General features: G+C 37.4%; 3 protein-coding genes across 8 annotated transcripts; 2 read left to right on the forward strand and 1 right to left on the reverse strand.

The window, feature by feature from the left end:
* The first annotated feature begins 4,825 nt into the window (after window positions 1-4,825).
* Window positions 4,826-50,554, forward strand: TBC1D12 (TBC1 domain family member 12). Of its 3 annotated transcripts, none has more exons than XM_074830920.1 (13): window positions 4,826-5,651; window positions 22,370-22,493; window positions 36,196-36,311; window positions 38,289-38,371; window positions 39,132-39,249; window positions 39,598-39,704; window positions 40,366-40,446; window positions 43,242-43,336; window positions 44,070-44,141; window positions 46,093-46,221; window positions 46,534-46,643; window positions 48,397-48,655; window positions 48,876-50,554. In XM_074830920.1, the coding sequence occupies exons 1-13, from the start codon at window positions 4,828-4,830 to the stop codon at window positions 48,942-48,944; spliced, it is 2,187 nt and encodes a 728-aa protein (XP_074687021.1). In that variant the 5' UTR covers window positions 4,826-4,827; the 3' UTR covers window positions 48,945-50,554. The 3 variants fall into 3 exon arrangements, with proteins under 3 accessions (XP_074687021.1, XP_074687023.1, XP_074687022.1); XM_074830921.1 differs by lacking the exons at window positions 4,826-5,651; window positions 22,370-22,493 and adding exons at window positions 23,577-29,116; window positions 29,557-29,613; XM_074830922.1 differs by lacking the exons at window positions 4,826-5,651; window positions 22,370-22,493 and adding an exon at window positions 23,572-23,614.
* Window positions 50,555-51,004: 450 nt separating this feature from the next.
* NOC3L (NOC3 like DNA replication regulator) lies at window positions 51,005-69,767 on the forward strand. The gene is made up of 21 exons (XM_074830928.1): window positions 51,005-51,047; window positions 52,543-52,750; window positions 53,135-53,261; window positions 55,534-55,691; window positions 55,804-55,860; window positions 56,905-57,035; window positions 57,695-57,856; window positions 58,644-58,737; window positions 58,946-59,121; window positions 59,339-59,467; window positions 59,930-60,061; window positions 60,446-60,526; window positions 61,108-61,208; window positions 61,677-61,749; window positions 62,424-62,487; window positions 62,575-62,646; window positions 63,602-63,783; window positions 64,001-64,129; window positions 65,474-65,571; window positions 67,411-67,495; window positions 69,243-69,767. The coding sequence occupies exons 1-21, from the start codon at window positions 51,039-51,041 to the stop codon at window positions 69,372-69,374; spliced, it is 2,400 nt and encodes a 799-aa protein (XP_074687029.1). The 5' UTR covers window positions 51,005-51,038; the 3' UTR covers window positions 69,375-69,767.
* A 909-nt stretch (window positions 69,768-70,676) lies between these two features.
* PLCE1 (phospholipase C epsilon 1) lies at window positions 70,677-235,191 on the reverse strand. 4 transcript variants are annotated; one of them, XM_074830923.1, is made up of 35 exons: window positions 235,068-235,191; window positions 208,057-209,639; window positions 165,517-165,805; window positions 132,805-133,121; window positions 117,918-118,063; window positions 115,884-116,142; window positions 114,986-115,194; window positions 112,401-112,442; window positions 110,055-110,721; window positions 109,383-109,565; window positions 108,382-108,496; window positions 107,856-108,015; window positions 102,449-102,571; window positions 102,216-102,352; window positions 101,027-101,265; window positions 99,968-100,029; window positions 99,709-99,874; window positions 97,979-98,086; window positions 97,433-97,549; window positions 97,192-97,350; window positions 95,771-95,894; window positions 92,089-92,130; window positions 91,207-91,331; window positions 90,393-90,510; window positions 86,060-86,191; window positions 84,619-84,909; window positions 83,288-83,451; window positions 82,091-82,352; window positions 81,066-81,184; window positions 80,191-80,319; window positions 79,233-79,442; window positions 77,280-77,441; window positions 76,890-77,108; window positions 75,926-76,138; window positions 70,677-74,853 (listed from the first exon to the last, which is right to left on the reverse strand). In XM_074830923.1, exons 2-34 carry the CDS (start codon window positions 209,227-209,229, stop codon window positions 75,959-75,961), a joined length of 6,948 nt encoding a protein of 2,315 aa, XP_074687024.1. In that variant the 5' UTR covers window positions 209,230-209,639; window positions 235,068-235,191; the 3' UTR covers window positions 70,677-74,853; window positions 75,926-75,958. The 4 variants fall into 4 exon arrangements, with proteins under 4 accessions (XP_074687024.1, XP_074687027.1, XP_074687026.1 ...); XM_074830926.1 differs by lacking the exon at window positions 112,401-112,442; XM_074830925.1 differs by lacking the exon at window positions 92,089-92,130.
* Window positions 235,192-247,091: the final 11,900 nt, after the last annotated feature.

A 247,091-nucleotide genomic window follows, 5' to 3' on the forward strand; every position in this document is an offset into this window, starting at 1 on the left:
AGTAGCATTATGTGAGTCTAGTTCTGCAAGAACCACACACCAAAGTATGCAGATTTCACAACCATGTGTTTTTAACACTGCTCACAGTAAACCTTGTCATAAATGTTTGCAAGATTAGATCCTTTGCCTGTGTTCACAGCCTTCTTGAAAACAATTGCCTGGCTTATGCTACTGCAGGATAATCCTTATGCTTTAAACTTGGGAGTAAAAAATGGTCTGTATCACTAAAATCCATAACTGGATGGGGCAACGCAGATGAAAATGGAAACCAGAGCTGAAACTAATGACCTAGAATTGTGCTAATTATACGAGTGTGACATTTCCTAAGTGTTCAGACCTTTGAAAGGGTGTAGTTATAGACAGGGGCTATTCCTAATGAGGGATGGTATTGAAAGGTCAGCTGTCAAAAACAGTCAAAGATGCAGACAGGTCTAGTTCTCTGTTGCTGGTGCATGTAACAACCAGGAAGGCTGCCTTTCTCAGGCATCAAGCCTGGGTCACTGTAGCACTGTAGCACACTGTAAATCTCTAGAACAAGGGGCAGAGTTGCAGTTTGTGTATTGAAAAGCCTGATTTGTTCCTTCCATGATATTTTAATTGTAAACTATTTGGAACAAAGGCTACATGTGCTATTTATTTGTATTCTGTCTCAGTGAGGACTTGTTTAGCTGAAAGTTGGACATGCTGCTTGTAATATAAAATAATGAATCCAGTGAAGATTGCTTCCTTTCTCTTTCAGTGACTAACAGTGAGAACAAACTAGCCAGATTCCTCTCACTTAGCTCCTGTTTCATATGTATTCTCTTGCTACCACCCCAAAACTGGCATAGCACCCAGAGCTGACAGCCTTCTAAAATAGAAAAGATACTGCTCTCTTCCTTCTGACATCCAAAATGCCTGGATTATCTTCTTCATAGCTGAGATATTTTATAAATTGAGCTAGAGGCTTTGTTACTGCAGAAAAGTTTTCAGCAAAAGTACTCAGCTTCACCTTTATGTGACGTGACTCACTCTTCACAGAATCGTATTTGGTAAAGTTGCCTCCTTCGTAAGGGTCACCTTTGAGAGCCAGGAGCACAAAGGATCTTATTACATGCAAATTGCCCTAATCAGTTTGAGAACAATACAAAATCACTGCCTAATAAGTTATTCACAAGACTCAACTAAGCAACTATTTTCTTTTCACTAATAAATTATGCTATTTCTCATGTGAGTATGTCTAAAACATTGGATACTAAGGATTTCACTACCAGATCAGACCTGTAAGTATAAATGATGTAATTTTTAACAGTATCAGGCAACAGCACAGTTACTATGTGGTGTGGTTATGGTAGAATCCTGTGTTGCAATTTCTTCAATGTCAAGGTGAAGATAAGAGGTTCCCACTCTGGCCAGTCATTCCCAACCTCCAGCCACAGTTTAACTCTCTTTCACTTGTGATGATACAAGGGGGAGGGGGGGGGGGGGGGGGGGGCTTGCCCTACAATGCATCAGTGCAATGCTATGGAATTTTGATTTTCTGAACCAGATGATTTCACAGATCTGCTATAATAATTGTAACACAGGACTGCACTCTTGCAAGGCTCAAAATGTGTTCCTTCACTCCTAGTCCTTTCATCAACCCTGCTCTTAAAATTTCTGGATTTTATAACCTATCTGCTGTTTAGTCCCCACTTTTTTCCTGTGGATTGCTGTCAACCCTCTACAGACTCCAGATTACCTGTTCATCCTTGCTTATCCAAATCAGAGTGACCACCTAACATATGAAACTAGTTGCCCCGGGGGAACATGCACTTTTCTGTGAATTATTGCCTTGACTTTCAGATACTTGGCTCAAAGCAGTTTCATTATCTGCTATGTGCAAACTGTATAATACATGTCCCTGCTAATCATATCTTTAATTCTTTAGTTCACTGAGGACTGAGCATTTCTGGAAAATACAACACAGATCTTCAAAAACCCTCATTCAGCTCTAAACTCCATCCTACAGGAGTGATTTAAAATCCAGAATATTATTTGGAAATCTGTTGTGGTTTTTTTTTTTAATAAATGTATATAAAAGATTTATCTGCCCATCTAGCAAGTCCTAGAGGTGGAAATCAATGCAAATGCCGTGAATCAAGTGGTTTTCATTTTGTGCAAAACACCCTGCTATCCTTTGGAATCTCTGGCATAATTATTAACTATCCCAGCTGCACTGACTGAAATAAATTCATCATAGATCCTGTGTTACAATCCCAGCATTGCTGGGGTCTCTATCTTCTCATGCGGGATCAGGAATGACACAACACCAATATGATGATCAGATCGTTTGTTTATTCTCCGATCCTGGTTACATTTACAGTACACTAAGTTCCGTACACGCGCACATCTGTCCTCCGATAGGCTGCATACTATCTACACGCGCTCTTCAGGTGCCTCTACAAGCATTTGCATTGGTTAATTGTATTTGGTTACATACAACCCGAAACTTGCAAAACTTCTCTACACTGTATCTTATTTTGTTCAAACTTGTGTGCTTTTGCTGGCCACAACTATTCCTTTGTTTGCTGACTTTGCCTTGTCCTTGCATTGTCCTGTCTGCATTAGCTTCCTTCTAATGCAGCCCAGACTCCTACACAGCACCAGTCTTCCTTTTGCTTAGCTTGTTTAATATCTGCTACTGTTTTGCAGGTTCTGCATTAATTAAATGAAGAGTCTATTGCAAGAGTTACACTGCCATACAGCATCCCAGGTGAACATTTTGCTGAAGATGAGCACAAACATATAAAACCACGAAGCATTTCCTTAAACCTAAAATGTTCACTAGTAAAGGCAGAGAGCGCCTCGGTAGCACCCAGGATGTATGTTCAATCAGCAGGCGTGGTGATCAGACCCCATGTGTCTGAGATGACCCGATCACAGTGGAGAACAGAAAACCTGGTTACAGCAAAAAGCTTAATTAAAAAGCTTTAGTTAACCAAAAAGCTTAATTAGTTCATCTTTGCTGATGGTTTGTTTTGACCGAAGTAGCCTACAACGTGTTCCTACAAGCAGTTCAGCTGGCATATCCAAAAGACAGGTAATGCTAGCAACGTTTACTGGACATTTATGCAAGCAGCTGAGGCCAGTGCTCCTTTACATAGCACAGCTGTAGCTGGATGAAGCTGCAGGTGGGCTATCAAGATAAGCAAGGCAAAACAAAACAAAATCACATTTGTTTCTTCTCCTGCCTCTGAGATCAGAAGTATTTGCCAGCTACTCAAAAGGAGTGAGATCAGTCTGTATATTGTTACATGTACAACACAGTGTTGTATGCCTGACCTTAGAAATACAGTTACAAGATGACAAGAAGGGGGAAAAAAATCACAAAGTTGATTCTTTTGTTTATTTCTTTACAAAGTCCAGAAAGCGTTATAATGCAAAGTTCTAAGAAGTCATAACACAACAAAATGCATCAACTTTTTATTTAGGTGAAATTCCCAGTTTAAACCTTTCTTTCTAAAATGCTCACAAGAGGATGGCTGTTCCTTCCCCATCGCCAGGTGGTGGGTGAGGCGTCTCTCTCTGGGCATGCCCCACTTGCCTGCCTTTAAAAGCAAGGACCTCCACCATGCTGCAGGACCTTTGAAGGTTGTTACCAAATGGAGGACTTTTCTGGCCAAGGATTTCCATGGGAATGGCACTTCCCTTGTTACCAGCAGTAAGTATTTACTGTAGGGATACAAAAGTTATCTGTTGGGTTGAGGTACTACCTTTGGTGCTTGCCTAGGATGAGTGATAGCTTACTAGACCTTGCATGGGGCCTATGTTGTTACTGCGTCTAAGAGGACTTGAAGCCCCTTTGCCTTTTCTTTTGCCTGTGACTTTTGGCCTCACTTCCTCACTAGGCAGAGGGGACTGTAGTAACTTGTTTTTTCCTCTGAGAGATGCAGTAGGACACACGTGCTGGGACTTGTCTTCCTACACGCCCTCCATCCACCTCCCCAGTGACAACCGGAGGAGTTTTGAGATCCCATCACTGCCCTGGAGAGGATTCACCCCATGATTTCAAAGTGCCCATCCTATCTCTGTTTCCTTTCAAAAAAAAAAAAAAAAAAAAAAGGAAAAATATAAATAGTGAAACTACGGAGCGCCCTGCGCGTCCCCTCCGTAAGCCCAGGCGTCCTCTGCCCCGGGCTGCGGTCCCCCTGTGCAGCCTCGCCAGGCCGGGCGCTGGGGTGGCCCGTGGGTGCGCGGAGCGGGGGAAGGCGGCCGCGGGCGACGCGGCGTCTGCCCGGCTGCCGGCCCCCGGCGCGGGGGAGGCGGCGTGGCCGAAGCCCGCGGGGGTGCCGCGGGAGGGGGGGTCCTGCAGACTTGCTTAATCCCAGCACGAGTGGGCAGGCGGCGAGGCGCGGAGCTGGCTCGGGGCTCTCCTGCGGCAGCGGCGCGCCGGCGGAATGCGGTAGATGCGGCGCGTCTTTAGCGGGAATACGGTATCGGGGGCGGGGGGAGCGGCCTCCGAGGCGCCGCTCTGGCGGGGAAGATCCGGTCTAGGTGGCATCTCTATGGTCCCGGATGTGGTTGTGCCGGGAGGGCGGGCGCGCTCTCCCTGCCCGGCCTCTCTATGGTGGCTTTCCGGGGGGAAGGGCCGCCGCCGGCGCCACGCGCCTGCGTGAGCCGGGCCCGCCGCCCCCCCGCCGAGGCCGCTGTCCGACGCGGTGAGCGGCGCCGGCTGCCAGCGCTCGCGGCGGCGCCGCCGGTGCGGAGGAACGCGCGCGCCCCGCCCCCCTGGGCCCCCGCCGCGCCGGGGGGGCCGCGCCCCCGCCCCGCTGCGCCGCTGGCATCCCCGGGGCTCCGCGGCGGCAAATGGTGGGGCCGGACGATGCCGGAGCTCCGGGCGGCGCAGCCGTGCTTCCCGCGGGCCGGCAGGAGGCGGCGGCGGCGGAGGAGGCGGAGGAGGAGGAGGACGGGGAGCGGGATGGGAGCCGGGGCTTGAGCCGGCGGAGCGGCGGGCCGGGGCAGGAGCGGCTGCTGCAGCGGTACCTGGCGGCGCTCGGCCCCGCCGCGGCGGCGGGTGGGAAGCGCTGCCCGGAGAAGCCCGCCAACGGGGCCGCCTACGCCGTGGGCCCCCGCGGGAGGATGACCAACGGGGATGTCGGCTTCCTGCTGCTGCCGCCGCCGCCGTCGCCGCCCCCTCGGGCAGGACGGGATGAGCCGGGGCCGGGGGAGGAGGAAGCGAAACTGCAGAACGGGGGCTTCCTCCCCTGCCCGCCCGGCCCGGGGGGCGGCGGCGGCGGCGTCCCCGCGGGAACCGCCTTGGAAGAGCCGCTGAGGAGCTGCCGGCTGCGGAGCGAGGCGGAGCGGCGCGGGGGAGCGGCGGCCGGCAGCCCCCCGCCGCCCCTCGGCCCGGGGGACGACGCCGGCAGCCGGGCGCAGGCCGCCCCCGGCGCGCGGACCTCCTGGGGCCGGGCGGACCCCGCCGCCCTGCCGCCGGCGCCCCTCGGCTTCACGGACGTGAACCTGAACTCCCGCAACACCTACGAGGTGAGCCGCCGCCGCAGCGCCCCGGAGCACCTGCCCCACGGAGGGACGGCGCCCGCGGCCCCAGCGCCGCCGCAGGAGTCGGCGGAGAGGGCCCGGCGGGCGGGCATCGCCGGCGCTGGCAGCAGCTTTGCCGAGTTCTTCACCAGGTAAAGGAGCAGGTGGCGGCGGGGCCGGCACCGGCGCCCCGGCAGCGCCGGGCCTTGAGCCCGGGGTGGGGGTGCGGGGATGCCCCGCGGGGCACGGGCGGGAGGGTCTGCTGGGCCAGTTCGCGAGGGGTGGCGGGGTCGTCTGAGGGACCGTGTCTGGGGTCAGCAAGGTCTTGCTGCTGGCCAGGTGGTGGGCGAGTCCAACCCCGAGGGGCTCTTCGGCCGCCAAGTAACTATTGCTACAGGGAGGAGGCGTCGTTGGGCTGGGCGGAGGGTAATGCGATAAAGGATCTCTTGCTGCTACAAACTATATGGACTTCAAACTGGAATTTGCTTCCTGTGCCAGAGCGTTTCGCTGTCTGAACGAACGCTGGTAGCGATTAAACCGATGGGGGAATACGGTGAAAACTGTTGGTGTTGGAAGCTACGTTCGGGCAATTCTGGGAATCGTCGTGAAAGTTGGAAAGTTTTTGCTACCTGTTGACAGTGTCGGTACAGTTTACTGATTCATTCCAAAGTGTAGTGTGGAAAGCTTCAAGGACTAGGGTTTGTGCCCAAATTAGCCGGGCTTCTGTTAAGTTTTAGCACAAAGAAAAACTGTAGGATATCCAGCTTCATTACCTGGGGACTCTCTAGCATCACATACTACACAGGAGATGCATCTCGGCTGTGATAGTCTATAGAATACTCTGTATTAGTTATGTTCAAAGAGCACAGTTTAATTTCCAAATTTCTAACAGTTTTTATTCTCTAAAACCCTGGGGTTATAGTTATTGTGTGACAGTCACTCTGATTAGCACAGTGGGTCTCTAAGTGTTTTGGGAAGGCAGAATAAGATTAAATCTATTAACTGAAGAATTGATATAGGAGAGGTTTGATCTCAAAGCAGGATCCCAGATTGAGAAATAGGCTCCTTCTGCCAACCCTCAGGAAGGGGAGGATGGATTTCTGCCTGAGGATAAGGATAGTGGCAGTTGCAGGGTAAGTTTGATGCGTCCGCTTTGTTTCAAGGATGGGTTGAGATGTCCCCCTATTCCTGCTGTTTCTTATTAGTGTTCTTCCTTCACACACCCTTTTTTTTTTTCCCTACGTGGTATGTGGACTGTAGTACATTGCCTTCCCTTTGCTTCATTACTTTAACACTTTGACCAGTAACATTGATACTTGTTGCTTTTTGCCCCAGAGAGGTAGCGTGGTGAAGTTCTGGAGAATTTTTCTCATAGAAAAGACTGAACTTGGTGTGCAGTAGAAGTTGTTGTCAATATACAGTGATGTTTCCTGTTTTCAGTGAAGACTTGGGTAATACATGGAAAAAGTTAATTACTTCTATCATGACAAAAGCTATAGTGCGCAGTGAAAAAAAGGATATGCCAGAGAGCCAATTTCATAGCCCCTGACTGGCCCAGCTGGCTGTGCCTCTTGTATACTTGGCCTGGTGACCAATATGGGCCTCAGAGACTTTACATTCAGCTCTGCCTATATGTTCATAAAAGTGCCATAGTTACAGCTGATTTCATCTGAGCAGCCAAAATGAGATCTTCTAATAAGAACCACTTTTACTGATTTTTTTTTTTTAAAACAAACCCAAACTTCTCTTCCTTGATAGATCTGTCTCTAGATACAGTAACACTAGAGTTCATAGTCTCCATTGCTTAGAAAAGTGGTCATAAAACTTTCTTTTCATCATTTTTTTGAGTAGTTAGTTCCTGTCTTCTGAACTATTTCTGATACTTTAAAAGCTTAGACTTCTCACTTTTTTTTTAAACTGCTCAGATTCAGTCAAAACTGACAGCTGCTATTGTAAGTGGATTTTTCTCTGGTTCTTAGAGAAGTACCTTGGCTCTCAAGTAATGAGAACTCAAATCATATAAAAATTGTCCTGTGATTGCACATTGGTGGCAACTATACTTCCTTGTGAAGCTTCTAAGCAGATGGTTGCTTGTATTTTTGAATGAGCACAGAGCCATAAATGATGTTGCTCCCCAAAGTTTTAAGTTGTACCCGGTGGCTGTGTTCTATCGAAAGTACTTGCTAAGAGAGAACAACTCATTCATGTTTTGTCAGAATGCGTACCTGTTCCCACAGTGTATGAGAAAAGATACTGGATGTGCTAAACATAGGTAGCTCAGCAGCCTGGAGCATCTTATATAGGATGTTTCACACTTGTAATGAATGCTCTTCGTCTAGTTTACAAACTATCTAAATTTTGGTAGCTCGCATAGTTTTTTCTAATAGTCATAATTATATGGAAATTCTTTTAAAAAGTAGACATTTCTTGCTGTTATTTAAAAACTGAGAGAATGCAAATGGGAAGTCCTACTGCCCTCAGTGTGAAAGCTTCGTTGTTGTAATTGCCTGGTCAGACAAACTGTTTGGTCATGGCAGATCTGGGTTAGGAGGCTGCTGTTTCCAGCTGCTTGTTCCCAGCTCTTCAGTTATCAGACTGGCCTGCTTCACAGTTCTTTGAAATCATCCATGTTAATTGTCTGTCTTCATCTCATTGAACCGTAGGAGAAACCGATGACGTGAGGTAGGGGAAAAAGCAAGCGGCTGTCAACAGCAGCATCTTACTTGAGCTCTGTGACAGGAAGAGTGGCTGTGCCCTCAAGATTATTGGTAATAATTATCCTAAGGTCATGCGAAAGTTTACATCAATGATTAAAACTTTTTTTCCAGGTAAGTATTAGGTGTAATATTTGGCCCTGGGATCTTAAGTTGTATTTATGCCAAATTACTAACCCTGACAAATCAATGCTAACAACTTTTAACTGAAAAATAATTGGTTTTGCTATCTCTTTGTTCTACATATGTGTTTCTCCCAGCATGTGAAGTGGGATGCCTCAAGTAAATCAGAGGTATGTGGAGCAGAGTGCCATGGCAAGGAAAATTGCATGACTGTGGTCACTTGTCTCCACTGTGCTACTGTTATGGTCAGAGTATTAAGTAGTTTCTTGAAAGTCACCTGTCACTGCTTCATACTCCTGTGTATGATTCATAATACAGTCATACATGGGCACTGTTCTTATGGTTTGTGGTCTTACATAGCAGCGTACAAGTGCAACGTTCTGTTCTTGGATTATTTGATCACTTTTGGGTAGCCCCAGTGGATTGCTATTGGGTACAGAATGGTTCAGTGAGCAGGAATGTTGTGTGGACGATAGAATTAAAGCCATGATGATTACCTTGATTGCATTATGCTTTATCCCACAAAGCACCACACACAGAGCAGAACAGTAAATCAAAAAGGGCAAGCAGCAGTGAGTATTCCAGGGCTCAGATAAAGCCACAGTGATTCTGAACCTCCTTTAAAGATGAATTACACTTCATAATTCTACATGTATGTACTGGGCTTGTGTACTGTTCCTTTCTGAATTGTGTATTTACTGCATAAATTTAGTTATCTGGTAGTTGGCGAAGTTTCTCATTCCTGGATTCAAAGCTTACTGCTGATAACAGCAGTGATATTTACTTTGTTGTAGTAAAGCATCATTTTCCCAAATACTTGTTCTCCAGAATTCATTTAACAAGTTTTCCTGATAAAATCGCGGAGAGCTTAATTCATAACTGACACTTCTCATAGGTCTTTATGATGTGCTGTGAGCGATAGGTGTAAGGGGTTGTAAGCATGTATGGTAGTTGGCACACATATGCTTATAAAAACTGTCTTTAGTCTCATCCTTCCTCACCCAGAACACTTGTGCTTATTGTTCAGAAGTTTTGAAAAATCTTCACTTGGAGTTGATGCAAGTTGAAGGGAGTCAGTATATGTAGGAACAATGAACTGAGAAATCACTGAAGCCCACATTTTTTTCTCCCTCTTTGTAAACACAGTTCTGTGGTTCAGTAAGTAGGTAGTTCTTCAAAAGCTGCTAATCATCTTGTTCCTACAGATGTCCTTGACAAAGACTGGAGGGTTGCAAAGACTTTCACTTCCCTGAGCATTGTTACTTGTGTACATAGTAATGTCTATAGATCTGTAGTTTATATTTCAATTTATTACTAAGTAGCACTTGTAGCTCTTTGAGCTATGTAGGCATATTCCTAGCCTACAGTTACATCTTGTGACTGTTTAATACCACAATCAATGTTTCTCTTTGTATACAGAGCTTGTCTGTTTCACAAAACAGCATGAAACTTCAGGGGATGTACTGTGCATCTATGGGGAAGAAGTCTGTTTTGTGGGGTTTTAGTCAAAAATGAGAGTCAAGTGGGGAATGAGCTGTCCTAGTTGCGACAGATCTTCTAAACCTTCTGTTTGTGTAAAGATCAAAGAACAGATTGATGGGGGCACTTCACGATGCTTAATTTGTATTTTTATATTGCCTGTGCCTATATCTTGGTCAGTTCTTGCTGACATCCTGAAAGACTTGTGTGTGTGTTTTTTGATTTTTTTGGGGTTGATTTTTCCCTGTCCAGGTAAAAAAAAATGTACCGAGTGCCTCTAACAGGTCAAGGAAATATACCAACAGTATATTGGAAAGATAACTGGAGAGAAGAGCTAAGGGAATAGAACAGAGCTACCCCCCAGAAATTGGGAGGGCACCCTTTACCCTCCTGTCTTTGTCAGACCTAGTGTTTTGCTTTCTCTAAGCAATCTTGTAACTTAAGTGAACAAATAAATACTTATAATTGATTTGGATTAAAGCTGACTGGAGAAAGTAGGCAAGAGCACCTGGACCCAAATCTGTGACTTCAAAAAGTCTTCCTTTTTCCGAGTTGGAGACATGATTAACTTGATATAAATAGGAAAAAGCATTCATATTATCAAAATGAGAAGCTTTCTGAAGATTATTCATTCAGTGTTTGCTAAGAATGATTTATTTGTTAAGTTGTGTTGATATGTTGCCCAGTTTCTGTTTCAGTCATATGAATAACAAATATAATGACAACTTCAGTAAATGTAATCTCCAAAGTAAAACAAACTAACAAACTTTGAAGATGGGTGCTCAGCATTTTATTATTTTTTGGCTCCCAACTTTTTAATAACTGTGTACATAGAAAAGTTTACCCAAATTGTATAAACTTTTTATTCGTAAAAAGGTCAAGGAAATAGCTCTGCGTATCTAAAAGTTTTTTTGCAGGTGTGGATCCCACTGTAGAAAATGAAATCTATATGACAGCAGCCTTGTTCTTATTAGTGAATTGGTTCCAAGCAGCTCATGAAAACAAGCAAGTCCTCAAGGTCTATGAGCTGAAAATGCCTGTTTGAGAAAGCTTCATTCTCAGGCCTCATGATGTATAGGTTTTAAAGAGTTTTGTGTTTCTAAAAAGCATTAGGAATGGTGTTTCATTGTAAGCATGTAAGATGCTGTGCACCTATGTTACGCTTCTGGCTAGGATGTCTGTTGAGTAGCAAACTGAAGCTAAATTTCAGGTGCGCAAGTTGGAAGAATCGTATGTTGATCTGGATAGGTACCAGATTGCTCTATTGCTCCAACTTCTGTCTGCAGCCCATCTTCCCCCCCACCCCCCAAGCTGACTAAATAGATGTCACTTCGAAGACCTTGGATCCATATGTATAATCTTTATCAATTTAAATTACCCAAAGTATTAGCAGTTTCTCTGCTCTCCTTAGTAGATAGTGTAATATTCTACATTGGTACAGATATTTGCACTGGGAGTTTTATAATCCTAATGGGATTTTTCCTGAAGTAAGTTCTCCTGCTGTAGTTTTTGGGGCATTTTGTGTGTGGTTTTTTTCAAGCCAGACAGCTGAAACTGCTGTTCAGTGTGCAACAAACCCTTGGAGTCATAGCTTGTTTCGCTAAGGGGTGTTTTACAGAGGCATTTAAACTTAACCTGAAAGTGTCTCTCCCCGCCATTTTGCAGAAGGCCTTTTTTCATTTGTTGGTCTCTTCTGCTTCTTTTGACACAACTTCTTACAGACTCAATATACTGAGAGTAGTGTGACAAAGTGAATGGGACCTCTCTCTTCTGAATAGGCTATGACTAAAAGGAGAATGTTTTACATGGAAAACAACAACCAAAGGAGGTTACTCTAATCACAGCTGGCCTCTAAGAAAATGGTAGTTTTATGCTTTTGCTCTTCTGGCTGTTCAGTTATTCATTAGGCTGTTTTGTCTTGATTGTTTAAGAATAAAAAAGGAGTTTAAGCGGTTTGATCACATTTCATTCACATGGATGCAAAAATTGTTGTTTGTCTCTTCAGTTTCTGGTAACTGCTGAGATGTTTATGATCTAGATCCTTTTTTATCCCTTATTGGTCTTGTTTGTTGCTCAGCTGGGAAGAGACTAGGTATGTTAGACTGGGTGGTAGGCATTGCTTTAAGCGTCTTGGCCTTGGACTGTGCTGTGCTTCTCAGCCTTTTTATTATTGTTTTCTAAGGAAGTGAAGCTTAGGCAGTTACTGCCTGATCTCTCTAATACTGCAGCCTGTTAGCCAGGTCCAGTCAAACTCCTCTGCGAACGAGGCGAATCAAATGTAAAAATCCTACAGGTTTTTGAACGACGGCTGAGCATAAGGAAAACCTGCAAGAGACACTCTGCTAATTTGGCACTGTACTTGGAGAAACCAGTCAGCGGTGCAATCCACCTGCAGAGCATGTTGCTTGTGGCCCAGCATTGGGGTAGCAGTGTGAGAGGTGGCTGTATGTTGTGTGGGTGAATTTATGACTTCAATTAGTAGAAAACTAGTTTTGATGGTCACAGATGAGACTTCTGAGATCCAAACACTCAGACTGGTGTTCTTGTAAATTCCTTTCCTCCTGACTGAAAATAGTATCGGTAGCCTACAGGAGGAAGTTCTTTGCAGTTTTTCTCCATCCTTTGCCAAGGTACTCCTTTATTAAGAGAAACCATGTGCAGTTTCCATTGTTCTATTAGGAACTCTCATTTAATGAGCTTTTGTGTAAGTGAAAGTGTCTCCCTTGATCAGGTAGTATAATAAAAACTGCCTTGTTGGCTCTCCTCACCTAGGGCACTTCCTGTTGATCTAAACAAGCCTCCTGAAGGCCAGCTGTAGGAATAGGCAAACTAAGTGGTTGTCTGGAAGTAAAAGAGAAAAGACACCAGAGATAGAGAGCAACAAAACATCTGTAGCCCTTCTGCCTCTGCTGGAGCCACAGAAATGCCAACTTGCTGCTGCTGCTGTCACTGAGGTCTGGTTTGATATGCTGAGGAAGATGCTATGGGAGAAGGGTGATTGTACTTCACACATCTTACTCATGCTCCAAGAACAGCAGACAGAATTGTTGATGGCAGCTCCTCTGCTTTCTGTAGCAGGGGAAGCTTGGCCCTGGCCAGGTCTCAGACCCTGCAAAAGTCAGTCCTATCTGTATTGCTTCTGTTGCCTGATGCATCCATTAATGCAGGATCTTGTCTGTCTTGCTGGTGGGCAGTAATGAAGCTGTTTGTATGCTGGATGTCAGAATCCTTTAAAAAATCCAAACAAACCATGAACTACCAGAGGTATTTGGGCAGTTGGTAGCTGCGAAACGGGAAGCTGTGGAGATTCCAGAGCACAAAGTATCTCTAGTTTGGGCAGCTGAGGGAACTGGGGTTTGTTTAGCCTGGAGAAGGGGTGACTCAGGGGAGACCTTATTGTTCTCTACAACTACCTGAAAGGAGGTTGTAGTGAGATGGGTGTCTGTCTCTCTTTCCCAGGTAGCAAGTGACAGGACAAGAGGAAATGGCTTCAAGTTGCACCAGGGGAGGTTTAGATTGAGTATTAGGAAAAATTTCTTCACCAAAAGGGTTGTCAAGCATTGGAACAGGCTGCCCAGGGAAGTGGTTGAGTCACCATCCCTGGAGGTGATGGCACTTAGGGACATGGTTTAGTGGTGGACTTGGCAGTGCTAGGTTAATGGTTGGACTGGATGATCTTAACGGTCTTTTCCAACCTGTATGATTCTAGCTTTTTATGATTGTAACCTTTAGGTGTTTTGCAAGTGTTACAACCGGGGACTGGGAGCCCAGGGAATTGTAAAGGTTTTGTGATGCCCTCGGGTTAAATTAAGGTGAAATGACATAAACCGACCAGTTAAAATGTTTTACTTGTGGTAGAAACAATTTAAACTTGAAAAATTATGGTAAGTGATGTGGTCTCTTATTGATAAATCTGTAAGAAAGGGAAGAAAAGGAAGGGAGAGAAAGAGAGTTAAAGAATCTGGATCACCACCCCAGGTTCTAGCGTTGTCTCAGGTCTGGTAATCTTGGGTGGTGGGTGCACACCCAGCAAAGTTTTCTGTCACTTTTTAAAATTAATTTTATTGGCTGATTTGCATACTAGACAGAGAGGCAGGTATTCACAAAATCATTTGCATGAGAGACAAGAAAAAGGTGGAGCATGGCTTCTGCCTGTGTGTTGAGGGGGAATGGGATGCATTAACCCTTTTGTCCAATTGAGTCTGCACCCTACCACCTCTGCCTTTTTCCTCAGTTTTTGTTCGCGCTTCTATACACCCTGCGGTTCCCTAGGCAGATAGTTCATTCCTTAGACTAACCACAAAGGCCACAATTTGTCCTTGAGGCTTTCCGTGTCGATGAATGTTTGAGGCATTAACTCCTCAGTTCCTCACAGCAAGTTGCTTGCTGTTCTTCAAATTCTGTAGGCAGCTGAGTGGTAGGTTGGGAAATATTTTCCTTGCTTTATAAAAAGCCATCAGGCAAAACTGAAAGAATCAGTCTCTTGCATATTAATATCAGCTGTCAGATCAAAAATGGATTATTGAGTTTTGTAGTATTTCTGCAATTTATTACTGAAGCAGTGACATAAAATATATTGTGAATTGCTAGCCACAGCAGAAACCTGATACGTGGAGTGGCTACAAAAGTAGCACAGTAGTACTTTGTAGTACTACATTACACAGTTGAGTAGTGGACAGGCACTCTGGAACCATAGGGAAAAATTTTAACTGAGGCCTGACCAGGCTAGTTGGAATAGTAAGCATCACCAATTCTTGGGACAGTCTTCAGAATAAAACTCTGCCATGTGTTTGAACTTACAGTTCACGGTCTTGTAGGCTGTGTCAAAGGCTGAAAATCTTTCTCACCTTTGTCTTGAAAATATATATTGTATAGGAACATTTGGACTATAGGTATAGGGACTGCCTTGATAAAGCTGGTGGTTTTGCCTTAACTCAGAGTGAGTCACTACTAGAACAGTTTAGCTTCATTAGGCTTTACTTTTGTGAGGTACCTTGGTGAGCTGATGAAGAATTTGCTTTTGTCAGGAAACAAAGGGAATGTCTCTTCCCTGTTTCTGGTATTTATTTGATCCTCTGTGAGCTGCTGTAGCTCATTAAGCTGGTGAGTGAAAAAATGTGGATGGTTTTCTGTGGGATTAGTGAGTTGAATTGACTTGCAAGGTATGGAGAGTCTTGGAATCAGTGCAGCCGAAGTGAGTGTAGGACATTACTGGTGCGAGGAAGAGAAATGGGCTTCCCCTTAGTGGAGCTGAAACAGCTTAACTGTTATGTGCAGGTCTGGGAGGAAGGTGTTGCTGCTTAACCAGCTGTGGCTTTGCTGGAGTAGATATTCCTGGCCGTGCAAGAAATAGCAGGATATCTGTAGTCATCTGGTAGAAATTCTCTTCTTCTTGCAGCTGTGACCTAGGATTTTGGTTTAGATTCTGTGGTCAAGTGACATTTGGTTATTACAGAAGATTGACTATAATGTTTGGTGTAGTGTCAAAATAGCTGCTCAACTGCCTGATTAAATATGAAGATGATAGAATAGTTTGACAGAGAGCTCCGTTTTGCTAGTTCACTCTGAAAAGTAAAGGTGAGACCACACCGATTATCTTCCTTTACTCTTTTTGTATTTCACCATTCTGAAACTTAACCGTGTCTGTTACCTTGCATATGTGTCTGCTTGTTCACATACATTTTTGAGTGCTTGAACCTGTTTGTAAAGCTGACCTGTGCAACAGCTCTTTGTTAAGTGTATAATGTAGACTGTTAAAATACTGTTTGCCATTAAGTGTTCTGTACAAAGCGTTCTGTAATATTGCTAAACACTTTCAACTCTTAAAACTTCTCAAGTGTTTGTGTACCCATAGTAAAACTGTTTTGCTAGCAGTTTGTAAAGCCACTTTGGGACTGGTATCAACTAGGAGCTTGAGCAATAGGGTTGATATAATTTAGTATCTTCAGTGCAGTTCCACAATAGTTCTGTTAATCTTTTTGTCCTCACTAAGAGGCCAGAAACCTCCTTCTTCCCTGCTCCTCAATACTTAGCAGCTGCTACTTGACAGTTCATTAGATTTCAGGTATACCTAACTGTGGCTGAGGCTTTAGTTGACCAGTAATATCAATGGAACTGTCATCGTTTCAATAAAAAAAAAAATATTGCAAGCTTGGTCTTGCTGAAGATGCATGTTCTTTGGTTAGGATTTGTTTCCTTATTTTAATTTTTAGGGAGGATGAGGGGGAAACAAAAAACTTGCTTGTATTGCACTTAAGACTAGTTTTAGAGTATTACAGATGCAAACGTTGAAGTTCCTTTGGGGAGGGTGGTTTGGGGTATTCTTTGAGTTGTCCTGGTGTGGAGAGAAAGAAGAGGTCTTTGTACTGCTAAAAGGTGCTAAAACTGGAAACATTCTGCAATAGATCTGTGTTTGGGGGTAGCAAAATTTAAAGAGAAGCTCGTATCTAGCTTCTCCTTGTAGCAAGGGGGTGGAAGGTGTGGACTGTAAAATTGGTTGGGTGACCTCTCCTCCACCACAGGGCAGAACTTGAAAACTTCTGCTCAGAGCAACTGTATAAATGTATTGAATCAAAATGAGTTGATCTTATTCTAAGTGATTGAAACGAAAAATGTAGAATGTGTAATAAATTCTAAATTTATTAGTGTTCTAAATCTCCATGTTAATAATTTAAAACTAAGCCTAAAAACACTTGCATATTAACATACAATTTAAGGTTGAAATGTGAGAATAAAGGATGAGTTGGAAAGTATATTTGTAAAGTAGGGGGTATTTACTCTTAATATTTTTGTTCCTGTCACTTTTCCAGCCATAACTACTAATGTGAGAAAACACTTATGAGCATGTAAAAGTGTGCAGGAGCTATTTACTCAATGTCATATAATTAAAACAGTGGGCAAGCAGTGACACCCTATCCATTGATCAAAGAAATAATTATTGTGTGCCTCTGAACATACATTGTAACTTTTTAGACACTTTTTTATCCCTCCTACAAATTGTGTACTCTATATAACAGTTTAAAATGTAGAAATAGAATCGTACTTCTATTGCTGTGCAAGCTTTGTAAGTGGCTAACCAAAAAGGTTTTATTTCCTTTTAATGATTCATTATTTATGCTTAGAGTTGAGTTACATTTGTTTCTGTATGTGAATTATTGAAAAGTCTTGTTTAAAGCAGAGGAGCTAGTAGTGTAAAATCAAGCCATGTTTTTTCTGCTATTATTTCCAAATTGTTGCACGTAAGACCTTAACAGAATGGACAAGACTTGAGTATGAAGAAAAATTCTGTTGTGTTCTTAAGCAGCTTTCACATTTTATACATGGTAAAAACACACAAATGTGAATGTAGTAATTCTTGTTATGTACTCAAGTAGTCATGAAGGAATATGAAATCACAGGCTTGCAGGAGTCTTCAGAATTTGTGCCGACTGTTCTGAAAGTATGGTTTTAAGTCAAATTATTAATTTTAATGCTATACCAGTAACAATTCGTAGGATATACCTCTCCTAACTCCTCACTGATACAGCTCTCTGGATAAAGATTATTAGGTATGTAAGTAGTTCCCTTATCAGTTTGTCTTTCAGCTAATTCAAATTCCAGCAAATTTCAAGCATAGACCTATTTTGTATATATAGGAAGCTTAGTTAAAAATTAGCATAGGGATGGAGCAAGAACAGACTGTGTGCACGAGTAGAACTCTAATCTTTCCAGAGACGCAAAATCAGTTGTGGTGTAATACATATACAGGTTTTAATGAGTTTTGTTACTTCATATTCTTTTTACAAATTCTGAGATTTTATTGGAAGCAGTGGATTTTTAATGTACTTTAGTGACTGAAGAGAAATGCAACTTCCAGGGTTTTTAACTGCATTTTTGTAACTATATTTAAAACAAACAAACAGAAAACCTAGACTGTTTTTTGTCCAAGTCTGCTCATTTGTAGCATTAATTCCCTGCATTCCCCCTCTAAGCCTTTGTGATTCGGGGAGGAAAGGTTATATAGGATAGAGTGAGGATGCTCTTGATGTGATGCTGATTCCTTCCTCTTTGTGTCTTGCTTCCCTGGATCTAATGTGAGACAGTTGTCTTATGCAGTGTCTAATAACAGATACTAGATGCTTAATAAAAAGGAAAATATAATCAGCCCTCACTTCCTTCGTCAGTTCTTGTGGCTTTCAAATCTTGTTTTCTCTGCTTCCCTGTCATAGATCTTGAAAGGTGGATGCAATGAGAAGAAATGATTGTTGGTTGAAAATGACAGTAAACCAGACTGCTATGTGTGTAAAATAAGTCAGAAAAAAATGTTTTGAGTAAGGTTTTTTTTCTAGAAAAAAGTTATACTAGAGTACTAAAAATTATTCAAGTGGTCACTTGTTGGAACTGTTTTATTTGTTGATTAGTAAGTAAACATTTTGAGCAAGGTCAAAGTTACCTTGCAAGGGAAATAAATTAGAGAATAGTAGTCTAGCTTTCAACATCAAGATTTAAACACAGTATTCATTTATTTTCTAAGATAACCCTGCATTCTGAATATTTTATTTGGAAAAAATTGTTTCTTTGGTGCCATGCTTCGAGTTTTGCAAGGATTGCTTTCCAGGGATGTCCACAGTTATTTGTTGTCTAACACAGTGCAGCATTTTGAATTATCCCATTAAAATAATCGCGTTCCGCCTATCCCCTTCTGAGACTTAGTTCTAACTGCATATAGACTTCACCAATTTATCTTAAACAGCAAGAAAAACGTGATTTGAAAAGCAGAAGTGAAGTGGAAACAAGCAATTGCATTACTAGAACATCACATTAATGTCACCTGTGGAAATGGTTAACATCTTTGAATTGCTGTACTATCAGTATGGTGAAACTCTTGCAGTGTGCTGTGGGCACAAGCAGGAGTAGTTGAAGCAATGTTGTTAAGGAAGAAAACTACTCCTTGTAGCTGTTACTACAGCTGTTGTAGTTGTGTGATCATGAGAGCCCATAGGTTTTTGTGTAGTGTCATCCAAACAATGTTAGGAATAGATGTCTTGGTATGTGTCAGTGAGGGCTTCTTATTCTGTGGTGCTTCAGTTATTTTTCAACCTCTTCAGTGCAGCTACTGCAACATTTTTGAGTGTCATTTGAGAGTGTTAACATGCGTTCCAGTGTGGTTACATAAAACTAGCAGGGAAAAAAACTTGCAACTTTTCCGCTGGGTTTTTGTAAACTAGAGCTTAATTCAATGAGCTAATTTTAATACTTCTATCCCACAGATCCTTTCAACAGAAATCATTATTTAGTTTTAAAGTGTAGGCTTCTTTTTAAGGCATTCTGGAGTTTTCAAGTGGATTTTGAGATTCTGTACTAAAATGCTATTGACTTTTCAGTCCATCTCAATGGATGACTTTTCCTGGGATCAGTGAAACTCATGAATATTCTAAGCAGCAACAAATATATCAAATCTAGTACACTTCCTGCAATTCAGTGAATGCAACTTGTAAGCATTCACAGATGCTGTTCCTTAACAGGGCTTTTGTAAGGCTGTACTTGTTGTCAACAACACATCAGATGTGATACTGTTAGCTGCCAAAACAATGTATTAAACGTGTGCTTCTATGCTCAGCAAAGCTTATTTGTAAACCTCCCATTAATTTCTCTTGGATTAGAATTCTTATGTGAGGTTTATTCTGACATGACATAAAGCTTGACCAAATTTTTGCCTTCGCAAGAAACAGACTTCAATGAATATCTACCCAATAAAAGTAAAATTGTGTATTTTCACTTACACATTCATAGAAAGCAAAACAAGCCTTTGCTTAATTCAGTACACCAAAGAATATTAAGCACCCCCCCCCCCCCCCCCCCTCAAGATTCATTATGGTGGGGATTATGTTCTGGAAGGTTTGTTTTAATATTATATTTGTTTAAAAAAAATTTTAAAAAAATCAAATTTTGTAAGAGCCTTGAGCATCCTTAAATATTTTGTACAGAAATATTTAAGTCTTCTGTGTGTTTACATGTTTTTCCTTTTTAAATCTACCAGCTTCCTGGTTAATCATCAAACAGCTTTGATACAGTGACAGATTACCATCAATGTTAAAGGCATACATACATCTTTTTAGCTTCCACAAGTGCTAGAAGCAGTGAAGCTGAACTGCTAGGTAATCCTGGTGGTATTCCATAGTATGTGCAGAGACTGGATGGTTATGGGTATCCATAAAGATAGGATGCATGAACTGTTTTGTATTTCATACTCCAGAGTGTATCTTCCTGCATACCTGCCTTTGGGGAAAAAAACCTCTTCCATTTAAGTTCAAATACAGCTGCTTGCAGTAGTTGCAGATTTAAGGTCAAGGCTGTAGTGTAGTATTTAGTGACATGTTGGTCTTTAGAATACTTTGTCTTGTTTTTGTGATGATTCTTTGAACACTCCTCCTTCCCTCCTGAAGACAATGTAAAGCACTGTGAAAGGTGTCCTGTACTTGTGAAATGAGTCTTTGTTACTTATGTAAGTACACATTTTACTTTTTTTTTTCTTTTATGGATGACCTGTTCATTTCACTAATGGTATATAGTCCTGGGATTGACTGAGGACAGTGTCTTTTAAAGATGTTGGTACCATGGCTGGGCTTTTTCATCAGCCCCTCCTTTCAGGTCATGTGTCAGAAACCGCTAGTTTGGTGTTCTGGGTGCTTACTTTTCTTCCACAGGAAGGGACTAAGATATTGCAAGTTTCCCTGATGGGGACAGAGTTGTGGGATGCATAGATCACAACCAACTAGAACACCTTGTACTAATTAAGCTATTAACAGCAGCAACAGCTTGATTCCATTAATGACAGGTAACTATTCATACAGTGCAAGCAATTATTTCCAAACATGCTTACTCAGTTACTGGGCTGGAACAACAGCTGGGAGACCTCCACAGAGGTATTGATGTACCAGCAGCTGCTATGTGAACATTCAAAAGAAAAATCTCTCAAGGTGCTCTCTTTCATCAGGTGTGCATGTAATCCCACAGTCCCTGTCTGCCTATAGCAGCTGCTGCTTTCTTGAATGCAGTCTTCTTCCTTTTTTCTTTTTTTTTTTTTTTTAGCAAGGTGTTGTTGATGGTAGTGTGTGCTGGTGGCCTTGGACACAGTGAGCAGAGTCTTGGTGTTCTGAGTTTCATGGTTCTCCTGGATTCTTCAGGACTGCTAGTCTTGAGCTTACCAGTTCTTGGGAGACTTTCATGTTTTATCAGCATCTACTTCTCTCTCCAGCTTGCTGTTTTCTGGTGGCTAGATCTTCAGCTACACACAAGTATCTGTAGAGTCCATTCACGCAGACTTGCACAGAAGGGATTTTTGTGACAGGCATTTGCTTGTTTCCCAAATAACAAAAAACATTCTGGGAACTGAAAAGATAGTTTGTATTTGAAAGCTATACAATGTCTTACAAACACCAACAGTTGCTAATTGTAAATCTATGCTGCATGGTCAGAGACCCTGACAGCACTGGAATTTAAGAGCGACTGTGCATTTCTCAGATTGTGGTTGTTGAATCATGCTACGTCTATCTGGGCAAAGCCAAGAGACTCTTCTGTGCACAAACACGAATGCATTCAATTTGAGAAAGAAATGTATTTTAAAATACAGCAAATGCTCTAAGTGAAGGTTAAATCTAGGGATCTCTTTCCAGGGGAAGAGCATGAAAGTACAATGTTAGCTAGTTAGCACTACACAAAAACATCTTCCAATAAAAGTGCTTCGTATTCTGTTTGCTCAGAGGTCAGCTTGTGAGCATCCTAAGAAGTAACCTTACAGATTACTTAACTTTTAATCCGTCTGTGTTTTTCATAAGAAAGTAACTTTCCAATATTCAGAATAACTCATACATAGCATGCTGTGTGGGAGCCTGTGATTTGGAGACAAATAGTACAGCCATGTATTTAGACAAATGGTTGCTAATATGATCTTGTGATTATTTGCTTTCTAAGAATTAATAGAGCGATGCAGTCATCTGCCTGTTTGAGTGTAATTGCTTTAGGCACTGGCAAAGGTTATCTGCTAAACTGAAGCTGTGTGCATCTTCCCTAGTTTTCTAGACCATGTCATGAAAATTGGAGGTGTGAGGATTGCAGAAAATGTTAGTAGAAGTTCACCATTTCTTTTTGAAATCTGTAAGTTACACAGTGATTTCCAGCTGTTTTCTTTTCAGTCTCCAAATATCTGCATAAGATACACTAAAACAAACCCCAAACAAAAGCCTGAGACCTGTTGCATGCTGCTAACTTACATTTAAGAGAGTGTCTGGTATTACTAAAGGAGCTCTGATACTGCATAAAGTAGCTTAGAATTAGAGGTAAAACTGAGTGTTAAGTACAAATATATTAGAATCAAAGCACCTGTGATGAAAGCTGCTCCACTTCAAGTTAATTATTTTAAAGTATAAGAGAAAGCTAAGGTAGAACACTATGCATTTGCTGAGCAGTAAATCTCTCCAGTGGTGAACTTGGTTTAAAGAAATGTTAAGTGACTACAAATATACTTTGTTTATATGCTTATAATAAACAAAAAGAAAACTCTCCTCTCTTTTCAGAAACTTTTTCACTAAAAGGACGAAGGAACTCAAACCTGCTGTCCAAAGTGCTCCTGGTTGGAAGTTGTTTGGAAAAGTCCCACCCAGGGAAAACCTTCCAAAAGATTCCAAAATCATTCAGCAGGTGAGTAAACATCATGCAACTCTAGATACAAAACTTGTAAAAATTAATGCATGGATATTGCAGTTCTCTGCTGTTATCATGATGTTGTTACTATACAATCATAGAGTGCTCTGGGAAGACTCTTTTGGAGCTTTGTCTAAAGAATAGTAGTTACTGTGAAGGAGTGTGAGTTTTATGATTAATACATTCTTCAGTACATCTCAGTGCTTATAAAAAAGTGATACATGTTCAAAAAGCATTTAAGCTGTTTAGGTCAGAACACCAAAACTTATATTTATTTCCTGTAAAATTTTGCAATATTTAACATGATATGCTACAATTTTTTTTAATGGCAAAGTGATTGTGAAATACTCTAGGCTTCCTTTATGAAGTTCAGTTCTGAGTTACTTTTGCCTGTTTTGTGCAATAAAACTATAGTCATACTTGTATATTCAGTTTTTCTTCAAACTAGGTATTAATCTAGTAGAATTTATCCTCTTAAAGCATTCTTTGATAGTCTAGTGTTACAAAACAGTGGGGGTTTTTTGGTGTGGGTGTTTTTTGTTTTCAATCTAACTCATCTTTCCCTAGTCCTTACCTGGAAGATTTACCATCTGGGTAACTTGTGACAAATTGCTTAGAATCTGAAACGTGTAATCTTGTTTCACTTATACCTTGAGTGAGATCAAAAGTCTTTTTGTTTCAAAATAGCACTGTAAATTGAACTTGTTTTGGAGTTACTGGGATACTACAGAAAGGTAATTCTGATTTCCTTCCCCTGATACCAAGTTGCACTTCCATATATTTGTTCCTCTGGAGTCTGTCTTTAATTTGATAAAATAATAATAAAATGGTATAGTCTTTAAAGATGAGAATTGGTAATGTATCATTAACTTCATGTTAACATGCAATCCTGAAGTTGAAAGATTTGTTGATACAAGAAATGTGTATGTCCCTTGTGTTGGTGAAAACAGTAACTTGAATCTCTCGAGAGCTACTTTGTCTCCTTTCTTAAATTCCATATAAGCTGATGTGTTTGACAGGTGCAAATGGCTGTGAATGAAGCAGTGTTCAGCCATCTTCTAGAAAGAGCTTCGTGGTGAAGAGGGCCTTTTGGGAGCAACTAAAGTGAAAAACAAGAGGTTCTTTTTGAAGAACTTGTAATGGGACTGGTCACACAATGGAATGATGTAGAAAAGTGATGTGATTGCAGCAAGTACTATTTACTCTGAAGTAAACTGGGTGCTTTTTCAACATTTTCAAATACAATTTTCCGTATTTAAATGCTTTCACTTTTTGGGTGGGAGAGGGCAAGTGTTCTTGCTTAGTTTACTTGCAGATGAATGCTGTTGGCCTTGTGCTATGAAAATACTGTGGTAAAAATCCAGATGTCTCTTCTGTCCTGAGAAATGGAGAATGTGCACAATGCTACCAGTCATCTGCTTCCAATTTTCTAGTAATGAAGATGTTTGTTCTGGAGACCAAGTCATAATCTGCAGAAATAGTCTTACTTTCTTATCCTGTTGTCCCTCAGTGACTGCTTTTCTTGTAAACTGTAGTGTTCCCATTTTTTTAACTTCTCCAAAGTGGCAAAAAAGCAAATATATTAAAACAATGTATTGTCTTTAAATGTGATTGAGTTGGTCCTAGTCACTAGTCATGTGGTTTGTGTTGTTATGGTTGCCAGATTAGGGTCACTGTTGGATTTATATAATCTTGAGTAAAGTGTCAGTAATAGCTAATATTTTTAGCTTTTAGATAAAGCATGAATGGTCTTTAGATAAAGCATCATGAGCTAAGATACACAGGATACACAGTTATCAAAGGGGGATACAGATTGACAGTATACTCTGCACAGTGTTAGATCTACAATACCTGAGAAAACTTGGTTCGTAAATTGAGAGGTAACCCTGATGGCTCCATATTTAACATGTCAGATGTCTTGCATGTGTGTTTAAAATTTACAATATACCTCCTTGTGCATATGCCTTTGAAGAAAAGCTAGTTGGTTGCTTTTCTCAAAAATGTTCAAATTTGCTAAACTGGCAGTGGGTTAGAATGTGATTATAGCCACACCTAGTTATTGAAAATCCGTGGAAAATAGTATCTTCACTTTTGAATGGCTGACTGAAAGTCCCTAGACTAAATTTCTCACTCTTACAGGAAATGAGTGAAAAGAATAAGGGCAAGAATACAGTTATGAACCCTTTAAGAAGTTGATAGAAATATGATTAAAGCTTAATATGTTCTGTTCACAAGTAATTCTCTGAGCCTGGTAGAATACTTCATATCGAACATGGAGTGACTCTACAAACTTTCACATTGACTTTCTAAACTGAAGTCAAGGGATCAAGTGTGATCTGGAATACAAAACCTGCATTTTTTCCCAATTTTTTTAGCCATCTGTGGTCAAAACAATGGCTACTTTCTGTTTACCAGCTATTGTAAAATGAGCTTCTAAGTGTAAAACTATGCAGGCAGAATGGGCTTAAGCTGTAGGCCAGTTGTCTGTGAGGGAGTTTATGGTAGTTTTATTATTAGCAACAAATCTTGCCATTCCTGAACAGCTATGGCATTCTGCATGGTTGAACACAAAGTTCTGTGACTTTACTGATGCCAGTGGCCAGCTTTTGGAGGGTGTGAATAAACCCTTGGTTGAGGAAACTCAGTAATGAGTCAGCGTCCTTCAGATGAAAAATGAGATCTTAAGAAGCCCTTTTGCAGGAAGAATTAACTCACAACAGGAAAACTTTGTAATTAATAGGACGAGGAAGTCTTTTGGGTAAGGGTGATACTTCTATCAAAGGTTTATGGCAATATCGCAAAGCCGAAAGGACTTTCCTGTTAGTAAAACAAGGAAAAAAAAAAAAAGCATCATTGTAGATTTATAGTCAAAAGGGTGGTAGAGCTCTCATGCCCTGTTTCCATCCTCGCTGATAGAAGCCTCCTTTGTTATCTTTGTTTTGGTAAGGATGATGTAGCAAATTGATAATTAGATTTAAATGAATGCTTGTGGCTCCCAGTCACTGTCTATCAACTAGACATTGCTATAGATGCCTCTGTGGAGAAGTCAGGTAGTGATTCTAGTATCTTGAATAACTTCCAAGAAAATCTGGAAACTTAATTTGGGATGCTGTTTCAGACATTTTTCAGACAGCAACATTAGCCAGCTCTGCCTTTAGAGACTGTCTAATGAATATTACTGTAAATAATTTCTTTGTAAATTTTTTAGCATATGTAGAAGAAGAAAAATATTTGTGTCGAAAAACAGCCTGCAGGGCTCCTCTGGCTGGGGAGATGGCAGAGTCCCCTGCAGCTGTGCTGCCATCAGCATGCTTTGGGCAAGATGCTCTAGCTCGAACTGGGTCAGAGGTTGAAAGTTCTTGGCAGCTGCATCTCCCCACTCACAGCTGCTGGCACGCTCTGCTCTCCTTGGATTTAGAGCTGCAGGATGTGATTGAGGCCAACTCTTTTGCTGGACATCTCCCTCCTCTGGGCTTCCTTCCTTCACTGTTCTTTAAAAAGGTAAAATAGCAACTCCTTAGGACTGCAAATGTCAAATGCATTTGACGGTTTTAGGAAATGTGCCTTTTTTCATGAACTGCAGCTAATAAAACTGGCTATTATAAGAAGTATTTGGTCATTAATGATCAGGCTAGTAAATTCTTTTTGTCTGTACAGAAATCTGCTTTAAATTAGACTGCTGAAATATTTTAATAGAGAAGCATTTAAGCAGAAACCAGCTTGTAGACTGACGTGTAACGTTTTGGTGTGTATTGACTGAAGTCCAAGTTTTGTTTAAAAATGCAAGCACAATTTCATTTTTTGTGCTTATAGTTAAAAAAAAAAAGAGCTTTTAATCTATGGTCAAAATGATTCTGAATATTGACTCATTAAGTTTCTCTTGCTTTTTATTAAAGCAGTCTTGAATACTTTTAAAATTAGTTTGTTTAAAGCAGTATGGTGATTTTTTTCTTAATACATCTGAATTAAAGTGAACTCAAAATATGGAAATACACATTGCAAGATAAAAGTAAAACATCCACCTAATTCACTTTATCAGCAGTTTTAACAAAGTACTGTCAGTAGTAGCCTTAAATGGGGAGGGGGAGAAGAAAAAAAAGTTTTTTTCTATTTAAATCTGACACACTATGAAAAGCTTGCAGTGATTTAGAAATTATTGCTCATTCAGAAGTGAAGGCATCTCTTCCAAAAGCTGTCACCTTGTGTGCAAAATGGAAGATAGCAATTTTAAACAGTCTGTTAAATAACAAACACTGATTTTGATGACTGGGTCACTGTCCTACAACCAACCTCTGAAAATATTTCTGTGTGACTCTGAAATGTTAAAAAAAAAAAAAAAGTACTACTTGAGGGCTAAAAAACTCCGTGTCTTCACTTACATATTTTCCCAATGTCGTTATCTCCAGTGTGAAATCTAATGGAGAAATTGCATTCACTGAATCGGCAGAACTCCCATGTCCCCCAGGGACAAGAGTTGTTGGAGGTTTCTCTTCAGAGGAACGGATGCATTTTGAATTGGTTTTCATGTGGCTCTGACCTTCTAACTTGCAGTATTAACTCTTCCCTCCAATCTTTGTTGTTTAACAGTGCATGAAACTCTTAATGCTTAAAAAGTGTATATGGCATGTTTGTCAACAAATCTGAGGACTGAATATCTCAGAGAAGTAGATAAATACAGTGCTGGATGCTTTTTCATAGGAGTGGTACTTAAGCAGTTTGTTACTTAGAGGTCACGTTGCCTTGTCTTGCACCTGCTACTGGAGAGAAGAGAAAGGGCAAGACTTCTGCCTGTTTAGCAGATATAGGGTAGTATTACATTGGTAACAAACTGCCGTGAAACCAGGACAGACAATAAATGGGGGTATTGAGTCTTGCAAGGAACATGTAACACCTGAGTAACAATTTGTCAACTAGCAGCAGTGAGAAGTCTGTGATGGGTTTCCTTGTAGACACTGTAGTGGTCAGACTCTGAAGAAATGTCCCTCATCTTTTCGTCACACATGTAGTCAGTAAAATGCTATGCTAGAGGTAAAACAAAGACATTCCACAGCTTTTTAAAATTTTGCAATGATTATCTTGTCAGTAAAATGGTAATGAAACTGGTAGGATTTAGTGAGACAAATGCCTCCTTTTGTTTGTGTAAAGGACAGAAAATACAGTTCAGCTCCTAGTACCAGGGTTTACCCAGCTGCCTTGACAAGGAAAACTTGTCAAGAACCTCTCATGGTGTCAGTGCTATGTTAGTGTTACAAATGCATCTTCAGGGGAGTACTTTATAGTAAGCATGGGATTGATGTTTTGAAAATACTACAGAGGTGTTAACTCTGCTGATGTTAGTTCTTCTGATTGCTGGGTTTTTGTTTTTGTTTTTTTAAAAAGAAGTCTTTGAGGTCAACTGTGAAGAGTATTGAAGCAAACTTTCTCTTCCTAAAGCTTGAAAAAGAAAGCATTATACATGTTTTCATTTCTGTCCTTGGAAGTTGCTGAGCTTTGGGGAAACAAAGAATATAGAAACAATCTTGAGGTAATAAAAATTATAAACTTCTTTTGGTTTGATGGGACACTAGATTTATTTTTTTTTTTTTGGTCTTCTGGATCCTCTTTTTGATGTGATGCCTCCTTCGCTATTGGGCCTTTGAATTTCTTTAGCAAAGGATGACACAGGTAAAAATAATTGTTTTTTCTTCTTTTAAGAAGTAAGCTTTTGCAGGTTAAGCAGCCTTGTGCTGGTGAGCTTGAGGTGCTGCATTAGCAAAATCATCATCTAGGCAGGCTGTATCAAGTTCCAAAATGATAGGAGTTAGCAAAAAGATTCAGGTGGTAAAGATGCTGTTTTTCATGAACTTTTTAAAAGGTGTGTTTTGTTTGTTTTTTAATATAAGCCTTATCCTTCTGAGGCTTCTTCCAGGCGCTGTAATCCAATGCTTAAAAGCAATGTCTGTGTCTTTCCCCCCTCCCCCCTGCCCCACACTGTCTTTAAATTTGGCTTCTTCATTAGAAAAACAGCTTTGACTTCTGAATGGAAACCTGCGGAGCTGTGGTTGTACAGGGTCTTCTGTAGTCAGGCATGCTTTTGCCTGATTGCCTTGCTGCAAAGTGGTATGAGGCATTTCAGATCGCTGCTTAGAATCTTGCTTTGAATTTAAGTGACTGTTTCTCAAAGCCTTACAAATGTATCTTTGTTCTCATCAAGTCACTGGTGACATTGAGGTGTAGTCCACTTTTGAGCTTTCAATTTAGAAATACTAATTATAACATGGGGAGGGGAAGGTGGGGGACTTAAATGCTCACTCTTAAGTCGCTGTGCTATTTAATGACATTTTCTGCCCTCTCAGGTTAAATAGTAAAACCCAAACACTGAATGACAAAGTTCTGTTTGAAAGTTACCCTCGTATTTTGTTTCTTGACAAATGCTTATCCAAGTCCAGTTATGTTTCTTTTCCCTTTCTCCACAGTGCAAGTTCTATTTTTGAGTGTTCATTTTAAGCTTTAAAGCTAACTAGCTTATAAGCAAAGATCTAGTTGGGTGTGAGATGCAATCCAAGATGAGCTGAATGAAAGCAAGGTCTTCAAGGTTCATTTTCAGAGCAGTTTCTGTTTTCTTGTGTGAGTCTTCCAAGGTCAGTGTATCTTCCAAGGCTAATGTTTAAATAAGTGTAACTTTTATGGGTGATATGGACCTAGGGAGAGACCTGATATACCCTGATATACCTAGGGTGTATCAGGGAATATCTTTTGTCATGCACCTGAGAAGTGCCATGGAAAAAGATCTCCCTTTGGGCAAAGGTGCTGATTGTAGAAAATATAAAACTTCAATTAAAACAGAAAAATAGTCTAATAGATGTCTATACGCATCTTGCACAAGTGGGAAGTCTTTGTATGTGTTTTTGTGTATTTTGAGGGCCGGAGAAGAAGGCAGAACAGACACATCTATGTTTCTTCAAACATAGAGTATAAATACTCTACATGTGAATTTAAATTTTGGCTTGCATGTTGCTATATTGTAATGGTCTTTTTCTTCATTTATTCACTAAGGCTTTGCTTCTGTTTTTCTCATTAGGATGACAGTTCTGGCAGTCTTGCGTCAATATCTGCTCTCAGTCTATTAAACGCAGGGGTATGAAATTTAATATATATTTTTTTTCTTAGTTGTATTCAATGCCATGCATGGGACTATGTAGCACTCATTAAAATAGAACAAACATCACATTTTCACAGTAGCATGAATATTTGGCACTAACCATCAACTCATTAAGTATCATTAGTAAAATAAAGAAACTTCACATGTGAATCTGACTAACAACTTAAAGCGATTAGAGTGTTGTTGTTGTTTATATTGCATGATCTTGAATAGCAGGAAATAGGTAATGCTAGAGTTTGACAGTAATTTGTTTGCTGTGCCTCCTTGCTTAATGGTAAAAGTTGTTAAAAGGCTTAATTTGTAATATTTTTGAAGACCTTGTATTAGCTTTGAAAATTGACATCCTAGAATCTTTTTTTTTGTCCAGTCACTAATTCACACAAACTATTAACAGTGGCACTTCAGAACTCCAGATGCTTTTAATCACTATTTCAATATGAAATTGGAAACTTAGAAAAGTGTAGCTGTTGAAACTTTTATCATATGTTATGTCTTCGATTTGCTGTGACTTATATCCTTCTGAAATTGGTCCAATGCATGTGTGTTATTTTGAAAACTTTATGTAATCCCACACTGTTAAACAAGAATAGTACAAGTTGGCTTTTTAGTTCTGTGGATTTGTTACTGTGGCATTGTGAAATAGAGCAGTAATGTAACTGCTAGTTGATACGTGATGCCTATGGTTTATGTTACATGGTCCAGCCACTCTCAACTCTTCTTTATTGAGCCCAAAGCCCACGGCTTCATGATATTTTGTAAACAACAAAAGATGAAACTTGATGCAACTTTCCAGTTGAGGAAAAAATAAAGTAAATGAACAATTGAAGATGGATGGTTTGGAAGGTTGACCTAGAAACTCTTCTGTCTGGTTGTTCTCTTGTGCTATATGAAGATTAGTATTTTTCCCTCCTTTGATATAGGTTCTTCCTATATTGCCTGCAAATTAGGAAAGAATGTACTGTTCTGTATGTCCTGATAGCATCTGCTGTTCTTAGTTCTAGGAAAATGTCTAGTTTACAACTCTCAGAATTTTTCAGTGATGTCTACTCTTGCTGTCAGCGCTTTTTTGTTTATAATCACCTTGTAACCAGTGCTAGCTCAGCAATTTTAATGTTTAACCTGGGACACACATATATGATGACATAGGAGGGAATCCTTATGCATTAGCAGAAATTCTTCTTACATAAATTTTCTATTCATTTCATTAAGGTGATGTAGGTGGGTGCCCTCCTAAGCAATTCTATTAGTGCTTCCATTCTTGGATGATCAACCCTGCTTGAAATGAAGGGAAATAATCTTTCTGATGGTATTTCTAGTTAGCTGTACAACATTGTGAAAATAATCATACAGATGTTTTTAGAGGCTCATCTGCTTCACAGAGTTACACGTGTGTGTAGCGGGGAATATATGGCAATCCCCGTTTCCTCAACAGAAGTAATGATTGATTGAGTAAAACCTGTTTCAGTATTAGGCTTAGAATTTGGGGGGAGTAAAGCATGTTAAAAGAAACTATCATACACAGAGTGCATACTTTGTTTAATTGGAGTATTACTATGCCTTGATATCTACTTTAAATAGAGGCAATCCATAAGATATTGAAAATTAATTCAGTGTTGCCTGGTCAGACAACTTCAGTTATCCGGTCACTTTTTCCTCCAGCATACCTAACACATTAATTGGATCTGTGGTGCTTAATCTATAATTGGTACTTTCAGGACTGTGAGGACTTTCATAATCCTTGTAATCCAAGGTTTTTATTACTCTTTCCAGGAGTTCAGCTTTTGTTGTTGGATCCTAGATAGATCAAAATTCATCCCAGCAAGATGCATGTTAAGTTTCATGGTCAATATTTATTCCTTTAAAGCTCTATAGTTTGGGCACTGTAGATACAAATCTGTCTTCTAAAATGGAATCATTACGTGCATGCTTAGTTAAATACTCTATCCCCACAGGCATACCCTTCTTAAGGTCAACTAATGCTTTTGGAATGCTGTGATGCAGCTGGTTTTCCTTTCTGTAAGGTAGTTTGCTTAGATGCTGAAAGAAGCAGCTATGGGCAATTATACATATGCTACACAGTGCAATCCAGTAGTGTTCAGAGATCTCTAAAATAGCTCTGAGTGGTCTAGCAGTCCTATACAGTTCTTTTGAGGAAGGATGAAAGAAACTTCAGTTTTGTGTGTTTTCCATGTAGATAGCAAAAAGTTGCAGGCAATAAAGACCCCTGCAGGTTTAGTTTTCTTTTTGTTTAAAACAACAGGGTATTTTTGGTGGGTTCGTTTGGGTTTTTTTGTTTGTGGTTTTTTTTTTTGTTAAGAAGATACAGTTTGGGATATCTTTATCTTCTTAAGCACAAAGGCAGTTTATAAGCAAAAGACTCTCTTCCCAGCCCCATTTACCTGTTACCTGTCTGTAGGTTAATAGGCTTATCTGTATTTCTGTAGGAATAAATACCAGAAATGCAAGTCCCTCCACATATCAAAGTGCCCTTAACTATATTGTCACAGTGTTTTTCAAGAGAAGCATGCTTTTAGCCTGCTAACAGGTTAATTATTGACAGTAGATGAGAGAATGTGGTTCCAGTCTTCATAGGAGATACCTACTCTTACTTTCTATTCAAGCCGAGATATGTTCTTCTTTAGTTTGGGATTGTGAAATGTTCCATAACCTTCAATGAATACCAGATATGCTGCAATAAAGAATTTTTAAACAACATTCTCTAAGATACTGAAACAATACATGTGATTCCAAATTTTTTTTTTACATAAACAGGCCTTACATGGTCCTCAATCTTAGCTGTCAACTGTTCTATCCTCTGCCATGTGCCCTGCATGTTAAGCATTTGACTTTAAATTGTATTTTTGCCTTGTTATGGAAGAGTATTAGCTCACATCTTTTGAAGTTAAATTCTATGTCAGCTCAAGCTTTTTATCCCATGCCAAGAATTTTAGATTCTGCATCAAATGCATGGTTAAGGCTATTGGATTCTTTACATCTAGTCATACAAAATATTCCAGAAAAGAACGGATATTTTAGTTGCACAAACTAGTGAGTTCAGTGCATGTCTGATGGTTCTGGGATCTAATCTTCACATAAGTTGCCCAGAGCATAGGCTTCTTGAGGAAGAAGCATCTTCCATTGGGAAGTTGTGATACTTTGGAATATATGTAATCTTGGGGAATGTGCAGCCGTGATAGTTTGAGCCTGCAGCTATTTTGGTCTCTGCTTTGACTCTTCCTAGTAACTCTTATGGTTTTCCCTCTCTGTTCATGTGTTCTTGTGTTCTTTTCTTGCAAAAAAACAACTGTTCATAAAGTGTATTTACTTCCAGAAGCACAGTTGGGTGATGAGTTCTGCTTTTCTCCCTGTTGAAGGTTTGAAGGTTTTTTCTTTTTTCCTCTGTTGCTTTAGAAATAGTGTATCAGTTCTTAGCATGTACAACAGCCAGGAGCACTAGCACCATTCACATCTGTTGCTTGTAATAAAAAGGTGAGAGTGGCTTCATTTCTAATGTCTATCTTGAGTGCTTTTTTATTTAACTTGAATACAAATTAGGTGCGTAGGAATGTTGAAAAGGTTGGTATCATTTGAGCTTCCTCATCTCTGACTACTACATGAACTTGATTTTGTGGCTCCTGTTACAAAGTACTGGAAAATGTGAAACTAAATCAGAACTTCTACCAAGAATATGAGGGATGGCATTGCTACTGTACTGCAGCCTGGATGCTGATCTCTGGGTGCTATCACAGGATACATTCCTATCTTAAGAATGTGCTTGGGGTATCCTGAGGTATAAAGCATGGCAGGAGTGTCTATACTGTCTCTGGTTTTAGGTGGAATTAAATAATTCTAGGCTTAAGAATAAGTAGATTCGTTCTCATAGTAAATGTTGGTTTTCTGATTTTTCTCGTGCTTGTGTGAATACAACAAAACTCTACCAATCCTATATATCCAGTTGTTCAAGATACTTGTTAGAATGTGCCAAATGATGTTGGATGCATATTATTTTCAATCAGAAGTTGTCTTGGGAATTACCCTTCAGGACAGGAATATGTTCTAGGAAATTTGTATAAACACTATTCTTGGCCAGAGACTTAGAAATATTTAGAACTAAGTTGTAGTTAAGAATGGTTGGCTAGTAACTTTGTCATTGTGTTCACAAAGAATTAGGTTTTTAGTGAGAACGTATGTATAAATGATGATAGCAAACATGATGATAGCTTGCTCTTTTTCTTTACAAGGTGCATATTTGGGCTTTTTTTGAAGACAGAAAAGCAACAGAGCTTCTCCTCTAGTTGAAATAGTAGGCTGGTTGCTGTAGATTTGTGCTTCTCTTTCCAGGGCACTAACAAAATTAGTTATTTGGTACGCTGCTATGGGGCAGAGTATGATACAGTGGTTAAAAGGTGGATAGCTGAAGACTTTGGGGGGAGAGTAGGGAGGTGGAAACCACTTCAAAAGATATTGAGAATGTTTCAAAACCATTCTTCAGCTTGTTTGGTGGAGGTGCAATCACCTGTTCTCATCAGTTAAACTATTGTTCTGATTCCCACAAAGTAGAAGAAGGACAAGAAGTCCAGATAACTCCTCAGTATAGTGGCGTATAATGCATATGGCTGTGAACTGTGAACACACATGATCTCCTCTGATCTATGAAGTTAACAGGTTGAGCCTGGTTAGTAGTTGTATGGGAAACCTCTTGGGAATACCAGGTGCTGTAGCCTCTGTCTAGCAAGAGTGGAGTCTCCATCCTTGGTAGTATTAAAAATCTGGCTGAACAAGGCCCTGTGCAACCTGCTGTAGTTGGCCTTGCTTTGAGCAGGGGAGCTGGACTAGATGATCTCAAGTGGTCCATTCCAACCTCAGTGATTCTGTGATAACATCCTCTTGAGATGAGATTAACATGACATCAAGGTTATACTTTTTGGATCACTTAATATATTATGGCCAATGTGGAAGAACAGAAATTTTGTTACAGATCATTAAAATGGGTAGGGTAAGGAGGCTGTTGAGCACAAACCTTTAAGCCATTTTAGTACTGGGAAAACACTTTGTGCCTTTTCTGGAAATCTGAGGCTGCATTGTCGCATTTGTAAAAGGTCTTTTCCTATTTAACTTTATGGACTTCAACTGTCTACTGAACTATTAAGCTATATAATAGCTTTAAAGTTGTCAGCTCTGTTTCTATAGTGCTGTCAATGAACACTGAACGTGTAAAGCCTGTGGGAGAAATATTGTGTACAAGAAGCTGCGTATTAGGTGTGAAATTCATTTGGGAGCAGTTTCTAGAGAAGACTTATGTTTGATTGGGAAGATGCATGACCTAATTAGTAATTGATCAATCTTTTATTTTTGGTGACCTAGATTAACCAAAATATGTTTGAGACTGAATTTACTTACAGAATTATTAAAGCAAGAAATGTACAAGAACAAACTGTCTTTATATATAAAAAAAAGCTTGTACAAGTTAGAGCTCACTTGGCTGTGCTTCATAGAGCTGTGTGATCTGTGAAAGTACATTACTAAAGTACCTTGAATTTGTTCTCTTAAAAATATGATTTTTCAGCTCTTAGTATTCTATGGTTGAATTCCAGTATGTGGAAGACTTGCAGAGAAACTAGTATTTAGCCTTCATGCCTAAGGAGAGTGTGAACCCACAAGCTAACTTGGTTTGGGAATAAGTTGAAAGTCTCACAGATAACCTTTTAAGATTTGCTGGATTGTAGGAATGGGTTTCCCAGTAACTTGGCAATAAATTGTTATTTACAGAGGGGGGGAAAAGAGAATGTGAGATTTGAAATTCACATCTGGCTCTGTCTAGCCTTTTTCCTAAAGGCTTTTAGCCTTTTTCCTTATACTTCTGTTTTTTTGAGTTGCTCTTGTGGAAAAAGGAATGTGATTCTTTCTTCCTCAGAATCTTCTGTGTATTAAAGTCTGTTAAATATTTATTTCTAAGTAGATTGCCTGTTTTAACCTCTGAGAGAGAAATTACATGAAACAGACTTGTAATGATAAATACTGTTATATTGCCACCGAGTATAGTGTAGGTAGTTCTGGATAATGTGGGTTTGGTGTTTTTGTTAAAGGCTTCAGAAATGTGAGGAGTACCAGATCTTAAGGGTGGCTAGAATCTAAAGGGAAGTTGTGGGAAGAAGCACAGGTTCTTAGCTAGTGGTTTTTGGCGGTGGTGGGGTTTTTCGGTCAACTTCACATATTACTTAAATATACTTGCACACTAATTAGTTTGGGAAGATTATGCAGATTTCCTAAGTAACTGATCCTTGGATGCTCAGTAGTAATATTGAACTAGAATAGATCAAACATTAAGTTGCTACAAGAAGCTGCTTTCTCATTTGTCTTTACTTAGCAGTCCTGGGAAGCTGCACTGTCTTGCTATAAACAATTTCAACTTGTAATGTTAGCTCCTCGCTGTCTTAAATTATTTAATATTATCTGTCTTAACGTTATTTAGTAAGTGTTAAAGAAGTAATGTTATGCTTACTAGTTAGAAGTGAGGCTGAAAGTTGAAATTTAATTTTTATTGATAATGTTGTTTAGGAGTATGAAGCACGGACAGGAAGAATGTATAAACCTCCACCCCCATCAGCAAGACGTAAAAATATTGAATTTGAACCACTTTCAACTACTGCTTTGATTCTGGAGGATCGACCAGCGTAAGTATGATTCTGCTGTGGAACTGATGATGATTTGTTACATATACTTCTGATGAGCTAAACTTTACAAGTCTTACACAAAAGTATCATTCCATCACAGATAACAGCCTAACAAATACCTCCAGAAGAACCTTAAGTATATTATAGTCGATGGGAGGAATTCTTTCTTGCTGTAATGGGGCCACCAGTCTGTTATCTACTGTATATCACAGCTGCCTGTGATAGTGTTGTAACCATCCTTAATTAGGAAAATTCCTGAAGACTCTTATGGATTTCTTCACTGCTGTCTCAGTGCATGCTCTCTTCTCCATCCCCTATTCTGGAAACTTAATTTCCTAGACCAGTTGGGAAGACGTAACTGGCAGCTGTCAATTCAGCAAACCTGGACTTGGCTTACCAGAGAAGTGTTTTAGAAAAACTAATAGCAGGGGTGGGAAGAATCGCCTTTGAAACACAAGAAACTTCTTCCTGTCACAAATGCTGAATGCTCATTTTACATCTGGCAAGTACAGTTAACTGTTTTGTTGGTACCAAGGTGATAGTATTCACTGAAACTGTTCCTTGCCCCTGTTCCAGTTATGTTTTCACGGCTCCTTAAAACTACAGCTGAAGGCAAGGAAATGGCAGGTGAAGATGCAACAAAAACTGCATTAAGTACAAATAAGAATAGTAATGAGAAATGGGTAATAAATTGATCAGTATTGTCAGCTATAGTGTCTTCAGCAATTTGAAGGAAAGAGGAGGACTAGCTGACTAGGAACACGTGCTGCAGGAAAGCAAATGGAGCAAAACTTTCAAATTGCACCTTGAGAAAGCTTGTGATGGCACTGTTAAATGTTTGCTCTAATTGGTTCCAATTAGGAAATGGAAAATAAAACCTACAGTGTTTCCTTTGATATTCTCTAGTGGTATATAAGCCCATTCAGTGCTAAAACAGAAATAATCTGAATGGAGGTATGGATTGCTATGATTATTTTTTTGTAAATGCATTATTTCTTTTGCTGTATGGTGGGGAGTAAGATATGCAGTAACTGGTTTGCTGATGCTTTTCTGTACTTTCAAAATATCACAATTCACAAGGTAAGTATGTTTTTACAGATGATATTTCCACCTGTTTCAAATTGGAGTGCCATCCCAAGTGTGTAATGTGGTGCCACAGTCTCATCCTTGAAAATATATTCTGCTCTCACTTTCATTGGAAATAATAATAAAGTGATCTTTTCTGCTTGTATAAGAGGAGATGGAAAACTTTTTTTTTTTGTATATTAAAATGACACAACTGTCTTATTTCTATTTTGAACCACAGCAGACTAGAGATTGGGTAAGAGACTGAGACCAAACATTGTGTTCTGATTTGTTTTGGAATGAGTCTGCGTGGTCAAGGGAAGTGTGTGCTTGGCAATTCAGGGGATCACTATGCAGCCAAAAACCAAACACATTTTAAGCTGGTGAAGTTGTAATACTGCAGCAAGCTTCCTTAGTTTTAGCTGACATAAGTGGGGATCTATTATTTTTACCTTTGGTAAAGCTGTCTTCTGTGGGAGTTTTAAAAGGCTAACCATAATGAATAAAAACCTTTTACCTTTTATTGAAAATAGGTCATCATAGGTTTCATACAAACAATTGGAGTATTGATATGCAGATATATTTAAGGATTGAAATATGCCTGTGCAGAAATGCATTGGAATAAATAACTATATGGAATATCAGTATTTCCCTATTGTCACTTCATGCAAACTTCATTTGAGCATCATTCCAGATGTTCAACAAATCTAATAACTCTGCTTTGGGGGAAGCTATAAGAGAACTAATAAACAGAAGCAGTAAACATCTGGTAGTTGTCTACTGCTGTTACTGTAACACTGGTACTGTGACAAGGCCAAAGCTCACCTTAGAGAGAAGCCAAATTAAAACCTGTTTTGAAATGGTTCCGAATGTCATTTGTGTGTATTGAATTCAGGAACAACTTGTTTTCAGAAATCTTCCTGCCAAATCAGTGGAGGAGGCTTTACGTCACCGACAAGAATATGATGAGATGGTGGCAGAAGCAAAAAAAAGAGGTATGTTAACTGCCAGTAATCACTATAATTCTTTTTAACTGTATAGCAAAAATAGTTTCTGACTTGTAGACTAGTAGGGTACAGTAAAGAACAACTGTGTTTAATATCTAGCTTAGTCTGGTACATATGTGCACACAGTTTAAAACAGAACTCAATTATCAAAGTGTTTTCTTATTCCACCACCTTTTTAATAAGAGGGATTAATAATGATCCTTTTTTAACAGAAGACAGACTATTCCTCTCTTGTTCAGCATTGTGGCTATGTCTCGTATCTTTAGGTCCGCTTTCCAGAAAAGAAAATACATGATCCTTCTAGGTGGAAGTTTCAGTAAAATTTGAATAATTTTTTAAAGTGGATGTAGAATTGCACTTCTGAATAATATTTTTATCTACAGTTATTGCTGATTAGTCTAATAAGTAAGGTTTTAGTAGAATATGGTGTGAAATTCATTACAGGAAAAACAGCACTGATGTGCTTGCTTTTTAGTCAATCTGTGTACTGCAGAAAAGAGTGCTATGATTTTTTTAGCAAGATTTTTACTTGTCTAAATCGCTGTGTATTTGAATAACTTAGCTTAAATTTAAAAGTTTCCTGAGAAATATACCTACAGTCAACAGAAATAATACCAGCTAGCTCATGTGCAACTGCAATTTACTCTTGATCTTTCAGACATCTTCTAAATAATTAGGTAATAGCTGAATTATTTACTTAATAATGTATATACACTAATACAGAACTATAACACGTTATGCTTAACAGAAATTAAAGAAGCACATAAAAGGAAAAAAATAATGAGAGAGCGTTTCAAGCAAGAAGAGAATATTGCTAGTGCTATGGTGATTTGGGTCAATGAAATACTGCCTAACTGGGAAGGCATGTAAGTAAAGTTCTGTTATGTAAATGAGGCAAGGCTGGCTTGTTTCTCCTCTGGAGACAGAGGACCCACATACCTTATTTTCCTTCTCCTTTGTCAAGAAGTCAGTTTTTGTTGCCATGTTACAGTGAGAAGTCATTAGAAAGCAACATGAAATGTGCTTTCTGGGAGCTTAATGTTTTGAGTTTGTTTTTTTAATGTGGCTTTAGCATAATCAGAGATCCTTGAGTATTGATTTGGGAAATAGTATGGTATTTTGCTTGCAAGCTGACCAATGATTTTAGAAAACAAGATGTGTAATATGTGCCTTTTCTTCCCCCCCGCACCACCCCCCTGCCTTCTCTATCCTAGGCGTGCTACACGAAGAGTTCGAGAGCTGTGGTGGCAGGGACTACCCCCAAGCGTACGTGGGAAGGTTTGGAGTCTAGCTGTGGGAAACGAATTAAATATCACTCCTGGTATGCCTTAACAGATAGTATTTTAATGCAAAATTAAGTTGGTTATTTACAAAGAAAAATTTAAACTTCTGTTAAAAACATATATATACACATATATAAAAAAAACGTATTTGCTTTTTGAAAAACTGTATTTTGCAACCTTAGGAACAGGTGTTTTTTTACAATTAGACATCATAACCTGGTAAATTATGGAAACAAGGTTCAAAAGCTACTTACAAAAACATTTTAGTCTAGTAAGAGTTTAGATGATGCTCCCCCCCAAAAAATAATTTTATGTTTAAAATTGAGAATTTGTAACTTTGCTTTCTCAAGGGGGTGTAAAGGGGAATTGCTTTATTTCATAACTTACTATTTTGATGAACTGGAGTTGTTCTAACCCATTCACAAAAATAAAAATCTGAATTATTTAAGACATGATTTCCCTCTTGTAATTTGCATGTTCACCACAGAGGAAAGCATAATACAGTGCGTGTTATAAAACTGTGTATAGTGGTACTGCAGTGGTTAGTGGTTACCATCTAATAGATTATCCCCCCGCCCCCAGTGGTTAAGATGAAACCAAGCAACAAAATCAAAGCCAAGAATATTTAGTGTGCTTTTGGTTTGAATGGGTGCTTTTCTTATCTCTTCCTTTTTTTGTTTTTGTTTTGTTTTCTTGCAGAACTTTATGAAATCTTCTTGTCAAGAGCTAAGGAACGATGGAAAAGCTTCAGTGAGACAAGTTCTGAGAACGACATAGAAGGTGAGATCTGAAAGTCACTCTTACAAACCCAGGGAGTCTCACAAGTTCAGCTGCAATTGTGGCATTAGGAATACTTGTTAAAAGAGCTCTGGGTCATTCCCTACTTAAATGTTTGTGTTCTTGTAACAAGTCAGCGAGTGAGGGGCTTAACATTATTTATTGTATCAATAAAAGATGCATCAAAATATTGCATGTGCTAGTTCACTTTCAAATGAATGTGTTTTCCTCTGAATTCCTGAAATAACAGGACTAAGCTGTCATGAAAACTTTAGAGGAAATACAAAAAGAAGAAATGGGAAACTAAATTACAGTAGGTACTATTGCTTAGCTCTGCTTAGATGGTTAAGTTAGTATCCCTTCCACACTTTTGGGAAAGAAAAAATTAGATTTTTTTTTTTTGACTGTGGAACTGAGAGGTGAAGAATGTGTAACATTACACATTTCAGATCCCACTTGGGTTTCTTTGGCTGCCCAGATGGCCTCTCCTCCCAAATCTATTAAGTGGGGATGTTAGCACACTTATATGTATAATGGAGTTTTATCACTGGCATATTGCTGTCTCCTGTGGGTATTCTTTCTGTTAAAAATAGCATCAATTATGTTTTTAATGGTGAATATATCCTTGTTATCAACTCCTTCTGCTGTTAACAGTTACTTTTTAAAATGCTGTCTTATGTGATACTGTCAGTACCAGCTGCTATGGAATAACTATTTTTCTGAGTTGGTCTCTTTTTTTGGGAAAGAAAATGTCATTGTAATGCAAGATGTACTTTTTTGTTTGCACTTGCCATAGCCAGTTCTGACTAGCTACTTTTGACCGTAAATTATTCAGGTCTTCCTTAGGCCACCTCTGTGACTCATCTGAAGCTTGTCTTGAGACAAACTGTTTATAAAAAAATCTGTGTGTACATGGCTGTAAATATGCTTATCCTTGGAAAACACATTTGCAATGCCCCTTAATTTGTGGATGGCGGTTTGTTTGTTCCTTTGTTGTGGGAGTGTGGCCTGAGCATGGGGGAAAGTTTAGGCAATTTGTTTATTTTGGAAAGGTAGTAGTTCTGGATGGGAATGAAAGGGGGGAAGGGTCCAGTGTGATTGTGTCAGATGTTCTGGGAAATGTAGTACTAAGGGAAAACCAAGAGTAATAGGATTTTCATTTCTGGTTGAAAAGCAAGCCAACCCACTGTGCTTATTACTAATCTTTGGTAGCAAAATCTGGGAGATCAATTACCTTAGCCTTATTTAACATATTTGATTAGTTCTGAGGATTTTTCCTGTTCAGATATTTTTTAACACTTTATTCTGGCAGATAAAGATTGAAGCATGAAAAAGTATCTTTCTCTGTCTTGAAGACAAGACATTCATCAAGATATGTTATTGGTCAGATCTGTTCAAAAGACCCCCAGCAACTCATCTTTTGGATTTCACAGAACTGAATTTCTTGTATTAATCCAGAGTTTCTTGTGCTCTGTATCATGGATTCTCATCTTCCTTGGGAAGCACTCTAAATGGTTACTGTCCCAAATGATCCCAAATTATCCAATATAATGTGTGTTTCTTTTGAAAGAGAAAGGAAGGATTAAGCAGTAGTTCTTCAATGTTTTATTTTAGATTGTGTATGTTTTTCTCTGTAATAATAATTGCCCTCTTTCTCCCAAATTCCCCTAACACAGCCTGCAGCAGTCCTCCTCACTCCTGAATGCAACTATCATAGCTTTAGGAGGACTGGAAGGAAATGCTGCTTTCCAGGCTTCAGCAGAGCAGGTTCTGTTTAAGCTATTCATCAAATTCTGTGATCTTCCACTTCCCCGATGGCTTTTGGTTGGTCTAAGCCCTCTGAAAGAGCTTTTTCCCAACTGCCATGTGTATTTTTCTCCTCGCTATCACTAGTATTTGCATCATGTCCCAATGCAGCGGATAGGACAGAGATAACTCAAGGGCCAGCAGTATTTCTTCTGAAGATTTGTGAGTGAATGCTGCCTTCTTTCCTGCATTTGAAGAATGCCAGTCCTAAGGATGCAAAAAACCATCTGAGTCAAATGAAAGCTAACAAGAGCTCAGAAGTAATGTAACTGTGTGGTCAATTCTGGAAACGTCAGTGAGGTTTCTCTGTATATTTTAGTTATCCTCAGTAAAAGTGGGACATGAGAAATGCATGTCTTTGAAAGTAGTATGTCTGACTTTGCAGGTAAAGAAGTGCTGGCTTCTTATGATAATGATGTTATTCATCTTTTTTTCCTCTAGTGTATGTAGTATATTTCAATGCTGCTGGTTGAAATGAGCCACCAAATGAGCTGATTAGGAATGAAAAATTTGAAAAGTGAGATCCCACTGGATCACGTTTAGATCAAGAGCAGTGCTCTCACTCTGTGCTCTTGAACAGACACAGTAAGTGAAGTCACAGTAGAATCTAAGAAAGAATGCAGGGTTTTGATGACTGTACTGGGCAAAGTTCAAATTCTAGTGAATGTGGGGCCAGTCTGGGCCTGAATAGAGTGCTATACAGAAGCAAACCTGCTGGTCTGAAGTCTGAATGGTGTAAAGGTGTATGACTTGAAAAAGAATGAGTAGACAGGTAGTAATTATTGATTGTTTCCCTCACTGATATCATATGCCAGGTATCAGTGGACAGTTTTAGCTCTTGAAGTATAGCATTGTAGAAGCGTACTCCAAGAATTAAAACTAGGTAACATTTTTCCTCAGATCCTTAAAGTCTTTATGTGTCTATGGTAATTTTATTTTGAAGTCTGTAGAATTCATCTATCAGTTCTACTGAGTGTTGGTTTTGCTTGCAGATGCAGGTGCATCTGTTGCTGATCGTGAGGCCAGTCTGGAGCTAATTAAGTTGGATATATCACGCACATTTCCATCCCTTTATATTTTCCAGAAGGTGAGATTTTTGTAACTTCAGTTATGCCAACTTTAAACTTCTGAGTAGTTAAACAAGAAAAGAAACCTAGCTGGCTAAATATGATGGAATAGTTTTTAGAAGTTGTTTCTATAAAACAACAAAAGTAAAATTAGTTTTTCTACATACAACAGCAAAAAGTCATCTCTTTATTCTGATTTAAAAAAAAGTAGGGACACTTAAAGATGGACTATATGGCTTTTTCTCCTGGAAAAATTGCATGTGGTTCCTATTAATGTTTATGAAATTATGTGCAAAAATTAGAATATTCTCACTGCTTTTACAGAAATCTTGATGTGTTTTAGTACACATTTTCAGGCTTTATGATTTTTATATAGATATATGCACACACATGTATATAAAATAGCATGCACTATTGTAATACAGTAACTTGTGTTACTAAGGATTAAACCATTCACCGACTCTGAAAAGGAAAAATCAACCCTAGATGTGTACCAGGTATCCTCATTTTTTCATTATATACTGATTTCCACTGAGTTATTTCACAAGATGATTGGACTGCTACTTTAACATCTCAAAACCATACATGGTAATGCTGAGGGTAAAAACTGATATTATTCTAGATATAAACAAAGCAATAATTCACTGGCTCACTTGCATCTTAAAATACTGGCATGTTACCTTCCTATATTTATAAAGTGATTTTGAAAAAAACCTTTTTTTGCTTTTCCCCTCCTCCCCTCCCTTGAATTAGGGTGGTCCTTATCATGATCTCCTGCATAGTGTTTTAGGAGCATATACATGTTACAGACCAGATGTTGGATATGTAAGTATTTGCTGTAAAATGCTTATAACATAGTGAATCAGCTTAAGATGTCATGTACTAGAATGTATTAAATAAGTAGGTTATCTAAACTTTATGCTACTAGCACTTAAAAAAAGTAATTCAGCTTTGGCACTTACTCATTTTATAGCAGTTAAAATGATGGTAATTCTTAAGGATAATTAAATAGCTGAAAATGTACTGAATGCCAAGGATGAGTATACTATCTGGCTTGCATGGAAAATTTTAAACAGATGCGTTCACAAGGCATTGCAGTCCTGACAGACCCAGAGTACCTACAGAAAAAAACCCACAACCCACTAGTGGAATTCCAGTGAGCACTTAGCCTGATCTGTCCTCATGTTGCTCCCACTGCTATTTCTGTCGTGATACTCTCAGCTTCACTACCACACATCCTAAAATCCAGAAATGCCTTACTGGTGTCTTGTTGTCAAAGATTAATTGCTCCATCTGAGTTCAGTGAAGATAGATTGTTTGTAGCAAACATTACTGTGTTTAAAAAGTCAAAAACAAAACAAAAATGAAAAAAACCCCACAACAAACAAACCAAACCAAAACCACAGAAACCCAAACCCCATAAAAAACTCCCCAAAAACTTGCAAACTAACTAAACCTCACATCTCTCTGAATGGTGTCAGTTTACAGAAGCAGATAAATAACACAGATCCTTTTTTCCTTTTTTTTCTTCCTTTTTTCCTGGGGTAACTAGGAACAACTTTCACAAGCTCTAATTGCTCCTGGGCTAAAAAGAACCTGAAGAGTTTTAAGTCTGATCCATGCAGCAAAGCATTATTTAGCACAGGATGTGTTTTTCTCTCTATATCAGATGTGCTTGGGACTCTGCATCAGTATCTAGTTGATTTTTCAGGTTCAAATGTTTGTAGCCCTGAATTCTGTCATCTGTGACCTCATTTTTGGAGACCCTCCCATACTCTTTAAGTGAGATTACAAACTCTGCAGGTTCTGAGACTTCTTGTTCCCAGGGTGGAGTTTTGAAAGGCAAGTAAGTAATTTTTCATGGATAGCTCTTCTCTTTTTCATTAGGAACACATCTAGCCTGGCTATTTCTGATCATAGGTTTGTTTTTTTTTTTAATATTAACATGGCAGTAAATGTAATGTAATCTTATTTCCACACCCATCTATCCCACAAAAATGGAAAGCTGCTGGACTGTTTCTGATGCATATGAATACCCTTTTCCCTAGCTGGTTACAATACTGAGTGCATTTTTTTAAATGAGGAGCAGGCAGCATAAAGGCCTAGAAACAGCAGAATAATCATCTTTGCAGTTGAAATCGGATAAATTTTTTTTAGCATAATGAGTATTCAGATCATCAGTTAGCAACTACAAGAAGAATGCTCTTCACTTATTGCAGGCTGAAGTGTTTTTGAGAGAGTAATCATGGAAAAATGTAAACTTGCATTGTAGCTAACTACTTAGAAGTACTTATGTGAACAAATGCTGCTTGGCAAATGGAAGGATATGTATTGACTGTTCTGAAACAGAATTTTGTCTCAATTCCAACGTATCTGTCTGGGGCTAAAGTGTCCCATATGTGAGGTTTTTCCTCCACGTCTGCTTTTCTCATAGCTTAACAATGAATTTAAGGCTAAGTTTTGTCTCTTATGAGCTCTGTGTCCAGCCTGTGTGGTTTTCACTTTCTTGCATTCCAAGTCCTGAGAACTTGTGATCATGAAACCTCCCAGAACTTCCATCAAGCACCTAAAACCAGCATCTGAAGAAACACTATTCTTGCTGAAATCAGACTGACTGCATGCATGAAAGTTATTTATCTGTGTTGTTTCTGTTCATCTGGAAATGTTATGCAATGGTATTTGATATATTGCAGACTGTAAATATTTGCATTTCCAAAGACATAAGATGTACTGAACCTACTGAACTATATTTGCCTGGTGCTTTTCCCACTTGAAGGTGCAAGGGATGTCCTTCATTGCTGCTGTGCTCATTCTCAATCTGGAAGAGGCAGATGCTTTCATTGCCTTTGCTAACCTTCTAAACAAGCCATGCCAGCTGGCCTTTTTCCGTGTGGATCACAGCATGGTATGCACAAGAGTTTTCTGGTTTTGAACCATGACATTCTTTTGACTTGATTTATTGATGACTTCCTTTTGTTCTATTGATTAATGGAGAACTTTAACCTGTGGTTTCAAAATTGAGAATACTAGATACTAATCCATAGAACATATTCTACTGTTTTGATTTTTTTCCTCTAGAAACACTTAATTGTTGTACTTATCCTAAGAATTCATATTATGTTATGCTGACATTCTCAATTCTTGGTGGGGTTGGTGTTACTTTACAACTAAATATTCTTCTGTTGATTGCTTATGAGGTGCTTTACTGTCTCTACAGATGCTGAAATACTTTGCAGCCTTTGAAGTATTCTTTGAAGAAAATCTTCCCAAATTGTTTCTTCATTTCAAATCATACAGTCTTACTCCAGACATATATTTGATAGACTGGTGAGTTCAGAGAACATAGCAAACCTAACCTTAGAACTATTGGGACACTTTCCATTTTTCTATAGGTTCTTCAGCAATAGAAATACAGCACAGAAAAGCATTCAGTAGGTGTTTATGTACCTCAGCTTTCTAGGTCTTGTGAAATCATGGTAAACTGGTTTGTGCAACCACAGTTCCTCTGGCAGGATTCAAACTTTATGATCTGGGATTAGGAGTGACATCTATTCAGATGGAAAACAAGACATTCAGGAGTCCTGTGTGTCTCATTTTCTTGTTGCTGCAGATAAGAGTCAGCTATGTGTAATATAAGTAGGGGAGAGGAGACTACTATACCATAGTTGTCTTATGACTTAATGAAATGAGCATAATCAGCTACTAAAGAAAGTATGAACGTAGGCATATAGACTTTAAAGCAGAAGGAGGATGAAATTTAGTACCTGGTTTGGGAAAGGATAAACTTAGAAATACAGTGAACACTTTGAAGTAATGAATGTTCTAAAGCAGAGATACCAAACTACATTATGTGCCTGTAATGCAAACATTCTTGAGGCTTGTGTAGTGCTGCCAAATACAGAATGTCTATTCATAAGTGTGTGTGTGGATAAGGATGTGCTTCATATAGGGTTATTATATGGGTTACAAGTTTCTAATAGAGTAAATTGAATTGGGAAGAATTAAATAATATAAAAACATGTCATCTGAACTACAGCTATAAGATGCAGCTAGTCAGTAAGCATTAAGTCTTAGCAGGAGCAGGTTATACAATGGCAGCATTGAGTCAGGAGTGTGTCACAGTTCTGAGAGTTTTGGCAGACCCAGAGAGGTATATATGTTGCAGAAATAGTGCTGCTGTACAAAGTACTAGAATATTCTGCTTCCAGTTACCTGTGCGAAACGAAGATTGTTCTTCCTGCACATGTTCCAAAGGTAGCCTTGAGATAGAGCTCCTCTTGCAAAGAGAGAGTAGAGAATGTTATGGTAGTCCGTGGTAAGGAGTGTCCTGAGGCTCCTGAACCACTTCCCAGTAGGAATAATGGGAAAATGGAGAATGCTGTGCTTTGTATCAAAGGAACCACTACAAATTTATGGGAGGGGTTCTACAATATGGTACATACTGCAGACTGAAGTCTCTGCACGTGTATAATGAATGCTTTTTAAAAACAAAATTTGCAGTAAGAAATGCAATTGTACTCTTCCCAGTAAGAATAGAACAGTGACTGTCTTTAGATTTTTAGCAATTTTTAACGCAAGTAGAAATTCAAAATGTATCACAGAAATGTAGTTATTGAATGCTCATTAGTACCTTAGTGGGATGTAGCCTTCGGCTGAGATGATTTCTGGCTTTAGATTTAGTTTAGAAAACAGCTGATGAACAGAGTTAAACTGTATGGCTTAAGCAACAAAGATCATAACTGTAACTTAACCCTTCCCATTATTTAAGTTCTTATTTGTATATTATACCCTGGTTGAGTATAAAAGATGCTTGTAACTTCTCTAACCAGAGCTTCCTAAAGGGAGGTGACTTTGGAATGGAGGATTTCCTGTAGCATGAAGAGATGGGCTTCAGAGTAGGAGTTCTGACTTCCAAAACTGGAGGCTGGTGGATCTTTGAAATATGGAAAAAATAAGAACATATGAAATAACTTGTCATCTTCTCACTCTCAGCTAATGTAACTGATATTTAAAGGAGGTAGTATTTTCACCTTTCTGAAATAGGTTAAAGTTTTAACTGTGCCTTTTCTCTCAATTGTAGGATTTTTACACTCTACAGCAAGTCATTACCACTTGATCTGGCCTGTCGTGTCTGGGACGTTTTCTGTAGAGATGGAGAAGAATTTTTATTTAGGACAGGGTTAGGAATCCTTCGGTTATATGAAGATATTCTCCTACAGATGGACTTTATTCATATAGCACAGTTTCTAACAAAACTTCCAGAAGACATTACATCAGAAAAGCTTTTTAGTTGTATTGCAGCTATTCAGATGCAGAATAGTAACAAAAAATGGGCACAGGTGAGTGGCTTGGATAATATATATCAAGACAGACATGTCAGCACATGGGGCACTTCTCTTAATGACTACTTCATGCTGCGTATCTGACTTCTGAGCAGTGGGCACTTCCTTTCTGGTGTCTCATTCTAGAAATTAATCTCTATGCTAATATTGTGGTGGTTAACATTGGTCTTTTCTATAAGACTTTTTTTAATGTTCATTAAATAATTTACTTTTCCAGGTGTTTGCCTCACTGATGAAGGACAACAAAGAAGGGGACAAGAACCATAGCCCAGCACTGAAAAGCTAATCAGTGTAATGTTGAGGTCAATTGGAAATGTGGAAAACCACTTGATGACAAAGGAGTTTTCACATCGCTTCTATGTGGAAAAGCACTATAGAAAATGTGAACAGGAGATGGAAAAATGACACAGCTCTCAGTGGAGTAATGAACTGATGAAATCTTCACCCTTTTGCCAGTATTAGCTTTTGTTGTGGGAAGATTTATTTTCACACAGAGTACTAAAACCTATGAAACTGAGAAGTGGGGGAGTTCATATTTAATACTTTAAAAGAATCAGCTCAATGCAATAAACATTTGTAATAACTTCTGTTGGTACTTTAAAAAAAATTTTGAGGCATAACTTTTTTTACAAATACCACAAAGGCACTTTTTGGGGGGGATGAGGGAAATGCTGAATCTTAAGGCCCCAAAACTGCTATCCAAACCAAATGCTTTGGTACAAATAATACCTCCAAAATTAACCATTTGAAAGTATTGAGGACCAAATAAGGTTGTTTGGTATGTTTATGTGCAAGGTGGTTAAAATTTGGGAAGGGGTATTGTCTTTTTTTTTTTTTTTAAGTTGCAGCTTCATTCTTCAGTCTGGGCAAATGTAATTAACTCAGGAACTGTGGAAGTACCGTGTCCAAACCTGTTAGAGCAAAAATCATCTGAATTTTAAATAGTGGTAAGATCAAGGCTATTTTCAGAGCGTACAGCTTTCAAAGCGAGTGGTGTTAAGCATTCGTTTTGGTGTATTGGTTGTGCGGCTTATTGAAAATGGAGTGGGTATTCTGTGAAAGAGTTTTGCCACCAGAAGTTTTGTTTTGTCAAGCCATTTCCAACTAAGAAATACTTGTCTGTAGTGGTGAACACTAGAAACTGACAAAGCTATCTGCAGACTTTGTGTTGTCAAAGGAGCAGCCAATTTTAACACTTTGGAATAATGCAGACACAGAATTGGTTTTGAAACTATCTTTTATTAGTGTGCAATACTGAAATCCAAAAAGCATCTAGTTTAGTGATACGTAATTCTTTAACATCTTTTAACTGTGAGACACAAGGTCATATTGTATGTGTCACGGCAGATATTTTCAAACATTTCCTATTCTCAAAGATGCTGTACAACAATGTGTGATTGTAGGGGATGGAAATTTAAAATGGATAGCACTGCAGGTGAGGAACACTTGCACTCCTTTGGTCCATTTTTGCTAATATTTAATGTAAATAAATTCCTTACATGTGGGTTTTTGTAACTGGTCCCTCTGTGGAAATCAAGTCAAAATTACCATTATGTATTTTTTAAGTGCAGGAGGCTTCCAGTTGTCTGGTGTTTAAAAGCAGAGTCTACATAATTGGGGTAAAGATTTAGTGTGGTGTAACTTACATTGCTATCTGGTTTAAAAACTACATATATGCTACTCATAACATTACAATTTGAAATGTAAATGTCAGATTTTTCTTAACTTATGTATTCACTACTTTAATTGGATCCAATTTGTCTTATATTTTTGTGTTATCTTGTACAGTTTTCTTACTTTTCAACTATAAATCTGTATATAACTGTAAATAGAAGGATCAAACCTTCCTTTAAGACCACTAGCAACACTTCCTGTGTAAATAAAACTTATCGCAGACCTGTGCTGTGGTTCTTTTCGATTCCTCTATAACTTTCTTGCCCTACTCAGCAGTGAGTGCCTCAAGGATAGTCATGTACTGATGAGGACTGAGCTGGTTCTTGCACTAGGTCACCCCACGCTGTTACCCGGCTTTCTTGCCTCCCTGAGGAGCCGAGGTGTAGGGCCGCTGTGTAGTACGCTTTGAGCTTAGCTTGTCGCGGGGGTGAGGTCGGAGGCAGATACTCTGCTCCCGGAGGGCGTGTGTTGATGCGGGGCAGAGATGGAACACTAAAACACAAGACTGATTGATTTACGGAGCGGGAGCAGCTCCCCGCCGGGCGGGCGCCCCTTTGTCCCTCAGCCGGAGCCAGCTAGGCCGCCGCCGCCAGGGGCCGCTGTGCCGGCGGCCGCGCGGGGCGGGGCAGGACAAGGCTCCGCCCCCGCCCGCCACTTCCGCTGCGCGGCGCCGGCAGAGGCACAGCACGCGCCCGGGGTCGCCGCCATGAAGCCGGTAGGACGCTGCGGGCGAGGGGGGCTGCGGGTCTGGGCGGGACGGGGAGCGGTGCCCGGGGCTCCCGCTGCCCCGTGTGCTGCCGCGGGGCGCGCCGGCAGTCTGGCGGCCCGGCCCGGACGGCGATGCGAGGGGCGGCCCCTGGGCCTCCGCCGCGGGCTCCCCGGGAAGGGGCTGCTCTCCTGCGCTGGCTCCTCTCGCCTCGGGCCGAGCCGGTTTGCCTGGTGCTGCCGCGGCCGCGGGGCCGCAGGAAACGACCAAACTCGGAGCGTCGGGGGGCGGGTGGTGGAATGCGGTGTGCCCGGAGCGGGCAGCAGCCCGCCCCTTCAGCGGCGGGTTCCCGGCAAAACGCAGGTTCGTCTCTCACCCCACGAAGGGGATTTTGCCAAAACTAAGGCGTGGAAGGAGCAGCGAAGCACAGTCGCTCGTCACACTGAGGAGCGTGGCCTCGGAGCTTTCCTAGAGAGCGGGGATCTGCGGCGCGCCCGGCTGCCCGGGGCCCGGGCCGGGAGGAGGAGCAGCAGAGCCCGAGCTGACTTCCAGGCAGGGCCATGGCTGGCAGTAGCTCTTCTAGCTCAGTGTCGGCTGTATGGCACAGGGACAAGCGTCAGTGCTGCTTCTGTCTCTTCAGCGCTTTCCCAAAATCAAAACTAAAAAGGGAGGCTGAAGGTCAGCTGACAAAAATTCCAGATTCGAGGAGCCCCACGCTGGTCCAGCCACTTGTCCCTTTACTAAAGGGACACGTCTTCCCCTACCACGGCTCTAATATGATGGCCGGTTTTCTCTCCACTTTCCTTGCTTTCCCATGCCCCTCAGTAGGTAAATTGTGCTGCATCTATTTCAGTCCTGAACACTCTCTGGAGTGTTTTGCGGTGTTGGCACAGGGTGCCTGTATTGATCTGCACCTCTGGGCTTTCCCTGAGCCCTGTTTCTCGTGACCACTGTGGCTCCCTGAGCTTTGGCACCTCTAACACGTACGGAGCTTCTGCATCACACTGCTCTGAGCATTGCAGCGGGCAGCCTTGTCTTGTCCATGCAGCTACTGGTAGTGGTGGGTTTGGGCAGGAGAGAGCCAAAGCTCAGCATGAGGCAGGAGGACATTTGCCTGAGGCTGTGGCCTTGTACCTGTACGTTAAGGTACCTTTTACGTTACTGTGTGTTGGGGAAGAATGGCATCCTGAAGAGAGAAGACAGGAGCACACAGGGCTAAGAACTGTGCCCTAACAATCTGTTGAGTGTTCATGTGTCGTAAGTGTGATGGTCATCGGGTTTAATAAAAAAGTCAATGTTTCTGTGAGACATTCTTTGCAGGTCTCTCTTCTCAAAAATGTAATGCAGTTGGGTAAATTTGGAGCTAACTGATGATACAGTTTGGAAGAAACACCTTGTTCAGCCCTTGTAGAAATACGAACTTAATGGGATCTGAAACAGTGAAATGAGTTTTACAAAGGCTATGAACAGGCCAGTTACTTGTAGTTTTCTGTTTGTTTCCTAGAGAAAAAACACAAAACGAGTTCCAAGCTTTCGCAAGTTACTGAGAACTAGTAAAATAAAACTTGACAACAAATTAAAGAATAAACAGTACAAGCAGCAGAGTGCTGCTAAGAAGTATCGAAAAGAACAAAAGAAGCTAAGGGAGGCTGTCAGAGATGCTATCTCTAGAAGACCTTTTCCGTTGGAAGAATGCAAGAAAAGACAAGTTGGTAAGTTTGCTCACTTATTTTTGTAAGCGAAAAGGCATGAGGGTTACTGAATATCCTGCTCATATTGTAAAATTATGTATCAAAACAACATTTCGTTTTCTGTGTACGAATAGTTGCTGTTCTTGTTTAAAGGAAAGAAAGGGAGAGTTATGAAAAATATGTGGCAACAATATCTGACAGTTGGAGATGGTCAAAATGTGTTTGCTGTGATCATTTTTGGATGTCACAATAAAGGAACAGTTTTCTGGGATAACACAAAACACATTCATGAAGGTTGATGAGTTCCAGGTTGAAGAAATGTGTAAAAAGTGTAGGCAGGGTTAGTTTTTTAAGTTTGGATATACATACAGTATCTTAATCTGTACACATCATCCTTTAAAACAGCTGAAAAACGGGAGGAAGAAGAGGAAGAAGATGCTCTTCCACTGGATATGATGGATGAAGATGACTTAAAATTAATGGAGGATTTGGCTCAAAAAGCATCCTTTTTAACCAGAGATCTTTCTTCTGAGTGAGTGTTGTTGTGATGTCTACTTTTTGTACTAACTGAGCTTTGTGTGATTAATATGTAATTAATATGTAATGTAATACATGTATCAGGAGGTCACTTTCAGTCTGGTGTTTCTTCACAGATTCCATTTAGTGTTTCCTTAGTCTGTCAGTACATTTGCTACTAATGTATTGATGTTTATCAGTACATTCACCTGCTCTGCCTGACCTTCAGGATACTGTTTCTGCACAGTGTTCCTTCCCATGAGGTCCCTGGCTGTGAGCTGAGTAGTGTTCTTTAAACTTAAAGAAATGCTTTAATCTGTATACAGAGTCTTTTTTTCTATATGGAGTATTCAGGATGTTCCCTGGACTTTGGGCCACTATACTTTCCACATTGCATTGCACGTTGCTGCAAAAAAATAAAAGTTCTGGAAGCCATGTCTGTAAACACATGCAGCATCAAAACATTAATACAAAAAATACGCTACCTGGTTTCTGGAGCAAGGTATTAGGTAGAGTTCACAATGAAATACATAGAAGGGTGGTGCTCCTAGTTGTAGAATTGTAAGTCTTTACAAATACACTTCTATGGAGTAGTGTGGTTACATGATAGTTTGAAAATCTTGCCATTTTAAAGTTGCAGTTGTGCTGTACCCTGCTGTATGGTCTCTTGTAGCCACATTGCAGGTTCTTGAATTAAAAGAATTCTACTTCAAACCTTACCCTCCCCCCAAACTGAGTGTCACATAACTTTAAAGTCTTGCAAAACTCAAAATTTATTGTGTGTTTTTATTTAGTGACATTTTGCAAGATGCAGTTCTATGTGTCTTGCATTCATTATGACAAGGCATTTTTAGAATGGTGGAAAAACACAGTGGAAGTAGTTGCTCTTTTACCTGTTTTACTGTTACTAGCTTTCATAGTGTTCTGTTAAACTGGAAAATTTGTCTTTTTAGTCTGCTTTACTCCAATCAACTATAATAATCATTAAGAACTTGTCAAATATTACCTCACTGATAAATTATGTGTTAATATTAGCACAGACTAAATACTTATGTTCTTATTTACTTCTGTGCAGGTTAGGAACATACCCTAGCACTCTGGCCTAGGCGAGAGCAGGCCGTGCTGAGATCTTAATAGGTTCTGGTTTGTGTCTTCATATTTTACTTATTCTTTTCCAAAATCTTTAATATTTTAGGGCTGAAATCATGTTTACAGAGGATGTTTGCCTTTACAAGCTTCATCTGATTTGTTCACCGTTGCTTTACTTTGAAGGGGGTCCCTAAGTCCCTTACTGCTACGTGCATGGGAGTAGTGCCATCTCAAAACCCATCAGCTAGGACTAGGGTTTCCAGATGTCTGGTATGACCCAGAATTTCCCTTGTTTTCACAGCAGCTGTATTTTATTCATGCTCAACAGATCAGTCACAGACATGTAGAATTCCTGTACTTGTTGAGTAGGATTTGGGTACATGGGAAAGGTTTGACCTGCACAGGGACAGCAAGGTTGAGGCTGGCGCACTGTCCTTAAAATGTATGCGTAGGGTAGCTGTGTCGTGTGTGCAGGGAATCTGAGTACATGCTGGGATGTAAAAATACTTCTCATACAAGTGATTTTTACTTTCTGAAGTCTAGCAGTCTCTGAGCCCAGAGCTTTCAAAGTCCTTCAGATGTCCATAGTTGAAACTCTGTCCCTTACAAGAACAAAAGCAGTGTTCCTGTTAAAAGACAGACCATGTGGCTTCAACAATGTGATTCTTCATCCGTGGCTTTTAGTTTTTTAATAAGATAAACAGATAGCACACTTCATAGTGTGCCTGTACTATAAGCAGTTACACCATTTAATTATTTTTTTTGTAAATTCAAAATCAATGCAAGCATTTTGCATGTGTGTGTTTACACTCAATAATAATAATTCAATAATATAATAATATACTATATGATAATATAATAATGATAATAATTATATAATAATATAATTTACATTTCAAAATTCACTAAGTCAGCTGACCTGCCAGATTAACTAAATCCTTTTGTCTTTGCTCTTTTCACATTTTGTTTCCTATAAAAAGGAGATGGGAAGCACTGTATTGTCCTGAATTCAAAGAACCTATACAGATACACATTAGCATTGTTTGATTGAGTGGTGACTGGTGCTGTCAGTGGTGAACACATTCAAACATTCCACTTAGCAGTCTAAGTGCAGACACTTAATCCAGCTAGTACACTGTCATACAGGGTTCTCGTCTAATTAGATGGCTAAGTCATTTAGTTTGCCTTGTATTTTTCAGTGAACCTGTTCATGTCAAAAAACGAAAACATGAAAGTGTGATTGACAAATATGAGAAGGTGCCAAGACGCATGCAGACTGAACCAGAAAAAGAGCTCATCCATCTGCTTCCCATTAAAGACAAGGGTGGCATTATTCCCCAAACCATGGAGAAGCCAGGTAAGACACAGATTCTGGAATCGGTATGGTAGCCAAATTGTATATAATTTATTTTTTTAAAAATTCCACAGTGTTTATTACATGCTTGACACTAGACACTCTGTTTCTGCAGTTCTCAATGTTGCACAGAATGAAGAAGAGGATACAGAAGAAATGGAGGAAGCAGAGGGTAATAAAACATCATGTTTGCCTTTTGTTGGTTCTTCTGTTTTGTTTGGTTTGTTTTTTTCTGCAAATCACTGACATATCTGAAGAGTACTTTGCTGTTCCCTAAGGAAGTTTGTAATTTAAGTGTATTTTGTTTAGGGTGGTTCTGAATATGTTCATTACCATGTTGCCCCCAAAGCATAACAGTGATTCAGAGCTTGCTTTCTTACCTGCTAGGATCCCAGGACCTGAGGAACAGCTGGCTTCAGAATCTCTTTCTTTAAAATTATTTTGATTTTCACCTGCAACTGATGTTTGCATGAAGTTCCTTGTATCATTTCTGTTATCTTTGCTAGTGAGAAGGGAAATCCTGATCTTAAAGAATATATGCTGAGTTTCTAGTTTGATTACTCTGAGATAATTTTGACATGAAGTTCAGGACACAGGCTTGTGTAAGCTTTTGAGAGTCTGGCTTTGTCTTTGAATTTTTTTACTTAAAACATCAGAATACTGAGAAATTTGGATTTCGATTTGCAGTTTGCTATCCAATGAAGAGTCATATTCAAATAACAGTTGCAGTTGTAGGTGCCACTTCTGTGTCATCATTCTCTAAATATAATCTGAAGTTAGGGAAAGACATACTTGTAGCAAAATAATACTCAGAAAACACAAAAGAATTCTATTTTTAAAATAAAAAGTGAATGGTGTATAATTTGCTGCAAATTGCAGAGTACTGCAGTTTCTTGGCACGGTTGGGGTCATATGTTGAGTTTCTGTGTTCCCACTGTACTTAGGGAGTACCATTTGCAGATTCAAAAACATTTGGTCCATTTGTTTTTGCAAGCATAAGATTTTGGAGTGGAGGAAAATTTAATCTCTGGTTTAATGTAAGTTCAAGCAAGGTCATTCTTAGAGCTTCTTTTACTGTGGAACTGCAGTTGCTCTTGTGTGGGGTTACTGTGGTACCCCATCTGAAATGCAATATCTAGAACTGTAGTTGCAATATGGTATTTGTCAAGCGGCTTCCCTAGTGACCCTCTTTTCTAACTCTCACACCTTGTGATAGACTTTAATGAAGAACCCCTGCCTGTTCTCACTCCTGAGGAAATGGCTGCTCAAAGGAGACAAAAGCTGCAGGAAAGGAAGATGCACATAGCTGCCTTAGCATCTGCCATTCTCTCTGAGCCAGACAGCAATGTAGGTAGCATTTACCTAACATACATGTATGTGTGCCTGTGTTGTGCAGTAACTCAATAAAAAAAGGTCTGAAGTGATCAAACAGTAGCAAAAGCAGAAAAATACATGGGTAGAACAAGGAAAAGGGTCAGTGTAGTATCACTTTTCAGGGGGTTGCAAACAGTGGAACTGCTGCCATAGGTTGGTACAAAGGATTTGAATCAGGTGAATATCCAGGTGACAGTGTTTGCTCTGTTCGGGAGTAATTTGTCCCGCTGAATACTTGTGGTTTTAGGAATAATACTGTCTGTGGTGTTTCCTGTCCAGACTACGTTGTTCCTTAAGCCTGACCCTTATTTAAGCTCTGATTTCAGGGTCATATCTGATAATTCTCAATGTTTCAGGATATGCTAGTAATTTTCTATGATTCTGTGCAAGCTTGTAATAGAAGAATAGTTTGAACATTCCCAAGATAAAAATTTTGTTGGAATATCTAGCATTTCTTGGCTCTTTATGCAGTGCTAAGTAGTGTCTTAGTAACTGCTGAGTTAATGGCTTTCTCTTTCTAGTATTTAAAAACACGGCACATTTCTCATGGCAACCTTTTGCTGAAATGTACATTGTACTTGTACATTGGTTTGTGGGTGATCTTCAGCTGACTTCATCTGCTTCTTAATCAGATTAAAAAGTTGAAGGAGCTGCGTGCTATGCTGATGGAACAGGATCCTAATGTGGCTGTGATTGTTCGGAAGCTGGTCATGGTTTCTTTGATGGAGATATTCAAAGATATTGCACCTTCTTATAAAATTCGGCCTCTGACTGAAGCAGAAAAGGCTACCAAGGTGAAATACTACATTTCTTTATAGAGTATTGTGAGTAGTTCAGATTTTTTAATGTTATGCCAAATACTAATACTGATTTGTTTAATATGAATTTATAGTTTTGAGCAAAGGGTGACAAATACACAAGTACTAGTGGAAATTCTGAAACTGTGACACTTTCAGGGGCAGAGGTCTTTGTTTTGAACCTTTAATTCTTATGTACTTCCTTCAAATAAGTAGGTGACATGCTGGTGGTAATGGAGGGAAAAAATAGTGTATGTAAGTAGCATACCAAACCTGGGATGAAGGTAATATACCAAACCTGGGTGACTTTCATCATAAACCTTGGAATAAGACGGTGTTTTGTGTCACACTGAAGGGAACTAGAAAGAAAGAAAATTACGCAACATTGTCATCTAACTGGCATAGCTTTCTTTGAAAGGTGTTCAACAATTTGCAGAGCAAATGCAGAGTAGCTTTGTTTTCTGGAGCTTGTTTCTAACTGATTCTTTAGAATGTTTCTTGAATATAGGTAGTGCAGTTTAGAGTCATGGCTTTAAAATAACATCTAGTTGAAAATTTGACTTCAGTCTCTATAAATTAAATAGGCCTCGTCGGAAGAGGCCTTCTGAACACAAGAACATCTATGGAAATATGTAGAAATATTTTATTTTTAATACATTTCTAAGAATGTCTGTCTAGAAGAAAAAACTACTTGGATATGTGATATTTGTTTTAAAACTCTATTTTTTCATCACTGACTAGGATTTAGGTCTCCAAATAAAATTTCATTTGTATTATTTTACAGGTTAAAAAAGAAACTCAGAAACTGAGAGAATTTGAAGAAGGCCTTGTGAGCCAGTATAAATTTTACTTGGAAAATCTGGAACAAACAATTAAAGGTACAATAAACACTTCCCATTTTTTGTACTAAATGCAAAATGTTTGCATCATCACAGTTTACCTCCTCTGATTGAATGCTACCTGCTGTCTTTGAAATAGTACTCGCATGAAGTAAGCAGGAGAATGCCTGCAATAACTAAAAATTTAAATATTTAGAAGCTCCCCTGCATTCTGAACAGTAATCACTAAAAATAATATTTTGTGCAGATTGGAAACAAAGGAAGTTGAAGAAAAGCAATGTCATCTCATTAAAAGCATATAAAGGTCTAGCAGAGATAGCAGTGAAGTGTCTGTGCGAGCTGCTTGTGGCCTTACCCCACTTTAACTTCCACAATAACATTATTGTTCTCATTGTTCCACTCATGAATGATGCATCAAAAATGGTAAGTGATTTTCTGATTAGTGGAAGAGTTCTTGTTCTGCATGAAAAAGAATCTATTTCTGAGCTTTATTCCACAGTATCTAGATCTTGTGGCCATATATTTTCACTATTTTACAGGCTGTGTACACTTTTTCATTAGTAAATACAATCAGTTTTACCAGTTAGCTGTTGTTGTGGACTTGGCTTTACAGAAGAATTTGTTTGAATTCACTTTTCAGATTTCTGAACTATGCTTTGAGGCGGTTAAGAAGCTCTTTAAACAAGACAAGTTGGGCTATGCTTCACTTGGTGTAGTTAAGGTCATTTCTGGCCTTGTGAGGGGTAGAAATTACGATGTCAGACCTGAGGTAAGAGTCTTTCTGTTGTACTACACAATTCTCTTCTGGCAATGATTTAAAAAATATCTAAAAATTAAAGTTAGTGCAGCTGCTGGCTACAGACAAGCAGAATTTCCTCACTCTGTCAAAACACAGGCATCTTAGGAGTGGACTGAGCCAGAAGGTTAGAAAGAGAGATATGGGGCAAGGGAAGGAAACTGGGAGGAGGAGAGCAGATCCTGACAGAGACGTGGGTTACGTCAGGCAGGAAGACTTGAGAGAGGCAAATGGAGGAATGGGTAGAAAGGGAGAGTGCTGCAGAAGGAACTGGGAGCAGAGATGAGAGACACAAGTATGAAGGAACAGGAGGACAGTAAACAGAAGAACCTTTAACCAGTAAAGCGCACTCGCTGGAATGGAATTCAGGATTTCTTACCTTCCGTTCTTCTGTTGTGAATCACTTTTCACTGTATTTATTTTATCTTACAATAGGTGTTAAAAGTATTTCTTCACTTAAGAATTAAGGAAGTAGAATTACAAAAAGATTCCGAAGACATTGCACCAAAGAAAAAGTTCATGACTTACAAAGAGAAAAGAAAAAATCTTTCAAGAATGCAAAGAAAGGTATGACATGTGCTTTCTCATGCACTACTTCATTGGCTTTATGTAGCAATTTGTTCTAGTAATGATTACACTCTCCTGTTGCCATTGTTAACTCTCAGCATCAGTGATTAGTGTTTGCATTGTACTTGAACATTTATGAGGTTCTACAGGGAATTTAGTTATCTTCCTAATTTTTTTCCTCTTTCTGGTGTTGATAATGCCTTTGATTGGTTGTTTCTAATAGGAAGGAATATATCTAAGCTGGTTACCTTGTAGTATCACAGGGTGACTTAAGCAACTCACCAAGCATGGAAGATTTCTTCTCTGGGTATCTTTGCAACCTGCATATCCAGGCTGGTTGGAAACATTTAATCTGTTGTCTTAAAATCAACTGTATGTTTTCAGTGGAAGAAAGCGGAAGAGAAACTGGAACGAGAACTTTTGGAAGCAGAAGCATCAGAAAGTAAGGAAAAAAAATTGAAACTGGTAAGTAATTTAGAGATTATTTTCCTGTTCTTGCAAAGTAGCAGCTCCTAACCCTTTTGTAACCAAGTGTCTCCCCTCCATCCCAACCTGTCGGCATTCCACATGTCTAGATAATGTTGGCAGCTTACAAACATTTTGCTTGTGCCAGAGGTCTAGGTTTTAGTAAATTAATCCCTCTCAGTTTACCCAGGAAGGCCAGTTTAGGCATTGCTATTTCCTTTTGTTCTCCACACAAAAAGGTATTTCAGTCCATTGACATACTTCCTCCAGGTGCCCTCTTCCATGTGACACTATGTAATGGCTGTTACCAGCCTCCCAGAGTGGCCTTTAGGCAAAGGAGGAGTGTGGCTAGCATGGACTGAGGGGAAGGGAGGCTGTTTAGCTGGGAGAGTGAAGAGACAGAGTAGGGAGCAGAACTTGAGCTTTTCAGCATAAGAAGAGCAGAGGTGGCAGTGCCAGGACTGGTTTGGAAGGCCTGAGTGCAGGCTTGGACAGAAAGAAGCATTTTCAGTTGAGTTCAAGTGAAGTAGAAATGTCTGTTTTCCATGCTTAAGTATTTTATTTTGTTTTCTTTCCTTCAGCACACAGAGACCTTGAATATTGTATTTGTAACTTACTTTAGAATCTTGAAGAAAGCTCAGAAGTCTCCACTTTTGCCATCTGTCCTAGAAGGTCTTGCAAAGTAAGAACTGAATCCACCTTCTTTTGTGTGTGTTAGAACAGACATAAAGCACTAAAGGGATTTTTGGCTTTGAAAGGGATTTATAAGCAGTGAGAAAAGATGGTCCCTGACAAATTTGTTGAAATTCTTTTATTTCTCTGCAGAAGTTTTCACCTACTTCTAAAAACACTTCAATGTGATGTGAAATTTCCCGTGATAGAATTGATGTGATGCAAACCCAGCAGGGTGTGATGTGATTACATCGTTTTGTCTGATTACTTCCTGAAGAACATGAGCATGTCTCTAGTGCTATAGGGAAGCCCTGATTAGCAGTTGGGGGCTGAATCATCCATCTATGTGAAGATAATAAATGTTCAGCATTTAATTTAGCTCTGCTTTTAAGGTGCAGATTTTGGCAGTTCAGAATAGTTTGAACTGAGTTTGCAGATAATGTCTATAACGTAAAGATAAAAATCTCTTTGATTCAAGGTTTGCTCATCTCATAAATGTGGAATTTTTTGATGACCTGTTGATTGTCCTTCATTCTCTTATTGCATCTGGGGTAAGTTGAACTTATTTTTTTTTCTTCCTTTTTCTTTTCTGGTTTGAGTTGGAAGGGACCTTAAAGACCATCTAGTTCCAACCCCCCTGCCCTGGGCAGGGACACCTTCCACTAGACCAGGTTGCTCAAAGCCCCGTCCAACCTGGCCTTGAACACTGCCGGGGAGGGGACATCCACAACCTCTCTGGGCAACCTGTTCCAGTGTCTCACCACACTACAGTAAAGAATTTCTTCCTTACATCTAACCTAAACCTACCCTCTTTCAGTTTAAAACTGCTACCCCTCATCCTATCCCTACACCCCTGATAAAGAGTCCCTCCCCATCTTTCCCGTAGTCCCCCTTTAAGTACTGGAAGGCTGCTATAAGGTCTTCCCGAAGCCTTCTCTTCTCCAGGCTGAACAACCCCAACTCTCTCAGCCTGTCCTCATAGGGGAGGTGCTCCAGCCCCTGATCATCCTCGTGGCCTCCTCTGGACTCGCTTCAACAGGTCCATGTCCTTACGTTGGGGGCCCCAGAGCTGAACACAGTACTCCAGGTGGGGTCTCATGAGAGCAGAGTAGAGGGGGAAAATCCCCTCCCTCAACCTGCTGGCCACGCTTGTCTTGATGCAGCCCAGGATACAGTTTCTTAAAATTATGTTCTTTTGGGTACTTAATCAGTTTTGTATTCTTAGGGTTTAAGCTATCGTGAGAGTCTTCATTGTGTTCTCAGTGCTTTTCATATACTCTCTGGTCAAGGTAAGAGATCTTTAAAAACAAACTTTTGCTTAATATTGTCTAATAAATTAATGGGGTAAATGTATTTATTTTGGATTATGTTAATAGGTGATGTTCTTAACATTGATCCGATGAAATTCTACACGCATCTTTACAAGACACTGTTCAGCCTACATGCAGGTAAATCCAGATTCTTATTTTCAGTGTTTACCTAGATCATCTTCATTCTGCTTGTTTGGTACAAATTACATTTGGTTTAAGATATCTGAGTTCTGAAAAGATTACATTGTTTTAATCTATGTTTTTCTTAAGTTGCACATTGCATTATTGCACTACAAATACTAGAACTATTATTACAATACATGGTAACAGGTTCTAGTCATGTCATTTCATTAAGGAATGCCAAGTATGTGATCTTGGATAAGCATTTATCCCATCCCTTAAGTTTTTTTACTTACTTATAATTGTTTCCTTCAGTGGCAATTTAAAAATTCTCTATTTTTTCTCTAGTTCTTTCTCTAATAGAGAATAATCTCTAGTTTTTCTAATACAATTGTAAAAACAATTTCAATTTAAATTCTGTTTTCTAAAATCTTCTGGTATATATTTCTGATTTTTATAATTCTGACATTCTAATTTTCTAATCTAAATTTTCTAATTCTGAGGAGCTGAATAGTTTATGAAAAAAGATATTTATAAAGTTTGAAATTAACATAATTTTAATTAAGTTCATAGATGTGTATTCACTAAGGAGGAAAGATTGAGGAAAAAAACATTCTACAAATCTGGATGGGTAAAAGACTAAATCTTTGCACCATTTATTTATAAAACATGATAGATATAATGAATGCACTTAGGGTTAAAACACTAACTGCTTCTAATGTTAGGCATTTTGATGGAACAAATATTTTCTTAGAAAGGAGCACAGAAATAATGATACACTGTTTCTGTTCAAAGCTGGACTTTTTTTACCAAAAAAGGATGGATGCTTATGTCTGTATTGCATTAGTGCTGTGTTTGAACCTCTTAGTTTTCATGCTGTTTCTCGGGTTCCAGTGTACAGTTAATAGCAGAGTATTTAGCTGTATGTTCCTTGAATGGTTATTTACTCTTTATATGAAATTCTGCTTTTGAGGTGGTACCAATGATGATACAGGGATTGTGCTCCAGTGCATGGATGTCATGTTTGCCAAGCGGAGAAAGCAAGTTTCCCAGCAGAGAGCTCTTGCTTTCCTAAAGCGACTTTCCACGCTTGCTCTTCATGTACTTCCAAACTCCAGTGTTGGCATCTTGGCAACAAACAGGGTATTAATGCAAGTAAGTTTTACTTGTTTAGCTTACTGGTTAAAGGTTATTGAATTTTTTGACAAATTGACAAATTTTGAAGCATCTTAAGCAAGAATGATGAAAACAGAATATCCTTAAATGCAGCTGAGACTGAGTAACGTGGAATGAATCCTGAACTTGTAACTTAACCATGTTATAATTGGATGTGTAATATAACTAACTCAGTCCTTTTTTTTTTGTGTTGTAGACATTCCCAAAGATGGACCTCTTACTAGACAATGAATCTCAAGGCAGTGGAGTGTATCTCCCAGAACTAGAAGAACCAGAGCATTGCAATGCTCAGAACACAGCTCTGTGGGAGCTGCATTTACTGCAGGTTAGTGAGTTAGTGAGTAGCTGAGTGATTTGAGAAGTAAAAGTCAGCAGTAAACAGCTACTGAATGCTTATGTGCTTTACACAATTAGAGAACAGAGGTCTTGTCAGTCACATCTGGCCCACATGAGCCTATTCCATACAAAGAGGAATTGCAGTACAGTGGTATGGAATCATAGAATCGTTGAGGTTGGAAAAGACCTTTAAGATTATCGAGTCCGACTGTTAACGTAGCACTGCCAAGTCCACCACTAAACCACGTCCCTAAGTGCCACATCTACAGGTCTTTTAAATACCTCGAGGAATCGTGACTCAACCACTTCCCTGGGCAGCCTGTTCCAATGATTGACAACCCCTTGGTGAAGAATTTTTTTCCTAATATCCAATCTAAACCTCCCCTGGTGCAACTTGAGGCTGTTTCTTCTTGTCCTATCGCTTGTTATGTGGGAGAGTCTGACACCCACCTTGCTACAACCTCCTTTCAGGTAGTTGTAGAGAGCGATAAGGTCTCCCCTGAGCCTCCTTTTCTGCAGGCTAAACAACCCCAGTTCCCTCAGCTGCTCATAGGGCTTGTGCTCTAGACCCTTCACCAGCTTCGTTGTCCTTCTTTGGACACGCTCCAGCACCTCAGTGTCTTTCTTGTAGTGAGGGGCCCAAAACTGAACACAGTATTCAAGGTGCAGCCTCACCAGTGCCGAGTACAGGGGGCCTTCCTTCCCTGACCCTGCTGGCCATACTGTTTCTGATACAAGCCAGGATGCTACTGGCCTTCTTGGCCACCTGGGCACACTGCTGGCTCATATTCAGCCAGCTGTCAACTAACACCCCCCTAGTCCTTTTCTGCTGGGTAGCTTTCCAGGGAAAAAACATGCTCAGGGAAGGAATGAGCTCAAAAGGGGGTGTTCCACATCTACGATAGTACTACACTGGATCTTACTGCAGGTTGCATAATAAGACTCCTTTGGAGGCTTTTTCAATCTGTTAAGTTCCCCTGCAGTCCAACCCTTCTCCAGGGAGCAAGTGACACCTTGATCTGTCATTTTAGCCAGGGTTTAGAGTTTGGGGCTTCAGGAGAGCTTCCTCTGCTCTTTCTCCTGCCTTCTGGTAGTAGGAGTTAGATTACCTATGGAGAGTTATGCTCACAGCATGACATAGTAGTGAATAAATGTATAACTGGGTGTTCTCATTCACTTAACCCCAGAAACTGACTGATTCTGAGGTGCTCAGTTTATCTAAAACAAAAGCAGAACCTTCCATCTTTTGAAATGGAAATAAATGTGAGAATCCATAGATAAATACATTATCCCTTATCCCTCAGTTAACTGCCTTCTTTCTTCTTTCTTTCAGAGACATTATCATCCAACGGTGCAGAAATTTGCAGCTCACCTTATTGTTGGAGCTCCAACTGAAGGCTCAGGAGCTCTTTCACTTGATTTGAGCCAAAGGTGAGTTATCAAAGAGTTCTGTTTCTAAAAATGGTGCCCTGAAGAAAGAAGCTGTTGCTCATACTTTTTTTAAAGGAATCTCTAAAAATATTTATCCATAAAATTCAAAGATTCTGTTCTTCAAACTCATTTTGTTCTTTTGCCGGTACAGAATGTTGGCTACCTTTCTCTTCTTTTTTTTTTTTTCTTTTGAGTCTTGTTGCCAGGCTGTGACAAGGGTAAAAAATCTCAAAATGCAGTGTGTTTTCCTCCCATGGGAGCAAAATACCTACATTTCCTCAGTAGCAGCCCTGATCTGAGTAAGGATCAGGGTCACTGAACTGTGGCTGTCAAGCGCAAACTGGAAACCAAGTTACAGCATAAGGTCCATAATATGTTGAAACAGAAGAACAGCCATCCTGGTTCAGACTAAGGATCTAATTCAGCATCCTGTCTTTGGATGCCTCAGGAAGAGTAAACACAGGGCAAGCGTGTAAGACACATGCTCTGAGCGGTGTCCTAGCCTCTGACAGGTTTCAGACTGGTCGACTGCCTGAACCTGATACCATTTTCTGTTTAGTTCTCTTTGTGCAGTTCTTTTCAAAACTGTTCAGTGTCCCTTGAACCAAAGCACACATTTTGCAAATACAGTATTGTTTGGTAAGGGTTCCATGAGTCCACGGCTCATTACATTAAGACCTACCTTTATTTGTTTTGAACCTGGTGCCAGCATGCATCATTTAACAGCCCCTGGTTCTTGCTCTGGGAGGGGAATGAACAGCCTGCTCTCATACACTCTCTGTGCCTCACATGACTTGGTAGACCTCTATCGTGTTGTCCCTCTGCCTACCATCGCTTCTGGCTGAAGGGATCTGGCCCAGACAGGAGCTGTTACATACTTTTCATCATCTTTGTTGCCTGGTTCTGAACTTCTACCAATTCAAGAATTTCAAGATGAGGAAATTGGAGACTCGGATGCAATATTTGAGATGTGGGTGATCTGTGGATTTATACATTGATGTAACTATTTTCTGTTCTGTTCTCTCTTTAACTTCAAACAGCATTAAGGTCACAATCCCATGAAAGTATCTGTCATAACAAAATTTTTTTCCTTAAGTGATAGTGGTCAGCTCAGAGCTCAACTGTTTTTATGTGAAGCTGCGATTGCTTTTCTCTCTGGTTTTTTTTCACACTAAATGTAATTTGTGATTTTATTGACCATCTCATACAGTCTATCTGCAGTTCTTCACAGGCAGCTCATTCCTACTAACTTGGTACTCTCCAGCTCATCTTTGAGTGTGTTGAAAAGCACAGGTCCTGCACAGACCTTGTAGAAATCCATAGTTTCTTTGTGCCATTGCGAAAACTGATCACAGACTCCTGTCCTCTGTTTCCTATGTTTTAACCAGTTCTTTTCCCATGTGATAGTCTTCCCTGTTCTCCCATGGCTGCTTAGTTTTCATAAAACCCTTTGGTAAGGAACTGTTGGAAAGTCTAGCAGATTCTACCAGCTAGATGACCTTTATCACATTTTTTTTAACTTTTTCAAATATGTAGAGAGCAAGCAGTGAGTGCTTGGAGCTCTGGCAAGCCAACAGAACAGTCTTCTTGTCTCCCATTTCTTCTTCTGTCCCCCAACTGAGTATTTAGATGCATTTTACTTGGTTTTAGTTTTATCATTTCCCAGTTGTTGGCTTCTGATCTTTTCCAGGTGTAGCTCATTACTCTGAGTCGTTCTCTTAAAGCATGGTGGAGGGTGTGAATGGCATGTGTGGGGGGAGAAGCTGCTTTTGGTTTGGTGATACATTATTTGAAAATGCTTCTAATGCCATTTTTCTTTCACTGTGGTTTTTGCTACAGGCCTGCTACAGAACTTTTAGAGGCATACAGTATGAGAGGAATGACCTTTAATCCTCCTGTTGCGTCAGTAACACCCAGAAGAAAGGTACCATCTCGGCTCTCTGTGTCTATTTCCAACCATGATACACCAATATAACCTGTATCTGCTGGCTCACTGTGCAGTGCCCAGGGATTAGCACACTTAGTTTGGCTTTCTGGTTTCTGTAGTTTCTGTGTCAAGTATTTTTTTTTTTAACTGGCATAAGATAGCACTGACTATAGAGAAGGAAGAAAAGCTGTATGAATAGTGCCAGCTCCCACAGCATCAGTTAATGTAGCAAAATGAATGTGGAAGCTATTATTTTACTTACCTTTTGCACTTCGCAGTGGCTCAGTGCAGATTTCTTGTCCCTTTTCTGTAATGATGAACTAATGTTTGTTCAAAAAGCAGTAATAAAAAGCCAGCTGTCTTTCCTCAGTGTGGGTAGTTGGCAGGACAGCTGGATTTTCAGAGCTTTTGATTCAGTACATAGAAGGATACTGATCTCCATTAGTGTCACTTTATAGCTTTAAAGTGTAAATTTGAAGGGAACGAAGAGCTAAGGTATAAAGAGCAGAAATGGGTGAACACTTTTTACATCCTCAGCTCTGGATCTGTTCCAGATGCCAACCTCCCCTGAATGTCCAGTGAATGGTGTGTCCTTTAAAAAGTGATACTTTCTTCCTAAAATGAAAACATTATAACCTATTAACCTTGTTAGTGCCTCCAATTTTAACTCAGTAGTGTCAGTTAAAGCCTTGAGAGCACTTTTTTTTCCCCCATTTTAGAGAAGCAACTTCAGAAAATGTATTTGTACTTACTTATTCTGTTCTTTTACAATGACTTTTTGATGTGTCTGTCCTGCTAGGGTGCTACATTAGCCGCTCTGACAGATCAAGACTGGAAAGAGCAGACAGGAGAGAGATTGGTGTAGTGTTTGAATAAGGAAATGCACAAGCTCTTTATGGTAGCAGAAACAAAGGAAGAGGAAGATAAGAGAGAGAACAAACTGTCCGTAGGCGGTTATAATGGACATAACTGGGAAGATGACCTTGGGATCTTGCCTAGTTTCTGGCTGTTTGGCTCATTTAACAAGTTTTGGCAGTATCATCTGTTTTACTCTATCTGTCCTGCATATTTTCCTCTGTGTGCCATGCTGCCATTGTCTGTCAGCACCCCACACCCCCACCCCCACCCCCGTTGACAGAAGCTCTGGAGTTTTCTTTCCCTGTGCACCACTAAAGGAGGATCTCAGTTGTTCTTGAGTGCACAAAGTACTCAACTGTGTGAGGGTGAGGACATTAACAGGGAGGTGTAAATCATGTGCATGACCTTCCTCATCTGAGCACCAGGAAAGAGTGGAGGGCTCCAGACTTGGCTGCAGGCAGGAGGGATCTCGAGGCAGGGTCAGGGCATTCCTTTCTGACTCACAGCCTCTACCGTTAGCGGTACTGCTTTCACTGGCCTTTGGATCGGAGATGCTTGATTTGCTGTTGTAAGGTGTGTTGAACAGGAGGCAGTGTGTAAGTGCCTTCAGAGCTGGAAGCTGTGGCTATGTGTGTAGTAGGTGTTCTTCTAAAGCCCAGTTTACAACAAAACAAAAAATCCTTGCCAAAACCATGAGCTGATGAAGGACCATGTGACATCGCTTTGTTGCTAGCCAAGTGAAGTTTACTGGCAGGCTGCCGGTTCCATAGGTCTGGTCTAGATGACTGGGGGCGTGGGAGAGAACCGGAACTGCTAATTTAAGCTATGCATGGAAAACGCATACTGGCCTTGTTTAGTAATGCAACTAATATTTTGTAATTTTCAGGACACATTCTCACAAATGGATTCATTTATAGATGAAGAGCTAAACAAACAGCTTCAGCAACACATCAGCGAGACCATTGTTCACAAACCCTTGGATTTTGCTAAACACCTGAAGGAATCATCGTTGTTGTAAATGAATCTATCAATCATGTTCAGTTGGCTTCTTAATTATGGAGAAAGATTGGCTGAAAGAAACTTCCACTCATCATTAAAAGAATTCAAGTAGGCTTTTGTTTGAATACAGAAACACAAAAAACGTAACAGCAGTTTTTCACACATTGTTACAAGGCCTCTCCACTTACCAACAGGGCCCACGTTCTCAGGGCATGGGAACCACAATGGACAGTCACATCAGTAATTTAAAAAGATACAAGCCCAGGTCATTTTAAAATTGTTTGCAACCATGCATTATAGTATTTTTGTTTATATATTTTCTAATTTTTATAACAATATAGACATATGTGTTTCTGAGAAATCACTGGGTTCTGTTGATGAATTAATAAATATTTTGGAACTTTTAACATAATATTGACTTCTTTGATGTTTAAGATACTAGAGATTCGGAATATGTATTTCATTTTTTCTGTTTTTCCAACCATTCATCTCATCTTGAAATGATTTTGCACTTGGTGGGGCTTCTCCCCTCTGATGAATCTTGGTATTGGCAAACTGAAATTACTGAATTCCAGTTCTGAACTATCATCATGATTGAATGCTCTACTACAGTGTCTTCAATAAACCCTTGCTGTCAAAAATACTGGACAAATTCAAGGTAAGAATTAAATCTTTTTATCTTGGAATTTATTTTCTCACCATTCCCCAAATATTATTTATTGCCTCGTTGTTCTAGAATCCATTTTCAACTGCATGTTGGCTTTGCAAACAGTAAGTAAAATACATGAAATAACTTTAAAAGTGAGTGTTGGCTTTATATGAATTCCATTCTACAGGTGAGTGTAGTAGACTGTCCCTGGCTGGTGGCTAATACATTTAGTATATTTTTGTATTTTTTGTGTTTTGGAAACTTACAATAATCAGAAAATATTTTTTTTTTTCTAGGATATTTAGTCCTTTATCCTGATTTATGGTGGTTAGATATTTTTAAAAGTAATGTATTTATTTTAATACATGTTTTTAGTATTAATCAGACTAGTTCACCAAATTTCAAGTAGTTAAACATTCACAAACATTTTTGGAACAGGCATCTATCTATTAATGGATTAGAAAATTTTACTATGTAGATTACAAAACTGCCTACATAATACTGATGGTAATACATGTGTTTCTGTCTGTTTAGGCTGCCATTCCCATAGCTTCTGAGTAGCTCCTTTTAGTGGTTAAGTGTTTGCAAATGTGGATGTGATTTAAATTCTGAAAAATTCCATGAGGGCCATTTACTAGTACTTTGTTAGTTCAGGAAGGGAAAAGCAAAGAATCAATGTCTTAAATCATTTATTTTTTTACAACATATACAAATACAAGTTTATTCTTCAAGTCAGCAGAGAGAAAATAGTCCAGGTGGAAAAGTCACGTTTAAAATTGTTCATTTTACATAGTTTCCAAACAATATAAAGACTGGCACATAGTGATGTTGCATTTTCAGAATATGTTGACGTGCTTTAAGAGGCAGAGGAAGGTAACTGTACAGCTAAGTCATTCTGAAATACCCTATACGTGTATTGGAGTGGAATCTATTTACTGCTATTTATTTTTGTGTTTAATTTGCTAACTCTGCCAAATGTCTACCACTATTGAAGTTACAAAATATTTATCACAGAGAGGAAAAAACGCTGCCATTGTTACATTTAGTGGGCTACCCTAAAAGTAAACTGAGTTTTATAGTGAAATAGTAACAGCCAGTGATTAAAAACCAAATGTCAGTTGAAACATTCAGAGAGCTAGAGCAGGATAGTTGAGTTTCAGAAGCTGCAGACTCAACCTTTCACAGAAATGTAAAGCTACCAGCAAGTTCTTCTTTTTTAAAGACAAACTATGAATGTAAGAGAATATGTTCTTGAAATATTTAGAGATTTTCATGTTAAAGTCTTTAATTCGTGAAAGCACGTGATTCTAGAGGCAGACAGCTTTCTAAAGATGGCTATTGAGATAACTTCATCTAGTAATATTTGTAGCAATAAAAATAATGTGACTGGGTTTTAAAAATTACAACTGACACAGTATTTTTTATTCTTCTAACTGCTAAACTTGGGATCAGTAAGATAGAACAGGAAGCCCTCCAGGAGGTAGGAAGTACCTCCTGGCATGCCCCAGTTCCTGCAAACTGACTAGTCCTGCAGCAGGGCCAGGATCCGTGGCTGCCCAGCTTTTGTCCCAGACAATCACACCACTGCAAACAGAACATGCTATGCAAGGAAAATGTAAGAAATTGGTAGAAAAGTAACTGGTTTTAAAGTAGTATAGAATAAAATACTTCTGTATTTTTGCCAATAGGCAACAGTGTGTGAGATTTCCACCTGTAAACTGTTCAGCTTGAGGCCTGCTACCACTCAGAGACTGCATGTTTCTCAAAGGTGTTGATTATTTACATTCCTTTCGTTCAAACTTTATCCTGGAAGCTGCTTCCTGTAAATAGTTTGTAATGTAAAAATAAATGTATTTTCCTAACTGATGTCCAAGCCCAGCCAGAAAGGGACAAAGTTATTTTGTCAGTCTTGTCATAGGAATGTGTGGACAGGTATTCCTGCAGAAATAAAATCTGTGGCTAAGCAGAATAAACTTTCCTATTAGAATAATACTCAGCACATGAAATATGTTTAACTGGGCTTTCACAAAAGTTAAAAAAACCAAAACTGTTTAATGCTTCAAATGGTGTTGTATTTTCATGATTAGAATACTTGGAACAAACACAAAGGGAAGGATATTGTACTCCTTTCCAGCTTCACCCCAAATGTACCACATTTCATCAACAAAAGTTTACTTGGTTTACCAATACCTAAATTTGAAATTAAGTGATTGATACATGTACATTAATGACATGTCATTAGCCTTACACAATTCCAGATGTCTACATGCCTATAAAGTTGGGGGTTTTTAATAGAAAGTTAAGTATTTTGCTGTTCTCTTTCACTGTAATAAACAGCAGCAAAAGCAACTTTAGACTTTGAGGAAGATACAAATATTAATAAACTATTCCCACAGCTAGAAAATGATTGTATTAGCAGAAGTAGTACAAAAGTACTGGTTTTAAATTGCTACTGGACTTCAGGCTACTGTTAGACCTGCATTACACAATGTCACATGGCTACTGTTGTCCCTTGATTTCCCAAGGGTTTGTTTTGTTTTTTTTTAAATCTATGTGACAAAAAACCATTAGTGGATGACAGCATGTGTAAGAACTGTCTGTGTTGAATCTAATGAATTTGCAAGTGTGTCTTCCAGACTACTGTGATACTGCAGGTGATGTTAAGAATTTATTTTCATTGCTGCTGAATATAACAAAAAAAAAAAAAAAAGCCAAACAGGTAAGGGCTAACTCTGTAGGAAAGTGAGTATTGTTTCTAAAGTGCTATAAAAACACCAAAAGAAAAAATTCTTAGTGATGAGAAACTGCTACTGTGTTAAAATAAAAGAGAATGAAATTAAGAAAAAAAAGTTGCATTAGTTGCATTGTGCAGTAGATTGATGTAAGTATTTCCCAGTAATTCCAAAGTATTCCAAAGCAAACTATGCATATAAAGCTATGGGTAAGTTGTCACTTCTAACATTTTACTCAGTATCAGTCTGGCATTACGTGTGTGCCATGGGGTGGGGTAGGGAGAGAGCATACCTCATGGTTACAGGGGCTGGCTGTATAGTTAGGATTTGTAACACGTGTGAAGTGGGTGAGCTAGGAGGTGGTTGAGGTTTTAATTGGATCATGTTGCTGAATTGCCCAGTGCTGTTTTGCTACATCAGTACTGAGGATAAGCAGTGGGAAGCGCATGGCTTCTGGGAGGATATGCCACAGGGAAATGACCTTTTTGTGCGTCTGTGGTTATTTTTCCTGAAAGCTGGAAATTACCTCTAGAGGGCACTTTTTTGCTTTGGTAATAGCTACTTTATAGACATTTTCTGTAGTGTATAGTGAAAGACTTCATAGCTTCTAGTGACAGAATGCCGGTTCTGTCTGCTTGTTTATATGCCAGTTACTGACTTTGCTTTCTTTTATTTAATTTTCTAATTACTGGGGGCGGGGATGTATGTTGGTTGTCACGGGACTACTGCCTGTAACTTCTTTACACTACCAAAAGTAAACCTCAGTTTAGTTACACTGCAGTTTTATCCTTTGCCTGATGCAGCTTCTCTTATAGGAGCAGCAGCATTTTGTGCTTGAGTGCTAAAGTTGATGGTGGAATAACTTGAGTGCATGAATCACTCTCTGTATTCATGCATTTCCCGATTTAGTCACATCAGGTAACTGAAATGCTTTATTTAGGGATTGTTCTAGGGAGACAAAACATGTGCAGAGCAATTTATTCACCACAGATACACTTCTTGTGGGAAATCAAAGGGATGACTGATTTCAGCAGTTGTTTCATTTGTGCCCCTGTATGTTGGTATGGATTGTTTTAACTAACAAAGCACATTAGTAACTCCCATGGAGAAATAAGAGACAACCACAACTAACTTAAATATCAAAAGATGAATTCAGCAAACGTAAAACTTCACAACAGTGTTTCTATGTAAACAAAAATGTCAAGAGTTATAGTGTAAGAGTTCTTTATACTCTCTGGGTTTAACAGACAAGTAAAAAGACATTTCCTGACTGTATGGAAAAATGTATTTTGAATTCAAAATATTAATTACATTTATCAATGCATTGTTTTGAGTTTGGTCAGTTTTGGGTATTAAACATTTTGTGCTGAAAAGAAACAACCAGAAAAGTTCAAAACATTTTTTCCTCTAAATCCAGAGAGAGGTAAAAATTCTGCATTTTCTAAAAAGTAGTATATGATAAATATATTATACAATGGCATGTACTTAGAAACATGATAATAAATATTCTTTAAACACAAGCCTGGAAAACTAGAATTTATAAGAAGAAAATGTTGTTCCTTGTCAAAGTATCACTACCAGTTAGGTGTTTTTAGCTATTGTACATTATTTCATTAAAGTAGATAAAACATAAATAATTTGAGCATTTTGTGTATATTCACCAAAGTTAAACAGATATGCAAAGGAAGTTACAGTATATTTAAATCTCTTTACAATCACTTAACACAGTGTTTAACAGAAATCTTCAGGTAAAAGTGCATTATTTTAATATAATACACATAAAAGAAAACTCTGGTTCTCTGCCTTCAGTTTCTCTAAAGGCAACTGGCTAAAATTATCTTTTGTTTAAAAAGGGGAGGGCAACAACACATGTTTGTTTACAACATAGAGTCCAAGAAAACTTCTTCATCCGCCTACCGAGAATCTGCAGATGTGAAGATACGGGAAGAGAAGACTCTTCCGAGAGCTGACAGGCATCTTTCCAATCTACAACATCCCATTTAGGATTCCCAGATTCTGGCTGTTAATCTGGCAATAATAATCCTGGATTAAGCATCTGCAGCACAGGGCACACAAATACTGACCAGTTCAGTCCGCAGCAGGTTCCTTCAAAGGCACTACAGAAGGATTCAGTGATGTAAATTCCAGTTTTCAAAAAAAAAGAAAGAAAAATTGAGAAGAGGAGGGAATGTGACTGGAATCATTCCATAATTTACTTCACTTTTCTTGAATTCAGATTATTTTGATTTAGGATTTTTTATAGTAGCCTAGAAATAAGGTATTAAATTTGTCCCTTCATACTTGAAATATCTTGCAAATGAAAATATTATTTGAATTCTGTTAATTTAATGATTTAGCAGTAGTATAACTGCATGTCAAATAATGCTTTAATAATTAGGTGTATGTGGAAAGAAAAATGTAATCTTAAATTTGCTATATGTGAGATGGGATTATCAACACTGAAAAAGATTTCTTCTTCATTTACAATGAGCTGTAACTTCCCAGATGGTACCTCAACGCTGTAGTAGCATTGTGCAAATATCTGTATAGTGTAGGTCAGTGGACAAGTTACATGTACTATCTTCACATAAATGTGACAGTCTTGTGTATTTCATTTGTTGTTTTAGGTCAAGGAAGATGGAAGAAACTGAAGAGATACAGAAAGGATAGTAAAAATGTTTAAACATTTCTGGCAAAATTTCCACTGAGAGAAATTAACACTATAAACTTGTTTTTGCTAAAAAGGAGATCATAATCCTGATGATTTTATTATATGCATGTAATAAAAAAATAACACCACAATCTCTGCTGGATACTTCTATTTACTTTGGCCCAGAGCAAAAGACTAACAGGACATCATTAACTAAGCACAGTTAGTTGATTAAAATGCATACTATAAAATCAACCAGGATGGAACATTTTGGGTTTTGTTTTTTTAAATGGGCAGAGGAAGTGGGTGAAACTGCAGTCTTCACACCAGTCTGATTCACTGTAGCAAATGCTGTAATAAATAACTGGAGACCTTACTGATCTTACTGTGCCTATGCATACCAATGTATATGGTTTTTATGGATCTTTCTGTCAGTCCCTTGTACCTCACTGTGGTTTAACCAACTACAACTTTGAAAAAAAATACTCTCTAAATCATGTATTAAATGATTGCTCAGAGTTAGAATCAATATCTCATACCTGAATAGACCGTACTGTAGGCAGTGGTGGTTATTATTCCATAATGTCACTAAAAGTCAAACTGCACGCAGACCTTTCATCCTTGCTCTGTGGACTGTCTGGCAACACCTGCAGAGGTGGCGAGATGAATCCCCGATACTGCTTACTTGACTTGGTTAACTTCTTGAGTTCACTGGTAAAGGAAATGCCTTTTCTTTTGTCATCTCGTGCTGCCTGCAAAAAAAAAAATCATATCATAGTAGTAGTTTTAATAGGCTGTTAACTGTGAAATATGGAATTAATATGAAGCACATTTCTAAGCAGGTCTCCCTTTTGAAATTCAGTGCAGCTGTGCTTTCATAGCCAAGCACATTCTTCTGATTGTTCTGAATAAATTAATAGAAAATTATGCATTGTCAAAGATAGGTTTAGCAAATTTGTTATAAACTTGTATAAAAATCTGTGCTTATGACACTGTTCCTTTAAAGCAGCAACTGATGTGGATTGGTGGCATCTGCTGGAAGGGAGAACACAGCTCCTTCTCCCAGCAGGCCCATACTTCATTCCTGCCATTTTCCAAAGCCTGAGATAAAGCAACAGAACTTTTCCACTGAGCAGGAATAAAGGGGACTTTATTCCAGTAGTTATTTAAGTTCTGCCCATTTGAATAGTCCTGCTTTACTGGGATGGGGAGCACGGCGCACACAGCCAGATTTTGAAAAACAGCTGGTAGCAAAAGAGAAAGATGGCCACGGCATTTGCAGGCTACGAGGGAATCATGTTGCTGGATGTAACTGATGCAGTTTTATAACAAAAAGAAGTAAGGCAGGTGTGGAGAAAAGAGGAATCTGCTTTTTGCTGTAGTCTTCTCCCCACTCATCCTTACGCCATTGAAATGCCATCCTCCCTCCCACTGAAAGTAGGTTCCCATTAAGCTGATCGTACACCATCTATGAAACCTGCTGCAAAGTATTTAATCTTTTACCTGAACCTGTTCTTTGAGTTTAAGGATAAATTTTCCTGCTCCCTTCCACTTGCTTTGGGCGTGAAACACACACTCTTGATCAGAGAGAATCCTCTGAGATGGTTTAGATGTTGAGGACTTCTTGTTTGCTGGCTCTTTTGTAACCTCTTCCAAAAGCACATAATCACTTGGATTTGGATTGCTCAAAATGCTGTAGGAGTATTTGGCTTTGCAAAGAGTCTGTTTAAAAGCAGAAAAAAAACAAACAAACAAAAAAAGGCATTCCTTCAGATTCAGGTTACTAAAGTGATTCCTCAGCGTAGTGCTGAGAACAAACCCCACCTGGTCTTGTGTGAAACCAGCCTCCACCCTACATGTTACAGACCTACTAACTGGAAACGTGCTGCTTACCTGCTGTATGACATCCTGAGCTGTGCTAAAGCGGGGAGCTTTGATGACGGTGCGTGGTTGCTCTGGGGAGACATCATGTACCTGAACAAAGAAACTGTCATCCTCAGAGCTGATGGCTGCATCTTCCTTTGCTTCTTGAAAGACATTTCGCTCATTTAAATTCTATAGAAAAAAGAAGAGCCAAATTCATGTACTTCAGAGAGATGACTAATAGCTGGTGGACACAAAATTTTTTACCACTTGAAAACTGGAGACTGCTGTGGCCTGGCCCCGTGTCCATTTCATTAAATGCAAGTCTTATATAGAAGATTTTTGACAAGAAACTATTGCTCATAATAAATACTTATGTTTCTAAAATTGATGTCTGAAATACCTTTCACAGTAGGCAAGGAATGGAGACGTATGCATAGTACCACATTACACAATAATTATCACTTAAATCTTTATTTCCTTATGTGTGCAAAAGTGTGTAATGGTGGCATTAAGATGGGAGATGGTGGTAAGTGTCCTTTTCTTTCCTTGTCCCTGTACTAAAGCCAAAAGAATTTAGAGAGCAAGAAGTCTGCACGAAGATTTTCCTGTGAAGCAAGAGGAAGGCTGCTTCTCTGTCCTTTTTCAGGCTCTATGACTACTGCAGATTTTAGAGAGAATTCCTCCCTGCACCTTCTCTCAGATAAAGCATTTCTCTCCAACCTCTTGTAACATAGCTTGAATTCATAAGCTGTAAACATGGGCTGCGTATCACACACCCTACAAGTGGACCCACTCCTTGTTTGCAGCTTCATTTCTAGCTCCAAGATCTGAGGCTGCTACCTGCAGAAAGGCTCAAAATGATAGATAATGTTTTGAGTTGCTAGTATCACAGGGCAAAAATACAGCATATTTTTCACATATACTAAGATTTTAACCCATGTTTTCTGAAAGAATGGGGTTTGGCAGTGACACGTTTGTAGTTGCATACACTTAAGTGTTGCAGTCAACTGAAGTAGGCAGGCTACTATTTCCACAAACAAATTTCTACCTAGTAATTTTTGCTCCAGATATTAGAAATAGAGGAAAACAAAATACGTATTTGTTTAATATAATTGTAATTTGTCAAATTGAAGCTTTATGAAAAGTTGTATGAAAATGATCAGTTAAAAATAAATTTTTTTCACTTTAAAGGATCCCAGAGGATCTCTGTCATTTGTGTATGTGAAATCTGTGTATATAAACAGATGTGTACAAATATTACTATGTTCAGATAAAGCAAGCGTTATTATACACTGAACTGACCAAAGGAAGTGCCTCTAAAAATGAGATCATTAAGTGTCTTTCTCCTGCTTTTTTGTTTCTCTCTCACAAGCCTGGACACTAGTATATTTTCAAGCTGTGGATGTTTTGCTGATAGTTTAAACTGAAGTAATTGCTCCATCTTCCTCCTTTAAATTAAAAGAAATCACCTATTTCATTATTTTAGGCCATCATTGATAATTTAATCATCCTTTGAGGTTTTTAGATTTAATACTAAAATCCTTTCTAATTTTTCTGAACAGAGAAATTGCTGACATCTAAACTGATTGATAATTGTAGTCTGGAGTTCTGTTATCTACAATCCTTTGGTATTAACTATTATCTTTATACTAATTTCCTATCATGTCAAAATCTAGATTTGCATCAAATTAGAACTATAAGTCAAAACAGTAAGCTAGTGGCATTGAACCATTGGCTAAGCAATAATGATTAAACACCATACAGCTGATACTAGAGCTGAACAAAGTCAAATTAAGTCTAACACAGGTGTATAAAGTCTAGTTGTGCTTACTCAAGACCTATATTTGTTTTTAAACAATGTACACAGCATTGACATTACTCACCAAGTAGTGAAACAAACACTGCACCCTTTTGTTTCCTGATCCTAACAGCTATTTTTAGTGACCTTTGTAAATAACAATTTATCTAAAACAGACTTACTTCCTCTCGGGTTTTAAAGATAATCCTTCCAACATATCCTTCTTCTGGGAACCAACTGTTCAAAAGCTGCACTAGCCCTTCTTCAGGACCAATCACTCTCTGGAATGGTGGTTTTCTGCACTCACTCTTTTCTTTAGATATAAAACTTTTCTCTTCCATCAGAAAATAGTCTGCAGCACATGACTCGGTGCCTTTTGTGGTAGACAAGAGCTAAGACAGACCACAATAAACACACAGCAATTAGAATGCTAAATATAAACACTGCATAATTAGTAGTTATAAATGAGAATGAATAAGGAAGCTTTACGAATCAGTAACTATTCTGATACTGCATGCAAGGTTTCTGATGTGCTATTTATTATTCAGATATTTTACTCCAGGGTAATGTACTGTTCTCTTTAGCCTAGCCAAGCAGTTCAACTATTCCAGACAAGGCAGTACTATTTAAACTTATTTCTGTCCTGTTTGGCTGGCCAGACAATTTATTCATAATCCTAGGACAGTACAGTCTTTTCCCACTGCTAGAATAACAATCCCTGTTGAGTTAACTGGTTTTTCTGCTCATGAACTTAGCCCTCTAACTTTTACTCTGTATTCCTATGGTGCTCAAGTTCAAAGAATTGCGCAGAAATGTTTGCCCTTGTTGTAAAAGGACAGCCCACTGCCTTTGTTGGTCAGAAAGATTGTTTTTCTCATCTGCATATGCCCAAATATTAAAATACTAACAGGGAATATGTTCTAAGATTATAAAACCATTCTCTGAAGCCAAGATTGAGAATATTTCGCTGATGATACTCTGTTTGCAATGTAATTAATTCCACAGTAATACATTTCTAAAGCACCTCCTGTGATGAACTACAATGACCCTGGCACGTGAGAAATGCGGGGAGACGTATGTCCAGAATGATGTTAGTGTGGATTCTTGCAATTAGAGTCTGCAATTCAGCGGGCAGCTTACCTGATGGAGAAGCTGTGCAGCCGTGGTCCCGCCACTTATATTAAAAACAGTGAAAGGCTCCGGGCCTGGAATTCCATGAATTGTCACTTTGTAAGTCCCAGCAGTCTTCCTTTCCCCCATGCTAAACAACTGTTCAGACAACATTCAACAGGTTACTGCATGTTTTTACACAAGCATGTTATTTTTAGGTTACTTAAAAGAAACTGTATGCACAAGTTGTAAGGACCTTGACAGAGCAAGGCTATCCAGTTAATACATGGCTCTTATGCTACAGATCAAGGCATTAAAAACCCCCCCAAAAGACTGCACTCCACCCTATCTTGAAGCTGAAGAGAAAGAAGAAAAAAGGAAGTTTTCCAGTGAGAGTGCATAAACTGCCACTGGACAAAGGGTAGACCTCCATCACTCACTATCCATTCTAGCTGTGCTCGGACTATTTGGATTCAGTGTACAAATTACTGGATGAAAATCTATTGCTTCGTTTTACCCTCCAAACCATTTCTAATTTGTTAATAATTTGCATCTTTCTTTTTTTGTCCCAAATGCATTGCTTATGATTCAAGCATAAAGGAATCCATGAGGCAGCTGGGAACCTTACTGCTCAACCACACTCCTTCTGCAGCACGGGAGTTCTTGTGCTACACCTAAATACACCAGAAGCCCAACTTTGAAAAGATTTACCCTCCCACAGTTTCAGCCCAATGGGATAACCTTACTTCCACCAAAGCCCAAAAGAGTTAGGCATCGAGGTATTTCTGAAAAATGTGCAGGTTTAGGGGCTAACATCTTTGAACAGTCTGGTTCTAGAAGTCTTCAGACCATAGTAGTCATTACGACAAGAATAAACGGCATTCACAAAAAAGTAATTAAATTACCATAGATGCAGGCAGAGCGTTTCCAGAGGGACTTTCTTCCATTCTCCGACTGTTTATGAACAAACTAGAAATTTCTAATGCTTCATTGTGCAGGTTATGGAGCTGGACATGTCTATAGCCTAAAGAGAAAAAACCCTTCTGTAAGTACTTTGCCACATCCTAGTACACAAGTCTCATAAATGGAAAACTCAACTTTGCTATATTTATAGCTACAATTTTCCAAACCTATAGGATTTAAAGCACTGCATTAACACTCTTTGTCTGTACAACAGTGTAACCCAAATGTTATTATCTGCTGAGTGGCTCATATAGCTGCCTACCTTTGTTTTGCGGTAATATTCAATATATTCATATATGAAATAGCTAAATTTTAGAATATGAATGAAACAAGGACAAATTCTTACTGGGAGAATGCATGTCTATGGCCAGATCTCCTCATATGTTAAGTTTGCTGTGTGGTATTACAGTATCATGAAGCGAATATGAAAGTATTTTTGCAGTTCTACCGAAGAGCTGCTGACAATATGGAAACTCCCTCCCCCAGGTATCACAGAATTAATGATGCTTCCTCATCTCTCTCTCTCACCTTTTTTCACCTTTCCTTCACCTCTCCTCCAGCCATGGCTGCAAGAAGTGCAATTCCCCTCTGCCCAGTGATCACCAGATACAGCAGTTTCTTGGGCAAAGGACAAGGCAGGGAGTGAAACCACTCCACATTTCCTAAGAGAGCAACAAGTCTCAAGGTGAACACAATGTCACATTCACAGCTCGGGATCGGAGCAACTGCATACAAGATGCCCAGTCTCTGCAACAGTACAGGATCTGACTTTTTACAAGTCACTGGGGCAGCCTTCCGCTACTAGATCAGCATGATACTGCCAGGGCAAACATGTTGTCTGATATTTGCTCCCTGTCTCCTTTAGAAAAATGCAACCAGATGATTAAAAATATCCCTCTGGAAGGATTCAGTCCAGGAATCTGCTGGACCATTTTGGCATAGGGCGTCACTACAACCTATACTGTACCTCTTTTTAGAGCTTTTAGGGGAATGATTCTCTGAGCTGTTACAGCTGAGCTGTTATTTTCAACAACTGCAAACCGAAGAAAGACCAAATCTTCGAAGTGAACCCGGAAAAGGAACTGTTCATTCCACATGGGGTTGAGAGTGTTGCGATGAATGGGCTTCGTCCGGAAATGGCAGCTATCCAGAGGCATCCCCAGCACATCGATTTCAATGCAGGGACTGCCCATGCTATTGCTAGGGCAGACATTCTGTCCAGACACAATCTGAAGCCGAGGAGTACAGACAGAAACCAATTAGTGGAGTAATTCTTTCACTGTCACAATCCTGAGCTAAATATTGTTTAACACACTCCTAAGAACAGTTTGTTAACATGCTGATTTAATTGTAACACTCCTCTACTTTTGTAATTGCCAGGGCAGTTGAAGCAGAGCTGCTTCAACCCCCGCCTCCATGCCATTGCTAGGGTATCTTTCCTCTGAAAAAAATACACTATACATCATGAGTGTAACCATTCAAGGCATCTGAAAGTTAATCCAGAAAGAATGTACCAGTAACACAGTCAAAAAGGATCAAATTTTCTTCTCCATTACTCAGGGGTGATGGCACTGACCTCTGGCATGCTTTGGCGTATACAACACAAGAATTAGGTGTGCAATTACCCCAGCTGGGAGAATTTTGATTCTTATGAATCTCACTTTTCTGAAACATTTCCTGGAAGGGACTAGCTTCTTAGAATACATTTTTTTTGGCCACAAATCCATGAATTATGTATCTTATTATATAACTTAAAAAAAATATTTTTCTAAGATTCAGTACAGTTTTTCATAATGCCTTTCTGTGTAGCTTCTCAAGTGTTCGCAAACGTTTGAAACATCCAGGCACACGTATAATTTTACACAGTTGTGTAGTCCCAGGGAAAATGCTTTCAGGACTGGGTTTTGACAAATATTGTGAAGGAAACAGTTAAAGTAACTAGAATACAAACCAGACAGTAAAATAAAATAAAGACAATTATTTGCTCCCTTCCCCTCCAGTTTGTTAGTTATGCAGAAGTTACGTACTTCAGAAGTACAAGCAACAATTACGGGTTCAATCTTTTCATACAGAAGCGTGACTGTAATGCTGGTTAAAGACTGTAGTTAAATGTTGTCTACTTCTATCTGTTTGGCTGTATGAAATTCCCTTTTAATGTACTTACTGTTAAAGAATATATAGCTGGCTCTTTATTATCAAGATCTCTTTCTAATGGACAAAACTGCTGGTACATTGAACAATTTTTATCCCACAGAACAGGAGGTTTCAAAACATATCCACAGCCACCATTAGCCTCAAACATCGCTGCATTAAGTTGCAGAGGAAGATCTGTGAAAGTAAGGCAGCCAAAACTGACAAAGAGCAATGGTACAATGGAAAAACTGTTACAGTGAAGACAAAGACATGTTTTAAGTATCTTTTTTTGTTGTAGCTGTGTACTATCAATTCATTCCTGGTTTTCAGAGATAGCTGTAATTTATGTATCCAATCTATTCAATACTTACACAAAACTATAAGAACAGTTCATTCTTTTCTATCCCTCTCTGTTGTCTTTATCCGACTCTAGGGCTTGCCTACACCCATTTTCTGAGAAGTTTCTACGTATTTGCCCTGAACTGGAGAATGAAAAAGCAGTGACCGTGTAGCTTTGTAGATGACCTAATGGGTCCCCCATCAAAAAGGTGAAGGAACACAAGATAGGATAGAAAATGGCTCAAAAATGTTTCGATCAACATTAAACTAGCATCCAAGGTGGCACTTCTAAGTGAAAAAATAGTTCAGTACCTTTTTATACTGGAAACTATCAGAAAGGGGTAACAGCTACTTGAACTGGGAAAAAAAGAACCTTCAGCAGTAAAATAAAAATAAAAATAAAAATGGAAGGTGTTGCTGTCCAGGCACTTCTGTGCTATCAGGAAATCTGCTGCATTGGCATAAAGCTCCTGAACCCTGGGGTCCGATTGTCATGGTATGAACCTGCTTGTGCTGGGGCACATAGACAGGTAGATCCCCTTGTGGTAGCAGGTAAAAGCAAATGTCAAATACAAATTCACAGTTTAAGGACTTATTTCACATTTAAAATGTGAAATTTTAATAAATGTAAAAATTTAATAAAATGTGAAATTTAAAATGTGAAATACTTAAAGGGACACTTAAAGGGGGCCTACAGGAAAGATGGGGAGGGACTCTTTATCAGGGGGGTAGCGATAGGATGAGGGGTAGCAGTTTTAAACTGAAATAGGGAAGATTTAGATTAGATATAAGGAAGAAATTCTTTAATGTGGGAGTGGTGAGAACTGGAACAGGTTGCCCAGAGAAGTTGTGGCTGCCCCCTCCCTGGCAGTGTTCAAGGCCAGGCTGGACGGGGCTTTGAGAAACCTGATCTGGTGGAAGGTGTCCCTGCCCATGGAACTAGATGGTCTTTAAGGTTCCTTCCAATCCAAACCTTCTAAGATTCTATAAAATGTATTAAAATGTGTGTTCGTGTACCCATACCATCTGTTTGGTAGTTAAGAGCCACAAGCTGTACACCATGGAGCCAGAAGATCAGCGGATGGGGATTTGAGGAGTCGATGCGTGTGGCAGCAGGGTAGGTCCTCAGGAGCTGACAGGTGGTGTGCTGGATCAGCTTCTGAGAGTACCGCCGGCACAGCCGCTTGGCAGCATTCTCATTCAGGGAGGAGATATGATAGCACTTGGGCGTCCTTATGATAGCACTGAGAGAAGCTGGAGAGTTGTATGGAGAGCAAGGATCTTCCCAGGTCTGCCGCATCACATCAAAAGGACCTGGAAAATGAACAGTACCCTCAAGTTACAGCTCCAGATCAATAATCTCCAAGAATTCAATGCTTTCTAGTGAAGCATGTGTGCTTACTTTGGTTATGGTAGAAAAAGATGATCCTGGAAAATGACACTACTCAGTGTGTCACATTCCTTCTTTATACAGTAAGAACAATCCACAGAGGAAACATAATGTTTAAGTATTGAAATGATACTGTGATTAGATGTGCTAACAACCATTTTAATAAATAAATACTTAATTGGCATTTGCCTCTATAAAATAAAGGAATAAAATTCCATTCTTCTCATTTATACATTCTACATGAGGAAGGGAGGCAAGATTGAAACCCATCTGCTAAGTCACCAAACAGGCAGTCTACAGAGGCCATAAGAGTTAGGGGACAAAGACACCAAAATACTTCTGTGTTTTAGAATTAGACACTAGACTTCTTCATTTCTAGGACACTGGCCTCTAGAAGGGAATCTACCCTGTCTGCTGCAGTTGTGCCCTTGGGCTGAAATAAATGCAAGATTCCTTGAGCCAGAAAATGAGTACAAGAAAAGGCACAACTCTACTTTATGGCATTCACATGAAAGGCAGGGGATCTGGGTCTCATCCCTGTTCCAGAATCTTTTCTATACTTTGTATTTGTTTACATCTGTTCATATACAATTTCCAAGCTTACTGAATCACCTGCAGAGCCTAAATACCCCCAAGGCGGAATACGGGAGTCTGCATGATTACACGTTTGGACTTGGCTGAATTTTAGGCAACTAAGTCCTACTTCAGACACTAAAAATCCTTTTCTGGATCTAGCCCAACAGTTTTGCCTTCCACTTGTACTTTGAAAAGATTCATTCATACCTTTTAAAATACAAATTTTAAGATACATCACGTAAAATGTATGTTAGTTTTGAATCGTTTATGAATTGGGGTCTTCATATTCCTGACCAAGTAATCCTATTTTAACATTCCACACTCAACACTTCAGTTATAATAGTGTTACTGTAATAGCTGCTGCGCTAACGAAAAACCATTCCAGAGTTCAACATCTTACACATTGTAAAGTATTTGATCTTTAACAACTTGGTCTGGTACATGTGTTGGATTACAGAGTCATTCCACATGACTGGTGAAAGAAGATGCTAACTTTACCTTTTCCAGATGCTTTGGCAAGAGTAGCTGACTCCCCAGGGCTCAGCCTGCCAGGATTGTTGCCAAAAATGGACTTCCTGCTTTTTCTTTCTTTTCCTCTGCTAGAGCCAGATGGGTTTAGAGTTGACAAGCCTGTTCCCATAAATGTGAAATAAATGAGCCAAAAAACATGACCAAGAGGGCATGACATTTTCCATCATATTTTACATTATTTTTGAAGGCATGAATACTCCTGTTATATAGTACACAGGGCAAGCAGTGTACTTTTCTCCATAATTTAATATTAACAACTTTACATACATACATGCCTTTATATATGTATATATTATGTGTGTTTATATATATAATGTATATAAAAACTTATAGGAAGCAATACAATATACAGTTATCTCTCTGTGATATAACTTTTCTCCAGCTTACTTTTTGGCTTGCAGAAGGTATTATTGGTTCTGTCTCAAATTATCAAATGGTCCTAATTAATACTAAAAAAATCTGCAGTAACAGTCCCAATGTATTTGTCCTTAGAATGATTTTTTAAAAAAATCATGGAATTCACTAGGATAGGATTCCTGCATAATTAAATAAATGCAAGAATATGATTTAAAGATATAATGTAAAGGAAAAAGTACAAATGCTGTTGGTTAAACAGTTTAACCTCAAGATGCTTTCAGAGTTACCTTCTGTTTAGAATTTGTATTTCAGTGATGGGAAATATGGTAGATGTGCAAAATCCATTAGGTATTTAATGACCAATATGTACTAGAAGTGGAGCTGGAAAGCTATAGTATAGCTATTATTCAAACATATGTATTCCAGCAAAATAATCATTAAAATCATGACCTAAATCCCAGTGAAGTAAACAGACTTAATCCCCATTAAGGTCAGTTTCTTTCTGTTGACTCGGAGAGAGAACACAGCAGACCAAAATTAAAGTCAAAATGCATAATAGTTATTCTAACACCCACAGCAGTGATGTGTGGGATGCTCTTGTGATATAAAATACAACAAAGCAAGTACACTGTTATTTGCCTAACTGTGACTCACAAAACAACCTTCATGAACTCATATCAATTCACACCTGCCTAAAGACAGTTCTGGATTTAATTCTAGTATTTCAACTACAAATACAAATCACAAAGAGGATACACTGGGCTCTCTTCTACTGAAGTCTGTCCACAGCTGTAAATTTTCAGCTCTCAATCTTTACGGCATGTCTACATGTATTTAGTAAAGCTATGCTGATAGTTTCAATGGAACTGCTCGGGTTAGTAAAATTTAGGATATACATAAATGTTTTCAGCATTGGAGACGTACTGTCTCTTTGGGCCAAAGCATACACATAAACCATAGAAGATGGTAGAAGCTGAGATCAAGGAATATTAACTGACTAGAAGAATGAGGAGTCATGCACTGTGTGTTTCCAGCACTATTTAATCCCAGTTTTCAATGGATCAAATGGATTTGGCAGGCAAGATCCAGGTTTCAAAATCCTGTTGTGGAGACAGTCACTGAGGAAACAGACAAACCTCATAAATCACCAGAGTGCAATGCAAAACGCCAAGGTTAACTGTACCCAGTGTGATGGGCACAGGGTAAAATGCAGCTGGGAGTTTTCTTTCAGTCTTTCCCATGGCCATGCTTTCGCATGTGACACTCCTCCTCCCAGAGGCAAGCTCCATTTTTCACTCCAATTTAAACTTGACTCCAATAGCATCACCTATTCATAGAATCATAAATTCATAAAATAATGGAGGTTGGCAAGGATCTTGAATTCTGATCCAACTCTCTGGACAAACCAATATCAGCTTAGATCTCACCATTCTGCACGTAGATCCTATCATACTACTAGAATGACAGAGTAAATGTTTTGTGTTTCCCTACAACTCCTATGCTCTGATCTTCGAGTTACAGAATTTAGTGCCCGTCTCTCATGTTAGATATAACCACAGTGCTTTACTGCTTTTAGATTTTTAATCCAGAGGATGGCAAACTTCCCTGCACTTTGTATTCTAACCATGCTAAAGTAACAAGTTAAATTAATTGTCACCTTCTCACCATGTGTTTCAGACCAACAGCCAGTTAGTGTGCAGGTTTGCAAACCTTGAAAAAGAATTTACAGTACTTTTGTATGTAGGGTGCCCTTTTTTATGTTCAATTTCCTGAAAAGTGACACCATAGGGGCAGGTAGTCTGATACAATGGAGACGGTGACTGAATTTCATGCTGGTTAGCTCAGGTGACTCCCAGCTCTCTGCACTTGATTGTGCAGATCCTGTTTTCATGTATTCAACTTTCTCTACTCATTGTGTAAGGATCCTCAGCACCAAGGCAACAAGTCATGTGCCAGTGGGTTACAGCAGTATGTTTCCAAGTTCTCAAGTATGCTTCACTGCCCTCATCTTGGGTGACCCAAAAGAACAGATCTTCACCCTCTTAGATAATGGTATGATGATAACCAAGAGACTGAAATTGAAGTTAAGCAAGGACTGTAAGGGTCAAAAAATACTGAAACAACAAGAGCTGTGGTGGGTTCCTTGTTACCAGAGATTTTTATAAACAAGAAATGTTATTTTCTCCACATGATAAATACTGTTTTGACAAGGGAGCACTTAGGGAAGTCTGTGTTACTCAGTAGGCTAGGGTAAGTGAACATAATGGTCCTTGTCCTTTTTTATAGTCATGAACCAATGATTAACCTTCAGGGACATAGGCAACTGTAACCATAGAATAGAAATATATGAAGACAGGAGAAATAAAATATATACACCTTTGACCAGCCACTGAGATGAATTCTGCCCTATTTCCAAAACTCTTGCATTTTCTGAGTTGGTTAGGAACCTGGTCAATAGAGCTACGTAGTTATGGATCTACCAGCCTTGTTCTTATTATTAATGGACAATATTGGGGTATGGCAGTGCACCACATCTGTGTCCTCCAGCTAAGCAGAGGAATCCGATCAGTAGCATGGTGGCCATGGAAGTCTACATATCTTGAAGAGAAGGCAGTATTTGTCTCAAAAGGAGACAGTGTGTTGGAAAACTAATTTCTACAGCTTCATGTGTTCATCTGTGAAAGGAACTAATTTTCTTAATTGTTCTATTCATGTCCCCTTTAAAGCAAGAAGAAGAAATCTGATAAGGAAAGCAGGTATTTCTTTTATAACTGAAATTACATTTAAAAAACTGAAATATTTTAAAGTTTTCTTTGAACATCAGAACTTCGTTGTGAGTCAAAATGCTTGGAACAACTTAAACTATCTCTGTTTAATCTTGAATATCATTCTTTAAAAGAAAATATTTTATTTGAAAGATATCTTAATGCAGATTTCATTAAAAAGAGTATCAGATATGAATTTTTAGAAGTTATTATTTTTACAAGTGACACCTACAACTCTTAAAGTTATAAAAGATTATAAAAGAATGTCTCTCCATTTTTCAGCATGTTTATCTTGCCTATTTGACACTATTTTATGTTTGGTTAGCTTCTCTAATCTGATTATAGTTCTATTTGTATAAGATCATGATTTGGCAGAATTTCTAACTTTTCCACAGAGAACCATTTCATTAAAAAGCAGATTTTTCATTCAAAACATTAAAGACATCAATAAACAATAAATTCTCAATTTAAAAGTATTTGTGTACACAGTATGAGCCAAAACATACTCAACCTTATGTTTCAGTACTGAACAAGTAACTATCAGTGATCTCCTCTTCAGTTACTCCCTCTCCTTTTCCTCTGCAAACATTATTCTTCCTACTGTACAAAGGATGATCCTCCTATTTCCTTAACCCCTTCCATAAAGAGTGTGTGTGAGTGTGCAATCAGCTGTCCTCACCCACCCCACAGAACAGCTGCTTTAGCCCCCCAAATGGCTCCCCTCTTATGCGCTTAGGAAAGAACAGAAGATGCAGCTGCAGACAAAGGTGAAACACACTAAACTAAGGTCGCTTAAAGAAATGTGACAAGCTCTTCCTGCAATGTTTTAAAAATATTTTCCTTCCTAATTCAGTAGGTCCTTACATGGAAACTCAGAGGTCTTAAGATAAAGCTTTCTGTCGTCTGTCATTTGGCAGTGAAGCAGTTGTCTAAGTTGTGGAGACTGGCAAATTTCACTTTTGTAAACATTTTAATACAGCACACAATATGTCTTCACATAATTTATGAATACTACTTCTCAGCCAGGAACTATTATTACATAGACTACCAAATCATCAAGAAAAAAGCTCCTTGACTACTTCAATTTGAAAATGCTTGTACTAACTAATTCAAAACATAAACATAATGTCTCCAAGCATCAGAAAGCTTAAAGCAGTAAAACATGGCAGTGTACTTACCAGGGAACTTTACAGCTTGACAGTAAATTACAAGATCTGATAGCTCTGGGGCTATCTGTCTGCTTTCCTTCTTATTTTGCGGAAGATAGAATTCTTCACCCAGCTCCATGTCATAAACCTAAGTGACAATTCCAAGAACATATAATAATAAAATTACTGAAAGTACTCTTGCATATCTTACTTATGTCTTTATCTCATTCTTCCTGTATGGTTTGCTGTCTTCACCTAACACATCTTTGTGTGCAGGTTTATGCATCAATACCTGTCACTGCGGTAGCATGCAAAGGCCTCAGAGTCAGTTCTACAAACATTTAGATCACAAACATCTATGTTCAGGAGAAACTACGATTTACTAAACAGCAATGCATTGGTTCACTTGTCAGATGACTTAGTAAAAGGTAATGGGGCTATCTGATATCATAGTGTGGTATTTTAAAGTTATTTAGATACACAAAGATGCTGAAGATTCAGATGAAATCTTCAGTTCCATTGATGTTAATGGCAATTAGATATCTAAATAAACTTCTGGATCTAGCTTCAATGAAGTCTTTCACTGAGAGCAATGACAGTTAAAATTTTCAGCCAAACAGCCTGTATATACAATAACCTCTGGGGACTTTTCTTAAACAGTATTTTGAGCATTTGTTCTATTTAATTTATTCTCTCTGCTGCGTTTCCATGCTTTCTACTATTTGTCTTCATTAAAGTGCATTTGCCATCTGATGTCTCAGTTACCTAAACTGCTCAAATCCTTTTGAAGCTGGTTATATATCAAAGTGTGGCTGAGAAGAAAGGGGGGAAAAAGCAGAACTACCTTTCCTTTATTATTGTAAGTAGCACAATCAGCCTTCTTTATTCGTTTGGCAGTCTCTTCATTATATTCAAACTGCAGTTTATCACTTGATAATTTATTCTCAGGTCGGTCTTCAAGAATGTTATCTAAAAATTAATAGGATTTTAATAAACATAAAGCCAAACAATTTCAACTGGAGATTTAATCTGAATTAACAGTATTTGTGGACAATGCTGTGAATCTTATCTGAATAACCAGATGCTGAAATAATGCATTTACTGGTCAAAGCATTCTCTTTTAGTAGTAATTTTCTACTTTAAAACTTTAATGCTCGGCTTTGGTTAATATGTTGCACTTCTTTTAAAGCCCATCCTTTTGTGCTCAGGAGATGCTTAAAACAAAATCATCTAATGAATTAAGCTTGCCATCTGAAAACAGCTGATATTCCTGAACAACAAAGAATTGCTCAAGTCCAAACACAATTAACCACATCAAACATGTACACGTCTTTGTACAGCAAGCTTTGACTTTCCTCTCCTTACATTCACCATGGACAAATCTTTTTTACATCTATAGAAATTCCTCTTCAAAGCCTCATATTTGTCAGAGAATAATACACCTACTAATTTGGTCTTTCTGGACCAAAATATAGTAACTGTCACAAAAGGAATGGTTTTATTTTGTTCCTGATATTCCTGATGCTTTCACCATAGTCTTTTTATGCATAACCAGTGTCACACATGCAGCCTTCTAACAGTTCCTGACCAGTTAACAATGCTATATAAAATATCTGATTGCATTTTTAATATGATAGAAACCATATAGTCACACTGTCACATTTAACAGGCTGGAGATGCAGTGCTGATTTCATGCAGTTAAAATGCTCAACCAAATGGCCTTTACCTTCCTGGCTGTTAGGAGCAGGAGAAGCATTAAGGACATCAGCTACAGGGAAACGGAGTCAAAGAGGGAATAAGAGTAAAGGAAATTAAGATTTACAGCCAGAGAAATGAAAATTAAGTGTCAGTCGTAAAACTATTAGCCTTATGCAAACCTAATGTATCAGTAAGGAGAATAAAACTGAAAATCTTTTAGAAAGTTTACAGACCATTATTTAGATTAGTTTTGCCAAAATATTAACATAATTAAAGATCCCAAAGAATAATCATTGTAATAAAGCAGTAAATCATGCCGCAGATTGCTTCATATATTGGAAGGTGTGAAAGTTTCTTGCTAGCTTCAGATTTCTCAAACCTTCTCTTAAGCGGAACATTGCTCAAACATCACTGACTGCAGTTAGCTTGCACTATTTTCCTGGCAAGTCTGTTAATAAAGATCTAAATTTTTCACAGCAATTTACATCTACCCTATCTACACCCTGTCCCACACAAGGAGTATTCTTAAGTAAGCAGTTAGACCAACTTTCTAGCAAAACACAACTAGAAGGCAGCAAACCAGCACCAAACTCATAAATTTTCATATTAGCGTAAATAATTCTGTTATCCCACAAGCAGTGTCAGGTCCTGAACTGCATTCATTAATTTTGTGGCTATTTTAAAAGTCATTAAACACAGAAGCAAATGATGTAAATAAGAGACCAACTGGAAAGAGGTCCTGTGCTGCAGGGCATGCTCAAGCCTTACATCTTCTCTGAAAATGGTACCTAGAACTTAAAGGTACCCATTAGACTTAAAGGTTCAATGAATGAAGTACTTTAATGTTTACCTTGGAGAACACGCCCAGCTGCGTCAGACCAATGGTCCATCTAGCTTGGCATTCTCTTTCTCACAGTGGCAATGAGAGATGCTGTTTTAAGAGCGCATCCAACCACTAGTCATGGTCCATTTCCCTAGTACCACCCCAACATCCACAACTGCTGAATATTAGGGATGTTGAGGTTTGAATTCAGCCAGCAACCAGATGTCACGTGGCCGGCCGTTCACATCCCTCCCCGCCACACACACACACACCCCGCCTCTGGTGAAATAGTGGAGGGACAAAAAGAAGAGAATTCGTAGGTTGAATAAAAAGAAAGAATTTACTAAATATAACAAGAGAACAACAGTAACAATAGTGAGTCCAAAAAGAAACAGGTAAAATGCAGCAGTGGCTTACCGAGTGAGGCGACCGCCCCCACCCCCCAGCAACAACACGACCCGACGAGCAAACGGCACGAGCCCAAGCCCGAGCGAGAGCCGACCTGAGAGAGCCCACCCACCTAAATCCCTGGGCATGACATCACATGGTATGAAATACTCCAATGAAAGTTAACTCCATCCTGGTCGAAACCAGGACATTGGACCATACATTTCTACCCATAACATTTGCTTATAAACCTGTCCATGAATTATCCAATCCTTTTTTTCAATCTGCTGATACCATTTGCCTCTGCAATTTCCCATGGCAGCAAATTCTAGAAGTTTACTACCAGCTGCACAAAGAAATACTTTATTTTACCTGTTTTAGACTGATCTTCCACTTGTTTTACTGAGCACTTCCTAGATCTAATGAGTAACAGTCCTGTACCTCTCTTATTCAGCACTTCACATGATTTAGTAAACCTTCTTCAAATTCACCCTTCAGTCCTCTACCAGCTGGAGAATTCCAGCCTTTTCAGACTTGCGCAAGGCCACCATCACACTCCCTTTACTTTTTTGGTTGCCCTTCTCTCTAACTTCCTTAACTTCACCATACCCTTCTCAAGATCTAGAGACAAAAACTGGACACAGAACTCAAGCTGTGGCACATTAAGGTTTTATACAGAAACAAAAAGATGTTTTGTTTCCAGTACTGTTCCTGATGATCCCCATCTTTTGGCTGTCACTGCACACCAAGCTGAGGATTTCAGAGAACTTTCAATAATTCCATGATCTCCCAAATTGATTGTCCTGGTTTTGGCCAGGATAGAGTTAACTTTCCTTGGGCTGGGAGGGAGCACAGCTAGAGGGTCGGGTCCAGATCGATCATTGGAACTTTCCATATCATGCGACATCATACTCAGTACATAGGCAGACGCATGCTCTCCCACGCCCCCGTTTCAGTTTTACAGGTCGGCGTGGTGGGATTTTCTGGTATGGCTGGGATAGCTGCTGGGAACGGGCTCTGTACCGGTCGCTGCTCGGTGAGCCACTGCCGCATTTTACCCATTTTGGACTTACTATTGCTACTGTTGGTTTTGTTACTATTACCAAATTTTTTTTATTCAACCTACAAATTTCTTCTTTTGTCCCTCCCCTATTTCACCAGGGACGGGGGTGGGGAAAGTAAATAACTGGCCACGTGGTGACTGGCTACCAGCTGAGTTCAAACCACAACATTGATCCTGCCATTGTTGTGCTTAGAATTATATAATACATTCCCCTAAATGTATTACCTTATGTTTATCTACACTGAAGCACATCTGTAACTTTTTTGTCCCCTTGGTCAGTTTTGTGACCCATTTATGGAGTTTAACAATGGTGCAGCATTTAACTATCCAAAGAACTCGGTATCACTTGTACCATCACTGCCATTTCATTGGGTAAATGCACTATGATCTATTTTGATATATTCTCTGAAAACTACCAATTAAAAATAACAAGTAACCCATTTAGATGCATCCAACTCATTCAATCCATGCATGCGGGTTTTGACAAATGTCCTTTGACAAAACTTGAGAGGATTAAATGTTTCTGACTCCAGCTGTTTGCTCTACCAGAATCTACCAGCCCCACAGCAAGAGAAGCAAAAAAAGATGCAGGCCTTCAGCTCAGCCACCTCAGTGTGGCACATTCTGTCCTTCATCTGTATTTGAATCAAACGTGCCTGACTGAACCAGAGAGCTAAGGAAGTAGTGGAAGTTACTAACTGCAGAATTTTTTATCATCTCTGTTACGCCAATCATTATATCCAATCTATAAACTGCTCCTAAAGGTTGATTTATGCTAAACTGCCAGTTCCTGAAGGCTGGGATAGCTGCAGCATAGACAGCACAGGAACTTACAAGGCAAGTCAGTAAGGCATGTCTTGATGTTTTTTCACTGAGTAGCTAAAGCTTTAATAAAGCCATCTTTCTTGAACAAGCCAGGGACTCAGTGGCTTCTCTACCTTTATGCATGAAGTGAACAGCTGATGCTGAAAGTGTAACTAAAACAGGTACTTCAAGGGCCTCTGGGACAGTAACCAAGGAGGACATCAAAGAATCTGCATCTTAGGTCAATTTAATGGCAATCATGCAGATGTAAGGGCTAAGCCTGCTGTGAACCTTGAGCTTTCCAGTGCCTAAACTCCTTATGAAAGGCAATACAGGTGAATGTAGATAGAGTATACTATGAAACCAATCATTTTTGCATAATAATATAATTTATAAAGACTACAATTTTGCATACACTACACAGTTAAAGTCACACTCAAGTCTTCTACACAGTCACATTATTTTCACAGTATTATAGACTACTGCACCAAAGTGCCACTAAGGATATTTAGTACATCTTTCTGTCACAAGGTAAGATCAGCTTACCTACATCATTCCTGAACTAGAATGTTTACATACTTTATTGCTACAGTTCTAACAACAGCACTGTAATAAATAAATAAATATTGTTACCATCAGAGAGAGATTCATAGTCATAGTCGTATTCATCCTCTTCATCTTCTTCCTCTTCGTTGGTAGGTGTGGGGTTGGTAGTACCATTGCTAGCCTGTGCTTGCATATGTGCCAGCTGGTGAGCCTACAGCAACAGAACCACTTATTACATTGATAAGTATTTTTAAAAAGCAAAAGAGTTTTCATCACTGTTTGCATCTTATTTTATTTATATGAAATCACTGAATATATGTAACGAGAAATAAGATTGTTAAGATCAAAGTAAAATACCATTTTAAGGGTTTGAATACAAAGAAAACTTGTATTGGTAGAAAAACACAAAATAAGATATGAAACCTACTTAATTATGGGAAAATGTCCACTTTGCACATTATTCAAAGCAAGACTGCCTTTTTCCAGTCTGAGATGTGCTGGTTTTGAAACAGTTAAAAACTTTTTTTAAAGATGAAGAATCACAGAATCACAGAATGGTTTGGGTTGGAAGGGACCTTAAAGACCGTCTATTTCCAACCCCCCTGCCCTGGGCAGGGACACCTTCCACTAGACCAGGTTGCTCAAAGCCCCGTCCAACCTGGCCTTGAACACTGCCAGGGAGGGGGCATCCAACAACTTCTCTGGGAAACCAGATTCCGTGTCTCACCACCCTCACAGTAAAGAATTTCTTCCTTACATCTAATCTAAATCTTCCCTCTTTCAGTTTAAAACCATTGTCCTATCACCACAAGGGGTGTAGTGGGAATGCCCACCTACTGGCACTGTCAGCGTGATTTACTTATTCTGATATAAGAATTCCATTCTAATTCAATTGTGTTTACATTTTGGGTAAAAGCAATTAATTTTCAAGGATTCAATCTAACTGCTGACTAACAACAGACATTGTTAAATTGAGGCTAACAGAGACGCAGCCCTAACTTTTAGAAACCAAAGAAATTCTCATATAGGTATAAGCACTACTTGAATAGCAGAGTCCCCACGAAAAGGGAGTAAGAAAGAGAGTATTTGCCTGGCTTGAATATGAAAAAAGAAACAAAGCAAAATTGTACTAAAATTTACTATATACTGTATATATACACACATACTCAGTGCATATCACGACTTCTCAACAAACATCAATAGCAAACGTTATAGCCTCAGAGCAAAACTTCATTTATGATTATCACATAGGGCATATGGTGCTAATCATAATATTATGAAGTATTATAAAACTAAAATACACTAAAATTTTGTACGCTGTATCTATACTTTAGTACATGTCTTGTCTACTTATTTGAAAGTGTTACAATCCACTGCGAGTCTTTCAAGCGTGAATACTCATTAGATTATTCCGCTGGATGTATTGGAATGGAAAAAACTTCAAACACAAATTAATTATGTCTAACAAAAGTTAGGTCTCACTGGTTACTATTAAGGGAGGACTTTACCTTTTGTTTCAATATATCCACTGGTGTTTGATGGGCTTTCAGCTTCTTGTTTTTAAGGAGGATTTTTCTTTTCAGTTGGCCAGGTGAAGGAAGCATGGGATCATCAGAAAAGTCACTCTCAAATAAAAACTTTGTTACCAGCTTATCTCCAAATACATTCTGAAATATCAAGAACATGTGATATATTATGGAAAATGCCAAGGCACGTGCTTAGAATAATTTACCACCATTTATGGCCTACCTTGAAAATTTCAGCCATCTTGCGTTGCTGAGGCAATGAACAGTGGTTTTCTATTGATATGATAATTGGCATGTCAGAGGCGATAAATGCATTGCGATCAATAGCTTCAACTACCTCCTGTGAGAAAGGTCATTGAAAGAACATGTGATTATTTTGCAGCATTCACTTAACTTACTGTTAGTTGACAGTGGAGAAAGGCAGGCGTCTGTTTTCCCCTCTAAGAAGAAAGAATCCACAATTTGCTTTCAAAACAAGCTCCTACAGATCAACCTAGCATCTTGTTAAAACAGAACTAGTAAGAGCTATTTATGTTAGTTATGTTGACAATAAAAAGACAGAAAATTACAGTACATATGCTACAAAAACTAATTTGAAAAGCGTCACATTTATAACTGAGGGGTCTGACGTAGTCCATAGTTCATGTTCTATTAGGATTTAGCCTATTACGATTTGTACTTTTCTAGCAGGTGAATTTTTTCCTTCATTAGAGAAAAGGTTACTGATTTTCTTCTCATTTTTGGTTTCTATATGCAATTACCAGCATACCTTAAAAGAGATCTTAGTAGTAAGAGTGTGCCCATGATAAATGATAGGCATCCCATCATCGCCATCCCAGCAGTCTAATTCTACACTTCTGCAGCCTTGTAAAAGAACCTACAACGCAATTGAACAGTGTAAGCATGTATAAGCCACAGTCTCATGCCATCAAAGCAGAAGACAGACCTTGCAGAGCTAAATGAAAGCCCAGTGATTCAGCAAAAGTGCTGGAAAGAGCAATCTCTGTGGAGTAAACATAACCCACTGAAGCTACAGTCCCCAGATAACTGCTCTCCCTAGGCTGAGAAAGAGTGGGAAAATTAAGAAAGCATTTATGTTCTTAGGAGAAGTACCATAAAGCTTTGAAATACATTCTATCTTACAGGACACATACAGAAAATGGTTCTTAATGTATAGCTTAATGTTCTGAGGGAGAAAAACATTTCCACATTTCTACCTGCAAAAGCAGCTAGAAATCAACATGACAATTTATTCAAGGTTGCCACCATCCACCCATTTATTTTTTATTTATTCATTTATTTATTTTAGAAAGTCCTACTTGCTAGAAAACCACTGAAGAAAACAAAGAGGAAGGATGAAGGGAAAGATAAGCTAACCCAACTGTTGGCAGCCCAGCTTATTATTGCTATCAATATTTAGCCTGCCTATCATTGAAAGAGTTATCTGTATGACAAATATTTAACCGAAAACAAACATCCCAACAATCAAAACCATTTTCAGCAGAAACATTCAAGAACAAAGAAAAAATTACTTCTGCTATTCAAAACCTGTAACTAGATTTCAGGCAGTTGTGTCCATAGCTGGCACACCACCACTTCTGTGAGAGCCAGACACACTGAGCCAGAACAAAATGCCCCTTCTCTTCTGGCGACAGCTACTTGAGGGATAGGAAGAAGCTCTTCTGCATCATGCAAATTTTGGAGCCAGCAGAGCTCTGTCTTACTTCTTATCTATTACCAACACAATATTCACATCACTCTGCACAGTTTTACTACAGAAACCTCCTTTGTAATTGCATTATTCAATGCAATCATGTTATTCGGGCTTTCCTAACACAGTCTCACCCCTCGGTCTTATAACTACAGGCAAAGCAGCACATGAGATGCCAGATAAGCCCTTCTCAATGGTGAGTCATTAACATTTAGAGTAATGAAAACACTGTTCACAGGAAGTTTGATGCTTTCTCTTGCATTTCGTAAATACAGACACACACACACACATATATATATGTATGTACAAACACAGAACCAAAAGTCCTAGAGAGAAATTGTTCTTTTCCTGTTCACCACCAACCAGGCATAAAGTCTAAAAAACCAGAATATTCCTAGAAGTAATGTTTTTAGAAGTTACAGTTCCATTTAAGATTTGTCTTTGCAGTACAATGTACATTATTTGAGTAGTGTTTCTGACATCTGAATGAACTAAAATATTAGATCAGTCTTTCCTGTGGGAAAGTCTAATTTTAGTAGGTTGGGTCAGACTGACTGGTGTCTAAATGCTATGAATCTCAAACTAAACCCTTTTTTTTGCCTTAGAAAAGGCATTTGAGCACAACTGTGCTTACAGGCAGCTTTCCCACACATCATGTTTTCCAACATTTTGCAAGCAGGGGTTTAGGACATTTAGATTTTCAAAGCAAAAAGGTCATGTTTCTGAGACTTGCCAGTTAAACAAACAAGTTCATGTTGAAAATTAAACAATGATCCAATCCTGCATACCTGGCTGTAGAGCTCTACCGAGGATTCCCCTTTAAGCTGATGGCCAGTAAGGTAAGTATTGTGTGAAGATTCTATGTAGTAATATGACAGTGGAAAGTGCAAGTCCTCAGCATTCTCTTGTGACTCATCGTTTTTGGAGGCAAAATTGTCTTTATCCATCAAAAATCTAGAGGTGAAAAGATGTGAGGAAATTTTATGCTGTGCTGAGTATTTTGTGACTGTCATACAAACATCAGTAAACTAACACATAAGTAATTACCTTGCAAATCCTTCAAAAGATAGCAGTCCCTGCTGGCACATATTGACACTGGGTTCAAATTTCTACAAAGAGGAAGAAATTTAAAGAGATATGTAATAACAATTCTTAGAAATACAGCTTCTTCATGTTTTCATAGTGTAGTCTGCTCATTGAACTAACCAGCTAACATGTAAAACCAGTCTTTTTAATCAGGTGCCTGCAGTATGCTCATGCTTTTTTACAAATCACTAAACAAGCATACTAAAGTCATAATTGTATATCACAGAATCAGTCAGGTTGGAAAAGATGTTGGGAGGTCATCTAATTCAACCCCATGTCCAAAGCACAGCCAGCACTTAAGCCGAAATTAAAAAGGATCTATAATCACGCATCCTTCTCCTATCTATTGTGCTTAAACACAACACCACCATCACAAAGAGACTTGTGGTATGCTAACTTGATGTTTCTTTAGAATTTCTGTCTGTCAAACTTTGCAATTTTGTATTACATGTTGATAGTTGAAATATACAGTTTTTAGCCTTTGATAAATGCTAAGTGGGAGCTTAATTTTGGAGTATATAAATTACTGCATGCTTGGAAGAATTCAAAATTTTCTACATACTTTCTAATCACTTCAGCCATTGTACATAATAGAATAAAATGTCCATGTTTGCTCTGGAAAATTTTTTACAGTAAAATAAAAATATGTGGAAATGGTGGGTTTTTTAAGTTCCAAATTAGGGTTAAGCTCTATCAAAGATGGTCATAGACAAAGAGAAAACAACGCACTGTCGTGAATACTTTTCCCTAAGTGGTGACATCCCTTTCTGGATAAAGCACACATAGCCAATAAAACTGTTTATTTGCATTTTTTTTTTCTATGGACATATTTATGGACATCTGCACAATTTTATATCCCAGAATAAACACAGTACTGTAGTGAACTGTAGTGAAACCAGTGTGAAAGCAGATATTCAAACAGATATGCTATTCTGACTACAAGGCAGACAATGCTAGCGGGGAAAACAGAAGTAACAAGAGTTCAAGTAAAAGGAATTGAAAGATGTTTGTATTACAGACCTGGATAATACTGAGGATTTCATCATAGGTGCAGTGTTCTCCTTGGCAATTCACTAGGAAGTCATTTAGCTGCTGGATTCCCACTCCAAATATTCCCAGCGATGTGCTTTCAACTCCAGTACCATTGGTTACGATACTGGCAGCAGCAATAGCATCAGATATTTGCCTCTGGTTGTCTGATAGTTGCTGCCTGCTCTTAATGAACAAACCAAGGTCTGAAACATTCCTAGTCAACAAATCTTAAAAGAAAAAAAGGAAATATAAATATAAACTATATAATTATGTGTATTATATATACTGTATAGAATATAATGTAATATATAATACACAAATATCTGACTGAATATTTTAGCACTGACACAGTAAATTACAACAAAATCATCTTGTTTCTATTAACTAATGAAAGACAGAGTATTAAGCATGTATGAAAACAGTGAGAGCAGAGTATAAGTGTTTGATTACTATAAACAAAATCTTGGAACCTTTGATGTGGATTCGCAGCCTCTCACACACTGTCGCCAGTCACTGACCCTCTTGCTTCCTCTCACCACCACGTACAGCCTCAAAGCCCTTCCTTCACTGTGTACAACCCCATACCCTTCCTGTGTGATCACTGTTTATTTTCTTCCAGTCCCATACACTAATTGTACTGCACCCTCCCCACAGGCTGCTTGGCAGAAAGACTGTTTTCTTTACATGTGGACAAAGCTCCAGACTTAGATTATGGTAACTGGGGAATGTAAAGGGGGACAGAGGTTTCCTTCCCCCTTGTCACACATAAAGCATATCTACTAGGGAACCAGATAGGAAAAAACCAACCAAATAAGAAACAGGGCACAGCCTCATCATTTCTCCTCCCTACATTTGCTCAGTGTTTTAGCCCTTCCAGAGCTCCTGAAACCAGATACAGGTCCCTGTGTTGGGCCTATCCGCTCAGCAACAAGTTTTATGCCTCTGCTATTCTGGTTACAAATATATCTGGCTAATGTAAAGCAGAAATACTTTTCCACTCCTTCATTTCTGAACAAAGAACCTGTCTTACATCCTGCTAACTAGGTATTAGTGAAGGTACGGCAGCAATTCTCTACTTATAATTGATAGTTCTTTATGAGACTGAGACACTTTTTCCTAAGATCAGTAACTGAAGCTGTTCAGCAGTGTAACAGCTGTATTTTCCTCTTTAACATACCTAAATCAGGCTGGAATCCACTGCTATTTTCATCAATCTTCAAATTAGTGTAAAGTGGAGCAGGCTCTAAACCAGATCGATTGCAAGGCACAGCATAGACATCGAAAAGGTCTTTCAGATCCTTGCGGCTACGGACACTGCGAAAAGAGTTGAAAAATTCAATTTTTGCTCTTTTATAAACTGGATAATCTCACTGGATGAATAAATCAGTACAGAATAAAAATGTATTTTACCTGAAAGACTTGAAGAGCTCTACAAATTCCACAAAAGTCATGTTACTGTCAGACACCATGAAGTTCTGAAACCCCTTCATTCCTCCTTTAACACGGCCATGCCAGCTACTGCTGCTCCATGTGCTAAATCAGAAAGAGGCTGCTGTAGTTTGGTTACCTTAAATTTCTACATATTGAAATATTATGCATTATTTCATTAACACTTTATTTGTGGTCTCCTTAAAGCATTTATTACCATTATCTGGAAGAAGCAAATAAAGCAGTATCTTATAAGATGCATAATAAAAGTTTTTACTTTGTTTTACAGCAGCTATTCTTTTCCCTCAAGACAACCGCAGACTTTGACAGAATAATAATGTATACGTATGCTATTTAAAACTCTTCCGTGTGCAAAAGGGCCTGATGCAAACAGCACAGATGAAAGCACTCTCATTTTCCCTTTAAAGAAAATGCCAGTAGCATTGTAGCACAGGCTGTTTATGAGGTTTGTTGAAGATTTGCTAAGGGAAAAATAAAACATGGATGTAGAATTTCTTAAAGCTCTGCACTGTCAAAATAAGATAGTAATATTCTGACTGGATATGCAAGAAAAACAAATATTTTCCTTATGTACCTGGTGTTTCTTATATCTGGGATCATTAAAGGTGCAATTTTAAGAAGCATAATGCTTCCCCTCTCCTGGCACTCAAACCTTACTGTTTCCCAGCCCATGGGTTCCTGGACACTCCCCAAGAACAGTCAGGATTTCTCATCAGATATCTCAAAGACAGGTCAAGCTACAGTCCTCCTCTTCTTTTAGGCTTGGACAGCAGCCTCTGGAGGACATTTCCTTCTAGAAATGAGGTTCTAATGATTTCCTCCTTTCAGCTTTGAGGGCTGAAGGAAGGAAAGCAGAGTAGAATTTCTTGAGAGCAAAGGCAGAAAATGATCACAGAAACAACTGACTGTTTGGTGCTAATTATTTTAGTTGATTTGAGTAATACCAAGCCCAGCCAATTTCTTTATAACTGCAATTGTTAACCCAAGTTGTGCAGCTGAACAAAGTTTCTGAAGCAGAGCCAGTACATTTCCAAAAGCCACATCCCAAAATCTTTAAGCTACTACAGGATTTATACTAGTAAGTGTAGTTAGGCCCTGACTTGAACTATCCCTTGAGCAGTATGAACAAGTCCTTAGTGAATTTCATGTACTAATTTGCAATGATGAGCTGAGCTCATGAGCCCCTTCCTGGGCCTAAACACACACTGCAGGAATGGAATCCGCCAGCACCAGCATCCTGAAAAGGGAGGGATCTAAGCAGCCAGCACAAATATCAAGAATTGTCTAGTTTAAACCACAACTAACTCCAGAAGTTAAACCATAACTAACTCCATTTTGTTTCAAAATATCAGGCTAGGTGACTCTGTGTCAGACTTTATTGCTCTGCAACGTTCAAATCTACAAACCCATTAATCTATGACTTCTGCCATTAGGTTCAGTACAAATAGTTCCAACAGCTGTGATGGAAAAACAGGACCAGCTTTTCCAGTGTTCCTAAAGACACTTGCAAGCAGACGACTTTTTATATAAATATGCTAGGTCAGATTCTTCAATTCACTCCTGGCCTGGGACGGATGCATGCAATTGAAAACAGAATGTGATTTAAAAGTATTAAAAAATACCATCTACTTTAGTTGACAATGTTCAAATTTGTCTGACATCACTACAAGCAAGTTACATACTGCATATAACTTTTAGGCTAAAATAATTTCTAACATTTTTAGCAGACAAGAAAAATAAACCATGATGAGGAAGGTCTCTTGACTCCAGAAAACAGACTGGAACTGTAGAGTACTGAACAGAAGACCAGCAGCAGATGATAATGCTCAGCATTTCACCAGATCTGATCACTAAAGAGTATCTTCCACAATCATCTCATTGGTATTAAATACAGGTTGTTAAAAAAAAGCCAAAAACCCCAATGAAACCCCATTACCACCACCAACCACAACTGTAATTAGTACCAGTCTGGATTATACCTGTATACAGCTAATGAGAGAGGCAGTTTACTCTCTCTTCACAAAAGTCCCCCATCTCTAATTTTCTATATCCTGTTATCTGTTTCCCAGTGGTGTTACGACCCTTTCCTTTGCTTCCTCTACCTTACAGGAGGCACTAGGTTTCCAAAGAGCTTAAGAATTTGCTGGATGCGCATCTGCTTTGAAAGAACAACAGAAGACAGCTGCAGGCTACCTGTGTTTGGAAATTATCTGGACATCTGTATTGTACAAGGATTTATTCTCAATGCAAACTATTTGTAAGGAGGTCAGGAATATCAAGGTTGTGAGTCATATATGTAAAAATACTGTTTTTTGTTCTCTGCCTGTAAGAACTACTATTATTTAAAATGTACAACAAAGATAGCCAGGTCTTCCTCTTTTTAAATTGCTATGATTATATTTACTTTTTTTTTCCACTTCAAGAAATTTTATTTTATTTAGCACTTCTCACTTGGTGGAGATGCTGATCTAATTTACTGGTCAGGTAAAGTTAATGCACATACATGGCAAGAGAAAAAGAACTAGAAATCTTTCTTGCTCTCCTCCTCCTAACTGCTACACTGCAGCTAACAACCATTTGTTACCAGCTCAGTTTTCTGTGCTGCAAAGGCTTCTGCGCAGGCTGGTGGGACCCTCTGCTCCCCGCTCTCCTAAACTCTGGGTTCTGTGAGGCATCATGCACTCACCTAGTGTGCACAACCAGCTCATGTCCAACACTCTCTCCAACTATGAAGCCTTGTCAGTGTCCGAGTCTAAATTCAGATACTAATCTGAATTAATAAACGCTGTTTGCTCTAATTTGTGCAGAGCCATACAAATGTATACAAGCACTCCCAGTGGATCCTGTATTTTCTAGGTTATTTCATTATCTAGGTCATTCCAACTTTCTGTTACTTTGTAAAATGGTACTTCATTTTATCTTAATTTATGATGCTACTGACAAAACTGGTTGGTATAACTAAGTATATAACTTGATTTTTATGAGACTGCAGAATTAACAACAAAAATGGAGCAAAAAGAAACAGAAGATGTCTGTGTTCAGCCTATGTGGGTGCCCAAACTTACTCTGGTTGTGTATCACCGCTGTTAGGGACAGCAGCTTCCAGAAAGAATATTGCGCTGCTTGCAGACTATACGTACCACAGCTTGTGAACCACTGCCCCAGTCTGCTCCTCCGTCAGTTATATCTCTACTGCTAAAGGCATCCATCTTGCCACTGTTCCTGAGTGGGGCAGAAAGGCTCAAGTTCACATTGCTCTATACTGCCCAGCAACTGGCTCAGGTCTGGTTTGGTATCCCATGGTGCTTGTCTGTCTCTAAGATATCATTTTCATTTTCAGTGTGTGTTCTATCTGAAGTGGCTGAAATAAACTGCAGCATATGTTACTGCCTGACAGACTGCCATTTATTTAATGTAACACAAAGCAACAGGACACGCCATGACTGTGGGTGGATTGCCTGAAGGTACAATCCTTGCTGGGAGTGTGTCCTACAAGACAGTATATAGTAGATGGTTCAATACTGAGTAAGCTCACCATCCGTACTATCTAATTACAGAACTCTCAAGAGCAAATATTCCCAGAACTGTGCCTAAATTCCATTTTGGAGGCAACCAGCTGGTTTACTCTAAAAGAGATCCCAAGAGTGAATTAATACACATATAGGGTGATCACAGGACTTTGCAGCAAACCAGAGTGCCAACTATTTGATAGCTTAGACTTATGAATCACAGTTGAGGCACATGTGAAGTGTCCACACATATGAAAACTGGCAAGCACAATTCAGACCTATCAAGGGTCTGAAGGGTAAATATCAAGAATAAAACTCTCTCCAGTGCTCCAAGTCTTTTAATGGTTCATGAAAATTGGGTCAAGATAATGGATAAAAAATGTAATTCTGTTCTGAGGAAGATTTCCTCAGGACTGATGAAACAGCCATACAGCTGTATCTGAGCAAATTCTAGCAAGAAGGGTCATATCAAGCTGGGGCAAGCTCTACCAAGAGACACTGAAGCTGCCAGACAACTTTGCCAGGGAAAACCTGTCATAACTCAGGAAGGCCCACAGTGATAAGCTGCACAGGGATCTGTACAGAAACCCAGGACTGAGAGGATTTAAAGGAATATTAGCTGTCTTTCCCCTGGGAATGTGATTTCTCTGTTGAACCTTTTAATCCTATTTAGAGAACAACAGTTATTTTGGCATAAAAGCAAAAAGCAGATTTGCAAAACAGAGAAGCATCTTCCAGTATTTCTTCCGTTTAACGTAAAAGAAAGCTGTTCCAATCCTTAAAAAAAGAGGTATGTCCTACAGAGCTACATCCAAGTCTGGTAAGTTCATCCCAAGGTTGTGAATGACAGGGAAGAACAAAAAGTAAAGAACATAGTAAGAATCTCAGAAGGCAGTGTTAAGAGAAGCAGCCAACCATAGATGTCCACAGATGGCTCTACTACTCACACCTATTGCCAAACCCAAAACGTTTTAAGTGTAAAAAAAAAATCCCTAAGAAATACACAACATAAACCATTATATAAGACATGTCTCTTCTAAAACAATATTCTACCAGCAGCAGTAATCTCTTCCATTGTTTACCATTGCTCTTCTGGAAACGCCAAGATTCATATTCACCTCAGTATTCATTCTGTAAAAAAAGGCACTGGATGGCCTCTGTTGAGCCTGTCAAAGTACCATCCACATCTTTGACATATTATTGTTGTTATAGTATCATTACTACAATTACTACCACCACCACTACTACTATTTATAGAATTAATACAATAGTGCACTGTGTCACTGCACAAACACAGCATAACCTTTTCCACTGCCTAAGTGACACCAAAAGAACAAATGTTCAAGGAGAAAAGGCCAGTAAGAGAAAGATTTCAAACCTGTTCCTCCAATTCCCTGACACAGTACTGCAATCATCATCAGGAATGTTAGCAAAAGTTAATACTCCCCCAGGTAGAAATGACTTGTGCTGAGGAACCTCAGAACTTCAGTTTGCACATCTATAACACTTCTGTTGATTTTCATTATACAGAAGACGTCTAGAATTATGTTTTGGAGAAGATCTGGAGAAAGAGTTAAACTCCATATCTGTGTAGTTTTGGAATAGCATTCCAATCTGCTTCTGTAACCAAAGCATACTGCTCAGGGACTTGCTACAAAGCCATCCTCAGATTCATGATATTTTGGCTTAAATGTCCTGTGCTGTTCTACAATGTGTTTTAGATGTCTATCAAAAAGCTAATGACACTTCTGGCATTGTTTTTGTCAGATGTCAGTCTGGCACAAAAAATACATTTTATGATAATTAAGCAACATTACCATTTTTTTCTTTTTAAATCAAAGCATTGATTTTGTCCTTACCTAGACTGACTCTTGCTTGAAGACATCACAGGAGAAGAGACCGGTCTTGCTGGTGAAGATGATGTAGCTCCTAAATTAGGAGATCCAGACGCCGTCAGAGAGTGAGCTCTTCTTGATGGCAGGTTGTTAGATGGAGAAGCATTGATAATAATATTTTGATCTATGGAGAAAAAAAAAAGTTTGCAGCACAATTACCACATCTGGCCCAATAAAAATGCTTTTGTCCAAGGGACCTATATGATAATTCATTAACGCATAGTAAGACACTAAAGGGATTCTAGATTTGTCCCAAGACTGTCAAAAAAATATATTCTGAACAACACTTAAATACCCATTTCATCTGAACGGAAAGGAATTACTACTAAAACTAAATGAAAGAACAATCATAAACAACTACAAAAATTAATTTAAAAGTTTATAGCATTTGGAGTTGTAAATGCATTTTTAACACCATAAAAAATGTCTGTATAAAAAGACTTTGAGCAAAACCCTGAGGGACTTTTAAGTACTGAAACGATGTATCTACCCGGTTCTTGTTCATCAATATCTTGGGGATCCGAACCACTTCTATTACGATATTCCTTACAGCTTTTTGCCTTCCGAGTTGCCATTTCATCATCAGTGGCCTCTCCACTTTCCCCCTAGAAATAATGAGAACCATAATAAACATCCCGAAAACGCTGCTATTCCCATTCTTCATCAGTGCATTCTGTAACAAAACCAGGAGATAAATCAGCTATTCCTTATGAAACAAGACTCCTGTAAGGACAATACGAGTAGAAAAAAGAAAACTTAAACAGGATACATAGTGAAGTGTGGGACCATTAGGTGTTACTGCAGTTTGACATCACACAGAAGATGAGAATGATCATGTCTCTCTAAAGTGGTGCAGTTGGTTTTATACTATTCCACTGGTGCATAGGAGCCCTAAAGAGGACGGATCTTGTCATTTGAGAATCTCCCCTACCTGCCCACTAGAACATGTGGATAGCATAGAGTTGCTAGTCCCTGCATTTTCCTCTCTCCTGGCTATTGCTGAAAGTGGTTGAGTCCAAGAAAAGAGAGGAGACTGCCAGACAAAGTCCAGTGTTCATGTCACCCAAGTAAGATAAAACTGTGTGCTAACCTCATATGGAATAACTGTGGTGATGTTTTTGGGAACATGAAAACAAAAAGAAGCAAAGAAACTGATACCAGCCTCCAAACATCACGTTGCATGTTAACATTTTTATTACCACCAATATTTTACCTTTATACTGAAGGTATACCTAAAGGTCTCAACAAGATTCTGTTCCCTTCTGCTAGCCCCAGCACCTACATGTCCTGAGAATGCTTCAAGCATGAGAAAAGAAACCCAAACTATTGGAAAACAATAAGCCCAAAACATGAAACTACAATAAATAGTTTTAAAATTATCATCTAACTTCTTTCCTCTGGTTCAGAATACAGTTAGCTACACAGTAACTGTAGGAATGAAACAAATCAGCCAGATAAGCAACAAAATACGTGAACAACAAAATATTCTACCCTCATGAGTACTTTCTTCTTTTTCTTAGCTGTACTTATTCCCAAAGTGTTGTTTCTCTGTACACTAGGTTTCTCGGCACTTTTGGTGAGAGTTCCTGTGCTTGTGTTTCTTGCACTCCATCGTCTGCCTCCAAACAGTTCAACAGCCTGAGCCAAGGTGGGGCCTTCAAACCTTCCATCCTCCTACAAAAATTCTCAGCATTAACAAAACAAGGAGAATAAGAACAGACACATTTTCTTAAGCAATAATATAGACATCTCTAAGGAACCAATGAAAGACAAAACATCAAAAGCAGGCAATTTTTAATTACTGCATGAATACAAGAGGGTATTTCATTTGCTATTTTGGGGGTTTTTTTGGTCCTCACTCTCATCACTCAGCACCCTTTTCAAGTACAGTCATTGCTTTTTATTTAATAAAATATTTATTCCAAAACTCCAAGCATATGAAAAGCTTCACAATAAAAAAAGGTTTAACTTCAGTGTATTGAAAACATGCAAGGTTTGACAGAACATTATGTGGAGAATCTGATCTGACTTAAGCCGTGTTACAAAGTTGGAGATTTGGTGGTCATCTTTAATCTTAGCTTAATTATAACAGAAACTAATTGCATTACATCAAGTTATTCGCAGGTTTGAACTTTTCTTATACAAAATCACAGCATCTCTTACCTGGTAAAGGCTGACATACTGTTTCCGTAGCCACTGTAGTCTTTGATCAGGGAATCTCCTCATTTTTCTTACAGCTTTAGTCAATTCCAGCAAACCATCATATAGCATTCTTGCGGTATATTTTGGAGCAACAAAGTGCAGCAACTTATTATCAGTAGTCTGAAGTCCATAAAGTAGTGTTATACCATTTTCTTCAAGGGACATATTACAAAGTTTATTTTGAACACACACAGTGTGCATATCAATGCCAGAGTGTCCCATATATACAGCCTTGGCTGAAAACAAGTCCAAAAAACCTTCCATCAGTCCAGTATTACCAAGAAACTGGTATTTACCAAGCTCAGCAGTATTACTCAGCACACTCAGTTTTGCCTTAGCATTTGCAGGGCAAACCGTTGTGGGTTTTGTCCAAGTCAAAGTACTATTGTCAGGCTGAAGTTGAAGAAAGCAACGTGCCGAGAGATGTGTCTCCTGGTCATAATGAATGACAGTTGCCCCTTGTTGCATGAACTGATGGACATCAGCTCTTATAGATAACACATACCAGGGAATGAGTTCTATCCCATGGCAGAAAGCTTTTTGCTGCTCTTCTGTTGAATTTGTGTCCCACTCCTTCAACTGCTCAAATATATCACTTTCAGAATCTGAAAGATCTCCGATTATAAATCTGTATGTGATCAAAAATGAGAGACTTGTATTTAGTGATACATGTGCTGATTTGTTATGACTGATGATTTTTTTTTCTGCTGTAGTTTAAATAAAAAGAATACTATCATCACTATATAATTTGGATTACAGGAACATCTGTAGTTTTTACAGTATTACCATTTACGTTATTGCAATTTTGAATTAATTAATAGATGCGGCTACAATTAATTACAACTCCTGTAACAATATAATTATATTTGCTTTAGAACTTTCCAAACATTACATTAACAAGAAAAACCATCTATTTGGATCCTAAAGCCAAGTGATTCCAGTTTCTAAATCCACAGCATAAGAATGCTTCAGTTGAAATATCAAATACCATATGTGGAAAGTTAGCAGGATCTAGTGGATTGAAGACAGGACTTTTAATGCTCTCTTCTATTATTAATTTTATGTGCAGATCTTTCACATTATATAATTCTCTGATTAACACTTGTAAAATAGTAGTTAGAATACATACCTTCCTCATAAGAATGCAGCAAGAATTTTATCAGATACTTGCCCTTAGAAAACTTAATTTTACTTAAGCAAAATATTCACATGAAACTTGTATGCAGCAACCAAAATTTTTGAAATATTTTACCATAATTAGAAACAGTAGATACAGAGCAACAATACTGAACTAATAAATAAGGTAGTTTAAATAAAACTTCTTCCCTGCAGAAGCTTCTAACATGTATGAATGCACAAACGTTCAATATTTTGATACTGCTTTAATAAACTTAGTTTTCCTAAGGATATCCAGCCAGTAAAATCCAAACCAGCTTCTTCTGCATATTCTTCAAGGCATCTTGCCCTAATACCCTCAGTGTTTCCCCTTCATATCACCACAGCACTCTCAGCTCCTGCCTGTATCCTACCAGCTGAGCAAAAGACAGTTCATGTTGTGACTTGTTCCCAGTCACACATACTATTGCCCTAAGTTAAACTCACATACTATCTCCCTAAGCTAAGCAACATGGATAACCATTAGCACCTCCTCAAATTCTTCTCTACTCAGGCCACTAATTAATTTGAATTTTCCCCTTATTCCACATATCAATTTAATTATTCCCCTACAAATTTATTAATCGGTGAGATCTCTACCTCTCTGTCAAATTTAGCAAAAAGGTGACCAACAGGCTGAAGATTTATTGCCTGTGGTGAGGGGACTGACAAAGGTAGAATAATTGCATCAGCCTTGACTGTAGCTCTATTTCCTTAAGAAATATTCCTAAAAATAAAGGTCATGCATTATAACTGAGCTGGTATAAGCCATCATAGCAGAGTCTTACCAGACACACGTACATTAAAATATTTACCTGTCTAATACAAGATTAAGATTTTCAAACTAAACAAAGAACTAAAGCAGCACTTTCTCCTCCATGCCCTCAAAACAATCAAGTAAGTCTCTGCAAAAATGCTAGAAAATGTATTGTGAGACTAGATGTGCATGGCTGGAGGACTCTCATATAGGGAAGACAGAAATGGCAGAGCTTCATTTATGCCTTATTTCATGTTTGATAGCACTAGCATGCTGCGGATTAAAACGTACAAGCAGGTAAGCCAAGCACACACACATAATCATATACAGAAACATAACCTCTGACATGAGCTGCCAAAAGCAACACAGCTATCAGTTACTGAAGACACACTTACAGAACTCGGTTTGAATCAGCAGCTTTCTTTACATGTGCTGCACTGAGATGCAAGAAGTGAAAAGAAAGAATAAAGGAAACATTAAAACAGATTGCAGTTTTAAAGAGGAAAATTGCATTGGATACAAAAAGGAAAGAACTTGAGGTTTTCTCCTATTACTTTAAAAGGTATTTACTGTAATTAGGAAAATTTAAAAGTGGAGATCAAGATAATGAAGTGATGCAACAAAGTTTAGAGTATCTTGACAGGTCATCTGATTAAGAATTCTATAAAAACTGTATTTCAAACTTGCAATTTTTTGTCATTTCCTGCCTACCTTTATTTGAGAACTGTCAAGACAGAGTTCTACTAAAGATTAAAGGTTTCTATTTATCTGGCATGTACAGAAATTCAGGGTGATTAGACAGGTCACTGATTAGAGAGTGATAGAGTTTATTTGCTAACACAACTAGGAAAGTAATTATACCCACTACCCACTGATTTTATTAGATGCCTTTCATTTTCTTCAGATCAAACTAACCTACCAGCTTTGATGAGTTCATGTTCCACAATACTAATCCAAATCAGCAGAAGGCAAACTAATTAAAAATCTCCCTTGCAATTTCAAAGTAAAGTAATGAGAAACACGTTATACAGTGTATTTTTCCATCTTTATGACCGCAATACTACTATTGTCAGGTAATACATAATCATTATAAAATTTGGATTTTATAATACTGTATGCAAATATGCCTCAGGTCTCACAAGAAAGACGCCTAAGTTTCTTCTTCAGATGTTCACAGCATCAAAAATAAACCGAATATTGCAGCCTTCATACATCAGGGACAAAAGAATACGGACCTTCTATCTCAGCAGCAATTTGTTCCTGTGCCTCACCCAGATCTCTGACTGCCCAGGGAAGGAGATGGCAGGTAAATAATGGATTTCCAAAGTCTATGAGGTACTTCAGCTAAATTAATACTTTCAGAAGTATTTTTCTACAAGTCATTATATTGTTAAAATCAGTGCTTACTCCACCAGAATTCCAGATACTGAGTAGTTAGTAGCCTGAATTAGGAAACATAACTTTATTTACCAATCTGCAGCTCTGTTCATTTAAATTTTAAACTTTCATTCCACTGTCTTTTCTTTCCATTTAATTTCTACTGTATTAGAGTGGAACCTACTGAATTATATTTAAATATAAAGCATGAACAACTAATTTACCAAGAACTGATTTCATTAACACATAATAAAGAGAACTTATTTTTCTCCATACTGTTCTTTTATATTTAAATTCTACTTTGTTCATCCAAGTGAAATGTCAATCTCCCTAGCTTATTATCCATTTGAACTGTGAGTTGCAAGCTGATTTTAAAGCATACTAATTAACAAAAAAAATTCCTTGAAGAATTATTTGAACTGAGGTAAGTCAAAAGACAACATAATTGGACAGAGAAGTGGGTCTGTCTTTCTTGGCTTAATCTACTGCTCCACTTTCCAGAAGCAACTGAAGCCAGATGTGAATAATTCTATTAGAAACCATTCTTTCAGGAAATAATTATTATTTATTTGAAATTAAATTTAGAATTGCATGTTAATGAAATAAATGCATTTAAAACAGGAAGATGGTAGTTCCTTCTCAGGCAGTCAGTTATTAGATTTTATGTGTAAGTAGCTGAAACATGTTGGATACTTCTGAACATGTGGATATTTCTGATACACATTATCAATGAAATAACCCAAGCAGTGACCTAACTATGTTCTTTTATGCAAGCCCTCATATAATTTTACAGCGCTTCACCTCTGAACAGTACAGTTCTGTTACTTAATTTGAAGTTACTCTAACACAGTTACTGAGTTCAAAGCTGACCCACCTGTGTCTATATGGGCTGCCACTGCACTGCAAAGCAACATTCTAGAAGACCAAGTGATGTCTTAAACTTTGCATCTACCCTATTTCTTGCTGGTGAATAGCACAGAATATACCAGGTCTTTGAAGTGAAAATCTGAGATTACTGAATACTGGGGTTTTCTACATGGGGCCCAATTAAGTAAACTTCTGTGCAGAATAGAAGAACTACAGCAACCTGAAAATTCAAAACATGTACTGACTTACAAATGTTTTCTGGACATAATTCAAAAGCCTGAAATGAACATGTCCTTAAAAGAAGAGCTCTTTTGAAGGATAATAAATAACCTTTATTTTGAAGGGGGAGAACGCTGCCCAAGCATGCAGAATATAATGTTCTGAGCTCTGATAACAGATATGTCCTGGTGCTATTCCTGTCACCACAGATCAAAATTGTAATCGTAACTGTGGATTTTTAAAGCTCTGTGTGCAAGACGAAAAGGATTTACCCTTATCGTAAGAGGAAGTAATTACATCATGAGGGAAAATATAGCTATACAGAGAGTTTCTAAGCATTTGAGTATCAAATACTTAGCATAACTGCAGGGGAGAAAACTTCTGAATTGGAAGAGGATTAATACAAGGGAAGATGTTAAAGTTGCCCTTATTTCTAAAAGTGAGCCTTGGTAAAAAGAAATTAAAGACTAAAACCATGAAATATACAGGTGATGATAGAAAATAAAATGAGACCTACTGGTACCGGTTTTTGTCCTTCAAAGAGTTTTTTCTTGAATCGCTCCCTTCACTAAAATTGTCTTCACCCTCTTCAGATTCCAAACTGCGATTGCAGCTCCGAATAGTTTGAAATATATTGTTTGCTGTTGATTCTTTTTCTGGATTATTTAAACCATCTTGGCCTACTCGTTGCAAGAAGTTATCTTGTCCACTGTAATCTGAAACAAACTAGAGATAACTAAAAGATTAATATAGTAATAAATAAAATATTGTGTCACTGACTTCTCACTGGAAAAATTTTTACAAGAATTAAGAATATTTAGCACATATTTCCTATTAGCTTCTAATGGGATTTTGTACCTACTTCCAATCCTAAACAAACCAAATCACTGCAGAAATCAAGTAACATAAGTTACAGTAACTCCTGAAAACTTTTTAAAAGCCTCAGTCTTAATCTTTTCATGTAACAGGGGCATTTTTCTTTTAAAACCAAAATGATAAAACTGAAAGGAGTTGCTTCTTTTCATAGACGAGAAGCTTCTGAATTCTGTTTTTAAGGAAATTAAAACCTTCCAATTCCCAATGAGTTAAGTGGAAGGTCAGAGTATTTAACCGAAAATAGTTACATCTTTAAGGATTTAGGTACTTTACCCAAAGTATAAACATGATCCTTTGGTACTAACCTTAATTTCTTAGTACTCTGCTACTGAACTAGGTATAAACAACCAAATCTAAATTGCTACAGTAACTATGGGAATTAGATTGAGGTCCATGTAACTGAACAGTTTGGTAACAGCCTAGTTTAGAAATCTTTAATTAGATAGTGACTTCATACAAAATAATATAATATAAAATAATATGAAATAAAGCACTGGATGGCTATGAACATAACCTCTTAGAATATCAATCTCATTTACCTCTAAAGTTTCATCCTGGGAGTTATATCGTGGACAGAGTCTGATAAGGCTTGATGCTCCATCCAAAACTTCACAAAGCTCTTTTAAAAATACACCACAGAAAGGAACGACTTTGCAGCCCGGAATATTGAGTGCCCGGTTAACCACTTTCCTGTATTCAGATGATGACTCATGTTGTGCCATAGCATCTTTCAGACTTCGCATGGTTTCAATATCAGACTGGTCCATAAATTGCCACATTTTCAAAACTTTTCTTGACCTATTGCAAAAAAAAGATCACAATATATTTATTAAAAAAATTAAAGCCTATTTACATTAAACCAATTTACAACCAATTTGCGAGTTCAACACCGCAGCATATATGTAATATAGGAAATTACCATAATTACTCAGAAATTAATGAAGGAAATCAAGGTCATTATTTTTATGAGAATACTGCTTAGTGGACCATTTTTCCCCCTCTGAACTATTAAAGAGCAAAACTAAAAAGCAGAAACAAGCAGTCTGACCTACTGGTGTAACATTTGACATTTTAATAAAAGCTCAGCTTCATAAGACATACAATTAGGCTTTCTAACATTTTCATTGCGTCATTGCCTTAAATTTATAAGGGCCTGGGAAGAAATAAGAAAAGATTAAGGAAATGGCATAAAGATAAACCAGACGGTTTATTAAAAATTCCTTTAGTTGTATTATGAACAATCCATAAAGTTAGCAAAAGTTGGGGGGGGGGGGTTTAATTAAATTTATTTAAAATTATTTACATTGATTTTTTTTTTCCATTTCCCTCACAAAATTATTTATTTTCACAGAAATAAGTAAGTCAGGACCATGTTCCAGCTCTCAGGCATCAATGCAGTGCTGTAGTTGAAAAAAATCTTTGATTTCAAACAGAAACAGCTCCTGGTGCTCCCCGTGGGCTGCAAGTACTGCTGAGAGTTCTCTCACCTTCTGAGCTGTATGCGTCTATGAAGTGGTACAGCCTTTCTACCCATCCCTGGTCCCAGACATACCAACGGGTCTGTAGAAATGCTAACAATAGAACATACTTAACCACACTTTCTGTCCCTGTCCCTGCTAATCAGCACTAGCCTTCCTCTCCTCTCTTTCCCTTGTGCTGTGCAGATGCATTAGAGATAAAATAAAGCCCTTAACTGGCTTTGCATTTTCACTCACAACTTACATGGCTTGGAGACTGTGGATGCATTCTGCTCAGAAAGACTCCCCATGCCTATGAGTGTTTCAAATGTGTTTTATAAACCAAAAATGTAAACAAATAGCTCAATGAGAATCCTTACTAAACCACAAAGAGCAACAATACACACACTTTAAAGCTCTGTTACACAAATATGATATACAAGGAGGGTCAAAGCTAAGAGATGGGAAATCTGATCTTAACTCTTCTCTGTTCAGTCCAATTTGCTGCCCTCTGAACTGTCCGTGCAAAGGCACTGCTTTCCTCCAGGTCTAGCTATATAGATAAGATCATAACAGCATGAGATTCAAACATCAGTCAGTATAAGTAAATTGAAGGCGTTAAAAAAAGGAAGTTTAGCTGTTTGGGTTTGTTGGGGCTTTTTGTTGTTTTGGGTTGGTTGGTTTTTTTCTGCAATTTAAGACTGGCTCTTTTAGAATTTTAGAACAATTTTAGAATTGTTACCACAATGATGTTTCACTTGTGTTCTGGAAACTCCAACCCCAAGTTACGTTAGTTTTAGTTGATTAGATAAACCACAACTGCTTTCCCATCTTCTTTTCATATTTTAAAAATTTCTGTTGAAAAAAAAAGTATGTTTTCTAATACAACATTTAGCATGTACTGGGAAAACTGATGGTGTCTCCAGAGCATTTTGAAAAAAACAGCTTTTAGCATGCTTCATTTTTCCAAAAGGGATTACTAGAAAGTCACAGGGTGAGATGATATGATTTAGCCATGGATTTCTGTTTAGTCGATTGTTCTCCAGAGACATCTGCTTAACAGAAGCTGCAGTGTAACCTATCACTGAAAAGCCGCTTAAAAAGAGTTGCCAGTACCTTAGCCCTGCCAGAAATTCCATTACAGCATTGTAGTTGCCCATATTCCAGCAGCATTTTGCCACATGTACTAAATATGAGAAGACTTCTCGTTTCTCCTCCATAGAACCTGCAGTCAGGATCAGCCAGGTAACCCACGAGCTCACCTTGTAAAATAAAATGGACAGTACAGTCAGCCAAAGCAATGTCACTTGAAGCATTCATGCACACTTGATGGATAACATGGGGGTTTTTTGGTTTCCTTCTGTCAGGAGGGTGTCAAAATTCTACTTATACACTCACGGCCAAACCACATATGCATTGCAAACACACCTTACACACAGACGTACTCGCATTACAACAGTTAAATCATTAACTACTCTAGAAATACTCATATTAAACAAAAAACATACTGTATTTTAATATAGATATTCTGAATATGCATTCAGGCCATGAAAGAAAATGGACAGCTTAAGGTAAGTGCTGTCTTCTAAGGCTGCCAGAGAGATCTGCAGTGTAAATTCTCATTAACAGAGCTTGCAAAGCTCAGCCTCACACCAAATAACCCTTGTTATTACAACATGGACAGTGAAAGTTGATACATTGAAATTTTGATTTTCACTTAATTTCACAAAACTGGTAATTGTATTTAATGTATGGATTTGATAATTCTTATATGCACTGAGCATTTAAAATAATTCACATTAGCTATTTGCAAGATCACAAATCAAGTAAAAAAAAAACCACCCCACCTTCCTCAGTGTGACCATATTACCAACTTCTGTTCAGTGATTAATTAATGCCAGAATCAGAAATTAACTTAGTACGTGATTCTGTTTGTATTTAAACAAATAAAAAGCAAACCTTCATTTCATCAGTGTGCAGATATTCTTTCCAGTCTATGTTCCCACAACATCCATAAAAAGTAGCTGTATTTCACATGGAAACCTAATTTAAACCAACTGTTCCATTTTACAATATGATTCCCTGAGGGCTTGAATTTTGTCATTGTGTAAACACTTAGGAAGTAATAAACATGATTTGTTTACTGACACAAGTTCCATTCTTTGGTCCTGAAGGATTCAAGTGTTTACAGACAATACCAGTGTGAGGAGAGGCTTATAAAAATTACAAAATGTTAGTTCACCCCTCACAAGGCATAGACTTTTATTTAAAAAGCCAAGCATGCAAAATAAAATGTAAATGCTTTAGTACTAACAGGAAAAAAACCACTACAAGTATATAGGGCTTCCATTTATGCAAGTCTATACAGACATAGTGTTCTGAGTCTCTCGATCCTGAGAGAGAACAGCCAAAGAATATGAAAAATATAACTTACTGTTTAATCTTTCTGATGTCCAAATCAATCAAGAACAATGAGAAATGTGTAGATGAGAAGACAAGCCATAGCTCCTATATATGCAATATGTATGTGTGTACAAAACTCCCACATTTTTAAGACTGAATTCCTGAAGAAATGAGGTTATAGAATCATTCTGTCCTTCCTGCAGTGAGGACATACTCAGGAGTGCATGCCCCAGAGATGGGGATGCTCTAATGGGATTGTGAGGATCAGGGGACAACAGACCTATTAAGAAACAAGTGTTCCACATGCTCTAGCCCTCATTGAACAACTTGTGTATGGAAGACGAGAGCTGGAAGAAATGCACTGCAAGACTAGTGATAATTGAAAGAAAACAGGTTAATGGCTGTTTCAGTAATTACTGTACATTTTTATAACATGTAACAACAGAAAATATTAGGAACAGATAATAGGTACAGAAAGTTTTCAACAAAGGTAGAACAAGTACCAGGGTCCAATGTCGTACACATAAACATGCTCAAGAAGCCTTCCCAAACACAGCCTTAATGCACTGTCACTGCAGAGGCCACAATACAAAAATAAATAAATAAAAACTATTAATATTGGCTGCCCTATACGAGATATATCTAATTGCTGCACCAGCTCTGAATGAGAATTTGAATTTAGCTGAAATTTTATTTGAAGTGCTCAACTGGTTATTCCTAAAATGTAAAAACTGAATCAATAAAGAAGTGTATACCTGAAGAGCATGAAGGTATGGAAATATGCAAAAAAAAAAACCAAACAAACAGAGCACTGCATGACATGGGGCAAACAAGGGCAAAACCAAAATAAAAGATAATAAAATAAACGCATTAAAAAACTTAGAAATTGTGAAACAAAACAGTTAAATCTGTGATTCAAGGTTGGCATAGATTTGTTTGTGTATGCTGGAATGAAATTACATATTGCTTTTGGATATTATTCCCATTTTCCAGAAATGGCTCTGTTAGGGAATGCAAATGCTAAACATGCAATCTCACCAAAAAATTAATATTTTTTTGGCATGAAATACCAAGTGTGGCAATGACAGTTTGATTAATATGTGTTTAAACATTTTAAAGAATAATATAATTTTAAACAGATCTGTTTTAATCTAAGGTAGTCAAGATGTAATAGTCAGAAGAAAACTATCAAAATTGAAAAGGAATGTCTAAAAAGGTAATTGAATTCAGACTCCCCACTAAAAAGCAACCTTGAAACTAGGACAGTCACTTGTTAAAATTTTATTTAATAGAGAGTTTAGGACTGCTATAAACAGTTATGATGAACTCTTACAAACACTCTGTAAAAGCAAACAAAAAATGATAAAGGTCAGCATGAACAAGCCTTTGCAGCCTCGAGATGGCGTATGTATATGTAAGAGCAAAATAAGGGTGCAGGCAGTAAGTCTCCCATGAAGTTTATGCTCACTCCTCTTGCAGTACAAGAATAGACTTACAGGAAGAGTAGAAAACATTTTTAAAATCTTTCGCTAAACAAGAAGGAAAAATAAAGTGTCTGAATCTCTAAATTTTAAAACAGAATGGGTAAAGGCAGATAAAATGGATTGGGCAGACTCAGGGGACAGAACTGAGCATCTAAAGATACAACCCACTCCTGAAAAATAATGAACATGCCTGTTTTAGAAACATCAGTATTTTCATTTTTCCTAGAGATCGGGAAAAGTGTGAGGAGCAGGCTGGGATACTTCAGTCAGATGTAGGTAAGGGAAAACTTAATTCATATCATTTTATGTATTGATGGATTTAAGATGAAACAGAATTGGATTTAAGATGAAACAGAATTGATCTTCTAGATATGCTACAGGCTGTTTTGACTTACCATTTTTTATGTCATATCTAGCAGAAACCAGGAGTATAAATTGATCTTTCTGGTGGTTCTGAATAGCACCAGGTCTCCATAAAGTTTTTCTATGAATTATTCAACTAATGGTTGGACTAGATGATCTTCAATGTCTTTTCCAACCTAGATGATTCTGTGATTCAGAGACTGTTAGTTGATTAATCTGAACATACCATAGAGTCCCCAGAAAGGGGGATTATGGACTTCTCAAAAAGCATAATAGCCTGGTGCCCCAAAACTGATTTCTTGGAAGGTTTCATCAGTCTGAGACTAGAACAGAGATGATTAAAATGCAACAGTACTGTCAGAAAGGAGGGAGCAGAGGAAAGGAGCTGTGAGCAAAGGTTGTCTCCTTTCATTCAGTGGGGTTTCTGCTGAGTGCTGTGCTTAACACCTGCAACAGTTTTTCTGCTCCTGTTTTTTTTAGTGAAGACAGCTGGAAAGGGAAGAGAATTCAGTCAGATAACAGAGCTGAGAGGGCATTTCTCCAAAACTAAATGTGGTCCTGGAGCCCAGCTGGGAAACAAACACAGAATTAATAAGCAGAACTATCAGTTATCCACTTAAAATGCCATGGGGGATTCTTCTCATAGAAGTTTTGAAGGTGGGAGATCTGGTTGAATCAATAGGATTTAAAGGCACAGAAAACTGAAGCTGAACCTGAGCTGATTGAGGTCACTTCCCAGCTCTGAACTCCCTGAAGATTTTATTCTGGCCAGGGAGATTGAACTGATGGATCCAAGAACTTTATCATGAAGAACAATCTTCTAAAGCTCTTCAATAAATGCACACTGGGATAGCTTGGGTATGGCATTCATTTGCGATGATTACTCATTATGTCCACAGCTAAAATGAATGACGTACAAACAACACTGAAATGTAAGTAAGTTGAAAGGATTGCGATCTTCAGGAAAAATCATGTATGACAGCTTAGAGGAAACAAGTATATTAATTAAATTATACTCAGTAAACATACTCTTTAATTTTGTGATTTATTGATAAATATGTGAGCAGTCCAGGGTATATCCTCAAAGGTATACCTCCACAGGAATCACCAACATTCTCAAATGACTGTATAGCTGCCACTGGATCCCCCAAATACCCAATACGTATATACTACATTTTTGCTGCCTGGGATGCATAAGCTTCTTCTGCACATACAGTATTCAAGAAATTACAAACTTTTCAAGATCTTCATTCAAATGAAATTTCAAAAGTGGGATTTCTCAGATGCTGTCTGAGCTGGACGCACCTCACACAAAAGAAAAGCATAAAACTCCGTATATGTACTTATTTCTTGGTGGCTACAGAATTGACCTGGAAGTTGAATTCAAAACTCTGTTTTTTCCACTTTGGCAAGCAAATAGCACAGACAGTATTTTGGAGTGGCAGAGTTTCTATGTCACTAAAACCAGGTGTTATCTCTATCTCCAAAAGGGGTTTTCTAGTAGGAGGAAGAGAGCAAAGGAAGCTTCATCCTGGCAGGCTCCGACTTCTGAACACTTCAACCAGTGGGATACGGATGGCATCCCCTCTTGCAGCAGTTCATTCTTGGTTGGCTTGCAGAGCTACCTCCGCAGCTGCATCACACCTGGGGAGCACCTAACCCGAGGATGAAGTACTATCAGGTAGCCAGCTGCCTAGTTCTCAGGCTGCCACTACAGCAGCATGAGGGCTTCGCAGCTCAGGCAATGCCTGGACTAACTAGCTCTGGGACCACAGACAGCACACCCCTGCCAAAAGAGTGCGCAGTAGCAGCCTTGCCAAGAAGATCAAAATACATTGCGAGTATTCCTCAGAAAGAGCAGTAATGTTCTTTGGACCAAGTTTTTGTGTTAGACACCACTTTAACATCAGGTCACAATCTACGTATCGACATACTAATCATTATTTCCTTAGTTTACTTTTTTTCACACTTGACTTACATAGTTCTGTTTATGTAACTCATTTTAAACTCCCTTCAGAACAGAAATCATCACAGCAAACCTATAATTAGATTTCCGCTGCACTGCTGATGAGTCTGAAAAGTATGAGAAAATGTATCCTGGCTTCATTACTATGATCCACATGATTGCAAGACACAAGAAAAGTCATAAATTAAAACATGATCCACTTAAACAAGTAGATAGTAACATCCGTCTCTTCATTCAGATGAATAAAAATAAGCGTCCTTCAGGATTACTGCATACTAATATTAAGTAGTAAACAAGCAAAATCAAATCAAATAGATACTTAGTTAAGATTTAAATATTCTCTGGTGCCCTAATACAGAGAAGAACTGGCAACATTCTGCCAAATTAATTTCAGATATATTGTAAAGTAGACCCATTTGGAAATTTTCAGAGGTGTAAGAGCCTCCTTCAAATCTGAGTCTGAGCACACAGGATCTGCCTCATGTCCAGGCAATGCAAACTGTAGCTGAGTAATGATCTCAAACACAGTAGTACAAAAAGATCTCTATAGTTCTAGATTTTTTGAAATTATCTTTTCATAGCACCTCTCACTATTGTAACTGCACTAAAATCTATTCTTTTCAATAAACTTTTTTTTAAGGTTTTTAGGCTTATCTTACTTTGATCAAAGTTTTCAAATAAATTAAAGTTAGATATTGCTAATGCATTTGGGAAAGGCATATTATAATTCACTGCCAATCTTCACATGTACTGTGAGTATTTTTAAGTCAGTGTCTGAGTCTCATTCAATGTTTCAACTTACTTTACTTAGAATTTTTCACAACTGTAGCAACAATAGACCTTTATTAAGGATAGAGAAACCTTCCTTTTTCAGGACATCACATTCCCAGAAGGCTCCAGACATTTCTGTTCTGCTTTTCAGACTTCCCTTTTCATTTGTATTTCTTTTTAAAAGGCCATTAGACAGAAAAGTTTCTATAACTCAACTGATAGAATTAATTAAATTCAAAATTATAATAATTAATTCCTTTATATAGCTGCTAGAGAATGTATTCTGTGGGATTTTTTAAATGGGAATTAATTTATTGTTTATCTTTTATCAGAATGTAAATGCAGAGGTGGTATTGAGGGAGGAAACTATGAAGAATCTCCACCTGCAAAGCCCAGTGTTTTGTCATTGGACTGCTTTACACTCATTTCCCCAGCTCTTAAGTTTATAAGACTTTTAAGCAATTCCCAAGCTACATACTTCAGTGGGCAATGCTGCATGGAAGAAATGATGTCTTCTATTTTTATATTACATTTTTTAGGAACTTCATAATACTTGAGAGATGAGGCTTTCAGAGGTGAAATTAGCAAACACAGCTGTCTACCTGAAGTTTAACACTTACCATTGCTAGCAAGTAAAATAAAATCTTTTGGCTTACCACAAAGTAACATTACAGTACATACCTTCTCCAGCACCTAACATAAAAATTAGCCATGGATATGTTTCTATAATAAATTGTAGCTGATTTAACTACTGACTACACTGGAGCGTAAGTATGTGTAAAGTATATGTAAGAGAAGTCCCTGATTACAAAACAAGTTGATTTTCCGGTTTTAATGATTTTGTTTGATACACTCAAGAAATTTAAGTAAAATCTCATGAACATGAATAATCCATGTAAAACAATAACCATCATCAGATATCACATAGTATTTATGGGAAGAGAGAAAAACATACATTATCTTGTTTAAAAGCAAAATTCTCAGTATATCAGTGTACTATGATTTCTCCCTCTTTAAAAAAAAAATTAAATCCATCTTTCACAACATTATAAAATCTTTCCACAAAGTAAAAGTGTTGTTGGGGGATATTATTCTTACAAAACTCTAAGGAGCAAATTCATTTTTGTGAGTCTTTTTAAAACACTAGCAGTATGCAGCATTAGCACTAATAGCCGGTACCACGAGTTCCTTTGCATTGCTAACTGTGCACAAACCCATCAGTGCATACAGATGAATATAAGGATCACAGTACATAACACAGAATTGGTTTATTTTACATTGGTTTCACTAAAGGTTCATTATTAAAATTTGGGGGCTTTTGGTATATAATGTGCAACATAATTTTCAGATGCATTTTTAAAATTTGAGTATTTTAAATTGCACATCTTATGAACAGATGGTTCACTTTACATGCTTGAGTGAAATTATATAACCTTACAAAGAACATTTACCATTTTAAATCTGATTAAACACTATTCCAAACAAGGACTGGAAACAGTTTGATATTTGTACAAACATAATCTTTTTAAAAGTATTATGCAAACCCATTTAGGCATTGCAAAAAAATGCTGAACTAAGAGACAGAGTGCAATATTTATTTACATTCCATTATTTCAGTAAAATGATATGTCTCTGTTTTGCTATTGAGGATTTAAATTTGTGTTTTGAATGAACAATGAAGAAAACTTACACATTTAAACCATTAAAAATAAAACTATCATCAACTAGTGTCCTAAATAGCCATATTTTTAATTAACTTTACTGAATATAAGAATGACTTAGTGAATGATGAAATCACCCCAGTAGCAGTGCTATACTGTAGCAGTTCAAACATTTTTATATTCTTAGCTTATTCTCTGGCAAATCAATTTTTCCAAGAAATCATGTATTGAACATCTTATTTTGTATTTTCAGTTCTGTAGAGGGACTACATTCAGACAGCTGTTTGAATAATCATTCAGTCTGGTACAACTTTCAATCTAAGACATCACAATTGCTTTGTATGCTTATCTCAGCATGGAAAATTAAATGCTTAATTTTGTTTTAAGTTTTTATTGCTTTTTTTTTACTTGAAAGGTGGCCAGAAAGATTAAGTTATAGGAGACTCTCTTCATGTCTATATAAAGTGACGCTTGAAATTATTTTAAATGTTTACATAAACATAAATGTTTACAACATGTACATTGAACTTGTGTTTCTGTGGTTGCTTTGCTGGTGAGAGGCAGAAGAGTGGCTTGGAGTAAAAGCCATAAAGGTGAAAGAGTCTGGGAGAGTAAAGATACAGAAAAAGAAACAGTGCCCTGGAAGACTGTGGCATACCATAAAGGTATGATTCAGAGTAAATACCACATGGCACTCAAGGTGAAGAAGCAGGGCGAACTCATAATACCAAACAGGAATCAGAGAAAATAACTAAATGAAGAAGAGAAAGGCACAGCAAGCAACAAGGAGAGATGAAAAAAATATGTCGTTATAGTTCTCAGGGTCCTAGAACACATTTAGGTACCATTTTCCTAATCTCTTCTCAGATGCCAGGGCTCTGCTAACTGCAGAATCTACATAATGGTTTCCTCCCACAGTTTTTATACATCCATGAAAACTAAGCTTCTGGTAGTCAGTGCTCTATCAGAGCAGAAAATTATGTTACTACTATTATGTGAACAATCCTAGAGAATCCAAAAGCCAATAGTTTTGCAAAGCTAGATGTTACTGTATTTCACTCTCCTTCTCCCATGCTAGCCACTAATTCAGAAACAGCTTTTAATTACACTTAGTAACAGGAAAAAATATCTGTCTTTAGTTTGATCCACTGCTTTGCTCTGTCAAGACTCTATGATCAATTTGATATTATTAGAAGCAAATGAAATATCAGCTGGGTCTCGCTGATGAGTACATGCTGTGCCCAAGTCTCCACTATCATATAACTACAGTTTTAATCAAACTTTCAAAGACTATGCACTTTATCTATAGTTGGTGATACTGAATGCGTGTAGCCCAAAATCTTCACGATAAATAAAAACTGAACAGCAAAACACCTTTTAATTATCTGTGTACATGTGGCAGAGGCTACAACAGAGCTTTGAATTCTTGTAGCACAGTAAAAAAAAAAAAAAAGCTAAAAGGTAAAACATTTAAGAATATTTGAAATATCTACAGGTGGATTTGCTTCTTCCACTCCTATAAATCTGAATTAATTACTGAATTAAAGTTACATGCTATAAACCGGCACATGTAACAGACCCACAGTTTCTTCTCAAATACATCTAGCTTAGCAATATACTTATTCTTATTTATATAGGGATACTATGCATCCTTAAAATATACAAAACAATTCTTCTCTACCTGAAAAATATTTTAACACATGCTAATTTCTATCTTGCAACACTTTCACGTTTGGAACTATACACTTTCCAAAAATACAAGAAAAGTCCACCACTTTAAAGAAGGCTTTCCTTACTGTCTTCTGGCAATAAAGCCAGAATTGGAACAAACTTAGATTATTCTACCAAATTATTTAATAAAAATCTTATTTAGTCATCTGCTGTTGAAAATTTGAACCAAATCTATTCAGAGAATCTGAAACAAGGTTTTCTTCAAAACATTTATAAAGTAACAGAAGTACTGATACTAACAGGTAAGGAAATAAACAACATGAACAAGAATGTACAACACATGTAGGAACAAGATGTACAACACAAACAGAATTTCAGGTCAAATAGGTTACAGGGACAGAAATGTCATTCCCTCTCTCTGAGATCATTTGAAACCTCAGTCTGTTGCAAGAAGAAAGTGAGAGAAAAACCAACAGGATCCATTCACTCTAGTGCCCAATTTCCCTACAATACACTAATTAAAAAACAAAATTACTTTCCATGTTTTCAGTTTCTCTTTTGAATGTCTTCTGAAATATTACAGAGAATTTTTGTTAAGTTTTCTATACAGTACAGAGACAAGAGGTCAAAACACTGAAACTTTATGACAGCTGAGATTACGAATTGCCATCCTAGAAAATTAGGATGACCACTGGATCAATGAAAGTTTAGTAATATATCTGAGGCCTAAATGCATAAACAGTTAAACTTTTTCCTTTTAGTAATTTAACTTCTCTTTGGACTTTGTAAATTTATTAAATCTGATCTAAACTTAAGGATTAAAGAACAACAAAAAAAACCTGCATTTTAATCATAGTATTGTAAAAGAACATTTCCAATAAATAAATTTCAGCCACATTTAGATGTCTAAGATAGGGCATGCACTGCCTAGAAGAGCTGAAGATGCAGGTGATCACAATATAATTTTCTTTCCCTTTTTCATATCCAACAAAATTCGTGGTTTAGTTTTCAGTGTTTGATGCCACACTATTACATTACTCCAACAAAGTGATTTATTGGATCTGTTCTTCACATGGGAATTAGCACCTTGCTAATCGCAGAACACCAGGATGCATTTCTTCTTAAGCAAACCTATTTATTTATTTTCATTAACTCTGAAATGTGTGTATTTCAAATCCCTTAGAATCATGGTATCATTTCTCACAGTTCTGTTCTCCTCCTCATTAAATACTTGATAATTATTAGCTAGTAATCTATATTCTTTCTGCAGCATAGTATATAATCATAGTGATTTGGTAATACCTTTCATCTGCATCTCTCATCCTTCTGTGGTTAATCACCATTTTTAACTTTTACTTTTTCAGGTCTACTGCATCTACTCTGCATGTTGAAAAGTTCTCTAATTCTTTGATTATTTTTTAATTTAACTTTAGTTTTATGAACTATTTCTTAAACAGTAGTGACCAGGCTTTCTAGAGCAGCATTACAGAAGTTATTTAAACTTCAGTGGCAATCTCCACCATGACTATCACAGTACCTCTAGGGAAGCGAAACCTGAAAAAACATGTCTATGTATGTAAACATTACAAATCTTTAGTGACTGGGCTCTATGTCATATGAACTTCTCTGTGTCTGAAAACTTCATCAGAGACAGTAAATCCTGCAGACAAACTGCAACAATAGCAGATTTTAAGATTCTTATATTCCTGTGAATATTTTATTTCCCTGTGAATGTCTGTACAGACTTGAGAGCTGGAATAACCCAAAACTTTTAAAATACAAATGAAATGCAATCTGAAAATGTATTCCATCCCATTTTGTGGGATTCAAGTAGGCCATTCACGTCTGACCTTTCTCACAACATATTTTTTAAACAAGCCATTGGGTGGTCAAGCTCCTTGCCATGGCAGCCACCTTGATTAACATAGTAAGTAATAAATCAATACTTGGAAACCCATGACACAAAAAGACATGGGGAAATACATAATGCCTGAATCCTCTCTAGTTACTCTCAGGTCTAAGCCATAACCATCGTCTCTTAAACAAAGGCAGTTTCTGTTTCCCAGTCTCAGCAGCACAGGATTTGCCAGTTGCATGTTTGTGGAGTGCTTGACAGTAGCTTTAATCCATGCTATCCATCTTTCATGTCTCTACATCACTTACACTACTACTACACTTTCTTCCCTATCATTCTTGACAGTGAAAAGAAAAACTGTATACATTAAGAGGATCTAGACTGCTATAATTTTCATCTTTTGTGAATATTAATAAAGGTAATCTCTCCAATCTATGTTGTTTACTTTTTGAAGATCTTCATATATCAGAAACAAAGGCCACTCAGTTATTAGTTTCATCCAGTATCTGTGACAAATAAAGGTATCTCCAGCTGCAATAGAGTTCCTTGCTGTACCCCTGAATTTAAGGTCAAAGCATTCACTAAAGCCATGCAAAATAGGACAAGGTGAGCAGTTATCACAGCTCCCCGAGGTGAAGGAATGGTACCTCTTCCATAATATAGAGGGCTCAGTCCACTGACACCCCAAGCAGACACTGACATTATGACAACTATGTTCAGGTTGTTGCAGGTTAAAAACAAATTGTGTGGCTCTTCAGGCAAGGTCTAAGCAGGCTGTGGAAACCTTGCCACAAAGACAAGCTCAAAGCACAGAGGAGCTCACCTACACATTTGAGTTGGTTACTTTGCCTGTAAAGCAGGAATAGAGCTCTTATTTTAAAAAAAAAAAAAAAAAATCAGGCAAGGCCCACAAGTTACATTTATACCACCTATCACTACTTATTTTTTGCACTGTCACTTGGTAGCACTAAGATACTGCTTATGTCTGGCTGGCCAAAACCCTATTCAACCCTTGTCAAGGAACGGGCTCACACACTGCACTTCAACACAAAGTCCTTCTGGCCTGAGGCACAACCACAACTTTTCTCCTTGGTGTTAAGTTACTTGTGATGCAGATTTCTCACTATATGCTTCTTAACCTGGTTTCTGAATTTTTTTTAATCTTTTTTACACTTTTCAGCTCCTCTCATAAGGCTCACAATGCTGCAATCTCAGAACAAGAGTATACGAGAAAAATGGCTTTCTACTGTCATACTAAGACACTCAACAATTTTCAGAAATCTTGCAAGATTCTCAAGATGTTAAAACAAGCTACAGATATAATGAAACACTGAAGTTGGCAAAAGCCCCAGCTACTGTCATCCTGCCCTTCTACCGAAAAAAAATTTTAGGAAGTGTTCTTGATGCATCATCAGCATTAATGTGATCACTGAATCACTTAGAGTAATTTAAGTCAAAACACCTTACCCAGGTCATACAGCAAAAGCAAATGCACATTACAGGCTTCATCCAGTGTTAGACAGCATGCCCACTATTACACTTTTCCACACATGAGAATTGAATAGGAAAAGTAACAGCAGTTACTTATTGCACATTCAGCCGTGTTAACTGTCTTCACGTAGCAACTTTACCTACTGCAGAAGACAACTGATTTTTGTTCAGTTCTGCAATTCTTCAGCAATTATTGACTGTCATTTTAAACAAGTGTTATAAAGTGTTTCTCATTAATATGTAGTAAGTGTCAGAAAAATTACTAAAAAGCATACTGCTTTATGAAAATCCTTCATATACTATAATTGCTCATTTAAGAGAACAATAGCATAAAAATATTTTTTCCCATCATGTATCAGAAGTCTGTCATCCTAAAAGTCATTCTGGCTCCCACATTATAAATACCCTTCAGTATTTCTATAGGCAGTGCCAAAAAAAATCAGCAAGTGCTCACTGACTTTTGCCAACAAAAACATGACTCTTTGCACAAGAATTTTCTTGCCATTTATAAACAAAGACATTTTGAAAGTTCATGCTTGTGACTGGCTATGGCAACTGATATACTCCACCATATGATAAAGCAGATAGCAAAATAGTGATTTATTACAAGCAGTGAATATTGTGCAATAACTCCATTTAAACATGTAACATCTATGTTTTAAAAAAACTATTTCAGATTATACTTAAAATAATCCATTGCATTAAATATTATATAATCTATGCACCAGATATTCAGGAATTAATTCAAATTATATGAAGTATTACCCTCTAGCATTACCAAACAAGTAATGTTAGACTACAAAAACTGCAAAGTCACAAACCTCTAACACTAAAAGATAATGTTGACTGCTTTACCAAAACTTTAATGTTAAAATTCTCATTGATACGGAATATTCTCAGTCATTTCTGACAAGACTTCTTCACCACCTACCTGCTCTTCAATCCTGTGACTGCAGTGTCAGAACACAAGACAGTCAATCTAATTTGTAACGCTAACAGCAAAATGTCCTAACAAACTGCTCTAGCATTGTGCCTCACCAGGTCATACTAGAGCTTGACCACTTCGCCTTTTTCACTATAGTGATCACCATAAGAGAAACACCACAGGAAGGAGGACCCTAGCTGGGTCAGCAGCTAGATTCCTCTCCAGCTATGCACCAGTCAGTGTTTTCCTAAATACAGTAACTAGAGCCAGTTTAAACAATTGTTAGGCTCTGTCTAAAGACTCAATATCGTAGTTGCAACTTTTATGTTCCCATAACGGAATTAGGTGAGCAAGGCCAACATATTTACACTATTTTAGTTCTGAAATCTCGGTAACATGGAAGCAACAGGAACACCTCAAAACATACTAAATATTCAGTCACTGATTCTTATTTGCCCAGGAAGCAGAAAGTTCACTGGGGGTTCATACATATTCTGCTCCATCTACTTAATTTTGTGCTGTCTTTTGATACCTGTGCAATTTTCATCTCTTATTATAGCATAAGAATGCAGTGGATAACAAACTAGAAGAGCGTAAGTCAAGACTATCTTCATTTTATTTCACTTTCATGAATCCAGAAACTGCTAACATAGCATATGGTTCACACAAAAAAAGAACGAACAAACTTGTTCCATTTTTCTGCAGCTAAAACCTGAGGTTTTATTTTGGGGGGGGGTTTGTTTGTGTTGAGTTGGGTTTTTGGGGGGGATTTTTTTTAGAGTTTTCTCAATCCTTGATCAATTCTCTATTAAGGTCATCAGAAGATCACTTTACTAAGAATAAAGTAAAATCTCAGTAAAGAACTCAGGATTTGGCTTATGGAAATGTGTCATGCCAAATGATACTTCTTTGTATAACAACATTCAAGACACACAGTGATTAAATAAATAAATAAATTGTGCAGATTAGTGTAGCTGTATTATACAGAATACAGAAACTTCTAGTTTATAATACTTCTGTGCTGACTCGTAAGATCACGCTTAGTCTACAAAAATCCAAAACAAATAAATAAAACTCCAGCTCCTGAACAAAATAATAAACTGACTGAAAGTATACCCCATACTGTCAGTATAAACACAAAGAAATAAAAGTCTGTCATTTTTTCCTTCCTGTTTACTTTACAATGTGCAAGAAAAACTTAGACTGCAGTTTTCCAAACTCACTGAGCAAATCGGTCACATAACTCCTATTAAATTCAGTGGAAGTTATTTAGCTAAACCCCTTGGTCATCTTAACTTATGTTTTAAAAATTTGTCATTACAGCTAAATTCAGCTCTGAGAGATATAGGGAATAACTAACTCGCAAATCACGTAATAACCCATATGAAAAGTAATTTAAAAGTTTTGTCTTACCTCATTAAACCTTGTCACAAGATCTTCTACAGCATTATGTTCATCATTGGGGGAAGAAAGAATAGTAGCAGATATGGAAGCTTTAATAGATGGTAGCTTGCTTTGACATTCAGCATTACCCAAATCCCTGGTTAAAAAGCAGAGGTAGTCAATGGGTAAGACTTTCCGGTAGAGCTCCTGCTCCTGCTCGGTCAGAATGCTGGCAACCTCCTCGGGGAACTGGATGAGGTGCTGCAGTTCGATCAGCTCTTTACTGATACCAGCCACGTTGGAGGGAAGGACGCTGGGGCCAGCCATAGATGTACAGGCTTGACGTTCTAAAACAAAACAAATAAAAAATTTATTAGGTTTCGCCTTTAACTCTTGGACTGGTCTGTGCAAAAGAAAGACAACTTGTTCTTTTTGTTCTGTTGAACTGTTCATTCATGTATGCAGCAGTACATTATATCTTAACTACTTTATATCTAAACAACCTAATACATCCTTTTGGTTGGGGTCTTTCTGCATATCTCTATAGATAACCAGTAGCTGGGGCTTCTAAGATTGTTAAGCTACCTGCCAAAACATGCTTGCTTCCTGACTTATCCAAATGCCTGCTTCAGTCACCTGCAGTCTTGTCAAAACTTCAAATAAAAAGATCATCTGGGCAGGGTGTGGCTCTGCCTTGCCTCCATATTAAGAGTCTGTGGTACAAAGGGGTATGAGGCCTTGACTGGGACATCAGGACTCTACTGCCACAATAAATAATGTATAATGATCACGTAAAACCCACATGGGTCAGCATTTTTCTTCATATTCTTCTTGCTATAAAGATACAATTTATCTGAGCTCACTGCATTGTGAAACTGAATGTCCAAAGTTACAAAAGTTTTTTCATTCCTCTGGGAAAATGCATATATTTGGGATTATGCATGTTTTATCCACTATTACAAAACATTCATGGTAGTTTTATAGTATCCTAGCAGTGATGTCCCTTGAAAAATAAAACTTTTCCTAAGAAGGAAGAAGCCAAGCTGTGTAAGACCATGTGGGAAGCCTGAAACATCAACACAATGATTCCAAAACAGTGAGCATGAGTCTTCTGACTAGATAAGTTTAGAATGGGTTCTCCGAACAATAATTTTTCAAGAATTGCTTAAATGTATAAACAGTCATAGCAGTATATTCTGTGCTCTTCTTCTTTCCCAGGAAAAGGAGTTTGGTTTTTTACATTACTTCACAAAATATCTTTAGAGATTTTTTGCACACATAATGGAGGTAGACTCCAGATCTTTTAGCTTGATTTTTTTTATGTCAGTAAACTCTCATTTCATAGAGGGAGCAAATACCCTTTTTGTTCTCTAAAAGAAATCCCAACTTCATAATGACAGATTACAATTCATTCTCTTATAATAAACCTAAAATATGCTACATCAGGTTTCCCCTGTTACATCCATTTTATGCAAACTCTATTGTCAATCAGTGGGAAGTTAAAAAGACAGAAAATTTCCTTAATATATCCTACTTAAAGATAAATTATAGCAGCCCTAAATAAAGCCTTTGGGCTAACAGAACCTGTTGAGAAATTTTCAAATACATAAACGGCTTCTGAAGAGTCAAAGAGTAATTGTTTCTGTATCTAGAGTGGCGAGAAAAAAAGTAATGTTTGCAACAAACAATATCCTGGTTACATAGCAGGGAACAGGTATAACTGCAGTATCTGCAGATATCAAGAAATCTCTGTCACTGAAACTGCTGCAAGAAAGATCAGGGGGAAAAAAAAAAAAAAAAGACAGTTAAAAACACATGTTGACATGTCAATCCTGTTTTGGGGAGCAGGTGAAGCACAGTGAGCTTCTGGGCTTCCTTTCAGTCTTGTTTGCTTTGATTCTATATGAGGCCCCAATTCTGTTTTCTACTTCAATCTGTGTGGAACAATTCGGAAAGGTTTCATAGAAAAAGCTCTTAAAGCTCATTTGCACTGTTCTTCACTTTGCAACAGACCATAAGCTTATGCCAAAATAAAAACAATGCAAAATATAATGTTCATTTTATATTACAGGGATTGTATATTTGCATAGTGCTTTGCATATATGGACCAAACTGTCACTGTTGCAGCCAGCATTATCTCAGAAAGAGGAGTATAGGGAAGGCATGACGCAACCATCTGCTACCACCCAATTGCTCCCTAGAAGTCACAGTGCCTCAGTGACCCCCCCATGCATGACAACTCTTCTCACTCAAGGACTTTCCATGGAAATACAAGGCACCCTGCCAGCCAGGAGAAGGCAGAGAAAGTAAAGCCTGTACCAGCCTCTCCTGTGCCTCACTGCTGAAACTAAGGTTGTAAAGGTTGTGTTTATGTTATCAATTTATTTTAGATCACAAATGCACTTTTGAAGTGAATCTCCCAAACATTCTCACTGTGTTTTAGTTTACAGCCTTTGAGCACACAAATTGGATCCTTTTCAGATGAAACTGCACCAGAAGGCAACTAACACATCCCAACTGCTAACAAGTGTAGCTGTCAGTGGCATCCAAGCTCTGGAGAGGACACTGAGGTCAGGACAGGACAGTTGGAACAGACAGCTCAGAACCTGGCTCGGCTGCAGGTGATCACATAACGTAGGAGACAAGACAGCAAGTAGCATGGACAATGCAATACCACAGAAATACTGGTGCTTTACAAATTCAACATATTTCATAACTACAGTTATGAACACCGTATATCTATCAATATAGTAGGAAAGGAAGGCATAACTTTATAAGGAATGCCCAGTCAAGTAGCAACTGATGGAAGAGAGAAAACATGCAAATGAAAATGAGCTGTTCCTTGATGCACTGCTTGCTGACTAGATTTAGGTGTGCATTCTCAATAATTCACCTTCTCCATTACGATACCAACTACAAAAACCACCTATATTCACACTTTCAAGAGATCTACATTCAACATTGTCTCAGAACTCCAGCTTTGCTCAAAGACGTCAACATCTGGCAAGGTTGACACTGAATTTGCAACAGACTAGAGCACTGTTCATGATCCTATTGCACACTGCCTTGCCTAAGTATAATCTCCCTTCAGGCTCCATTTATTACAACTTATCACATCTAAAAACAAGGTTCAATACACTGAAGTGACCAGAGGTAAGAAGGTGGCTCCACAGTGTATCTCTGGACTGACAGAAACTACTAGGAGCATACCATTTGAATTTTATTTCACTAGACTGACTGCCCATTGATCAAATCCAGAAGAGAGCTAATGCAGGGATTTTGAAAGCCTTTAATGAAACTACCTTTAATGAAATCATAATATTCTGTAACAAAGGCTTCACAAGCCAGCTTCATTCTACCAGGAAGATGAAGCTGTCAAAAAGAAAAATCTTTTTGTGGAAGCTAAGCCAAGATGATGAAGTCACAGGCTGAACAAGATCAGCCACTGGTATTGCTGGATTTGGAAGAAGATAGAAAATAAAACTCTTCCCGATTCAAAAATTCAATTTCAAAGTAGCATTTCTCAATTTACCATTAAACTGGAAGAATTAAATAAGTGCTGTGTCTTTAATGTAAGAGTCCATTGAACAAGCTGCTGCAGCAAGAGTGCAGCTGATATCCAAGGAGAGGCCCACAAGTCAAACAGAATTATAAAGGCTCACAGCTCATGGCTAAAGTATGGATATAAATACTGAAAAAGCGGAAATATAACTTATTTCTGTTCACTATTTCTACACCTATAAATGTTTCTTTCATCCGTAATTCACGTCTTTGCAAGTCTCGGTTGTTGACATACTTCACCTCTCCAGATTCTGATTTTTTATCTTTCCTCATTCCAGTCTTCTGTGTTTCATCACAGAAAATCCAGGATACTCATTCTCAGCTTCACCACCTTCCATGATTTACACTGTGCACAAAAGTCTACTCCTTTTTCATTCTCTCTTTTTATTTACCAGTACTAAACTAGTTTTTTTCCTGGAGTATTTTTTTGTCTCTTTTTCGTGTCTAACACTTTTATCATTTTTCATGCTAGGAGCTGATCTGCACTTCTCTGTTTCTGCTGTAAAACTCCCTAACCAGTCTCATCCACAATTCCTCTGGCTTTGTGTTGTCAGTTTATGTGCTTCAGGAAATAGATCATATCTTTCAGTGCTTCAAAAAAAGACCAGGTCTTTAGATTAACTTGCAGAATGGAACTGCTTTCAGGCCAAAATCACAGTAAATTTTGTTAAGAGTTAAGGCAGGATACAGTCCTCACTAAAACTAGCTAATGCTGCAGTAAATGGTATTATTCTTTGTGCTCTACCACATCAAGTCAATACTAAAACTAGTAGAAGAAAATGAGGACCCTAACTATTCATTTGCAAGTTGTCTAAAGCTAGAATTGATAGCTTTACTTATCCTGATAAACAGCTGAAGTAGATAATCTTTTAAATAGCAAGTACTGCTTTTATTAATCAAAACAAGATAACCCCTGCCTAGCTTTGAAAAAAGACTCATGGGTTGACTTAATCATTGCTGATACACATAGGAACAAAAAGGTCTCATCTTCTCTAACAAAAGAATAATCTATTTAAGAACGGGAGAAAAATACAGAATGCCTGCTTCAGAGTATTACTCAGCCTAGGCTCATCATAAACTCTAAAAAACAGTGTCTCAAGTATTACTTATTTTTATTTTTTTAAAAACTTTCTACAAGGTTTCGTAAGGATCTCCATCAACAGATTAACTTCAAATTAACTCATCCTTTATTACTTAAAATTTCCATACATCTTGTATATGTATAGGCTCTATAAAAGCTATACTGAAAAAATAAATTTCAAGTATGTATGTAAAAACTGTGTATTTTTTCTAGTGTTTTTCTCTATTGAACCATATTGTTTGTTCGCTATATCAGCATGAGATTGATTCAGCATTTTTTTAATATGAAAAACAGAGTTCACTTTAAAGAAAAATATAAAGAAACTTTTATAAACAAAACCATGAAAAATACTGCCAGTGTTAATTATCTGTAATCATTCATACAATTTTTCCACATTTGTATGCTCTGCTAAACACAGTAGTCATATGACATGTGATACATCCTAACCATAACAGCAAAATTATCACTACATTTATCATATTTCTTGTAAAGCTAAAATTAAAAGATGCTTAATTATTAAATTTTATTTCATCATGCACACAGATAATTTATTAATACACAATATAACTGTTTGGCTGTTGCCATCAATTTTCTCTAAGCAGAAATTCAGGACTGGCTTTGAGCAAAGTAAGTGGAATTCATACAAAGACAGAAGGAAAATAAATATAGCCTTGACTGTAATCACACCAATGTCAAAAGTGCTAATCCTGTGCAAAATTACAGTTGCCAACCATGCAATTTGTACTTTGATAAAATACCGTTGCTTTCCATGTGAATTGTGACCAAGTAAGGACAGTGGTACAGAACTACTTTCATCCTAACTCAAACACCACTCTTACATTTGATTGTTGTAGGAATGTGCTACGCATATGGGAGTACACTCAGGGAAAAGTCACCGTATTTTTTAAATGAGAACAACCTCAAGAGAGTAAACCTTCCAAAAAGATTAAAATTTACTTTCAACAAAGTTTGATGAATTGACAAATGAGATAACCAGATCTGTGTGTTGGTTTTATTTCTAGGTTGCTTTTCTTTCTACACTATTCTCTCTATAAGTATTCTCTCTATACATTCAAAAAAGAGCAGTTTGAAAGCAGTGAAGTGAAAATTACAATCACTAAAAAAGTGCTCACTCTCTAGAAAGCTACTGGGGGGAGATCCTGTGATTATGACAAACTGTGTTCTAAAGCAGAAAATGGATTTCAATAGCTGTAAGAATAAAAGTAATTATTCAACCTACTATAACATCTTGAAACTCAGTTGCTTTTTTGATAACAGACTTTGCTTCCGTGAAATTATACTACTGTGACTGAAATTACACAAACATCTTAAAAGGATTATTTTTCCTCAGCTGGTATTAAAAGGTAATACTATAAATAGATGTAATAGAAGCCTTTTTAACAAGCCATGCTACAGACATCATCCAAACTGTTCGTATGCTTTAAGAGAACATATGGATTATGTTTACAGTGAGAAAATAAAAGCAGACCATGGGGAAAAAAAAAAATAAAAAAAGAGCCACAAGTGAACAACTGCCAATATATACAATACAGAAGTGTTCTGTTCAAAAAAGAGGAAGAATGCAATAAAAAACTCCCCCAAACAGAAGGCACCTACGTATGTAATATATGACAGTTTAATCGTACACCAGCTTCAGATAAAGATCAGCATAACTGGGAGAGCATTATTTTGCTGTCCATTGGATGCGATGTATCTCAGTACCATAATAACCAAACCAACAAGCTTTTGTTAATTTCCTGTTCCTCTTCTGTATAATTAAAAACATCTCTCTTTCTCTTTTAATGAACATGAATTCACTGTTATCAGTTTTGACTGCAAACAACTCACTCCAGTATCAAAGGGCCTGATATTAAACTCAGTGGGAAGCTTGCCACAGAACAGTATCAAGTTCGAGTTCAATTTCACTGCAGAAACCACTGCAATTAACAGAACCCATTCATTCTGCAAATTTACTTATGAGTCAAGTAATCAAAGAATCAGAAGATGCACATGCTCTCTCCATATCCCTAAATCTAGCAATATGAGCTACCTCTAAAAACTGTGTATCAGCATGCACTGTAAATTATTAGCAGGGGAGCTCTGGAGCTACAGGGTACTTGCACTAAATAGAATTGGAGTTCAGTATGACCTGAGCCGCAGTAAGCAGAAGATAATACTCTGAGCAAAGGAAGATTCCTGGATGATGACTTGAAGAAAAGAAGATTAATTTATCCAGGGTCTGTATGGAAAATGATCTTTTATTAGACCAAGTAATATTACAGACACACTCTGGGGGCACAAGATCTTTTTCAGGTTTGGAATAGAAACAGCAAACTTCACAGCTATTTTGAGAATACCTGCTTTGAGTTTAATTTGATCATGGTAATAGCAAGACATGGGAGAAGGTGATCTCTGGTGGAGCAGCAGCAAGTCATCACGTGGGCCAGGTGAAAAGAACAATAGTTTCTACAGTACAAAGGAAAAAAGAAAAAGGTAGAGATCACCTGTAGAACAGAATTTTGCTGGAAATAGATCACTATGAAACTATAACACACAGATATTTCTAACGAGACTGAGATTTTATTATTGAATAGAGTTATGAAATCTCTAGACATAATTTTTCAAAAAGGCAGCAATCATGTTGAGGTATAACTGAATTAAATTACAATTATATACTACAAAATCCTGACTCATGAACTGACCGACATAGTGGAATTCGGCAAACAGAAAGATGTGTAAGGCTTGTAACAACCACCACTTACTCCTAAAATCACTTCTTGCTTTAGGAAATGGCAAAGGGTTGAGTTTTGAAAACCAAACTCTGAACGATGTGCTCTTTTTTATCTTTTGCAATTATACCATCAGTCAAATGAAATCCCAGAAAAAAACAGAAAGTACTGTGTAGTTAGAGATACATCCTGCTTATATCATTTCTGACTTGAAACAAATTTAAGTTGACATATTTATCAGGACAGTTGAGATGTATACGCATGGGAAAGAATTTCTTTTTTATTTTTTAACCACAAAAGTTGTGGACAAACACTCTCACAGTGTAAAACCTATGCACAGAAAAACATTCATTCAGATTTTAAAGTTAAAGAAGATCAACATGAAGTATTTATTAATATATTAACTTTGAATTAACAATTACATAATAATCCTTACTTGAAAACGCATTTAAACTGTTTGTGGTTGGATTCAGAAGATCCTGGTTGTAAACTATGTATATGAGCACTGACATATTATATGGAAGGAATTTAAAGTATCACCATAATTTCACCAAATTTCACCTGAGACTGCCATGCCTGCGTCCCATCATCCCCAGTGTACAGCTACACACTGCCCTGTGTAATTACATCTACACTGCTGCTCAGATTTCTGGCAGTGTATCCCAGGGCTTTTACCACTCCGTTAGCCTGAGTCATTCACGGAAATATTTTGCAGCGTACAAAAGAAGAACTTGGCTGCTTGTCTCTGAATTACCATATACTGTCAACACATTTAACCAACCATTTCCTGCTCTGTATGCAGTTTGGCTGGTACTGGCTACAGCTGATAGAAACACTCACAGACCTGTCCATAATAAATGGATCCCTTAGTTTTGCTTCTGGCTGTATATTCACTGGAAAAACAAGATGCAGATAGTAACATTGTAACAGTAATTTTGACTCTGCAAAAACAGTAGCAGATCTCAGAACAAAATTTATCCCATTTGATGCCGATTTCCTGATTCCTTTCCATTTCAGGGTAACTAGCAAAGAGCTGGGACTGCATCCTCATGCAGACACAGGATGACTAGCAATGCCTCCAGAATACCTGTGTAAGAATCAGTGTGATATTGTGGGTTAATCCCAGCCCATAAACATTCTTCTGCACCTGAAATAATAGGCTTTGAAGGCAATCCCCCAACAAATGACCCTGAGGCTACCGCAGTAGCAAATGGATACCTCAGCTACAAAGAGCAATTAGTGTTATGCAAGGTTTGGCTAAACATAGGCATGTTCATAGACATTAAGGAGAGATGTAGTGTGTACTGCCTAAAGTCTGAAGAGGTCCACCATCTACAAGTTTAGTCAGAAAGCAACCTTATTGCTTCCAGTCTGCATGTTTGGCAACAGGCCACCTGGGCCCTGCTATTTTAGGGGACCTTCACCTATCGCTATAGTTCATGAAACTATATCCTGATTTCAGAACACCTGCCAGAAGAAGGTTTAATTATAAATTTGGTAGATAGACAGCGCGTGTCTGATTGGCTGGTTGAAAATTAGATCTCAAAAGCTGTTTGATACCAGCATGCCATCTGCCTTCTTGTGGCATGCTGCAGCCTGCACTGTGCAAGAGCAGACACAGGATTTTATTGCTTCAGAGGCAACGATGAAGGCTGGGTGAAGGAAATAAGGGAAGTAACGGCTGACTTGTAAATCTACACCTTTATATCACAGTGTAACTGATACGTGGAAAGGCTGTAAAGAAGTTAATATGACACCACCACCCTTGCTGTTGAACTGTTTCAGCTTTTTCATTATTTTCCTGCAATGAAATCCCGTGTAACGAATCCCCTCCTCTGACAGTCTCCTGGAGATGTTTTCAGAAATATTCCACTTTCACATACATTTCACAAATCTTTCTCCTAAAGGTTGTCACAGTGGTAGTCTACCAGAATCTTGACTTGAGCAACACACCAGCAGGAGTATTCTCTATGCAGTGTCTGTATTCAAGACCTTTTAAAATACTGGATATAAATACAGCATAGCACATGGAATGTGAAGTTCAAATGCTAAATAAATGTATATATAAATTACCAGATAAATTCCAGCACATAAGAAAGAAATAGTCAAAAGAGAAGATTGATGAGTTGGCTTTGGAAGAAAAGAGTGTTCTAGAAAAAGAACTGTACAGTTTTCACTGCAAAATGAACAAGTTACTGCCTGAGTTAAAACAGAACCCAAGCTTTAACTTCACCCACAAAAATTGATATAAAGCACGTCCAAAATCAAAGCAGGATTTTCTGTGCACTGACAGAACAAAATTAAATTAAAATCCATACAACTTTGAGTTAACTCTGCAATGGAGAAATATCCAGTGGTTAAACAGAGTGCAAGAATCTCAGATCAGGTTCCAATATTTGAGTATTTTGATCAAGATGGATTAAAATTAAATTTATTTGGGTTTTTTTTTCCATTTACATAAAACAGAAAATAAGTAATTTTTCAGTTTTAAGAATAAAACAACTCTGTTATGAATCAGTGAGAATAGGAGAATAGTTAAAACAAAAATGTAACTTGAGAATACATATATACCTATGGAAAACAAGGATGTTAAAAACAACATGTATATAAAGTTAGGTACCCATTAAAGCAGAGGCTTATGATCTCAGTTTTTCATATTTTCTTTATTTGTTAGGCACTTTTTAAATTTTAAAGACTGTAGTTGCAGTAATATATAGCATTCGTAATGTAAATAACCGCAAAACTGCAACAGACATTTTCAGTGTTTCAGAGCCTCAGCCCTGAAGCATTCCTTTCAACCCTGAGAGGCCTTCCACATCAGCAATCCTTGCATTTCGTTAATGATCTGCTGCAGTTTGCTTCTCTGCTGCACAACTTTTATCAATTACCACAAACACAAACCCAAATTGCATTTTTGGCTTTAGGATCCTCAGAAATACATTTTGTAACAAACAACATCTTCCTTACTTTGGTCTCACCCCAAAGACCAGATAACACACAACAAGAGACCCTTCAAGGATAGCGGGGAAAGAGGAATTTCTATTCCCATCTTGTCCAGTTACCCAAATACTGCAGAGAACAGGAATGCCTAAATTCAAGAACTATTTCAATGAAAACTCTTTCACTTTGGAAAATAATCATTAAATATAGTCCTTTAAGGTAAAAACGATCAAGAATATTCACTACAGCTTCAGTGTCAAACCAAGTGAAGCAAATACTAAAACTGCCATTGATGTTAGCAGTACAAGATGAAGACTAGATGTCAATCTGAGAAATTAATTTTAAGCACAATTATGTCAAGGAATAACATGAGAATTAAGTAAGATCTGATAAGTGTACAGTCTTTATGATTAATGATTCTTGTCATTTGAATCTTCCTATACAAGACAATCCGGTGCATGAAAGATGTTACCAGATTTTCCACATAAACCAAAGGAGGCAAATCTGCTGCATAAGGCATTTTGGTTATTATTCTTACTGATTATTAGAACAAAACTAATCCAAGTCACATCCAGTAAAAGCAACAGCACTTGATAAAATGTTCCCAATTTAAGCCCTGAAGCTTAGCAGTGAAAGAATTTTAAAGGAACTTAATACACTTGAAAAACGTTTGATCAATTCAGAGGTTTCATCATTCTGGCCTGCTTTCAGCAGCTACCTAAGCTGAATCATAACACTAGTTTGTTTGAGATCTGTCCTTCACATAAGTATTTCACAGAAAAAGGACGGAGAATAGAACTACCAACAGCAAACACTGTTGATCATGCACTTGTGTTCAAAATATCTTTGTGTGATCTCCTAAGGAACTCTGTTCATTTTCTTATATTACAATTTGAATAATACAAATTCAACTTCTTATCCACATAACTGTAGCAGAAACCCTTCAATCTACACCTTCGCCACTTAGCTTTGGTGAGAGTTCTGCTCCTCACTCTATTGCATGTTCTGAACATTCCCTGATGACGAGAATATTTTGTGAATGGAAGAATTACTGTATCGGCTATAACTTAATTTGATATCCAAGATTTTAAATTTCAAACAAATATAAAATCCAAGAAATATATCTGTATTTAAACAAAAAATGTAAATTTAACATACGCAAACAAATGCCCTAAGACACAACAGAGAAGGTAGCATGATGTACTAAGGCATTGTCCTGGTTCAGCTAGGATAGGGTTAAGTTTCCCCAGCAGTGGTGGGAAGCTCTAGCTGGGTTAACATCACCTCCTGGCACCAAAGTGTGGGAGCGCGTGTGTTATGCCATCTCTCTGCTCTCACTGCTGTATTGGTAGATATCGTGCTTTGTTCATTGTTATTACTGTTACTGTTATTGTTATTGTTGTTGTTTGTTTTGTTGCTGTTGCACTGTTGTATTAAACCTCCCCTTATCTCAGCCCCGGGGCTTTGTATTTCACTCCCTTTGTGATGGAGGGGCAGCGGCCGTGTGGTCTCAGACCCCGGCAGGGCCTAAACCACCACAGGCATCAGTCAAAAAAATGTACTGAAACAACACAAAACTATCATGATCATATTTTTATATTATTCATGTCAGCAGTATACAGCAGGAAGAATCTAGCAAGAACAATATGGCCTGTCAAAGTGCTGTTATAGAAAGTATCAGAATTTAGAAAGACTTAACAAAGAGTTAGTAAGAATAGTGAATTCTATACTGCTATAATGAAATAGTTATTACAGTGCAGTAATTCTACCTCCAAGTTGAAAATTCACTATGTAGAAGAAAATATGAAAAGACTCTCATATAAGAATAAGTGAATGAACCAAGGACATGTATGTTTTAAGAAGATGCCAAAAATGGAGAAGAATAATGAACTGGAAATAAACTAATGGTTTTCACAACAGTGTGAAAGGCAAAGATAATACTCTTAAATCACAACCGTTCAGCACTTGCACTTCATTATTAAAGAAGTGGCATATAAGTATTTTAAGACATACTAGTATATACAAGTACTTGAGACATTAAGAGTATTCACTGGAACTGGTCAAAAAGAGAGGGGGGCATTTAAGATGTGAAAATGAATACACAATTAACTGACAATGACCCAATCCATAACCTGGCTGCAGTCACAATATCCACTGGGAATGCTATGCAGCAGATGCATGGCTCTTCTCACATTTCCTACAGTGCACTGTCACTGTGGTCAGCTACCTCTACCCCCACACATCCACAGCTGTGCTACCCCAGGTTTGGTTTCTGCATTCAAAATATTATTTTCTCTGTGTCCTACTTAGAGCATGCAGAAACACAGAGGTTAAAATCAGAGCCCATGTCCTTGCTGTAATCCTTATATATATTCCTAGATAAACACAGGAACAATCTCTTAAATTTGGATTAAAAGAAAATAAGGCTAGCTATTGCAGTTGGACTGGATGATCATTGTAGGTCCCTTCCAACCAAACTATTTTGAACTGTTCTATTCCATATATCATTTACACTTTTTTCTTGTAGTTGGAGTTAAATGTGGACTATCTTCAAAGCTAGTATTAATACAGTCACATTTATGAACTACCATAAAAATCAATGCTGGACTATATAGGCATAGTCTCATAGAGTTAAGCATGTATGTTTTAAAGGACTATACTTGGAGGCAGTATAAAAGGTACTTTGGCTTAAAAAATTATTTTAACAACTAATAAATGTCTTCAACATTTATTGGTTGTGATGAAAAGGCATAATCAAAACAATAAGAAAGGATTTAAAGTGAAGACAAAGAACTAGAAACGGATTTCACACTTTCTCTGAGAAATATATCATGGGCTAAGTTCTACAAGTGCTCTCAGGTCAAAAAGTTTGTTACTTAACAAATACTTTAAAAGAAAAATTTAAAAATAATCACAGTAACCTAACAGGTTTCTTCCACATACATTCTGCAATATCAAAGAAACAAGCAGGTGGAGATGCACGCTAGCTGAAAGCTGTGGGAAACTCCAAGAGTGTCTGACAATGCAGGTGGCCAAAGACACCTGGAGAGTATCTCATGTATAAAACTACAACACACAACATGCAAAGGTATCAGTGCAGGAAAAGCAAAGGTGACTTTCCTAATACGTGTTTATTTGGGGGTAAATTAGTGTATGTTCTTTTTGTCTTCCCCCAGACATAATCTTTTCTCCAAGCTCACTGCCGCATATGTAGTATCTATAAAAACTAGATTACTGTAAATGTACAAAAAATGTCAAATTAGTACTTTCCATGTAGGGTTAAACTATAACCCAGGAACTCAGCCTGAGAAAAGGAAAGCCTGTAACTAGAGAGGAAGAAAAATCAAATTTTTGCCGTAGTGCCGTTTCAGAAGGGAAGTAATTCAGCTCTTTTCTTGTATAGACTACATCCCCCTCTGACGTGGGAAAAGTAAAACCAATTTCTCTGCCTAGAATAGCAGCAACCCTCTTAGTTACCCCTAGTCTCACATTTTTTCCTAACTTCAATTTGAATGCAAGTTTCCGGTGTAGTACAATACCTACTTGGTAAACATCAATTATCATAGCTCAATTGACTGAATAAAGAAAAGGATTGCATAATGAGTTTACAAAAATAAATGAAAGAAGCTATTCCTCATTTTAGAATGCACTTTCAAAATTTTAAGAGGTAATTTTAAAAGGTATCCTTTAATGTAAACATCTAATTACATCAACTTTCAAACACTTCCAAAAAATTTTCAGAAAACTTTCAAAAGTGTTATAACAGCAGGCATCCTTAACAAGCTCATTTTTCCCATAGGGAGGATGATGGGAAACTAAAGGAAATTCATATACTATTTTTGTAAAGGATTAACATGATTTTACAACTTCCCATCATAGTAACTCATGTTTGTGATGTTATATAAGTATTATATCATGCCAGTATTTCTTTTAAGAAAGTATTGCTACTAGACAGCTATTCTTAGCAAGGTTTCTGGAATCACAAAGACTGTGCCAGGAGCCCAGTTTAAAGGATGCTGGGAGGCATTTCTTTAAGAGGAAAAAGGGAAACAAAATCCAGCAAAACCCAGGTCAATATGATCAAAGTCCTTCCACTGCCATATAGAACACATCAAATGCAAGGTCACTTAATTTCAGTGGCTGCACCAGTGACTGAAGGACCTAGCCATCTTGGGCTCCCTCACCACTCCAGTGAGAGCCATGACTGCCATGCAGTACAGACACGGCCAGGTGAGCTACCAGGTATCCGTGGAATTTACTGGGGGCAACACAGAATTTAGTTTAATTGTTAAATTACATATAAGAAGCAGTTTAGCTGGGATAACATGTAACCCACCAAACTAGTTACTTGTCGGGTCAAAGGCAAAATTTGCATACATGTTTTAGCAACAGATTCTCATGTTCAACATGTCCAACTATGACAGAAAGAGTATTCATCAAAACAAATACTTTTCTTGACAGCACAATCAAGAAGTATAGAAATGGAAACACAATCAAACATTATTATTCTTCGTGATTATATAACTGGTCAAAAGGATTCCTCTATTTGTGAAATTATTACCTGTATCCTGTAAAAAATTAAAGCTGTTAGCATACATTTAAAATATTTTTCCAGGAGAAATAATTAGTATTCCAAACAAGTAACTAAAAAAAAATGTTTCGGCTAGTTAAAAATTAGTTTCTATAAAATTCTAGTATTTTACTTCAGAATGCCATTTGGTTTGAACATCCACCTGTCAGATATAATGCAGTGCCTTTCATTCTTTAAATCTTTCCATACATCTTTCTTGATAAGCTAGTATATGAGCTAGTGTATCTCTGCTCTAGTCTCAGAAAAAAGTCAGCAAATGTGCACTGCTCCTGTGCAGGCAAATCTTCGTAAACTCACATATGAAGTTACTACAGTCAAAAGGAAAATTCACCTGTATGTATAAGTCAACAAATGCTAGAGCATCTTTTAACTTCCATGAAATATGGTGGTATGACCTAAAATTAAGCTTATTAGAAATTCTTGAATCTTTTGCTACTCCTATACAAAAAGGTAAACCTCACTAAGTGAAAAACACCACTGTATGAACAAACTAGGACATTTAAAAATGTATCAGAAAGCAAAGCACTTATTGAGAGAATAAACATACTGTATATGCATTTGTAAAATTTCCATTTAAGGAAATCCTCGAATTCCTGTAGATGTAGCAATCAACAAAATATGCTTAAGATTCTCTGCTGCTCCAAATGACCTTAAGTACATGCATTCACTTATATAAAGCACTCATAATGGAGAGCAGATCATGAACCACCAATTAACTCTTTTGGATACTGCTTCTTTGATTATTTAACATCCAGAAACAGTAAATTTAATTTCTTTGGTTAAATTATTTCTAGAGCTATACATCAGTATGTAAAATTTTATCTGCAAAGTTGTTAGGAGAATCAGCAAAAATGGATTTCAAGCTGAATTATTCGTTGAACAGTAGAGTCTTACAGTAAACGGCATGGGCCTGGTCTCAAAGAATATGACAGATTTCCTGACAAACTACAGCATATGCCCTCATCTTTCAATTTGTTATTTCATTTAAAAAATAATATTAGTAACATTTCCTTAATATGATCTAGCAGTTAGACACATAGCCATTTTTTTTTACCACTTCTTAACAGCCTATTTGGTTTAGGAAATTTCCATTCTGTTTCTATTAGCTCTCTCAATTCAGTTTATTCCAACAGTCATGATTTAACCAGGCTAACAGACACAAAACAAATAAACTAGTAAGTTGCCTGCTGAAATTCACTGATGTCCTCAAAAGCTGTTCTAAAGCAGGCATCTATCTCAAAAGAAAATGCTGGTATGCTTAACAAAACTGTGAAGTCCAAGAATCTATAGTCCTGAGACAAGAAAAGTATTATGTAGCTTAAAGAAAAGCACTCAGCACAATAACAAGAACTGCTGAGAAGTCAAAGCTGAAAAGATTTTGTTTCTTTCATTCAGATGTATTTAAATTAGAGTGGAGGAGCATGTGTGATTTAGCCTCAGAACTGGAATATTTTCAATGACTCAGGAGTTTAAGTCATAGAGGGATTGATTAGTGGAATACAGCAGACTGCAGAGAACATGTCTAGAAGCCGAAAGAAGTAAAACAACAGACTACACAAACTTTAGTAGAAATTTCAGCATCTACAACTTGCCTCTATCATTTACTTCTTCCTAGCTCAAATACAAATGCTTTAAATACTGACCCATGCAAGCTTTTTTACAGCCTCACTAGTGAACTGCTATAGTTCTGATAGACTAAATCCTGCTATAAGCAATTATTTTCTATAATTGATTTTGTTTAGTACCTGTCATTTGGGGATTAGTGTAAGCCAAATTAATGAAGATATAGTTATACAAAATTGTGTTCAAGCAAACAGAGTATAGCTATATGTATTACACTGTTGTAACTAGTTACCTTGTAAAAATGAAAGTATTCACAGGTTTTCACAGGATTAATACACTTACTACATAAAAGCTCTTCTAAACAGTCACAAGACTTTAATGAATGGTGTCTTTGTCATTAGCTTTAGCAAATTATACTAGAAGAGGTGTTTGCAGTCCTCTTCTAACATGAAAACTTTCAAAATTAATGATTTTGCTATCCAAAAACAAACTCAAAATTAGTACCTTCTGAGATGACTTAACTCAGATATCTCCCTTAATCTGAAGACTTCAAATGCAACTAATTCTTTCTCTGAAAGCACACAGTAAAAATTAACAGTTCTCTCTCTTTCCCCTCCTTCTGGTACCACTGCTACCTGTACTGTGGTTAAGGTTTAAAATGGAATTAGGGCCAACTTTGTCAACAACATTGTTCACATAGTAAGAAAACAAAACAACTAGGAAAATAAAACACGTCAGCCTTGCTTTGAGCAGTGTTGGACTAAATCACGGGCGCAGTCTCTTCCAACCCAAATGATTCCAGGATTGTTACATGGCAGTTTAGCATTCTACCTTACAAACCATTAAGCATCACTTTAATAGTGAAGCAAAAAGTAGTTTTGTTAGTGTACACATTTTAGATCTATTGGAAATCGAAAGTATTCTAGACACAAGAAATGCAGATCCTGTGTATGGAATGGAGTTCTGCTTTCCTAAAGGCAACAGCTCTGAAAAAAATAAGAAGGGACACTAAAACTAAGCATTTTCTACAAGTTTTTAGGAGGGAGAGGTGGCAAAAACAGGAGGTGGCAAAAACAGGTCCTCCCGCATAAATCACCAATGACACCAATAATGCACTATCTTTTCAAATGTTTTCAAAGACACAGACAAACCACAGAGCATGCAGAAGAGAGCTACAAAATTATTCCAGGCTTGAACAGTGAGACCTGGAGGAAGAGATTTAGATCAGAAATGCATAACTTTAGTTCAATAAAGTGAGAATTGAGAGGTGACTTGACTGTAGTAGATATGTCAGCATCTCCAACAGTGGAAATACGTCAGTTTTTAAAGACTTCAATCCAGCCGAAAAAAAGGCATAGCAAGACCAAACACTTGGTCCTTCATGACAGACAAACTCACACTAGAAATAAGTCACTCCCCATTGACTGAATGTCACTGACCACTGCAAAAAGCTGTGGATGACAGTTCAAAAGCATCCTCCAAAGGCTGTACATTAGCACTGCTGCCTTTCAACTACTCAGCTTAAAACAGAGACAACTGGGTTTAAGTAAATGACATCTTAAAAAGATGTCAGACTATAGCTAGAGGCCTCCATTGACGTTAGGCTTTGCGATTCTGTGAGCTGTCCTAACTTCCGAAACAACATGGTCTTATTGCCCTCCTGTCTTAAAATCTGATGTGCCATCATCCATGCAATCACTAAACTTTTTTTTTATTAATTGCCTCTCAAGCTTTCCCTTTCCTGCAAGATCTTTCTGAAATTAGTCCCTCTGTATACAGTCACGCATCTCTTTTCTCACCACCTTTGCAGCTTTCATCCTGCTAGTTATGCCAGCCAACACCACCTGTGTCCTCTTCGAGTGACATTTAAAAGAAGTCCTTCAATTTGACTGGACCGCTCCTCTGCCAAATCACTCTTCTATTACAACACCTATGGCGAGATGTTTGCTGTTCAGATCCATTTTCTGTCCCAGTAGACACATACAAGGACAACTGCTTACTTCCTCCTTACAGTAATTATTATCTATCTAAAGGTTTTCACGCATCTCCTGAACTTCTCTCTACAGAAAGTGCTCGAAGCTGGTCAGCCAGCAGTGACAAGACTGAGAGGACTATTGCATGGTTTTTTACTTATTTATTTTTGCCTCCCAGTAAAACAGCAAACATATTACCACAACATGGCATACTTAACCAACAAACAGCTTGCAATGCACTGTAACCAGCAAGTGCTTTTCATAGCCTGTTTCTCACCAGTCCTCCCACACTGACATAAAAAGTTATATTAACTTCCTGCCCAATAGAATCAGAAAACTGTTACTTTCATGACTCCATCAATTTTGTTATTGTAGCTATTACTGAGAAATAAAATATTACAATACTAACCTTATTCTACCATCAAAGAAGCGGATGTAACTTCCATTCTTTGTGGCAGCAAAAAGTAATGGAACAAGAGCAATTTTGCTTCCATTTTTTTAAAAAATGTAGTGAATTTCCAAACTATGCAAATATTGGGGTTTTGTTTTGTTTGTGACACCCAACACACTTGCAGTTCTTTAACTTTCAATCATTTGAGAGATCAAATATGCAGGAACGTAGTCTGCAAGCGTCTGCTGTAAATCAAACAAAATGTAAATGTAAAACTACCATTTTCATGCTTTTTACAAGGCTTATGGAAAACACAAAGAAGCAATTATGTTTTTTTAAAGATCAACATTAACAAAAATTTTAAATATATTTTAGTTTTTCCCTGTTGTCTTTTTAAAGCAATTCACTCTATATATGGTTATAGAGAATTCCTGAAGTTTTTTTCCTCCAGAACACTAAGCTTGTATGCAAAATCTTACCACTATCTTCAAGACAACCAGTACCTGAAGCCAGCCCCTCTTTCTCTTTCATGTTCCATGCATGTATTTGAATGATTTGTTGACAGCTTTTAGGAGGTTTTACATTCACAAATCCTTTCCCTATTGGGTAGACAAGAGCTATGTGATTTAATTTGTTCCCTTCTACTTCATGGCAGTTACAGAACAACATATTATGAAGATCTGAAATGTAGAAGAAAATTCTGCTTTTAAGGTTTATTTTCTCTCTCTCAAATTGAAGACACTATTAAACTTAAACAATAACAAAACTATTTCGTGGTGCTTTAACGTATGACACCACAAATAAATTCATAAAATACTAATCACATTTTCTCAGTCAAGAAAGTACCTACACTGACACAAAACCAGAACTAATTACTATGATGTAACTCTTCTCAGCAACTACAGCAAAAGCAATCTTTTCTGACCACACTAACCAGTTTTTTATCTTTTAAAGTTCAAATTAGTTACCATACTGGTTTCTTAGCTTGATTTATTAATGTCATAATGGTTTATTGTGGGTTTTGATAACACTATTTTTGTTTAACTTATTCACCAATAAAAGTGACTTTTTAAAGATCTCTAAAAAGATCTATCAAGTATCTAACCTACAAATTCTAACATGACCTTGTGCAGCTCACAATGGTTGGGTACATGAAAATAAACTTGGACATTTGGCACATTATGGCCTTCTGAGATTTGCAGAAATCTCAATACAGTTCCAGTGGCTGCAGTTCCATAGCTGGAGGTAGTAGGAAATGGTAATATTACCTATAGATATTCTACAAAACAAAGTGTAGTATAAAAAAACCCCAACACGTAGTTTAATGGCTTTAGGTATAGCTATTTTCAGGATGAGGTCCTGAAGAATAACAATGTTTACAATCTTAATTCTTCTGAATTCCAATCTGAAACTTCTAGAAACTCAGAAGAGCAGCAATTTATTTGAAAAAATCTTTAAGAATTTTTAGAAAAGGTTATACATATTTATGATACTTCAATAACTACTCCACTGTTATAAAGGAAATACCCATGTTAAAGAAATCTTTCTTCCATTTCTCTGCAGAGCTTTGCAATTTAATTCTGAACAAGCAAATACAGGTGAACAACTTCAGATCAAAATCTTCTCCAAATCTAACAGTAACGTATTAATAGGCATTCAAAACTATAGTTTTCCCAGATTGAGATTTCTTTTTTCCCCCAAAGAAAAAAGCTCTCAGAAGACACCACTTCTGCCTGTGGCAATATGGCTAAGTCAAAAGTTATGTATCTGTGCTTTACTCAAAAACATCAGAGGAAAGACAAACAGCATCAGATCTATCCCCTTTCTAGAAGACCTGAACACTTTATAAAGAAAGCTGAAAACGTGCATGAAATGTGTTGTACCAAGTCCACGGGTAAAGAAGGATAAAAATATTTAATTGCTGTACAGCTGTGCAAACCCCTTATAATTAATCACAAGAAGCAATTAAAGTATCAAATTGCATTTCTAGTTATTTTATTGTTTTGGTACTTTGTAGGCAAAATATTTTCAATTTCTGCTTGATAAGTCTCACTGGTAATTTACTTATTTCAGAATTATTAAAATGTGTAGCAATGCATTTTTATACATAACAACTATTTCTAAAGTGAATACTTAAACATTAGAAAACTGTGTCACATGAAGCCCCTTAAATAAAAACTAAACAAATCATGCACTAATAAAAATTCTCATATCAGATTATTTTCTAGAAAATGCTTGCATCATTCTACCTCAAATCAAAGGCAGGTTCTGAGCTGAATTCATAATTTTAACATTTCTGAAATTAAATAAAATTATTTTCCCCCCATTTCTTGTAATCCTACTAGGTATCTCAGATTGGTTATCACTGACTGAATAAAGGGATTAAAAACACCATTATTTTGCAATTAATACAGACATACTTGATATCAGGGCTTTTTTTTTTTTTTCCTGTGCTGTCTAAATTACTGAGGTGAAAATAAAGGTGTTGACAACCAATACAATCTTTCTATTGCAATGGGATACTATCTCTTTGAATGGTGAATGTTTGTCATAGCCTTTAGCTAACAGCCAGATTAGGGAAATGGGAGGGTTAGCACATAAAAGACATTCCTTTCACAGAGTAAAATATTATGAACATTCGTTCAAGTTACATATGCCAGTTTTAAAAAAAAAAAAAAAAAAAAAAAGGTGTTTCTTTATGACCAATCAGTAGCAAAACATTGCTTTTACATGCTGCTATGCACTCATGTCATTCAGAAAGGGAAAATAATTAACTGCCTTCAGCATCCACCAAACACAAATTAGTTACAAGCTATAAACTTGTATACTGACAATCCAAGAAAAAGAGCTTGCTGAAGAAAAAAGCAGCAGTGGATTTACATTCAAAAATGTTACTAACCTGTAACATTTGAGTAATTTATAAACTTTAAGAAAAAAATAATTACCTGGTTCTAGCGCTTTTAAAAACTTTCATTACATCTGACATTCATATTTTGTCCAGCATTTTTCACAACAGTCACTTATTTTTGTACAGTAAGAAACAAAGGAATGTCCCACAACATAATTTGATATCAAAATAGTTGCAATGTGAACCAAATAAATGTAAAGTATACCTAAACTACTTATAAATATTTATACTACATTCCATTTTGAACAAGTTGAAATAGAAAATGCACACTTAAGACTGAGAGAGGACTTTATATTTCATATTGTTTATATTAAATCCTTACTTCACTTTTCACCTAGCAACAGATTTAAGTGTCCTTATAGCCCTGTTGTAAAATGCAGACATTACAGATCCAACATTAGATTAGAAACCCCTCATCCAATCTACTTCTAACTCATCACTTTGTTTTAACTACCTGGTTATAATCAGAACCGTGTACTATGGGCCACAGAAATGCAAATCTTACCAGCAAATGTGTCTTCCATTGAATCTTAGGTTCCTCCTAAAATGCCAGAAGAACAGGTACTTCTACTACCACAAAAAGTCTGCACACTGCACTTGTCCAAACTAACAGTCAGGCAACAGCTGCTCAGTTTAAAGCTACAAACTGTAGCAAAAGGCATAACTGACATGCCTTGTGTAAGCCATGAAGAAGACATGCATTTGGCTGGCTCACTGAAAGATCAGGTTACCCACCTCTCCAGATAAAAGTTGAAACACTGGGATTCAAATTGAAGGAAGTTTAAAAATTAAGGACAAGCACACATCCTGCTAAGACTAAAAGCATTTGATTTTGACAGCAGAGTTATAAACAAGAGCAATTTAAATTCTGCTGGATTTTTGTCTTTAAAGATATAAAGAAATAAGTTAGCCTACACCCAAGCTTTTGTACAAGTTATATTTATATCAGTGTTGTTTAAACAGGCCAAAAGTAATAAATGGAGTTAGTTTTGTTTTAGGAAACTTCAGCTGAAGCATTACAAAAACTGCGACATGAGTTTCTTTATTAGCAAATGCCCTACCTTTACAGCTATTATGTCCTCTGCACTAGAGTCTCTAATAAAAGGCAATAGCATTAGCTTTAATGGGACAAAGGGCTATGACTTAGGCAACAATCTAAAAGTTTCTTTGAGAGGCAAAGAAGAAGAAAACCTCCCTGAGGCTTCCAGAAGTGTGATTAACTGTAAAGAAATTACAAATAGAAGGACTTAAAAAGACAGCATAGCCTTTCAGACTGCATCCATGTTCATAAACTAAGTAGACACCAAAACTCTGCCCTGAACCGAACAGCCGTTAATATCAGGCTCTGGCATTTTTATCACTTCTTTTCTTCATTCTAACCTTAGCCTTGTCTACACACAGTTTACATCACTTTCACAAGCAGCAGGACTACATCAGTGAAAAGTTAGTTACGAAATTTGCTAGAGTACACAAGACTGAAAAACGATACACTGCCACAAGAAACCTTTCTCCATTTCCCCAGGAAGTCTGAAAGCGCGATCCATGCAGAACTGGAATGCAAGCAGTACACTCAGAGTCACTTTGTTTACACGGTGAATACACGTCTTGTCTGAAAAACCTCTACTGGAAGAATGATCATGGAACCCAGTCAACACACCATTATTTTTACATTGACAATACCAGCATATTCTTTCTTAATTGGAAGACTGACAATTTATTTTTGTTTCCAAGTTCCTCCTAAAAACTAGTATGCTTAGATTTCTGAAGAATTTGTGTTAAATATGATAAGGACCCCCATGGGGATACAGTATAGAATTTTAAAATTAATTTTATTTATAAATACCAATTTTATTAATGTTATCTCCCTACAAAATAAACCATTAAAGATTTCTCATCATTATAGAGTCAATACTAAAGAATTTTCCACTAATTATAAAAGCAAGTATCTGAAAACCTAAAGAAAAAAATCAGAATGTTCTTGATTCAACAAAGAAAACTGTACAGTATAACTTAGAATTTAACCCCCCAAAATTGTGCCTGGATATAAATAAAACAGCATTATCCTATAAAAGTTGATTGTTCTTCTAATTTGTTTCCTAGAAACAAAACTTCAAGGGGATCTTTAGAGATGACTCGAGTAATCTTGAGGCTTAAAGTCCTTGGGGTTTTTTTGCTTATGATTGACATGCTAACACAAACATACCAGAAAAGTTCCATTCTACACTTTAAAAGTTCCCATGGACACTACTTTTACAAGGCCCATTCAAACAAGTGGTCAGACCTTTAAAATAATAAACAATAATAAGCAGTTCAGGGATTAACTATCTGCACTTAGACTCCCATTTAATTTTTTCTGAAAACTAATTACTGTTCATAAGAAAGTAAGTTTGAGTAAAATGAACATCACTTCGCATGAACTTCTGCTCTCAGCCTTCATCCATAGACATTAGTATGTCCTTTATTCCCTTCCTCACAATAAAGCTCTAAAAGCACAGTCGGACTCATTCTATGAATTTAAACTCTTTTTTTCTGCTCATGGAAACAGCTATAGACTACCAACAAAAATATTGCTGTAAGCAGAGACTCAGTTACACAAGTTAAAGGATCATCAGTGCACCAAACTGTGGCATAATATTATTGGAAATAAAATCTACACAAAACCATCTGAAACTCAGTTCTGTTTCTTAACTCTATACACTGGTTAGGATATCCAGATCCATACAGATATGTACTTTCCTGTACTGTGAGTATGATAGCTGTTCTGTCCAAAGGAGCAATTTTTTTACTTAGATTACTTACACTAGTTAACTTCAATCTACTATCTGGAACAATTATGTATCTTTTCATCTTGCAGTAATATACTTTACTGAACCCAGGAAGAGGACTATACGGATGAGACAAGCTATGCTGACAGAGCTTAATTCTTTGTGCCTACAATGTATTAAACATGTTGCATTAAAGGAAGTTTTTGTTAAATTAATGTTGGCAAGGATCCTTCTTAAGTCCTTCTCCTACTGCCCTTGCTGTGACCAACCTGTCTGCAACCAGGCCTGCCCAGACGGTGACAGGTCTGGGAGACTGACTGAAGTGATCTTTCCCTTCTGCCAGTTTACAGAGACAACCATCATAGCTGGCTCCAGATGGTCCCAGGTATCCCCTGGCTACAGCTGTCCTCCCAAATCTTTCTCCTCCTTTCTGCCATCTCAGTCTTGATCTGTGCTTCCCGCCACATCACTCTTAATTCTGCCCCTAACCAGATGACCTGCACTTGTTTCTGGTCTTCCTGACCTACATCCTGGAGCCAACAGAGTAGCATGAAATCTTCAGTTCCTCAACTCACACCGTTGCCTCAGGCCACATTATCTTCTTACTGTCTGACGTATCTCCTGGGTTTGATTTCCTATCCTACAGTACGCTGCTTGACCTATCTTCTTACCTTAGCTACTCAGCCTGAGACGTGTTTCGTCTTTTCAGGTCTTAATCTCTGCTCATTTGGCTTTATTGCTCACTCTAGATGGTCTTAACCTTTGGGCCCAAACACATGCAGACCACCTAAATCATGCTGGCCTTCCTAAATCTGTGTATATAAAGCTTGTTATCGCCCATGACTCTGACATGTAACTGTCAGACAACTGCCCCAGCTACAGGGATCCTGGTATTTCCCCAAATTGTAACAATAAGCCTTGTGCAGAGGTACAATAAAGAGCAGTGGGAAAAGCCACAGAGACTTGGGTCCTGTTTGCTGCCCAAAGTCCTATTACAGAAAAAGGGTAATTTCCGAATACTGAAAGATGATTGAAGTCAGTTTTCTTAAGATCAATACGGTCTGCCTCCATGTTCATGACAAATCAGTTTCCTTCTGGTTTTGGTCAAAAATTGCTGTTGTCTATTTAACAAGTTCTGAATGAGCTTTCTCTGGAAGATGAACAACAGTGATCAAGGATGTAGTCCGATTTATATCACTTAAAGTGGCATCAGACTTGAACAGCTTTGAAAGATGTGAAAATAAAAAGAATACTGATACAAAATGTTTGCAGTCTTCTCCATCCTCAGACATCTCTTTTTACTTCCCTTTTGTTATTCTTAGATTACAAAGCTACAGAAGTTGTCCTTGTAAGGGTGGCAGAGGATGCGGGGGCAGGGGGACAGGGAAGAAAGGGTGTAAGTTTCTTTCCAACAGTGACTCTGGATACAGGTATCAAATACAAAGCACAAAAATTTTCACATACTCTAGTTCATTCTTTAAGATTAAAAAAGACCCAAAACGTTTTTTTTCACTTTCTGAATAAAAATGTCAACACCACATGAACTGTGACAATGACTGAGTCTTCAAATATGCTTCCAGTGAAAGTTCTGGCCTGTTCACAACTATGAACAAACTTCTGTAACAATCAATTTGTAAGAAACAGAACAGGCTGAGAAACAGGATTTCCTTTCTCAGGAAGAAATCTGGTTTCAATCCAAATCCCATTGAAAGACATTCTCAAAACTTCTTACTAACCAGAAATTCTGAGTTGCATACAGAGGTGTTAAACCAGTGCAGCTGAAATGTCTTCACTGTTCATACGTGAAAATTCTGTTCTCTGTACTAACAAAGATGCTGACAAGGATGTGAATGTCACTGACTAGCTGTGGGAACTCCAGTCATCTGTGGTTCCCGGGAGTCCACTCTCAAGACAGTCCCTGTGCTACCGGGACCAGAGTTGCAGCTCCTCAGTCGGGAGCCTGACAGCTATGTGAGCCTGAGAGCAGGGCTTGCAGGCCAAGAGATGAGTCTCCAACAGAGCAGCCCCTACATGAGCTTTGAAAGACTCTCAGTCCCAGATACACGTGATTGGGAATTCTGGCTTCAGAGGTCTGGTATGTTTGGAAGCCTTCTCTGGATCTAACAACACTGGCAGCTGATCTGCCCACAAGACCATCCTAGCCCTGGGGACGCAGAGCATTTAGGGTCCTTAGCTACTGAACATAACCTCAGAACAATATTTCCTGGAGTTGGACTACTTGTGACTGTAAGGTTCATTGCTCAAGTCACTAAATAACTCCTGAAGGACTGAACACAAAGAACTTCCAATGTGCTTATGCTAGGGAGACATAAAACCAGGAGGCCACCCCAGCATTAGGGACTTTCTGTTTGCAGGATCCCTATTTTGGGGCAGATATTACATAAAATCCCTAACTACAGAAGTTATAAAGGTTTTGAGAAGTCTTCCTTTTAAATCATGACAGACAATCCCCATTAAAGTAATGGGCTCCTCTTTAAACAGATTGTATAAGAGAGTGCTGAACTTTATCTCCAGGAATTGCAAACATTTTAAAAGAAAAGTAGTGGAATGTTGTCTGGTCCAGAAGAGGTCCTCCAAACATAAATCTGACAGCCCTTGAAATCTTTTCAAGACTGGCTGATACAGACTGGTTTTAATAAACAAATTCACTTCCACTTTTGAAGCTTTTTAAGAATGGTCTTGAAAATTATTCCAAGTGCAGTAATAATTAAAGTTGATAACTGTCTAAATTGTGTCCACAGTTTCATGCCTGTACTGAAGCTTAACTTGTGGCAAAGCTGAGGAATGGTTTTACCTGGTGGAAGATATACATCTCCTTGACACAGACCTTGTTATCATGTTACATGTCTTTGCCACAAGACTGGATATACTGCAACACAATCTGTATGTGGGCTGTCCCTTAGAGCAATTCAGAAATCATGAAGTGTGGAATTCAGTAGTCCACCCACTCTATGTCCCCTGTGCATCAGCTTTTTATTGGTTTCAGACTGAACTTAAGTTATTGGTTTGAGCTATAAATTTCTAAATGGCTTGTGACCTTCTTACTGGAAAAACTTCATTCTCCCTCATACTGGTGTACTACTGACAAACGCAGGTGCACAAACTAGATTTTTTTTTTATTAGGAAGAGTTTCAAGCACTTCCCCTGAGAGCCTCTCACCTCTGTAAAAAGCATCTATTCCCAGTCTGAATAGTAAAGATCCATACACCATGTTCCATGTGTTACTGTGAGGGCTTCTGTGACTAGATAAGAGGGTAGAAGAGCTTTGTGCTCTGCCGGATGTTTTAACTGTTTTGCATAAGATATGACAGTAAGTCATTATGCTCTAGACAAAAAATAGAGACACTTTTGTATATTTTCACAATTTCAGAAAAAAGTACAATGCTTGTGTGAGTGAAGCACTTTGGTGCAATTCTGAGTATCTTTGAGTTTAAAAAAACCCAAAACCAAAAGGCGCTAAAAATGCAGTTCCCACAAAGCCAAAAGGCACGAGAAGAAGGAACCAGGCTCCATACCTGATGCCCAGCCACATGCCCATTAAGAGATATTCTACAGTTTAGAGTCATCATTTAATGATATGACTACATTGAACCTATAAATGAGCTCCATCATAAAACACTAAAGATTAGCTAACTTGTTTATGATAATTATTTTTACAAGTAGAACAAACACCCTACCTTTCAGGCTCAGACAGATACTTTTTCTCAAGAGAGCTATCACCCTCACTGAAAAAACTGCATAGGTGTATTACTCAACTTTTCCTTTCACACATTTGTTAGTTTCTACTTCCTCCAGCATGTCACCTTTCTGTGACAGCACAAGAAAAGAACTTCCAAAAAGAACGTGGTCAGTAGACAATATTCCCCAACCCTGAAAAAAAGGTTTGACCAATGTTTCCTAATTTGGAACAGAAAGAGCTATACTTTAAAAAAAAAGTTTTAAAAGCCAGTAAACTGAAGCCTGCAATTTTATGTTTACTTGCAAAACTCATTTAAACTAAATCTTGTTTCACATACATTATTAAAAGACCTTTCGATCAATTCATTTGTCACTAGTAATTTTAGAGTAAGACACATATAAAACCCTCCTACTTCCAAACATTTTACAAAACTAGAATTACCCAGATAATCCATATTTTTCAGTCAAATAAAAATAGAATTCCTCTTACACTTAAGAATATATTTGTCTAATGCCTACACAGAGGTAATGATATGTTTAAATAAAATACATGACAATGTATACAGGCGTTAAAAACTAAAGTATTAATCACAGCATGTTTTAAACACAATTTTATTTTGCCTATGTTATAGTAAACATTTTGATGAAGTTCTATTAACTCATTGAACTGAAATCCGTAATACATATACAAATAACTAAGGCAATTTAGAGATCTCTAACTCAGGACGTGATATGACAAAATGAAGCACGCAGTGGCAATACTAGGCCAAGGTGACTGCCTCTTACTGTTCTCTTTTACATGATTTTTTGGAAGTGAAATCAGTTTCTAGGAACAAGAACCCAGGAAGAAGAAGAGTGATTAAAGTTAATGCTGGCATTACCACTTGCCATCAGTTCAGAGCTTCAGATGTGTAAGACTTTAATATGCAAGAGTATTTGTCATTGTCTAAAACTGTAAGTAGTAACACGTAATACAGCAGGTCTTCAATAGCACCTTTATGTAGTGCATCTTTACAAGGTAAAGATCTGTTGAACTGGATCCACCTCAAAGAAGTTTTGCTATAATTACTTCATAATAATTCACCACTTCTTTCAGCTTTTATTTACAATGGTTTTAGGTATTACAATATTTACAGGACACAAAGTAAGTTTGAGTTCAGATTTCTGAGTGGCAGAACAATAACTGGATAGTTCAACAATTCTTTTAATTATGCTTATATAACATTTCAAATTATTTCTGAAGATATTTTAAAAGAAATTTATATCATCTTTTGTTTTTTTAATGCATTCCAGTTCCACCTATGTCAGTGCTATTTGCGTTCACATTTTCATGTTAGTGGTTCCTTTCATTTATTTCAAATAATTAATATAATTGGTGCCTTTGGGCACGCCTACCACTGTATAAAGTATGGTGCAATGATACTCAAACTACCACCATCTCAGCTACTGTCATCACCAGAAAGGGTCATATTTTGAAGGATTATTAACTAGGGCTGCCTATATTGTTTTCAGTCCAACCACTACAGGAGATTTTGCTGCATTATGAGAATACTCCAGTTTGGGTCTGAATGAGTCAGCAACAGGTCAAGTGTCTCTACACTGCAGTATCCTATACAAACCAGACATCTATAATTTCCTCCTCTCTGAAAGAAATTAACATCATATCAGTGCTCTCCTGCACTTCCATTAGGACTCTTATGCTTGTACATTTGATTGTCCTATGACGTCTTTCTGCAAATCCTTTTTCAAGTACAATTTTTTAAGGAAGAACTATAAGACATGTTCTAATACAAAAATTTAAAAATAAATAAATACAAAGACCTAAGAACCTATACTTGAAGTTTTTATGGAAGCAAGCCAACACTTGAAAATCTGTCCTGTCACAGCTTCTGAAATGCAGTAACAAGAAACATTTGCTATTCTCGATCAAAACAGTAAAAACAAAGTCAGAGAAGGGGTCTTCCCTCCATTTTTCAACAGGCTGAGCAATATGAAGAAACCCAACCTAAAAAGACATAATACTAATTTTCTGCTGCTGATACTAATTCAGGGCAGTACACAGCACTGAAATTACTACGTGGACACTCAAAACCTCTGACTGTCAAAGCAAATATTTATTTTTATCTCTGTGGTGCTTAGCTGCCTACCAGAGTTAAACCACAACAACTAGTAAAACACACCAGGATCAATATATTCCCTTTTCAACACCTCCAAACAACTACTAAGTGAAGCATTCCAATGACATGCTGTGTCTTGTGATAAAACTTCCATTGCATTTGACAACAGAACTGTTATAGATGTCAATTAAAAGTTCTCTGGTTTAGATGAGATTATCTGATGGTTGAAGTTAAATCCAGCAGTAAAAGAGGATGCTGGACAGATGAAAATAACCTTTTTATCAGTCTGCATGGACAGAACTATTTTCTTTCTTAAAATGTACACACCCATGAATGATAAGCGCAGCTCTGAATTCAGAATACTCTTCGGTTCCTTGCTAATGCTAATGTCTCAATTAATAACACCACCAAGTAACACTCTGTAAATGATTTAGAGAGGACTCTGTTACCGACACCTTTGTCATTTCTCAGATATATTAAATCACCATGACACACCTGAACATGAACCTTCCACATCCAGAAAACTTCAATATCCTAAGCTGCAGCACATCTCTTCCTCAACAGAGACCACTACAGTAAATCATACCTAGACCACTGCAGTATCTCTACCATGTACACAGGTTGTCTGTGGAATTGCAAATCAAGTTCAAGATCTTAGCCTTTTCTTTAAGGTCTCACATCTTTGGGCTCGGAATACAACAACAGAAGTGTACAGCATGTAATACAGGCACCACAGAGATCCCCAGACTAGTGCAAAGTGTGCTGGTACACAGAGCACACATGTGCAGTCACTAGCTCAGGCTCTATAAAAAGATAGAGCCATATTAGCATATCAGTGAGCCTGAGCTAATTACTGCTGCTGCTTCCAGTTGCAGAACTCAGTCAGAGCCTGCAACTCTATGGTGACAGTCACCAGCTGGGCTTTTTGGACACTGCCACAACATGCCCCATGGAAGGCTGACAGTTGTACTCAGGAGACAGAGCATCCTTAGAGTCTCGATCAGGTCTGGGGCATCTTTTCTCCCACTGTGTAGGAAGAAAGTCTAGCACACTGCACTACCAAGTACATGACTCAATTCTTTTAACCTTGCTTTCCAGTGCTGTTGCAGGAATGTACATGCTTATTTTTCTAAAGCACTCATCTCCCCAGACAAATAAAAACCAAACAAAATAAAAAGGAAAAAGCCTACCAAAATAGGATACTGTACTGTCCATATCTCTGTCCCTCACAGATGATGAGGGTATGTGAAGCTTAGTAATGTTGCTCAATGTACTACTGAAATTCACTCAGAATTCAGTTTGCCATCTGTATCTGTTGTTCTTATGCCATTTTAGTGCCTCTCTCTGCCATTTGATTCACCTAAACAGGGACAAATTAAAACTAGAAAGGGCCACTCTTTGGAATAAAAGTAAGACAGCCTGATCCGAGCACAAACTGTATCATTTGTCTGTAAAAATGAGGTCAGTATCTGCACTAGTTAAGAAACTGCACTGAGAATTCTCTACTGATCTTGTCATATTCCTGTAAAATTTTGGGCATACTGTAATACCCACATACTTCAATTCTACAATTGTACAACTGAGATGCTACATCCTTTTGTTACAGTATATCAGATGATGATAAATGCCCAAACGCTTGAATACCTCGGGAAATATTCTAGGCACTAATTAAAAATAAATTTAAAATGCAGTTACTATTCTGTACAAACCCCTGTTTCAATGTAATGAATTTGTACCAAGAATGCCTTTGCCCTGTTTAACTTCCAGAACTGACCAAACTAAATCACATAATGGTATTCTTACTGCATACGAAGACGATCAGCATGAAAATTAGTATGTATCATCCACTCTCCAATAGGCATTTTCCACACAGACAATACCCAGATGATACTAGAAAGACGATGGACCCATGAGAAGACCAAAAATAAATCAGTAATGAATTGTACATACTTACCACACAGTGCCATGCTGACAGCTAGTTGTATAACGACAACAATAATAACCAAGTAGAATATGTACTTCTTTCTCAAGTCCTGAACCAAGTCAGCCCATGAGCAGGAGGAGCACTTGGTAAATGAGAAATACTATACAAAGGAACACCCTAACAGCAATGGCTTAGGCATTAACTTTGGATGTAGAGAGGAACAATTCTAAAAAGAAAAGAAAACTGAAAAGATGTCTGTTTTTTAATAAGAATCTTTTCAGTTTTGCATGCACTTTTAGTTTGTTAAACTAACAGAGCTAGTCATTATGACACATAAAGACTGCAAAGGCAAATCTTCAAAAACATGAAAACTTTTCAACCTTTTTTATCTAACTTCATATATGAGTATATAAACTCCAGAATATTATATAGTATTATATATTTTGCAATACACCCTATACTTAAAGTGGACAGGGTTCAAAAAATTAAATCTTCATTACCTTTAAGCATTGTTCTTCCAGTTGATCCTCCGAAGATATTTAAAAGACCGTTTCTTGCTCCTAATGATGTAGTTGCTTCTAGTAAAGCACCAGTTATATAGTTAGAGAGTGCAGTCCTCTGTAAAGTGGCCCGATATTGACAGTAGGCACCTGATACACATGGTTTTACATAAAAACCATCACCTCTGCATATACAGTCTGTATCAAGTGTTGGGTGCCTTCTCAGAAGATGAGGAAAATATTCAAAAATATCTTCTGCTCCTTCTTCTTCTCTCACTGTATTGAAGATCTGTGAAGAACACAAAAGCATGAACCGTTAGTTCATTTGCTTAAGATAATAAACTGAACATCAAAAAGTTCCAAACCAGCATGACTTCTTGTAAAGTTCAACAGCCTCTGCAAAAAGGCACTGTGTTAAAACACTGCATTTATGCATTAAACCTGAAATATCCATGAATCCAAAACTGATTTGTGAAGACTTTGAGTCGGGTTCCCAAAGCTAAATAAAATGGCATTCTGGCTTTCAATCTACGGTTAAAAGCATTCTAATGAAAACCAGTTTTAAGGATCACCATTAGACAAAAAAAATGTCTTATCAATACATCTGGTCAACATCTAAAGTATATACACAAAATTAATTATAAGACTATTAAATCTATTGTACTTTCAGAAAGTCTTACAGATAGCAGAAAAACAGATCTACTCACGGTTTGCACTTTTTCTTGCTGAGCAGGGTGGGTTTTTGCAAACAGAAATGGTTTTAATCACTGTGCGCAATCTTTCACAACGTTCTGGTGTCACATTCATTACATTACTTCCAGCCTACGCACAGGTCCTCTATCTAATATTGGTTTAGTACTCTTTTTCCAATATTTGTGCTAACACACTAATGAACTTCAGTCTGTGGCTTAGCAACTAAGTAATGTTTGCTTATTTAATAGAGTCTAATGATCAAAGCAAGAATCTGGAAGAAATCTTTTCATTTAGCATACAAGGAGAGACATGATTCTTTGCATTCTTGTATGCTGACTTACTGATTAACATTAATAATTTGTGTTTCAATGATCTGTGCTTTGTAATTACAAAGTGTGAACTACCAAACTAAAAATTAATATAGGGAAAGGTCATTATAACTGTTACCAGGACAGGTGCTGAGACAATTTTCATGGGGTTGTTCCCCATCGGTCCTTAGATGTACACAAGAAATAAACCGATGGCTTAATGACTTTTTTGTGATTAATGGCTTGTTTCTTGATGCTGTCCTTCCCCACATATAAACAAAATACAGCTATCCATCAACATAGCAGAAATCACATCCAGTCCTGCGATGCAAGCACACATGTACTCAGTCAAATGATAAGAAACTGTTTGCACAGTCTGTGCACACCGCACGTCAGAGGCACCAGCACCCTCACCTCAGGACACACACATACCCAGCCATGTAACCAAGGAGGGAAGTGGCTCCCAGCACTGGGATACACACACATGTCCACTTCTGCCTTAAGACCTGCGTTTACCCTGCCATGTAAGTGAGGAGGGTTCAAATGCCCTGTTCCCATGAGGTATCTGACCCTCTACAAACAGAAGCTGTGAACGATGATGTAATTCTTGCCTCCAGGTAAAGAAACTGAGAATAGCAGAAGCTTTGATTCAGCTACTAAGTTCAAAATTTGGAAAATCTTTTACTTCTTATTTATTTTTTGCCATAAATCAGAAAATAAAATACAATGCAATATTTATTAAAGTACATTTCTTAGCTTTAATTTTTGTATTAACAAAATTTTATTCAAAATCTAATTTATTAACTAGCAAAGTAATTCACTGATTTGAAAAAGAGCACTGACATATTTATTAACATAAAATAAAATTTAAAAAACAACTTTCACATGTTGAATGTGACTTTTATAACTCAATTCCATTAGAAATATAGCTTCTGTGATTCATTACACAGTAAAATGCTGTGGTATCTATTTTTTTTCCCCTCCCTGCAAATTTTCCAAAATTTATTTATTGTGAGGCTTCTAGAAATATTAACCCTTTACTTGAGCCTCTTTATCTTCTTTTCTTTGGTATACAACAGTTTTATGGACTCTTAGACTCTCAGTAAGAACACTGATCATCTCCACCTTTATTCAGAAAGAAAATGCACTCAGAATGTGTGTTACCTGGATAGAATATGTGCAGACCTTTTAATCAGGCAAGTGTCTGCAAGGAACAGTGGGATGTACATATGACACACCTTTCCAAAAGGTGTACTGTAAAATAGTGGACCTGCCTTATGCATGGATTATGAGCATCACACGTAGCAGACATAATTAGTCTTTTTAGCTTGTTTAAAAAAATATTTAGTTAATGAAAATAATGTAACTTTTCAAAACCACAGTTACCTTCCAAAATATTTTTAAAATTGGGTTCTGCAACTTATAAAGGCATGTTCTGCTGCCTACACAACTAAAATTTCTTTCAGCTGCCAAAGCAAAGAAACCATTTGTTGACAGAAATAGGCGACAGTGTTTTGCTGGAGAGATTATACATAGAATAATGGTGTTAATCTCTTTTGTATAAAGTAGACTTCAGGGCACTAGCTGTCTCCAAAGACTCTGCGCTTCATGTAACATTTTCAAATACTGTTTATTTTGATGTGTTAAAGCTCTGAATGTGTTACTTCTGCTGCCCACAGATGAGGTTACAAAAAAATAGTCTTACAATGTGTATACTTACCAGCCACTGAAAAGAACTGAAACAATCAGAACAGGAACACATACCTCAGGTAACTGATAGGGAAAATCACCTCTCAGTGCGATTGCACCAGACAATTGGGGAAACTTAATCTTGCCTGGGAGACAAAAAAGTTGATTCCAAGCCAGGGCTTACAGTTCATCCTGGCAGATGTAGTTATTTTTATACGTATCACTACCAAAGAATGATTACTGCAATTAAAAATGAATTTGAACCAGAAAGAGTAAAATGCAGCACTAAACTGAGAGCTGTCAAAAACCAGTCATTCACAAAGGTGTATTGTTTTCTGATTCACTTTGACCTTCCATATCAAATTAAAGATTTCAAAGCCACCGGCAGTCTGATGCTGCAGTATCCCGCATAGTACATACCCAGTAGTAATTCACAAGACGCTGAGGACAGTATCTGGATCTAAAAGCGTTGCAATATTAAATGTACTTCAAATTTCTTTTGAACTAGTGCAAAGTACTAACACAAGGAGTTCAGGGTGAATTTGCTATATCTAGACTACCGTAATGAGCACACATGTAGATGGTAAAATTTATATGAAATTATACTACCTCAAGATCTACTTCAGACAATAAAAGCATATATTCTAATACTTTTTCTTTACTCTTTTTTTTTTTTATGATACTTTTAAAGTAAGAAATAGGCTAAAACAGGTAACTCTGTATATTAATATACTGGTATTCCAATGAAAGTATACTATGGCTTTGATAGATTTTTACTTTCTACTGGCTTTTAAAGATATTTTAATGGTAAGTAAAAAGAAAATAAAAATTATTTGCAACATAAAATTTTACAGAATACTACAGAAGAAAAACATGTCCTCCAACTCAAAAATGAAAATTATTAGCATTATAATAAAGATTAATTTAAGGCGGAATTCCATCCTTGTAGTTTTACAATCAAGTCCATATTTGGAAAATAAAAGGAAACAAAATAAAAGGAAACAAAACAGATTTTTCAGCTCTTAATAATGTATACAATAAATCATCAAAACTTTACTTAAAAAAACCTGTTTTGCTGCTAGTAACTTAAAATGGTATCTGCAAGTTAACTTATTGATAACCTTCAGGCAATAAAACTTTCTTACAGTGACAACAGACATATTTTGTTAAGATATTCTTTAAAAATAACTATAAGAACAAGTAACTCATGCTGGCCTTGAAACTTCCACATTTTTCTCTTATAATCTTTTCTTCTGTTTAATCACTACAATTGCAAATTGCATTATATCCTTTTCTCCACACATATTACTGTAAGTTTACTACATAAAAGTGACAGAAACCTAAACACCATAGCCATTTTTAGCCTTACAGTTTATGACAGATATTCCCCCAAAATGAAACTGGAGTTTATGGGTGCTGCTGTACTGGAAATATTAGATACAGCAGTTCATTAAAATAATTGTTCTGATTTCTTAAACTTACATGTATCTCTTCCTGCTTATTGCAATCTTTTATATGTTTCTCTTCCTCATATTTTTTCTGCCTCAGGTATTTAGCTTAGAACCTGGGAGCATGTTATCATTTTGCCAAACATCTAGCAGCTGCTTGGTCCATCTGAAACCCACAAACTGGAATTAAGAACAGACTGAAGATTCCCATTATTAGGAAGCAGCCTTAATTTCCTAACTTTAGTATAATAATAAAGAATTTGTGTACGCAAAGAGTTCACTGTAAAGAACAGCCACAAGAAATTATGCCTATTGCTACTACGCTATAAAAATAACATAAAATAAGCCCTAATGGGGCTTTAATAATTCACTGCATTGTTTCTGACCAGCATCCATCTGAACTCTTCCTAAAAACCTCCACCAATATATCCTGAATGATCAAAATGAAACACTAAAACGTGCAAGGGGGGTGTGTGTGTGTATATATATGCGCTCAGTTGGTACTATGCATTCCAGTCTGATTTCCTGGCTGTTTACCTACAGAGTGTTTCTATTACAGAGGGCTGCCAACAGCCTGTGTGCAGCATTCCTGTGACATAAAGCCTTCATTTGTTGCACCTTTTTAAAGCAATTTTAAATGCCTGTAAACCAGAATGGTATATTAACAAGTAATATCTCTTAGGACAGTATGTCCTGAAGATCACTTAAATACCTCATTTGAAAACACAAAGGTTTACAGAATATACAAGCCTAAACACAATTAATAACATCACAGGAAATACTGCTCTTTCCAAATTTGTTCTGTTCCAAGAAAAATTTCATTAAAATTAGTAAATTATGATGGCAATTTTTCATGTAAATTATGAGGGTGATTTTTCATTTTGGCACTACAGGTTTTTCAGAAGAAAGTCCTCATTAACATCGACCAGATGAAGTTAAGAGTGATCTCTTGGGAATCACAACCAAGGATTGTTCCAACCACTTTTACATGTATTTATTCCACAAGTGTAATTCAAATATATATAGCATAGAATACAACAGCATTCTGCTATGAAAAAAGCATTTTGGGCAGAAAGAAAGGAACACGTAAAGTGAACTTGGGTGGAGGGGAGGGGGGCTGAAAGAGAAAACACACAAATAAGAATTTGCTCAGAACAAAAGAATCAGGCATTAAAGCACAGTTAGTCAATACTTCAGTTTTATGTCTCCCAAAATGGCACACCAGCATCACACTTTGGAGCATTTATTTAATATAATTTTTAAAATAGGTGATGTTGATAGTCACATCATTTTCTGAAGGATCTTGGGTTTTATGAGATTTATATCATTCAGGTTATGACCATACTCACACTGATTAGCTCATGACATTTCAAGATCACTACTAAAATACAAATGCAGAATAGATTAAGAAATGCTTTTTTGTAAAGATGTTGCCTACTTTGAGCCAGCACTTGTCACTGACCAGGATGTCATCTTCTAAGGATGTTGTGATGTCAGGGGCTTTTTTTAAACAAAAATGGAAGAATATTCTCCTATTACTCCTTACTATTATCACCTTTTGAAAAAATGTATTATTTTTCAAGTGGAAATAAATAAATTTCCTAATTAAATTTCTATTAATAAATTACTTTTCTCAACATTCTCACCTAAAAAATTGTTCATCTAATTAATTTCAACATACCACCCAACATTATTCTGTTTAAACAAGAGTGAGGCCATAGCCCAAGGAACATTTCTTTTAGCTACAAACACAATATCCATTCTGGACATAATTATTTTTAGCATTTATCCCTTGAGCTAGTCCACTGTGAGAGAACCAGTCACTTACTCTCTGAGCAATGCTAAGTTGCTAATCACTTGATTTTCAAAGATGTTGGAACAAATAACTATCAATTGGGATCTGCAGAAGCGCTGAAAAGCAGACCAATCTGTGAAAAAGGGTCTGCCACTGATCTGGGATTTGAAGTCAGGTCATGTGAACTCATACAGATTTCTAAGCCAATACAGAATTATTACTGACCTTGTTTTTAATCTAGCTCATATTTTCGAAAATAATTCCTGCTGTACAAAAATAAAATTAATCACACTATTCTGTGCAGTCAATTCTCCACTTTTCATTTACAATTATCTAGCCTGAGTAAACATTACAGGTACAAAGACACTTGGACAGTGCTCTGAAGGCCAGCTCCGGAAAAGCACTGCAGCTTTCCAACCTAAGCTAGCTCCAAATAAATTACCCATTTCGCAGCGCTGTGTTTGCCAGAGATCCCATTTCTGAGCACAAGCTTACTTGCTTGCGTGTATTTATTGCTTACAGAACTACAGAATCTAGTTACAGTGCTTCCTTCATCAACTTCCTCTACGTACTCTCATAAAGCTCAGGCATCTCTGCAGAGAAATTCACTACAAAATTTGGTTAAGAAGACAGCAAGAAATCAGATTCTGTACGGATGGATGTTTGCAATATCAAGGGATAAAAATTCTTTTAATAAAAGAAAACTTTGAAAGCTACAGCAAAAATGATTGTATTGTATTTTCTATCACTACTTCTGAAGTCACCAATTAAAATTTTGAAAAATATTTTACTTAAATTGCACAAAAATGTAGATTAAAGACATGCCTAAAAGAAAAAATATTTAATACTGAACAGCAAGTTAACAAATATCTGCATGCAACTTCATTACAACTCAAACAAAAAATCAAATCTTTGGCAAAATTGCAAATATATACACTTTTTTTTTAAAACAAATTGATAAATTTACCTTTTTTTGTTTCACATTTTTATACCATCTGTCTGTTTCAGGACAGTTAATCCATTTCAGGACAGAAGCTTCATGTTATTATGCATTAAGTATGGATTCCAAGGATTCCAGCTACAAAATTACATTTAAAAATTAAAATGACAGCAGGAGAGACTGGAGGGGACCAAGTATTGGGTTGAAATGTGTATCACTGGAAATGTTCTGCACTCAAAAACTCAAAGATTGACCATCCCTACATGACTTTCACAGAAGAAAAAGAATGGGGTGCCACAAGTTTAGTATGTATACTTTTCTGATTATCCGGAAGAATGAAATCTTTAATTCACAGACTTTCTAAAACATGAATCTGTGGTGACAATTTCTGATTACTTATCAATCATGAGAACTGAAATACATTAAACACTGAATGCATTTTCTATAACGTCTAGAATAGTATATATACTGCCTTTCTTTCTATCATGTACTTAAGATTCTCAAGAAGACATGCCAGAGCCCCGTATCTCAAACAGTTATGCAGGTTGCTCAAAGCTAAAGGATGTTACTGTGTTTGACGGAGATGATACTGTGAACAGCAGAAAGGTCTGCTCTGTCAGGACTATTTCTTAGCTCTGTTCACTGACATGTCTTGTTCACATCAGCAATCAAATAGGTGAGGCCTTCAGAAACCCTTTTGAGAAATTTAACTCATTTGAGCTTTTTTGTGTTTGGAATACAAAAGCTAGACATCTAGACCGGTAGAACATTATCTTCTTGGTGGCACTTGGCAGCCTGTCACCAGAACAGCTGATCAAATTTTTGGCTACGCGTCTTACTAAGTTCTGGTATTTTACAAGACAAGTAGGGCAAAGGATAAAAATCTGTAGTCAATTAAATTCCATTCATAACTTACTATTCAAGATGAAGTGGACAATGACAAATAATCATCCACAAGCTTTAGTAAACTGTACTGCCACTCAAATTTGCGCGATATTCACTACCTATCCCAATCTTCTCTGATTTCTTGTTTGTCATGACACTATATTGCAGTTTTTCCCTAGGTGCACTGTGGCAAATATGGAAACAGCTATCTGGAAGCAACTGCAGTTTTGCAAGTTGGGGTCAAACTCAAAAATTCCCACGAATCCTCTCCCAGCATCTAATGATCCATGGTTTTTGGCTAACAGGCAACATTCTTGAAGTATTAACAACCATCCCAGATTAAAAAAAAAATAAAAATAAAGGGTTACATATCATGATGCCCTTCTTCATACTCAAAAGTTTTTGGAGATGTATTTGAATGTCACCCTTGAGCTGGCTCTACAAGCCATCAACTGCCCTGTAAAGCAGAACTGGGCAGTTTCATTAATAGCACTTGCCATCTAGCCTGCCTGAAGCTTAACCAACAGGAGAAAAAGAACTGTCATCACCTGAAGCAACTTTTGCTGAAAGACAGCCATTTGGTGCAGGTTTGCATTTGTGTTTAAGAAATAGCAGTAAAGGACTGTTTTGGCACAGTGTGACATGGTCACCATCAGCTACAGCATGTCAGAATGACAAATAGCCTCAGATCTATATGCAGGTAATCTCAGAGCTACAGTAGCAACTCCTCAAGAAAGCTGGAGCTATAAACACACATTTACAGTGAAATATATGCAACTGTGCAAAGACTGCTCAGAACATCAGGGGTTAACAGTGTTCTCCACATCTTAATTTGCTCATACCTTGCTCTCTCTATGTATTTTCACATGGTGCTTAAACAGAATATCTTGACTGCCGAGATGCTAATTTTCATAATGGAAAAATTCCTTAAAATATCCCTAGACTGCTGAAATGCTGGTTTGTATCTGAAAAAATGCCTAGAAAATAAGAGAATACAGTGCCATGGTACAATCTGAAGCATACCTCATAACATGCTAGGAATACTGTTGTCTTGGGGCAGGCGGGTGGGGGAGCAGAGGCAGGGAGAAAATCTTGCTCAAAATACATACACACAGTAATCAATTCCACTACAATTTTGCCCAGCACTTGACAAATGCAGTAATTACTATAGGGTGGTTTGGGCATGTTCTGGGTCATCTGGTTCACAGGCATTGTTCATTTTTTGTCTGGGACACTATAAAGAAGAAAACCAGGAACTACTTTGAGAACACAAGAAATGGAAAGGTTTGTTTATTGCAGCAGCAGACCAGCATGGAAGCATCAGGAAAGACAGAGGGGAACACAGCTGAAGTAGAAAGAACTTAAGTGTCACTGCACTGAGAATGCTTTGAATGCAGTCAGCAGAAGTAGATAAAAGAGGAAAGAAAGGAAATACAGTAAAATGAAGGTGGGCATTTTTTACTTGAAGGTGGGCAAGTAAAATGAATGTGTGTGTTTTTTCAAGCGCATTTAACAAGATTGTGCTTTAAAAAAAAATATCTCTGCTTGCACAATTTGCAATTGCAGGCAGTAAGTAAAAGCAAACACCGTATGTTATGCCCTCGCTGCCCAGAAACTTGGTGGAGGCGGACAGACATGGACAATGTCAAGATACAGTCTTGCATATACTATCACTTTCTCCTTACAACAGGAATAAATCTACTTGGTCAAAAGGAAGTTGCCCTCCCCAGGGCAGGGTGTGTATGACTGGCAGATGAGGTGCATGCAGCAGTCTGTCTGGTCCCCTTACACATCTGAAGGAAAGAACACATCACAGGACAGTAATAATGGTCTTCAGGCACCTCTTCATCATGGGAGTCAATGCTTGTTCCAGCATACTCATGACAAACTCTAATTCACTCATGGCTTTTCTAGTAACATCTAGTCTTACAGTCACTGTGGGAGGCCCAGATGTTTTCCTTAGCTTTTCTGTAAATGAGCTTCAGGTTCTAAAAATTTAGATAAAACACTGCAGTGACCTGTCCCCTTTGATCACCCTTCCAGCAATTGTCTTGTCAATATCCTTTTGCAATGCTTGTTCTAGGAGGCTTTTCAAACTTTTGCTCTCTCTTAAATGATTAGGAAGATGTAGACCTTTACAGTGCCAGAACAAAGCACAAGACAGAGTGCCATGCTAAAGAGCAATAAGGGTCACTTATTCAACAGTAATTTTTGCTATCAAATTTTACATAGTAAGTTGTAACTGGGCAACACGGCACAGACCAGCAGAGGACTCACAGGAAAACAGATCAGTTCATCCTGGTAACACGGGAAGCAGTTTCAATGGCAGCTGGAAGATTGCCATAAGAGTGAACAAGCACAGATGTGCCCAAATATTAATTTTCATTAACTGATGTTCTGTGAACTTTCTACAGCTTCAATTGCCATTACAGAATGTGCATTACCTCACCAACCAATATTTCTTATGAATTGCATCCTGTTAAGCATGAGATCATCTCAAGAAGAAGAAAATGAATTTAATGAGGATCAAAACGTCTTGCAGAGGCAATCCTTAAATGTAATTCAACATTCTTCAGAAATAATATCAGCCATCCCCATTAAGTTCTGGCATAATATAAGCAATGTCTTTAGTAGGGAAATCTTTTCCTTCGTGATCATAAGAAAATGATGCTACAGTTTTAAAAAAACAAATACATTTGAGAGTTGGATTTACTCATGACCAGAAATTATAACAGCAGGTCCAAACTTCCAACAAGTTGTCATTTTCACTTTTGGTAAAACTTGGTTGCTATTACTTACTAATTTTCCATTTCTGTAAGGTAACAGTACTCATTATTTTAAAAGTCATTACTGAAGGGAAGATGGACTTCACAGACTTGGAAGACAGAAAAAGCAGTGTGATATAAATGGGGCACAGATTTACCACAGCATCTCCACCCCCAGAAAGTCCTGCTCTTAAAGAATCGTCAGTCCAGTGGAGGAGGAGTAGTAAAATAGTGCTGGTTACTTCTCATGGCAGGTAATACACTTTAGATCCAAATAACTACTAAGAATAATAATCTCAAAAACATAAAACAGAGGCTGACAAAAACATCAATTAAATGTCATTTGAAGGATTGTTCAGGAATACTTAAAATTTCAGTTTGATTAAGGAGAAAAATGAAAGGATGACACCAAATATAACATAGGAGCTCTCCATGTCACTTTTCAGCAACATGAAACAATGGCCTTACCAGTGAGAAAGACTTCTGTAATCGTACCCAGAAAGGGCCAAAAATATCACTTTCTGGTCAGCTGCGTCAGCCATTTATATTTCTGTTTGCACAAAAGTATATGTGAAAAAATATTTTTCTTAATAGTTATTATTTGATTATTAAGTTCTCTTGCTAACTTCTTCATTTTAAATTATAAGTTTTATACTTTTCTAGTATTTCTCAACTTAGTATTCTTAGCTAAATTTCTGTTAACTATTCTACTCTTGTCAGTTCTTCATGCAGCCAGTATTCGCTTTTTATTTTCTAAATGAGTGCTTATTTACTTCCTCCAAACCTTTATCAACATATTCACTTATAAACGATACACCATCTTAGTAATTAAATTAAATATACTCTAGTCAAACATCTGTGTTATTTTGACTTTATTCTAAAAATAACTACTAAGCTAATGTACACCTTTATTTATTTACTGAGGAGATGAGTTTTACTAATCTGATGTGGCTCACATCTTTGAACACCTGATCACGTGGATTGGAATTTCTTGAGTTATAAGCTATCAAAATTGTCTACTGAGTTTTTAACATAAAAGTATATGCACCACCCACACTTTTGTTCTAAAATCATATTTTTAAATGTATTTTAATAATGACTTTTGATTCTGCTTACTGATGAAAAACAAAGGTATTCCATTCATATAGAACTTCTCAGGTGTGCTATAAAAAGTACTTAAAACAAGAAAAAGACTAGCAGGTTAACTTTTCAATAGAGAATAGAAGTTTTACTGTAGCTAAGTATATTATCTAAAATAGACGGTAATTAGGATTAAAACTCCATGTCAGAAAGCAGACTGAAATAACTCACAGTCAAACCGCTTAGATGTTAGAATATTAAATGTGCCATGGTTGAGTAATTTCAACTCGAGAGATGCGCATTTTCATTGTAAAACCCACTTTTCATTGTACATCTTTGAACATCAAACTTTAATGGGATGCTACTATTAAAATGGATCTCTGAGCTTTCCAAATAATAACTAAACAGCAAGAAATACTAACAGAAGCCACCGAAAACTCAATTTAGTACATCCTCAAAGACTTGCTTTCTTCAAAGGTAGACATAAATTAATTATTTGAATTTGGTCATGAAAGGTTTCAAACAGGCATCATGTTCATCTTTTTCATTTCTGAAACACTGACGATGTGACAGGTGCATTCAAGACAGGTGAATGCCAAGCATTCAATACAGAAGAACCCAACAGCCCCCTTCCCACATGTCTAAGTTTTTTCAACTACTATTCTATATTTGGAGCAATAGTGAACTACATTTTCTCTAAGAAACAAACAAACAAAAAACCCCATACATATCAGATACAGGCAGAAATCTGTATGGTTTTGTACCTTACTAATAACCGTGATCTTCCCATTTGAAGAAAGGCTTCCACAGAACTCATACATTTAAAAATAACTGCATCCCCACACATGTGAACTGATTATTCAAACAACCTTGAAAGATGAGGTTAGTTGCATATTTCTGAACTACAATTGACAGTTTGGGGGGTAACTCACAGTACAGAAAAAAAAAAAAATAAGAGAACTCCTGTCAACAACACCATCTTAAAAACAAAGAACCAAACAGAAAATCTAAACATTATGGTTGTTGAAGACCATGTCTTACCAATCCTTAAATGTCTGGTTTGTCATCCTCTTTCTACTGTCTTATCTATTTGCCAAAGTTAGCTATAACTAATTCTGCAAAACTCTGGCTTTAGCTGTTCTTCTAAAATATTATTTTAATATGTATACCTACATAACTGATTCAGAAAGAGTACAGTCTATTCCATTCCTGTATCTCTGGTATTGAAAGTTAAAAGATAATCAATGGTAGGGGTTAAAGTTCACAGCAATGGCTAATTTAGTGTCTACACAGTGCAATGTTGCATCCCTGTGACTAAAGGAACTGCTTAGAATTGCTTATGAAGTTCTCTAGCTCAGAGTAAACGTTTCAAAGCTCAAAAGACAAAGGATATGTAATAAAACTGCCTTCATATTTATACAATCACTATTATTATTTGTATCAGACAGATTCATATTGGGATTTTATTGTACTATATGTTGTGGATTTATATTGAAAGGCAGATCTTTCCAAATCTATCAGAAACAGTCTACAGCTTAGGTCTACAGTCAGAAACATAAGTATTGCATAAATGTAAAGTGCAACACAACCTTGTTGTATCTCTAAATATTTTCATTTATAACAAATTGTAATTGATATGGTTGTAAAAGACCAGTAGACATATTACTACAGCTGTAAAATTTATGCATGCTACCCATGGCATATAGCTAATAAAAGAGCAACTTGGAGCATTTTCCTTAGCACAGGAAATCTAGTCCTCATTTTCTAATTTTGTAGACACTGAATCCATGCCTATTTGTTTGCTTGTACTTCAGCTGTTGGGTTCATAGGGTCACATGAATAATTATAAGATTATTTTGGATAGTACTTAGGGGCCAGGAAATTCTCAGAGTTTTCATGGCTGAATTATTTAATAGACTTTCAGGTCAGGCTGTAGAACATGATTTCATGAAACAAAATAACTTTGCTCTATAAAGGGGCATTTTCCACTTTAAGGTTTTTTTTAATTACCTAGAAATAGAAAAGACACCATTCCTTGCCCAAAGTAACAACAGAATCTTAATTTACTGATAAAAAGTGAGTCTTCATTCATCACTGCTCAAAATGAACATTTAATAACAATCTTGGAAAAAAAAAGGGGGGGCTGGCTATTCTGTAAATTTTTAGATTAAAAGTTTTGGCTAAAACTAAGCAATCACAATAATCCAGCATGGTACAATGAAGCAAATTTACTGATGTTGGTATCTTGAATCAGTAACATAGTACCTTCAATGCTATTCCTCTTCCCTAGTCATTAGCTGCTAAGGAAGACCATGCTGTATCTATAGAAAGTATCTAAAATTTAATAAAGTTTAAGATAAGAAGACAGCATGAACAGGTAATACACAATGCAGTGACCTAAGGAAAAAATTTCCTCTTTTCCTTGTTTCCAGCTGGTGTGTTCAAATGCTGCCTTAAATAACTCTCATGTAGAACACAGTAGGTTCAGTTTTCACATCATACTTTTATTTTATGACACAAGTGTGATGATGGATATCTAATACACACTAATAGCCATACTTATATTAAGACAACTGTATACTAGAATAAAACCATATTTACCAAAGTAATTGTTACTGGAAGAGTTTTTGAGTTTCATCCAAATGTGCTAAAAAGATGAAATGATGGTAACACTATGATTATGTTAAAATTGATTAGTTTATTTTGCGTCTCCAAATGGAGTTTTGGAATCCAATTCCAAGATCGAAACACAGGACAATGATTCATTAATTGTCCTTTCCAATTCAGTTCTACTTGCCTGAAATGCACAAAATAGATAATCTAATGTTCTGAAATCTTCAAAAGTTCTCATTCCTTCATCACAGTTAAAAGATGTTTTTTAAAGTAAATATGCTTGTTTTAAGAAAGAGCGAATGAGAGTGAGAGTGACCAAACAATGGAGTGGGAATGAAAGTACATTAGTTCAGTATTTAAATCACACTTTTTAATTGTTAATGAAGTAAATATGATTCTGCAGGACCAGAGTATATGTTCTCCTTTCTTTTCCCACTGGAGTGGAATGTCACTTGAGGTTTGATTTTCAGAATTTAAGGCATCTGGCTTAAGACCAGAAGAACAAAAATATTTTAAATTAACTTTCCTTATTCTCTGGGGATTGTTACAGACCCCAGGACTACAGTTTAGTCATCCATGAGATTTATTTTGCTTTAGTGTTAGTTTCACTAAACTTTGTATATACAACAGCTTCCTTACCAAAACTCATAGCCACTCTGTTCAGTGCAATCATTTTTATAAATTGCAATTATATTACACTGAATTACATGCATAAGTGACCTATGTCTATGCTTAACCCCTCAAAATGAAGGATAAAACTTAGATTCCTATTATAAGATTCATTTTCATACCATCACAGCAGTTTTGAAAAAACTTTGACTCATTTATCTACACATGCCCAATTTAGGATTTTTTAAACATTTTCAAAAGCTTCATCTTAGTGAGAAATAGTATCCTTCAGTAGCTTTGGGAGAGTTGAGTACAGATTTGTTTTGAATTAACTGCACCAAGTTTTCACGTACATAGTAAAGTATTCATGTACTGAGGGAGAAAAATTTGTAGTGGATGTTTCAGTTAACTTATGAGCAAAAATGGTTGTTGGCTCTCTCGTTTTAAATAATTATCATAGAAGGACAGAAAAACCTTGAAAGCACTGTATGTTTCCATGAAACTCTAGTAGTAGCATAACAGTTACTTAAGTCTCAAATACTCTAAACTTGACAAGTACACTGTTAAGATCTTTAGAGAGCATTTCTGTCACAGTAACATCATTCTGAGAATAGGCAGGAAGACTTTTTGTTCAAATAGTGCTACAATAAGAACTTGAGGCAACATCAGGGCCAAAACCCAGAAGAAGAGTACCCTATAGAGGTTATAAAGATCTAATGGATCTTTACTGTAGTACAGAATAAACAAGCAGAGATAATCTCCAGACCCTTATTTTCTCAGTAGTGTATCAAGGACAATCTATTCCCATGGAAGGTGAAGTTTTCATATGCTTTTAATAACAGAGGTCTTATCAAACTCCAAATCTACATAAAATATATAAACCCATTATAATACTAGCATAGAAAAGGGCAATGCTGTGGTGAAAAGAAGTAATTTCCATGAGACATGCATTTCTAAAATCTATTTTAAAATGGAGTCTTTGCATTCCAAAAGTTACTCTACAAACTGTATGAATATACTCTTCTACAATGAAACCTGTCTATAAAGATTTATCTATCAAAGACCATATGAAAACAGAAAATGAAGCAATGATGGAAGTTTAGTTGCTTATCAAAATTTAAGATGGAAAGTTTGGGCACTAGGTTAGTATTATTAAAATAACTGATACAAAAATGACACTTCTTAAGAGTCACAGCCTCTCTCAAAATTAATAGCGAAGGAGGAGTAAAGATGGCAAGAAATACTATTCCACAAACTAAATTAAGATGGTTTTGATAACTCTGCACTCTTGATATGTTCTTGACAAATGCGTGACCAATTTAATATTTTAGTCTAGTCATTTTTTTTTATCTCCTTACTAGCTACCTGTGTATTTATTTTCTTCACTCCCCTGGACTTACTAATACATCAGCAAAAGCCCATATTCACATACATGCTACTTATCAATATAGAAATTTAATAATATGTTATATACATATATCCCACAGTTCACCTTTTTTATCACTGTGTACACACTTTAAAACAGCAATTTTATCTTCCTATGCATTCATTCAGCTCCTTGGAAAGTAAGTCCCACAGTCTAATGCTGCCAGACATTATCACAGTATATGCGACTTTTAACACTTCAACCTTCAGTTACCTTTTGTTTTATCACTTCATAGCAGCACGAATAATAAAGTAGACATTTGGACCCTTTACTGAAGATCTCAAAGATCTGTCATCATGTTCCCAGACTATTAAAACAACAAAACCACAACACTAAACTACAAAAGCATCAGAGAGGTAAAACTCTTCCTGCTATGTAAGTGAAAATAAGACAAGTTGTCACAGAGATACAGAGTTTGTGTTTAAGTATAACCATCACAACTTACTCTTACTAAGCATCAGAGCTTACGTACAAAAAATAACATCATTGTGTTATTTTTACAAGTAGGTACTTGGATTCCTCATTAACCAACCTACACGATAAATTGCTTGGGTCAAGTCAAAAGCACTGTTCATAGTTTAAATTCCTGAAACATAGTACTTTACTGGAAGACTAGTCCAGTTCACTTGAACATTACACAATTTTCAAGTTTTTTCAACTATTTAAAAGTACAACTTATGTTTGAGAAAAGGAAACGATTCTCTCACTATCATCACTATTGTGTAGTGAGCTGCCTGTAATTTTAGTTTCATATGTGTATGATAGGAGAGTAAGACAAAACAATATTTTTAGTATTTTTAAAAACATAAATAATAATCAAATGTCATCCTGATTGTATTTCTAGTGGACATTTTTCTATTGATTACACTGGGTGAAGTGATAGATACTGAATTTGCTTTTATATTCTTACTGAATATTCAAAAAACCAAATCATATATTCACTTTATGATTTCAATATACTTTACTAAAAAATAGCAAGCATTTTCTATAAGTCCTTGCTGCGTATGCAATATTTCTTAATCAATTTACAGTAACAGGGAGTTACTCATTGGGGGTTTCAATGCCAACTTCATTAATTGTGTCTAAGTATTTTATCAAAGCAACAAAGTAAGAGAAAGAAAAGCCTGTAATTATATTACTTTATTTATAGAATTAGAGCCCATTACTAAGCAAACAAGTAGACAGAAGTTCATCCAAATTTTATAACTTTAAGTACTAAAATTCTGTATGTGGCTTTACAATCAATTAAACACAATAAGCTAGTAAACATTCACATGCAGTATGCCTAATTTAAATAAAAAGGAAACAACACAGACTTTTAGAAATTACTAATTGTTTACATCTGCAGAGTAAGTAACTGACTGAAAAAGCAGCATGTTCCAGTAAGAAATATCCTGCTTAATATACCAAGAATATATTTTTCTGCAGCATTACATTCTTCTTTCTGAACAGGAGGAATAACCCTCCTGTTATTCCTGCAGTAAGAAAAACTTTTTTATATTTTATATTACGTGAACCATACCTTTTCCCCTTGTGTTTCACCATATCCATATCATATCAACTGGTAGGAAAAATGACAAAATTGTATAGAAATTGAAACAAGCAGACACAAGCAGAAACTGCAAGTTAGCTTTAAGCAATACAAGATGACAGTCTGTTCTCGTCTACAGAGACTGCCTAAGAGCCTGGAGAGAAAAGTAGTACATTGCCAAATCTTAATCCTGTCGCTGCATTTCACATGGTGCTGCCTCACCTCTGCAGCTCCTACAAGCCTACTTTTCCAACAGCCAGTGGAAATCTGTTCATTGTAAAACCTCTGTAAGCATTTTAGTTTAACCACAGACACACAGATAATAAAATCTGAAATATTTAATATTTAATTTTGCTGACATACTGGAGATTGTGTTTACATTACTGCAAATGAAATGATGCAATGCTAAATTTATCTGAAAGCAGTGCCTTAGACTCCTGGTATTGTATGAATTTACAGAAAAAATATTTTACAATGTTAGCAATTAAGTAATTTCTAAAATGTATTTATAAATACAGAAAATGATGTCACTGACATGATGTAAACTCACTGTAAGTAAAATAATTCTTCCCACAATAGATTTCTCGTCTCTAAGCTACTAATATAACATTATTGCAGAAAATATACAGATTAATAGGAAAAAAACTTTGAGCCAAATTATGTAAACACAAGGAGATTATTTCCAATTACTGTCCTCTTGAAACCGTTCCCAAGCATACTGCTGATGTTGCTGCATACTGCTCTCCTGTAATGTTGCAGATGTCCTTTTCTATTGACCCACCATATTTCTTCACAAGGGGGCACAATTTAGAAAGGAAGGGCCTGTTTCACAAGTAATTTTTGCAAACCTAAAAATTCAAGGATGACTGTACGCTACTTTAAGAGGGTCACAGGGGAACACAAAGTAGATGAAAGAGAATTTTTCCTAGTGCAGGAACTGAAAGAAACAGCCTTACAGATCCATTTTCTTTTAAAGTATAGATGAAGGAGCCAACATGGAAGCACTACAGTACACTGGGTTATTTGTGGTTTCATGGCCTTACACTCCGCAGGAAGACTCCTTAAAGTGGGTCACACTTTAAATAAACTTGAATAAATCTGTATCTGGTAACTCAGGTAACTTTATCTCAGAAGTGGGCCTTGTTACTATTTAGTTTACCCTCAAATACTGCTCTTGAATAACTTCATCTGTGGACAAACACTGAAAAACAACGATAGGTGAGAATAATGAGTCATGGAAGAAAAAAAAAAGTGTGATAAAGGTAATGATGATAAAGGTAAAAGTAGGAAAACCACTGAGTAGCAGAAACTTTGCAGAAAATGTGACAGTTGCATATCTTCTGAAAGCGTATTTTAAATAACATGACTCACCCCTTTAAAGTACTTTCCATTACAGTTATGGAAAAGCTAACACAGAAGAAAAACTATTAAAAGATATGCTACAGTCGCATGCTAGATTGCAGGAAAGTAAGCAACATGCAAAACATCCAACTATCAGTAAAACCCGATAGCTTCCTTCAGTGTCCTCTTACAATAATTAACAGACAGCAACAAATACAGAAAAAGGGTACATTGCAGAGATCATTGTTCATTACTTCTATCCACAGAAAGCAATGATTTCTGAAAAAACTGTAAAAATGTTTTAATATTATTGTACTACTAGTACTTATTAGGACTATTGTTATTAAATATAACATGTCATCTAGCAAGTAATGTAAAAATAGCAGGAAATAGCTTGAGTCCTATAAAAGAATTTTACAAAAATTCTCAAAACCCTGTCATTAAATGCTCTGAAGATCAGTACATTACTGCCATTTTAACTACTGTAGGCTCTGGCATTGCAATACAGTTTTCTCACTATTCCAGAATTGGAGCAAAGACAATTTCACATGCATGTTTTTGTTGAATAAGACCTTCTGGAATACACAGTATTTAATTTTCTACAGAATCCTTACTTTTACTAAAATGAAATATCATAAAAATACCTGTGGAGAACTGTTCTTTAGAAAAAATAATTTGTCTATCTCTAATCATTGATTTTCTGGTATTGCCTTGACATTTTAACACCTTTACCCAAAATTCCCTAATACCAATTTGTGGTTTATTTCCTCAAGTGCTGGAAGCCAGAAGAAATTTCTTACCTGTTACTGTCAGGAGAAATGTGCTTTTGCTTGACAAGGCATGACTACAGGATATTCTAAAATTTGGCTCTTTTTTCCTGTAAGAATTTGCATCTAGAAGACAACCCCTTTTTATGGTATCAGTACTGACAGAAGTCTTTATTGGAATGAAATCCCCAAGCATGAAAAGACAGGGTAAACACCTCTTCCACATACACCTATTTCATTACTTTATTTGGAAATAGGGATCGATCAATGACACTTGAGCAAAAGGGCAACAGAAAAAGTATGCTGGAAGGAGAGTCCATGTGGGTCATGAGTGAGAGGGATAGCTGTAGTCTCTTCCTTGCCTACTTTGTGCCCAATGAGTGTGTCTATACGTAGAACAACAACATAGTAGATACATACACTCTGCTTTCTGTTGAAGAGCATCTGTCAAAATCAAGAATCTTTGATGGAGACATATCATATAAATAAAGATACCTCTCCCACAGAAAACATGTTGGATACACTTTTAACCACACTGAGGTTTGCAGCACAGATTAGCTCCTCAAAAAAATCCCCTATCATTATACATGTCTTGCAACTATGAGTTACAAAACCCAGCTATTATTCCTTTGCTGGCCTGCCAAATGTTTTACTGGAAACAGGAAGAAATGTCTACAGATGTTCTACCTGCTAATATTAGGAAAATGGACATCTTACATGACAAACCCATTCCTTCATATCATTGAAATAACTTTCTTCATAACAGGTAGCCCCACTTTTACATGGGCAATATTAATGAAAAGATGCCCATCTGTACTATAATCATTCCAGTCCCAGTGGCAGCTTCTATTTCCACCCTAAAGTAGCGGAATAACAATCGTTCTGAATGAAGCAAACTAGGGAATATAATAAAGTTTAGATAAGTAGTTTTAATTGCTTTTCTTAACTACAAGAGAATTTATTCCAAGATAAATTTGAAGTTTATTGGCAAACATCTATGGGCATTTAGTTCATAATGTATTGACATTTTCAAGTCTATGGACATTGTAAAGGGCATGTTAATGATTTGTTAGCAGAATGGTTTTGAAAAAAGGTAATTGGTAAGAAACACTACTAACATAAAAAAATAATGGCTTAAAAATATGCAGTGGATTTAGCTAAGCAGCTCCAGAATCTGTAGCTTTACATATATATTACATTCTGCTAAGGTTCACATTCTTCCATAGCTACTACTCTAAAATCACTGCAAAAGTGTTCTTTGAAAATTCAGAACAAAGCACCTGAACAAAATATATCATTTGAACTGAAAATTCCTAGCTCCTGGAGTCCATAATAAAATCTTCACTCTAAGTACCTATGACCACGTCATTATCCAAATAGTGTGAACCCTGATACCATCTAGTACACAAACTGCTTTACTCTTTTAAGCTTCTTTAATGTGCAGCATGATCCACTATGCAAAGAAATACTTCAAGACAGCCAATCTGTTCTTGGCAGTCCCAACAAAACAAAAATCTAACAGATTTGTTCAAATACAATTTAAGTGCACTTCTGGCAGATAAACAATGAAATTCTCTTTCCTCTTTGGGGACTTAGGGTTTGTGCAGAAGAACAAAACACTATCTAAATTCCATGTATAGTTTGGTAATGCTTTCTATCAGTTCAATTTAAGATCATTATGTCCCCATGATCTTGACCATATTCTATTCTACACAAACAGGCTTGTCGAACTAAATTCACAGCACTCTGAAGTGCCTCCCTATACTAAAAAAAAGAAAGACTGGGAGAATACAGCTGATAAGTTTATGTACATTTAAGTTTTCAGGCCTGAGCTGTTTCTAAGATCTCATCAGGAACTCCAAGTATCACATGCAGGACACAAGGTAAGTGTTGACATGCCTAAGACAGTCAGGAGTCAGGCACCAGGAAGACATCCTTGCTCTCTTCATCTTAGCACAGGGTTAGCAAGGAAACCAAATGCTTTTCCTTTCAAATACACTTTTCATGTATTTTTCAGTGCCATAACATATGGACCTAATAGCATGAGAAGATTTACAAGAGATTCCACTAGTCTGTGGAATCCAAAAGATGAACAACATTGTTCCCTCCAACCCACATCAACAGCTTTTTTGTTATTTATTGTTCTTCCAGTCCAAAGAAGAAAAGCTATGTTTTCTCAATAATGTCAAGGAATTTTAGGTAAACAAACCACTGCAAAATGCCTGAGGGATGACAGTTTAGACTTTATTGTGCCAGCACATGAGGCAGAAATGGTGCAACCTGCTTTAGGAGAAGATAACATTCTCCCCAGCTGCAGGATTTTCTTGATAAAAAGATGAAGGTGCACTATTACTCAGCTTTGTTCTCCTTCCAAAGAGAACAAACCATCTCTGCAGAAGACTGACTACATGACCTCTTAATTAAGAGCCTGTCAATTCTAAAATAGCTTTAATTTCACAGTGACCTTCTCTGACACTGCAAAGAGCAGAAAAATTGTGCTATAGCATGGAAGCAAACTCTATATTGCCTACAAATCATTACATACATATCTCATTAGCCTTCTACTTCTTTATATGAATCGAACTGTAGAGAGCACATATCTGTAAGGAATGGTATTACAGTATGCGGGGGGGGGGGGGGGGGGGGGGGGGCAGGGAGAAGAGAAAATAAAAGAAAACAGAGAAAATGAAGACAACATCCAACATATCCTCTTTCGTCTGCTTGCCAAGTCTGTCCTGAAGCAGAAAACCCAGATGCAGAACTCTGGTGTTACAAGCTCTCCCACATACCTTTTATGAAATTTGTCTGTGTAGGTTTGTCCCAAATGGCTTTAGCTTCTTAGACATTTTGGAACCTGTGTCTGTACCAAGACATGCATTTGCAGCACATTAAGCGCTCCAGTCCTTTCACTGAGAAAGTGAGAGCTATGTCTTGAGCTCCAGTAACTTATGCTTTTCATCACAAATATTCTGTATGATTTGATCCAAACCATCCCTGGAAAGCTTCTCCTCGGTGAAAGGAGAAAAACATTCCCATGAAAAATTGTTTCCTCCAAGAACATAAATGGGAACTCTCCAGCTCATAAAATTACTTGAAGAAGGAAGGAAGAAAAAATTCAGGAGACCATTTTAGAGGAATTCAGAAAAAACAGACTGAAGTCTAGCTTGCACTTTTTATACCTGATAAAGACCAACTGGAAAGTCTGTTAAAGTCTTGCCAGAATCCATCACTAAAGACCTTAACATTTGCTTTCCTGTATATTTCCTAATTTCCAAGGTTTATTGAAAAGTTTTACTAGTACCAGGTAGGTGATTTTTTTCTCTTACTTTTCAAAATGCTGAGGAGGGAATACTATAGCCCAAAATCAGTACATAATACTACTACAGTTTTGCAAACACAGCAGAAGTGGAGAAAATAGGTATGTAAATAATATCTCCACAACAAGAACTATTCAGAGGAAGAGTCTGAAGGAAAATCTGTAACTTTTATCTTCCAGTATCTCCCTCTTCACTGAACAACTCTCCATCAACTGCCACAACTACAAGGCTAGACAAACCTTTGTCTACTGCCTGACCTTTCCAAAGGGATTATACACCTCTTTCGATGAGTTGGGTAGAGATAAATTGGTGTATGAATCAGTCACTCTTACACTGAGTTTTGTGCATTTTTCAGAGGAGATACAAATATATGACAATCCTGTTATCTTAATAATTATCTGTAAAATTAACAAAGAATCAAAACTTTACACATAACGTAACTGGGAAACCTTCATTCCCTTTTCCTTTTTTTTCATTATGAATGCTTCTGAGACATATAAAGAAGAGAACTTTTTCATAAGACATCTGAAAATAAATCTAATTCTAAAAATTTAGAAAGATGATCAGAATAAATTTCTATTTAAAAAAGTTGCCCAGAAGAAACTGCCTACTGGACAGCTATGGATATTAACAAATAACAGGATTTTCTTTCACTCAGACAACGCAAAAATACCAGAACATGACTATAAGAAGACATCCAGAAGAAAGTTTTACAGTCTGACAGTGGTAAACATCATATAGTAATAGATTTTTTAACCCATCCAGGAGTGCTCTCCAAAAGTGCACATAGGGAACCAGTATCAAAGCCATACTATTCTTAAATATAAATGATAACTTTATATCAACTAAATTTGTATTCTCCTGAACTAAATGGTTTTTAGAAAGCTGCTGTTATTTGTGAACTTCAAAACTGGAGCTACTCAAGATGATTTCTTTTGTCCAGATCGGAAAACACAGCTACACGCTGTGTTTAATAGTTAAGATTTTCATCTGATTCCACCTACTGGTAGGAAAATTATTTTCTATAGCCATGACAATGGCAGAAACAAGCAAAAAAGCTTTGCCCACAATCTTATGCAATTAGTAGAAAGTAAAATGGGAAATCAGGTTTTTCCAACAAGGAATCTGATAACCAACATTTAAAAATCTGCTAGTGAAGCCTTCAAGGACTGATATTCCAATGTTTTTTGAAATTCACAGGCTGTATTGAGGCTTGACTAATGTTTTGTAAACGTTTCAACTTTAAAGGCTAAACTAGTTTGAAATGCATAGCAGTGAAGACTGAAAAAGAATTAATTTCATTTAAAATTTTTCTTTTATACAATCTTATTTAGTGTTTGCACTGTTCTTTATATGAAAAAATGTTTCTTTACAACATCTTGCCAAGAGCAACATTTTCATAAATATAGATTTTAAAATGTTTTTCAAATATATATGTGAACACAGAGTACATTTCAAGCAACAAAACAAAGCAAATTGAATAAATTTTTATATTCAGATAATTTGCTCAGAATAAATCTTCTTTTTGTTTATATTCATATAAATATAACTGTCATGACATAAGACTACCCAAGAGGAAATATCATCTCTGTTCAAGCCATATAAGCACAAAAAAGCCACAGAGGTTGGCTCCATGATAGGCAAATTCACCTCAGGGAAAGATTATTTTGTCTGGTTGGTAGAAGCAAGTCAGCAAAACACCAAACCCCAACTTTAAACCATTTTGTGAGGATTTCCAAGCTGGTAAAGGAGGGGGAAAAAAAAAAAATCTCAGGAAAGTAAGGTTTGACATATACATCATGGACCTTATTCTTCTAAATGAGAAGTGTGACCTAGACTAACTGACCTACATGACATCATAAGGCCTGTGAAAAGACCTAACTCTTCTGCTTGGTCCCATAGGGTGGAAAAAGACCTGCCTCCCTAACTGTGCTCTTAAGTTGGACATGAAAACAAGAAAATTTCTGTCTAGCTTTTCAATGAAAGTAGAGGAGGGCTTCACCACAAATTGCCTGAAGGAATCCTTGAATACCTTTTAAATACCATAAAAACACTTCCCTCCCCCCACCAAACATTACGAAAACATATCTACACACACCCCTTTTTTTTTTTTTTTTTTTATCTCTTGGCCTTTGGTGGCCAAAATCCATTTATATTTTTCCTTTGGCTGACCATCATTCAATCAGATTGGGAAAAACACTTTTTTAAAAATATAATGTGGTAAGAGTCATTCAGCATTTTATGGGAAGACAACAGCAACATGTGGAAAAATTGACAGGAAAGGATCTTTTCAAAGCAACTTTAGACACCAGTGTTTGCTGAACCTTTTGAAGTGCTGTGGGCTTTTTGAGAGTAAATAATCATATAAAACATTTTAGACTCAGCAAGATTCATAGCACAAACCAGATAATTTACTCCCAATCTAACATACATATGTTTCTGAAAGAATACAGGACCTTGTGAAGAAGTATAAACCTGTAGCCATTTTAGCAATGCTCTACTGAACATGTGGTTCCTGACTAATGAAATAGTTAAAAGGGGGGTGAGTTTGTACATGCTGTTCCTCCATGAAATATTTGACACAGAAAAGTGCCAAAGCAGCTTAGTTCAGAAAGAAGCTGTTATACTATGGCGCAAAAACATTGCAACTGTAATTTTTGCAAATAATGTGAACACTTGTTCTTCTTGATTTTTAAACGTTATTTATCTTTGAATGCTAAGAAATAAGTTAGTTAGAAGAAGAATAACAGAGCCATGAAGTTTGGAGTCACATATAATAAGTCTGTTGAGTCTACTGTAAGTAAGTTTACTGTCAAGAAGAATCTTTTTAAATACTTCTAAAGTAGCCAGTTACTTCCAGTAAAAAAACAAACCACGAATGTTTCCATGCAATTAAATCTCCATCTTGTTTGTGCACCTTGACTGAACTAATAAACCTTCAGAGCTAGGAACGTGGTGCAGCACAGTGCAGACACCTGAACTAGCTCTGTGAAATCAGGAGCATGTGGAAGCAATAGCATTACCTGTTTTTTCCATTGTGTTATATTTCAGCTCTCTCCTTGCCTTTAAATTAGCTAATGGAACGATGACATAACATGGTGATGACAATTCCATTTCACACATGCATTGATTACAATGTATTTGAATAATTCATTGCTTTTCAGACTATACGCACAAACTTGCTTTTATTTGATCTGATCTGTAGTAAATCACAGTATGAAAGACATTATGAAGTGCTTTTTCAATTATTTTTAATATACTAAGTTTAGAAAAAATAAATTTCACGTATTAGGTTTGATCAATCTAAAGAAAAGATGAGGGAGCTGCAGTATCAGTCTTCCAGTAGATAATAGGATGTTAGATTTCTCCATGTCCACTAAAAGAGCAAAAAATAAAAACTATCCACCAACAATAATTCTCTATCAGAATCAATATACATTGACTACTCCACTTGTTATCTCACGCTATGTCTACTCTGTGAACTATCCTGAAGTCGTGCACCCATGCACAACCGTGAAACGAAAAATATTTAATACTGGCTACACTCTTTACTCTATCTGCCTCATCTAGGTTTTAAGATACTCAAGCCACGTCTACAGTCACATCTACTAGCAGTTGTAACATTTTTAAAAGCACAGCTTTCTGTACAAAATTGTACTTGATGAAACTGCCCCAAATGGTTGGCAAAAAGCAATTCTGACCTGCAGGCAAAGGAACCTGAAAGCTGCTGTATGATGCGAGCTTACACGCTCTGAAAGGCTACTCCAATCACACCTACCACATCGGTGCAGATGTAGAGCAATATCCAGTCTTTCCACAAAGGCCATGTCAAACAGATCATAATTTGCAATAAGGCAGGGGCTTGAGAAAGGTGTATCAGAGAAGATCTTTGACTAATTAGCACACATTTTTAAAACTTTAGAATTAGTACTTGAGGTGGGGGAAAATGGTTACTTTTCCATTTGGGTTTTGGGGTTTTGAAAATGGTTACTTTTCCATTGGGTTTTGGGGTTTTTCTTCCAAGCATCCAGTTCACTAATCATACATCAAAGTCAAGTTTGGAATTCCATTTTGCCTTGCATTCAGTTTTCAGATTTTTCCCCTTTCCTTCTGACTAAAGAAATATCCACCAATGCCAATTAAAAGTGATAATGCAGCAAAGAACCGAAATGGATTAAAAACATTAATAGAAGCTGCTTGTTAAATATATCAAATTACCAATAAAACTGTATGAATAATTCTATCCACCAGATGGCATATGCCTCACATTTTGCTTCAAATATAGTCAAACTTCAGTGACATGGGTGAAGATCAGACTTTTCCTGCTTCTTTTTCTTCTAAAGTACAAATTTTGATAGTAGTTTAGAATTTATATAGTTTCAACAAATGAACAGCTAAGTGCTGTAATCAAGGTATGGAAAACTGAATTAATTTCCACACTTACAATACACATAGTCATCTATGAGCTGTTTTGAAACCTTAGCCTTTTCTCTCCTAACAAGGAGATGCTAATACAGTTCTACGAGGAAAGTTATACCTGCAAAACTACCCTTGCAGAGACGGGTCGGCATAAATATAACATAAGGATTCTTCTACCACTATAGTTTCTCCAGGTTGTCTAATGAGGTTGTATTGTCAAAAGGGACTGCAGCAAGACAAAGACCTTATCATTATGGGTAGCGCATCAGATTCACAGTTACTTATGATCTGACTATATATGTATATGTGTGCGTGTGTGCATGTATATATGTATGCAAACCAGGTCTAAGTGGAAATCAGTGATGACAGTTAAAAGATATTGTAGCCAAAGAGAAAAAAAACCTTGTCAACACATTCAGAGAGTGTTTCAGTGGAATTCAGGCCCAAATTTTCAAATTGGACTCCTAAAATCAAACCTTCTAAAGGACTTCTAAGCATTGCTGGTCTGATTATGAGAAATACAAGGTATTCAGCATCTCTAAAATCATTATAGTTTTATCTAGTAGATTAATCATTAATTTTTGGTGTCTAATTTAAATGCCTGTATTTAAAAATTTTGGCTGTAACTTTTTCTCACTGAAGTGAGAATTCTACCTTCAAAAAAGTATAACGAGAGTTACTGTATAAACAAAGCTTTCTCACATTGTCTCCCTCCTGTTTTGGGAGATCAGCTCTGATAAAGAATAGTTCAAACCTCCATGGTTTCTCTGACTGATATCAGTCAGATCATTTGCATCTGTCCATGGTCTTAGCTAAGACAAAGGCATCACGTCAAGAGCTGGTTGGACAGTAGCAACTTGCAACAGTGGGCAAATAGGCCAGCCTTTGAACCAGGGATCTACGAAGTCTCATGGTCCTAGAGCCGTGCGATTACAGTAAGTCCTATGATCAAACTTGACTCAGGCAGGAAACACAAATAGAATTTATTTCACACCTTTCATTCTTACCTAGGTCTTGTGTTAACAAATGTTAACATCATCAGGATCAACATCTGGACCACATGTGTTAAAAGACATACTAATGGGTTCCTCTAACTACAGAAAGAGAAAATGAGGTGTTCTTCAATAGGCAGCTGTTTTGTGCTAGAGAAAAACTGGTATCAGTGACTTGCTTATAGTGCTTGCTTATACAATTTAAAAATTAGAAAAGCACAAAAATTAAAACTGCAGAATGTTCAGTGACAACAACACTCTGCCATCTTACAAAAAACAGTGTGGTTTCAAATTTCCAGTTAACCTGTCAGTGCTTAATCTATTTTAAGTTTATGAACCATTCTTCTTGGAAAAAAAATAATCATGATGAGGCAAATATCTAGAAGAAAAAAGAACATAGTTTTCAATGTTACACAATAATGGTTGATCTATTCTAGACAAATATACCCCGAACTACTTGTTTTCCCACAACGGTAACCTTGACATTTCATTAAGTTGTTTCCCAGTCTTAAGGGGTCTTGAAGACTTCAATGTCTTAACATTTGGGCCTAATAACATGGCAAGAGTTTTTTCAAAAATAAGTATCTGGAAAACTCAAACTTGTTTTACTATCCTGCAGGCATGCTGTGCCATCCAACCCCTGCTCACCTAGCAGCAACTCCAGATCCCTGGTACTGCTGTGGGATTCTCTCCCAAGCAGCTGGAGCTGACACAGGCACAAACAGCACAGACAGAAGCTCTAGGATGTGATTCAGGACAAGCCTAAGAGATAAGCAGCTCAGGTATGCTAACAGGAGGAACAGAGTTTCCTTTTCCCCTGCTTTAAATCTGGACATAAAATGGTGGACGTGGAGGGTGTGCGAGTCCCTGCAATAACTCTGCCTATGTCAGCAAGGTTTCAGCAAACCATAGTTTCAGTGGGATTGGACCCTGGGCTTCAATGCCCTCCAGCCACAGTGCTGAAAGAAATCAGCATGCCTGACAAGAGGACCATAGCAAAGAAGGCAGCAGTTGAAAATGTGAAGCTGAAAGTAGCTACACTGCAGGTTGAAGGGCAGGGGAGAGGGAGGCAATGAAACAGGACAATATGGACATGGCTGGAGCAGAAGTGTAAGTTAGACTACAGAATGATGATACAATGCTTATGGGGCTTTTCATTTTACTTTCTTTTTTTAAAATTATATTTAATGTCAACTTTTCTTCTGTTCTCCAAAAAACCAAAACCAACTTATGGTCTAGATTGTCTTAGGTATGGGCCAAGATAGTATTTATCAACAGAACACGAAACAAATAATCTCATCTCAGTCAAAAACTACAAAATTTGATCCAGCCAAATCATGGACTCAGTCATAGGTTTCCAACCTGTGGTGCACATACTATTAATGATACACGAATGTGACCTAAGCAACCAAACAACTCTTCTTACATGTGCGCATTAAGTACTGCTGCTATCACGATAATGGTAATATATAAGCAAGATAAATTTGGGAGCTCTGCCCCTTCTCTCTGGGAGAGAGGTGAAAGTCTCTAAGTCTCTGGAAAGCACAGAGACTCAAGATATCAATAACGCTGTTGAATTTTCTCATATGCCTCACCTTAAGTCTTCTAAGAAACTTTGTTATAAGCTTTCCAAAATTAATTTTCATTCTATTTCATTATTTGATTTGTTGCCCAAGTAAGAATTTGAAACTCATTTTTATCAAACCTGAGACTCAGTAACTCTGCTTGCAGATTCAAATTTTTTAAACTACCAACCATTTAAAAAAAACATGTTATTTTCATCAGATACTTTCCATAGCAGAAAATATTCCTGGAAAAAAAAAAAAAAACAAACTATAAAACATCATCTAATTAAAAATCCAAGAAGCTAGCAAAATAGCCCAACTACTGAGCCTTGCCACACCAAGCCTTGCCAGAGTGCCTCAGTTCATAACTGGTTTAGAAATCAAATGATGACTAACAATCTCTCTCCAAATTCTATTAATTTTCTTTGTATTTCTACTTGGAAGTGCAACCTTTTTACATAACCATCATGATAGTACTAGCACTGGTTTACATGTGTCTTAGTTCCACAGAGAAACAGCAAAACCTTTAGTTCTGGTTAGGTTTAGAAGTAGGATTTTGTTGTTGTTTTTTGCTCTCTACATTTTTAAAGTCCCAAAACTCAAAGGACTCTTTGTCAGCTATCTCTTTTATTTTCCTTCCAAGTTTTTCATAGAACACTGGCTCCTTTTCATTAGTTCTTTCAGTTAACTACCTTTCATATCTCATTAGCAAATTCTGCCCAGTACTCTTAAACCAATTTCCATTTCTTTTACTTAATGAAAAAGGTTTTTTCGGTTTTTGTTCTCTTGGATTCACTGAGTCACAACCACATGGGTATGTCCTTTGTATCTTCTTTCATCTTGGCTGTTGTTTTCCTGTGTTTATTTGCAGACTGAAGAAATTTAAATTAGGCAAGGATCAGAGGAATCCAGTCATTAATGCCTAATATAAATACCAATTAGCAAATACTTCTCTTTTCCTGATGAGTATAATAGGAAAAAAATTACAAATGTACTATTCTCTATGATAGTTTGATGAAATGGACATTTAACTTCAGCCAAAAATACCAGCTATTTTGGAAAGCCAGTTTCAGTCTAAGAGTGTAATACTACAACCATGTGCATATCAATCGTCCAATGGGAAGTTTAAATGCTGTTTACTAACCTTCACTGGGAAAAAAAAAAATCCCCAAAAAGAACATGAAAAGGAAGACGACCAAAAAAGCTAAAACCAAAATATAATAGCTATAAATGGTACAGATGCCACATGTAAATTTGTATGAGCTCAACAAAGGCTAGTAGAAGCAGGAGTGCCCATTAAGACCACACGATTGCATGAAGAAGTAAATTCAGCCTTAATTATTAGACTTGGCTGAAGAGTAGATTGTGAATACTGTGGGGGAAAAAAAAGCTATCTAGTAGTAGTGAACTAAAGGGAAATATATTGCAAAGTCTTTTCTCTATATAAAAGACTGAAGGATATAGGAGGCTCCATAAAGACCTAGGAAATAGTAAGCAAGCTGAAGCTAAGTTCAAGAATAGCACTAGGGAACAAGAACAGACAGCTACTGATAGGCTTGAAGTAGAAAGTGCAGAACATTAGGAGGAGTTATAAAAAACTAGGGGGGTGGGGAGGAGTAACACTCCCTGCTTCCCCTCACAGAATTTAGTGAGAAACCCCATGGAGACTTCCAAGGTCCAGAAGCCTAGAAAAAGAGAGCAGATCTTGAAGTCATCCATCAAAAGGAACCTGGGGAGAAAGAGCCTGGAAAGCCATAGGGAAATGAAGACTGTGCAAGCTGCAGGGGTGTCTTTTTCAAATAGCAACAGCTGGACCATACCCTGAAGTAAATGCTATTAAGGCTGGCATTTATAGAAGTCTGCAGGGCCCTAAAAATGGTATGGGATAAGGCCTACAAATAGGTAAGGATAAAAAATAGCTGAGGGATACAGGACCTTGTCCAGGGGAGAAAATGCATGCTCTAAGGTTCTGGAGCTGGGACCTTCGCCACAGATAAAGCCCCAGCTTTTCCTCTGCTACTCGGTGAAACGAAACTCGGTGACCTTACAGGTGAGGAATATTTAAGCCCTCAGTTCAGGAAGGATCACCGTCCATGGGAACTGACATGCTATCAGCTGTCTCTGCGTATTTTTCTGTTATGCCAGAGGGTCCAGACTAAATAAGATGTGACCACTTCAGGTCACAGGGAGGACTAAAGCAGAGCAAGGGACAGGTGATGCTGGATGCCACAGAACAGCCTGCTACACTAGGACAAAAAAAAAAACAAGCGGCAACAAGTGATCCTTCCACAATCCTACACAGTGACAACCTCAAATTCTGAAGACAGAGGGCAATATTTTCATTACTATCTACATAAACACCTTTTGGGTTAGTAAATAACTCCATTAAAGGTCCTGAAGAAAGATGTCTGAAGCCAGGACAAAACACAGCTGCTATCTGTGGATGTGGAGTAAGTTCACCACGAACAAAAAGAAACAAAGTGTAGTGCACAAGCCAGACCTGACAGGTAAATACACCAACTCTTCCCTGTCATCCCTTTTAAAACTGCCCTGCTTTATTCTGCAAAAATACATATACAAACTCAGTTTTAAAATTCCAAAATAGTTTGTATGATTACCAAAAAATGAACCAATCCAGATTTTGGACTCTATCCAAATCAGTCAAAAAACCAGGGGGGAGGTTGAACAGGACAAATATGATGTAATGGTCAGGTCATTATGTAGATCATGGATCAGATAAATCAAAATATTCTCACATGAATACAAAAACTTGGAACTGCTTGAAAAATTCCAACATGCACACCCAAATTCCCCACACAAAGCTTCACCCTGGTGTTTCCGATGCTGAATTAATTCTCTTGAGCTCAAATGAGCTCCCTGTGTAGCAAAAGCTTTGTAATCTATGAAAGATCTAGGTACATCAAACAATACTTCATCTTCTGAATTTCACCATAACTTTACTTGTAATGGTGTCAAACTTGTTTTACTCTTCCATCGTTTTATAAAGGTAATTTTAATTCTGAAACAAACCATTGATGCATTTATCTCCTCAGCAGCTGAACCACTGGGAGGAAAAACAGGAAACAGCTGGTCAAAGCTAAGTGTGAGGAGAAACATGTTCAAAACTTTTAAAAAATGACTCAAAACTGATCATTATTTACAAAGGCTGGATTTGCAGTTTTTCCAAACTGATGGCAAAGAAACACTGTTCAAGCTAAACTAAATATGCAATGATTCACAAATGCCTGCTAAAGATGAAAGCCTAAAGAACTTCATTGCTCAAAAGAAGCATTCAAATTGTTATAAAAGTCCATCTCCAATCTGTTGGTTAAAGGAAAAAAAAAAAAAGAGACGAGACAAATAAACCTTCTATTTGGGACTGCCAGAGAATAAGAAAATTAATACACTGTTGTTTTAAATATGATTCATATTTCACACTTGTTAATAACCTCTACCTATCTTTTCTATAGCCTCAACCTGTTGAGTGACCTGCTGTTAATACACCAAAGCCTCCTTCATGCTGATGGCAAAACACTAAATGTCAATGAAACGTTCACATCAAACGATTTTGCACTCCTGTAGTTCTCCAACTGTGTTTTAAGTAAGGTAAGTTTCAAAGAGTCAGCCAAAGTGAGCCAGAATATAAGTTAATTTCATAAAAGGAAATATTCTGAATGTTCATGAAAGAATATTTTTTCCCCTTTAAAATACATACATTTACACACACAAGCCTGCTAGTGCAATCCCAAGATTGTAAACAACAGACAGGAAGTCCAATGTTATGGTTCCCATGGCAACCATAACGTGCTTATATAAAGTAAAATATCTTACATATGCACAGGGTCAGAACTATAACAGCCTCAAGTTTGTAGCATGATGCTCTAAGTCTACAGTTACTTAAGATAAATTCCTAATTTAAAACAGAGATTGATAACAGTTTTCTCTCAGGGATTTTTTTCTTGATCCAACTCACAATCACATTTAGAACAATTCTCCACAGCTCAGATACATTCTTATGTTTTTGCTGAAAGATAAATTATTTAGAATTACCATTCAGACCTTTATTCAGCCTAGAAGTATTCCAGTGCTGATTGGCTACATATATTAAAAAAAACAAATAAACGTTTTTTATTTGCTCTTATGCATATAACTAAAATGACCAAATATTAACAGTTGGAACTGGTGAGAAAATGTTGGGTTTTTCCCCACTGGAAACTTAGAATGTTTCTCTTCTGCAGACTACAGTGCAGCACACAGCTACTAAGCCTGCTAAGATAAAAGAAAATCTAGCCACAGCGTATGGGGAGTGTTTGGGAGAAGTTTATGTTCTCCAAAACCTGAGTGAGCTCACTAACAACTAACTGCCTCTAAGTCTATAGAACAGATGAGATCACCCCTTCTTTGTAAAACAGCTAGGACAACAGATTCAAGTCCAGAAGTAGGGCTTCCAAGCAGTGTGGTAACATGAACAGTAAATAACAGCATATGTAACTGAAGGGTACTGAAGGAAGTTTTATATATCAAGTTAATGACCCCACCTGAATTATTTTACAATACATTATACATTTTTATATAGACAATATTTTTATTTTAAAACTATAGTTTTAAATTTGTTTGGCATATGACTGTCTATTAAAATGTCTGACGTAAAATTATGGTTCCTATGAAGCCAATAGCTCCATTTTGCACATTATTCTTTTTCTCCCTTCAAGTAACATTATCCCAATAGGAGATTTTAAATAGATTACAATATGACCAGGATTTCACCCATTCTCTAATGCTTGAAGGGAATTCCTAAACACTTTAAGAACTAAGACTGCTGTAACATGAAACTAGAACAGCTAATAATACATCCTTTGTTTTGCCCACACTTTACTAATGAAGGTTTGTATCTGTTGTGATATCTTGAAAACAATTTTTATAGTGTCAGAAGAATAAAATAAAAATAATCATGAAGAGTACGTAAGAATCACTTTTAATAATCTTAAAAGAAGCTCTCACAATTTCACTGTGGATTCAAAGTCCAAATGGTGGCAACAGTCAAAAGGCATTACAGTTACTGGAAAAGCTAAGGGGCTGGGGGGGGGAAGGAAAAATCTTCTATTTTCACAACAGTTAGATTATTCAGAGTCCTGTAACACGTGCATGTACTGATTTCAAGATAAAAAAACCTTTTTCATTACCGTTGCACATTTCCATACTATGACAGCAAACTTATCTCTAGGTATCTATCTTTGAGTATTTGCTATACCAAGGAAATCTTAAATTTTTACAATAAATGTTATTTAAATTCCAGAGATTAGAAGACTCTTCAGAACTTCATACAAATGAGAAGACAAGAATATTATCTATAAGTAAGAATAATCACAAGCCAATCCAACCTATTTTTCTCTCTCATACTCAGCTAGGGGATTGATGAATGCATCTGAAAAGTAAGTCTTCAATCTCAGTTCAAAAATTATTATATCAGTTACAGTTCAAAATATTTTTAAAAATGGATACTTTCACACAATTTGCAGGACAGTACAAGCATCATCTGATACATGCGTTTTGGAGGTAAGGAATAGCTTCTAACTACATAATTTTCTAGTAAAATTATTAGGAAAATTAAAAAATAAAAAAAAAGAAGGTAGTAACAAATGCGAGGGCTGCATGTTTATGTTTCCAGCACTGCTCCACTTCCGACATTCCTGATGAAAGCTGTATGCTGTCACACTGCCCTGAGTCATGCTGGTTCCAACTGCTGCACTGATGTAATTAGCTTTGGTTGGTGTGGGAGCACCCTCAGAACTCTCCTGTCCCTTGATACTCCAGCTCATATGTACTTGGACGGTACCTAACAGCTGTATTATGTTCAATAGTTATTACTTTTTTTAAACTGTCACCAGTCTGTCTTTTCAAGCAAAATTCTTCATGACCAGAGGCTCATAACCGTACTATATCAATCACTTTACACAAATAGAGAAACCAAATAGCCACTTATCTCATGGAGGATGCCTTAGATACCGTGGCAAGTATAATTTTACAGTAGAGATTTTTCCTGTAAGTTGTTCTTGAAATTTCATACTGATAAGATATATGTCTACCAATTATTGTCAACCCAAGCTTATTCCATTTTAGAATGCTTTCTTTTTCAAAGATCCTGAAAGTCTGAAGAAAAGCAAAAATCAATTAAAATGTGAAATCTCATCAATTCAGATTTTAATTATTCACTCACCAACAGAGTATCTTTATACAGCACAGTTTTTATTCACTCATATCAGAGTAAACAACCCAGACTTTTCAACAGTTTATACAGGTAATGGAGATAACTTGGTTTCAACTGAGAAAGAATTTAGAAGAGTGTCCAACTCTAACACTCTAAAATGAACTCTTTAATGTGCTGCAGGGAGATTTTCTAAAACAGATCTTCATGCTTCTTTACAGTTAATGAACAGTCACTAGAAGGAAAGTCAGAAAATGTGGAAAAACTGAAGGCATAATATATTGCTCTTGCCAAGACTCCCACACTATTGGCTCTAAATACCTAAGTGTGCTCACAGCTAGAACTTATTGTTAATAATTTGGCCCAAAATTGTTAAAGCTATAAGGCAACTACAAAATAATACAAAGTATTATGAGATTTATCTCTAACTCTATCACACATTATGGTAATAAAACTGACTACTTCTACAGACAGAGGGTAAATTTTCTATTTTTAAAGCTAGCCTTTAAAACTGGAGCAACTCAACCCAAAGCAAATATAAGTACAGAGCTTCATTTAACAAAGTTCAATTTATTTTTACAGCACTTACTGAAGGGAAAACATAATTTCATGCCTATTTGGCTTCTCTTTTGCTTCCTTGATTTTTTTCCAAATAGTCAATTTTGCTCATGAGCTTTTTTCTTTAAACAAAAGACTGCAACTCTTATGCAAAAAAAAAAGACACACAGGGTCCAGGTAGAACAAAAAACAGCTCATCCATACCTAACTACTTTAACATATGAATATAAACCGTTATGTCTAAAAACATGATAACATTAGTAACAGGCAAAATACTCATGCATAGTCAGATAAAAAAAATTGTTAAGAGTGGAGGAGAACCCCAACCACTTGCAGATTATTTGCTTTACATCATTTTTTCCTGTAACTTCCTTTCAGTGTGCTGGACTAGAAATTTTATTTCAAAATGGAAAACCAAAATATCTCAAGCCCCAAATCTGTCTGTAATCCACAATACAGAATCGCAAACTACTTTTTTTTTTTTTTTTTAATAAAAGTACAAGTATGGCATAAACTTTAGCATAAAAAGCAGTGTTACATTTTAGGTATGCATGCAAAACTGGTAGGGAAGAGAGCAAAAGTCCATTTAAAGAATTCCATTTTTTAAAATATGGACCAAGAAGGAAAAAACCTGTGGGAGAACCACATAATCTTAACAGAAAGATGGAAACACAGCAAATCTAGACCTGAAATTCCTACCGAAACAATTAAAAAGAACCAAGAAGTGAAAGCCTGTAAGTATTTAATTTTTTAGGCTGCTTCATGGGTTGTGAATCTCAGACTTTGGCAGAATAACTGCACCAAGACAACTCCTATTGCCAGGTGATTTCACACGGCCACCCCAACAAGCTGTTCTACTAATCAGATCAGTCATCTGAGTGAAACATAGCACACACACAAGGACTCTTATGCTTATTACTATTATCATTAGCAGAGAGGGTAAGCCAGATGCTTTCAAGTTTTTGTTTCACTTGTTAAGAACCAGCATAGGCCTCTTCATTCACAAATTATGTTTTGAATACACTGGGAAAGTGTATCTTCCAAGATACTACTAGATAAAAAAAGAGAGTTATACTATTCATTTTGACAAAATACTGACAGTAAAAGGTTACAATTAACCCAACACCTGAGAAAAGCAACCAAAAAAATGTTCTTCTGAACATACACCATTACTAATCCTTCCTTTATTCATAAACATATGTTAACATTTGATGTAAAGGGCTCCTGTATTTAGTTAGTGCACCTGCTTGTCGAAACAGTCAAAGCAGATGTTATTTCCATGACTGATAGTGAAATACTCAATCTATCTATATCTTCAGAAATGCCAGAAAAGCATGCAACATAGATACACTGACTAGAGTTGCTGATACACCTCTAACAGGGAGGGGCTGCAGGGGAAGGAAATCAAGCTCTCTATAGGTTCAGAATGAATAATTTTAATTTAAAATTAGTATTTTGTAATTAATAGAATTTTGAATGTATTCAGATTAATAATCAATTCTAAACCAAAAAAAGATTCAGACAAATACTATCTATTAAACAGAAAATACTTGTGCCTAGTTCTGTTTTTTTTAAAACTATTATCCAAGACTACTATTTTAGATATCACATTAATAAAACAGGATAGTAAAAATTTTTTACCACCAAATCTTTTTTCTCTCCTTAACTCTTTGTTAACAGATGCCTCCGACTATAGCTCAACTTTATGGAAATAAAAAATCTTAACACAAGACTCCTTACATTAGCTGTGCATAATCAAAAATCCTTGCATCACATTGATTTTACACATGAATCATAAAAGCACTACGGACACTACATGGAAAAAATACCTGATGCTAACAAATCCTGAACTACTATACCAAATCATTAAATTAACTATGAAACACTCCTACAAGATAAATCTGTAATAAAATCATTATTCTGTCTGGAAAAAGATGTGGGGCAATTAAGGTTTTTTTTAATTGCTGCCTTATTAGTATTTGGCATTTCAGTAGCGCCTTAGCAGCTACGAAGAGCGGATGATATATTAGTGTGCTAACTTCTATCTGAGCAGAGTTAAACAAGCCACCAGAATTCTAGCTTCTTAAAGCTCAAACTACTGGCATCAGGAATGTAATGACACAGCAAAGATGCTACTGATGCCTACAAAATAAGCTTAACTAATTCAGCTATTATGCATTGCAACTATGTTGTTGCAGCTGTCATCTGGAGATCCTGAGGCCACTTACTTGGTTTGAGAGAATCACACCACGGCAGTCTACTGTGCTGCTCACATTTAATATCTCATTCAGTGGTGGACCCGACTACTTCTGTCTTATTACATTACCACCACTGCAGAAACACCATCATATCAGGAAAAAAAGAAGCATCCTTCAGCACTATGAACCTAACATCTCACAGACACAGATGGTTTAATGATTCCAGAAACTCCTGACTTTTGTAATTAGTCAGATTGCTAATATGATGCAGCTGAGTGGAACCCAAATAGTGGATACATTGTGCCAGGCCAAAAAAAGCCAACGCCAAAGCTTGCACTCTCATTATTTGTTTCTGTGGCAAATTCTTTGCATTTGCAACATATTAAAGATGTGCTAATGCGAGGAGCTTGCACTGTTCCAACAGACAAGCAAATTTCTCACAAATAGACACAACAGCCATGTTACACACATCTATCTGATAAGGGTAAGTGTTGCACTGTATATATCTGCAAAAACTACATGCAAAAATTAGAAAAAAATATTCAACATAAAAATATTCTCTCTTCATACAACACATACAGTAAATCCAGAGCAGAGGAGTCTCAATCTGCATATAAAATATCTATAAACACTAATCATGTTACATTAAAAAAGTATATAGCTTCATGTATTTTCTACATAATGCAAAGCCTCAGTCCCACCTTCCTATGTAGGGAAAGAAAAAAAGAAAAAGTTATTCAGCAAGGCAACAGTTCAGTGCCTTTCCTTTATTAGCACTAGAATTTTTATGCAAGGGATATGCACAAATGAGACCCACATTTTCCTACTTAAAACATAAAGGTCTCTATTGTTCCATGTTACACCAGTACTGCTATGAAAACTTAATTTCTCCAACTTTTTTTCCCCCTTGAAGAACAGAACTACTGTTCACTTAGCTGTTCCAAACAGAATGCATGCTCAAAGGGTGAGATAAGGGGAAAGAAAGAACAAATTACCACATTCATTTACTACTTTCTCCCTCTCCCTTTGATTATTAGCGTGAAAGCTTCCTACAAATGCTCGTAATTCATTAAATTATTTTAACCCAGTGCATATGTTCAACAGGTCCATATATTTATCACATCCACTGAGTTCATTTCTATGTTTGTGTAAAAACCATCTATAATGCTACTAATATAAGCCATAAACAACAGAAATATTACTGCAGAAATATTATTTGACTAAAATAACAGAAAAATAATGCTAAAAATGTTTTATGCATATTATACATGAAGAGATTAAATACAGAGGTTGATAAGAAGAAAAATATTTGTAGTCATCATTTGGAAGAAGAAAGACTTAGAATCATGAAGTTTTAAGCTTTTTCTGATCATGAGAAAATACTCTGTGCATTGTAATGATGCAGAGTGCTTTACTGTGCCTGTTAATCTTTTGTTCATTTGCAGACAGAACTTTTCCTATTTAAATAATTATTCAGTGAGTACTTCTACATTTATTTCAGAGTTTCTCTATGTACTACAAAAAAATCTTCAAACTAAAGCCCTCAAACCCCAAAATGCTACACATTCAGTATTACGCACCAGTGATAGAAAGTGGTGACGCAGGCATGCACGTTAAAAGCTAAGGAATTCAAGTCAAATTGGAAATGCCCAATGCAGAAACCTAAGCACATCCTTCCCTTTTCACACCTATATAAATGAAAATTACACTAGACCTCAGCTACAAAACATTCTTCCTTCTCCCCACAGAAAAAAAAAAAAAAGCTTATAATGACAATACAAATGTACTGAGAAGATATGTTGTTAGGTAAATACATGGCCCATATTCATCCCTTCATGGGAGCATGACCATGCACCATGCAGTGCATGTGCTGTACCAGCAAGTGTGCACTCCCACTGATTAAGATAGTGAGTATCACAGTAATGAACAGCACCACAAAGCTTTGCAACCTAGTACAAAAACCTGACACACACATGTTCACAGAACTCTTCAGTCAACTATTTAAATGTAAAAAATACAAGTTTCTAGGACATGTGGCTATTACTGGAGGGCACTATTGTCATGGAGCCCCCGAGCCACCAAGTCCACTCTTCTGTTATCACTGACAAAATTTCATACAATCCATTTCATCAACTGTATGGATGGACTCAAAGATCTTAAAGGTCTTTTCCAACCTAAATGATTCTATACAAGTAAGTTAGTTTTCCTCCATTTCAGTCCTACTGAAAGCTGTTGCAGAGTCTGAGCACTGCTAGAAATTTCTTCAGGTTTTCAACCTACATTTATTCAAGACCAGTTTATAAGCATAGCATATCTGACCACACTCTCCTTTACCTTGGTTATTTTCCCCTCCCTAGAGCTTATTCACATATTTTAACAGAGAAAAATCACACCATCTTTTTTTGATAAGCTCAGTAAACCTTTCTTCTCTTACTCTTCTTGAGTTTCCCTTGCTGTTACCATCCTGCTGGCCTTTCTTTCTCTGTAGTCACATTTCAGATGAAACCTTGAGAATCAGTAGTCGAAGTCTTTTACAGATTCCATTGACAACTATTTAATTTCTACCATCACAGAAAACCTTTTACTGCTTAAAATAATTTATTAAGGATGTGCTGTGTCATTTCTACAATAGTAACTTATACATTCATGATTTCATCCTAAACTTAGACTTTTTTGTACTAATTTAAGAGAATACAAATCAGGGCAATATCAGCACATTAAAATATGTTATTCAAATATTACATTTTTTTTTTTAATTATTTGGAAGTGTAGAAGCATTATAAATATCTGTAACTTGGGGAAAATACTATGCTTTCTTTTTCAGAGCAACAAAATTTTTCACTGTGATCTATTACTGCCACTTATCATTTTAGACAATTTATTCCATGGAATTATTATTTCATTGATATATCCACCAAATGTTTATATACACACATATGCCATATATATTCAACTATGTATATCTATAATATATAGGAATACATATATTTTACATACATTTTCTATTTAAAATATAAATACCTATAAAATGTCTAGGCATTTTTGTATCTGTAGATAGGTATATTACATTCTTATATACAAATTTATATAAACATGTATAAATATGTACCTATATACATTTTTTATATATGTACATATGTATGTATAAATTTCATCCAGATATAAAGTTATACATTTTACCCCATGCCTATTTTAAACCAAAATTAATTTTAAAGGATGAGAATACATTTTTCTAAAAAGTACTGTTCATCATGAGGTTCAATGTGGTTAAGTGGAATATCCTATTCAGTGTTAGTAAGTGTTTACTAGTCAAAGATTTTTTCTGAATGAAAAGGTCACGAGATTATCAAAATTTTTACCAAAAAAAAGTAAAAACCAACACTATGAAAAGCTTACCTCATACGATAAAGACTTCTCAAGAAAGGAATTAAATTCCCATTTTATTAAGGACTGGATTACAGTTAGCTGTTCTGTTGTAATCCTAGAAAGCTTCAAGCCACTGTTGTTTCTCCTTTGCTCAACATAATTCCAAGCAACAGTTCCTATGTGCCCTGAAGGTAAAGTCCTAACAATTGCTCTCGTTCCAGTATAAACTGATTTTTTAACCTCCTTATCATTTTTACAGAAACGTCTTATTAATAAAGTAGAACGTTCCTTTTTGTTTCTAAAAAAATCCTCTTCCATCTCTTCTTCACAGTTATCATTACAGTCTTCAAAATGGCTCAGAAAGGGCTTTGAGGGCGTTCTTCCAGTAAAGTTATTTCCACAGAAGCTGTGACCTGAGCACGCCACTTTAACCTTTCGTGGTGCTCTTTCCAGACATAAATACTTATCCCTTAAGGCATCTTCATACAACTGCTGCCCATTTTCACTCTCACAATTATTTGTCAACTCCATTATTGGCGAACCAGTGGTGTTACCATCACCAACACTTACTGGCTGCAAGCAGTCATCCAAAATGAAGCCATTATGTAAACTGCACAAAGCCTTTGATATATTCCTTTCACTAGCACAATGAAAGTGAAAAAAGGCCACTTTATCAGTATCATTGCTGTCATTCTTATTTACTGCTGTCTGGCTTCTTAACGATGGTCCATTCATTTTTAGCTGAATTTCAGCAAGCATGGCTCTTTCCAGTGAAACAGGAATTCCAGTTTCCAGGCACGCCTCTCCCCCTGCTAAAGGATCACGAGATTTATACAACTGGCTGCACGGGATATTACTCTTGTAGTTCTGCTGTACAATGTTACAGTTAATGTTAAGAAATTCCACTGAATCAGGGATGGACCTGTTCCTCTCCTGTAAGTTTTCATTACTGTTGTCATTAGTCAACTGTTCTTTCGCCAGAGAGAATATTTTGGGCACTGAGCCCTGAAGACTTTCTTCTTCAAGTCTCTGTAAGTATGAGAAAGCACGTGTGGTTTGCCTTCCCGGACTGGCAGTATGTCTTTTTATAACACTGGTGTCCAAAGCATTTTCAGTATTTTCATCTCCAGCTGACTGAGCAGGTATCACTTTACCCTGTACCACAGAGACAAGAACAGACCCTGTCGTCTCCTCAGAGGTCATCTTGACACAGTCCTTAGTTGCTAGATATGTGTTGAGGATGGGGGTGGGGTGCTGTCTACCAATCCTCACACCATGATTTCAAGTGTAATAAAAGATTCAGTGCTAAATAATCAGGGAACACATGGTAAAATATGCATTGACTACTTGTTCTTTTTGAACTGGGTTTAAAAAAAAAGTAATTTTTTTACTGTTGGTCTACTACGCTTTCTCAGCCTTGAAATACTGGCATAAACTACAAACATTTTTAAACCAGCTTCTTATTGTGATGTAGCCATACGACTTGTCTCTTCCCACAATTAATTCTGCTATCATATGTAGCACATACACTGTTGCCTCAGGTTGTAGAAGATGACCAAACATATAATCCATGTCAAAGATGCATCTCCCCGTAGGGCATCCAAGTTGGTTTTCTGTAAAGAAAAAAATATATATATTGAACAGAATCCATGGTACAAAATCCACCATCACAACTACAACAGAAAGAAATTTTTTTAATGTAAAGAGAAGGAACATGAAACGGAAGTTGATTATACTGAGACCTAGAGAATTCCAAAATACACATTTAAATCTGTCTTAAAGTCTCACTTTACAATTTGAGGAAATTACAGTCATGTTTTACATATTTAAATAGCTGTATTCACTTCACTATGGGAATCTACATGACTGCAGAAAACTAATTTTACTGAACCTCTAACACTGAAATTGAATATACAAAATATATACAAAGAGAGAAAAGGAAATGTCTTTTCTGTAATTTTTCTGACTCATAGTCCGGATAAGTTAAAACATTTGAAGACCAAAACAATCATTAAATCTACACTGTCTTTTAAAACTAATTTTTTTTCCTGTTCAGAACTGAAGTCTACCACAACTACAATTGTTTTGGTGTTACATGGTTTTTCTTTTCATTAAACTTTATGTTGTTACCACGAAACCATGAAGAAAACACAGTAATTTTTCCAGAACTTTATGACTGAAAAAGCATGAAGGCAGAGTAGGGTAAAAGACTGAAATATTGTCAATAATTTTTTTGACCCCTTTACATATATGCCGTAAGCTAAAAAATTAACCTGCCCTTCAACACTGCCATTAATTCTTAGCTTCTTTCCTGCAAACAGCATGATAGAAGTAAATCTTGAATCAGAAAGTAAGGGGTTACAGATAGCTCAACAAAGAAAACAGAATAATAAAGGAGACATACCCAGACAAATCCTGGTGAATTAAAATTAAACAAATACATGCTTATATCATCATATTTAATGTTTAAAAACATTACATGTATTATTAAAAATGTGGAAAATGCAGAAAGTTGTATCAAGGCTAAGTTTACTAAAACAGTCTAAATTCAATAGAAACAAGCAAAAAAAATATGATTTTGAAACTTCAGTAGCAAAACATCACAAAACTGAGGCAAATCACTGGTCAGGTACAACAGCCAGATTACTGAAATGATCAATCAAATGTTGACCCAGGCACTATCTAGACAAGTAGAAGGGACTACCTTCTTCAGTTCAGTTCATGCAGTTTAACCAAGCATAGTAATTAAATCATCTGTGGTTGATAGAACAACTAGAAATGATAGAAGGGATAAAATCAGGAAAGCTTAATAATGAAAGTATTAAAGTGTAAAACCTACTTTGATACTCAAGTAACTATGCTTAACAATTTCATTTTAAACCATTTTAGACCATCGACTTTCATTTTTATTGATTACTAATCTTCATCCAAAAGCAGTCTGGCACAAATGAAAAGGTAAAACACACTCTTTAGTTAATAGGATATTTGATATGCTATCTTCTCACACAATGAAATGCAAAAGTGAGCAAAAAGGAAAAAAAAAAATTAAAAAGTAACATTTTGCTAAAAATCCATGGCTTAAAAATTTGCTAGTCAGTGAAAAGCATTATTCCTTCAGACAGTACCTATACCATAAATGCATGAGGAAAAAAAGTAAATTAATATTTCAATCAAGATTTCAATTTCATTGTTTTAACAACAGAAGAGAGATCTGGGAGGGTCGCAAAGGAAAGTGACAGAGACAGAACAAAGAGACACAACTACATTCTCCACGCATTACAAAATGCATGTGCATGCCAGAGCAGCCAGAGGAGAGTCAAGATGGGAAACTCAGATCCTGTACAAGAGAGAGATTTAGTACCAGAATGGAAAATAAAAGCTACAGTTCACAGAAAAGTTGTGTAGCAGATAGTAGTAGTTGGATGGAGTGGCAGGGACGGGGCTTAAACTGGGGTGATGTTACCAACACAGTTCACAGAGCACACTATAAAATACTGCAACAGCACAACTGTAGGGGAGATAAAATGATAAATCAACACCCAAACAATTCTTTAAGTCTATATTTCATGATAGTCCCTATATCATTAAATTGTACCCTGAAATTAATTTTAGTTCACTTTCCTCAATCTTACCTATTTCACTTCAAAGAAAAAAACAAACCCCCCCAACACTTCAGCAGATACACACAAACAGGAAAGCACTTCAACAATTATCTTATTCTACCATTTCCTATCCCTCTTCCCTGTCCTCCTCCCTCTTCAAATCCCCAGATAACAGTTTACGTAACTTTTTGCAACTACACACTTGAAGAAAACTGCAAGCAATCTATCTAGAAATGTTCCCATCTTATTTCTTCTGGCAACCATTCTGTGCCTTCGAGTACAAATCTACATACGATGATGCTGATCAAAGTTGAAAGATCTAGAAGGAGGTAGAAGGAGAAGCATCCATCAAAACATCTATCTACTGATTCATCTTTCCTGTTCACATCAGAAAAATTCCAGGCAATCAAATGAAAATACAAGCCACCAAAATATATTCATAAATGTACTCCCTGTAATATTGCTAAGTCAGAAATAAAAATTAATGGAATTGATTGTCACTGCAAATAATATACCTCTTATTATGCTGGTTGCCAAATGAAATTCTTACAAAACAATATCACTCTACGAGGCAAAAGAGACAACGTCATTATGCAACTTTAACATCACACAATGACTATGAGATCACAAAACTGACCATGCAGGTTAACTTGAAATTTTTTACAACATTCTTTATGGAGAAACTTTAAAAAAAAAAAAAAAAAATCATATCACTGATTTGCTTCTGTAAACAGAAACCTGTTAAAACCAGAGGACCGTTTATATTCCAGGCTGCCCACAAGCTTATTCAGATGCCAAAACTGGTCTTCCACAGTCCTCCTTCCTTTAACATCATTCTCCCACCTTTCTCTTATGCCAAAGTGTCTCCACGTGTCCTGCCCTGCTTCTCTCACATCTTTTTCTTTTCTCTAGAAACTTTATCTCAAATCTTCCCCAACAGTGGTTTTGTTGGTCACCTCTCTCAACTCGAGGCTAAATGCCTGCCCATTTCTCTCTACCAGCATCTCTCTATCTATTTGTGCCTATGAAATCCACCTCATCAAGAATAATGTCTGCTAAGGAAGCTCCCTGTCTATGTCCAGCTGTTCGCATCCTCTCATGACCACTGCAACATGATAGGGAACTGATCCATCTCAAGAATTTTTTGCTCAAGTTACTTCACAGCTAGATCATTTTCCCAATCCAGTTCATATATGGTTGTACTAACGTGTGCTATAACAGCACAAGGGAGAAAATAAGGAGCATGGGGCAGGGAGGAAAATGCTCCTTAAGTTGGTTTACACATTTCTGCAATCTGAAAATGTAATTTGATATTTCAGCTATGTCAATTGAGCAGGTAGTTGCTACCAAAGATGGCAGACTTATTGCTCACTCTTGACCTTTGGTCCCCACTTCCCTCATCTCATGCATCTAGAGATCATGAGTCCAGAGAATTAAGTTGCTTCAGCTGGCTGATTTGTCAGGAAACTGTTCTTTTCATCCAAATGAATTGACTCACCTTGTAGCCACATCATCACTATATTCCACAAAAAGGAAATACTATGAATGCCTGGTATGGACCACACGTCTCAGTAGTAGCTTCAGCTTAGATCGTGTTTGCTATGATGCCTAAATGCACTCTGAAGATAACAGACTTAGAGAAAAGTTATCTAGTGTAGGACTATGCTAAAATCTCATGAAATAGCAAGGAAAAAACATGACGGTAGAGCCTCTGATCTATGGACAACTGCAAAAACATGTGAAGCTGCAGCTCTGCTGAACAGATGACAGGGTTTCATGTGTCCCCCATTACACTCTTCTCAGTCTCTGCTTTCCACTGTAATCAACAGATTTCAATACTGTGCCCAGCAAATTCCTTAAACTGTTGGAATTCATCAGACATGTTATGAAGTGTGTTAACACAGTGTTATAGATGTTATCAAGCATAAAGCTCACAAGCTCAACCAATAAAACAGTATTTTGTAACTTACTGTAAAATTGCAGAATTATAACTCCCTGTTGTTTCTCATACTCATCTATCTGCATATGAGTGGCCAAAGCCTAGATCCTCTTATAAAATCCTCACACAAACATATACGAGCATTTGCATATGAAAACAATGCTGAAATTACTCAAAATCATATTCTTGCTGTTGCACATTCAACTCAAAACACACTGATTCACAGTTAAATCTGAATATAAAAGCACATGAAGTAGACAGCTAAACCTGTACTGTATTCAACACATGCTGACATTTTCTAAAGCCACTAGATTAGCTGACAAAATCCATTAATAACTATACTGGTTCATTTTACAAGACTCAAGTTATGTCAGAAATGTAATGTGCTCCTTCTATCAGTAAAGGAAAGTAAAAATATAAGAAACTACATCCAGCATTAGTGAATCATCCTGGATGCAGAGGTCAGCCAAAGACAAACGAATAATGAAAATAAACAATCTGGCAACCTTTCAGCACACACATTCACAAAATGTATTAAGTTTTATGTCACATGTTTTCAGACTAATTTGTCTATTTTCTTTTTACACTGCTGCATACACTTCAAGACTTAAAGTGCAAACTGGTTCTAGTTAGTATTAATAATAGTTAATAATAATGTTTAATAATTCCTTATTCCCCAGACATCTGGGATTAAAGTCTACAACATTCTAGGTAAAACATCCAACATAATCAAAGACTATAAAACTGTATTAATTTAGTATCAGTTTAACCTACAATTCATTACTCAAGCTAATTTCCTTTTGAAGTCAGCAGGAATTCTACTTCAGAGAAAAAAACCAGTATGTTAAGACTTACACTATTATTTAGTCTAAGGAAAGCCATACGAAGGATCAGAACTGAACACAATGTGCTAAGTTGGAAAGCCTTTCAACTCTAGGCTGTCAAGGAAAAGATGATTAGATAAATATTTGAGGATGCTGGTTGGGACTGTGAGAAGAAACAGCAACTGTACAAGGGGCAAGTAAGGGATGGGTGTCATGGTAAAGATGGGGATTATTTAGACAAATTGCATGCTGCCAGAGATACCAAATGCAATTCAGCATGTAGGATGCTGTGAGCGCTTTCCGGTGAATGCCCAGTAGGGGCCAAGATTATGGGTGCAGAGAATGAGGGGACTGACAAAAAGATATGTGACAGTACAAAACACATACTGGTGGTTTCCATGGGCAAACTGCTATTGGAACAGCACAGAAGGCAATTCCAAACAGCTAAAGGGCAAATGGAAGCAGCCTGACAATCCTCCCTTCTTCCCTGGCTATGCTGGGACACCTATAGCTATTTCTCCAATTTTCATCCTATATGCTACCTATACATGGTGATTATCCTAAACAAAAGACATTTCAGCACACAAAGCACACCCCCAACAACCAAACAATTACATTAATTAATTCAAATTAATAAATATTTACACAGCATCTAAGGCTTAAGCATTCAACGAGAAAGAGATTCTTGGGAAACAGTAAACTAGAGAAATAATTTGACATGGCAAGTGGATACAAAACTATTGATCATCTCACATCACCCCAACAACTGTGTTTAAACAATATAATCTCAGTTCAAGATCTTAAAGAAACAACTGATTCATGAGGAAAGTTGTTTGCATACTTCAAGTATCCATTTACAATTAAAGAGCATTTTTTTTAGTAAATAAACTAGTTTGATCCAGACCGATTCCTTGAAGAGAATAAGAAATCCACATTTAATGACTCCTCTTTCATTTATCCTGTATCATGCACACTGTTAGCTTTTCATTACAGTGCCTCATCTCAGAAACAAGCAGAAGATACCAGTACAAGAACAGGGCACCAATGTGTTGTCATCAGTTTCCTAAACCTTTCTTCTGCCCAGGGAATCACGGGCAAACAGTAAGGAGGAAATAGCCAGACTCTTAAGAATCACTCAAGATGTGCACAAACCCTATTTGAACAGTTAGAAGCAAGTTATAACAACATTTTATTTGGCACAGAGCATCATGCAGAATCTCAGATTTAACACCAGTGTCTGTGTTTCAACAACAAAAAAGTCTTGAAAAACTACAGTATTTATATATCCTGTCAAGTTAGAGCATCTTTTTTTAATTTCTAGAATACTTATCTAAACATCATCAAGTATTAGATGTCTCAAACTATGCAAATGGCTGCCAGATGGTGAACCCTCAATTGCCTCATCATTCATCACTGCATCAGGCAGAATCTGAAGTTACTGCCAGATACCAGCTTCACTCTTCATTTCTTTACAGCAAATCCTCTTCTGTATGAGGAGACACACTGAGAGAACCCAAGACTGAATTTATCTTACTGTCAGAATCAGTTCTTTATTTCTTCCTAGATCTGATCTGCAATACACTGAAAGCTGTAATTTCATCAACACTCAGATGAACAGGTCCTTCTATCTGAGATGCATGACAACTCTAACAATTAAAGGTGGGATTATCCTTTTCCATCTTTGAACAAGTACTTCTGGAATAATTTCCTTAACTTTTTGAAGAACTTTGAAAACAGTGTCAAATGGGTGAAAGATTTTGGAGCACTGAGTCACACTCATAGGAAAAGGGAGGGCAGCAGAATTTAAAACAAATATCTTCAAAGCGCAGAATTCAACAAACTTGGCACTGGTAAGCAGAATCTCTTGGAGAGATTAGATAAACTATAAAGGAACATAACATAAAGGAAAATAACTGAAAATTAATAAAAGATATTATATAAAACAAATATGTATCACTGTGATCTTGAAAACCAGGAGCATCAACTCAATTCTCCAGTTATATTCATCAGAGATAATAACTATAGTTACTAAATGAATCAATTCTTTCTCTGCCCCTTATCAGACCATCATCTGTTTAAAGCTAATACAAAGAATTACCCATCTTAACCACACTCTCTCAATTTTTAATCATCAACATTTCTCTAGTTCAACTGCTGCACAGATTTAAGAGTACCTGGTTATCTAAACAAAGACAGTATGTCCTCAAAAGGAAGAGTGTAATTCTAACTTTCTTAGAAGGCTGCATTTTCACTAAAGGAAATTCAGCTGAAAACATGACAGGGAAGATGCATCATAAGCTAGGCAAAGCTTTAAAAATTAAAATGTAAGGAATTCCTGTTAGAAGAAATGAAACAAAGCCTGTAAACACCTCCAACAAACAAACAAAACCAGGAAACGCCATTCAGTAAAGCAAAATAAACAAAGTAACCTTCTTGATCAACAGTAAGAATTATTATGATAATATCAAAGGTCTTGTAAAAACAAAGGATAAAAAAAGGTGAAAAGGAATCCTAGATGAGACCTGACTTCTTTGACAGCTTAAGCAGTATGAGCTGAGCAAGACCACTTTCCTACAGCTCCACAAACACATTTTCATTTAGTCAACTTCAAGACTTGTTCAGAAAAGCTCTGGTCAACCCCCCTACACCATCTCCAATATCTTATGTTCACTATGTCCATCAGGATTAAAAATCACTGTATTAAAAATATTCTTTTTCCACCCATATGGTCTACCACAAATTTTTCACCTTGAAGTCAAATTTGAGATCAAGCAACTGAACAGCAGCTGAAACCTTAGACATGCAGAAATAAAAAACAAGATGCAAGGAACACGGATTAATCACACAGCAACTTTATTAAAGTTTTCACCTGGCAATGACTGGCAATAACTTGCACTATGCAGATGGTGATTTGTCCTTCATCAGTTCCACATGGTGGAGGTCTACCATCAGTTCTCCACAGCTGATCCCTACACCAATTAAAGGGTCCTCACTGCCGTCCTTCTTTACATGACTACCAGCCTACGGAAACTTTTTCAATATGGAAACACCAGAAACCCCAATACTCCTTTCCAGCTTTTGTACAAACTACCTTTTGTACAAACTACAAAGTTTCATTCTAACTTCAGTTTAGCCATGAACTGAACTGCTATAAAGGAACATATGCACCGGACACAATAGAAAAAGACTAAGGCAAGTGACAGGTTTGTCTCTTTCAACCCCAAGAAAGTATTCAGCTAGTTAGCTCAGTGTTTAATATGGGGATTAACTGAGCTCCTACCACAAGAGCAGAACTGCCTCACTCAGGCCCACCAAGGATCTTGTACAGATCTGCAGTGAACAGCAAGTAGCGTATTCACAGCACTGCCCACGTGTTCTGCATGTATTTGAATACCAACAACCAATCATTCAGATCCTCTGAAACACCAACAGCTTCAAACTGGGAAATAATTTAGCCATCATCCCATTTCAAGGCTTTGTCCATCTTTGAAGATTTTGTGGTTCCCTTGGACTCAATGCCATCATTCATATATTTGTTTTATCCTTTAACAAGTTCTCAAGTTCTACACACACATGTTCATTCACATGGTTTCTCTGTAGTCAATTTACACTATTTCTTCTCAGTCAATAAAGCACAGTAAATTCCTTCACTAAGGCTACCCAGAGTTAAATACGTTGGAAAATAACAGGAGAATCTTCTGCTGATCGGGACACTAAGTAAAACCCCACAAACAGAAGCGAAGAAGCAGACACGGAGGGGTTTTGTGCACAGTGAATCTCAAATTATTTTTAAAATATTGCAAACAGTGTTTCTGTTAAAATATGAATGAAAAACACTGTTGTCATCAAAATACAAATAATAAATATGGGGAAAATGATTGCATGTATTTCCTGTCATTTGCCAATCACTTCTGTGGCCTCAAAATGTTAATACAAAATGGAATGCTTACATACAAGCATTACTGTTCTGAGAACTTGGTTACTGCATTGAAAATCTGTCACTTTGAAACGTGTACTCTTTACGACTCTAAAAAGTCAACAGTAACCTGGGATTACATATTAATGTCATTTGCAAACATGGTATACTCCCTCCATTCTAGTTTCTATCAAATTCTCTCTCCAAAGAATCATTATCACAAATAAACTCAGTATGTGAGCAGGAAAAATTACATTATTTGAAAGCCAGACGAGTTCCTGAATGCAAAAGGGAAAGTAAGTAGGAAATTGCAGGCCTTCACTTTCAAAAAAACATCCAACCACAGATTCACAGTGGCACACCAGTGACAGAATTGGGCATTTCCCTTCCTACCACACCCATGAGAGATGCTACCTTGACCAAAGGATACTGTTTGTCAAAGTCAGCTGCTTCAAGCCTTTAGAAGTTAATGCCTTGGCCAGCCAGCCACCAGCCCAGCCCTACAGCAGGCTGACCCTTTCAGACTACTGGACAGGGTTCAGACCTCACAGCATGCCAATCACACTCCACACCCTGCCTGGAGCACCACCTATGTCTCCCAGCAAGGTTTGTCTCCCTGCACTGGGATTCAAGCTTCAGCAGTGATAGAAACCAGCACATCAGTTTCTACAGAAGTAGGTTTATTTACCTGGATACTGCAATAACAAGTACTAATTCAGAGGATCTACAAGCCTTAGCTCAGCAGCTTGCAACTTAGTGACAGTTCAGCCTCGAGGTAAAGAACATTTCCCAAATATCCTAACGCTGTTGTCTCTCATCCTCCCTTTTCCTAAAGTAATACTAGAGAGGTTAGCATCACAAGGCAGAAATCCATGTCCCTCCAGCAAGAATCTCTAGCCCTGGCAATCCTTTCTTATCCAGTTCCACTTGACAACAAAGCACCACTGGCAGGTCTTCCTGGCCTTCCCATCTGAGCTCATCTAGCATTTCTGCCCAAAGTGAAACCATGCCTTTAAGGGACTTTACGTGGTACACTGACATATATCTCAATAAACTGCAATTGCACCTTGCCATAAAAAACTGTTACCCTGCCAAAGTTTTAAAATTACTCTGAAACAGGTCACACAATAAGCAAGAAGAACACTCCAGGTTCCTCATTGTGTTCATTCTTCCTCACAGCACTTCTTGTGTGAGTACCCAAGTCGTCCCTCATTTCCCTCTCTCTCACTGTCCTCCATTAGCTGTAATTCTAGCCACACTGGTGAGAACAGAACAAACCTGTAATAAAAATATTTCTGACTACTAAAATGTCTGATGACATGTTAGAGGCACATACATCACTACAGTTTATCTTCTACCCAAGCTAACACTTTTATTCACATTATGCTAAGACATGGTAGTCCTAGTAAAAATATTACTTGAGTAATAACTTATATATTATTGCTCAGCTGTCATAACTGCAACAAGAGTTACGTCTGAAACCCCAGTATATGTTTCAAATAAAAATGAAAAGCTAATCTATATGTGAACAAGAGTTCAGTCATTTGTCAATCTATGCATTTACACTTTAGTTCTACAAAAGCAAAGAAAAATATTTTAAATGCTTCAGACTAACATTATTAAATTCCTGCACCACTCTTGCACTTTCTCAAAATACATTTTCTTTGTATACCATTCCTGACCTATTCATACCATTCATTCAGGAATCATAATATTTAGTGTCTTATTATTTTTACTTTCTCTTTTGAACATCTGCTATTTCATCTGCATATTATTATCATGCCTAATAGAGAATTCAAGAGAAAAAAACAACAGGGGTTTTTGCTTAGACGGTAATTAATTATCTGCTTGAGAAAGATGTCATTTTCAGAAGACTACTGATCAAGTATGCCTGAAAATACATGAAACAATTTCTGTACTACTACTATTCTAACATTTCTAGATATTAAGCACTGTGACACTGAAAACAGCACTACTCAAATACAGCAAAAGATATTTGCCTGAGCAAATCAACACTACATTCATTTTTTGCCTATGATGGCTTTATCAACCACATCATTCTCTGGCAGAAAGCCCACCCTGACATCTGAGTCATTCAAGCCATGAAGTAATCTCTAAGATGTTGGCTCTTGCCAGAATTAAATGTGCAAGCACCAAGTCACCACACAACTGCAAATTATTTTTTTCTGATGTTGCAAGATATTTACTATGTTAACATACGAGATCATTACCAATAGAATCAATTTTAAGTGATCAGTTTAAATTAAATGTTTTAATATTCTAAAACTCTTGTAGGCATCATTGTAATTCACATTATAAATACTAGTAATTCAATCCAATAAATAAATAGGATGGAAATAGATCCAGCATCAAAATTAGGAGTTTTCTTTTATAATATACCCTCACATCATCTAAGATAAATGGAACCAGCCACAGAGAAAATCATATGTTCACAGCAACTTCCATGTTCCTCAAGCTCCACTTGCATTTCTTTAACAACTTATTTGAAGGAGAAACACACCTGAAGATGAATATAGCTTGTCTCCATATATGATTATGACACATTCTGGCAATCCTTTATTTGAGGATCTTTAAAATTATTGCAACAAAAGTTTATATCCTTGCTGAACAAATGCAGATTTATTTGCTTTTCTTGGTTATCTTTCAGAGCCTCTATGAAAGTAGTCAATTAAGCGTTTTTTACCACTTGGGAGATTCCCATTTAGAACCTGGGGGTTATAATTGTGTATTTGGACTTCACCCTTTCTTTTGGGATAAAACCTTCTGCAAGTGTTCAACTTAAGTGCAGTCTTCACAACTGGCATAAGAATGTGTGGTAAAAGTTAATTCTATACTTATCCAACACAAACAATCACTCGTTCAAAGTTTGTTACATTTCTTAAAAGTTCTTGTATTTTCAGCTGAATAGATGGAATGAAATTTTAAAACAGTGACGTCATTGGTAAAATTAATGGACAAGTATTTTAGAGGATATTTAATGTCCATGTAGAGTATCCAGTAGCTAAAGGTACACTGAAAACCAACAGAAAACATGATAACCAAGCATTATATACCTTAGTTACTTCTAGAAGTAATGAATTCTGAATAATTGTGATGCCTAAGGAGATGCCAGTTTCAACTGAAGCTTTTCTTAAAGTTGGGGTATTACTAAGGTCTTTCTTCTATATGGACCCTCCACTGATGTGTAAACTCTCAGAGCAAATTCTTCACAGCCAGAATTACTTACAGAACTTCTCTTCTGTACCTGAGTAACATTTGCATGAAATTTGTTGAGTCTTTAGCATCTTTGAAATCTGCACTTTTGTAATAAACCTGATTGCTACAGGACAATTTAAAAGTTCAAAGAAAAGACATACAGACACACAGTGTAACTTTGCAAAGTCGTTTCCATAAGAAATCAGGCTAAAAAAATGCAGTCATAATTTGGAAAAGGACACTTCCTTCTCTGGAACACCCATTTGTATTTTGACATAAGTGGCAGTATGTGCCAGAGACTCTGCTAGTATCCAAACAACACTGCTTCACTAAAATCTGAAAAAGCAACCAGGAAATCTTGTTGGGTTTTTTTACCGTAAACTAGATATACATACATTCCAATATTCATATGCCTCAGTAATAACATATTATGTAAAAATGAGCATTACATATACAGGCTACTTTCTCAGTCAAGCAGAAAGATTAGTTTGCACCCAGTTGTGCATTCCTGCTGCTGTAACATTACTTACTATCCTTATATTTAGCTCAAAAAGGTCCTAGAAGGGAGAAGGCATATACATATGCCTGGTGTATACCCTAAAATTGAGCAGAGGAGAATGGAAAGCACCAGAGAGAAAACAGTCAGTGCCAGTTAATCAAGCCAAAGAACCCAACCGCAAAATTACTGTAAAAGATAATGAACCAGCGAACACATGCTGAAACACTCAAGGTTATTTCTGTTGTAACAGTTAAAGAAGATGAAGCTACTCTTGTTTTCTGTAACGCACTTGGGCATGATAAAGACAAACCAACGCTGCAACTAGTACAACAATATGTGATGTTAACCCAGGACGGGATCATCGCAGATGTCTGTCAGAGGGAGTGTCAGGGCCCCAAGGACCCCAAGTCCTTAAATGCCACAACCAGCCTCACCTGCAGCCCCCACAAATGTGCCCAGGATCCATTTCAGCTCAGGATTGTCCCCTCAGTCCTGGGCTGAGCTACGTCGTTGGCAGCTTGGGCCCAGGCCCTGTCCTCTGCTGCTCCTGACCTTTCAACCAGACTTGTCAGATTGACACGGGACCTGACTCACCCGCTGGTGCTGATCCCTGGATGAGTAGGCTGCAGCAGAGCCTCAGCCCCCAGCTCATCCTCCTGCTGTCCCCTCCTGCAGCTCCCCAACAAGGGAGATCCTTGGCCTCACCATCAGGCACGACCACATTCTCACCACAGATGATAAAAAGAAGTTGAGGAAATTTAATGATCAAGTAACACCTGAACAGCCCAACAAATATAGACTTTTGCATGTCACCAGCAAGGCCAAGAGCAGGGCTGAGGAGATTACTCTGAATCAAGCACTATCAGGCCAGCATTGAGGCAGCAAACTGAAAGATAAGGAGCAGCCTAAGGCTTTGTAATCAGGCTTCTGTTGGGCAAGATGACAACACTGACTTCATCCTGCTGAGGGGAAAAACCTGTAGACTAGATGCAGGAGGCTCACCTGCAGGACTGATTGTTCAAACCAATGATGACCTTAGCAGGCATCTGAGTGCATTATGAAGTAATAACTGGCATGAGAAAAAATCCCTGAGGGGAGGCAAAGCAATAATGAAAACTAATAGTCTGTGCAATCTACATAGTTTTGAACAAAACCATGCCTGATTCTTGCAACAGTGCTCTGTATACAAAAACCTATGTAATATTTCAAAACAGTGTTAAAACAAAAAACTGTTTCAAGACAGTTTGTAAGGTGATGTGTATCAGTGGCTTGCCACTACTGCTCAAGTTCATTGATACATAGAGAAAGTGTTTCTAAATGGCAACTTAGTGACAGTATCATCACCTGTACCAGCACCCACAAGGTACAACAGGCAGTTTGAAGCTCTCCATTTTGTCAACTAACATCTTGGACACTATATGGAGTTCTTTGTTTAAATAATAACAGTTTCTAATGTAGATAGTATTGCTTTCCCATATATCACTTTCTGGTTGTTAGGAAGCCAACAAGGAAGAAGCAGACCATGTGTGAGAACTGAGGTGAGGAGAAAAAAAAATAGAACCTATACATCTAGAATAAAGTTCATGGATAAGAGTAGATGACTTAAGAAACAACATATAAAACCATTACACGTAAATGAAAGCAGACAAACCTGTCCTTTGAGATTTCAAATTAAATATTGTTCCTCTGTCATCTTAGGCATGCTACTGCCACACCTCAAAACAGTTACCTGCTCCTGCAGATCTTTTTCATTTCTGTCCTTTACAAATCAATTGGCATCCCTTAAGTTCTAAGTCATTTTTTTTTCTAAATCAGTAGTCCTCTTATTTTATTATGAACGTATCTTGCAAACTGTTAAGTGCCTCCTTAGACCCGCTCCTGTTAATTTAGCAGGGACTATGTCACACTCAGACCCCCTACATATTCCAAACATCTTTTTATTGACTTCCAAAGCTATCAAAAATTATTTATTGAATACGGCTTCCCCTTTTTACCTACCTATAAGAAAAATAAAATCAGTAGAATGAAATTTAATTTAAGAAAGGCAAGCTCTACCTTCAAAACAAAAACCTGCTGTAGACGTCTCAAAGTATTTGACAAACTTAGAACAGTTCCTGAGAGTAATTTGAGAACAGGTTAAATTAGAAACAGACAGCATACTCATGCTAAGGTCTTCATGGATTCTGTATAGTTTTCTGACTTTATTAACTTATTAACTATTAATGCTGGCTGTTTTTATTTAAGCATTCTAATGCTGTTATAAAGGCAGAAACAGCTATGGAAGTAATAACACTAATAGTACTATAATGTTTCAACATATTTTTGAAAATACAATGTATGCATTTCATCACTCTTATTTCACATGTGACCTCTCTGAAAAATAAAGACTATACCCAGTAAATATTCCATAACCATAGAGAAAAAGCTGAGTCAGGTGTACATTATTTATATAACTGTGTAATAGTTGTACATAATCCAGGTTTGCATAATAATCACCTATAACAACAATAAAAAACAAAACATTTGTTTTGTTTTCATAATTCACTCACCAGAAAAAATTACACAGCAACCTCTACATAGTCTTAGGTGCAGTTATGGCAAGAAGAATGAGCAAGAGGTATTATTACTGTACCTACTTTTAAACTCAGGATTCTGATTTTTAATGCTTTAAATTCAAATATTTGACAAGAATGAATTAAATATTTTAAAACCGTACCAGTACATATTAAAAATAAGCCTAAATTTTATGGATCATTTCCTTCTTAAGTTAATATTGTCTCTCTATTTTATATAGTTGCATATCATTCAACAGATTGTCAGATTATCTGCATACTGAAAGTTTTAAAGTCCTGTATGGTTGAGGATCATGTACTGGAAGTGCCTACACCCAAACACACAATACATAGTACAAAACATCACAACAACATCTACGCTCTTTTAATGATACACTCATAGGCACATCAAATATTTTAAAAATTAAGCAAGCGGGTCTTTAGATTTAGTAGAAAGAATAACAGAGGCAAGCCACATGCATAAAAGCTGCATTACTGTAGAAATGGGATGTTTTTGTTGATATTTAAATCTGTAACCAAAAAAAAAAAAGTACAGTCAAACTGATAAGCAGAGGAAAAAGCCCAGGTTGATCTACACAAGTTCACTGTAGATTAGAGGTCTTTTGCTGGGGCCTTTGGGCCACATTTAGCAAGCAAGAGACAGACAAATCGTACCAAGAATAGGTCTGGGACTCAATACTTGCAAAAATCGGTATGCAGAAAGATCAGAGCTTCCCTTTTTCTTTGACAGAGGAAGGGCCTCAGCTTTCATGCTTTTCTGGCCAATTTTCTTAGCATTCACTGGCCAAGAGCTGAGACAGTCTCTGTCTCAGTTCAAACTTTAAAACCTTTATAGGGATGCATATGGTTGCTAACAGAATAGAGCTTTACTGTAAGCAAGATGGGTAAAAGCAGGAAACCCAGGAGACAAAGGCTACTGGGTTTTTTTTTAAAAATCTGTTGATTTCAACAAGTCAAATGCACCCAAAATGTTTGGGAGAGTTTGGTAAGTGTAAATTCAAGCAAGAACAGCAAGTGAAGGGTTTGGGGGTTTTTTTGTTTGGGCCTTTCTGATCTTCTCAATAGTGTCCTCAGAACTCAAGGGAACAGAAAAGCTGATAAAAGATTTAGAAGGGCATTATAAAGCAAAAGAAAAATAATCAGAGCACCATGTCAAGTCAGAGGAAGGTACATGAGTTTAGAGCATAGTGACTCATGTACAGATAAGATACTTTATTGGCCATCATAGCTCCAATGCTGTTATACCAAATTATTTTGCCTTGCTTTAAATCTGCACACACACCTTCCTCAAATATTTTTACAGCTCTCCCACTGACTCATAAGTCAATTCCATGCAGCTTCCTATAAAGCACACAGTTGAGATGAAGTTCAGGGGTGCACAGAAGCTGTTATACAGGATAATACTGTGCTGTACCATTATAACATTTCTTTTATCCTCAGAAATTTTAGCCTCAATAACAGCTTTATATACCTAGCCAACAGGACAACTGACTGTTAAGGATAAAACATTTTCATTACCAACTTGCATAACAGAATAAAGAGTATATAAAATAAAAGCAGTGGATGACACAACCATGGAGGTAAGCTTTTGGGAAAGCAGAATGACGTTTGTAGAATTTAAGAGAACACGCAGACTTGCCTCTTCTGGAGGGGTGGACTTGAAGACCTCCTGAAAACCCTTTACTGTCTATGCATCTCTACCATTCCTATGCCTATCAGGTAACAAAATTCCAAACAGATGTTAAGATCTGAATCTTGAAAGAGAATTCAGGCAGGCATAGTAGTCTAATACTACACAGACATTTGAAAGATGTTACTGCATATTTTAACACTGACCTGTTTTATAGCCTGCTGTCTAGGGAACTGTTTATTTCTACAAACCACTACTGAACCTGGCTTGCAAATCTAGAATCACAGTTCAAATAGTATGGAGAATTAATTCCTAAACAGACTTCACAGTATTGCTAATTCTTACAGTCATGTACTCAGAAAAGGCACTGTTTTTCTAGAAGTCCCTAGTCGTATCATTATATAACTACTCATAATCTCAGCTTTAAAAACAGACAATTTAGTTATAAAAACAAGAAGAAAATGGGAACAATAAAGGCTTAAGAATTTTAAGACAAAAAGAAAGGTTCCACATTTATTACTTTTAAGACAAACTAATCACAGAAGGGGAAGGATAATGAGGATTTGGAACTTGATGCACTGAACAGTTGGTGCTGACAACAGTTTTCATAATAAAATCAGTTTGTTGGCATGCCCCCAGAATGGATTTGGTTTGAAAGACTAGAAAAACCTGTGAAAATAGATTTCAATTGTAGATATTATCCATTTATTAGTATCACAAATTACCCATTCTTTTTTCTGATTCTATCTTAGAAAAGTAGGAAGGACGATTTACATCCCAAAATGTTGCTGGTTTCCAAGAAATTCCTATTCCTTTATACAAATGAATATACAAAAATTTATAATTAAGACTTCCTATTTCCCCTGATCTCCTCAAGTCATTATCTCCTATTACACATAAATAGAAGTTCTAAGACAGAGTTCCAGAATTTGCTGCATGAACATAATCACAATAAGCAAAACATTCCTCCAAAAATGTTCAGAGTGACACAGAAATTCAGTTAAAAATAAAACATTTGCCATAGCTCACAATTTGTTGGAACAAGAAAAATTCCAGTTGATCACTAAAAAAAAAATGCATTAAATAATTTATGAGACTCAAAAACCCCTCTTACTCATGGTCCTAAACTAATGTTTTAAAAGAATATTCTTTCTTTATAGGAAATCCAGAATGTTTCCATAACTATATACAAACAAATTTAATCTGTGCAACTAGATTGGTAGTTGACAATATCTGCTTAGCACAAACAAGAAAGAACAGTATTAATATTATACTCTTTCTCCATAGCAGAACTGGCCACTAAAGCTAGATTTTTAATGATCACAACATTCTGATACCAGGGTACTATGTATATACTTAATTTTCATTTTATTTCAGGAAAGCTAGATGAGAATGGAAACAACTGAATAGTGCATTTTGGGATTCAACTGTATTCCCAAACAAGTTTAAACGCTGGATTTTAATCTACAAATGCTTTTTGGTGATGTACCAATAAGGCTAGTTTGACTTCGGTAAAAAAAAATTTAAAAAAACAAAAAACCCACAACATTGTCCTGCAAGTTCACACATCTTAAAAAAAAAAAAAAAATCAATAAACATTTCTGTTTCATACTGCAAGCTAGTTCAGCCACATAGTAGAATCCTGTAATACAGTCTCTGAAATCTGTTTTAATAGGGGACCAAAAGGCAACTGGATACCAAAAAACTGTATTTTTTACACACATCATATTTCTGCCAACATGGAATAAGTAACACAATAAAAAGAACAGCATCCAATGTTACATGGATTTGGGCTAAACTAATATAATTTTCAAGTGGGGCAATAAGATCTATCCAGAAATATCCTGACAGATATACTACAGATCCAAGATTTACTGTTCTTTAAAAGAGAATAATTATATAGAGTCAACATCATGACTTTTCCAAAGTTAGGAAACATGTCACATTTCACATATGAGGTAACACTGCACACGCAGCTGGCATTTTTAAATCTCTGCACAAGTAGTTGCATGGTAACATCTTTGTTAACTATTCCATAATTTTATCTGTAGTGGAGGCATACTACATAAAACATATACCCAAAATGTAGGAAAGGTATATAGGTTTCTATGACATGGTGTACTCAGAAGAGTCTGTATTTTCAAAGATACAGAAGGCAAAGAACTGCTTTCAGATATGAGTCTGGAGTACAGACAGTGCAGTTCTGATGCTTAGGAAAGAAAAAACTGCACTTTTCCCTTCTCAGCAAATTACAATAATTCTCCTTTTTCAGAAACACTGCAGACTTCATGTAACACTGGAGGGGAAGGTATGACTGAGCTGTTCTGGTAGATAGCAGCTCACCGAGAAGTCTTGTTGGGAGAAAGGGAACAGTGTTGTTAAGCGATACACTTATTGGAGAGTAGACTTTGATGCGTGTAAACACACAGTCAACCTTTTATTTGATTTGACTCTTTCAGCTGAGACGTAGCTTCTGCAGGTGTCCAGTCTGCAGAGATACAAGGGTATTCTCATTGAGACAAGTATCTCCGATAGGAACACACCCTGAAAACAGAGATACTTCTTGCTTCCCTGCACATAATTCACATTGCAGGGAACTGAAACCATGCAACCATTGAATTTTCTCTTGTGGAAAGCAATCTGTAACTCCACATACCACAGTATCAGGTAACAACTGGCAATATGCTAATACCATACCGCAGTTATGTCGAACCAAAAGTACCAAAGACACAGAAGAATGAAACGGTACCACCCTCCCCAAGAATCAACCACTCCCTCTTACAACCTAAGTCAGGGTAACAGGACACAAGACTCCACGCTATGAAGAAGGAAGGGAAACTGGAAAACATCTAGAGCAAGATCAAATACAAAACTGGATGAATTACTGGTGGACAGGGAGCACTGAGCAATAATTACCATCCTTCAACAGTGTCCTCCAACAGCTGTATCTTACAAGAAGATCATTTTGAAAACAAGCAAAACAAAACCAAACACACAGAACTGAACCCTTAAGTGTACCTATTACATATTGGTAGACACATGAAGACTATTCAAAGGAACAGTTTATTTCATTTGGATGGTATAACTTGTTGGAATTTTACACAGTGACAGATGATGAAACAGTGACCACTACTTTCTAAATTTCTCCTACAAAAATAAAATAAAGAAAAAGCACCATAATTGGACATATATTTAAATTACCCAGGCTATTAATATTGGAAATGCTTCTAAATAGGATTGCCATGGAGGTTGTAGTTAGTGACACATATGAAACCATCCATTTTTATATTAAGTTTCTCCATATTTCATTTTTCTGTCTACTGAGTGAACACCACCACTGAAGTGGAACTTCTTGTTTATACTTCGCTGAATTAAAGAACAGAATAAGAGCAGATGTATATTCAAACCACTAACAGCAGCAACATTTCAAGTGGTTATTAAGGTTAAAATATTCCCAACATAAGCAGCTGTCCAACTGCTTGATTTTATTTTTTCTATTTTTGTTGTCTCTTCCATAAATTCACCATTAAGAAAAGCAAAAGCAAACAAAAAAGGTGCAATCACAACAAAACAAAGTTAATTATGCAAGATTCTGCCCTTTTTGTATGTCCACCTTATTCTTTGGGGAGAAAATGCAAACAAGACTATTCACAAAAGTAACAGCTACACAGAAAAATTTCAAGGGCTCTAAAAGAACCACATTTAAGAAATATTTTTCATCTAAAAAAAGCAGTACTGCAGTAATGCAGATGTACCACAATACAAAAGACTTCAAGAAGCATTATCTACCTGTTACTGACACTTTTGCCTCTCAAGATGTTACAGAAAAGCAGCCCACAGCATAGCTAAAGAGCGAATGTGAATTACAGAACAAACATGGAGGCAGCCTATTTGTCAGTCTCTCCTGCAGTCAGAAATCTAGGGGGTTGCAGCCTTGGATAGATACTCTTCTAGTTTTACTATGCTTCCCATAAGCCTGGTGAATTAAAACAGGTGCAGAGAGTGGGCAGAAACTTGAAACTTTCACAAGAAATACCTGCAATTAGATTATTTTCCCACAGCTTTCAGTAGAAACAATTCATATGCTCACAGAACATTTGATACATTTGAAAGTCATGGAAAGTGTGAATTTTTCTAGTAAAAGTTCGAAAAATACTAACCAATCTCTGCCCACCAATGAAACAATCTGATTATAAATGTATTTTAACATATTTGTCTGAACTGAACAATAACTAACTGGTTGAAAATACATCTTTAAAAAAATATCAGAGTATGAAAATTACCTAAAATTACACCAGAAGCAGAATGATGTCTTCAGAAGGCAATTCAGCCTGAATATTAAAACACTGGGTTTTCTTTTTCCCTTGCAATTTGGTACATAGCTGTAATCCAAAGCAACCGTAGCAACCCTAAAGGAATTAAAAAGGAGGCATTCACATCAAGAAAGTTTCTCAAGAGGAAGTCTACAGGTTGTTCTTTAACGTGAAGTGCTGGTAGTGCACAAAGCAGTAGCTACTCTGCTACATGACCCCTTTTTATCTTGCTAAATTCCAAAGGGAAACCAACTTGGGTTCCCCCAAATACTGCTGAAAGATCTTTGCACTGCTACAGAAATAAATTAACCTAATCCAAGCAACAGAGTTTTGTACTTGGAGTAAAGGAATGCATTATGAAAATGTTAGAAAGAAGATGCAGTGTAACAAAAACCTCAAATACCAGAGATCACTGCAGCAGCATTCTTGCTGTATGCTGTAGCACAGACAGAGAAAAATACTGTGGGAGGAGAGGTCTCACATCAGAGCATTGTCTGAAACAGCAGACAGCAAGGTCCTACTACACAAGGCAAGGTCAATGCAACTGGAGAGTCATCTGTTTAAGAAAACACACTATTATTAGATGCAAGTTATGCAGCACTTGTGCATACTAATAGAATAAAACCATTACCCCAAAAATAAATGTTTTCAAATGGTAACTTTGAATTTGCAATCAATGTTTCCACTTTCTGTGTCTCATTTAAAACATTCAAATGAGTAACAAAGTATACTGAAAATACCTGAGTATTTAATTTTTAAATTACTTATGAAATGTTACAACAATTGAAAATTGCAATAATATATTTAATTTTATTTAATGAGGCAGCTCCACTAACAATGTCATAGCAAATTATTAAATATTACTTACTGATAGCAATGTAGAATTAAAAGTATCCCAGAGTTGACAGCCTATTTAAACTATTATGATATGCCTCAGACTACCATGAGTAAAATATTACAGTAAATATACTGGCCTACAGAATACACTTCCTTGTACAAGACTCAAGCCTCCACTGTCTCCGTAGTCAAAAGTTATGCTGGAGTACATAAGAGTTTCAGATGTAAAGAACACAGAAGGCAGCTCCCTGGGGCATGCCACGCATTCCACAAGGTGGGTGTCCCTGCTACTTTAAATCATTCATTGAAAGAGCTGGTATTATTACCTGCAGCACCATCACTGGCACTAGATAGACTGGAGAAATACAGTGGGCTCTGGAAGAAGGATAATTCTGGTGGACGGTTGAGCTCATTCCTTCTAGCTCTTGTAGTTTACCAGTTTTCAGTAACTGATGGCACACATAGCTTTTTTTTGATGTGTTCGATTATTTATGAATGACTGGGCAGTTAAGAAGTGACAGTTTTAAATCAGTGACAGTAAAGTCTTGCAAAGACATGTCACCATGACAGACTATATGAAACCACCAAGGACCAGACTTTGATCCCATAGTGACATATTTACAAATTAACTACATTTTTTCAAGTAAGATCAAAATTCTGTGCCTCAAAAACAGAAGAAAAAGATTAGAGAGTTCCCAATACAGGAAATGCAAAGAAAAATTGTCACCACTTCACCACTTAAAAAAAAAAAAAAAAGACAGTGAAATATGACCAATATCTGGCAGAACCATGACTGTGGAAACCCCACCCACAAGCAGATATACGTATATATTTGCCAAGACAAATAAAACACTATGCAGAGTAAGCTGAACTACTCTCATATAATATGTACTCAGTCATTTAGGCCCTGAAGTACACGTGCAACAACTCTCCTCTAAATGAGAATAAGTAGGTTAATTCTGTTCCTTCCTGAGCCTAAGGAAAACCACGGATTTCAGGTTAGCATGCTAATAGTTTTCTAAAACAGAGCCACGACGAAAAGTATTATTTAAAAATTAATCAGACTGCATACTAAAGGTATAGACAGCCGTTAAGCTGCTGTGTGCATAATCAAATGATACCATCACTCAAATGAAACCATCAATGGCTGCATTGTGAACAGGCGTGAGAATAAGTCTGTCCATGCTAGAGCTGCATGATTCGTTCCAATGTTTCATTTACCACTATTTTCAAAAAGTATATAAAACAAAAACTATGTGAGTTATTGCTAATAACACTACCATTGTCATTTATAAAGTTTAGTCATGAGCCAATATCCATTTTGCGGTAGGTGCTCTACAAAGAGAAAACAAAACAACCCTTGTTCCAAAGTGTGATCTTTAGTGTTTTAAAAGAAGAAAATCTTCAAGAAATATTTTTGTAAATATGCAGGTAAACTAAAACTAAATGAATCACTAAAAAAAAACTTAATGTTTAATGAAAAATCCCTATGCAAATCATGGACTTCTGATGAAATAATAGATTGGGGTTTGCCTCCTTTGTAACTCAAGTCTTCCTTTAACTAATTCTTGTTTCAAATCCAAGAACTATTGCTAAATTACAGCTGTTCTTCTTCAAGAAAGAAGAGCTGCTAACTTGAGCTAAATGTTTCCAACCATTATAAATTTACCACAACTTTTCACGAACAGTTACAACCGTCACTTTTCATCATGTGCCTTGCTTCTATACTGGATTTCAGTGCAGGTTCTAGTCACTGGATCTTAATATTCATATTTCTCTTACATAGAACAGCCCTTTGAAACAAGAAATACTCTCTTACATGGGTACTTACAAATAGTGCTCAAATCGTTTCACAACATTCTTCTGGATAACCTAGAGAATTTCTTTTTCTCATTTTACAAATCTCCCAAACCTCAAATTATCTTATCATCTCTTTCATGAACTTGTTCTATGATTTCCAGTAAATAGTTTTGAGAAATTTTTTATTCTGCAGTAGAGCTTTCATGTTTCTTGAACTCGAAGTTTTACTTTGGTTTTTTTTTTTCCCTTATGAAATTGTTGGAACACTGGCTTGAACACCACACTTCTATTGGTTAAGATGCATACATTAAATTAATGTGAATTGAGAGGGCAGGAACTCCAGTCTGGTCTGCAGTCACAAGGTCTTAATAACAAACTTCTTACCATGTGTGAAAATATGAATGAACTCATTACAGTATACTAGATTAACACCTCAATATGGCAGATCATGAATAAATTCTATTTAGATGACTAAGAAAGATTTCATTAATCCTTTGTGAATTTATGCACAGGCTGGGCATGCTCTTTGATGACTTGGGCATTTCTCTCTGAAACATTTCCTAATACACAGAACTTTGCCTCTGTTTCTGGCGTCGCCTTGTTTGTTTCATTGCTCCCAAGTTTGTTTAGGTGTTTTACATTTTGTTTTTGTAACAATCACAAACATAGGTTGTTTGCCATTGACTTTTCACAGGATGAGATACCACAGATCAAAGAAGATTATCTGCAGTTGGAAACTGCAGTTCTTAAGTGACTTCTTAAACTGCATAATGGTCACTGCTTTGCAGCAATTGGTAAATGTTTTTTTTCATAATTGGAAGGTTCTCCCCTTTCAAATATATAAATATATAAAATGTACAGGATTGACATATTTAGCAAACTTTTGTCATATACATACAACAGCAAGCCCAATTCCGCTCCTCACACAAGCACCTTACTGTGAAACATGAAATGTTTGACTATTCCTTTGAAGTACAGCTGATCTTTTAAGGATTTCTCTACCACTCCACCCAGCTCTTACACTTCCTTTATCAGGAGCCTAGTTGGCAGCCACCTGTATAGGCTCTTCCCCGTATCACCTGTGCTGGTGGCATCCCAAGAGCGTGCAGCAGAACTGATAAGCATCACGACTGGCCACTTTGGTCCTGATCCTACAAACACTTCAGTGAAGTTACTTCTGTAAGTGTTTGCAGACTTAGAGTCTTTGTAACTCAACCACACTTCACCAAGCAGGCCAAAGAGAAGTCTGGAGCTGGAAGGAATTCATGCACCCTTCGTGCCTGGGCACCAGGGCCTGCAGTGCCCGCGAAGAGGGGCTCACGGAGACCCACCGAGTGGGCGACAGAGACGACATGGCCCCTGCCACTCACACCAGAGGCTCCTTCTGACGCCAGATCTCCCACGAGCTGCACCGCTCTTGGTGGATTACAATCAGCCAGGCTTTAATGTAAAACAGTAACAACTATTTGTACAATCACAATGGGTAAAAAAAAAAAAAAAAGAGAACAGGGAAAGCGAGGGATGAATGTATAACAATGTGGGATATGGGAAACCCACCCCAATATGCTTTTGCAGTTGGGATTTTCTTGAACCCTCCCGGGGGAAGAGGGGGAGCCCCGAAGCACGGGGCAGGTGGGGAGGGCGCAGGGGGGCGCAGGCCGCCGGGGAACGCCGGGGAACACCGGGTCCGGCCACCGGCGGCCCGGGGCTGCGGAACATGGCCGAAAGCGGAGCCCCGGCCCGCCGCCGCGCACGGCCGCAGCGGGCAGCCCCCCGCCGGGGCCGGGGGGGCCGGGGCCCTGCCCCAGGGAGCCCCCGGGGGAAGCGCCTGCCTCGCTCGAGAGCCGGGAACGGAGCCCGGGAAAGCGGGCGGGAGTGAGCAGGGGACGCACCTTTCAGCGTCCCGCCGGCATCTTCCTCCTCCTCGGGCCGGCCGGTGACTGCAGCTGCGGCGGGGCCTCAGCAGCGGAGCAGTCCGCAGGACGGGGCCGCCCCCGCCTCGCCAGCGCTCCACGGCCGCCGCTGCCCGGGGCGGCGGAGCGAACCAGGCGCCTACCCCGGCGGGCCGGGGGCGGGGGCTGCGGGCGGGCGCGCACCGCCCCGCCGGGCCGGGCCGGGGCAGGGAGGGAAGGAGGGAGGCGGTGCCGCGGAGGCAGCGCCGCCGGCTGACTCAGCCGCGGAGCGAGGGCGCGGGGCGGGTTCCCCCGGGACCGCCTCTCCTCAAAGCCGGGGGGCGGGGGCGAATACTCCCGCCGGGCGGCTGCCCCCGGGCCGGGTCGCCAAGCGCAGCCCCCGCGCGGGAGCCGGGCGAGCCCGCCGGCGGCGGCTCCTCCTCGTCCTGCGCCGCGGCGGCTCCGCGCCCGCACAGGCACCGCGGCGAGGGGGCGCGGTGGCTTTGCAGCCCCCCTCTTCCCCCCCCGCAGGCGAGGCGCCCGCCCGGCCCCGTGACGGGTGCGTCCCCCGCAGCGGCACCGCGGCGGCCGGCGCCTCGGGGGGACGCGCGGTCCGCTCCGGGCGGCGTTTGGGCGACTCCACGTCGTACCAGCTTGGCGGTGACCCCGCGGGCGGCACTGCCCCTCAGCTGCACACCCGGCTGCCTGCCCCCGCGCGGCGCGCGCGTGACTCCCGCGCAGGGGATCCCCGAAGCCCGAAAGCGCACCCCGGGTCCCGTCCCGCCGCGGGCCACCCGCCCGCCCTCCCCCACGCTGGGCAGCCGCCAGCTGGGGTGACCGGCCCAAGACCGTCCTCCTACCTCCCGCAAACGGGCGGCGTCGCCTCGACCCCGCGCCGCTGAGTAACGGCGCCGCCCCCCGCAGCGGGAGCCGGGCCAGCGCCATCGCCGCGCGCGCCCGCCGGGCCGGGGCCTGAGCCGGGGCGGGCCGGGCCGCGGCTGCCTCACCGCATCGGAATGTCGGCGCGACCCCCGCGCCCCCGGCAGCAGCGTTGGTGCACAAGGTGCTTCTCTGCCCGCAGCCCCCCCGGCGCTGCAGGGAGCGGGGGAGCGGGGCAGCGCGCAACCCCCGCCCCGCGGCCGGCCGCTCTCCGCGGGGAGAGAGCGCGGAGCCGGGGGAAGGGGAGGGGGAAATGCCGCCCTGGTCCCATGGGCGCTACGGGCAGAGCGCGGCTTCGGTGAGCGCCGCTGGGCACCTTTGCAGGCGATCCTTCCCGTGAGGAGGCAACGAGAAGAAAAACGGTCTCGAAAACTTTCGCTGTAAAGGAAGCGTTCTCGTTCTTTCAACGGGCGAAAGTTGGCCACAGATAACACGGTTTTATTTAGGACATTTTTATGTGAGGGGCACCAATTCTCATAACTAAGGTATGCAGAGATTGTGTCCCAGTACAGGGTTGTAAAACTTACAGTTAATTTACTTCATTCTCTTCCAATGTAAGGAACTCGCCGTACTACTTTCTAAGGGCAGACCAAATCCAAAGGCTTCAAAGTCAGATTTATTACTGTATATTCTACTCTGTTACCTCAGCAAACACTGTGCACCTCATTGCAGTAATTGTCTTGTGAGGATAACACAAGTACAATAGTATTGATGCCTTGTAGATAGTAATTACAGTGGAGAAAGTCTATTAACAGTTCAACAAATCCATCAAAATAGTCAATGCAGTTACCCACTGAAAGTCTACAGAAGGTACATATTTTCAAAAAGTTTATGTTTTGGGGGGAGTTAACAAATTAGGTCAGATTTAGTGTTATATATATTACATTTATTCACTTACTACTTCCTGGATTTACATTTGTTATCTACTCAGGGTCTTACAGATTCTGATTATTAGAATACTGAGAAAAAATGCATCCACTATAGTAAAGCACCTCGATCTTCTCAGCAGTGTAAAGTCAAAATCATTTATTGCTTAGGAGACAGAAGACATGACCAGCCTGAACTAATTCAGTTAATGAACTCATAATATTGATCACTCTATACTGAAATACATATTGGATAAAATCAAGGTCCTACAGAAAATGTAATATTCCCTTTGTCTCCAGCGTGGCCCAGATTTCATTCTCTGCATATATTACCCAAAAAAATGCCATAATACGATATTTTTCAAAAAGTAAAATCTCAGTAGGCAATCTTTTCCAATTCATCTTCTGTCTGATCTGTATATTTTCAGTACTTCCATATATTCATATACTGAATATTGACCCAAAATACATTCAATTAATAATACTTCAGTGTACTTCACATTTTGTTAGTGTCAGAGGCATAGTAACTACTTCATAACAAATCATGCAATAGCTTTTCAGCACTACAATAGTGACAATGAATTATCCTCTAAACACACAGGCAACAGGAACCTTTCCATGGAAGCTTTTTCCAGTTTCTCTCTGCTTTTCCAGTTGTTTTAAAGAGTGCAGGAAAGTTATTATCATATTATTCCAGTGGAAAATATATATACGTTTTCCTTCACAATGTGTTCACACTTTCTTTTTTTCAGCTTGCAAAACTCCAACAATAAAAGGTATCCTGTACTGAAAAGAAAGTGATACATTTTACAGAATGGAAAATTTGGAGAAATCACAATATCCTTGACTCAACAAAAGACTAAGGCATCTGTTTAACTTCAGGCATACATCAGTGGGACAGCTTAGCATACCAGGATCAATAATACGCTCAAGCAGTTTGTTACATAAAGGATCTCTTCCTGAAATCCAGCTCCTCACCTGTAAATTGAAGATTTCCATGTGTCACCAGGACACTGGAAGATTATTTAATAACAGTAAGATTTCAAACACTACGATGATGGAAGAGAGAAAAAAATTTATAACAATGCGAAAGTTAGAAGTCAGATACAATGGTGACAGGTGCTCTCTAGAAAATAATTAAATTCTCATTTCCTTCGGGATGAGATTCACTTCTCTGAATACTATAGGAAAGAAGAAATGATCAAGATTACAAAGCTACAGGACTGCTGACATGGCTGATCTCTTCCTAAAATGTATTTATGCAATTGATAGTTCAAAAATTGCATCCCTGAAAAGTATTGCAGACTGAAAAAAATTAAAATATGAAGGAATAATATGCCTAGATATAGCAAACAAAATAAATTACTACTTAATATATTTAATGTGATGTCCTTCTTTAAAAACAAGTCAGAAGTTATACGCGGATCATGAGAAGGATGAAATTGCATCCCAATTACACATTTACAGTTGAGACAAGCCATCTTCTTTCCATTCCAACAGAAGTACATGATCTTCTGAGATGATGCAAGCAGATTTACTTGGGAAGAACCTCATTTCCTTGGTGACACGTCAGAAAGTGGCCCGTTACCTGGGTGATCTGTTTGCCTCAGTTACTGCAAGATTCATCTGGTTTGGACCTCTCTTTCTGGTTGTACCCACAACAGAAGTAACTCCTCTCAAAATAAGACACTGACCTTCTTTCAAAACTAATTTCTTCCCAAGGTGGGAGAAGTCTGCAGGCACTCATTAGCATCCAGGACTCCATTTCCTCTGTGGGGCACTCCCATGTCCAAGTTTTGCAGAAGTGAATTTTGAGCTTCTTGACAACCTCTGCGCTATACAGATGAAGAAACTATTTTTTGCTGCACTGGACTTGACTCATGAGTCATGGTTTCTTCTTAACACTCTCAGCCAAGCAGAAAGTGCTTTGAGAATGCTTCAGTCTTCTCTCTCATTGTACGCCAGTGTCCACTGTGTTTTCAGGAGAACTAGCTAGCTGTTAGTCATCACACTGTACCCTACTTATTAGGCTTCACAATATAGAAAGACAACACATCCTGCTCAAATTTACCATATTGCTACATTCACTAGCAACACAACATGAACATATAAGCTCAAGGTGGAGATTCAGATATGAAGTTTCACTAATCTAGGATTCTACATATAGTATTTAGAGGTAGAGAAAAATACAGGACTTTCAGAAAATATTGATGTGGCTTTTAGCTCTTACCAGATAACAGCCTTCTACCGACTATGTATTTTGGAGTTAGGGTTACAAAACTGATTTAGAGATGAACTTCAAAGTGGTGCATAAATATTAAATTCCACACATTCCTGCAAGATGGTAAGTATTATTCACATTATACAGATGGGGAAACTGAAGCAGTGCGAGTTTACTTGGGCAATTTTCCCAACTTCAGGAAGAAAAAGTAGTTACAGTGGTAGGATCAGTACGCAGTAATACCTGGCTTTTTTTCTGCACTCAGTCTGAACTATACATCACTTGCCTAAATGCTGCAGTATAATGTATAAAGGAATATTTTGTCTTTAATCATGGTATTCTGTAGCACAGTTTTCAAACAATTTATTTAACAAATTACACAAAACACTTAAAATATGCTTTTAATTTAAAAAAATAGCCAAAAGGTTTTTCCTTGGGCTTTGCTCCAAAATTCACCCTTCAGCTAGGACTAAAGAAAAGCACGCATGCTTGTGCACATGCAAACAGGAATTCTAAAAGAAAATTAGAAACACATGAAAATAAGGATTGAGAGTGTTTTCTTAACTGCACTCTGGCTTCAGTACAGCAGAATTTTCATTGATTTACTAATGGACAGCAATTTTTCTTGTGAAGGAACACATAGGCCTTATCTGCAATTAATTCCTCTGTTCCGTTAGACCAATTATCATTCTACAGAAGTACAGCCCATGGACGCAGGGTAGTGACTGCTCTGTCAGGGCAGCCCAGCCCTCTCTATAAAGCACAATTCTATTTCAATCATAAGGCCATGCTGCTCTATGAGAAGAGCTTTTACAGAAAGAGTTTCAGTCAAGACAACTATTATTTTAGTAAAAGTCCAATTTTGAGACTATTTTATTGTGATTGCTAGATAAATAATCAAAATCAATACAATTTCTATGCTGATTCAAAATAATAAACATATGGAAGACAAACTACTTGAATTTCAGATTTTTTTTTAAATTATTAACTCAGGACTGGAAGTTTCTTATCAAGTCTGCTATTCCATGAATGTTCCAGGGCCTTTGTAACTATATTAAAGATTTAATGTCACTTTACGTGATGTGAAGTCTGTTTTGCCCATCTGACTGTTATAAACACCAGCAGTCAGGAGGCAATTCTGAAAGCCTAATGAACATGCTCAAAGACTTTCTGACATTTCAATTAGGAATAAAAAAATAAACTAGATAAAATAAATAACTGTCTAAAAAGACTAATAAGCTGAAATGCTTAATTTAGAGTTTTGGAATTGACATCAGTTGCTCGACTTTCAAATCATTAGTAAAGTCATCTTCCAATTAGTCTTTGGAAGAGATACAAAAGGTTTTGGAGTAAACTTTAAAAACCACCATACATTATTTTCAAACATCTCTAAGATAGAACATTTGTGATAAAGATAATTAATTATAAATATAGAATAATTGCATTATCGCTTTTTTGGCTATACAAGTTTTAATCCAGAAACTTTCATATTTCAGTGGAGTAGCTCCTCATACATCAAATTAAAGGAAGCATTTTATGCCTCAACTGTATTCCCATCATGTAACTTAGCTATATTTTAGTATCGATTTTTGCTACACCATTATTTCATGACAGTATTTTAAAAGTTAGAGACTATATTAGAACATAGGTCTTCAAAACACTAGAGGAATAACTTTTATTTACTTCATATTACAGTTCAGGCATAATGGAAGTTAAACAAAGAATTAATAGTGGTAATTGAATAAAGTTAATAAATTGAATAAAATTGAATGCTACCCCATAATTTTCTGTTAATTCTCCCTAAAAAACAGAAGATGGAAAATACATATCTATTCATGGATTAGTCTATGATAATTTGGGGGTCAAGAATAGTACATAAATATTAGCGATATTAAAGCAGCAAGTAATAAACACTGACATTCCAAATCAAATTATACAGCCATAATGAAAATGTATTGAGAAGCCTGCTTTATTACTTTCCTCATATAGTTTCAGAATTGAAGTTCCTCAAATGCACAGTAAGGTCTTTAATACATTTCTAATTATAAAATGTGTTGTTTCTTGAATGAAACTGCATGGTCCAACCAGGATGGAATATTGTCCTGAGCACCTAAACAATAAAGCCCGATCTATCTAAGCTCATTAGATGTATCTATCTTTGTATAATCCCATTAACTGTTCAGGTTCACCCGATTAATCCTGTTGAACAGTATTTTATTTCTAGGCTTGTTTCTCCTGATTGACATTTTCAAGGAAGCTTTACCAAAAGGCAGTTCTATCGCCTCATAATTGTGCCTTTAGTTTGAATACTAAATTATTATTGTACTCAGGGATTCACTTCCTGCACGAACCAACAGATGAGCTGACTTATCCATGCTCTGTCATCACTTTAAACAAGCAGCCAGGACAATGAGTTATTCATGTAACTAATTATATATATTTTAGGACTTAATTCTGCTATTTTATGTTAGTATAATTTGTCTGTTATGCTACAGAAAACATGTATTCTTGCTATAGCCAAATAAGGCCATTTTATGCATTATCTATTTATTGCACATACACACAAAGCTTAATGTCCACAGCCATTTTATTTCCTGCTGCTTCTCTAGATATTCTTAAAGGATATGCCTATAGATGAAAGATCAAGACTAAGATTAATCTTTAATTAAAGTTTTAATGCTTGAAATAAGCAAATCCTTATTCCTAATGCTATACAGTCTTAGCATCAAAATATGAGATTTTAACATGTGTATACTACACAACCTTCTTGAAATTAGTAATATCACAATAAAAGTACATTTTGCAGAAACTGACATCTGTTTCAAAGTACAAACCTGGGTATTACCCGATTCTTCCAAAACTACTTGGGAAGAGACATTATAAGCCTTGTGAAAAAAACCCCAAGTGTATCTAAGTTACCTCTAGCTTTCCAATAAAACCCCAAGTTGCTGAAATTACTAACATATAAAGGCTGCAGAACTGACTAAAGTTTTGTATAATGTTGGCATACACAATTCAACTGAAAGTTTGCCTCATCCTAAAGGTAGACTGGTAGGTAGTGCTTTTTACAGTCTAGCACTGTGATGTTAAATTTTATGTGATAAAGTCTAAAGATAAATGAGTTATATAAGCTTTTATATCATTCTTATGAATTAGGGTAGAGTTTAAATAAAAATAACTAGTAACTTTTGCTGTTCAATCTAGTAAAAACATAGTTCGGAATTCACATACTCTGAATGTCTTCGTCATGTGTTTGTTTCATATTTATTATATTCTCCTACCTTATGCAAGTACTTGCAAGAAGACATCTTACAAATTTTGAGGAATGACCTTAGATGTAACGCACTTTAATCTGCTACTAATACCACTAGTTGGCTGAAGGATTCCTAAAAATGCATTTGCTTTTGGGAAATAGATGTTCAGGAATAAGGAAACTCAAAAATCAGCATACAAAACTTTAATAACTGGTTTTGGGAACTAATATCCTAGAAAAAGAGGTAATACACACAGAGAGATTTGTAGGATTGTTAACAAACCTTTTTTGTTAAGAAAAGTTAACAAAAAGGTTAACAAACCAGAAAAGAAAGTATATTGTCAAGGTGAGAGGTAGGTGATTAAATTTAAAGGAGAATTGAAATTGAGAGTGCCATTCATAGGGCTAGATCCACCTTCAATCTTCACTGGGCAATTTGTGAACTACGTCGTACAAGGAGTTAACTTAGGCTAGAAGCCTTGCTCCCATGTCACATAACACAGAGGCAATTTCATCCTTATCACTTTGGCATTTTGGGATCCCTCATTTCTATTGCAGATGGATGGCTTCCAAATAGAAAGCATAATTCAGACAATGTTCAGGAAACCAAGGCGGGTTTGGCTATACAACACAGTGTTTAAAAGAGCCTGGCCCCTCGTGTGTCTTTTTAAAATTTAGTTCAATTATGTTTTTCTCATTAAAAGCTACTGAACTGAAGTAGATTACAACATGTATTTAAACCGTTGGTTTATTGAATCCAGCAAAAATAAAGTTGAATCAATTTTATAAAGAAAAGATGATTGGACTATTCAGATATTCCAATGTGCAACAAATTACTTTTTTGTTTGCCAGCTTTGATCAGCATTTGCTAGCACACGTGAATTCTGGACATGTTAACAAAGGTCTTGTTTTGCCCACTATTTTGACAGTTGATACTATCAAAAAAAAAAAAAAGCTCAAGAATAAGAATCTGACAGTTACTATGTTGAAGGATCCATCTTCTCCATCACTGAGACTACATTCTGTAATTTTACGTTTAAAACCAGTCCACTTTTTAGATTAAATTCCTTTGTAGTTTTGTTAATACATTGGCTTTTGCTGTCACTGTGCTTGTGTATGTGCTGTTTGTCATAGCAACATACAGTTATACTACCAGCAGCATTTGATTGATACATAAATTCAACATAAATTCTTTGATACTTAGGGACATAAAAGATGCATGTGGTTTTGCCACATCACCTTTCTTTTTAGAAGTGCTAACAACAAAATGAAAAATAATCAGCATATTGCTCTAAACAGTAGGTTTACGAAAAGGAAATAAATCCATTATCTGCCCAAATTATTCTGAAAGGTCATGAATAGTATTTCACACTGAATAGTAATTCATTGCAATTCTGATGTAGCATTACACTAATAAATTACTTAAAAATGAAAAAAACATGAGAAAAGTCTTTTAGCACTGTCATAGCACCCACGTTTTAGCCTGGTAGGCACTAAATTCTATAAACGGTAAGTAAATAATAATCTACTGTTTTCTGCAAAGTCAGGCTGGCTGATTAGGTGTTGAAAATGTGAAAGTATGGGAATACTTGTGGTTAATCTTAATAGTTATTCAGAAATGAGTATATATGAACAGGACTTTCCATGAAAGAAGCCAGACAATAACACTGCAAAAAGGGTAATCATTATTTTACTATTTGCTCATGAAATGAAAAAAAGGACATGAACTTTGCAATATCTATTATTGTCTTCTCCCCCAAAAGGGAACATTATTAAATTGACTATAAATTCTAAAAATCCATATTTTTACAATCAATGTGTAAAGTTCTAGTTCTAAATTTTTAAAGCAAAAAAAAATTGCCTTGTTTATTAAGTGTTACATCAGTGCACATAGTTTCACAGCTAGTCGTGAACAACTCAATTTTGTGTAACTTTAAATACAACAGAGCCTTAGTAAAGTATTCTTTCTTTTATAATAAAAACAAAATAAACTTCAGCTTCTGTTTTATAAGCCAGTTGAGATTTTTTGCAGTAATTCCTTCCACATCTGCTCTGCAGCTTTCAGGTTTATAAAAGCAGTATCTCCCAATTTCCTTTCATCAAAGTATCCATATGCTGTGTTTTATAGACCTGTTGGTACACTTTAACAGTTAGCACTAATTACAATTTACTAATTAGAAGGCTAAGAAAATAAATACATGCGGTTATGAGGTATCTAACACTGAAAATCCAAACAACCTAGCCAAAAATTCCTCAAAGTGTGATAACATACCAATATAAGTACAGCTGAAATTATCACAAAAGCTGTAAAAATAAAATTAAAGGAGGTAAAGAAAAAAAGTAAATAGCAAAGCTAAACACAAGCACCACCAGATTCTAAACTAATGACCTAAGATCATGTGCAGAAAAGTTGCCATCCAGATGATGACAGTAAAACTGTTGTTAAAGAACAAAATTGTTTGGGAAAGGGGCTGGTATGGGAAAAGCTTAATTAACCATTTGTCAAAAACATAAATTTCTAGGATTTTTGAAGATAATACAGTGTTGGCATCTCCTCCTGATTTCAAGTTTCTAAGTTGCCAGAGTGTTGTCAACATCATTGGCTTCCCAGTGAGCAGTCCCCTGATGGAAGCATTTGATGGGACAGAGAGCATAAGATGGATGATCTTCAAATCACATTAATCTTCACTATATGCAGGATTAAGAGTTTTGCATTGTCCTGACCAATCTGTAGTGCTGTATTCCTTTTTCTGTGTGCTGTCACTGCACACCCAATACTCCAGTCCCCTTGGGGGTACAAGCATTGTAGCCACCCTCACTTCCACATCTGACATGACAATCTAAGCACAACTGTGAAACTGCAGGTAGCCACTGTTCTTTACAGCAAATTGTGTGTAAGCATGGTATGATCGATATAAAAATTAGGGGCCTAAAAATATCCATTCACCTCAAGAGAAAGACAATGAGGCTGTTATTTTAAAAAGTGCAGTGTAATCCTTCATGCTTCTGTCCAGAAGTTCCTAATGTACTAAAAACATTTCAATGGGAGAAATGAAATGTGAATAACACTTTTTCATCAATTACCTACCTGGAACATATTTGTAAGTGTGCATACAAAAGAGGAAATCTGTCTTCTCACAAAAATTGATCAGTAAAGCTGCAAATAAATGCTTTCAATCCTGAAAACAAAGCTCTAAATATCCAATAAAAGGAGACAAAAGGCAAATTAGAAAAACATGCTACAAAATATCTGTGGACATTACAAAACTTGGAAAGACTAAAGAGTCCTCTAGAAAATTTAGAATAGCTGAATCAAATTGGCAAGTATATTCCTTTCAAGGACAACAGTATATAAGTTTGTTGATCACAACTCTGACATCTAGAGAACTACAGGCTAACATAAAGTAGCATCCATTACCTCAAAACCACGGTTTTCAGGTTTCAATAAAGGCATGCTAAAGAAACAGGACTGTGGGTTTAACACTGGTTTTCCTATTTTCTTCCATGCTAACCCTGGGATACAAGTTGTAATCTGAAGCAAGCAGCACACCATCAAGGGTATTCTTATATAATCAGCAGGGAACAAACTGTTCATTCTCTTCCTTCAATCTGTACCCAATCAAACGGACAGGGTTCATCAGGACAGTTTTGCTAGAGTACTTGCCAGCGAGAGAACAAAGATTTTCCCCCACACTTTTGCTTTCTCTTTTCTCTTCCCCTGCCCACTCCCCCCCCCACCCCACCCCCCCCCAAGTGAATGTGAGATACAAGAGGCTGTTCTCTAAAGCTGGGTCGAGATGATTTATGATAGACACTTACATTAAAATTTACAAGTTCTTCTGATGCAGGAAATACGGTTAATCTGTAAATTTTACAGTTTGCATAGCTTAAAAAAAGTATTTTTTTTTCCACACATTCATTCTCTGAAAATACAACATAGCCTAACTGCTGATGACATCATAAATTGAAATTAGCCACCTTTATTACAGATTAAGAACTAACAAACTTCAGGGAAATACAGCTATGTGGTTCTGGCAAGTAAAGCAGAATAGTGAGATGAATGACATGACCAAACCAGGCTTCTGGGGTAGAAGAGGCTACCTTGCTATTTGTAGTCCTCCTATAGGAGATTTCAGATTGTAGTATTCCTTTATTGTGCTTCTTTTTTAATAATGAAGAAAATGTTTTGCATATAGCAAGAGTAAAGAACGTCAGCCAAGTGTTTTCATATGGACTTCCTACGTATGTTACTAGAAATAGTAGAACATAGAGCCTTATTCATATTATATAAAGATGATGTTTAATAAAATTGAACGCACATCTATTACAAGGCATTGGTTGGTATGAAATATTTCTGGTAAAGTGAAAAAAACACCACAATCAGGATTACTTTTTAAAAGCATACAGCTTTTTCCTTCACTTCCTGACCAAAATTCAATAGTGACTGAACAGTTTTTATGGTAACATAAAGGAATGTTTGTTTTATGAAGTAAGTTACGAATGGGAAAGTAGAAAGTAAATATTATCTGATTCATGGCGGACTTTATATGAAATAAAAGGGATTTGCCACATAGCCTTTCCAAGTAATACTAAAAAGGCTTTTCTCTCCCTTAACATTTAGCTTCCCAAAAACTCTCCAGTACATCCTATCAAATAGAACACCATCTACCAGTGCCAGCTAACACCAGGAAAAAAATCCTCCAGCCAACCTTCCAATGGAAAACAAGTTGACAAGTATTTTTTCT

The sequence above is a fragment of the Strix aluco genome, chromosome 7 (assembly GCF_031877795.1).
Source record: "Strix aluco isolate bStrAlu1 chromosome 7, bStrAlu1.hap1, whole genome shotgun sequence".
NCBI lineage: Eukaryota > Metazoa > Chordata > Aves > Strigiformes > Strigidae > Strix > Strix aluco.

Bases quoted from the DNA above. Each gene is read 5' to 3' on its own strand.
- TBC1D12 (XM_074830920.1), top strand. From the start codon at position 4,828: ATGGTGGGGCCGGACGATGCCGGAGCTCCGGGCGGCGCAGCCGTGCTT. The intron at 44,142-46,092 runs GTAAGTATTTGC...TCCCACTTGAAG, and splicing joins ACAGACCAGATGTTGGATAT to GTGCAAGGGATGTCCTTCAT. The intron at 46,644-48,396 runs GTGAGTTCAGAG...TCTCAATTGTAG, and splicing joins GACATATATTTGATAGACTG to GATTTTTACACTCTACAGCA.
- NOC3L (XM_074830928.1), top strand. The intron at 58,738-58,945 runs GTACAATAAACA...TATTTTGTGCAG, and splicing joins TCTGGAACAAACAATTAAAG to ATTGGAAACAAAGGAAGTTG. The intron at 62,647-63,601 runs GTAAATCCAGAT...TCTGCTTTTGAG, and splicing joins ACTGTTCAGCCTACATGCAG to GTGGTACCAATGATGATACA.
- PLCE1 (XM_074830923.1), bottom strand. From the start codon at position 209,229: ATGACCTCTGAGGAGACGACAGGGTCTGTTCTTGTCTCTGTGGTACAG. The intron at 118,064-132,804 runs GTAAGACAAAAC...TTATTTTACAAG, and splicing joins TTGTGACAAGGTTTAATGAG to GTGAGCTCGTGGGTTACCTG. The intron at 79,443-80,190 runs GTAAGCTGCCCG...GGTCTGTCTTAG, and splicing joins CTGCACAGCTTCTCCATCAG to CTCTTGTCTACCACAAAAGG.